This window comes from Lutra lutra, chromosome Y (assembly GCF_902655055.1).
Source record: "Lutra lutra chromosome Y, mLutLut1.2, whole genome shotgun sequence".
Taxonomy (NCBI): Eukaryota; Metazoa; Chordata; class Mammalia; order Carnivora; family Mustelidae; genus Lutra; species Lutra lutra.
In genome coordinates this window covers 324,755-613,112 of record NC_062297.1, presented here as the reverse complement: position 1 = coordinate 613,112, position 288,358 = coordinate 324,755, and the positions used below count along the sequence as shown (strand labels likewise).

Below are 288,358 nucleotides of genomic sequence, written 5' to 3'. Positions count from 1 at the left end.
ACCTATCTTACATCAAATTAAGAAATTAATTTTTCTTTAGTCATAAGGACAAATTCTGCTCTATGCTACAAGATATGGGTATGTATGTATTTTTTAAATTCCCACATGTTTGCTGGTCCTAGAACTGGCCAGTTCTGCCTCAGAAATGCAGCATTTTCTGTGCGGCTATGAACAAAACACTCTGAAGCATGAGAGTTGTCAATACCGAGTCACACTATTTTTGTATTATGTGAAATTACAATGTTAACAAAAAACCCCATTACCTCTTTGCTCCTTGACTTTTAACTCCTCAAATGGAATCCAAATGAGTGGTGAGTTCAAGTGGATGCTAAAATAATGAAATGTAGATTTCTGAAGCATCTTCCTAAGCCAATGAGAGAATGGTAACTGATGCCAAGAAATTTCTCCATATCCAAAGCTGAATATTTGTCCTCAAAGAATAGAGTTCAACATTACTTTTTAGGTACCTGATATATTCAGATACTATGATACTCAATTTCTTTATGTTTGGGATACTCAGATGCACATAAAAAAGTGCATTTCTTGGCTTGTGGGACAGCAGGATGTGTTTCAGATAACAGGATCTACAGCCACAGTATAGATCTAAACTATAAAGATGTCCTATACACAAAATTTGATGGCTTTAGGTTCATGATACTCTTTCCTACTTATAGATCCTCTTGAGAAGGATCTGTGCAAGACTCTGTAGTCTGCTTTCTGAAAGTAGCTTCCTGCTTGTGTATAAAAACATTTCAAACAGACTGTAGCTTGTAGTATTCCAAATAGTCATGAGTCATGCCATTCCAATTTCTAATCAAGCAGACTTATTCTTCCTTCCTTCCTTTCTTTCTCTCTCTTTCATTCTTTTTTCTTTCATGCTGTCTAGATTTCTTGCTTTCTTTTGTATTTTATTCCCCAGTGATTGAGTTATTATTTTTTTTTTAAGATTTTATTTATTTATTTGACAGAGAGAGATCACAAGTAGACGGAGAGGCAGGCAGAGAGAGAGAGAGAGGGAAGCAGGCTTCCTGCTGAGCAGAGAGCCCGATGTGGGACTCGATCCCAGGACCCCGAGATCATGACCCGAGCTGAAGGCAGCGGCTTAACCCACTGAGCCACCCAGGCACCCTGATTGAGTTATTTTATATTAAATACAAATGTGTGAGGCTTTGAGAAAATGGTGGAGAAGTATGAGGACACTAGGGTTACCTTATCTCACAAATATAACTAGATAAATATCAAGTCACCCTAACTACCACAGAAATTGACCTGAAGACGGGCAGCACAGACTCCATAATGAAAGGTAGAGAAGAAGTACACCCGAAAAAGGTAGAAGGTGTGAAGACATGGTGTGGGAGAGAAACAGGTCATAAAGTTTCTGCATGGAGAAAGTTGAGAGAGACTAGTAAACAGCAATGCACAGGGAAAACAAATCTCTATAGCAATTGGCTTAGAAAGTGAGCAGGGGTAAATTTTGTGAATTTTTGGCAACAGCAGGGTTTAAAGCATGAAGTTTTGAAGGTAAGTAGGCTTGGCTCAGAGAGAGCCCAGAGGAACTGGGTCTTCTCTTAGAAGACAAGACAAACAGCCCTCAGACATACAGCCTGGAAATCACAATCTGAAGGAAGCCTGGGGCATGAGGTGAGAAAGTTAGTTGCTCATCTCAGGGAGGCAGAGTTCATTGAGAGGCCCCTCCAGGAATAAAGGAGCTAGCAATTGCCATTTCCTTACCCCACTCCTTAGCAAAGTACAGGGTTATCTGCTGAAACCAGCTCATCCCTGTCTAACTCATTTATACCAAGCCCTTCCCCCACACTTGGGTGGAACTGCTCTTCCAGCCATGCCTGTCTCAGTCCCACAGTTGCAGGACCCATCCCCCAGGAGACAAGCCCAAACTTGTGCCCACACCACATCAATAAACCCAGAAGTTTTATAGGGCCTTGGTGCTAATGGTGGTGAAGATAGGTCTCATTACACAAGCAACCAGACCACATCTAATTAAAACTCATCATATTGAGATCAAGGACAAAACACTGCACAGAGTAAGCAAAGGCAGCTTCTGCAGATGACTGGCCTGAAGAAGAAAGCAGCCAGACAACAACAGAGCACACACAGAACACATTGGAAACACTACCATAGCACCAAAACCTGAGGAACAAGAGATAATACACAGTAAGGAACTACAGTGGTATATACTGGAACAAGCACAGAAATCTAGACAAAATGAGAAGGCAGAGGAATTTGTCCTAAATGAAAGAACAGGACAAGGCTACAGACAAAGACCCAAGGGAAACAGATATAACTAACATACCTGATAGAGAATTTAGAGAAATGATCATAAGAATACTTACTGGACTTCAGAAAAGAGTGGAAGGCAGCAGTAAGCCTATTGACACAGAGATAAGGAATAACATAGCAGAGATAGAGTACTCGAAAAATGATATGAGAAACATGCAGGCTGGAAGTAGCAAAGGAACAAACTAATGACCTAGAAGACAGAGTAATGGCAAATAATAAAACTGAATGAAAGAGAGAGAAAAGAATTATGCAAAATGAGAATTGGTCCAAGGAAATCAGTGACTCCATCAAATGTAATAATATGCATAATATAAGAGTGCCAGAAGAAGAAGAGGGGGAAAAGGGGCAGGAAATTTACTTGAAGACATAATACCTGAAAACTTTCCTGATCTGAAAGAAACAAATATCAGACCCATGAAACACAGAGAAACCCCAATAAAATCACAAAACCCAGACCCATGCCAAGATGTATTGTAATTAAATTGGCAAAATGTAGTGAAATCAGTAAAATGGTAGGATTCAAATTAATATAAGAAATCTGTTCCATATCTATTCACCAAGAATGAGGCAGTAGAAAGAGAAATCAGGGAATCAATCCCATTAACAATTTTATCAAAAACAGTGAGAATCCTAGGAACAAACGCCATCAAAGAGGTGAAAGACCTGTACTCTGAAAACAATAAAATATTAATAAAAGAAATTGATGATAACACAAAGAAATGGAAGGGCATTCCGTGATTATGGTTTGGAAGAACAAATATTATTAAATGTCTATACCACTAAAGACAGTCTACACATACAATACAATCCTATCATCATGCCACTGACACTTTTCACAGAGCTAGAAAAAACAATCCTAAAAAGCATATGAAACTACTGAAGACCTCAAATAGCCAAATCAACCTTGAAAAAGAGAAAACAAAGCTGTAGACATCACAATTCTGGAATTCGATTTATATTACAAAGCTGTAATGATTAAAACAGTGTGGTACTGAAACAAAAATAGGCACATAGCTAAACAGAACAGAATAGAAAATCCAGAAATGAACCCGCAACTACATGCTCTATTAATCCTTTACAAACCAAGGAAGAATATCCGCTGGAGAAAAGATGGTCTTCACAAATAGCATTGGGAAAACTGGGCAGCAACATGCAGAAGAATGAAACTGGACCATTTTCTTTCACCATACACAAAGATAAATTCAAAATGGGTTAAAGACCTGAATATGAGACCTGAAACCATTCTAGAAGAAAATTCTAGAAGAAAACACAGGGACCATTCTCTTTGACACTGGCTGAACAATCCCTGCTGAACAGGGAGGACACTGTGGATCATGTCCTCCCCACTGCGGAGGACACTGGGATCATGACCTGAGCTGAAGGCAAATGCTTAATTGACTGAGCCACCCAGGTGCCCCTACAAATTATTTTTTAAAAAAGATTTTATTTATTCATTTGAGAGAAAATAAACAAGAGAGAGAGCGTGAGCACAGGCCTGGGGGGGAGGGGCAAAGGGAGAGGGAGAGAAGCAGACTCCCTCCTGAGCAGGGAGCTGGATGCAGGACTTGATCCCAGGACTCCAGGATCATGATCTAAGCCAAAGGCAGACACTTAACCAACTGAATCACCCAGGTGCCCCAAGAAGTGGCATATGTCTACAGTAGAATATTACTCAGCCATCAAAACTGGAAATCTTGCCATTTTCAGGGACATGAGTGGAGCTAGAGAGTATAATACTAAAGGAAATAAGCCAGTCAGGGAAAGAGAAATACTATATGATTTCACTCATATATGGAATTCAAGAAAACAATGACAACAACAACAAGTGAGTGGAAAGAGAGAGACAAAGAGAGGCAAACCAAGAGAGAGACTCAACTATAGAGAACACCTATATAGAAGGACTATAAACAACCTCTGTGGTTACCAGAGGAAAGGTGGGTGGGAGGAGGGGTGATGGGAATTAAAGACTGCGCTTACAATGAGCACTGAGTCAGGCATACAATTGCTGAATCACTGTATTTTACACCTGAAGCTAATGTAACACTGTATGTTAAGTAAATGGAATTTAAATAAATACTTTAAAAAATAAAAAAATAAATACCATTTATTTTTATTATTTATTGTTTTATTCCTTGGACTTCCCATAATCACCAGCAAAGTCCTGCACAAATATGACTAAAAAATGCAACCATGGAAGAGGTTTTCATGTTCTCCCATGCTCACCTCAATAAGTGGTAACAAATTGGCCCAGGATAAAACCTGATATAACTATTTATTTAAAACTTTTCTCAATAGAAAACTAGAGGATATTGTAAAGTTCGACCACTCTCCATAATTAACTGCCATCCCAAAGTATCTCCTCCGGGTTCAAAACTCACCTGTTTATGATAAATGAGGTAAGTACATAGAGCAGGGAATGAGCTTTTGAATTGAAAGCTTTAACTTCAAACTAAGTGAGATTTTATGCCTCCCTGAAGCAAAAAATACACACAAAGAAGTTATAATGATGCATTATTATTCAATTTGCTGTTTCTTTTCCGTGATAATTTCCTTCACAATCTATTTAATTTTTATTAATAATTTTGGTCAATTTCAGTTGTTTGCTAAGTAGTGGCCACTAATCAATCTTTCCTTTTCCGGTCGTGGCTGGAAGCAATGTATACATTCCTTGAATAGCTTGCACACTGGAGCCAGGATGGGAATTACAAACCCTATCCCACAATATATTGGAACTCTGTTCATACCACTGATTGCTGCTGATGATAGAGAGGTGCAAATAGCCATTGTTGGAACTCCTACCCCCATTGTTTTACCCTGTTTTTCACAAGCGGAAGCAACTTGTAGGTAATAAATTAAGACATCTTTTTCCCTCCTCCTTTACTCTCCCATACAGGACCAGGCATTTAAATTCTAGATCATTCAAAAGCAATTGTAAACACAAGGAATTTAGAAATCACCTCACATATGGTGATTTCTGGCACCCAATGTCTCTCCGCCCCCCACAACATGCGTAACATTCCTCAGGCACTCTTGGTTTCCCAAAAGGAAAGACAAATATTTAACTTGTAGAGATCACAATCTGCAACATCTGAGTCTCCCTCAGTTTACAAATATCCTAGTGATTTACAAGGAAGAAGCTTTCTTATCAATAGCCTAATTTCCACAGACGCATAACTCAGTTCCTGAAACCCTAAACATATGCTTTTTTCACTTTTTCTTTTATCTATCTATCATCTATATCTGTCTATCTCTCTATCTATCTATGGAGAGAGAGATGGAAATAAGCTTCAATGTAGTCTTTTTTTCCCTAATCAATAGTACATTTATATATATGTATATGCCCATTTTTATTTCTCTGTAGCTCTGGGAAGTACTACTCTTTAACAAAGGGAACAAAATACACCCAGGAAGAAATGCAACACCCTACCTCACCCACATTGAGAGATTATAGCCCCTCTCCTATAATCCCCCCCTTTCCCCCTAAATTTATAAATCTTATTCTTGGATTGCATTTTGGCTGAGTTTTCTTGGTGGTGGCTTTGATCACTTCAAACTTTCCCAGGGTGCACTTTGCCTGGATTGTGGTTGATATTTTCGACTCTGCTCATTCATTCAGTCACCCCTCTACAAAATGACTAGGAAGAGGAACTCACAACAAAGAAAAGAACCAGAGACAATGGCCGCTCCCACAGACCTAATGAATATGGTTATAAGCAAAATATCAGAAATAGATTTCAGGGTAACAGTTAAAAGACAATAGTTAGGCTGGAGAAAACCATTAATGACAATATAGATTCTCTAAGGGTAGACATGAGAGCTAATCATGCCAAACATAAAAATGCCCTCAAATCTATGGTCAACCAATCTTCAACAAAACAGGAGAGAATGTCCAATGGAAAAAGACAGTCTCTGCAACAATTGGTGTTGGGAAAATTGGACAGCCACATGCAGAAGAATGAAACTGGACTATTTCCTTACACCACACACAAAAATAGACTCCAAATGGATGAAGGACCTCAGTGTGAGAAAGGAATCCATCAAAAGCCTTGAGGAGAACACAGGCAGCAACCTATCCGATCTCAGCCACAGCAACTTCTTCCTAGAAATATCACCAAAGGCAAGGGAAGGAAGAGCAAAATGAACTATTGGGACTTCATCAGGATCAAAAGCTCTTGCACAGCAAAGGAAACAGTCCACAAAACCAAAAGACAACTGACAGAATGGGAGAAGATATTTGCAAACAACATATCAGATAAAGGGCTGGTATCCAAAATCTATAAAGAACTTAGCAAACTCAACACCCAAAGAACAAATAATCCAATCAAGAAATGGACAGAAGACATGGATGGACATTTCTCCCAAGAAGACATCCAGATGGCCAACAGACACATGAAAAAGTGTGCAGCATCATTCAGCATCAGGAAAAAACAAATCAAAACAGATCCCACCTTTCACCAGTCAGAATGGCTAAAATTAATCAGTCGGGAAACGACAGATGCTGGCGAGGATGCAGAGGAAGGGGAACCCTCCTGCACTGTTGGTGGGAATGCAAGCTGGTGCAGCCACTCTGGAAAACAGCATGGTGGTTCCTCAAAAAGTTTAAAATACAGCTATCCTACGACCCAGTAATCGCACTACTGAGTATTCACTCGAAAGATACAAACGTGGGGCGCCTGGGTGGCTCAGTGGGTTAATGCCTCTGCCTTCGGCTCAGGTCATGATCCCAGTGTCCTGGGATCGAGCCCCGCATCGGGCTCTCTGCTCAGTGGGGAACCTGCTTCCTCCTCTCTCTCTGCCTGCCTCTCTGCCTATTTGTGATCTTTGTCTGTCAAGTAAATAAATAAAATCTTAAAAAAAAAAAAAGATACAAACGTAGCAATCCGAAGGGGCACGTGCACCCAAATGTTTATAGCAGGAATGTCCCCAGTACCCAAATTAGGCAAAGAACCTAGATGTCCACCAACAGATGAATGGATAAAGAAGATGTGGTGTATATATATACAATGGACTGCAATGCAGCCATCAAAAGAAATGAAATCTTGCCATTTGCCATGACGTGGATGGAACTAGAGGGTATTATGCTGAGCAAAATAAGTCAACCAGAGAAAGACAATTATCATATGATCTCTCTGATATGAGGAATTTGAAAGGCAGGGTGGGAGGTTGTGGGAGTAGGGAAGGAAAAAAATGAAACAAGATAGGATCGGGGGAGAAAAACCATTAGAGACTCTTAATATCACAAAACAAACTGAGGGTTGCTCGGGGTGGGGAAGGTAGGGATCGGGTGGCTAGCTTATGGACATTGGGGAGACTATGTGCTATGGTGAGTGCTGTGAGTTGTGTAAGCCTGATGATTCCCAGACCTGTACCCCTGAGCCAAATAACACACTACATGTTAATAAAAAAAAATTAAAAATATATTTAAAAATTTAAAGAAAAAATGGAGTCTATCTCCCCACAGTTCAAATCTGAATGTCCTACCACTAGGTCTGGCCAAGAGAATGTTATGAAAAGTGATGTTGAGCCAGTTGTGAGGTTTAGACTTTAAGAGGTCTTGCATGTTTTCTCTTATTCTCTCCAAGACCCTACCAAGACAACATGTGAACAAACCTGGATTAACAAAGTCCAGGATGAGAGATCACTAGTGCCAGAGAAATGCAACACCAGATAAAGCAATCCTAAACCAGCTAGTCTCTAGCCAACCCAATAACTGACTAAAAATCCCGTCCAACAGAAAGCAAAAGAACTGCCCGGGAGTGCCTGGCTGGCCCAGTCCATAGCGTGTGCAACTCTTGATTTCAGGCTTGTAAATTCAATTCCTACATTAGGTGTAAAGATTACTTAAGAAAATAAAAATCTTAAAAACAAAAAGACAAACAAAGCCTGTCCAGCTCCTCCTATCCCCAAATGCCAAACTACAAAATCACAAGCTACTATATGGTTCTTGGTTGTCTAAATACATGAGGATAACCTTGTAAAAACTAACTCATATACTTAACAAGGTCTTTTTTCTCTTGTGTAGCCTTGTAGAAATTAGACACCTGTTCAGGTCAAAGAAAGCAGTAAAAGTAAGTAGTCACAATGGAGTTAGTAGACTCACCTAACACTTTCAAAGCAGACACGTTTGCTTTTCTTAAGCATTGCCTGACTTTGCTAATTAACCACTGTTTAGTCTACTTACTAAATAAATAAAAGATAAAATTATTAGATATCACCATTCAAAAACTAGGTCATGGTAAGCAAAGTCCCCAGATATGGAATCAACACCAAAATGCCTTTTAATACATGGAAAATAAATATGCAGAAATGAAATAGACAACAGTACCCATTTGTGATTGCTCCAAACAAAACTACATACAGTACTTATCTTTAAAGAAATCTTACAAAACACATAAGGATCTGTAATTTGAAAGTACCAAGTGCTGTTGAAAGAAATAATTGAAAATGGAATAAATGAAAAGACATTGATTGGAAGACCAATCTGGTAAGGACACTACTTCTCCCCAATTGGTTTATATTTATATTTAATGCAATTCCTATCAGAATCCCCAAAAGGTTTACATAGACAGAGAAAAGCTTACTCTAAAACTGATAAGGAAATGGAAAGCGCTACAAAAGTCAAAATAATTTTGAAAAGAAAATAAAGTGGGAGGAAACACTGCTCCCTAATTAAGATTTTATCAAGACAGTATGGTACTTACAAAGGGACAGACACAAAAAGCAATGGAAGATAATGAAGAACCAGAAATAGACCCACACAAATTTACCAGTATTTTTTTCTGATGAAAGTGCAAAACTAATAGAAGAGATGGTTAATATCAGTTCAACGAATAGTGCTGGAGCAAATGTAGACCTATAGAACAAAAAACTTAATAAAAATAAACCTCAACCTAAATTTCACACTTTAAATAAAATTAGCTAAAAATAGATTATGAACTTAAAGGTAAAATGCAAAACTGAAAAATATTTATTAAAAATATGGGGAAACTCCTCAGGGGCCACCTAACTGGCTAAGTCAGTAGAGCTTGCAACTCTTAATCTTGTGGTTGTGAGTTTGAACCCTACATTGGAGGTACACTTACTTTTAAAAATAAATAAATAAACAGGACAAGACAAAGGGATTTAATATAAGTGACCCAGTTTTTGGCTATTTTAACTAATGCTCTTATGAACACTGGTGTTCAAGTAAATATCTGTTTGAATTCCTGTTTCCAATTCTTTTAGGTACATACACAGCAATGAAGTTGCTGAATCATATTGTCATACTTTTACTATTTTTTGAGGGACTTCCATACTGTTTTCCACAATGGTTGCACAATTTTACAATTCCACCATTGATGCTCAAATGTTCTCTACATTCTTGTCAACACTTAACTATCTTCTGCTTTTTAAATAAGAGCCAGTAACATATTGTCTTCATTAAAGTCTTAATTTCAGAGTAGTGATTCCACCAATAACTAAGATAAGAAGTGGTATCTTGTGGTAGCTTTGATTTGCATTTCCCTTATGGTTGTAATAAGAATCTTCATTTGTTTATTAACCATTTGCACACACACACCAGAAATGTCTGTTCAATTACTTTCCTTGTTTTGGAATCAACTTGTGATATTGCCATTTTTTAGTAGATTTCCTACATTTTCATCTAAGATTTTGTGGTTTTAGCTCTTACATCTTTTGTTTGGGTATTTTTGAGATATTACTTACATTTACTTATTTCTATTTGTTTATTTTTAAAGAATAACTGCATACAAACTTGATTGGTCTCAGATGTTAGCTATGAAATTTAGGTCACTGACCTTTTTTTCATTTATTTTGGTATATAGTGTTAAGAAGGGGTTTGCTTTCATTTTCTTCCATTTGGATATTCAGTTTTCTCAGTATCATTTGTTGAAAAGACTGTCCTTTTTCCATTGAATGTTTCTGGCATCCTTGCCAAAATTATTTGGCTATGAATGTGAAGATTTATGTCTAGACTTTCAATTCTGTTCCATTGGTTTTTGTGTCAATCTTTTGACCTGTGTTGATCCAAGTTTATTTCTGACCCTTATTATATTCTAGTGGACTGTATGTCTATCATCAGGACTACTATAACTTTGTACTAAGTTTTTTAATTAGGAGGTATAAATCTTCCAACTTTATCCCTCTTTCTTAAGATAGTTTTAACTACTTGGAGTCCCTGTGACTTTTACCAAAAAAAAAAAAAAAAAAAAATCATTGGAATTTTAATAGAAACAGCATTGCCTCCATCAATTACTTTGGGTAATATTGACATCTTAACAACATTAAATTTTAAATCCATGGGGAGGGTAAAGAGAGAGGGAGAGAGAAACTCTAAGCAGACTCCATGATGAGCACAGAGTCTGACTCAGGGCTCCATCTCATGACCCTGAGATCATGACATAAACTGAAACCAAGAGTCAGACACTTAACCAAACTGCCCCCCCCCCATGTGCCCATGTTTTGTTGTTTCGGTGTACAAGTGTGTTATCTCCTCAGTTAACTCATAAGTATTTTATTCTCTGGGGAACTTGGGTGGCTTAATTGCTTAAGCATCAGACTCTTCATTTTGGCTCACATCATGATCTTGGGGTTGTGGGATCAAGTCCTGCATCAAGCTCTGCACTCAGCATGGAGTTTGCTCATCCCTCTCCCTCTCTCTCAAATTCCTCCTCCAATTCACCCTCTCTCTCTAAAATAAGTAAATATATTTTTTTAAGTATTCTTTTATATGATATCATAAACATCATTATTTTCTTAATTTCCTTCAGACTCTTTATTAATGTATAGATATATAATTAATTTTTATATGTAGATTTTGTATCCGGTTCTAACAAGTATTTTTAGTGTGTGAAGTCTTCAGACTTTTATACATATAAGATCGATCAGCAGAGATATGCTTCTTTTATCTGATTTAAATACCTTTTACTTCTTTCTCCCTATTTGCTCTAGTTAGAACTCCCATAGTATGTTGACTAGAAACAGCAAAAACAGCTGTCTTTATCTTACTCTGATCTTTTTTTTTTTTCATGTTTAACAATCTTTAATTCAAATGTGAAAGTTCAATACAAGCCATATGTAGGACTTGGACTTGTTCTTTTAAAAACAAGAATGGAGAAATGCAACAGAATGATCTTTCCACTTTTTCTTCAGAAACTTTCAAGGAAAGGATAGATCATAGGGCCATAAAGATCCATTTAGTCATACCCACTTTCTCTCCCTACCGATAGTCTTTCACCCATTTCATCATCTTAATACACATTCCCGAAGGAAGATTTACAGTTCAGCTTGCTTACATAACCATTTAAAAATACTTAGCACCAGCTTGCTTCCTATAATGCCAAACAAATCAAATCATGAAACTACTTCAATATGCATTTCTTCTTTTTAAAACAAGGGGGTGCTTGTTTGTAGAAAGCAATACTTAGCCTACAGATACATTTCCCAGAAATGGCAGGTGCCATTTGAAGGCCTAGACACGCTCATGCTTTCAAAGTGGAATACCTAGCCTAATGTGCATAGAAGCATGAATGGCAAAGTTGAAGATCAATATTATAACTATTTTTTCTATTTATTTGAAGCACAGTAAAAAAAAAAAAATTGGTACACTTTGGAAATTCAGTGGCACAAGGTACACTGCCATAACTTGAGGGACATTATACAGTTTAAAAAAAAAAAGGAAATAAAAAGAAAAAAAAATTCCCATTTGAAACACTGCATTACATAATTTTACCTGCCCAAACAGACCACTTACAAATATTAGGTCAATAAACTGCTAACATCCATAAAAAGGTAGCTTTCTTACTAAAATGCAAGAAATTAAAAGATTGGTATCTAAACAAGAAAAGACAAAAACAAACTGGAATGAAAACCTAGGTATCACATCTAAAATCGGGGCTTTTTGTTTGGGCCTTCATACTCTTCTCTCCCTCTACCATATCCTGCTGGAGTTCCAGGCCCCATTCCTCCAGGACCCTGTCCACCCACAGGTCCCGCACCTCCCTGCCCAAAGCGCTCAGTAGGCATGTCGCTTCCCATCATGGAACCACTCATGGTTGCTGGTGGGAATCCAGGATTAGCTTCATAACCTATGCCACCTCCACCACCTACAGGTGGAAATTTCTGGCCTCCTGAACCATAGGGATCTCCCATGTTCATTGCTTCTCCACCACCCATTCTCATGTCTCTTTCTCTTGGATCCATGTAGCCCATCCAGCTATAACTTTCCTTTCTTTGGCGTCTCATTTGTTCTTCCATTTCACACTGACGAATCATCATCTCTTCTTCCCTTCTACGTCGTTCTTCTTCTTGCCTTAATTGCATTTCTTTACGTTACTGCATTTCTTGATTGTGAAGTTCTTCCATGCGTCTTAATTCTTCCTGGCGTCTCATCAGATCTTGATGCAAAAGATATGCCTGATGCTCATGATAGGCATCTTCCATTTCACTTTCCAATTTGTCTTTTGCATCTTTCATATTTTTTTCAACTTGTTCCCTTTGCTGTTTTCCCATTTCATCCAGGGATTTCCATCGCTGAGAATATTCATACTCAAATGTGCCATGTTGGGCAAAACGAGGAGGCGTTTCTCTCTCCTTTTGATACATTGGATTCTTCTGTGCAAGTTTTTCAGGAAGGCCATCTTCATCATCTAATTGTTCAAGTGGTTCCACAATGACTGGACGAGGAGTTGTTGTCAGTAAGAAAACACCTTCACTGCATCTTTCAAAGGCTTTTCTTGCTGCTGGTTTAGATGCAAATTCAACAATGCCTTTCCCTGTAGATCTCCCACGATCATCCACAATTGCAACAGCCCTTTCAATAGGACCAAATTGGCTAAAGGCTTCTTCCAACAGTTCATTGGAAACGTAAGGTGAAAGATTTCGAACAGAGAGAGCGGCAGCATGTGTGGCAAAACGAACCCGAAGCTGTCTACCTCTCATGGGTGTATCATCAAGTTTAGCTTTGGCAATTTCAGCCAATGCCCTAGATTCAAGTTTAATAAAACCAAATCCTTTGCCTTTATTGATAAAAACTTCTCCTGGTTCTCCGTATTTAGCGAAAAGTCTTTTAAATTCATCCTCTGTGATATCAGCAGGTAGATTCCCAACAAACAACCAACAACGCTGAGTGTAAGTTTTCTCTCCAGGCCTCCTCAAGAGAGACAAGTTGGCTTTAAATCCCTCTGAGTCGGAGATCTTCTCCTCGCTGCGGCCGCCTGGCCCGCCAGGCTGGGGCCCCTGGTGATGCTGCTGGTGGTAGGGCGGGTGGTGCTGCGGACCACCGCGGGGCTCCCCGCCGCCTTGGTGCGGCGGCTTGGGGTGGCCGCAGGAGTGCTTAGGCCCGGACCACCGCCGGGCTTTGGCCCGCCTGGCATTTTGCCGCCTTTCGGGCCTCCGGGCCCTGGGCCCTGCTTAGGCCTGGGGCCCGGGCCCCCTGTGGGTGGAGGCGGCGGGCCCCCGGTCTGAGGCGAGGTGGTGGGCACCCCGCTGCTCGGCGGCGCCGGCGGGGGCGCCCCGGGGGGCGCCGAGGTGACAGCGGGCGGCGGGGTCGGGGTGGGGCTCGGCCCCGTAGGGGCCCCGGAGGTCGGAGGAGTGGCAGGCGGTGCCGAGCCGGAGGCCGGCAGAGCGCTGCCCACTCCGGGAGCCGGGCGCGGTCCCTGAGGAACGACGGGCTTGAACGAGTCCTGTGGCGGCGGCGGCGGCGGCTGATGCGGCGGCTGATGCGGTGGCGGCTGAAGGGGCGGCGGCTGCTGTGGTGGCGGCTGCTGCGACGGTGGCTGCTGCTGTTGCTGATGCGGAGGCGGTGGCGGGATCGGGGGCTTGGGGCCACCCTGGCCCGGCCCGGGCCCCATGGGTCCGCGGTTCTGATTGAGGCCCATGCCGGGTGGCGGGAAGCGGAAGTCGTGGAGGCCGCCGCGGCCGCCGTCTCCTCCGCGCGGGTGGAAGCCGCCACCGCCACCGCCACCGCCACGGCTCCGGAACCGGTCCCGAGACATGTCTGTGATCAAGGGGCGGTCGAGGCAGAAGCGGAGAAGACGCTCAGGGAACGTGGAGGCCACCTTGCTTCCCACAAGATCGCGGATGACACCGGCCTATCTTACTCTGATCTTAATCTTTAACCATTGTGTTAGCTATGGGGTTTCCATATATGGCTTTATTACACTGGGGTAGTTTCCTTCTGTTCCTAGTTTGAGTGTTTTTATCAACAAAATGTTTTGAATTTTGTCAAATGCTTGTTTTGCATATATCAAAATGATTTTTCTGTCAAGAAATGAAGACAGAGAAAGGACCACACTAACAACACCACAAGAAAGAAGCGAAGCAAATTGGAAAAACAAAACAAAACAATAAAATGAAAAATCAAACAAGAAACAAAACAGAAGAAAACAAACTAGATCCAAAAAACTAGATTTGATCTGCTTATTAAAAGAAAGTAGATCCCAAAATAGGAAAGAAAGGGAAATATATACTTTCATTTTATTGTAATATATAGATATAAGCCAAAAATTTTTAAAAATATTTAAAAATAATTTTATTTATTAATTTTATTAAATGTATTTAAATTTCAAAATTTTAAATTTAAATATATATACTTTCATTTTATTGTAATATGTATTTTACAATAAAATATACAATATTTTATTATATACGATAAAATATTGTATTATATACATAAAAATACATATTATAATAAAATGAAAGTAAATCAAAAATTTTAAAAAATAAAAATTTATATATGTGTGTATATATATGTTTATGTAATTTTAAAATAATAAAAAGAACTGAAAAAAAGAAAATAGCTGAAAATACAAAATTGAAAGACTAAAAAATTAAAAACACACACAAATGCCCTTTCTCCCCTAGAGTTGAAGCGTCACAGTTCTCGCTGCTCAGGAAAGTAGGTGGGAGCAGTGATGTGTGCTAGTCTTCTGGGGAAGGTGCCTGTGGTGTGGACTGCCAGCTGCACTCGCTCTAGAGGAAAGCCTTGTAGGGGGAATGGAGACTCTAGTAGGTGGCGCTGGTTTCCTCCCTAAAGTCTATCAGCAACGCTGGATGGGATGAAGCAGGCTCTGCCTCCCATCTCCCTGTCCCAGGACTGTGAATTCCCAGCTCCCCACTCTTGAGTGAGCCCTCACAGAAGAGTGATAAGACACAATTGTGTCCCCTACACTCCAACAGAACTCACCCAGTTTGTAACTAAGTGTTTTATGTCAGGCATGCGACTAAGTTTCAAAACTCCAGATTTTACAGACTCCAAGGGCATGGATCTGTGCTACTTCTTCCAGGGGCAAGGGTGGGGAGGTTTCTGACTGTGCTTTTGCCTTTTGCTTGGCCCCTGCCGGGAAAGCTACCACATGATCCTGCAGCACTTCACAGTTTATGGTAACATCTAGCAGAAACCCGGCACCTAGAGTCACTGTTTTCTTTTTCTTTCTTTCTTTCTTTTCTTTCCTTCTTTCTTTCTTTCTTTCTTTCTTTCTTTCTTTCTTTCTTTCTTTCTTTCTTTCTTTCTTTCTTTCTTTCTTTCTTTCTTTCTTTCTTTCTTTCAAGATTTATTTATTTGAGAGAGAGAGAGAGAGAGAACAGAGGAAGAGTGAAAGAAAGAAGCAGACTCCCCACTGAGCAGAGATCCTGATGTGGAACTCAATCCCAGGACCCTGAGATCAGGACCAAGCCAACTGCAGATGCTTAAATGAGCCACCCAGGCACCCTTGACTTGCTGTTTCAGCTGGCTTCCCCCACTCCTATACCTGGGAACTCTTCCACTATTCTTGAGACACTGGGGATCCTGAGATCCACTATGCCACATGAGCTTTTGCTCCCACTCCATCACCTGACCACCTTTATGCCAGGCATGTCCCCCACTACAGCAGACTTCTGAAAGTTCTGACTATGTACTCCTATGTTTGTAATACTTCGCAGTAGCCTTAACCTCCTGAAGCTGGCTCCCTCCCCTCCACTGTATCCTCCTATATATCGCCCCAGATTCAAGTCTCCATACCTCTTATCTTCAAAAAAAAAAAAAAAGGTCACTTTTCTATTTGTAGAATGACTTGATACATATCTAACTGAATTGATAACTGGCTCTATTCCAGGAACCAGAGGAACTCAAGGTCCCCTACTCCTCTCTCTGCCTTAACTCCTCCCAAGATAATTGTAAGATTTTTATCCTTCATTTTGCTGATGTGTGTAACATGTTCATTGATTTGTGAATATTGAGCCATACTTGTATCCCAGGAATAAATCTACCTTATCGTGGTGAATGACATTTCAATGTATTTTTGAAAGCAAAACACTCATTTGAAGATTTTTTTATCTATCTTCATCAGGGATATTGGCCTATAGTTTTTTTGCATGTGATGTCTTTGTCTGGTTTTGGTATCACGATAATGTTGTCCTCATAGAATGCATCTGCAAGTTTTCCTTCCTGTTCTATTTTAGAATTCCTTGAAAAGAATAGGTACTACCTTTTCTTTAAATGTTTCATAAAATTCATCTTTAAATCCATCTGATTCTAGACTTTTATTTTTTGATACTTTTTTAATTAGTAATTCAATTTCACTAATAGTAATCTCTCTGTTCAGATCTGCTCTTTGTTTCTGATTCAGTTTTGAGAGCTTATGTTTCTAGGAATTTATCCATTTCTTCTAGATTGTCCAATTTGTTGGCATATAGTTTTTCACACCATTCTTTTTTGTCCAAAGATGTATTTATTTGAAAGAGAGAGAAAGAGAATACACATGAGTGGAGAGAGGGGCATAGGGAAGAAATACCCAGGCAGACTCCCCACTGACCACAGAATCCTGTGCAATTTGCATGATGCAGGGGGCAAGGGCTCAATTCCACAGCACATGAGAAAATGACTGAGCCAAAACCAAGATTCAGATGATTTGCTGACTGAGCCACCAGGCACCCCTTCATAGCATTATTTTAAGATCCTTTGTTTTTCTGTTGTGTCCATTGCTACTGCTGCCTTTTTTCTGATTTCATTTAGTTTGGTCCTTCATCTTATTTTTTTGGTGAGTCTGTTTAAGACTTTATCAGTTTTGTTTATCTTTTCAAGACCCAGCTCTTGGCTTCATTGAATTCTTTTTTTTTTTTTTTCATTTCTATATCATATGTTACTTTCTTTGTTTTAAAAAGGCTTTTTTTTTTTTTTTTAGTTTTTAAAATGTATTTAGTTAGTTTTTTAATTATTTATAGTAGGCTACACATCTAGCATGGAGCCCAATGTGGAGCTTGAACTCAACCTGAGAGCAAGACCTGAGCTGAAATCAAGAGTTGGACACCAAACTGACTGAGCCACATTGTTTTTATTTACATTCCACATAGTTAACATGCAAAGTTATATTAGTTTCAGTACAATATAGTGACTCAACACTTCCATACATCACCCTGTGCTCATCACAAATGCACTACTTAATCTCAATCACATAATACCCCCATCTTCCCTCTGGTAACCATCAGTGTGTTTTCATAGTCAAGAGTCTGGTTCTTAGTTTGTCTTTTGGATATTCAATTTTAGAAGTTCTTTATATATTTTAAATATCAACTCTTTACCCAATCATCATTTTCAAATATCTTCTCAATTCTGTAGGTTGTCTTTTACTTTGGGAGATTGTTTTCTTCACTGTGCAGAAGTTTTTTGGTTTTATTTTTTGGTTTTTGTGGGGGGTGTTTGTTTTTGTTTTTTTAAAGGGAGAGCACATGAGCAGGCACAGGATGGGAAGGAGCAGAGGGAGAATCTCTTAAGCAGACACTTAGCTGAGTATGGAGTTTGACACACGGCTCCTTTTCATGACCTGAGATCCTGATGTGAGCTGAAACCAAGAATCAGATGATTAACCACCTGAAGTATCTGAATGTCCCTATGCAGAAGCTTTTTACTTTGATGTAGTCCCAACAATTTGCTTTTGCTTTTGTCCCTTGAATCAGAAGACATATCTTGAAAGAAGTTGCTATGGCCAATGTCAAAGAAGTTATTACATGTGTTCTCTTCTAGTATTTTTATGGTTTCAAGTCTTATACTTAGATCTTTAATCCATCTTCAATTCATTTTGTGTATGGTGTAGTAAAGCGGTCCAGTTTCATTCTTCTGCATGTGGCTGTCCAGTTTTCCCAGCACCATTTGTTGAAGGGACAATCTTTTCCATTGCATATTCTTCCTTATTTTCTCAAAGATTAATTGACCATATAGTTGTGGATTTATTTCTGAGTTTTCTGTTTCATTCCCTTGATCTATATATTTGTTTTTGTGCTGGTGCTATATGTCTTGGTCTGCACAACTTTGTTATATAACTTGGAAGTCCAGAATTGTGATGCCTCCAGCTTTGCTTTTCTTTCTTAAGGTTGCTTGGGCTACTTGCAGTCTTTTGTAGTTCCAAACATATTCTGGGATTGTTCTTTGAAAAATCCTGTTGGTGTTTTGATACAGATCTCATTAAGCATGTAGATTACTTTGGGTAGTATAGACGTTTTAACAATATTTCTTCTTCCAATCCATGAACATGCAATGCCTTTTCAATTCTTTGTGTTCTCTTCCATTTTTTTCATCAGTGTTTTACAGTTTTCAGAGTACAGATCTTTTATCTCCTAAGCTAGATTTGTTCCTAGGTATGTTATAATTTTGAATGCAACAATAAATGGGATTATTTTCTTAATTCCTTTTTCTGCTGCTTCATTGTTGGTGTATAGAAATGCAACAGATTTCTGTACATTGATTTTGTTTAATGTGACTTAAGAGCATTTGTTCACCAGTTCTAGCAAATTTTTGAAGGAGTCTTTCAGGTTTTCCATGTATATAGTATCATGTAATCAACAAATAATGAAAGTTTGACTTCTTCCTTGCTGATTTGGGGGAATTTTATTTCTTTTCTTTGTCTGATTGCTGATGCTAGGTCTTCCAGTACTATGTTAAATAGTAATGGTGAGAGTGGACATCTTTGTTGTGTTCCTGACTGTAGGAACTGTAGTGTTTTTGCATTGAGAATGATATATCTGTGGGTTTTTCATATATGCCATTTATTATGTTCAGGTATATTTCCTTTAAACATACTTTGTTGAGGATGTTTATCAAGAAAAGATGAATTTTGTCAAATGTTTTTTTTCTGCATCTATTAAAATAATTATATGGCTTATCCTTTCATTTTTTTGATATGATGTATCACCCTGATTGATTTGTGAATAATGAAACCCACTTGCAAGACTGCAATAAATCCCACTTGATCATGGTGAATAATTTTGTAATGTAATGTTAGATTCTGTTTGCTAGGGTTTAGTGAGGATTTTTGGGTCTGTGCTCATCAGAGATATGGACCCATATCTCGTGTGAGTGTGTGTGTGTGTCTGTGTGTGTGATGTTTTTATCTGGTATTGGAATCGGGTAGTACTGACCTCACAGAACAAAATGGGAAGTTTTCCATCCTTTCTTATTTTTTTATAAAAGTTTAAAAGGGATAGATATTAACTATTCTTTAAATCTTTGTTAGAATTCACCTATGAAGCTATCTGGTCCTGGACTTTTGTTTATTTGGGATAGTTTTTGATTATTGATTCAATTTCATTGCTGGTTAATTCGTCTGTTCAAGTTTCTAGTCCTTCCTGTTTCTGTTTTGGTAGTTTATATGTTTCTAAAAATTTATCAATTTCTTCTAGGTTGTCTAATTTATTGACAAATACTTTTTTATAAAATTCTCTTAAAATTGTGTTTCTCTAATGTTGGTTGTAATTTCTCTTCTCTCATTTGAGAGTCTATTTATTTGAGTACTTTCTCTTTTTTTCTTTGTGAGCCTAGCTAGAGATTTGCCAATTTTAGTTATTTTTTTCAGAGCCAGCTCCTGGTTTTACTGATCTACTCTGTAGTTTTCTTAGTTTCTATATCATTTATTTCTGCTCTAATCTTTATTACATTGTTCCTTCTGCTGCTCTTAGATTTTGTTCATTGTTCCTTTTTCAGCTCTTTTAATTGTAAATTTACGTTATTTGAGACTTTTCTTGCTACTTGAGCTTTGCCTGTATTGCTATCACCCTCCCTCTTAGGACTAGTTTTGCTGCATCCCAAAGGTTTTGGACCACTGTGTTTTCATTTTCATTTGTTTCCATGTACTTTTTTTTTCCTGGTTGACACACTTATTGCTTAGTATCCTGTTATTTAGCCTCCATGTATTTGTGGTGTTTCCATATTTCTCCTTTTGGTTGACTTTTATTTTCACCTCATATGGTCAGAAAAGATTCATGGTATGATTTCAATCTTAATTTGTTGTGACCATTTTTGTGACCTAACATGTGATCTATTCTGGAGATGTCCCACATCCATTTGAAAAAAATAAAAAAAATGTGAATACTGCTATTTTAGGATGGAATGCTCTGAAAATATCTGGTAAGTACATCTGGTCCATTATGTCATGCAAAGCCATCATTTCCTTGTTGATTTTCTGTTTAGATTATCTGTGCATTGGTGTAAGTAGAGTATTAATGTCCCCTGCTATTACTGAATTATTATTGATTTGTTTCTTCATGTTTGTTATTAGCTGTTTTACAAATTTGGGTGTTCCCATCTTGGGTGTATAAATATTTGCAATTGTTATGTCTTCTTGTTGGAATATTCTCTTTATTATTATACAGTGTCCTTCTTTGTCTCTTGTTAGTGCCTTTGTTTTAAAGCTTACTTTGGGGGCACATGGTGGCTCAGTATGTTGAGCCTCTGCCTTCAGCTCAGGTCATGATCTCAGGGTCCTGGGATCTGGCTGTGCATCAGGCTCCCTGCTTAGCAGCAGTCTGCTTCTCCTTCTCCCTCAGCCTGCTACTCACCCTGCTTGTACTCTCTCTCTCTTTCAAATAAATAAATAAAATCTTTAAAAAAAAAAAAGTCTACTTTTTCTGATATAACTGCTGCTACTTCAGCTTTCTTTGACATCCATTTCCATTGTCCCCTCACTTTCAACCTGCAGGTGTCTTTAGGTCCAAAATGAATTTCTTGTAAGCAGGGTACAGATGGGTTTTGGGGTTTTTTTTTAATCCATCTGTCTCTGTATGTCTTTTGATTGGAATATTTAGTCCATTTTTATTCAAACTAATTATTCATAGGTATCTACTTTTTGTCATTTTATTATTTGTTTTGGTTTGATTCTGAGTATTTTCTCTGATCTTTTCTCATCTTTCTCTCTCTCATGTTTTGTTGAATTTCTTTATATATTTGGTCCTTTCTCTTAATTATTTGCATGTTTATTAGTGGCTTTTGATATATGGTTACCATTAAGCTTGTATATAACCTCTAGTGTATATAGCAGTTTATATTAGGTTGAATGTCATTTAAATTTGACCCCATTTTTTCTCCTCTCCTCCCAACTTAAGTATATAGTGTCATGTTTTACATCTTTTTATTTTGTGAATTCCTTGACTTATTTTTTACAGATATATTTAATTTCACTGTTTTGTGTCTCCTATCTTCATACTTCACTTTTGGTCTCCCATTTTCACTCAAGGAGTCTCCTTTAATATTTCTTGCTGGTCTGGTTTAGTGGTCACAAACTCCTCCGGTTTCTGTTAGTCTGGGAAACTGTCGTTTCTCCTGAGTATTCTTGGCTACAAATTTTTTTTCTTCCAGCACTTTGAATACATCATGCCTCTTTCTTCTGGCTTACAACATTTCTGTTGATAATCTCCAGCTAGCCTTATGAGTCTTACCTTGTAAGTTAAGAACCTCTTTTGTCTTCCTGCCTTCAGGATTTTTTCCTTACCACTATATTTTGTAAACTTAACTATAATATGCCTTAGTATTGGCCTGCTCTTGTCCAATTTTGAAGGGACTTCTCTGTTTCTCATGGTTTTGAATGTTCATTTCCTTAAGGACGTTTTCAGCTATTATTTGCTCAAATAAATTTTCTGTCCACTGTTATCTTTCTTCCTCTTCTGGGACTCCTGCAATGTGAATGTTATTACATTTGATGGAGTCACTGAATTCCTTAGTCTATTATAGTTTTTGTATAATTCCTTTTTCTCTCATTTGTTCAGCCAGATTACTTTCTATTACTCTGTCCTCTAGGTCACTAATTTGTTCCTCTGCTTTCTCCAACTCACCTGTTCATTGCCTCAAATTTCTAATCTCATTTATTGCATTTTCCATATCTAATTCTTTTTTATCTTTTTTAATCTCTTTATCTTCTTTATCTTTTTTATCTCTACATTAAGGAGAAGAGATTCCCCGTTAGTGTTCTGTTGGGTAGTGTATATACACTGATCCCCAGGCCTAGTACTGCTGAGCTTATCTCTAATGTGTGCTGTGTGCTCTGTTGTTTTGTCCTGGCTGCTTTATCCTTCAGGCCTGTATCCACAGAGATTCTCCTTGCCTTCAGTGGGCAGTGTTTCATCTGTAGCCTGAATGTGGCATATTTTAATTTGGTGTTCTCTGGCTATTTGTGAAAAGAAGCCTGTCACTGCCATTAGAACAGAGGATCCACAAACATCCTAGGTTGGGACATATGTTGTGAGCATGGGTTTGGGCCATTCTGAATAGGGGGCCCAAGGTACTGCAGTAAGGCAAGCATGATCAGGAAAGACAGTTCTACCAGATCATTGGGGGAGGGCAAGTTCATGTTAGTAAGTTAGTTAGTGAGTGTTCTCATAGTAGTGGTTCCTCCCAGTAGCCCTGTGATTATGCTGAGGAATGTGGGAGGGGAATGGTACCAGCAAATTCCTTTATTCCTGGAGGAATCTCTCTGTGAATGCTGCGTTTCTGGGACATGCTCCAAGTTGACCAAATAACCATTCCAATGTGTGCCCCAAGCACTGTTCAGATCAATGTTTCCACACTGCATATGCATGAATTGTTTGTCTGCTTTCTGTCCAACAACACAGTGACTTCCAGGTTCTATCCCAGTCAAACCCACTAACCTTTAGAAGTTCAGACTTTAAGGCCCACTGGTTTCCAGAAGTTACAAAATTGAGCACTGCTTCCTTTCCAAAACAATTGCTATGAGGATTCCTTTCCCCTCTGTGCTCCCCTGCATGTTAGTCTGCCTCTCTCTCTTCTCTGAAATGACAACTACATCCCAACACAGTGCCACAATCTGTTTCTCTCCCAAACTGCTTATACTTCTACCTTCTTCATGTGGTCTTTTCTCTTCCTTTACTTCTGGAGTTTGTTCTGCCAGTCTTCAGGTCAATTTTGGGGTAATTAGCATAATTCGATAGTTATCTAGTTGTATTCCTGAGATGAGGCAAGCCCAAGATCTGCCTACTCTGCCACAATCTTCCCCGTACTGTACTTTTAACATTTTTATGTGAAAGGCATGGGGAAAATATTTAGGTTCCTCCAAGAACAACTTTGATTTTCTAAAACCAATGATTAAACAGGGGACATTTCGGAATAAAAGAAATAGGCAAATTTTGAATTGCATCTCAAGCTGCATTTCTAGTTTTATAACTTCTAGTTGCTTTTAATTCTTCAAGGAATTGCATCTTAGTGTCAATGTTAAAGGATTGACACATGCATTCACCTATGTTGGGAAGTTTTTCTTTTCCTCAGGATACATTTAACTTAGAGGAGGAAACCTAAGGTGAATACACAAAGTCTACCAGTGGATTACCTCCTAGTACTAAGGAAACTAGGTTTGTTGATGCATAGACTTAATGTAAGGGTCTCCATTTTAGGCCTGTAGTTTTCTTTTTAATAGTAGTTTCCTTAACTTCTGGGGAGGATGGCAGAGTAAAAGGATCCTAAACTCACCCTGTCCCATAGATAAAACTTGATGACACTGGCATCAGTGTAAATAACCCAGAAAATAACCTCCAGCCAGTGGCTGGAGGCAAATATTGGGCCTTCCTGCAGGCCCAACCCACCAATGAAAGCTTCTCAAGGACAGCACAGGGAAAGCACTCTACAGAGGTGCTACTGCAGCTCTGGCAAATGTCTAGTCTCTCTCTGCCTAACACCAATGTGGCCTCATACTGGCCCATAACAATACAGAGACCTGTCCACAATGGGCAAAAATAGCTCTTAAAGATGACTGGACTGAAGGCAAAAGTAGCTAAGCTATAATGACAATAAGATAGAAAAGAATTTATCATGCAAATGGAAGTGATAAGAAAGCTAGTGTAGTGATACTCATATCAGGCTTTTTTATTTTTTATTTCTTATTTTTTTCAGAGAGACTGATAGAGGAGGGAAGGGGCACAGGGAAAGGGAGAGAGAGAATCCTAAGCAGGCCTCATCCTCACACGGAGTCCAATGCGAGGCCTGACCTCAACACCCTGAGCCAAAATCAAGAGTCCGAAACATAACTGACAGAGCTATGCAAGCACCTCTCAAACAAAATAAACTTTAAAACAAAGACTTTAAAAAAAATAAAAAGGACAAAGAGGACTCTATATAGTCATAAATGGGACAATCCAACAAGAAGATATAATAATCATAAATATTTATACACCCAACATAGGAGTACCCAAGTATATAAAGCAGCTAATAAAAAACACAAAGGAACTAATCAACAGTAATTTAATAATAGTGGGGGGTTTAACATGCCACTTAACAGCATCCAAACATAAAATCTACAAGGAAACAGGAGTTTTGAGTAACACATTGAACCAGAGGGACTTAACACAATGTTCCATCCGAAAACAGCAGAGTATGTATTCTTTTCAACTGCACATGGGACATTTCCCAGGATATATCATGTTAGGCCACAAAAGAAATCTAAACAAATTTTAAAAGATTGAAGTCATAATACCATACATCTTTTCTGACCACAACATATGAAACTAGAAATCAACCACAAGAAAAAAATGGGAGCACAAATACACAGACTTTAACTAACATGCTATCAAACAATGAATGGGTCAGCTTAGAAATCGAAGAGAAAAATTTTAAAAATATAAAAATAAAAACACAATAGTTGAAAATCTTTGGGATGCAACAAAAATGTGCATAACCAGGAAGTTTATAGGAATATAGTCCTACTTCAAGAAGCAAGAAAAATCTCAAATAAATAATCTAACCTTACAACTTAAAGGAGCTTGAAAAACAATGACTGAAAAAGCCCCCGACAGAAGGTAAAACAAAATGACAAAGATTACAGCAGAAATAAATGAAATAAACTTGAAGAAGACAATAGAACAGATCAATAAAATAAAAATCAATAAAATGGTAAATCTCTAGCCAGATTCATCAAAACTAAAACAAAACAAAAAGAGGATTCAAGGAAACAAAATCAGAAATGAAAGAGGAGAAATAACAAGAAACACCACAGAAATACAAGGATTATAGAGAATATCATGAAAAACTATATGCCAACAAATTGGAGAACCTTGAAAAATGGGTAAATTCTTAGAAATATATAACCTCCAAAAACTGAAGAAGGAAGAAATAAAGAACTTCAACAGAAAAATTATGAAACTGAATTAGTAATCAAAAAATTCCCAACAACAACAAAAAATTCCCAACCAACAAAACTCCAGGACCAGATGGTTTCAAAGGTATACTCTACTAAACACTTAAAGAAGAGTTAATACTTATTCCTCTTAAACTATTCCAAAAATTAGAAGAGGACAGAAAGCTTCCCAGTACATTCCATGAGGCCAGAATTACCCTGACACCAAAGCCAAATAAAGACACCAAAAAACAAAAAGCATACAGGCCAATATCTCTTATGAACATAGTTACAAAAATCCTCAACAAAATACTAGAAAAGTAAATCCAACAATACATTTTAAAAAATCATTCACCACAATCAAATGAGACTTATTCCGGGTGCAAGGGTGGTTTAATATTCACAAATCAATTAACATGATACATCACATTAATAAGAATAAGAATAAGGATAAGAACCGTATGATCCTTTGAATAGGTGAAGAGAAAGCACTTGACAAAGTACAACATCCATTCTTGACAAAAACCCCCAACAAAATAGGGTTAGAGGGAACATGCCTCAAAACAATAAAGGTCATAAGTGAAAAAGCCACAGCTAACATGATATTCAGTGGTGGAAAACTGAGCTTTTCCCCTTAAGATGAGGAACAGGACAAGATGTCCACTTTCCCCACTTTTAGTCAAATAAATACTGGAAGTCCTAGCCACAGCAATCAGACAACAAAAAGAAATAAAAGACTTCTGAATTTAGTAAGGGAAAAGTAAAAATTTTTACTAATTAAGATGACTTGAAACTCTATATAAAAAAAAAAAAAAAACTGAAGGATTCCATCAAAAACCTACAATGGGGGAAAAGCTGGGTGGGTCAGTTGGTTAAGCAACTGCCTTTAGCTCAGATCATGATTCCAAGGTCCTGGGATTGACCCCCAAGTCAGGCTCTTTTTGTGGGGGGCCTGCTTCTCCCTTTCCCTCTGCCGCTCCCACTGCTTGTGTTCTCCTGCTCTCTCAGTCTGTCAAATAAATAAATAAAATCTTAAAAAAAAAAAAAAACTAGAGTGGACAATTCAATTCAGTAAAGTTGCAGAACACAAAATTTATAAACAGAAATTCATTGTCAGGGGATGCCTGAGTGGCTCAATTGGTTGAGCATCTTCTTTGGCTCAGGTCACGATCCAGAGTCTTGGGATCAAGTCCCAAATCAGTCATCTGGCTCAGTCCAGAGCCTGCTTCTCCCTCTCCCTCTGCCTGCTGATTTCTCTGCATAGGCTCTCTCTCGCTCTCTCTCTCTCTCTGACAAATAATTTTTTTCTTTTATATGGAAGGGAGGGAGGAAAGAAAGAAAGAGAGAGAGAAGGGGAGGAAAAGGAAAGAAAGAAAAAGGAAGAAAGCAAGCAAGCAAGCAATCCATCCATTTTCAGGAGAACAGAGAAAATGGTGGCAGAGTTGGAGGACCCTAGGTTCACTTTGTCTCAAAAACACAACTAGATACCCCTCAAATCATCCTAAATACCCCAGATATCTCTCTGAAGCCATACAGAACAAAATGCACAAATAAAGGGAGAAAAGAGACCCCATCAAAGAGGGTAGAAAATGTGGAGAAGTGGTTTTAGGGAGAAAATGACTGTGAGTACTGTTGAGGGGGGGGGGGGGGGGGAGCCATGATCAGAAAAATGCAGAAGAACAGAAAAGAATTTTTCCCCAAAGCCACTGACTTGGAAAGGGAGAGGGGCTGTATTTCATGAGTTCTTGCAACCAGTAGAGCTTAAAACCTGGAGTTTTAAAGGTCTGCAGATATGGCTGAGATAGAGAACTGAGACCACTGCATTGCTCCTGGAGAGAAGGCTAAAAAACAAGCCAGGTGCAGACAGCCTGGAAACAGTAATGTGAAGAATGTCTGGAGCACACAGTGATGAGATTATTCACACATCTTAAGAGTGTCCCTTGGAGGCAGTGTTCACAGAGATGCATTTCCAGGAACAAGGGAGTTGGTTGATGCCATTTCCTTCTACCTCCCCTCAGCATAAACACAGAAGCACTAGTAGGATGTAGTGCAGCATAGACACTGCCTGCCTAACCTGCCCATCAAAACCCACCCCTCTCTGCTGTGGTGGGACTGCCCTTCTCACTCAAGCTTACCAAAGCCCCAGTATGGTAGGCCTCTCCCCCAGAAGGCCAGCACAAACTCCTGCCCACACTGCATCTCCCAATGAGAAAGCGCTTCAGGGTTTCCATTCTGGTAGAGGTGGTGTCAGGTCTCATTTCACAGGCAGACCAGAGCACACCTACTTAGAACTCACCACATTCAGGCCAGGGAGCAAACACTGTCCAAGGAAAGGACAGCCTCTACAGACAACTGGTCTGAAGGATAGAGCAGCCAAGACACAACAGCAGAACATACACAGCACACAGCAGAGACACTCCCTGAAGTGACACTCCCTGAAGTGACTCCCTGACACTATATAATCTTTTCATAAGGCCAGAAAAAATCTGCAGTCAAGAATCCAGTAAGACTATCATCAGAAAAGGAGAGATAAGGAGTTTCCCACACAAACAAAAAATAAAGGGGTTTTTGAGCAGCCCAGCAAGAAATAGCACAGAGGACTCTTTGAGTGCAAAGGAAAGACCAAAAATGACAAACACAAGAAAGGAACAGAGGAATCTCCAGAAACAGTGACAAAACAAGTAATAAAACAGCACTAAATACACATCTATCAATAACTACTGTGAATATGAATAAATGGACTAAATGTGCCAGTCAGAGGCACCAGGGTGACTCAGTCATTAAGCATCTGCCTTCAGCTCAGGTCATGATCCCAAAGTCCTGGGATTGAGTCCTGCACCCAGCTCTCTGATCTGTGGAAAGCCTTCTTCTCCCTCTCCCACACCCACTGCTTGTATTCCCTCTCCCGCTATGTCTTTCCCTGTCAAATTAAAAAAAATAAAAAATTTAAAAAAATAAAAACTTTTTAAAAAATTAAAATAAATTTGCCAATCAAAAGACATATGGTATCAGAATGAATTAAAAAAACAAGACCCATCTAAGTGCACTCTCCAAGAGACTCATTTTAGGCTTAAAGACACCCGGAGATTGAAAGTGAGGGGGTAGAGAAATACTTATACTGCAAGAGGATGTCAGCAGAAAGCTGGGGTAGCAATACTTTTATCTGACAAACTGGACTTTTTTGTCCTTTTGTATTTATCCTGCTTTGATACTGCCCTGTGATCCAGCAACTGCACTACTGGGTTTTTACCGAAAGGATAAAAAAATACTGATTGAAATAGATACATTACCCCACTATATACAGCAACATTATCAATAGCCACATTATGGAAAACACCCAAATGTCCACTGACTGCTGAAAGGATAAAGAAGATGTGGTGTATAAACATAATGGAATATTAGCCATTAAAAAAGATTGAAATCTTTCTATTTGCACAGATACATAGATAGAGCTAATCATTATTATGCTAAGTGAAATAAGTCAGCCATAGAAAGACAATACCATATGATCTCAACTCATGAGCAATACAAAAAGAAAACAAAACAAATGAACACAGAGGGGAAAAAAAGGGAAAGGAAACCAAGAAAGATACTCTTAACTATAGAGAACATACTGATGGAGAATAGGTGGGTGGCAGAAGGGTTAAATGGGTGACAGATATTAAGGAAGATACTTGTCATGAGCAGTAGGTGTGGTATGTAAGTGATGAATCACTAAATTATACACCTGAAACTAATACTACATTGTATGTTACCTAACTGGAATTTAAATAAAAACTTGTAAAGGAAAAAGAAATAACTGAATGGATAAAATAATAATTAACTATTAATCTGAAACTGCTCCTTAAAAATTTTGTTGTAACAGGTGATGTTTAAAGAAAAAACAGCACAAATATAAATGATAGTATTTAACTATAACAAATTCCATAAGGAGTTTTAAAAGCCAGGTATGGTAAAGAATATGTAAATATTTTAAAGAATATGTTGGGGTACCTGGGTGGCTCGGTGGTGAAGTGTCTGACTTCAGCTCAAGTCATGATCCCAGGGTCCTGGTATTGAGTCTCACATTGGGCTCCTTGCTTAGTAGGGAAGGTACTTCTCCTTCTCTCTCTCTGCCTGCTGCTCCCCCTGCTTCTGCTAGGTCTCTCTCTCTCTCTGACAAATAAATAAATAAAATCTTTTTTAAAAATAAATATTGAAATTATATTTCACACACTTGATTAAACACAATAGATTCTTTAAACACATTTTGTATCTTTTTAACTTTTTTTGAGAGAGAGCAAAAGAGAGCACGTAGTCGGGGGAGGGACAGAAGGAGAGAGAGAATCCTTTTTTAATATTTTATTTATTTATTTGACAGAGAAAGAGACAGCAAGAGAGGAAACACAAGCAGGGGGAGTGAGAGAGGGAGAAGCAGACTTCCTGCTGAGCAGAGAGCCTGATGTGGGGCTCAATCCCACGACCCTGGGATTATGACCTGAGCTGAAGGCAGACACTTAGTGACTGAGCCCCCAGGCGCTACATGAGAGAGAATCTTAAGAAGGCTCTATGATCAGTGTAGATCCTGGCTTGAAGCTCAATCTCATGAACATGAGATCATGATCTGAACTAAAATCAAGAGTTGGTTGCTTAACCAACTGAGCCACTGAGGCTCTGACCCTTTATCTTTTTTTAATATGGCTACCAGAAAGTTTAAAATTACAGATATGGCTGACATATGTGGCTTATATTTGTTGGATACTACTGACCTAATGCATATACCATATGCATAAGTTAAGTTATATATGAGAACAAAACAAACCAAAAATATTTTTTAAATGCAATCTACCTGATAGAGATGAAAGAAACATAAAGATGGTCTTCAGACTTTAGAGAATGGGTGAACTCAGTGAGAAATTCAACAAAAAGATTTTTGAAAATAGAAAAAAAAATAAGAATTAAAGTATACAATTGAAATAAAAATACACTAGAAAGAATGAATAGCACATTAAAAGGTGCAGAACAAACCAGTGAGCTAAGAGACAGGGTAATGGAAAACAACCAAGCTGAAGAGAAAAAAAAAAAAAAAGGAAAGAATTTTAAAAAAGAGAACAGATTAAGGGATTTCTAGGATAATGCCACAGGTAATAACAATAGCAATATAAGGATCCAGAGACAAAAGAGAGTGAAGCACATAACTTAACTATTTGAAGAAATAAAAGCTGAAAACTTCCCTGACTGAGGGAAGGAAACAGATGTGCAGGTCACAGAAGCACAAAATCCAAACAAGATAAACCCTAGAAGATCTACACAACATGCATAATACTTTGTTTGTTTGTTTATGTTAAGATTTGTTTGTTTTTTGAGAGAGAAAGAGAGCACACATGTGCTTGAGCAGAGAGGGAGAGAGAGAGGAAGGGAGAGAAGCAGACTCCCCTTTGAGTGCAGAGTAAGACAAGGGCTCCATCCCATGACCCTGAGCCAAAACCAAGGGTCAGATACTCAACTGACTGAGCCATCCAGGCACTCCAAGATACATAATAATTTAAGTGCCAAATATTTTAAATGAAGAGATAATAATAAAATCAGCAAGAGGAAAAGAAATAGTTACCTGCAAGGGAATTCCCATAAGACTATAAGGTGATTTTCAGCAGAAAACTTGCAGACCATCTGACAGCAGCATGTTGTATACAAATTGCTGAAAGAAAAAAAAATCCTACAACTTATAATACTCTTCAGACAAAATGCTTCTTCAGAACTGATAGAGATGTAAAGAGTCTCCCAGACTAAAAAAAAAAAAAAAAAGATTTTATCACCACTACACCACCATTAAAGAAATGTTAAAGGAGAGGTGCCTGGGTGGCTCAGTCATTAAGCATCTGCCTTCGCCTCGGGTCATGATTCCAGGGTCCTGGGATCAAGCCCCACATTGGGCTCTCTGCTCAGCAGGAAGCCTGCTTCCTCCTCTCCCTCTGTGGTTCCCCTACTTGTGCTCTCATGCTCTCGCTCTCTGTCAAATAAATAAAATCTTTTTTTAAAATAACCAGTTCTTTTTCTTCTTATTCTTTTTTAAGATTGATTTTATTTATTTATTTATTTATTTATTTATTTATTTATTTATTTGACAGAAAGAGAGACCATGAGAGCACAAGCAGGAAGAGCAGCAGGCAGAGGTGATGCAGTCTCCCAGTAAGTAGGGTGCCAGACACCTGGGTGGCTCAGTGGGTTAAAGCCTCTGCCTTCAGCTTGGGTCATGATCCCAGGGCTCTGGGATGGAGCCCAGCATCACATCGGGCTTTCTGCTCAGCAGGGAGCCTGCTCCTCCTCTCTCTCTGCCTGCCTACCTGCCTATTTGTGATCTCTGTCTAATAAATAAAATCTTAAAAAAAAAAAAAATAAGTAGGGTGCCCAATTCAGGACTCAATCCCAGGACCCTGGGCTCATGACCTGAGTTGAAGGCAGATGATAACCAACTGAGCCACCCAGGTGCCCCAAGAACTGCTTCTTTTAAAAGATAAAATTTTCGTAACTTTAGCCAGACTCATTAAGAAAAAAGAAAGAAGGGGTGCCTGGGTGGCTCAGTGGATTAAAACTTCTGCCTTCGGCTCAGGTCATGATCCCAGGGTCTTGGGATGGAGTCCCGCATAGGGCTCTCTGCTCAGCAGGGAACCTGCTTCCTCCATTCTCTCTGCCTGCCTCTCTGCCTACTTGTGATCTCTGTCTGTCAAATAAATAAATAAAATCTTTAAAAGAAAGAAAGAAAGAGGGAAAGAAAGAAGAAAAGGAAGGAAGGAAGGAAGGAAGGAAGGAAGGAAGGAAGGAAGGAAGGAAGGAAGGAAGAAAGAAAGAAAGAAAGAAAGAAAGAAAGAAAGAAAGAAAGAAAGAAAGAAAGAAAGAAAGAAAGAAAAAGAAAGGAAAGCAGAGCTCAGTAGATTGGGTGTCTGATCCTTGATTTTGGCTCTGGTCAGAATCTCAGGATTATAGAATCTGGCTCTGGATTTGCACATAGTGAGAAGTTTCCTTGAGATCCCTAGCGGGGTGCCAGGGTGGCTCACTGGGTTAAGCCTCTGCCTTCGGCTCAGGTCATGATCCCAGGGTCCTGGGATCAAGCCCCACATCGGGCTCTCTGCTCAGCGGGGAGCCTGCTTCCTCCTATCTCTGCCTGCCTCTCTGCCTACTTGTGATCTCTGTCTGTCAAATAAATAAAATCTTAAAAAAAAAAAGGGGGGGCGCCTGGGTGGCTCAGTGGGTTAAGCCTCTGCTTTTGGCTCAGGTCATGATCCCAGGGTCCTGGGATCGAGCCCCGCATCGGGCTCTCTGCTCTGCAGGGAGCCTGCTTCCTCCACTCTCTCTCTCTGCCTGCCTCTCTGCCTACTTGCGATCTCTGTCTGTCAAATAAATAAATAAAATCTTTAAAAAAAAAGAGAGAGATTCCTTCCCTCTGCCTTTCCCCCACTTGTGTTCTCTCTCTCTCTCTCTCTCTAAAATAAATAAATAAATATTTAAAAGAAAAAAGGCAGGGATATCTGGGTGTCTCAGTCAGTTAAGTGTCTGCCTGCAGCTCAGATCATGATCCCAGGGTCCTGGGATTGAGCCCCCCGGAATTAGGCTCTCTGCTCAACATAGAGTCTGCTTCTCCTTCTGCTGCTCCCCCTCCTTGTGTGTTCTCTCCTTTCTGACAAATACATGAAAAAGAAATCTTGAGAGAAAGAAAGAAAAGAAAGGAAGGAAGGAAGGAAGGAAGGAAGGAAGGAAGGAAGGAAGGAAGGAAGGGAGGGAGGGAGGGAAGGAAGGAAAAGAAAACAGAAAAGAAGAAGAAGGAAAAGAAGAAGAAAAAAGAGTAGGAGAAAGAGGAGGGGAAGAGGAGGAGGAGGGGAAGGGGGAGGTTGGGGAAGGATAAGGAGGGAGAAGAAGAAGGAAGGAAGGAAGGGAGGGTTCAAAATCTGAAATAAAAGACAAATTACAAAAAAATACACAGAAATACAAAGGATCATGAGAGTCAGGAAGAAAAATTTATACACCAACAAACTGAATAACCTAGGAGAAAAAGATGAATTTCCAAAAACAAAATTTTCCAAGAGTAAATCAGGAATAAATAGAAAATCTGAACGGACCAATTATTACTAACAAAATTGAATCTATAATCAAAAAACTATCAAAAAGCAAAACTCAAGGACTAGATGGTTTTATAGGTGAATCACATCAATTGTTTAAGGTAGAGTTAATGCCTATCCCTTCACAAACTATTCCAGAAATCAAAGAGGAAGGATACCTTCAAATTCATTCAATGAGGTAAACATTATCTTGATACCAAAATCAACCAAACAAAATTTACAGACAAATGTCCCCAATGAATAAAAATGCAAAAATTCTCATCACAATATTAGCAATTCAACAATACATGGAAACAATATTAACCATAATGAAGTGAGATTTATTCCATGAATGCAAATACATTTAACATCCACAAACCAATCAACATGATTACCATATTGACAGAATAAACAATAAAAATTATGTGATTATCTCAATACATATGCAGATAAGACATTTGACAAAATTCAGCTTCCTTTCATGACAAAAACTCCCAACAAAGTGACATATACCTCCACACAATAAAAGCCATATTAGATCAAACATCATACTCAAAGAATAACTAAAAAGTGAAAAGCTGAAACCTTTTCCTCTTAGATCAGCAATAAGGCCAAAAAAGTCCACTCACCACTTTTATTGAATACAGTACTGAAAATCACATCTCAATTGGTAACAAAAATGTAAAATTGTCACTCTTTGCAGATGATATTTTACTACATATTAAAAATCCTAATATCTTCCTTAAAAAAAAAAAACTATTAGAAATAGTACATGAAAGAGGTGAAGTTGCAGGATACAAAATTAATATACAGGGGCGCCTGGGTGGCTCAGTGGGTTAAGCCACTGCCTTCGGCTCAGGTCATGATCTCAGGGTCCTGGGATCGAGGCCCACATCGGGCTCTCTGCTCAGCAGGGAGCCTGCTTCTCTCTCTCTCTCTCTCTGCCTGCCTCTCCATCTACTTGTGATCTCTCTCTGTCGAATAAATAAATAAAATCTTTAAAAAAAATTAATATACAGAAATCTATTACATTTTTATACACTAATGATGAATGATCAGAAAAAGAAATTAAGAAAAAGTTTTATTTATAATTCCATCAAAAAGATTAAATACCTAGGAATAAAATTCACCAGAGGTAAAATACCTTTACACTAAAAACTCTAAGACTCTAAGGAAATTGAAGTTCACCCCCAAAAATGGAATGATATACAATTCATAAGGACTTGAAGAATTAATACTGTTAAAATGTCCATATTATCCAAAGCAATGTGCAGATTTATTTCAATCCCTATCAAAATACAGATAGTGTTTTCTGTCTGTCAAATAAATAAATAAATAAATAATCTTAAAAAAAAAAAAAAAAACTGGGCAGAGGACATAAAAACACACTTTTCCAGGGGCCTCTGGGTGGCTCAGTTGGTTAAGTGACTGCCTTCAGCTCAGGTCATTATCCTGGAGTCCCAGGATCAAGTCCCACATTGGGCTCCCTTCTTGGCAGAGAGTCTGCTTCTCCCTCTGACCCTACCCCTTCTCATACTCTCTCTCTCTCTCATTCTCTCTCTCTAAAATAAATAAAATCTTTAAAAAAAAAATACACTTTTCCAAGGAAAACATGCAAAGGGCCAAAAGATGCTCTCTATACCACTAATCATCAGGGAAATTCAAACCAAAACCACAAGAAGATACTGCCTCACACAATTCAAAATGGCTAGTATCAAAAAGATTAAAAAAAGAGAAGACCCAAGTGTTGATGAAAGGGCCAAGAAAAGGGAAAGAAACCTCATGCACTTTTGGGAATGTAAATTAGAGCAACCACCATAGAAAATGTTACGGAGGTATATAGAAAAATTAAAAAGAGATATACTGTAAATTCAGTAATTCCACTTCAGGATATTTACCTGAAGGAAATGAAAAGTCTAATTCAAAAAGATAAAAAACATCCCTAAATCTCCACTGATGGATAAATGAATAAAAAAGGTGTGGTATATACATACTCTGGAATACTACTCAGTCATAAAAAAGATTGTATTTTCTCATTAACAACAACATGGTTAGATCTAGAGGTTATTCTTCTAGATGGAATATGACAGAGAAAGACATACTTTATGATTTCATTTATATGTGAAAGTTATAAACTAAGATAGAAAAAGACTCAAGTATAGAGAACAAATTGGTGGTTGTCAGAGGCGGTCAGGTGGAATGTGAACAGAAGGGTAAAAGGGACTAAGAGGTACAGACTTCAAAGATATAAAATAATTCACAGGCCTGAAAAGTACAACATAGGGATTATAGTCAATAATATTGTAATAACTTTGTTTAAAAAGAGACTGAAACTACTCTTATCATTGTGAGCATGTTGTAATGTGTACAAACGTCAAATCACTATATTTTACACCTGAATCTAATATAATATTGTATGTCAACCATGATTAAGTTAAAATATTTTTTAAGATAAATGTTAAGATTTGGATAGGAATTGTACTGAATCTTCTATTGTTTTGAGTAGTATGGAAGTTTAACAACTTTAGTTCTGCCAATACATGAGCATGGAATATCTTTCCATTTATTTGTTATTTTCAATTTTTTCCACCAGAAAAATTTTGTAGTTTTTGGTTTTAAAGATTTTATTTATTTCTTTATTTTGCAGCTGAGAAATCACAAGCAGGAGGGAAGGGCAGAGGGAGAGGGAGAAGATCTGCTCCCCTCAGAGCAGAGAGCCCAATGTGGGGCTCAATCCCAGGACCCTGGAACAATGACCTGAGCCGAAGGCAGACTCCTAATCAAAAGAGCCCCCCAGGCACCCTTTTAGAGTATACGTCTTTTACGTCATTTATTTATTCCTAGTTATTTTGTTCTTTCTTGGGTAAGTTTTATTAAATTGTTTTCTAAATTTTGTTAGGTCCGTAATCAAAGGAGCAAGACTGATACAAAGCGAAGGTCAAGCAAAACTTTATTTCGTGCCAAGCACTGAGAATCAAACTGGCCGTTTGGGGACTCCTCTTACAGAGAAGGCGACCCCTTCCTGCCTTACAGACTAACTTTTATAAAGCAAAGGCCATGTGGTTGAGCCTGGCCATACACAGGTGGCCAATGAGATTGCAACACACAGAGAAAGCTGCACAGTCATGCTAGGTCACACACGGGTGGCCAATTGAATTACAGTTCTCCCCATAGTAGCTATTTGAACTAAGCCTATCACCTTGGTCAGAATTGGCACCCAAAAGGCACCCAAAGGGCGAGGCCCACCTCCTTGGTAGCTAGGGAGACAGTATGCGCACTTTACTGATTTGGTGTCTCCACCTGACCTGACATCCCTGCATTTGAGCTGTTATCTCCACCTGGCTTGTATTTTGGCTTTGTTACCTGGGACTGGTCAACCATATTTTACTGGTTTCCCAGACTTGCTTTTAAGTAAGTCCTCTGGAGGGATGGGGGGGCAGGGGCGGCAGGATCACTTTAAGTTTTACTGCATAAACAAAATGGCTGTTCAACCAAGGTGGGGCTGCTCTGGCTAAATAGGCCCTTACAATTTCTTTCTGATGGTTATTAGGGTATAGAATGCAACAGATTTCTGTATTTTAAGTTCATTTCCTCCAAACTTATTGAATTCATTTATCAGTTCTAGTAGTGTTCTGGAAGAGTCTTTAGATTTATCTATATAAAGTATCATGTCTTCTACAAATAGTGAAAGTTTTACTTCTTGCTTACCAATTTGGATGCCTTTTTTTCCTTGTCTGAATGCTGTGGCTAGGCCTTCCAATACTATGTTGAATAAAATGCTATAAGAGGACTTCCTTGTCTTGTTCTTGACTTTAGGGAGTAAACTCTCAATTTTTCATCATTGGGTATAATGTTTGCTATGGCTTTTTTCATATATGGCCTTTATTACATAAAAGTTCCCTCTAAACCTATTTTGTTGAGAGTTTTTATCATGAATGCATGTTGTACTTTGTCAAATGCTTTTTCTGCATCTCTTGAGATGATCAATAGATAAGGCTTTTATCAATTGTCTTATTAATGTGCTGTGTTGTGTTGATTAATTTACACTTAAATCCCTGAAATAAACACCACTTGATATTGGTGAATGACTTTTTACATGTATTATTGGATTTCATTTACTAATATTTTGTTGAGGATTATTGCATCTATCTTTTTTTTTTTTAAAGATTTTTTTATTTATTTATTTGTCATAGAGAGAGAAGCGAGAGTGAGCACAGGCAGACAGAGTGGCAGGCAGAGGCAGAGGGAGAAGCAGGCTCCCTGCCAAGCAAGGAGCCCGATGTGGGACTCGATCCCAGGACGCTGGGATCATGACCTGAGCCGAAGGCAGCTGCTTAACCAACTGAGCCACCCAGGCGTCCCTATTGCATCTATCTTTATCAGCAAGATAGATGGCCTGCAGTTGTCTTTTTTTGTACGATCTTTGTCTGGTTTTGGTATTAGGATATTGCTGGCCTCATAGATTTGTCATATTCTCAAAGAGGCCACCTTTCTTCCTTTTTGTCTCCTAAAAGATGTTCTGTATATAAGTGCTCCTATTTGGGTGCAAAGATGTTTACAATTCTTATAACCTTTTGTTGGATTGCTCCTTCTATTATTATGTAGTGTCCTGCCTCTTGTTACACTCTTTGTTTTTAGAACTCAGTTTTGTGAATAACTGGGGGGCTCAATCAGTTAAACATCCGCTTTCAGCTCAGGTTACAATCCCAAGATCCTGGAATGGACCCCACAGCAGGCTCCCTGCTCAGTGGGAAGTCTGCTTCTGCCTGCTGCTCACCCAGGTTGTGCACTCTCTCTCTCTCTGACAAATAAATAAAATCTTTTAAAAATAAAATAAAATAAAAAATAGTTCTGTTCTGCCTGATACAAACATTGCCGCCCCTGCTTTTTTTTTTTTTTTTTTTCACTTCCCTTTTGTGGTAAATGTGTTTTGATACTTTCACTTTCTTTTTTTCAGTTTCTTTTCTATGCTTTAAATTTTCCTTTTTTTTAAATTAACATATAATGTATTATTTTTTTCAGAGTACAGGTTTGTGAATTATCAGACTTAAAGAATTCACAGCGCTCACCATAGCACATACTCTCCCAAGTACCTATCACCCAGCCACCTTATCCCTCCCCCACTTCCTCCCCTCCACCAACCTTCAATTTGTTTCCTGAGATTAAGAGTATCTTATGGTTTGTCTTCCTCTCTGGTCCCAACTTATTTCATTTTTCCCTCTCATCCCCCCATAAACCCCTGTCCTTCCTCTCAAATTCCTCATATCAGAGAGATCATATGATAATTGTCTTTCTCTGATTGACTTATTTTGCTCAGCATAATACCCTCTAGTTCCATCCACGTTGTTGCAAATGACAAGACTTTGGTTTCTTATTGGCTGAGTAATATTCCATTGTATATATATCCCCACATCTTCTTTATCCAATCATCTGTTGATGGACATCTAGGTTCTTTCCATAGTTTGGCTATTGTGGACATTGCTGCTATAAACGTTCAGGTGCACCTGCCCCTTTGGATCACTACATTTGTTTCTTTAAGGTAAATACCCAGTAGTGCGATTATTGGGTTGTAACGTAGCTCTATTTTTGACTTTTTGAGGAACCTCCATGCTGTTTTCCATAGTGACTGCACCAGCTTGCATTCCCACCAACAGTGTAGGAGGTTCCCCTTTCTCCGCATCCTCACCAACACCCTTCGTTTTCTGACTTGTTAATATTAGTCATTCTGACTGGTGTGAGGTGGTATCTCACTGCGGTTTTGATTTGTATTTCCCTGATGGTGAGTGATGTTGAGCACTTTTTTATGTGTCTGTCAGCCATCTGAAGTCTTCAGAGAAATGTCTGTTCATATCTTCTGCCCATTTCTTGATTTATTTGTTCTTTGGGTGATGAGTTTGATAAATTCATTATAGATTTTGGATACTAGTCCTTTATCTGATATGTTATTTGAAAATATCTTCTCCCGTTCTGTAGGCTGCCTCTTGATTTTGTTGTTTCCTTTGCTGTGCAAAAGCTTTTGATCTTGATGACGTCCCAATAGTTAGATCGTTTTTGCCCTTGTTTCCTTTTCCTTTGGTGATGTTTCTAGGAAGAAGTTGTTGCAGCTGAGGTGGAAGAGGGAGCTGCTTGTGTTCTCCTCAAGGATTTTTATGGATTCCTGTCTCACATTGAGGTCTTTCATCTGTTTTGAGTCTATTTTTTTGCATGCTATAAGGAAATGATCCAATTTCATTTTTCTGCATGGGGCTGTCCTATATTCACAGCACCATTTGTTGAAGAGACTATCTTTTTTCCATTAGACATTCTTTCCTGCTTTGTTGAAGATTACTTGACCATAGAGTTGAGGGTCCATTTCTGGGCTCTCTATTCTGTTCCATTGATCTATGTATCTGTTTTTGGGCCAGTACCATACTGTCTTGATCATGACAGCTTTGTAATAGAACTTGAAGTCTGGAATTGTGATGTCGCCAACTTTGCTTTTCTTTTTCAAAATTTTTCTGGCTATTCAGAAATATAAATTTTAGGATTATTTGTTCCATTCCTTTGAAAAATTTTTATAGTATTTTGATACAGATTGCATTAAATGTGTGATTGCTCTGGGTAGCATAGACATTTTCACAATATTTGTTCTTCCAATCCATGAGCATGGAATATTTTTCCATTTCTTTGTTTCTTCCTCAATTTCTTTCATGAGTACTTTCTATTTTTCTGAGTACAGATTCTTTGCTTCCTTGGTTAGATTTATTCTATAAGGTATCTTATGTTTTGAGGTACAATTATAAATGGGATCAACTCCTTAATTTCTCTTTCTTCTGTCTTGTTGTTGGTGTATAGAAATGCTACAGATTTCTATACATAGATTTTATATCCTGAACCTTTACTGAATTCCTGTACAAGTTCTAGCAGATTTGGAGTGGAGTCTTTTGAGTTTTCCACCTAAAGTATCATATCATCTGCAAAGAGAGAGAGTTTGACTTCTTCTTTGCCAATTCAGATGGCATTTCTTTTTTATTTTATTTCTTTTATTTCTTTTTGTTGTCTGATTGCTGAGGCTAGGACTTCTAGTACTATGTTGAATAGCAGTAGTGATAGCGGACATCACTGCCATGTTCCTGACCTTAAGGGGAAAGCTCTCAGTTTTTCCCCATTGAGACTGATATTTGCTGTGGGTTTTTCAAAAATTACCTTTATGATATTGAGGTATGTAGCCTCTATCTCTACACTGTGAAGAGTTTTGATTAAGATAGGATGCTGCACTTTGTCAAATGCTTTTTCAGCATCTATTGAGAGTATCTTATGATTCTTGTTCTTTCTTTTATTAATATATTGTATCACATTGATTGATTTGTGGATATTGAACCAACCTTGCATCCTAGTTATAAATCCCATTTGGTTGTGGTGAATAATCCTTTCAAATGTATTGTTGGATCCTATTGGCTAGTATTTTGCTAGAGTTTTAGCATCTGTGTTCACCAAGGACGTTGATCTGTAATTCTCCTTCTTGTTGGGGCCTTTGTCTGGTTTGGGGATCAAGGTAATGGTGGCCTCATAAATTGAGTTTGGAAGTTTTCCTTTTTTTTTTTTTTTTTTTTTTTTAATGGTTTCAGAATAGGTCTTAATTCTTCTTCAGATGCTTGGTAGAATTCCCCTGGGAAACCAGCTGGCCCTGGGCTCACGTTTGTTAGACTTTTGATAACTGCTTCAGTCTCCCTACTGGTTATGGGTCTGTTCAGGTTTTCTGTTTCTTCCTGGTTCAGTTTTGGTAGTTTCTATGTCACTAGGAATGCATCCATTTCTTCCAGGTTGTCAAATTTGCTGTGTATAGTTGCTCTTCCTATGTTCTTGTAATTGTATTTCTTGGGTGTCAGTTGTGATCTCTCTCTTTCATTCATGATTTTATTATTTTGGGTCCTTTCTCTTTTCTTTTTGATGTCTGCCCTGGTGTTTGTCAATCTTATTAATTCTTTCAGAGAACCACTCCTAGTTTCGTTGCTCTATTCCTGCTCTCATCTTTAGTACTCCTCTTCTCCTGCTGGGTTTAGGCTTTCTTTGCTGTTCTTTCTCCAGGTCCTTTAGGGGTACTTGAGACCTTTCTTGTTTCTTTATAAAGGGCTGTATTGCTATATACTTTCCTCTTAGGACTGCCTTTCCTGTATCCCAAAGATTTTGAACAGTTATGTTTTCATTTTCATCAGTTTCCATGAATTTTTTTAATTCTTCTTTAATTTCCTGGTTGACCCATTCATTCCTTAGTGGATGCTCTTTTGCCTCCATGTATTTGAGTTCTTTCCAATTTTCCTCTTATTATTGAGATCTAGCTTCAGAGCATTGTGGTCTGAAAATATGCAGGTAATGATCCCTATCTTTTGGCACCAGTTGAGACCTGATTTGTGACCCCGGATGTGATCTATTCTGGAGAATATCCACTGTGCACTAGAGAAGAATGTGTATTCTGTTGTTTTGGGATTAAATGTTTTGAATATATCCATGATGTCCATTTTGTCCAGTGTGTCATTTAAAACCTTATTTCCTTTTTGATCTTTTGCTTGGGTGATCTGTCCCTTTCAGTGAGGTGTGGAATTAAAGTTCTCTGCTATTATTGTTTATTATCAATGTGTTTCTTTGATTCTGTTATTAAATGGTTTATATATTTGGCTGCTCCCAAGTTAGTGACTAGATATTTAAAATTGTTAGATCTTCTTGTTGGACAGACCCTTTGAGTATGATATAGTGTCCTTCCTCATCTCTTATTTTAGTCTTTGGCTTAAAATCTAATTTATCTGATATAAGGATTGCCACCCCAGCTTTCTTTTGACGTCCATTAGCATGGTAAATTGTTTTCCACCCCCTCACTTTAAATCTGGAGGTGTCTTTGGATCTAAAATGAGTTTCTTGTAGACAGCATATTGATGGGTTTGTTTTTTTATCCATTCTGAGACCCTCTGTCTTTTGATTGGGACATTCAACCCATTTACATTCAGGGTTAACTATTGAGAGATATGAACTTAATGCCATTGTATTGCCTGTAAGGTGACTGTTATGGTAGATTGTTCCTTCCTGGACTGTTATTTTTAGGCTCTCTTTTTGCTTAGAGGACCACTTTCAATATTTCCTATAGAGCTGGTTTGTGGTTTACAGATTCTTTTAGTTTTTGTTTGTCCTAGAAGCTTTTAATCTCTCCTTCTGTTTTCTTTTCTTTTTTTTTTTTAATATTTTATTTATTTATTTGACAGAGAGATCACAAGCAGGCAGAGAGGCAGGCAGAGAGAGGAGGAAGCAGGCTTCCTGCTGAGCAGAGAGCCCAATGCGGGGCTCGATCCCAGGACCCTGAGACCATGACCTGAGCCGAAGGCAGTGGCTTAACCCACTGAGCCACCCAGGTGCCCCTCTCCTTCTATTTTCAATGACAGCCTAACTGCATATAGTATTCTTGGCTGCATATTTTTCTCTTTTAGTGCTCTGAATATAACATGCCAGTCTTTTCTGACCTGCCAGGTCTCTGTAGATAGATCTGCTGACAATCAAATATTTGTTGTATGTTACAGACCTCTTGTCCCAACCTGTGTTCAGGATTTTCTCTTTGTCACTGAGACTTGTAAGATTTACTAATAGATGACAAGGTGGACCTATTTTTATTGATTTTGAGGTGTGTTATCTGTGCCTCTTGGGTTTTGATACTTGTTCCCTTCCCCAAATTAGGGAAGTTCTCTGCTATAATTTGCTCCAACATACCTTCTGCCCCCCCCTCTCTTTCCACTTCTTTTGAGATCCCAATTATTCTAATATTGTTTCATCTTATAGTATAACTTATCTCTTGAATTCTCCCCTCATGGTCCAGTAGATGTTTATATCTCCTTTGCTCAGCTTCTTTATTTTCCATCATTTGGCCTTCTATATCACTAATTCTCTCTTCTGCCTCACTTATCCCAGCAGTAAGAGCCTCCATTTTTTTATTGCATTTAATTTCAACTTTGTTAGATTTTAGTTCTTTTATTTCTCCAGAAAGAGATTTTATTTCTTGAGAAAGGGATTCTTTAGTATCTTCTGTGCTTTTTTCAGGCCCAGCTAGCATCTTTATAGTCATTATTCTGAACTCTAGCTCTGACATTTATTTTATTTTATTTTATTTATTTGACAGAGAGAGACACAGCGAGAGAGGCAGCACAAGCAAGGAGAGTGGGAGGAGGAGCAGGCTTCCCGCTGAGCAAACAGACCAATGCAGGGCTCGATCCCAGGACCCTGGGATCATGACCTGAGCCAAAGGCAGATCCTCAACCACTGAGTCATCCACGTGCCCCTAGTTCTGACATCTTACTAATGTCCATATTGATTAGGTTCCTAGGCTTCAGTACTGCCTCTTGTTCTTTTTTTTTTTTTTTTTTTGAGGTGATTTTTTTTTTGCGTTGTATTTTTATCCAGAGAAGAATACATGAATAAAAGAACAAAATACTAAAAGAGTAGCAATGACCCCAGAAAAATGCACACTAACCCAGTCAGAAGAGACCCAAAGCCAGGGGGAGAAGAAAGGAAAACAAAACCAAACAAAAACAAAACAAAACAAAATTTCGTGTGTGTGTATTATATTATACACACCACACACACACACACACACACACACACACACACACACACACAAAGTGAATAGAACACAGCCACATACTGGATTTGGGGTATATTTTCATCTGGTAGAAGAAACTGCTTCTCAAAATTTTAAAGGAAGAAAAACATATATACAAAAATAAGGGTAAACACAATGAAGGGATGGAATATGTTTCTAAAGATGAAAATTCAAAAAGATTTTTAAAAAAGAATTGATAAGATAAGAAGTTGATTTAAAAAGTGGGGGGAGAGAATGGGATCAGGCTGGAGATTAGAACAAAACCATGTGCTAGATTTAGGATGTATTTTGATCTGTTAGAAGAAACTGTATCCCAAAATTTTTAAGAAAGAAAAACTCATATATATACAAAAAATAAGGTTAAATACAATGAAGGGATATAATAAGACTATAACAATGAAAAGTTAAAAAGATTTATTAAAAGGTATTGATAAGATAAATAGTTTAATAAGGCTAAAAGAGGAAACAGGAAAAAAATTTAAAATAGAATAAGAAAAAAATAAAATTTAAAAAATTTAACTTTGAAGACTAAAGAATCATGGGGGAAAGTAATGAATTCTATGCATTGTATTCCCCAAAACTGGTATTTTGTACTTCTCATTGATCAGTCAACTTGGTCTTGGCTGGATGTTCTTGCTGATCTTCTGAGGGAGGAGCCTATTGCAGTGATTCTCAAATGTCTTTGCCTGAGGTGGAATTGCACCACCCTTGCCAGGAGCCAGGCTAAGTAATCTGCTCAGGTTTGCTTTTGGGAGCTTTTGTGCCCTGAATGCTTTCTGGAGAATGGGAATGAAAATGGTGGCCTCCCAATCTCCAGCCCAGAGTAGCTGAGAGCTCAGGGCCCCACTCCTCAATGCACCCTCAGAGAAAAGCAGTTAATCCCTCCCATTTCCCTGGTCTCCCATGCACTCCATGCTCACTTGGCCTGTGACCGAACATTTCTGTCTCTGGCACACAGCCCCATTTGGAGACTCCAAACCCAGCTGATTCCTACAGCATACTCCCATGCTTCCCCCCGCCCCCAGTGGAGGAAGGTGGGGAAGTCTTCCTGGATCTGACACTTGTGGGGTCCCACCTTGAAGAGCAGTGGTCCAACTGTGCCAAGGATCATGGTTTATGGCAACCCAAAGCTGAGAGTGCCCTCCTTGGACTGTCTTTGCAACCAGCTTCCCCATTCCAATACCTGGCAGCTCTGCCACACTCAGGCACCATTGGTCTTTCTGTGACCCTGAGGAACCTAATATCACACTGTCCCTGTGAGGGCTCCACCCCCTGCTTAGCCTCTGGAGCAGCATCCATTAGTACAGCAGACTTCAAAAGTTCCAATTTTGTGCTCTGCTGCCCCACTACTTCCCAGGAGCCAGCCCCTCACCCCACAGTCTATCTTCCTGTATATCACCTCGGATTCACTTCTCTCCATGTCCTATCTTCCAGAAAGTAGTTGCTTTCTAGGAACAGAACAATTCTGTTCCTAGAATTGCTTTTCTTCTATCAACTTGTAGCATTTGTAGCTGTTCAGAATGGTTTGATAACTATCTAGCTGTATTCCTGGGACCAGATGAAATTTAAGTCCTACTCCTCTATCATCTTGCTATCTCCTCCTCCTCTCTCTCAATCTCCATGTGCCTTTTGGTCTGCAATGAGCCTCTTGTAGGCAGCATATGGATGGGTCTTGGTTTTTTTATCCATTTTGTCACCCTATGTCTTTTTATCAGAGAATTTAGTCCATTTGTGTGAAGCCACAAAAGATGAAAATAGCCAAAGCAATCTTGAGAAAGAAGAAGAAAACTGTAGGCATTATAATCACAGATTTCAAGCTATACCACAGAGCTGTAGTAATCAAAACAGAATGGTACTAGTACAAAATCAGACTCTTGGATCAATAGAATAGAATAGAGAGCCCAAAAATAAATCCAAAATTACATTGTCAACTAATCTTCAACAAAGCAGGAATGAATATCCAACGGGAAAAAGACAATGTCATTTTGGGAAAACTGGAGAGATATATGCAGAAGAATGAAACTGGACCACCTTCTAACACCATACGGAAAAAGAAATTCAAAGTGGATTAAAGACCTAAATATGAGACTTAACACCATAAAAATCCTAAGGAAAAATAGGCAGTAATTTCTTTGACCTTAGACCCTTAGCCATAGACATATGTTTCTAAATGTTTCCTCAGGTAAGCAAGACAAAGCAAAAATAAACATTGGGACTATTCCAAATTAAAAAGGGTTTTCACAGTAACAAAAACTGTTAACAAAAATAAGTCAGCTTCCAGAATGAGGGAAGATATCTGTAAATTATACATCTGGTAAGGTGTTAATACCTAAAATACACTGGCTGCTGCCCAGAAACCACATTCCTTGATAGTCTCATTTGGATTTCCTCCAGGAACTTTGTGCATGGTTTCAAGAGGACAGTAACAAACAGAGAGATAGTTATAATCTGGTTATTACTCCCCAGAAGTAGGAAGTAGAAGCAGACAAAGACGCCTAGCCTTTCCCTGAAAGAGATGTATTTTCATACTTCAAAAGCTGCTGCCTGCATTATCTACCATAGCCAAACTATGGAAACAACCCAAATGTTTATTGACAGATGAATGGATAAAGAAGATGTGGTATATACACACAATGGAATATTATTACTCAGCCATCAAAAGAATGAAATCCTGCCACTTGCAAGACATGGATGGAAATAGAGAGTATTATGCTAAGCAAAATAAGTCAGTCAGAGGAAGATGAATACCATATGATTCCACTCATATGTGGAATTTAAGAAACAAAAAGAACATAGGGGAATGAAAAAAGGTGGGGGAAGCAAACTATAAGAGACTCTTAACACTAGAAAACACACTAAGGATTGATGGAGAAAGGTGGGTGGGAGGATGGGCTATAAGGATGAGGGAGATTAAGGACGGAACTTGTTGGGATGAACACGGGGTGTTGTATGTAAGTGATGAATGACTAAATTCACTTGAAGGAAGGAAGGAAGGAAAGATGAATAAATGGAAAGATGGAAAGAAGGATGGAAGGATCCAGCTGAATTTCAATGCAGGATTAGCAGAAGAATGAGAGGAGTTAAAAAAAAAAAAAATACTGTGTGGGTGGTGGGTTTTCTGTTGTTTTTGGTTTTTTTTTTTTTTAATTAACCTATATTTAATGCAAACTGACTAGACAGGATATCAAAAAGAGTTTACATAACTTTGGAAAGAAAAAAAAATGCTGCTTCCTGAAGGTCTCACTTTCAATCAGCCAGCATCTAGATGCTAACTGATGTCTTCCACTGTGAGGTACTGAGAGAGGTCTTGGCTGTTCTCAACCACTGGGAGCCACTAAGAAACAAAGTAGGCTGCTTAGACAATCACAAACGTTTGAGGGACAACCAAATGCAAAATTAGAGTTGAATAATACATTTATTTCCAACATTAAACCTCTACTTTAACAGCGTGAAAGGTAATTGTTTCATCTAATACAAAGAAAGATATATAGAATGCAGAGATACACACAGAAATGCATACAGCCAAAATAAAGAATCAAGGAGTTCCAACTGAAAGAAAAACATAAAACCTAAAAAAAAAAAAAATCAAAATAAAATGGAGATAAGTGATAAACCTAAAATTCCTAAAAATAGTCATAAAGATGCTCACATCAGAAAAGCAAAGCAGAAGTAAAGTAAGAACCTCAACAAAGAGATTTCTAAAACTCCGTGACATGAAAGGTTTGTGACAGCAAAAACAAAGAGGGGAATAAAAATGTAGTTTGAGAATATATTCAAACTTACGTGCTTGTAAACTGGAAATAGAATGTCATAAACATAAATTGTTATATGTAAGCTTCATGGTACAATGAAACCAAAACCTACAGTTGATACACAAAAGATTTTTTTAAAAGTCTAAGCAAACCAAAACAGAAAATCATCTAATCAGAAAAGACCAAGAGAAAAAAAACAGAAAACAAAACAGCAGGAAAAACAATGAACAAAATACAAATAAGTACTTACCTGTTAAAAATTACTTTAAAAGTAAAAGGACTAACTTCTCCAATCAAAAGACATATAGTGGCTACATGGATTTTTTAAAAGAACTATCTATATGCTACTTATAAGACATTGACTTCAAGTTTAAGGACACACAGGGTCTCTGCCTGACTGCCTGCCTTTCTTTCTACTTGTAATTTCACTCTCTGTCAAAAAAATAAATAAATAAATAAAATCTTTTTTTAAAATAAAATAGCCCTTATTTCCACCAAGATAACCAAATAACAATGGATTTTTTTTTAAGATTTATTATTTATTTATTTGACAGACAGAGATCACAAGCAGACAGAGAGGCAGGCAGAGAGAGAGGAGGAAGCAGGCTCCCTGCTGAGCAGAGAGCCCAAAGTAGGGCTCGATCCCAGGACTCTGGGATCATGACCTGAGCCGAAGGCAGAGGCTTTAACCCACTGAGCCACCCAGGCACCCCACAATGAATTTATTTTTAAAATAAGTCCAATGTTAACAAATTTGGCCCAATTATCTATAGCATTAATAGTAATTGACCATATAGGTCTTTTTTTTCTAATCTGGCCTTTCTGGAACTTTCCATAAGGAATTTTAAATTAAACTTTTAACAGCCTCTTGAGGCTCAGAAGTCAAGTGAAATACTTGCCATCAGCTTGACCTGCGATACATAGATTTGGGTAAATTCCTCTTCACAATGTCACCAGAATATCCTAGATTTCCTGACCCAGTAAAGCAGCTTGCTTTGTTAGCAAAGTACCAGGCTGATTTTTCCAAAGGGCTTTATTGTCTCTAGAAAGTCAAGTTTAGTTCTTTAAAGCTATTTGGTCATATCTGTCTATGGATATCTCTCACAAATATGAAATTCCAGTCAAAGCCTTTGTAATATAACCAAATTTCTAGTTCTGTCTTATCATAAGGAGACCAGATTCCTATTGAATTTATGCAAATAAATTTCTGCCAAGAAAATATAAGAATTCTGGAAAGATCAGGTAAGGAGAAAAAAATGTTCATATTTGTTTACAAAGGAATAATGTAATAAATTTCTGAGTCATGGATAGCTTTAAATTTGGAAAAGTAAACATTAAAGGGTCACCCATATTTCAAACCAAGAGTCTATTTAAATGCAGCTTTTTCATTGTTCCAGAAATTCTCATTTTAGTTTTATAATCTTAAAGGTACAAGAAACCTGTTTTTATCATTACAATGCAGTTGGCAAAAAATTCTGTGACAACCAAGACTTCAATAATTAAAATTACAATAAATAGCAGTATACCAGGATAATTTAAAAACTTAAGAATTTTATATAATTTCTAAAGGAGTTATAACATTCAACCATATAATATAATAAGAAGATTTACCAGCACTTATTTGACAGAATTTCCTATATAATTTGACATACCAAATAAACAAGACTATTAGTCAAAAAGACTTCATTTGAAGGTTGAATTTTGGGAACTTTATCTGAAGCACCAGAAGGTTTTCAAGCACATTTCTAAATAAGATTACAGATTATTACAAAATTCAATAATTATTTGTTTAGCCCAGGTGGCAACAAGAGCTTCTAAAGGCAAATGCAGAGGATTGCATAATTACTAGCAAAACTCTTTTAATAATGAGAAGATTGTTGGGGCGCCTGGGTGGCTCAGTTGGTTAAGCGACTGCCTTCGGCTCAGGTCATGATCCTGGAGTCCCGGGATCGAGTCCCGCATCGGGCTCCCAGCTCCATGGGGAGTCTGCTTCTCCCTCTGACCTTCTCCTCACTCATGCTCTCTCTCAAATAAATAAATAAAATGTTTTAAAAATAATAATAATAATAATGAGAAGATTGAACTACAAGTAATCAAAGACCTGGTTAAGATAAAAGTTATAAGCTTTGTTTTTCTAGGCAGATTAAAGAATAAACATTGTTTACAATTTTGATCAAAAATCTAACAAAACTGTCATTTCAACAGAGAGAAAAGCCAAACTCCAACTTCATACAGGTTATTTCTGATATCAAAACTCATTTATTCCAACAAAATTAACCTTTTTAAAATTCAGTCCCTCCTTTTTCTTCGGGTTATCTCCTACATTGATACATACTTATTGAGATAAGGGCATCTAGAATACTTCATAGATGTGAGTTCTTGTGGTCAGTACTGTGATATGCTGACTAAAATTCTATCAGGAATGAAGGACTCCTAGCTGTAGGAATGTTGTCATCCTCAACTCTCAAAGTCCATCAGGGATAGCCTTGACTGAAGAAAGCTGAGGACAGGCCGTCTTCTCAGGTGATCACATCCAATGTTTATTATAAAATCCCAGCCCTTTTGCCCAAATATAGGGTGTTTCTGAAGGGTAATTCAACTTTTAGTACTCTTGGGAGAATCACTTACCACATTCATCATCATCAGTGAGTCAACTGTACTATATGTGAATTATATATTGACAGAATTGTTGTGATTATCCATTAACTACCTTCTGCCTGTAACCTTTGAAGAAGCTGAAAACATAATTTTTTAATTCACTATTTTCTTTTTTTTTTTTTTAAGATTTTATTTATTTGTTTGACAGAGACACAGCATGAGCAGGTGGAAGGGCAGAGTGAGAGAGAAATACAGAGTCCCCACTGAGCAGGAGCCTGATTCAGGGATAGATCCCAGGACCCTGGGATCATGACCTGAGCCCAAGGCAGACAGCTAACTAACTGAGCACCCAGGTACCCCTAATTCATCATTTTCTACATAGTTAAAAAAACATGTGGAGTAATAAGGATAAAACTATAGACATCAGTTAGGAGATAGTGTGTAAAAGAGCAAAGGAAGGTGGTATGAGAGTGGTGCTATTCTGGATAAATTTTAAATTCAGAATTAATATGATTTAGTGAGGGATTGATTCAAATGTAAATAAGAGTAGGAGTAACTCCAAAAGTTTTAGAGTGGGCAACAATGGGAAGAATCTAGTCATGAGATAGAAAAGAGTAATTGAATAGCAGGTGAAAGTAGCTAAGAAATCAAAAATTAGACTCTAGATTGTATGCATTGATATCCCCAATTAAATATTTACATCTAAATATGATGAGTATTCAGTTCAGGCGAGGGATCTGCCCTAAAAATATAAATATGTGGGGGTGCCTGGGTGGCTCAGTGGGTTAAGCTGCTGCCTTCGGCTCAGGTCACGATCTCAGGGTCCTGGGATCGAGCCCCGCATCGGGCTCTCTGCTCTGCAGGGAGCCTGCTTCCTCCTCTCTCTCTACCTGCCTCTCTGCCTGCTTGTGATCTCTCTCTGTCAAATAAATAAATAAAATCTTTAAAAAAAAAAATATATATATATATATAAATATGTGAATCGAGTTATGTGATGGTGTTGATAAGATGACTTAAACAATGAAGTAAGGTATCTCTATTCATAAGCTAAATTCTAAAATAGTAACAAAACAAAACTGTACACCCATATAGACCCTTGAACAATACACATTTGTATTGCAAAGGTCCAGTTATATGCATGTTTTTAAAGTTAATACATATAATACATTAATACATTAATATATTGGCCATGTTGGTTAAGTCTGACCCTTGGTTTTAACTTAGGTGATGATTTTAGGGTCCCGAAAAAGAGCCCTATACTGGGATCCACACTGGGTATGGAGTGTGCTTGAGATTCTCTCTCTCTTCTCTGCCACCCTTCCCTGTCTGCTGAGTAAGGAAAGGGTTAAGGTATAGGCAGGGAAAGGTAGGGGTCCCTGGCTGGGCTCTGAAATTATTCCTGGCAGGCAGAAGCACTAAGCCAGACTGAACAAGAGATAAGGAAACAGACCACCTGTCCCTGAATGTTAGTGAGGTTTTATTTGTTTTGTTTTGTTTTGTTTTGTTTTGTTTTGTTTTGTTTTGTTTTGTTTTGTTTTTGGTTGCTGCAGTGTACAGTATATCACAGAAAATGGCCAAACCTCAAAGAATTAAGTCACTAAGGATGTTACCAATAGTTCATGCTCAAACTAAGACAGCACAAGAATCTCAAGGCCACAAGCTTCCTAATCAGTTCTCAATAAAAGACTGCCACTAGAAGTCCTCCATGGCAACCCATTCGGGACCCCCTTACTCCAGAGAGCTTCTTCTTTCCTCTTTGCTCTCACCTTCACTTTATGAACTTTCATTTCACTTCACCCATTTGTGTCTGAGAGTTTCATTCTTCCAATCTGTAAGACAAAAACCCTGCAATCCTTTAATACCACCATGTATATGCACTTGTTCTCACTCTAAAATTAATAAATAAAGGGGATGCCTGGGCGACTCAGTCATCAAGTGTCTGCCTTCTGATCAGATCATGATCCCAGGGTCCTGGAATAAAGTCCTGCATCAGATCCCTGTTCTTCCCTCCCAGCCGCCTTGCTTTTGCTCTGCCTTGCTTTTGCTCCATCTGTCTGTGACAAACAAATTAATAAAATCTTTTTAAAAATAAAACAAAATGAACAAAATATTAAAAAATAATAATATGTAGAGGAAATTTTGGAAATATGAGACAATTTGAAAAAATTCACAAATAAATCTTGTAGCCTAGAAATGTTAAAAAATTTTAAGTAGAACTTCAATATGTCATTAATGCATAAAATATATTTAGACAGTAGTCTGGTTTGCCATTCATTACTCTAAAATACAATAAACCCTTGAACAAAGTGGAGGGTAAGGGCATTGACACCCCATAAAGTTGAAAATATGTGTGTAACTTCTCATTCTCCCTAAGTTACCTAGTAACAGCTTCCTGTTGCCTAGAAGCCTTTCTGATAGAAAAAACAATTAGCACATATTTTGTATGTTAAATGTACCATATACTATATTCATCCAATAAAGCTAGAGAAAAGTAGATGTTGTTAAAATCATAAAGAAGAGAAAATACATTTACAATACTGGACTGTATTTATGGAGGAAAATATCTGTTTATAAAAGGACCCATATGGTTCAAACCATGTTGTTCAATGACCAACTATATATACAAATCTCTTATAAAAATTTTCAATTTATCTAAGGTTACACACATATTTTCAGATTGTACATATTACCATCTACAGTTAATAGATATGTGAACTAAAGCAAAATTGCAATATTAAATACAAACTGTACTAGTGTAATAATTTCTTAGCTTCTTTCTGTTGCTCTTGCAGTAACTTCAAGTGTCATAAATACTTTTCAAACTATGTGACTAATCATCTTCTGAACAGTTCATCTCCTACCACAGAATAATGTGATCACTTGCTGTTCTTATGTATATTCCATGGAGTATAGTGTAGCATCATGAACCTCAAATAACACCACAATACCATTAAAAGTGCCCCTAGTGATGCTGGAAGTGCTCCAAAGAAGCAAAGTCATGATATTATGACAAAAAGTTGAATTGCCTAATATGTAGGTTAAGGCCAGCAGCTGCAATTGCCCACCACTCCAAGATAAATGAATCAAGCATAAAGACTTTTTTTTTTTTTTAAGGTAAATCCATGAACTCATCAATACAGCCAGGCTAACTGGTACAAAAATTTGCCATTGTCTTTTGAGAAACACCTTTTCATCATGTTACAAACATCACTTTCATGAGGGTATAGGATTGCTCTCAGGAAGGCATTTCTATACTCTTATAATGGACTAGAAAAAGGAAAAGTCATTATACAACTTAAAGCAAAAGGAAGTTGAAGGGAGGAGTCAAGATGGCGGAGGAGTAGCAGAATGAGACGACATCAGGTAGCAGGAGATCACCTAGATAGCTTATCAAAACATTGCAAACACCTATAAACTCAACAGGAGATCAAAGAGAAAAAGAGCAACAATTTTAGAAACAAAAAATCGACCACTTTCTGAAAGGCAGGACTGGCGGAGAAGTGAATCCGAAGTCACAGGAAGATAGACCACAGAGGGAGGGGTGGGCTCCCGGTAAGCAGCAGAGCAATGGAGCACAAAATCAGGACTTTTAAAAATCTGTTCCACTGAGGGACATCGGTCCACAGGCTAAGCAGGGATGGAGCCCTCGTGGGGACAACGTGGTCTTAGGTCCCATGGGGTCACAGAAGGATCGGGGTGTCTGAGTGTCACAGAGCTCACAGGTATTAAAGCAGGGAAGCTGGCTACAGAGACAGAGATGAGGAGTGAGCTCTCAACTTGGGGTTACCTTAAACTGTAATCAGTGGCACAATCAAGCCACTGCTTTTTGAGCAGGGACCCCACAATTGGCAGATCCAGGGAAACCCCCCTGGAAGAGCAGCAGGGATCTGCTGGGTTTGGAGATTCCAGGTGGGGCTGTATGCCAGACACAGAGATGCCTGGTCATAGGCTGGCACTCGGCATGCAGCCAGAGACCAGGAAGATGGGAGTGATTGAGTGCTTTTCTCTGAGGGCACACTGAGGAGTGGGAGTGGGGCCCCAAGCTCTCCGCTCCTCTGAGCTGGAGATTGGGAGGCTGCCATTTTCATTCCCATCCTCCAGAACTCTACGGAAAGCATCCATGGAACAAAAGCTCGCTAAAATGAACCTGAGCAGATTACTTAGCCTAGCCCCTGGCAAAGACACTTGAGAATCATGGCAACAGGCCCCTCCCCAAGAAGATCAGCAAGAAATCCAGCCAAGATCAAGTTCACTTATTAAGGAGAACAGCAGAGTTCCAGAGGAGGAGAAAGCAAAGCATGAAATTCATGGCTTTCTCCCCATGATTCTTTAGTCTTACAAAGTTAATTGATTTTTTAATTTTTTTTCTTATTCTAATTTTTTTTACTTTAACTCCTTCCTCTTTCCTTTTAACTAGCTTATTTTAACAATACTTTTCAAAAAAAATCTTTTTGAACCTTCATAATCATATTTTATCCTTCATTGTACCTAACTTTATTTTTTGTATACACATAGGGTTTTTTCTTCTTAAAAAATTTGGGATACAACTTCTTCCAATAGATCAAAATATACCCTAAATCTAGCATAGGGCTTTGTTCTAGCCTCCAGTCTGAGCAAATACTCTCCACTTTCTTTTTCTTTCTTTTCCCAACCAACTTATCAACTCCTTTTTTAGAAATTTTTTTTTAATTTTCATCTTTATAGTCATATTCCATCCCTTCATCGTGTTTACCCTTGTTTTGTGTGTATGTGTATATATACTTTCTTTCTTTCTTTAAAATTTTAGGAGGTAGTTTCTTCTAAGAGACTAAAATACTTCCAAAATTAAGTGGGTGGCTCAGTTCTATTCACCAGTGTAATATATTTTTTTTTCTTTTCTCTTTTTTTATTTTTTTCTTTTTCTTTTTGTTAAATTTTTTTTCTGAACTTCTTTTTACCCTCTCTTCCCCCATGATTTGTGTTCTCTTCCGATTTGGTTGATGCACATTTTCTGGGGGGTCTTTGCCACCCTTTTAGTATTTTATTCTCTCCTTCCTATTTTTTTTAAAGATTTTATTTATTTATTTGACAGAAGGAGATCTCAAGTAGACTGAGAGGCAGATAGAGAGAGAGAGATGGAGAGTGTAAAGCAGACCCCCACTGAGGAGAGAGACCAATGTGGGGCTCAATCCCAAGACCCTAAGATCATGACCTGAGCCTAAGGCAGAGGCTTTTAACCCACTGTGCCACCCAGGTGCCCCTCCTTCATATATTCTTATCTGGATAAAATGAAAAGCTGGAAAAACTCACCACAAAAAAAAAAGAACAAGAGGCAGTTCAGAAGGCTAGTGACCTAATCAATATGGACATTGGTAATATGTCAGATCTAGAGTTCAGAATAATGATTCTCAAAGTGCTAGCTGGGCTTGAAAAAGGCATGGAAGATATTAGAGAAACGCTTTCTGGAGAAATAAAAGCCCTTTCTGGAGAAATAAAAGAACTAAAATCTAACCAAGTTGAAAACAAAAAAGCTATTAATGAGGTGCAATAAAAAATGGAGGCTCTTACTGCTAGGATAAATGAGACAGAGGAGAGAATTAGTGATATAGAAGACCAAAGAATAAAGAGGCTGAGCAAAAGAGATACAAACAACTACTGGACCATGAGGGGAGAATTTGAGAGATAAGACAAAAAAAAAATTTAGAAAAATCGGGTTTCCAGAAGAAGAAGAAAGATAGAGGGGAGCAGAAGGTATATTGGAGCAAATTATTGTAGATAATATCCCTAACATGCCAAAGGAAACAGGCATCAAAATCCAAGAGGTGCAGAGAACTCCCCTGAAGATCAGTAAGGATAGGTCCACACCCCGTCATCTAATAGTAAGACATACAATTCTTAATGACATAGAGAAAATCCTGAAAGCAGCCCAGGACAAGAAGTTTGTAACATACAATGGTAAAAATATTAGAGTGGCAACAGACTTATCCATAGATTACCTGGCAGGCCAGAAAGAACTGGCATGATATATTCAGAGCACTAAAAGAGAAAAACATGCAGCCAAGAATACTATATCCAGCTAAGCTATCATTGAAAATAGAAGGAGAGATTAAAAGCTTCCAGAACAAACAAAAACTAAAAGAATCTGTAAACACCAAACCAGCTCTACAGGAAATATTGAAAGGGGTCTTCTAAGCAATGAGAGAGCCTAAAAGTAACAGACTAGAAAGGAACAGAGACAATCTACCATAACAGTCACCTACAGGCAATACAATGGCATTAAATTCATATCTCTCAATAATTACCCTGAATGTAAATGGGCTAAATGCCCCCAAATAAAAGACAGAGGGTATCAGAATGGATAAAAAAACAAAACCCATCAATATGCTGTCTACAAGAAACTCATTTTAGACCCAAAGAGACCTCCAGATTTAAAGTGAGGGGGTGGAAATCAATTTACCATGTTAATGGACATCAGAAGAAAGCTGGGGTGGCAATCCTTACACCAGATAAACTAGATTTTAAGCCAAAGACTATAATAAGAAATAAGGAAGGACACTATATCATACTCAAAGGGTCTGTCCAACAAGAAGATCTAACAATTTTAAATATCTATGTCCCGAACATGGGAGCACCCAAATATATTACCCCTTAGTAACAAAATCAAAGAAACACCCTGACAATAATACAATAATAGTAGGGGACTTTAACATCCACCCTCACTGAAATGGACAGATCATCCAAGCAAAATATCAACAAGGAAATAAAGGCCTTAAATGACACACTGTACAGGTGGACATCACAGATATATTCCGAATATTCCATCCCAAAGGAACAGAATACACATTCCTTCTCTAGTGCACATGGAACATTCTCCAGAATAGATCACATCCTAGGTCATAAATCAGATCTCAACTGATTCCAAAAGATTGGGATCATTCCCTGCATATTTTCATAAAGAGCTCTGAAGCTAGAACTCAATCACAAGAGGAAGTTAAAGAACCCAAATACGTGGAGACTAAAGACGATCCTTCTAAAGAATGAGTGGGTCAACCAGGAAATTAAAGAATTGAGGGGCGCCTGGATGGGTCAGTGGGTTAAGCCTTTGCCTTCAGCCCAGGTCATGATATCAGGGTCCTGGGATCAAGCCCCACATTGGGCTCTCTGCTCAGCAGAGGGGGACCTTCTCTCTCTGCCTGGCTCTCTGCCTACTTGTTATCTCTCTCTGTGTCAAATAAATAAATAAAATCTTTTTTAAAAAAGAAGAATTGAAAAAATTCATGGAAACAAATGATAATGAAAACACAACAGTTCAAAATCTGTGGGACACAGCAAAGGCAGTCCTCAGAGGGAAATATAAAGCAATACAAGCCTTTCTCAAGAAACAAGAAAGGTCTCAGTTATACAACCTAACCCTACACCTAAAGGAGCTGGAAAAGAACAACAAAGAAAGCCTAAACGAAGAAGGAAAAGAAATAATAAAGATCAGAGGAGAAATCAATGAAATAGAAACCAAAAAAAAAAAAAAAAAAAAAAAACCCCAATAGAACAAATCAATGAAACTAACTGGTTCTTTGAAAGAATTAATAAGATTGATAAACCCCTGGCCAGACTTATCAAAAAGAAAAGAGAAAGGACGCAAATAAAAAAAAATCATTAATGAAAGAGGAGAGATCACAACCAACACCAAAGAAATACAAACAACTATAAGAACGTATTATGAGCAACTATACGCCAGCAAATTTGACAATCTGGAAGAAGTAGATGCATTCCTAGAGGCATATAAACTACCACAACTAAACCAGGAAGAAATAGAAAGCCTGAACAGACCCATAACCAGTAAGGAGATTGAAGCAGTCATCAAAAATCTCCCAACAAACTAGAGCCCAGGGCCAGATGGCTTCCCAGGGGAATTCTACTAAACAATTAAAGAAAAAATAATTCCTATACTCCTGAAAATGTTCCAAAAAATAGAAATGGAAGGAAAACTTACAAACTCATTTTATGAGGCCAGCATCACCTTGATCCGAAAACCAAAGATCCCACCAAAAAAGAGAATTAGAGAGTAATATTCTTGATGAACACAGATGCAAAAATTCTCAGAAGATACTAGCCAATAGGATCCAACAGTAGATTAAAAGGATTATTCATCACAACCAAGTGGGATTTATCCCAGGACTGCAAGTTTGGTTCAACATCCACAAATCAATGTGAAACAATACATCAATAAAAGAAAGAACAAGAACCATATGATACTCTCAATAGATGCTGAAAAAGCATTTGACATGGTACAGCATCCTTTCCTGATCAAAACATTTCAAAGTGCAGGGATAGAGGGCACATACATCAACATCATCAAAGTCATCCACGAAAATCCCACAGCGAATATGATTCTCATTGGAGTAAAACTCAGAGCTTTTCTTCTAAGGTCAGGAACAGAGCAGGGATGTACATTATCAAGACTGTCATTCAATATAGTACTAGAAATCCTAGCCTCAGCAATCAGACAACAAAAAGATATTAAAGGCATCCAAATCGGCAAAGAAGAAGTCAAACTCTCACTTTTTGCAGTGAGACTTTATGTGGAAAACCCAAAAGATTCCACTCCAAGTGTGCTAGAACTTGTACAGGAATTCAGTAAAGTATCAGGATATAAAAGTTGCATTTCTATACACCAACATCAAGACAGAAGAAAGAGAAATTAAGGAGTCATCCCATTTACAATTGCACCCTAAGTTACCTGGGAATAAACCTAACCAAAGAGGCAAAGAATCTATACTCAGAAAACTATAAAGTACTCATGAGTGAAATTGAGGAAGGCACAAAGAAATGGAAAAATGTTCCATGCTCATGGATTGGAAGAACAAATATTGTGAAAATGTCTATGCTACCTAAAGCAATCAACAGTTTATTTTTAGATTTAATGCAATCCCTATCAAAATCCCATCCATTTTTTTTTCCAAAGAAATGGAACAAATAATCCTGAAATTTATATGGAACCAGAAAACACCTCGAATAGCCAGAGGAATATTGAAAAAGAAAGCCAAAGTTGGTGGCCTCACAATTCCAGACTTCAAGCTCTATTACAAAGCTGTCATCATCAAGACAGTATGGTACTGGCACAAAAACAGACACACAGATCAATGGAAGAGAATAGAGAGCCCAGAAATAGACCCTCAACTCTATGGTCAACTAATCTTTGACAAAGCAGGAAAGAATGTCCAATGGAAAAAACACAGTCTCTTCAACAAATGGTGTGGGAAAATTGGACAGCCATATGCAGAAGAATGAAACTGGATTATTTCCTTACATTACACACGAAAATAGACTCAAAATGGATGAAGGACCTCAGTGTGAGAAAGGAATCCATCAAAAGCCTTGAGGAAAACACAGGCAGCAACCTCTTCGACCTCAGCTGCAGCAACTTCAACTTCTTCCTAGGAACATCGCCAAAGGCAAGGGAAGCAAGGACAAAAATGAACTATTGGGACTTCATCAAGATCAAAAGCTTCTGCACAGCTAAAGAAACAGTCCACAAAACCAAAAGACAACTGACAGAATGGGAGAAGATATTTGCAAACGACACATCAAATAAAGGGCTAGTACCCAAAATCTATAATGAATTTATCAAACTCAACACCCAAAGAACAAATAATGCAATCAAGAAATGGGCAGAGGACATGAACAGACATTTCTGCAAAGAAGACATCCAGATGGCCAACAGACATATGAAGAAGTGCTCCACATCACTTGGCATCAGGGATATACAAATCAAAACCACAAAGAGATATCACCTCACACCAGTCAGAATGGCTAAAATTAACAAGTCAGGAAACGACAGATGCTGGCAAGGATGGGGAGAAAGGGGAACCCTCCTACACTGTTGGTGGGAATGCAAGCTGGTGCAACCACTCTGGAAAACAGCATGGAGGTTCCTCAAAAAGTTGAAAATAGAGCTACCCTATGACCCAGCAATCACACTACTGGGTATTTACCCTAAAGATACAAATGTAGTGATCCAAAAGCGCAAGTGCACTCAAATGTTTATAGCAGCAATGTCCCCAGTAGCCAAACTATGGAAAGAACCAAGATGTCCACCAACAGGTGAATGGATAAAGAAGATGTGGTATATATATACAATGGAATACTATGCAGCCATCAAAAGAAATTAAATCTTGCCATTTGCGACAACGTGGATAGAACTAGAGGGTATTATGCTTAATGAAATCAATCAGAGAAAGACAATTATCATATGATCTCCGTGATATGAAGAAGTTGAGAGGCAACATGGCAGTTTGGGAGATAGGAAAAGAATAAATGAGACAAGATGGGATCAGGAGGGAGACAAACCATAAGAGACTCTTAATCTCACAAAACTAAGGGTTGCCGGAGGGAGGGGAGTAAGGAGAGGGTGGTTGGGTTATGGACACTGGGGAGGCTATATGCTATGGTGAGTGCTGTGAAGTGTGTAAACCTGGAGAGTCACACACCTGTACCCCTGGGGCTAATAATACATTATATGTTAATTTAAAAATTTAAGAAAAACACAGATGTATGTATCAAAAAGTTCAGGTTAGAAGGTTATGGAATTTGATGTACTGGACAGCTAAATGTGATGGTAAATAGGTTTAAAAATTATCCATATTTTTAAAAATGAGCCAGAATAGTGGGAATGAATTAAAAATAAAAGTTGTCCTGTGAAGTAGTGGTTGTTGTTCTCTTGTAGTCCTTTTTTTTTTTTTTTTCTTTCCTGGTTGGTTTTCTGCGGGAGGGGCCTGCCACGTGGGTTTTCAGTGAGTGATGTTCCCTGAGTTAAGTCCTCCCGCCCCCCTCAAGGGGGTGGGCTCTGAGGAAACCGATTTTTTCAGGATTTTGTTCTCTGGAGGTTTTTATGTTTGTTCATTTTTTTTTTTCCTCTCTCGCCTTGACCGTTTTTGATGGTTTTTGTAGGTTTAGAGGAAAGCAAACTGCACCCTGACCTCCCTCTCAGAGGGAGGCCGCTGGCAGAGCAGGTTCCTAGTCACGGTCCCTGGGGACGCAGGATTTTTTGCTTGTACCCAAAACCACAGAAGGGGCAGCTGTCTGGGCAGCTCCAGACCACCAGAGAGGTTCCAAGCAGTGATCGCACACTGAGATTCTCCCGCTGGCCCAGGCTGGGAGTGCCTGGTCTTTCCCGGTCGAAGAGCGCCGAGCCTGCGCACAGCTCTCTCAGGGGAGGGCGCTGGGCGCATCTTGGACTCTGATAGCAAGGCACGGCACTCACGTGGGGACTGCAAAAAGGCTGTGCTTCTGCTGGCTGGCCAGGCTCCCAGCCCCTCACGGGAGCCTTACCCCACGCACTCTCAGACACGCTAGTGGCTCAAGGACCAAGACCTGGTTTCTCCGCTGCACACTCTCTGGCTCTGCGCCAGGGGTGGCTGTTCTGGGTCTGGGGACTTAAGCCCCTGTCCCTAACCGCCCCGATTCCCACAGTTTCTCCCCCCACGTGATCCTTTGCTCTCTTTGAGTGCTTTCAACCAGACTCCAAGTTAATGCTGGTCCCCAGATGCAGGGCACTCTCATATTGGGGTATTACTTTCCAATGGGTCACCTCTGGTGACCCCCTCCCCCTTTTGTTTATCTTCGGATATCAGTCTGACTTTCCCACTCCACTTTACCTGCCCACTGGCGTCTTCTGCTCCTGTAGAGATCCAGACGTGTATAATTCTGATCTCATTCTGATCTCTGATTTTGTGGGTGATCGGGGTTCTTTGGAAGGTAATCAGCTCACATCAGGTTGAAAGGGCACCTCCTCCTACTTCCCCAACATCTTGTCTCCCCAATCTAATTTAAAAATTTAAAAAAAAAAAAGAAAGTTGAAGGATCTAAAGCTGGAGAATTTAATGCCTGTAATTGATGGTTCAATAATTTTAGCAAGCAGTTTAGCTCTAAAAAAAAAAAGGTCAATATAACAGGAGTAGCAGCCCCTGCAAATCAAGAGGCCATACACAAATTCCCAGATACCATTAAGAAAATCACTGAGGGAAAAGGGTATCTGCCTGAGCAGGTTTTTAATGCAGACAAAAGTTCCCTATTCTGGAAGAAGGTGTCACAAAGGAAGAGAAGCCAGCACCGGGATTTAAGGCAGGAAGGGATAGGCTGAGTCTCCTGTTTTGTGCAAATGCAGCCAGGCCTGAGCAGGTCCCGCCCGTATCTATGAAAACTGCTTCCAGTCCCTGAGAGTGAAGGCAAGAGATAAACATGAGAAGCCTCTCTCTTGGCTGCATGTGAAAGCCTCGACAACAAAGACCCCGCTTCTGGACTGGTTCCATCGATGCTTTGTCTCTGGCATCAGGAAGTACCTTGCCAGTGAGGGACTACCTCCTAAAATTCTTTTGCTATTAGATAGTGGTGCTCATGAGCTAGACCCCCATGAGTTTAGGACCAAAGGTGTTAAAGTGGTCTAAGTGTCCCCAAACACAACGTCTCTAACTCATCTCCCAGATCAGAGGGCCATGAGGACCTTTAAAGTTCATCACACATGGCACCACATGAAAAGAACTGTCAGTGCTTGGAAGAGCACCCGGATCTAAAGAACATCATGAGAACCTGGAAGGACAGCTCCTCTGAAGACGTCACCATTGTCACAGAAAAAAACTGTGACAACCATTAAGCCCCAAGTAGCTCGGACTGGAGAAGACTGTGTCTGGGTGTTGTGTGTGACTTCACAGTCTCTACAACAGAGGCAATCAGCAAAATCATAAAACAGAGTGTAGATATGGCAAGAAAAACTGTGGGGTGGGGGGGCGGAGCGGAGCCGGGTGAAGAGTTTGAAGATCTGAATCTTGGAGAAATTCGAGACCTAATACACAGCGCCTCAGAAGACTTAACAGGAGTCAGTTTGATGGAGATGAGAACTCCTGAACCAGTGCCAGATGATGAGGATGGAGACACAGAGAAACGCAATGCCAGAAAACAGATAGAGGGCAGTCCGGCAGAGGGCTCTGATGATCAAGATTGCTTTTGACTCCTTTTGTGACATGGACGCTTCCATGATACGGACATCAACACTAAAGGAAACAGCAGACCCATACAGGGACGTTTTGTAGAGAAGTGAAACAGAAGCAGAAAGGAAACAGCAGACCCATATAGGGACATTTGTAGAGAAAAGAAAAAGCAAGCAAGTTCCACAAAGTTACACTGAGTGTACCTGCCTCTCCTGCCTCTCCCGGGCACAGCAAGAACAACTCCTCTTCAGCCTACACACTTTGAAGACAAGGAAAATGAAGACCTTTATGATCCCTTTGCACTTAGTGGCCACTAAATCATCATCATGCTGTACAGTTAATAAGCTTGTCTGTTGTGTCTGTGTGGGTCTTTGTGTGAAAATTTAGTAATCGTAGGGCAGGAGCTGCAAGAGCTGTTCCATGTCATCAGCATCACTAGGTATTCATTGTGTAGAACACTGTGCAAGACCCATCCTTACAGAGGCATACAGAGAGTAAGATGTAATGTAAAATTAATAATGTGCCATGTTCTTACTGTTTCATACTTTGCTTCCAAAGCATTGGCTTACTCTGTAATGATGCCTCTCAGAATAGGAGAAGCTGTGTACCAGCCTATTGTCACCGGTAACGGTTTCTTCTTTAATGTATTTGTGTCCACTTTTGTATTATGAATGAGACTGTAATACCATATGCCATTAAGATTTTGTAACGATTCATTCATTAGCGTATAGTCTGACAATCAAGAAGCACTAATACACAGGGCGCCTGGGTGGCTCAGTGGGTTAAGCCTCTGCCTTCGGCTCAGGTCATGATCCCAGGGTCCTGGGATCGAGCCCCACATCGGGCTCCCTGCTCAGTGGGGAGCCTGCTTCTCCCTCTCCCACTCCCTCTCTCTCGCTACGTCTATCTCTGTCAAATAAATAAATAATCTAAAAAAAAAAAAAAAAGAAGCACTATACACTACACTGGCTACCAAATGCATCCATATTGCCACTTCTTTGTTATCAATGCACAAATTGTTAAACCTATAAATAAATATGAATTTCTTTTTCACATTACCTTTTCCTTTTTTATGTCTAGTGTTAGTACTACATACAGCATCTACACTGTTTTCTATCATATGTAAGACAACACTGATGCAGGTACTGGCATGATGATTCATGGTATGACAGATAACATAAATTTATACTATCGATAAATACAATTCTGCAAGTATATCTTATCTTCCTTATGACTTTATAGTAACTTTTTCTTTTCTCTAGCCTACTTGAAGAATACAAATATAATACTTATATAAAATATGCATTAATCAATTGTTTATATCATCAATAATGCTTCAGGCCAACAGCAGGTTATTAGTAAAGCATGCCGCAAGGGGTTAATGATATTATGAGTAACAAGAAATTTAAAGCTCCTTTTCCAAAGACCTGTTTCTTCCGAACCATCTTTTTCAGATGCATCTTTTTAGACACCCTAACAAATCCACTAGCTATCCACAGAATTGAAGACTGACACAAATATAGATCACTAATTTGATCCAGCCTATGAAAAGCAAGGCCCACATTTATCAAGGTTAGGAACCAATGTAATTCAAGGAATTCATAGGAAAACAAATAACCAACAACAACAAAATCATTAAGAGCAGTGGTTTCTGTTTTCATGTTTTCAAATTCCAATACAACACGCAACCTTCAAAATTATGACACTTTTTCATAGCATTAAAAAACAAGAATTCAACAAAGTAAATGTGAAGGTCTAATTGGCTTAGTTTAGTGATTCATGAATTCAACAGCATCCCATCTAGCGAGCACAGGGAAGCTCAAGGATTGGTATAAAATAGAAGGCTTTTATAGAAGGGAGTGCCAAGAGAGTTAAAAATGAAAGGTTTTTCAAAAGGGGCTTCTGGGTGGCTCTGTTTGTTGAGCACTCCACTCACTTTTTTTTTTTTTAAGATTTATTTCTTCATTCTTTTTTTTTTTTTTTTTTTTTTTCTCCCTTGAGGAAAAAAGCAGAGTACCTTATTAGGTAGATCACCTCATCTTCCTTTGGGGAATGGAGAGGGCCCATGTGACAATTTACTGAAGCTGACAAAAAAGTTGCTGACTGACCGGTTAAAAATATATCTGTGGAAGATAATGAAAGTACAGTTAAGTTAGTCCCTGTGTGGTGAGTTGGCCTAATGACCATTTGGGGCCTCTGGTTTTCTTTTTAACAATATATTCTGAAAGGTTAAATCCGTAATCACAGTAAGGCTTTTCATAGTAGTGTAGACATTTTAAAAATGAACTCCATGAGCTAAGTATAAAAAACAGAAGACAAACAAACAAACAACAACGAAAAGAAACCAACAACTTTTTACTAAAGTAAATGCTGGAACACAACATAAATCCCAGAAGGAGGGGAAAAAAAAGTAAACTTTGTGCTTATTTTATGCACAATATATCTTGTGCCAATTTATTCATAAAAAATTATAATCTAAAATTTTAAAATGTGCTGTCAAATAGGAGGAAATGTGTTTTCTATCTTTAGTTTAGTTTCTAACAGCTTATATATTAACGTAAAATTTAAATTATTTCACTGTAGTCCAAGAGTTTTTTCTTCAAGCATAACTTTTATTACTCTTCTTTGTGTAGTTATCTTGGTAAGGACTGCTGTAGCTCAAAATGGCTAAAATTCAATAAAAAGCTAACAACCTGTATATCTGACAAGCCTTTGGTCCAACACCTTCTTAAATGCAAAGCTTATTGTTCACCACCACTGAATCCTAATTAAGACAGATAGTTTCACTTAGGCATTCCTGTGGAGAAAAATGCAGTTCTCTGGAAAGAAAAGAGCAACAGGAAATAAAAGCAATAGGAAAGGGGACCTAGTGGAAATAAGCTGCATGACTTTCCAAAGCACTTAGAGGTCAATCAGGATCAGGAGCTCAACTTAGGCCCAGTGCATCAGGAATTCTTTCGCTGTTCTAAGCCAGAAGATAGGGTAGCCTAGCCACAGCAGTCCTTAAGAACACAGCTTATAAAAGTTATGGTTGAAGAAGAAACTGTTAACACTACCATAAAATAATTTCAAACTTTACATTAATAAAGCAATGAATTTCACATTTTAAAGGTAACATAGGCATTTTAAAGAGATCTCGAATTTTTTAAAGTATTATTTATGAGAGAGAGGGAAGAAGGAAACAAACAAACACAAGCAAGGAAGAGGGGCAGAAACAGAAGCAGACTCCTAAGCAAGGAGCCTGACACAGGACTTGATCCCAGGACCATGGAGACGCTTAATTGACTGAACCACCCAGGCATCTCCATATATTAAATTTGGAAATCTAATTACCTTTATTAAGGATTCATGAATGTATGCTATCAGCATGCTATGTAGCAGGTAGATGAAAACTCCAAAAGGCTCCAAAATGGAAAGGTTTTTAAAGGCAAGACAAGGAAGTCATAAACAGAAATATATGTATATATTATTATTTCAAATGAGATCACCTTCATTTAGGGACAAATGAGTCTGACTAGTGAAAGTACCTCATCTTACTTTGAATGGGCCCATGTGACTTTTACATTATCAGTATGGACCAGGAAATTACCAGCCAGTTTAGACTACATTTACAGGGGAGAAGGAAAGTACAGTTAGTTTAGGTTGTGCTTTGGGTTAGTGACTTGGCCTTGATACCATTGAGACATGTGGTTTCTTTTCAGCAATACAACTAGTCAATTATTGTATGATAAGACTCTAAGTAATATAATGTTATATATCGAGTATATCTCAATTAAAAATAAATAAATAAACAGATAATGATCAGACTATATATAAAAATAGAACTTTCTCCTGCTAACTGCCCAGGAAATCAACCCTTATCTATAACAATTGAGATAGCCAGATTGTTATAAATCATACCTCTAATAACCAGATTGCTATTTTTAATAATAATCCAGAGCTAAACAGTAATTTCATAAGGATCATTCTAAAATGGCCATAATTTGATTAATAATGGACATGTTCCTTAATTTTATCCTCTGATTCGATTTAGATACAAACAAACCCAATATACACTCCTAACAAAGCATGCAGGATTCCTCTTTCCTAGCTTACTTATCTATGATTTCCTTAGCCAATATTTTCCAATCAGGAAAGACCAAGCACCTTTTTCCAATGTAAAGTTTTCCAATCTTCTGCCTACCTCTGAGCTGAATGATTGTGGCTGTTTCTTTTACTACAGAAAATTCAGAATAGATAGCTTTGGTTTTTCTCATTCAGCTGGTCTTATTTCTATATTCCTTTCTGATGTAATTGATCAGACTTTAGACCTAGCTTTCAAGAATTTTAAAAAGCTCCTCAGGGGATTATAGTTTAACCAAGGAAGATATCCATAGCAAAAAACTTGAACTATTGAGAGCCTTTCCAAACATCTCTTCCTACAGCTTCCTCTCTCATTAAGAAATGTTCACATTCCTCTTTGAATTTAGACTATTCTCCATCCCATCTGCCTTTCTGTTGATATTGTGAAAATTAGTAAAAGGAAACTTCCATAAAACGGAGCTTGAAAAAATTGGCATCCCTACCATTCCTTCACAACTGCAAACTGGATAGGAAGAGACAGATCTTGCTTATGGATACTGCTTTGCTATCCTTACATAAGGAAGAAAGATTTATCTCTTCTCTCCCAGCTTCCCACAACAGTCCAGCCAATAAGAATACACTATATTTTTTAACTCTCTCTGTAGCCAATGTACTTTTTTCTATATAGCAGATTTTTCAAAGCCCCCTTCCTCTAAAATAGAGCATTAAGAGCCTTCTTGTTCTTTCTTCTCCAGACTTGCCTATGGCTTTGCTGCAGCTTACTTGTTCAGAATTGCAATTCTTTGCTATTCCCAAGTGAACCCTTATTTTGAAGGTTACCATTACTAGGCAGTCAACATGGGGATCCCAGAGAAGACACCAACAACTCCAGGACTGATGAGCAAGCAAATGGTGATACGTGTAGAACTAATTGGACTTAAGGCTCTCTCTCCACATGGATTTCAGGGTAAGTTTTCTCCTGGATTTGGAGCTTCCTTCTTTCAGTCTGAATTGTCTGTGCTTACTGGGATTTTTTTTTTAACCCCTTGGTTTTTGTTTCCATCTTCTGAAAGTACTTGTTTGGTATTTAGTCTGACTCCACCCTGGAATCAGACTGTCTCTGATAGAATTATGTTTGCCTTTGGTCTGAATCCTGTTTGGAATCACTATTCATACAGAAATGTGCCAGTTTGAACTGTTAGCCTTCAGTCCTATTTGATTGGATTGTTTGTTGGAATTGCGTTGCTTGAAATTCTGCAAGCCTTTGGGTCAATTCCTTTTGGGAACTGGATTGTTTCAGTTGGAACTAAGACTATTAGAACTGTGTAGTCTTTGTTCCTAGTCCCGTCTGCTATTACACTCTTCTGCCTAGAACTGTACTAACCTTCAGTCCAATACCTCTCTCTCTCTGGAACTATGCTGGTTTCTGGTTTGATTCCTAAAAAGCCTCTAAGAAATAGAATGACAGTCCACATAATGCTTTAAGGGTTCTCTACCCCACCACTGCCCTGGGACTTTAGCCAGTAAATGTTTCAAAACTATGGTCCCTCTGCTTGAGCATTTATAACTAAATAGACAAACTTAACTAAAGTAACTTAGTACTTCAATGACTATTATGGAGTACTTTTAAAAAATGATTTTATTTATTTATTTTAGAGAGAGCAAGAATAGGAGGAGTAGAAGAGGGCAACAGACAGGCAGAGGGAGAGGGAGAGAATCTCCAACAAACTCCACACTAAGTACAGAGCCTCACCTGTGGCTCCAACCCACAACCATGAGGTTGTGATGTGAGCAGAAACCAAGAGGCAGACTTAACTGAGCCACCCAGCAGCCTCAATAAGGAACTTCTGATCTCCCCAAACTTGTTCTACTAGGAATTAAATTAGGAATCTATAGCTCTGAAAGAGAAAGAAACAGGAAAGAAAGAAAAAGAAAGAAAGAAAATGAGAGAGGGGGAGAGAAAGGGAGGGAGGAAGGGAAAGAAAAGGGAAACAAAAATCTGGAGTGTTTGTCTAAATGGTACCTTGTGGCTTCCAGCTGTTTTTAGGATTCTAGGTTTGCCTCTTCACAAAATATTATTTCTAAATTACCAGTGACAAATGATAAGATGTAAAAATAGCTTCTTTTCTTCCTGCCTCATCTTTGTCTGCAGACACATAGCAGCTACCTTGCGCTCAGACCCCTCTTCTTATGCCATTTTCCTCTACTCTCTCTGCCAAACTATCACTTCTTCCAAATTTCTCCTTACTTCTTCCTCTTCTAAACCTATTAATATCTACCTCTTTTATTACTTCTCAGGCCTTTGGGTAAGATCAAGTATAAAATCTACCTCTTCAGTCTTCTGAGGATCTATATAAATCTCAACTTTTCTATGTTCCCTATGATAAGGGTGACTCATGAGCCATAGTTAAAGTTTTGTATAGTGACTGAGGATCCTCATAAGTTTGTTAAAAAATTTAACACAGTTATTTAAATTTACCAATCTGATTGCTCAGATTTGTATCAATCAATTGGTGCCCATGCTTGTTGGTGAGTGCCAGCCCAAACAATGCATAAAACTAACCAGAAGGGAACATCTTGAAGAGGATTTAGAAAAAGGGAACATCTTGAAGGGAATTTAGAAAAAGAGACCCTTAACTCCTGGCAATAAGGATGCTAGACCACTCAATGGAAATCCCCATCAGGCAATTACAGTAGATTTTCTCAAGCCTTCTGATTGGAACAAAATTCAGGTTTACACACAAAGTGTGGTAAGTCCATTCATGACTATTATAATCAACCCCAAATTGTGTTTAAAGAATATTCTGCCTTTCATTTAGATGTAGCCATAGTTTTTAACTCTGTTTATTAAGGGGCTGAACTGAGATCTTTCTCTTTCAGTTAAAAGGACCCAAATGGAATGTAAAACAGTCCACTCCTTTGTTTTAGTTAATATGGCCAACTATCTCAGTAGCTTCTAGACAGGTCACTTAAAGATTACTGAAATTTTCAATTTTCAACTCCTACAAATGAAAACCCCTAAAACCCACCACCACCACCATCTACCCCAGAAACCTTCTAGTGTGTTACTATTGCAAAGAGCACGTGAATTTAAGTGTTCCAAATGTCTTCAGTATCATGGCCAGTGTGTCCAATGTACTCCCAATTCCAAACAATAAGCTCCAAGGAACTACTGGGTTCTTCCTAATCCTCCCTCTTAATTGACTTATGAGAACCCACTCTCCTGTCTGGGAATTGACCTGTGTCTATATACACACTATAGTTACATTCCTGTGCTCCATCCCAGTACTATAAAGCAGCCCCTGCCTGAGAGTATTAAAACAGTTCAAATAGTCTAAACTCAAGATCAACAGATTCCTGTCTCTGAACCTATTCCCTTTGTTTAGGCCCTTTGAGAGATACAGTGTCTTTTTCTGCCCCTTTTAATTTACTGGGCCAAGATTTCTTGAAAAAAAAAGTTCAACCACAACTTTTCTCTCAAAAGGGGGAATAATTTAGAATTTAACAGTAATAACCTAACTGGTCAGTTAAGGGGAATTAATATGACCATTTGACATCTTTTCTATGCTCTGTTTCTGATGTACTATATAGCTAAGTCTGGGAACAAAGACCACCTGTCCATATTGGAACAACTCCCATCTTTTTTGTAGGCAAAATCCTCATCTGCCATTGGCAGAATCCACAGTGCACCTCCTGTCAAGACTCAACCTTTCATCAAGATTCAAGACTGAGTGGGTTAGTCATTAAGCATCTCCCAAACTCAGGTCATGATCCTTGGGTCCTGCGATTGAGTCCCACATGGGTCCCTGCTCAGTGGGGAATCTTCCTCTCTAGCTCCAGAAGGAGCCTGCATCTGCCCCACACTTATGACCTCTCTCTCTCTCTGAAATAAATAATTTAAATTTTTTTTTATTTTTTTAGTTTCAAAGAGATCCCTTGAAACCTCTTTCCATGAATTCAATGTCCTATATGGGCGTTCAAGCCCATAGTAGAAGATCTCAAATCTCAGGGCCTCACTAGTACCTGTGAGACCCCTATTTTACCAGTGAGAAAGCTCAATGGCTGAGGATAGAGGTTTGTACAGAACTTCCAAGAAATGAATAACATAAATCACTCAGAACTGTATCATTCCTGATTGATCCTCATAACTACTGGCATTCATTCCCACTAAACACCAATTTTTCATTATATTAATGTATAGAGTGTATTTTTATTCCAATTAATAAAGGTATCTGATATCTTTTTGCTTTCACTTGGGAAGAATGGCCATACATCTACAGTCATGGCCCAGGGTTTCACAGAGTTCTTACTTTTCACAAACATAAGAGCTGATTTGGATGGTTAAAAGTTTTTTGCAGAGTGTACCTTATTATAATATCTAGATGATTTGCTTTTTTTGCTCTCCTTTTCATACTTCTTCACAGGAGGCACCATTCACCTATCAAAACTGTTAGCCACAAAGCATATAAAGTCTCCAGAGGAAAAATTGCCATTTACTCAAACTCGGGTCACATGTTTATAACATCAGATATCAAAACAAGGACTTCATTTGGGTCTAGATGAAACCACTTACAAATGCTCAATATTGAAAGATTACCTTTGAAATCTCCACAATAATTTACAGAAAACTTCTGTAACCAATACAGATTTTTGCATGTTTTTTAATAATTATTATTTAAAGAACAAAAATAATAAATATTGTTCTGGGTTTGCTATTATAACTCCCATTTAAGTCCTTAAGGTAGGACTTTTACCTGTCACTACTTCAGCTCAAAAGGCTGAATTATATGACCTTATGAGAGATTGTACCACAGCCAAGATTAAAACCGTAAACGTTTATATCAATAGTTGGTTTTCCTTTGGGGTAGATTATGAATTGGGGATATTATGGAAACAATGAAGTGTCCTTATCTCCAATGGCAATAAAATTTAAAATGACTTCAAAGCCCGAAATTTATTAAATACCATGCTTCTGGCTGCTCTGGCTGTTACTAAATTTCCAAGATGCAACTCCCTGGAGGCTAAGCTGATCCAACTTGCTGATATTTCATTTAAAAATGCTGCTGTCAAGGAAGCTAACAGCTAAACCTCTGTCACAGTCCAAAGGGATATTCTCCCAAAAGATAATTTTGGAATTACTCAGAGATATTCAGTAATTGGCCACAGAGAGAGAACAATATTGGAAAATTAGTAATTTGGGGTTTGATAAAAAGAGAAAATTCTGGTTTGGACTAAATAACAATCTGATCTACCATAAATTCTAAATTCTCCGTCCTTAAACATGCATTGAACCATTGGTCAATGGCAAAATGGTAGCATTCATAAACCCTTATCAGTTGGGGAAATCTTAACAAGGGCACAAAAACTGCCTACTTCACTTGTCCTACCTGTCCAAAGTATAATCCAGGGAAAATATAATCCAGAGAAAAATGTCTGTACAAATGGATTTCATACAGCTTCTCCATCTCATGGATATAAGTATTTTAGTCATGTTTTGAATGTTTTCTTATGACACCAAGCCTTTCTCTTATAGATAAGAGATTATCTACAATGTTAGAAAAGATTATCTGTTAGAAAAGATTATCCCTGGGGCACCGGGATGGCTCAGTCATTAGTCTGTCCCCACCTCAGGTCATGATCTCAGGGTCTTGGGGCACCGGGATGGCTCAGTCATTAGTCTGTCCCCACCTCAGGTCATGATCTCAGGGTCTTGGATCAAGTCCTGCATTCGGCTCCCTGCTCAGTGCAGAACATGCTTCTCCCTCTCTTCTGCTACTCTCCTAGCTTATGCTCACTCTCTCTCTCTCTCTCTCTGTCTGACAAACAAAATCTTGAAAGAAAGAAAAGAAAGGAAGGAAAAGGAAAGAAAAGAAGGAAGAAGAAGGAAGGAAGGAAGGAAGGAAGGAAGGGAGGGAGGGAGGGAGGGAGGGAGGGAGGGAGGGAGGGAGGGAGGGAGGGAGGAAGAAAAGAAAGAGAGAAAGGAAGGAGAAAGAAAGAGGAATGAGGTAGGGAAGAAGGGAGGGAGGGAGAGAGAGAGGGAAGGAAGGAAGAAGGAAGGAAGGAAAAAAGAAAACATTATTCTTACTGGGGAACACCTCTCAAACTTTCTAGTGATTAGGGAACTCATTTTACTACACCCCTGGGATGCAAGCATAGTTCAACATCACAGGATATTAAGAGTTTTGTGCTGTTTTACCAGTACTAGCCAAAGACATTAACAATTCTGTGCTGTTTTACCAGTTTTACAACACTTTCATTGTGCATACCATCCTCAGTCCTCAAGCTTAGTTAAATGCACTAACAGCACTATTTAAACTCAACTGGCAAAGTTTGTAGAGACCCTCCAAATAGCTTTGCTGAAAGCTTTGCCAGTGCTTCTAAATCTCAGATCCAGTCCCTCTGGAACTCATATACTCTCACCCTTCAACACAGACACAGAATGTCCAATGCACTTGACCCTTGCCCCCTTTGACCCACAAAAGGAAATATACTTAATATTGTAAATTAAGCTAATTATTTCTATTTGCATCTGCTATAATAACCATGTTTGATAGAGCAAGCTTTTCACAGTGAGTTGTTGGGAATTGATGACTTTAACCATTATACCTTGCAACCTAGAGCTCTATTTGTTGGAAAAGACACTTTCAGAAAGACTCTCTTCAACCTCACTGGAAAGGCACTTATCAGGAACTGCTAACCAACCCTGTGCTGCCAAACTCTAGGGATTAGACTCTCAGATTCACATGACACATCCAAACCCTGACTGGACCTTCACATCATCTGGTGACCTGAAATTAAAGGTTTCCAGGAATTGAACAGCTTTCCCAAAATGTACAGACAAAGTCTGTATATCTTTTTCTCACTGTTGCTTCCTCTCTCTTTTCTATGGAAAGACAAGCCCTGTCTGCTTTTCCTAAACCCTTCCAAAAGGGAGACTCCTCTTCTTTTTATTATACCACCAGAATTTTGATAGGATTTGCGTTGACTCTATAGATGGCTTTAAGCAATGTGAACATTTTAGCAATATTAATTCTTCCAATTCATTAACATGACATATTTTGCCATTCTTTGTCTAGCTCAATTTCTTGCTCATCAAATCCTTCTATCTTACAATGTGTAGAACTTTCACTTCCTTTATCAAACTTATTGTTTAGTTTTCATTTTTTTATTCTACTAAATGGGATAGTTTTCTTTCTTTTTCATGTAGTTCATTGTGTATAGAAATAAAACCAACTCTGCATGTTGATTTTGTCTCTTGCAACTTTGTTGAATTCATTGGATTGATTGATTGCCTGACTGTTTAGGATTTTCTATTCATAAGATCATACTATCTAATAAACAAAAACAAGTTACATCTTCCTTTCCGATTCAAGTATATTTTATTTCTTTATCTTGCCTGATTGCTCTGACCACAACTTCCACTGTACGTTGAATAAGAGTGATGAGAATGGTATTCTTGCTTGGTTCCTGAGGTTAAATGAAAAGTTTCAATCTTTTATCATTTGTATAATGTTAGCTATGTGGTTATCATAGACGACCTTTGTTATGTCAAGGTATGTAGAGAGTTTCTATTACTGTGCGATGTACTTTGTCACAAGGTTTTGTAAAACTATTGAGTTGATCATACTAATTTTATCTCTCATTCTAGTAGTGTGATGTATCACACTGATTGATTTGCTTGTGTTGAACTGTGCTTGCATCCCAGGGATGAATCCCTTTCGGTCTTGGTATCTGATTCATTTAATATGCTATCAAATCTGTTTTGTTAATATTTTGTTGAAGATTTTTGCTCTTGTATTCATCAAAGATACTGGTTTCTAGTTTTCTTTTTTGTTGTTGTGTCTCTGCCTGACTACAGTATCAGGGTAATGCTGTCAATGCAAAATGAGATTGGGAGTGTTCCCTCTTCTTCAATTTCTTACAAGAATTTGAAAAGATTGGTGTTAACTCTTCTTTGAATGTTTGGTAAACATCACCAGTGTTATTATCTGTTTCTAAACTTTTATTGTTGAGGTGTTTATTATGGGTTCAACCTCCTTACTTACTATTGGTCTAAGTTTTCTATCTTTATGATTCACTTTTCATGGTTATATGTTTCTAGGAATTTATCCATTTCTTTTAGTTTACTCAATGTGGTGTTTTGGGGTTCTTTTTCAAGATTTATGTATTCATTTGAGAGACATATTGCTTCTCAGCCTTTTGGCTAAGATCAAGTGTATTCATTTGAGAGAGAATGCAAGCAGAGGAGGGACTGAGGGAAAAGGAAATGGAGAATCGCACACAGCCTCCTGCTGAGGGCAGAGCCCCATGCAGGACTCAGTCTCATAAGCCTGAGATCATGACTTGAGCCAAAACCAAGATTCAGATGCTTCACCAACTGAGCCCTCAAATATGTTGTTCTTAGCAATCCTTAAAACCTATATATTTCTACAGTTTCTCTTCCATTTTTTGAGTCTTTTTTTTTCCCCTTGCTAAAGGTTTTCAATTTGTCCTTTCAAAAAAACAACTCTGTTTTGTTTTTTGTTATTTTGGAGTGTAGGGGTTGGAGGTGATTTTTTTTTTTTTTCAGATTTTATTTATGCATTTGAGACAGATTGAGGGGTGAGGAGTATATAGAGAATGACAGTTAGACTCTGTGCTGAGAGGGAATGCAGGGCTCTGAGATCAGGACCTGAGCAGAAATCCAAAGCCACTCACAGGCCACCTGGGTGGCTCAGTCAGTTAAACATCTGCCTTCAGCTCAAGTCAACTGGGGTCAAGTCCCAAGTTGTACTCACAGTGGGAATCTCCTTTCCCAGGCTCTGCCATTACCCTTGCTCATGCTCAGGAACACATACTCTCACAAATAAATAAATAAAACCTTAAAAAAAAAAAAAAAGAGTCATTCACTTAACCGAGCCACCCAGGTGCCCCAACGTTCTTAGTTTTGATGGTCATTTCTATCGTTTACTGGTCTTTCTTTCTCTCTCTCTCTCTCCCTCCCTCCTTTTCTTCCTTTTTCCTTCCTTCCTTTCCCTATTCTCTTCCCTATTATTCCTTACTTCTGCTCACTTTGGGGTTAGTTTGTTCTTCTATCTCCATTTCCTCAAAGTATAAAATGTATTTATTTTAGATCTCTTTCCCCTTAATAATGGAACTTCTTCTGCTATATTCTAAAGGATCTGGTATGTTGTTTCCATTTCCTTTGCTGAATATACATTTTTTTAAAGATTTTATTTATTTATTTATTTGACAGACAGAGATCACAAGTAAGCAGAGAGGCAGGAAGAGAGAAGAGGAAGCAGGCTCCCCACTGAGCAGAGAGCCCTATGCCGGACTCCATCCCAGGACCCTGGGACCATGACCTGAGCCAAAGGCAGAGGCTTTAACCCACTGAGCCACCCAGGCACCCCATTTATACATTTTTTCTAATTGTTCTTCAGAATTGTTCTAATTATTTGTTAGTGTAAATGTAAGCAGGTTTCTTCATGTTTTTAACTTCTAATTACACACCACTCTGATTAGAAAATATACTTGGGTGGTTCAGTCTGTTAAGATTCTCACTCTTGATTTTTATTCAAGTCATGATCTCAGAGTTATGAAATCAAGCCTCATGTGGGGCTTCACACTTAGCAGGGAATTGGCTTGAGATTCTCTTTCTCCCATTCCCTCTGCCCTCCCTGCCCCCATTCACCTGAATGCATTTTCTTTCTCTTTAAAAGAAAAAAAAATATTTGGTATGTTATCAGTCATCTTAAATTTGCTAATGCTTTTTCTGTGGCTTATCTACCACATTGTCTATCATAGAGATAATTCCATGCATATTTGAGAAGAATGTGTATTCTGCTGTAGTGTATAGTATGTATGTATATATAGTATGTTCTATATATGTCTGTTAGGTTATTTTATTTTAAGTGTGGTTGAGGTCAACATCTCCTTTTAACTTTCTGGATGATCTAGCAGTTACTGAAAGCAGGGTATTGAAGTCCTCTACCATTTTTGTTTTCTTGTCTATTTCACCCTTCAGATATTTCTTAATATATTTAATTATTCCATCGTTAGGCATGTCTATATTTATGACTATTGTATCTTTTTGATCAATTGATACCTTTACCTTTATATTATTACTATTTTTATCTCATTACTATTTTTGACCAATGTCCATTTGGTCTGATATGAATACAGCTCCCTCTGTTCCCTTTTGATTTCCATTTCCCTTGAATATCTTTTCTATCCTGAAGTTTGAGGTTAAGTGTGTTCTTAAAGATAACGTGACTCCCTAGTATGCAACATGTAGTTGGGTTTTGTTTTTTTATCCAGCTAGCCACTCTATACCTTTTGATTGGAAAATGTATCCCTTTCCATTTTTAAATTTTTATATTTTAAGAAAGTAAGGACTTAATGCTGTCTTATTCATTGTCTTACAACTGTTTTATAGTCCCTCGTGCCATTCTTCCTTTCTTGCTGCCTTCCCTTGAGAACTGGTAATTTCCTGTGTAAACTCTGATTTTCTTTTAGTATCATTTATGCACCTCCTATAGGTTTTTGTTTTGTGGCTACCACTAAACCTACATAAAACATGTTATAGCTGTAACAGTCCATTTAAAGCTCATGGCAAGTTAACATCAATTATATATAAAAACTCTGCCCTAACCAAGCATCCCAACTACAATTTCAAAGTTCCCATCATCTAACTCAGAGATTCTTACTTCTTCTATTCAGTTTTTTCTGATGTTGATAGTCTCTATTGCATCTTTTCCACTTATTCATTTAATTATTCAATTCCAGAATTTCTATTTGGTACTTTTTTATTATTTCTATCTCTTTGTTTAATATCTCATTTTGTTTCTAGGTTCTTATCCTGATTTTATTGAATTGTCTTTCTGTGGTTTCGTATAGCTTATTAAGTTTCCTTAAAACAGCCATTTTGAATTCTTTGTTGGGTAAATTGTAGATCTCCCTGTCTTTAAATTTTTGTGATCCTTTTGTGATATGTTTCCTTGATTTGTCATATTCCTTGGAGTTTTGCCTTGCTGTGTTTGCATTTGAAGTAGTGATCACCTCCTCTAATTTTCACAAATTTTCTTCATTGGAGAAACACCTTCTGTCAGTACTGCTAGAGAGTCTAGGGTTTCTCAAAACTTGTATTAGCACAACTGCATCATTCTTCTTACCCTTTCTTGCAGGACAATTCTTAAGGTTGTATATCTTCTCTCAGTCATAGAGTACACCAGGTCAGGGGCTGATAGCCTCTTTTGTTCTCCCAAAGCTGGTATTATAACTCAGGTTTGTGGTTTCTCTCTGGCCTGCAGGTCCTCAGCTGCTTTCTGCAAGTTAAAACACCTACCAAAGTTCATATAACCTATAAAGCAAACATAGGGACCTGGCTGCAAAGAGTTGGTAGGTATGAGTGAGGGTGCTAGAAATGCCCAAGGGTAAGATTGTGGGGTTTGGGGTGGGTTTTCCCAGTACCTTGTGGGCAGCTTTCTGATGACATTTGCAGGGAAGTTAGCAAAAAAATGTGTCCTTTTAATATCCTCTGAGAATCTAAATTGCTGTTCCTCATATTTGCTCCCTCATTACAGTGGCACTCCTTATTTGATACTCTGGATGCTTTGCAAGAGAAATGAGACTTTTTGCCAGGGTTCCATATAGCTAGGGAATCTGAATACTCATTTAGCTACTCTCAAATTCTTCTGCCAGAGAAATCATAGTTGCCCCAAGCCATGATAACCTGGTGGGAATGGTGATGAAGGTAAAACCAAGCTATTTACCTATTTACTCCAATGTATCCAAACTCTTTTCCCCATTGGAATGTCTGTTAAGGAAACTTGGATTTCCACAGAGACTGTTGTCCATTGGGTCTGATCACATCAGTGTTTTCTGGGTGCTTCCACATTGTGGTCAAGCGGAAACAACTGGTTCCCAGTACTAGTAGGTGGGACTAAGATCTGTGTGCTTATACCTCCCACAAAGACACTTTTGTTCATGAATGGATGCCAAATTTTTGTTGTTGAGGGTGTCAAAATGAAAGATGCCTTATGCCTCCAAGATGTTGATGTGACTCAATGATTTCCATGCACAAAAGAAGGAAGTTCATATTAGACTACCTTAAAATTTAAAAATTTTGTGCATCTAAGGACTCTATTAGCGAAATGAAATGGTACCTCCTGCAATTGAAAAATAAAAATTGCAAGTTACATACTCTTAAGGGGACAAGTAATAGCCAGGATATATGTAGAATTGTACAACTCAACAGCAGTAGCAACAAAAACTCACTTCAAAATGGATTAAGTATTGGGTTTTGTTTCTTTGTTTGGGGTTTTTTGTTTGTTTGTTTTTTAAATTTATTTTTTCATTTCTAGAGATAGAGAGAAGAGGAAGGAGCAAAGGGAGAAAATCTCAAGCAGATTCCCTACTCAGCATGGATCCTGTGAGCTTGATCCATGACCCTAACATCATGGCCTGAGCAGAAACTGAGAGTAGGACCCTTTAACCTACTGAGCCACCCAGGCATCCCAGATTAAGTATTTGAATAGACATTGTCCAAGGGACATACTGAAATAGTCAATAAGAACACTAAAATATGCTGAGCATCAGTAATAATTCATGAAATGAAAACCCAAACCACAATGAGATAATACTTCCCACATGTTAGGATGACTATTATTTTTTAAAAAGAAAAAAATAAACAGTGGGGACGCCTGGGTGGCTCAGTTGGTTGAGCATCTGCCTTCAGCTCAGGTCATGATCTCAGTGTCCTGGAATAGAGTTCCACATTGGTATCCCTGCTCAGTACAGAGCGTGCTTCTCTCTCCCCCTTGCCCCTCCCCCTGCTTGTGTGCTCTCTCTCTCTCTCTCTCTTTGACAAGTAAATAAAATCTTTTTAAAAATTGGAGTGTTGGCAAGCATGTAGGCAAAATGAAACACTTATGCATTCCTAGTGGAAATGTAAAATAGTGGAGCACCATGCAAAATAGTTATGTAGTTCTTCTAATAACTAAACATGTAGAACTACTATATGATCCATTAATTCCACTTCTGAATCTATACCCAAAAGAATTAAAAACAAGGACTCAAATAAATATTGTATACAATTGTTCATAGCAGATAATCAGTGAAAGGTGGAAGCAACTCAAGGATTTTGACTGACTGTTAAAACTATACTTCTACAGGAGACTGAAACTACCATAAAGTCCCTGTTTGATGATTTGGCTTAGTGTAAGTGACTCTATTCTGGGCTTGTGGTTTTCTTTTTACCAGTTGCCAAACAGAGAAGCTCACCTGAGTCTTGATGTCCAGGGTTGTTACTGAAGTTAGTTATGCAGGCATGGATTACCCATATGTCTGACAGCTATTCAGTCTCTAGCCCCCAGATGTCAAACTGATATATCTAGAGCCTCATGGATGAAAAAATCAGGCATTTTCTATAAGTAGCAATGTTAGCTTAAACAATACAAAAACACTTATCAGAGAGGGTATTCCAAAGTTTCAGAGTTTATCTTTCAGGGACCAGTCATCCTAAACTTAAGCCTTCCTTTGGTATGGCAAGTTTGAGCAACCTAAGACTATTGAGTTAACCCTTTCTGTACAACTGTCTTTCGTGATCTTTGTTGATATTTTAAAGCATCATCTATCCTTTATGTTTATGCCTGGGCTTTGGAAGGGAAGGTCTCTGTGCTTTCCTATGATACAACATGAGAATCAAAACATCCATGTCCCTACTTGCTCTATTCCCTAACCACAAATAAAATCCTAACCAAGTCTCCTTTTTTTCTTGTTCCCACTAGATATTTGTGATTAATTCCAGAAGACTTCCCTCCTCTTGCAAAAGATCCACACATACGTAATAAATCTTTTTATATCCTTTTGGTTTACCAGTGGTATCATCAATATATGTACATCAATATATGTACTAAATTTTGGTTGGAGTCCTGCCTCTTTCTGGGTACCTGCAACACTTTTTTTTTTTTTTAATTGAGGTACCCAGTCATATGATTGGACTTCCTAAATTTCATGTTCTATACGTGTGGAACAAACCAATAATCACCTGGGAGTCTCCATATTAGTACCTATAAAACTTGGAGGGTGTCTGGGTTGGTCAGTCAAAAAGTGGCTACCTATGGCTCAGGTCATGATCCCAGAGTCCTGGAATCAAGTCTTACATCAGGCTCCCTGCTCAGCAGGGAGTCTGCTTCTTCCTCTAGTCCTCCCCCACAGACTTGTTCTCACTCTGTCTCTGTAAAATAAATAATAAAATCTTTTTTAAAAAAACCTATGAAACTTGAAGAACAACAAAAAAATAATGCAAACATGAAGCTTTGGCTGTCTGTTCTGAGTAATAAATTATGTCATCTCTGACTTGGGAATCATAATAATAAGCTCATTTCCTAGCTTGAAGGGAGGGTAAGATTTCAGATTCTACAATTCCTCACAATACATAATATACAACAAGTTTTCTGTACTCATGAGTTAATATTTTAGTGGCACATAGTGGACATTTGGTATATATTATAAATGGTAAATCAGTAAATCATTCATGTAAGTTCAGATAGTAAAAGGGATTTTTTTAAAAGCTGATAGGGGTGCCTGGGTGGTACAGTGGATTAAGCCTCTACCTTTGGCTCAGGTCATGATCTCAGGGTCCTAGGATCGAGTCCCACATTAGGATCTCTGCTCGGCATGGAACCTGCTTTGCCCTCTCTCTCTGTCTGCCTCTCGGCCTGCTTGTGATCTCTCTCTCTCTTTCTGTCAGATAAATAAAGTCTTTTAAAAAAAAAAGCTGATAGTAGAAGAGAGTGATTATGGGACATTTTACATATGATGGTCAGAGAAAAAGGCCTTTGAAAAGCAATGATTGAGCTGATGGATACTTCAGTTATAACAGTTAAAACAAATGGAAATATTAGTGGGAAATCTCAAATGGAGGGGGGTATTCTTAGTATCAGGCTCTGAGAACTTTCAAAGAACCCAGAGGAAGCAAAGGTTATTACAACTTATGAGACTGAGTGGAGTTATCTTAAATAAGGGGCTTAGATCAACAGAGACATAGGTTTCCTACAGAAGTTGGAAATTGTTATGGTGACAGCAAGAAGTCCTTGGAGGGTTTAACTATGTATGTGTATAACATAATCTGACTTACATTTTAAAAGGTAACAAACAGTGCTATTTAATGAAGGATAAAATGGTTGAAGCACTTTGAAGATCTAAAAGCTAATGACTACAACTCCACAAAGTTAGATGTACTTACTCAAATTTGAGTAACAGGACAGACCTATTTTCAAACAAGAAGTTTAGAATTTGGTCTCTGAAATGGGGTGGAAATAGGAACAGAGAAGAAATCTGTATCAAGTAACTCTGAAAGGTTAGGAACTTCGTGCATCTTTGAAAGAAAATTTGGAGGTAAGCTAAGTTGCAATCTTTTTGAATAATGAACAGCATGGGGGCACCTGGGTGGCTCAGTTGCTTAAATATCTCCTTTTGATATGGGAAACAAAGGTAGAAGCAAAATTACTACATTTCTTTACTACCTATAGACCACTGACAAGTCCTTGAAACAGGCAGAGTGACATTCCTCTAGGGACTCAGCTACCTTCATGTTGATCCTTTGCTAAGGCCTAAAGACAATCCTAGCAGGACCACTTCTGACCTGCCTCCAGGATCCTGTAAGTTTACTTTAACGTATAAACATTCCTTTGGAAACTTCCTTTACCTTTGTCCCCCAAGCATATGGACTACCAATATATATCTGAATGTCTCATGACTCAGGTTTTACTAGCTGGTAATAAATGACCTTTTCCCAACAATGACTGGACCCCTCAAGTTCCTGGAAACCTTGCTTCCAAAATTACTTAGAAACTTAGACTATCCCTAATCCTCCCACAACTTGAAAGGATAAAATGGGCCACTCCTCATGACCCCATTGCAGCTTTTTTCTGCCCATTGGTCCTGTCCACATGCGATAATAAAATCATCCTTTTTGCGCCAAAGTTGTCTTAAAAATTCTTTCTTGGCCATTGGCTGCAAGCCCTAGTGTTCTTTCCTACATCACCTTCAGCTCAGGTCATGATTCCAGGATCCTGGAATCAAGTTTCACATCAGACTCCTTGCCCAGCAGGGAGACTTCTTCACTCTCACTCTGCCCCTTCTTAGCCCCTCACTTGTGCTCTCTTTCTGCATCTAATAAACAAATGAAATCTTAAAAAAAAAAAATGTACAGCATGCAATGATATTGTTGGGTAACTAAAGATCTGTATTCATGATTCCTGAAAAAAACTTAAATTTCACCAGTATGGTTCATTTGTGGGCAGAGGCTCTGTATGGCTTTTGATGATGATGCTATTTTGAAAATGCCTCCTTCCACCTATTTTTAAGATTAATTTGCTAATAAGTGATAAGAACACTTAACAAGCATTTCTGGAGAGAAAAATAGTGTAATGGGAAATCCTGTTTGGAATTTTAATGTAATAATAGTTTTACCCAAATAAAACAAAATCAGGAAATAAGGCTGTATAAATAATGCTAAAAGGCAGGAGTTACTGAAAAGAAACCAAAATGAGGGAAATGTGAGGAATTTCTTGGGACTTATGAACTGTAAGTGGCATCCATGAACTTAATGGATTTATTAACTTGGAAATTTGTCATTTTTTTAACTCAGGAATTTTTCTAAAAGATTTATTTGCTAGAGAGAGAGTGAGCAAGTGAGCACAAGCAGGGAGTGCAGCAGACAAAGGAAGAAGCAGGGAGCCTGAATCCCAGAACCCTGGATCATGACCTACGCTGAAGGCAGACATTTAACGGACTGAGTCACCCAGGAGTCCTTAAATCAGGAATTTTCTTCTAGTATGGCCTTGAGTAAATGTCAAAATTGAAAAGCTTTATATTCCAGGTCCCTCTATCTCTTTATTAAGAGATTTATTTATTTACTTACTACTTACTTGAGAGAGAGAGTATGTTAAAGAGTGACCATGGGGCAGTAGGAGAAAGAGAAAAAATCTCAATGTGGGTTCCGTGCTGAACAGGACACCTGCTTGATGCTAAACAGGAAGCCTGCTTGATTCCATGACCCTAACATCATAATTAGAGTCAAAATCAAGAGCTGGACGCTCAACCCACTGAGCCACCTAAGCACCCCTATTCCAGGCCCATCTTAAAGTTCAGGTGCTTGTGGATACTCCTTGACATAGGAAGAAGAGTTCTTAGTGTGTTCAATTTGATTTCATAAAGCTACCTAGGATTGCTAACGGGAGTAAAGATGAATCAATATCAAAGTGTTAATGCTTGATTGGTTTTGACATAAAGAAAATGCAAAATGTATGATTCAAATTAGCACAACCAAAATGAGAAACTATTTGGCTCTATTTATTGAAGATGAACATACACATACTCAGAAAATTCAGGAATTGGCCTTGTGACTAATTAAAACAATGATATAAGTCCCTGAAAAGACATGGACAGTAAGTTGATTCATAGAAGTTCCAATCTGCAAATGATTCAAATGTCCATCAATAGTAATTAGTTACATATCTTCGGCATATTTATATAATGCTATAAAGTTTTAATTCAGGAAAAAGTAATCTATGTTCATGGAAGTCAGAATATTTGTCATCTCAGGGTGGTCAGGTGAACAATGACTAGAAAGGTTTATTTTTGAGGAACTGTTGGCTTTTGGGTAGGGAGAGACAGTCCTCCATCAAATTCTCATTCCTCATTTGCTTTCCTGGGCATGCCAATAATGCAATGCCTTCATCCACGTCATTTGCCTTTGTCATTTTCCTAAATCATTTCTTTTTTTTTTAAAGATTTTATTTATTTACTTGATAGAGATCACAAGTAGGCAGAGAGGCAGGCAGAGAGAGAGGAAGGAAAGCAGGCTCCCCGCTGAGCAGAGAGCCCAATGCGGGACTGGATCCCAGGACGCTGAGACCATGACCCGAGCCAAAGGTAGAGGCTTAACCCACTGAGCCATCCAGGCACCCCTTCCTAAATCACTTCTTAGTAAGCCGGAAAGATAAGGCAATATCCCTCCACATCCCCAACACACAAAAAATAAGCTTGCTTATGAAAGTATTAAAGTAAGAGAATTCCCAAGTTCTGTGATCCTCAGCTGCAATGCAAATACTGCTGAGTATTGTGACATCCATAAATACCCTTTCACATTACTTCCATGGATTTTAGGAAGCAGAGAGACCCTGAAAACAATGCTCACCCTCTTGCTCCACAGAGTTAGCTACAGTTATTCAGATTTGAGCAACAGCTCAAACACGAAATTTACAATATGATCTCTGAAATGGGGTGGAAATAGGGGTGAGAAAGAAATCTATATCAAGAAATTCTGAAGTGTCAGGAACTTTATTCACAGTACTTCACTAGAAGAAAATTTACAACTTTTTTCAAAAATTGATCGAAATTGAGTAGTAATAAAGTAGTTGATGTTTCCTTCTACAACTTGTATCTTCTATCAGGATCCACTAAATACCAATATAGTAAATACCAATCTAGTAGCTTTTAAGTAAGGGAAAGTCAAATCTTTAGTGGTTACATACACCTGTTTACTTAGAAAAAAACTAACATCCTGTGAACTTCACAGGATGTATGTATATTTCAGAAAAAAATATTTACCAAAAATTTGATTTTTTAAGCCTTCAAAAAAGGTTTATGTCTAAATATCACCTACGAAGAGGAAGGCAATAAGGAGACAAAAATAAGGCCCTGATAATCTTTTGCTTATGATTATTACATGTAGGGCAGGTTTGGAGCACGAATCGCACTTTGCTAGGGAGTAGGCTTCCATTGTTCCCTATTCAATGATCTTGGGCCATTAAGATACTCTGCAAATATTTTCTTTGCAGAATACCATTTGGAGATGTGTTCTTAAGACTTGATTAGGTCGGGCTCTCTGCTCAGCAGGAAGCCTGCTTCTCCCTCTCTCTCTCTCTGCCTGCCTCTCTGCCTACTTGTGATCTCTGTCAAATAAATAAATAAAATCTTAAAAAAAAAAGACTTGATTAGGTAATAACTATTAATGACATCTCCATCTGTAGCAAATCTGCAATCTTCCATGGATAGACACTGGTAGCTGCCACAAAAGAGGAACAAATAATACAAAGCGAATCCAGTATATATATCTATATATATAGATATATATATATAAAGATATAGATGTATCAGTTAACGAAATACATTAATGAAGTACAAAATCCACATGGTTGGTTCAATATATCCCACATAAGAAAACCAGTGGGCTTTCCTCTTATTCACACGGACAACTGTCCCTGTCCACTGGATCTTATACAATTGCTACTTCCTAGCTTTCTGCCATCAGGGTTGGCTATCCGTCAAGAAATGGAGGTGGGAAGAGGTGGGACGCAAAGTTGTGCCTTGACCCAACCGGTACAGCAGTTAAGACAGTGCGCAGTCTCAGCACCTCTTTATTCAGGTCTATTTCTTTCCACTGTGTAACCTTGCGGTTCGGTGACGTTATCATCCGAGTTCCTTGGCTGGCCAGATTCATAATGCAACCAAACCCAGCGATGCAAGTGAAATTGTCAATGCGACGTTCCTGCGTCACTTAATTGTTTCCTTCAAATACGTAATTACCCTTCTGGCGTTGCTGCCTTACCTTTTCAGGCCAATCATTGTGAAAACAGATCCACAGTCAATACCCCCCGTTTTCTTTATTGCAGTTTGTGTTCTACCCAGCCCTTTCCGTATAAAACGCTAGAACTGAAGAGGGTCAGAGACGGGTCCTGTCACAGCCTTTAGTGTGACGATCAAAGTCCCGACAGTTGCCTTTACTGTTGTGGTCTTCCCCGCCTATATCCCAGTCTTTGAGGATCTAGAGTTCTCAACCAGGATTCATTTCCGGATTTGCGCAAGAATTCCTTCCCAGTTCCGGCGGAGCGAGAAAAAAACGGTAGGAAGAGGGAGAAACCGAGCAGCTGAGGGACACCAGACTGGGCAGGCGTAGTGGGAGGGCCCAGGGGCGGGACTTGGGAAGGGGTGAAAGGTTATTAAGACTAGGTGGTGCCGGGGTTGGAGGGAGTCTGCGCCTGTGCAGTTGCTTGGGCCGGCGGTTTTTTTTTTTTTTTTTTTTTTGGTTTTTTTTTTTGGTGGGTTGTGGGTTTTTGTTTTTTGTTTTTTTTTTTTTTTTTGGTTTGGCGGATCCGCCATATTGAAGAGGACCGGCCTGGCGACTACTGGAGCGCCGACCTTCCCGCACCCCGCCCTTTAGGGGCTCTACTGAGCCCGGCCCCTTTCAGCCTCAAACAGCTACTGAGCTTTTCTCTAGCTTGTCCCCGCCGCCGCCTCTCCCACACCGGAGGCGGCCGCTTAAGCGCATTGGGTTGGTGTCGGCGTCGAGAGGCCGCTTAAGCGCATTGGGTTGGTGTCGGCGTCGAGAGCTAAGAGTGAGAGTCGCAGTGAAGCGGCCAGGCGGAGAAGAGCGATAAAGGCAAGGTGAAACACCGCTGCGGTAAAAAGAGGTGACTCAGGAGAATCGCACTACGTAGATCCTCAGCGAGAGACCCTGCCCCAGGAAAAAAAAAAAAGGTGAGAGGACCCCTGCATGCGGAGTACGGCGGACTTGGTGCAGTGCCTTTTTTTCTCACGGCCGATGACCCAGTTCTAGCTGTCGCAGGTTGCAGGTTTTTTTCTTTTTTACTGTTTGGGTTTTTTTTTTTTTCGGGGGGGGGAGCGGGGGCCTTGGAGTTTTGTTTTGTTTTGCCAGACTTATCACTGAGTATTGCCACTGCCTCCCACCTTCACATACTGTGGTTTTGGGGTAGAAGTCAGTGGTCTAGCAGTCAGTGGCGGCCCGTACCTTCCTGGACCCACAACAGAGTCTGAGAGAGGCCAGGAGGACTGGGGATTTCTTAGTATTTCTTCCCCTTTCTAACGAGATGCGGGACTTACTAGTCCCTGCATTCTCCGCACCAGGCTGAGCTGGACAGTTGCTCAGGGCAATAATGGCTGCGGAGCCGGCGCTCTAGGAACGTGTCCATATTTTGAACTGTAAGGGAAAATGGCTGACGGCTCTCTCCCCTCGCGGGTAGACTCCTATTTGTGATGAGTCTAAACGCTCCACATTAGTGCACTTGTACAGCCGTCAGAGGATTCTAGGCGGGTCTCATTGCCGCACTTGCCACCAAACGCTGTCACTAAGGTTGGAGTGATTTCGCAGACTCTCAGGGCTAACAGAGGTAAACAAGTAAACAGAGGGTGGAACAGTTTTTCGCCTTCTGCTGCCCCAAGATGCCGGTGAATTATGTTTTAATAAAGAAATCGATTCCACATTACCTTTTACGTATTGTTCACTATTCTGTATAACACCTCAGTTTGTTAGTAGTAAAATCTCATTGTAATGTGAAGCATTAGATTTTACATATGTATTTTTTCTTTATAAAATGTTAATTTGTGATAATGGACCACGTTCTAATTGTGTGGAAACCACACTATAGGAGTTTTACAAATAAGACCATTTGTGTTATTTTGTGAATTTCCTATTATGCTACTGCAGTTTTTCTTACGCAGTTTGTTGCACTGGTGTTTACAGGTGAATAATTTCTTAAGGTAGTTACTGAACTCAAGTAACTGGGCTATAGATGTGGTCTAAGTATTCATGTTGTATTTTTTAAGGGGGATATTTTGTAGTATTTTCTTACCGGGAGACCCTACACCTTTTAAATCCGCAAAATACTTACATACTTAACCTTTCAAAAAAGAATTGAAGTGCTTTGATTAGGAAACATTTAATAGGGATTTTCTTGGAAATTACCAGTATAAATTACATCATGAATAAGAAAGAACTACTTAATTGTAGGCTAGGATGGGAGTCTTAAACCACATATTTGGACTGAGTTAAAACAGATGTTAAACTCTTGTAGTTTCCTTGATCTGCTAATTTAACCGTCATTTTTGTCTACAGAAAACTGTGAAGATTAAAGACCTGTTACAAAGAGATCAGCATTAGTTTTCTAAATTTGAAAACGCAAAGCATGTGATTTTAAGTTTAACATTGAACATTTTAATGCTCCACTGTCTGGGAAGAAGGAAAGCCTAAAGTACTTGAAATTACTGTTTCAGGGGTCACTTGAAAATGTCTTATTTCACTGGTTTAAAGATAATATTTTTAAATTTTACCTACCTTTTCCTATATAATTTTTAATAGTTTTTTTTTTTTAAGATTTATTTATTTATTTATTTATTTGACAGAGAGAGAGAGGTCACAAGTAGGCAGAGAGAGAGGGGGAAGCAGGCTCTCCACTGAACAGAAAGCCCAATGTGGGGCTCGATCCCAGGACCCTGAGATCATGACCGAGACGAAGGCAGAGGCTTAACCCTCTGAGCCACCCAGGCGCCCAGATGGCACATTTTTAAAATTAATATTTAATTATTCCCCCTTAAGGTTATATCTTTTCTCTGACATATGATTTGCAATATTTTCTCTTAGTCTCTGCTTCCTGTTCGTTTTTGTAATGGCATCTTTGAATAAACTTAGGTCGCAAAGATTCACTTATATATTTCATCTAAGCATTTTATATTTAAATGCTTAAGAAACTGTATATATTTTGTATTAAGTATTATATTTTGGTGTGTAATTCATTTGGGGTTAACTTTTATGTATTGTGAGAATTAGAGATCTAAATTCATCTTTTACAGGTGGATATCCAATTGTGTCAGTATACTTTGTTTAAAAGACTTTTTTTCCCAGTGAAAAGTCTCAGTTCCCTTGTTGATAAACATTTGCTGTATTTAAAAGGGCTTATATAGGGGTGCCTGGGTGGCTCAGTCATTAAGCTTCTGCCTTCTGCTCAGGTAATGATCTCTGGGTCCTGGGATCAAGCCCTGCCCACTGAGGAAACTGCTGCTTCCTCTGCTTGTGCTCTCTCTTTGTCTGTCTCTCTGTCAAATAAATAAATGAAACCTTTTAAACAAATAAAGGGCTTATACGTAAGGATTTATTTCTGGGCTACCAGTTCTGTACTGTTGAGTTATGTTTATGCTTGTTTTAGCAATTGGAAGATTTCATTTTTGTAAAGGACAGTAACCCTTGATTTTTTTTTTAATTGTGGTAAAATGCATATAAAATTAACCATCTTAACTTTTTTTTATGTAGTTCAGCATTAAGTATAATGACATTTTTGTGCAGCCACCATGATATTAACCCTTTCATGTTAACCTCCATCGCATTTTTACTTTTAACTTATCTTTCTTTATTGCAATCCTTGAGAAATAGATTTTTGTGTTTTTCTTCAGTGCCTGAGAAATAGGTTTTTAGCTTTCATTTTTTTCTCTTAAGAATTGTGACCTCATTATTATTTGGACAGAGATCGACATTACTATTTGGGAAGCGGTTAATGCAGAGTTTTTTGGTCAACCGTGATAACATATTACAGTCACTTTGGGAGCTTTTGAGTTAATACTGGTGCTGAAGGTTCCCTGTGCTCTCACTCCACCCACCTATTTAATTTGTCTAATACAAAGCCTAGGTAAGTGATCTTTAAAATATTTGAGGATAAAAATAGTAACTATGTTATTAATTCTAAGAATGTGGGTATCAGTCTTTCAGATAAATACGAACATGCCTTTTTTTTTTTTTTTTTTTTTTAAGATTTTAAGTAGCATCTACGCTGAACATAGGGCTCAAACTTAAAACCCTGAGATCAAGGGTCACATGTTCTCTACTTAAGCTGAGCCAGCTGTGCACCCCAGAACACAAGTTTTTGATAGTTTGATTAATGGCAGAGTTGTCATTTGAGTTTTAATTATATTTGCGCTATGTCAGCATTTTGTGTGTATCCTATTATGTAGATGCTCTTTTACTTCTACAGGTAGATGTGAACATTTAGATAAAAGAGGCACAACTAGTGGTGAGTACAGTTACTTTGAGATTGTGGTACAATAAATCATTGATTTATTTGCTTTCATATTTTTAAACATTGAAATTTGACTAGCTTTACATATTAGAATAGGCTTAGGTTTGATTAAAATTTTTGGTTTGTAATTTTGTTTTAAAGATTGAGTTTTCTTCTGTATGCGAAATGATTAGCTGCAGATGTTAAGCTGCATTGAGTAAGTTCTCCTTTCATTTTCCTCCCAACGTATGGGGGTCATTCGTTTTTCTTTTGGTGGGTTTATTCTTTAAAAATGTTTGAATAAGGGGCACCTGGGTGGCTCAGTGGGTTAAAGCCTCTGCCTTCAGCTCAGGTCATGATCCCAGGGTCCTGGGATCAAGCCCCGCATCGGGCTCTCTTCTCGGCAGGGAACCTGCTTCCTCCTCTCTCTCTCTCTCAGCCTGCCTCTCTGCCTCCTTGTAATCTCTGTCTGTCAAATAAACAAACATTTAAAAAAAAAAATGTTTGAATAACATAGTATTACTTAAGGTGCAGAACTGAGGTATTATCTCCCTATTATTTACTTGATTTATCCAGAAAACACTGTTAGGTTTGATATGAAATTATATTAAAGAGTTTGAAGTTTCTCTTTAGTGTTTAGGATAGGTTTTCCACAAAAGCTTTTTTTTTTTTTTACATTTTATTTATAAATAGAGAGTGCTTGAAAGAGCACAAGGAGTGGGGGTAGAGGGAGAAGCAGACTCCCCTCTGAACAGGGAGCCTGATATGGGGCTTGATCACAGACCCTGAGATGCTGACCTAAGCCTAAGGAAGCAGATTAACTGAGCCACCGAGGTGCCCTTCCATAAAAGCTTTTCAAAATTAAGTTAGCATTTGTGGATTTGTGTGAGAGAGAGGGAGTTTACAGTGTTTATGGAATTATTGAAGTAAAAATAATAGACACTTGTAGTTTCTTTTTTCCTTAGTTTAATAAGGTAAATTAAATTCTCTTCACAAAGAGGAAAAGTTTGCTAGTATAGAATCTGTTGAGGGTTCTTAAAGTGGCAGAACACTCTTCTTTTGGTAAATAATATGGAAACTAGATCTACTGTAATAAACCTTAATGGTATAAGTGAAGGAAAGACTCCATGAAACTGTAGCTTGCAATGTATGTTTTAGGGCTTTGAATTTATCATATCATGGACGACTTATTTTTTTTTTCTTTTGAAATAAAGTCATCATTACAAAGTACTTTAAGTGAGCAAGATGTGAAAAGTAATTTGATGGAAAAATCTTACACAGATATTTCTAAATATGTGTGTACTGATTCTGTGCTGTGTTTGCTAGTCCTCTGCTTTATTAAAGATAACTTAATGTGCAATATGTACATGTATGCACACATACATTAATAGATATTTATTTGGTAGCAAACCTATTTTTATTCTGCCCTCAGAGTTACCGTATAATTGTGGTTTTCTTCTCAGAATTACCTGTGGAGTTTACTGAAAATAATTAGTTAGGTCTCACTTCTAGAGTAGATTCTGGAAGATTTTACTTGTTTCTTGGGAAAGACCTAGATAATAAAAAAATTTCTCAGATGATCCTTATGTATAGTTATATTAGTAGTAGAGTTTAAGAGTAGGGGAGACCTGAGACCATTCAGGAATGTTGTTACTTTGCCATTAGGCAGCACTTACCTTCATTTGAATGTTTAGTGTTGGCAGTGGGCTCAAAAATCTCACACCCAAAGTCACAGATACCTTGTAAATAGGATTTTAATGCAGTAGTTGAAGAACTGGAATTATACTTACAAGCTTGATTTGATTATATCTGTTTTATCACTTAGAGATTCTTCTCTGATTATCTTTTCTATACTTGTGGCATGTTTCCTTTTCTCTTGCAACAAATATTTGTTGGCATTTGCCGTGTATCAGTTAGTATCCTAAGCACTTATTCTATATTAATGTATAAAATAAAAATACTGCTTTTTTCTGAAACCATATTTTTTACAAAGTAAGTTGGAGTAGGATCAGCTAATTTTCCTAGCTTTGATTTTCTGTCATTCTCTTATCCTACCTCAGTAAAGGTGCTATGATTGAAATTATATGTTACAGTATTAAACTAGTGGAACTTCCCCAGTTCTTTTCCATTTAAAATAGTTTTTTAAAAAAGATTCATTCTGGGGTGCCTGGGTGGCTCATTTGGCACTACTACCTACTACTGTTACCCTACTATCTTTGGCTCAGATCATAATCCTGGAATCTCAGTATCACATCAGGCTCCCTGCTCAGCAGGGAGTCTGCTTCTCCCTTTGACCCTCCCCTTTCTCATGCTCTTTCTTTCTCTGGTCTCATTATCTCTTTATCAAATAAATAAGATCTGCTTAAAAAAAAGATTCACTCTGAACATTAGTATTCCCCTGTGCAATATAGGTGTGAAGTGCAAAAGAATGGCGTTATCTGTTGGGTTTAGGGGCACCTGGGTGGCGCATGGGTTAAGCCTCTGCCTTCGGCTCAGTTCATGATCAGGGTCCTGGTCCCACATTGGGCTCTCTGCTCGGCAACGAGCCTGCTTCCTCCTCTCTCCCTCTATGCCTGCCTCTCTGCCTGCTTGTGATCTCTGTCTGTCAAATAAATAAATAAAATCTATTAGGTTTAGGAATAATTTAGGAGTTTAATGAAACATTAAAGTTTGTGGTTAGAAGACACAGTCTGCCACAGTTCCTCTTCCTCTGTGTTACTGTGTCTGCCTGAGCTTAACCAGTTTTCTTTGTGGTTATGTGTGTTCTGATTTTGTTTTAATTTGTTTTGTTCTGGTGTTTTTTGTTTAATGTCTTCCTTCAGATTCTTACAGGTTAGTGGCATCCATGTGGTCAATGTAAGGTTTTATAGGCGAGATAAACACAACACCAGGCGAGGTAGGCACAAGGCAATATTTATTAAAAGCATTCTCTGGCAAAGTTTCAGGGCTCAGGAGAAGGGGAGCCAGGAAAGCCAGGAGGAAGTGGGCACCCTCGGGTGAGGTTCTGCCACTCTGGAAAGTGGAGTCAGGGAAGTCGCACTGGGAGGGAGGCGGTGGGGGTCTTTTATCGGGCCAAGGCAGGGCATGGACTCACATCCATATATGGTAGGATATTTGATGATCCGGAGGGTGTGGGGTGGGTGGTCCTGATACTTCTGTTTCCTGCATAGGTATTGGGTTACCTATGGAGACCTGGGCATACATCCTTTTGGCGGGAGAGTCAAGGGTTGAGGAAGGTGGGGGAGGGGGCTGGAAGATGGCACCCAGCCCCTCTTTTCTATTGTTCCTCCTGCATTCCCAGAGCCACCGACCCAACATTCCAACCTTTTTGTGTAATAGGGGCAGCGATTCAGATCTGGCTACTTCCTGCTGGCAAAGGGGCGTCGTCATAGGGTCCTTCGGATGTGGGTAGGCAGCTATAGGGATGCAGGAGGAGTTGGTTGATGGTGACCCTGGAAACCTCGCGGATGCGATCCTGAATGAAGCGAAGAACAGGAGGGACGATTAGTGCTAATAGGCAGAGGAGAATAAAGGGACTTAGGATCAGAAGGAGCCAGGTCGTTAATGGGGAGAGCCACCATTGAGAGGGGTTTATTTCAGGGCAATGCTGGCCACGAAGGGAATTGCGGATTTTTGCCAGGGCACCGATACTGGTTTCTACTATACCAGATTGGTTGATAAAATAGCAACATTCTTCATTGAGTAATAAACAGGTTCCTCTCTTGTCTGCGGTTAGCAGGTCCAGGGCTTGTCAGTTCTGTAGGGCTACCTGGGCCACTGAGGTAACTTGTCATTGTAGGGATGCCAAGGACTCGGCTGAGGCCTCCATGGCTGTTCGGAGCTGTTCGGGTAAATCTCTGGTAGCGTCTTTGGAGTGAGCTAGGGCCCCGTTGCCCAGCCCGGTGGCCACTAGGGAAGACGCCAAGGAGACCCCAATAACCAGGGGGAGAAACACAGCCTTTTTCTATTGTGGGGGGTGGGTGGAGAGGATGGCCATTTCCGCTAGGTCTGGCACCCTCCAGGCTGGCAGTTTGTGGTGACCAGCTGACTAGACCGTGTGGTGTCCCCATGCGTCCCAAGTTTCCAGTAGGAAGAAGTGCCACCTGAACCCAGGGTCACCTGAGGGGCAGCTAATGGTGGGGGGTGGTAGAAGGAGGAGGGTAAGGAGAAGTGGTGTGGGAAATCCACAACCACATGGGCTCCAGGGTTTGGGAAGTCCAGCCATCCTGTGGTGGGGCTGGTTTTAGATTGGAGATGTGTACCCATGGGTGGTGTCCTAGGAGTTCTGCCGCTGTGGGAGTTGTGAGAATAACAGTATGGGGGCCGGTCCACCTGTGCTGTAAGGACTTAGGGTGAAGTTCTCATGGGAGAACTTGGTCCCCAGGATTTAGGGCCTGGGGGGAGTCTCTGCCTGGGCTGTTGGGGGCGGGGATGGTTGCATTGTAGGAGCCCTTAGGAGGTCTCCTAAGAGGGTCAGATAGGGCAGATAAGATAGGAGGGGTGGAGGAGAGGCAGGCAGGTTGTGATTGAGTAGGAAGGGCCTGCGGTACAGGAGCTCAAAGGGGCTGAGTCCTGACAGGCCTCAAGGAGAGTTCCTAAGTTGGGTGAGTACTAGTGGGAAGAGGGTTGGCCAAGAGAGGCGGGATTCAAGAGTGCTGTTGGTGAGTTGTTCCTTGAGGAGGCCATTGGCCTTCTTGACCTTACCCGAGAATTGGGGGCGTTAGGGGATATAGAGTTTTCAGGTGATGTTGAGGCTCTTGGAGATCTGTTGTGTGATGCTGGAGATGAAGGCCAAACCTCGGGATGATCTGTTCAATGAGAACAGTGGCGACCACGTCTGCTATTTCTCTTGCCGTGGGGGATGCCTTGATCCAGCCTGTGAAGGTGTCCACGAGAGTTAGCAGGTACCTGAAGGTTTTGTGTTGAGACATGTGAGTGAAGTCAAGTTGCCAGTCCTCGCCTGGCTGATGCCCCCAGAGCTGGTGGGTGGGTTCTAGTCTGCAGAGGCTGCCCTGGGCGTTGACTGCAGAACAGGTTCTGCAGGCCTGGTATACCTCCTTAATGGTCTTTTGGAGGAGGGGGTGGTGAAAGAGAGGTTGGAGAAATTAGTATAGGGCCTTTGGACCGATGTGGAGAGACTGGTGGATGTCAGTAATGAGGGTGTGGATTAGGCTGTTCGGGAGGGCAATTTTGTCCTGGACATAATACCATCCCTTGCCACCCAACCTGCCACCTAAGGTTTTGAGGGCCCAAGTCTCCTCATCAGTGTACGAGGGACTGTGGAGAGTGTTGAGAAACGGGAGAGGGCCTGGAGAGGAGTTTAAGGCCGTCTGTTGGGCAGTAGAGTCTGCCTTGTTGTTCCCCAAAGAGATGGGGTCCTTGGAGGCCTGATGGCCATGGCAGTGGACAGTAGCCACCTCGGTAGGGTAATTGAGAGCCGCAAGGAGTTTCGCAATAAGAGGCCCCTTGTCTGTAAGGGTTCCCTTGGTTGTGAGAAATCCCCTTTCTCACCAGAGGACAGAGTGAGTGTGGGTAATAAGGAAAGCATATTTGGAGTCAGTATAAATAGTGACCTGTTGTCCCTCAGATAAGTGAAGGGCCCTGGTGAGAGCCACGTGTTCTGCCTTTTGAGAAGTTGTCCCAATGGGAAGGGGGGCCTCTTCTATGACAGCGTCCAGGGTGACCACTGCATAGGCCGCGTGTGGCCGTCTATCTGGCACTATGAGGGGGCTCCCATCCACAAACAGAGTGCGATTGGGGTCAAGCAGCAGCCGGTCCGAAAGTTCTGGATGGGAGGGGGAGAGTTCTTCTAGGAGTTGAGAGCAGGAATGGGAAGGAGTGAGGAGAGACGAAGGCGTTGGCAAGAGAGTGGCGGCATTTAGGCGAGGGGAGACAGAGAGTGTGAACTGGGGGTTTTCTATGAACAGCAGGTGGTAGAGTTGGAGATGGGAAGGAATGAGTTGTGCCAAGGATTTGTGGCTGACTAAGTCATAAGTCAGTGCGGGGAGAAGACCGTGATGGGCTGTCCTAAGGTAAGTTCGAGGGCCTCCTTTGTCAGAGAAGCGGCTGCCACTAGGGCCCCAAGCCAGGGCTGCCATCCCTAGGCGGTGACATCTAGTTGCTTGGAGAGTTAATGGGGATAAGGAGACCCTGCTGCCGGAGGCAGTCGATGATGGCCTTAAGTCCTCACCGGTGGGTTGCCACTATAGATCTGGAAATGTCCCATATCTGTGGGTCTACAGAGGGGAGACAGTCCGGGATAGAGGACAAGTCAGAGGGGAGTCGAGGGAGAGGGAGAGAGACGAATGGTGGCCTGAAGTTTGTGGAGGATGTCTCTGCCTAGTAGGGGAACAGGGCAGGAAGGGATAACAAGGAAGGAGTGTGAGAAGGGGAACCCATCCAGGGGTTAGGCTGCACCTAAGGGGCAGGATGGCCTTTGGAGTGGAGGAAGTACCAACAGTTCCCATAACTGCAACTGGGGAGGGACAAGTAGGACCCAAGTAAAGGCAGGACAGAATAGGTAGCGTCCATGTCCAACAGAAAGGAAATGGACTTACCCGATACCTGGAGTGTGACCCTGGGCTCGGCATGGGTGAGAGGGGTGTCCGTGTGGAGGTTCCAGGAATCCCCCGAGGCTGGGGCAGTCCGATTTCCAGTGGCCCATCATGCGGCATTGAGGGCATGGCCTAGTAGGCGCTTTTGGATTGGGGCATTAATGGGCCCAGTGTCCCTCAGCTCCACACTTGAAACAGGCCCCTAGAGGGGCACGGTTAGGTGCTCCCTTCTGTTGACCCCAGAACCTGCCGACCTCAGGGCTGCTACCAGGGCTTGGGTCTGCAGTTGGACCTTCTGTTGGGAGTCTGGCTTGGCGCTTTAGTTCTGCTGCCTCCTCTCGGGAGTTAAAGACTTTAAATGCCATTTTCACCAGATCAGAAATGGGAGTTTAAGGGCCCTCTTCCCGCTTTCTTTAATTTTTTCCGAATGTCAGTAGCTGACTGAGAAATAAAGTGGGTAGCTTGAACAGTCACCCCTGCCAGAGAGGCCAGGTCTAGGCGAGTGTATTGAGTCAGCACCTCAGTAATTCGGTTAAGAAACATCGCCCGGTTTTCATTGGGTTCCTGAATGATTTCCCTTCACAGATGTTCTACAACTTTCCTTTGCATTCAGGTTTTGTCCCAAGTTGTTTCCTTCCAAACAACCATCTCATTTAGGACAAAATTACGTCCTTTTACTTTCAACAAAATGTACTCCCATTCCTTAAATCTTTCTTACATATCTTCTACTTTCCTACATACAGAGTTGCATCCTTTATTTCCATCAGTCTTAAAGTTAGCAGAATTTTGTACTCTTAGGAACACCTTTACTTATTAACCTCTAGTCAGTTATTAGTCAATTGTGAACAGTTATAACAGAATTCTTTAGATGTCAATTTATGAATCAGTTAAGCACAAACTATGCTTACTAACAGATTTAAATATCCTTATTTTCTTTGCTCTAAGAAGTCAAAGGCAAAAAACCTATGTTCAGTAATCAATGACTTGGCATTTTATCTTCTTTGGAAAAGACCTAAATGTCCAACAAATTTAATTCCATTTGTCATCCAAACAAAACTTTAAACTTTCAGGTTACCAAAGACTTTGAAAGCTATCTCAGCAATTACCCATTAAAACTTTGAGACAGACAATTAGCCATCAGTTTAATCATTTCTTTGCTAACATTTTAACAAATAACACGAGCTTATTTGACCTTCAATAAACTTTGAAGTTTCACGTTTACTGCAGATAACTTTGTCAGGAGTTGGGATAGGAGTGGGGAGGGGGAGACGAGGGCGCTGGTTCAGAAATCCTGAACATAAGGGAGGGACCTTGGCCCATCTGCCTTGGGGTCTGCCAAGGTTATTTAGGTCCATGAGAATCTGATAATTAAACGTGCCTTCCGGAGGCCATTGGGACTGATTTAAGATTGGCCAACAGGCCTAAAACACCCCAGGGGTGTTTTAGGGTTGAATTTGGATTGGGAGGTCCCCCTGATTCGTTGCCAGGCAACCCGAGGTCTGGAGGAAGGCGTCCCCTTGTCCACCACTGGGTTGCGCAAAAACAGTGTCGACTGCCATAGAGGTTAGGACTTCTCCCAGCCTCTGGGAGTCATGGAGGTCACCTGGTGACCTGTGGGGTCCACCCTGACGCGGCCGCGACTAGGGCAGGGCTTTCTGGAGGGAGGTGCGGTATCGGGGAAAACTCAGCACGGCTTCAGAAGTGGCATTTGGAAAGGCAAGTCCAGGTCCATGTCCTGCTAGGGAGAGGAGAGAGCCTCCCCACCAGGGTGGGGGCTCAGTCTCCTCCCTGGTTTCGGCACCAAATGTAAGGTTTTATAGGCGAGATAAACACAACACCAGGCGAGGTAGGCACAAGGCAAGATTTATTAAAGGCATTCTCTGGCAAAGTTTCAGGGCTCAGGAGAAGGGGAGCCAGGAAAGTCACGCCGGAGGAGGTGGGCACCCTCAGGCGAGGTTCCGCAACTCTGGAAAGCAACTCTGGAAAGCGGAGTTCGGGAAGTCACACTGGGAGGGAGTCGGCGGGGGTCTTTTATGGGCCAAGGCAGGGCATGGGCTCACATCCATATATGGGGTATTTGGTGATCAGAGGGTGTGGGATGGGTGGTCCTGATACTTCTGTTTCCTGCACAGGCATCAGGTTACCTATGGAGACGTGACCTGGGCATACATCCTTGTGGCGGGAGTGTCAAGGGTTGAGGAAGGTGGGGGAGGGGGCTGGACGATGGCGCCCCGGCAGTCTTTTCTGTTGTTCCTCCTGCATTCCCAGAGCCACCGACCCAACAGTCAGAATTAAGATTTCTAAGTCACTGGTAGTCCTAGCATTGGAAAGTGTCGGCATTTGGTAATAATTATTTATTGAATATCAGCAGTTCATCATTTCCTACACGATTTACCCTTTCTATTTTTACAGTTTTCTGATAGTATTCATTACCTGGAGTAGTTTAACCTCACTGTTAATCATTTTAAGATGAAAAAATGATGTCAGAGAGTTGAAGTTCAACCAAAGTAGTACAGTCTTGAATTATCTTTCCATGAAATTGCCATCATAATGTCATATCTAACAAGTTAATTTTTTGAATTTTGTTGCTTTTTTATTCCTCTTAAAAAGTTCTCTGTTGAGAGGCACCTGAATGGCTCAGTCATTAGACATCTGCCTTCAACCTAAGTCATGATCCCAGGGTCCTGGAATCAAGCCCCATGTTGAGCTCCCTGCTCAGTGGGAAATCTGCTTCTCCCTCTCCCACTCCCCCTTGCTTGTGTTCCCTCTCTCATTGTATCTCTCTCTGTCAAATAAATAGATAAGATCTTTAAAAAAAATATTCTCTGTGAGTTATTTCATGTTTGTTAATTCTCTCCCTGCTAAACTTGGCAAAGTCAGAGACATAGAGAGGTCCTGCGTGATATTTGACTTAATTTCCAAAATCTAGACCTGTTTGGTGGGATCTAGAACTGCTTGTGCATTACTTAATGGACTTCAGTTTATCCTTTTTAAACTACTGGAAACCCAAGTTTAAAGAAATCATTTTACTTTGGGTGGTTTTGAGCTGGTAATTTGAGGATTAGATTTCATTTTCTATCAGCATGTAAAGGAATGAGAAGATAATTTAAAAAGAAAAAAGGGAACGGGATCTCTGTTTTTCTATATCATAATCCCATTTTGTTTCTGCTCATTTATTTCATTTAACATTGTTTCTGCTGATAGTCACTAACACTGGTAACATTGACCACCTTCCTCTTTTTCTGGTCATTTTCCTTAGGTAGCTATTTCTGTGAGCTTCTAAATTGTCTATTTTTGGTTTGACTCTCAGGATTTACTATATGATATAAGACCCGTGTTCTACTTACACAGAATTTTGTCTGTCAGATAATGTGAGTTATTTTATTAATGATTTTATTTGACAAAAGTGAGGGAGAGCTTGAGTGGGGGACACACAAAGGGAAAGGGAGAAGCAGGGAGCCTACTTGGAGCTCAATCCAAGGACCCTGGGATCTTGACCTGACCTGAAGGCAGTCACTTAACCACCTGCACCATCCAGGTGCACCACTGAGTCTTTAAATAGTGCTTTAAGAACCTAGATGAGTGGGATGCCTGGGTGGCTCAGAGGGTTATGCCTCTGCCTTCGACTCAGGTCATGATCTCAGGGTCCTGGGATTGAGTCCGGCATCATCGGGCTCTCTGCTCAGCTGGGAATGTGCTTCCCCCTCTCTCTGCCTTCTTGTGATCTCTGTTAAATAAATAAAATCTTAAAAAAAAAAAAAAAAAAAAAAAAAAACCCTAGATGAGTGATACTTAAAATTTGAACATTAAGAAAAATCACCTGGAGAGCTAGTTAAAAACAGATTGTTGGTCTCTTCAGACAATAGATGATCTAAACCTGGAGAAGACCCTTGAGAATTTGCAAGTCAGGTCTTCAGATAGATTTGGAAAACCATTAGCCTATACTGTTTCCAGTGAACCCCACATTTCTTTAAGATTAAATACTGAATTTCTCTAATTTTTCTTAAGCTTTTGTGTTTGTGTTTGTTTTTTAAAGATTTTTAAAGATTTAAAGATTGTTATTTATGACAGAGATCACATGCAGGCGGAGAGGCAGGCAGGGGTAAGGGGGAAGCAGGCTCCCCACTGAGCAGAGAGCCTGAAGCAGGGCCAATCCCAGGACCCCAGGAACACGACCTGAGCCAAAAGCAGAGGCCCAACCCCCTGAGCCACCCAGGCACCCCTAAACTTTTGTGTTTATTTGTAATTTCACATATACTAGGTAGTGTAGCAGGCAGTGGGCAACAATATGAATAAAAACAATTGCATGAATCCATTGATTTACAGATTCACCAATTACCTCCCCAAAACCTTTCAAAGCTCATTCTATGAGATACATTGCACCATTTTCAAAGCAGGACATCGTGAGATGTGGGACATTCATGTTCAAAGGCATTGACATATTCATGACAAAAATAAAAAGGGGCATAGTTAAACTAAATACTTAACTACTTTGGTCTCAAGGGATAATTGGACATTAAGTTATGGTTTATCATTTGATGGAGAACTTTTCATGTACATACCTTCATTTATGTGTATGTGTGTGTGACATACACTTGGGCACATATGTACATTTGTGTGAGTGGGTGTGTAGTTTTGTATGTGAAACTTAACACATGTTTATGTGGGGCAGAAAAGTTTGGAGACCATAGAGAAGGCAGAACACTTGTACAAACATTTTATCCCCCATGATACCACCATGTGGAAGCAATCATATGAAGGTTTTACTCCCACTTTTTTGGGTTCATTGTTTAAAATAAGATGTAATTTCAGACCTTCATCCTGTGTATTGTGATTTAGTTAATCTTTCCCTAGGTGCCCCTTTTAGATTGTCAGCAACTTTTGTTATTAACATGCTGTGATGAACATTTTGAGCTGATAAGTATTTGAATATTGAGTCAAAGTTTTCATTAGTTTCAGTACATTTTAGTTTAATAATAAGTGTTTTCAAATGTTCGTCTTTACTTACTGTTCTGCTAGAACTCTGCTGTGTGCCATTTCTTCATTCTACTGGGGAGACATTGCTTTCATGATTTCTATGTCACATACTTTTCACCTGTCCCCCAATACTGCTCAAAACTGGCATCTTTAACTTAATTTTCATTTAACTTACTAACATTATTTCATGCCTTAAAAATCCAAATACATCCAGAAACACCCCTCATATCCTCCATTTATTTTAACTTTCTGCATACTAGGCTTACAGCTTTGGAACTTTGGTTCCTTGGGAGATATTTTCTTTTTCTTTTTCATGTCAGTTACTTTTCATCTTCAGTGACTGAGGTTACGGGATGGTTTACATATAACTGACAGGTGGCTCAGGCTCTTTTAAGTAAGTCTTTTTATTTTATCTTTTTTCTTTTAAGATTTATTTTAATTAGAGCCGGCGAGAAAGCAGGGGGAGGGGCAGAGAGACAGGAGAGAGTCCTCAAGCATGGACTAAGCATGGAGCTCACTAAGCATGGAGCTCTTCTCAGGGGTCAGATCCCAGGACCCTGAGATGATGACCTGAGCCAAAATCAAGAGTCAGACGCTTGACCGACTGAACCACCCAGGTGCCCTTAATATTCTCCCATTTAATTTAATTGTTGATGTGAATCCTTTGAGGTTTCCTGTTACTCTCTTTGGTCTGTGTTTTCTGTTTACTTGGAGTGTCTTCCCATATGTGTGACGTGTAATCTTGAGTTCCTGTGTCATCTTCAGTTACCTCTAATTGCTAATGATTTCCACTTTCTTTGAACTTCAGTACTACTTTATCATGAACTTAATGTTTGCTGGGTTTTTTTTTGTTTTTTTTTTTACATCTTTTGTATTTTTGTATTCTGTTAAGTGCAGTTCTGCTTGCATGGTCTTTTGCTTAGTAGGTAGTTTTGAATAATTCAGTTTTGCTTACTTATCAACACTTGGGCAGTGACTACATAAATTCTAAAGAATTATTACAAAATGCAAATTATTTATCACAATATTATTTGATATTGACTGGTTTATTATTATACAATCTGAGATAGTACCATTGTGCTTGTTATTCATAGATTTTTCTGGGATGCCTGTTGAGTGAAGTTGGTTTTTTAAGGTAAAGCTTCTTTTTGAATGATCATATGGGATTGGTTGAGTGAAGTTGGTTTCTAAGGTAAAGCTTCTTTTTGAATGATCATATGGGACTGGTTAAGTGTGTGTGGTGTTTAATAAAATGTTATATCACCCTTAGGATTAAGGATTGGATTATAATTGTCACTCTTCAGCCAGCTACTGAGCAAGTTATATTACCTCATTCATTATCTTCATTCATTAAATACCTTGCTAGTCACAGGGAGATGTGTAACTAATCTCCACCTTAAGACTGTACATCTAATGGGCCAGACAGTAAATGCTATATTACAATAGAGGTGTAAAAAGTAAAATAGTAGATGTGAAGGAAATAATTTCAGTTTGAGGTTGTGTACTGTTTGGTGGTCTTTAAAGCTGTAGGATTTTGGTAACTATAGAAATTTAGGTCAAGGATTTCCAGAGATAGTAAACACTTGAGAGAGGAATGAAAGTGTGTGGTATATTTAGAAAAAGACTAGCAGTAGAATATGGAAGGAACCCTGCATATTTATTTAGGAGGAGGGAATTATGGGATGAAACTAGAACGCTAATTTGAATGAGATTAGATTATAAGGGATTTCAAGTGCCATGTTAAGGTCCTTACATTTAATTTTTTTTTTTTTTTTTTTTTTTAAGATTTTTGTTTATTTGTGGCGCCTGGGTGGCTCAGTGGGTTAAGCCTCTGCCTTCAGCTCAGGTCATGATCCCAGTGTCCTGGGATCGAGCCCCGCATCGGGCTCTCTGCTCCGCAGGGAGCCTGCCTCCACCTCTCTCTCTCTGCCTGCCTCTCTGCCTGCTTGTGATCTCTGTCTGTCAAATAAATAAATAAAATCTTTAAAAAAAAAAAAGATTTTTGTTTATTTATTTGACAGAGATGTCGACACACTGAGCACGAGCAGGGGGAGTAGGAGAGGGAGAAGCATACTCCCCACTGAGCAGAGAGCCCAATATGGGGCTTTATCCCAGTACCCTGAGATCATGACCTGAGCCAGGGGCAGATGGGTAACAACTGAGCCACCCAGGGGCCCACATTTAATTTTTAAACAATAAAGTGGGCTTTTCCTTTAGGAAAAGGAGACATGATGAAATCTATGTTTTATAGACAAGTTGGGAGAAATTTTGGTGACTTTTTGGAGGTAAGTTGAAGGTGAATCTGGTAGCTGAAGAACTGAAATGTTATCTTTAGCAGTTTGAGTGAAAGATGTTCAGAGATATGTTTGGGGGTTTTTTTGTTTGTTTAAGATTTTATTTGTTTATTTGACAGAGAGAGATCACAAGTAGGCAGGGAGACAGAGAGAGAGAGAGAAAGAGAAGCAGGCCCCCAGCTGAGCAGAGAGCCTGATGCAGGACTCGATCCCACGACCCCAGGATCACGACCTGAGCCGAAGGCAGAGACTTAACCCACTGAGCCAACCAGGCGACCTTAGAGATATGTTTTGAGGAATGAAATTAAGCATTGATATTCCTAGGGCAGGGAGTGCCTGGGTGGCTGTCAGTTAAGGGTCTGCTTTTCAGCTCAGGTCATGATCTCAGGGTCCAGGGATCAGAGTCCTGCTTCAGACTCCTTCCTCAGTGGAGAGTCTGCTTCTCCCTCTGTCTGCCACTCCCCCTGCTTGTGCTGTCTCTCTCTCAAGTAAATAAAATCTTTTTAAAAAGAGAGAGAGGTTCATAATGCTGCCATGGTCAGGCAGAGATGCTATTTTGACTTTTCTGTCACTGGCTGAAATACTGATCTAAGAGGCAGGGTATAACAAAATATTACTGAACCTGGCAACTTAAAACAACAAATTTATCTTACAGTTTCTGATGTCAGGATCTAGGACTACCTTAGCTGATGGTTCTGGTTCAGGGCTGTTTAGAGACTGCATTCAGGTGCCGGCAGTGGGTAGCAGTTATCCAGCCGAGGGTTTGACTGGGGCTGAAGTATCCCACATCTACCAAAACTCATTTATTTGACTTGTGGCAGGCAACATCAGTTCCTTGCCACGTGGATGTCTCGGCAGTACTGCTTTAGCACTTGAGGGCAAGTATTAGCTGCCATGTTGAGAATACACTTGTTAACAAGTTTCAAGAATATTAATGCTGGTAAAGATTTTTATACTGTGTTAGGGAAAATATAATATTAAGAGGAATTTTAGCTTTACTCCTATGAAGAATAGAGATAATCAGTGATTTTAAGGTTTGGAGTGAATAGTTTTAGATGACATTTTACCTTGGTTCTTGTTTTTTTTATCACAGTAAGATAATTAGCAAAGGAGCTTATTTTGTATGTTTCATTTCTCAAACTTTCTGGTTTCAAGGCTTCTTCACACTGTAAAATGTTTTGAGAATCTCATAAAGCTTCAGTTTATGTGTGTTCTTGATATTTACCATAGTGTAGTTTAGAATTTATAGACCATTATAATTTTAGATTATATAATCATGTAATTTATATAATTCCTAATTATATAAATATAAATTGTATTATATAATTATAAAATATTAGAATTTATAGACAGTAAATAGACAGTTATTTACCTTTTCATTTGAAAAAAGCAGATTAATTACTAACAAATATTTTTCAAAGATTCCAAGCAAAAAATTACATTTTTTATAGACTTTTTTAAAAAAATATTTTTATTTATTTATTTAACAGAGAAAGAGAGAAAGATCACAAGTAGGCAGAGAGGCAGGCAGAGAGGGGGGAAGAGGCTCCCTGCTGAACAGAGAGCCCAATGCAGGGCTCGATCCCCGGACCCTGGAATCGTGACCTGACCTGAAGTTGAAGGTTTAACCCATTGAGCCTCCCAGGTGCCCCTTTTTATAGACTTTTTTAAGAGCAGTTTCAGATTTGCAAAAAACTTCCACAGAAAATAGGATTCCTGTACTCCCCACCCCAAAGTTGCCTGTTGATCTGTTCTTGCATTAGTGTGATTAGTATGATAGATTTGTCATAATTAATTAATCTATATTGATATATTAGTATTGACTAAAGTCCATTGTTTACATTAGCGTTCACTTTTTGAATTGTACAGTTTTGTGGAATATGGCAAATGCAAAATGTCATGTATTATTATAATATCAGATAGGGTAGTTTTAGTCTCTAAAATGTCTGGTGTGCCTCTTGTTCATCTCTCTTCCCCACTCCCCGAGTACTTAGTTCTTGTACATAATAGTGCTTTTTCTACAATGTCATATAGCTGGAATCATACTGTATATAGCTTTTTCAAACTGGCTGCTTTTAGCTTAGCAGTGTAACATGTAAAGATCTCCATGTCTTTGTTTGATAGTTCATTTCTTTCACTGAATAATATTTCATTGAGTGTGCCACAGTTTTTTCACCTGTCACTTGCAATATTTGACAAATGTGAGTGAAGCTGCTACAAACATTTGTGTAGGCTTTTGTGGGAATATGTTTTCATTTGAGTAAGCCTAGATGGGTGATTGCTGAATTGTATGGTAAGCCTGTTAGCTGCGTGAGAAACTGCCAAATTATCTTTTAAAGTGTGGACTACCGCTTTGCATTCCCAAAAGGAATATATAAAAATTCTCCAATTGGGACAATAAGGCTATCATTTTGCTATCAGGATATGAGGCCTAAAGCATTTTGTAGACTGTATAAAGATAATAATGTTTTATTATTCTATTTTGATAGTCATTGTAGCCATATTTCTAGATCTTGAGGAAAGAGATGAGTGAAAATAATTGGAGGTAGTTTTTGAACACATACATTAGATAAAGATTTTGGATTTGAGGTGGAGGATTTCTTAACATTAGTTACAAAAACAGTTGCAAAGGACAAGTGGAGATTGGCAGACCTTGACCTAAGGCATTTGTTTACTCAAATTTTGTTAGTGTTTGCTAGATGGTTGGAGAACTTGACATAATTTTTGGATGTCTTGGAATTCACTGAACAAAACTATAAGGCCACAGTCATTATGGAGCTTAGGTTTTACCAGATTAAGTAATAGTCACATACGTACAAAATAAGGAAGTTCATAGGTCTACAAAAGTCAGTTGTAGGAAGAATTAAGTCAAAGTGACCTCTTCAGAAAGGCCACATTTTCTTTGAGGCTTGAAGAAATAAGCAGAAGCCTCCAGAATATCTTGAGGAGCATACTTTATAGCAAAATGAAGAAGTTAAAAAAAAAAAAAGTCACTTTAAAGTTTAGGGCAGATTTATTCTCCTGAAAATACTATTCTCACAAATTTTTTTTCTTATGAAGAAAAAAACAACCTTGGGCGATCACTTATTGGGTAATTGTTTAGGATTAGCACCCAGTTTTAGCATAAATATTTTGAAAAATCATTATATGTATTATTCTGTGTAAACTGTATTTTGCAAAGGTTTTCATTTTAGTTATGTTTCTTCATGAACATAGAATATGTCAACCCAATAAATACCGGATTAGTTTCATCTTGTCCTATGGCAAGGAAAAGAATGAACTGCTAGTTTATATAGTATACTTTTCCAGACAGTGGTATGTTAACAGATGCACTTTCAGTCTTATCAAATGAATTGTAACAATTCAAAGTTTTAATTTAAATGCTGTTATTAAAATTTAAATATACTGTTAATTGAGAAGTATTTTTGTACCTTACCTCATTTTGCATAAGACTTAGAATGCTTATTGAACTGTAGTGAGAGTAAGCTTTATTACATGCACTTAAACATTTTCAGTCACTGTGACTTATATTTTCTTGTTACAATATTAATTGCAGAGTAGTTCATAGTTGCTGTTAAAGTTTACTATTTCAAACTTGGTCTGTTTGAAATAGTGGTTTGTGTTGAAAACAGTAAGGTGAATAGCTTTGAGTTTTTTATCCTTGCCCATCTACTGAGTCCATATTATGCATGTGTTTATTAAATTGTAAAACACATGTAACATAAAATTTTAACATTTTCCTGTTTTTAAGTATATAGTTGACTGGTACTAAGTATACTCAACCTTGTTATACAGCCATGTCACCATTCATGTCCAGAACTTTATTCATCTTACAAAATTGAAACTGTATCTAATCAGATTGAATCCATCACCATTGCCCCCCCCCCCCACTTCCCAGCTCTTGGCTACTATTCTTGTACTTCTGTCTCTCTAGATTGGATTACTTTAAGGACATCAAATGAATGGAATCATAAAAGTATTTGGCATAAAATAAGAGGCAATATTTTATTTGACATAATGTGCTTTGAGGTTCTTCCATTTTGTAACGTGTCAGAATTATGTTTTTGAAGCAGGAGAGCAAGGTTCTTATCTAAGGGTGTGAAAGAATGAGTCTTGATTCTCACAGACAAAGGAGAGTGAGAAAAGCCATAGAGTTTTATTAAGCCAGTATACAGAAAAAGGTGTCAGGAATGAGAGGTGTCCCAAACAGGATTGTGACTGAGGGCTTCTGGGGTTGGGCTCTTACTGAAGGCCAACCAGGGAACTTAAATCCTTTTAACATCTCTACTGGTAGCAGCATTTAGTAGGAACTAGTGATAACCCCTTTAATGGCTTTCTTCCTTTCTAGGCTCTGTTAATTCTTTGGTAGTCACAAGTGACTATTATAACAAGACCCTGCCTCTGACATCTAGGACAGGATGGTCTGGTTTGTTCCCTTATCTTCAGTTGTTGTACACTTACCTCCACATTTTTGGGCTTTCTGTGAGTCTGATCCCGTAGCTCCCTGCCTAGCCCCACCAGTCCCTTATTCATCCTAAGGCTGACTCATATGCTGTTGTATTTGTATACCACACCATGTTTATCCATTCATCTGTCAAATACTTGCTTCTGCATTTTTGCCGTTGGGAATACTGTTTCAGGGAACATGGTTGTGCGTATACTTCCTTGAGGCCCTGCTTTCATTTTCTTTTGGATATACTCAGAAATGGGATTGCTGAATTGAATGGTAATTCTGGTTTTAATATTATTTTGAGAAAATAAAATATTCTTTTCCCCCTTTTTTCTTTTTTAAAGTTTTATTTATTTGTTAGAGAGGCAGAGAGAGTGCTCGCACAGGCAGGGGAAGTGACAGGAAGATGGGAGAAGCAGCCTCCCCGCTGAGCATTGCAGGGGGTCGGTGGGGGGGGTGCAATCCCAGGACCCTGGGATCATGATTTGAGCCAAAGGCAGACATTTAACCGACTGAGCCACTCTAACCCACTGAGAATATGGGAAATATTCTTTTCCCATAGTTGTACACCATTTTACATTCCCATGAACAGTCAGGTTCCAATTTTTCCATGTTGTGGCTGATCCTTATTATTTTCTGTTTTTTTGGTTTTTGATGGTGGCCATCCTAAGGGGTATTGTGGTTTTGATTTGCATTTCTCCAATGATTTGTGGTGTTGGGTATCTTTTTATATGCTTGTTCATTTGTATATCATCTTCGGAGAATGTTTATTCAAATCCTTTGTCCATTTTGAAATCAGGTTATTTAGATTTTTTTTGTCATTGAGTTGCAGAAACTTTTTATATTCTAGATATTGACGTTTTATCAAATACACGATTTGCATATTTTTGTTCAGTTCTGCAAATTGCCGTATGCACTGCTGATTTGTATCTTTTGATGCACAGAAGTTTCTGATTTGGGGACAGTCCAGTTTGTCTGTTTTTGCTTTGTTGGTGGTGTTCTTGGTGTTTTATCCAAGAAATCCTTGCCACTTTTAATGTCTTAAGGATTTTCTTCTGTGTTTTTGCCCTGAGATTTTTAATTTTTTTAAGCCTGTTCATTTATTTATTTACTTATTTTTTGAGTAATCTCTACATCCAGGATGCCTGGGTGGCTCAGTTGGTTAAGCCTCTGCCTTTGGCTCAGGTCATGATCCCAGGGTTCTGGGATAGAGTCCCATATCAGGCTCCTTGCTCGCCAGGAGCCTGCTTCTCCCTCTGCCAGCTGTTCCCCCTGCTTGTGCTCTCTCTCTCTGACTAATAAATAAGTAAAATGTTTAAAAAAAAAAAAAATCAATGTCTACATCCAACTTGGGGCTCAGATTTAAAACTCTTGAGATTAACCGGTTGTATGCTTTTCCCACTGAGCCAGGCAGGCACTCCTGTCCTGAGATTTTTGTAGTTTTGGGTTTTTACAGGTAGGTCTTTAACCCTCTTTTCGTTAATTTCTGGTTGTGGTATAATGAAGCATCCAATTTCATTCTTCTACATTCTTTTTACCCAGCACTGTTGGTTAAAGAAAATTGCCTTTTCTCATTGAGAAATGAGATCCTGTTGAGGTTCATTTGAGCATTTATTTCTATCTTTTGAACATTCATTTCTTTGTTCTCTTCTTTCCATTGGTCTTACAGGTCTGTCTTTATATATAAGAACCACAGTACTGTGACCCAGTAGGTTTGCAGAGTTTTGAATCAGAAAGTTTGACATCTCCAGCACTGCTCTATTTCAAGATTCTTTTAACTATTTGGTTGTTGCTTGAGACTCTGTATGAATTTTAGGAATGGTATATATCTGCCCAAAAAATGTTGTCGAGATACCAGGGATCGACATCAGTTGTGTAGATTGCTTTGGGCAATATTGACATGTTCCCAGTAGTAAGTTTTTTAGTCTGTAGTATGTGATTTCTTTTCATTTATTTATATTTTATAATTCCTTTCAGAAATATTTTGTAGTTTTCAGTGTACCAAGTATCTTACCTCTTTAGTTAACTATTCCTAAGTCTTTTATCCTTGTTTATGCTACTTTGAAAGGAGTTGTTTTCTCAATTTCTTTTTTGGATTGTTTGTTGTTAGTGTTAAGGATGCTGTTGGGTTTTGTTTTGTTTTTGGGGTTTTTTTGGTGTTGATTTTGTTTGTTGCTACCTTACTGAAATCACTGATTAGCTGAAGGCAATCGCTTAACCAACTAAGCCACCTAGGTGCCCTAAATAATATTTTTTAAACTTCTTTTTTTTTTTTTTTTTTTTTTTTTTTTTTTTTTTTTTTTTTTTGAATTGTTAGAGTTTTCTACTTGTAAGTTCAGCACATCTCCAACAGACTTATTTTTCCTGGTGTCTTTCTGATTTGGATGTCTTTTATTTCTTTTTCTTTTGCATAAATGCTCTGGATAGTACTTCCAGTTCTTTGTTTAATAGAAAGCATGCAAATGGGTATCTGTGCCTTATTGCTGATCCTTGAGGAGAAGCTTTCAGCTTTGGTATAATGCTTACTATTGGCTTTTTTTTTTTTTCTTTCAGATTTTACTTATTTCTTAGAGAGAGAGAGAGAGCACACAAATGGTGGGGAGGGGCAGAGGAAGAGGAAGAAACAGACTCTCACTTATAGGGAGCCTAATTCAGGGCTCTTTCTGATCCAAAGCCAGTGGTCTGAGCCAGGCAGGCACACCTGCTGTGGGCTTTTCATATGTAGCTTTTATTTTTGAGATAGTTTCCTCTTTTTGCTTAGTGTATTTTTATCATGTCAGAATACTGAATTTTTTCTCCCTTAATTGAGATGGTGATGTAGGTTTTCCCCCTTCATCCTGTTAATGTGCCATATTTCATAAATCGATTTTTTTATTGAAATATCCTTGAAAGAATTGAAAGAATCCTACTTGGTCATGATATATAATCCATGATGTGCTGTTGAATTTGATTTGCTAGTATTTTGTTGAGTATTTTTGCGTTATTTATTCATCAGGGATGTTAGAATATCATTTTCTTATTGTTAAAACACATTGAAAAGGAAAAATCTTAAATCCATTATTTAATTTCATAAATTAAGAGAAGAAAACATTTTCCCACAGCTAGTAAAAGAGAAGGAAATTGGATTTGCACTGAGGTAAATAAAATAGAGGAGAGCAAAGAAATAAAAGTCAGTGAAACCAGGGGCACCTGGGTGGCTCAGTGGGTTAAACCTCTGTCTTCAGCTCAGGTGGTGATTTTGGGGTCTTGGGATTGAGCCCCGCATCAGGCTCTCTGCTTGCCAGGGAACCTGCTCTCCTCCACCCCCGCTGCCTGCCTCTCTGCCTACTTGTGATCTCTGTCTGTCAAGTAAATAAATAAAATCTTAAAAAAAAAAAAAGTTGATGAAACCAAATGTTGGCTTTTTGAAAAGATCATTAGTGGGGCACCTGGGTGGCTCAGTCAGTTAAGGGTCCAACTTCTGATCTTGAATCAGGTCTTGATTTCAGAGTTGTGAGTTTAAGCCTTGAGTTGGATTCCAGGCTGGATGTGGAGTCTGATGTAGGAAGATACCAGGGTTCAAAGCCGATGGCCAAGAAAGAATTATTGAGACATCTTTGTTGCAAAAAGGTGGTTGTACTAAAGCATGGGGGCAGGATCTCTGGGCAGAAAGAGATGCACTGGGGTTATGATGAAGTGGGAGAGGTACGTTTTTGTCTCACAGAATGGAAGAATGAATCTCGTGGAAAAAGAGATTAAATAAAGCCACAGAGTTTTCTTCTTTAAGATTGTATTTATTTTTAAAAAAAAAAGATTGTATTTATATATTTGGCAGAGATAGTGAGTTAGAAAGCACAAACGGGGGGAATGACAGAGGTGAGGGAGAAGCAGGCTCCCTGCTCAGCCTGGGACCATGTAGGGCCCAACCCTAGGATTATAGCACCCCATATGGTGCCATAGGCACCTGGGATTATGACAGACACCCAACAGACTGAACCACCCAGGTGCCACGTCATAGATAAGGATACAGAAAAAGGTGTCAGGAGTGAAAGGGTTCCCAACAGGGTTGCCACTGAAGGCTTTTAGGGTTTGTCTTTTATAGAAAGCTAACCAGAGAATTTAAACCTTTTTACTTCTCTATGGTCGGCACTATTGATTAACATCTTTAATGGTTTACTTCTTTTTAAGGATCTGGTTATTCTTTGTTGATTACAGGTAGATATGATAACAATCACCCCCTCTTTCCTCTAGCCACCTCCTCACCCACCCCCACCCTACCAGACACCTAGGACAGGATGGTCTGGTTTGTCCCCTTTTATCTCATTTCCTTACCCCTCAGCATTTTGAGGATTTCTGTGAGCCTGATCCCATAGTCCCCTATGTGTCTCTCCCTACCTAGTCCTGCCTTTCCCTTACTTATTCCTCCCCCTAGAGTTCCCCTGCCTTTAGGGAATGGAACAGTGACCACTCTGCTGCTTTCTGCTGAATAGGGGCAGAGGACTGTGTGGCAGAATCTATCCAGGAATTGGTCCAGGGACCCATAGTATGTCTCCAGGTGGTCATGATGGACACCAGATGGTACATTCCTCAGCACATGCAAAAGGATAAACATAAAACAAATATTAGGCCCAAAATTTTAATCACATCCCTTAAATAAGATTTTCAATTACCAATTATGTCAAATAAACCAGTGGATATTTTGATTTTATTTAATTGATTATTAATGTCCCTGTTGGGACTCCCTGTGGGATTTAACCTGTAATGTTAAGACAACACATGTGAAGGAACTTTTCACACCCTAAAACGGTGTAGCAATAGTAGACAGTCAGTAGGGGCACAGTTCTCAAGAAATTCCTTGACTTCATTTAATTCTTGGCTGAGTGTATCTCATGTCTGGGAAGTATCAGAGTCCTAATGAGGAAGCTTACAGTTTTGCTTATTTTATGTTGCAGTCCTGTCCTAAGTCCTAGAAGTCCCATAATGAAATTTGAGGCTCTTTTAACCAGGAGGGCTGTTGTATGCTCAGCTAATAAAGCCTTTCTTTGTGATTGTACCTGTACAGGTGGCTTCTAGGATAAATCTGACCAAGGGGTAAAAACCTCAAGAAGCCTTCTTTGAAAATAAAAAATTACTAAAAAAAAAAAAAAGAAGAAGAAGAAGCCTTCTTTGTTTGAGGTCTAGCCTTATAATATTCTTATCAAAAGGAATTTCTGGCAAGTGGGAGAAAACTTGCCTCAGGAGATAAGGAGCATCCAAAGTACATCATCCAATCGAATCATAAAGAAAGTTATCCATTATTTCCATTAAGTCTGTAGTTAACCCATCCGGATGGTATGCTCTGGTTTTAAATAAAAGAGCAGTTTCGGGAGCGCCTGGGTGGCTCAGTGGGTTAAAGCCTCTGCCTTCGGCTCAGGTCATGATCCCAGGGTCCTGGGATCGAGTCCCGCATCGGGCTCTCTGCTCAGCAGAGAGTCCGCTTCCTCCTATCTCTCTCTGCCTGCTTCTCTGCCTACTTGTGATCTCTGTCAAATAAATAAATAAAATGTTTAAAAAAAAAAAAAAACAGTTTCGTCCTCTCAGCCACACAGAATTGGCCAGAGTGCTAGTTGAGTTATACAATGGCTGGGGAATTAATCCCATTTTCTAGTTGTTCTAATAATCATATGACCATGACGTCCTGTTGTTATCCCCACAGAATAGCAAGCAAGATTGCCTGTATATGACCTATTGTAATTTCTCTGAAGTTTACTTCATGTTGTCTTGCTTAGGGAAACAACATTCAGAGACAGTCAGAACTAGAATTTAACATCCACAAAGGTGGATTATTGAAACATAATTTTTCTGTCTGAAACAATCCTAATTTCTAAAGATAGCCAAATAGAGACTAATTTCTCTTAAGAAAAACCTCATCTAGAATAATGATTGATTGTTGATCTTTTAAAAAATCTGCTTTGCTGAAACTTTTTATAAGGAATCTGTAGGTTGAACTTCTAGTAGCCTCTCCAGACCAAAAGCCAAGCCAAGTACTTGCCATCAGACATGCATTCAGTAACTATAGAGTGGGCAGATTCTGTTTCACAAGGTTCCGAATATATCCTGAGCTTCCCACACCTGCCAGGAAGTGACATTATTTAATCTTTACTGGTAAGGTTGCTGGGGACTCTCTAAGGAAGGTATCAGACGAACAGTTCGAGGGACCTTATAGCTCCAGATTCCGTAAAGTCAGTTGTAGGTCCTCAAAGCTATCTGGTCATATCTGAGTCTATGTATGTCTCTCTCAAATGTGGCATTCCAGTCAAAGCCTTGGTAAAATAACCATTTTTGATGATGTATCCTATTACAAGAAGAGAAGATTCTTATTGATCTTATACAAATGATTATGATTGCCATGGAGGAAAGAATTACTGAGACCTTTTGAATTTCAGAGGTTTCAGGTAGAGAGAAAAGTAAAATGCTTCAATTTGTTTACAAATGAATACTTTTTCACCTTTTTTTTTTTTTTAAGATCTTATTCATTTACTAGACAGTCAGAGATCACAAGTAGGCAGAGAGGCAGGCAGAGAGAGAGGGGGAAGCAGTCTCTCCGCCGAGCCCAATGCGGGGCTCGATCCCAGGACCCTAAGATCACGACCCGAGCCAAAAGCAGAAGCCTAACCCACTGAGCCACCCAGGCGCCCCTTTTTTCACCTTTCTATAAAGTCACAGATATCTTAAGAGAAAGTTTCCTTAATCTGGAGAGTAAACATTGGAGAACCAGCAGTGTTTCAAAGAAGAGTCACAAAAAATCATTTTTTTAGTTCATTTAGTACCATATTACTAATTCTCATTTAGTACCATATTACTAATTCTCGTTCAGTCTGAATGCAGCTTTTATTTAGTTCTGGATATTCTTACCCATTTCAGTTTTGATTTTAAAGATAATCGAATACTTGTATTTGCCCTAAAAGGCCTTTTTATGAACCTCCTTGAAATGAAACTCATTTTGCAAGAGAATAAGAACAATTATAAATGATAAAAAACTCAGAAGTGGACATCGTTAATGGTTTTCTATGAGAGTTCATTATGATGCAATTGACAAGGAAGCTTAGTTATTTCTGTGATACACACCACTTCAGTACCCAGAATATTGAGGGATACCTTAAACCAGAATGTAACATACCAGAATAAGCCTAATGAGTCAACAAGACTTTGTTCATGATTTAAATCTTAGGGAGGTTTGTTGAAACCTTAGAAAGTTTAAAAGTACATGCCAAGGGGACACCTGGGTGGCTTAGTCAAAGTACATGCCTAAATAAGATTAGGGATGTTTAAGACCCAATAAAGGCAAAACATAGAAACTGGTTTTTCCAGGCTAAGAAGATAACAGCTGTTTACGTTTTCTTATCAAGAGCAGACCCACAATTTAGAAAAACTTTGTGTTTTTTGTAAAGTTTAGCAGGCAAGGTAAACACAACACCAGGGGAGGTAGGCACAAGGCAAGATTTATTAAAGTCACTCTCTGGCGAAGTTTCAGGGCTCAGGAGAAGGGAAGCCAGGAAAGTCATGCTGGGAGGAGGTGGGCACCCTCCGGCGAGGTTCTGGGACTCCGGAAGGGGGAGTCAAGGAACTCAAGGAAGTCGCCTTGGGAGGGAGTCGGCGGGGGTCTTTTATGGGGCTAAGGTAGGGCATGGGCTCACATTCATATATGGCAGGGTATTTGGTGATTGGAGGGTTTGGGGTGGGGGGTCCTGATACTTCTGTTGCCTACACAGGTATAGGGTTAACTATGAAGATGTGACCTGGGCATACATCCTTTTGGTGGGAGAGTCAAGGGTTGAGGACAGAGTGGGGGGTTAGATGCTGGAAGATGGCGCCCCGGCGGTCATTTCTGTTGTTCCTCCTGCATTCCCAGAGCCACCGACCCAACATTTTTGAACAGAGAGCAGACTTTCAGTCTAACAGCAATGTACTTTAAAGTGCATTTATTTTAATCTTCAGTCTGTCCTGACCACATCTAAAATCCCAAAGATATCCCTTCACAGACCTTCTACAACTTTCCTTTGCATTCAGATTTTATCCCAAGCCATTTCTTTCCAAACAGCCAGATTATTTAGGACAAAATTACCTCTCTCTACCTTCAACAAAAATACATTTCCATTCCTTAAATCTTTCTCACATGTCTTCTACTTTTCTACATACAGAGTTGTTTCCCTTATTTCCATCAGTCTTAATTACATTTAGCAGAATTTTGCGCTGTTAGAAACTTTAGTCTCCAGGGAAGACTAAGTAAGTGCCCAGTTTTGAACTGTTATACCAGAAATCTCTAGATGGCAAATTTATGAATCAGTTAAGCACAAAACATATTTAGCAAGAGATTTAAATATCCTTAGTTTCTTTTCAATAAGAAGGCAAAAGTACAAACCAGTAATCAATGACTTAGCATTTTATCCTATTTGGAAAAGACCCAGATACCCAGCAAACTTAATTCTGCTTATCATCCAATCAAAACTTTAAAGTTTCAGTTTACCAAAGACTTTGAAATCTATCTTAACAATTACCTGTGAAAAGTTTGGCGAGATAGAAAATTAACTATCAATTTAGACATCTTTTCCTAATAGATTGCAAGAAAGAAAATATGAGCTTATTTCACCTTCACCAAACCTCAGTAGAATAAAAGTTTCATACTTTGTGCTGGTAACTTAAAAGACATGTCTATCTTAATTGAACCAACAGACTTAATGTAGTTTAAATACTGAATTGTGTTCTTCCTGGATCTTCCCCACTGTCAGTTTTTACCTGACACATCTAGAATGGGTGGTAGTAGGTCCAGAGGGTACTCTTCTTGCTCCTCGACAGTGAAGAGAGAAGGAACCATGGTGCCTGAGGCACCAAGGATGGTCTAGAAGCCAGTTGGACAGGATGCACCCACAGTGGTACAGAAACAAGAGAAGGGGGTGGGGAGAAGATGAAGGAGCAGATGCCATGTTTTCCCACTTACAGGGGGGAATAAGCAGTCCATGTCAGCCCAGAGAAGACAGGGAATTTCCCTGAAAGGGGATTTTTGCAGTTGCTTGAGAATATTCCTTAAGTCCCCATCCAGAGGTAGACCAATCACAGTTGGCTCCAGTTATAGCCATTAACCCAGGAAATGAGTGAGGGAGAAGCCTTCTCATCTATTTGGAGGAGGAACAGTAACAGAGAGAGTCAGAGTCCCCTTTGCTAGAGAAGGCCCGTGTTTCCTCCAGCAACCTGGGTTTACAAGGAGAAGGCCTATTTAGATAATTATTATCCAGTATGGCAGGAGGGAGTTTACTAAGCAGACACATTCAGGTAAATACATTTTGCTCTGATTACTGCAGAAAAATTCTCACAGATTCTGCTGAGGCCATGCAGTTACAGGAGCTTAGTCCTTTCCTAAGTTTTGCAATCAAAATTGTTTCCAGTGGGTTAAAAGGCACCCCAAGGTAGAGTCCTTGGGAACTGAAGAAGAACCCTACTGAGGCCATGCTCACAGAATAGTATAGAAGGTCCATTACCAAATCCCTCACCCTCCAACTGCTGGGTGGCATCCCATGCAGAATATATCAGAGGTTCCATTGTGTCAAAAGCAAGCAGAGCGTCCCTCGAAGAAGAAATTGCTGTTGATCACAATCCTGCTTTCCTCTTAAGGCATTCCTGCTGTAAAAGACCCCATAGGAGGAATGCCGGAATCCCTCCCCTACCCCATAACATCCTAGGCTTCCGATGGGGGAAATTACCCAACTTTGTAACTTTAAGTAGTTAGTAGAGGACACTGTCGGAAAGCATTACAGGTAGAAATCCATCATCATCTAAGCGACATTCCAGAACATCTTTACAGCCAGCTTCCCTAAGAAGTGGCCCATGGTTGGGATTTAATTCAATCAGGTACTGGTTTCAACCAGCTCCCAGTGAAGATCCAGTGGCCAGAAGCAGCTAGACTAGAGACATGAAGGGGATCACATTAAATCAGTCAGGAGAAAACCTCACAAGGGAGACTTACGATTGGCAGCCATCCTGGTGACATTGGTGACTGTCCCATGCCCAGGACAGACAACTTTGTATAAGGACAGGAATAGAGAAGTATCAAGTTTCTGAGTCTTCTTTCCATTCCAGCCAGCATAGTAACTTCCACCCAAAAGGTAGGTTTCTCCTTTCTGTAGAGTATCCATGACCTATAAGCCAGAGAATTACAGCAATCCATATAAAGGTGTTCAATAAGACCATGCTCCTTGAAGGGCCCCTGAATTGAGAGGAAAGGAAGAGGAAAGTACTCACCAAGTTTGCACCAAGGCTCAGAGTTCCTTTGAGACTCTAGAATCAAAGCCCCACATTGGGTGCCATATACCATAGGATATAGTAGGGTAGGCAAGGGACTCCAGCGCCCTCCTTCGGGGCCTTCTACGGCAGGAATGGCCCTTTGCTAAGGATGGCCTGTGTTTCCTACAATAACCTGGGTATACTAGGAGGAGGCCTATTCAGATAATTATCATCCAGTATGTCAGGTGTGGGTTTTGTTGTTATTGTTTTTTATTGCCTAAATCTCAGTAAAAATAACAAAATCATAGGACATAGAGAGAAATACGACTATATCAAAGAAATATAGTCCAGAAAGCACACTCTGAAGAGTTCAATTTTAAACTTGTTGTTGAAACATTTTTCAAACTGTGAGACAGATTTGGGATTACGGGACCTGAGAGAAGCAATGCTCTGAAGGTAAAAAGAGGAGAAGGATCATTAGTGGACAGGTAGGAAGACGTGTTTATAAAACAAAGGCTGTCCTATTACATAAATTTCTTACCTAAAAAAGAATCTCCTTAAATACTCTCTTTCTGGTACAAGCAGGCAGTTGAGGGGGGAGATAAAGAGCTTTTTATTTAATGTGCTAGGGTTTCTTGATTGCTTTTCACTCAAAATTATTGCTCATGCTAAAGTGTGCCATCGGGATGGCCCTTAGCCCTCATAGGCAACTAAGGAAAAGTCAGAATATCAACAAAGAATTCCATTTCATATAAAATCTAACAGATTTATCCTAGGCTGCCAGTGGGTGCCTGGTGAATAGACTGAAAAACCCATGCCATGCTGTCATATGCCATTACTGCCCTACCATATTTAACCCATGGAAAACACTAGAGAAGTTTCACAAGGGGGAAATTACCCAGTTTTGTAGCTTTAAGTAGTTAGTAGAGGACATTGACGGAAAACAGTAAGGATGGAAATCCATCATGATCTAAGCAACATTCCAATACAGATCTACGCAAAAGCACATTATAATCACACTGTCAGAAAAAAGGATAATCTCAAAAGGGGAAAGAGAAAATAGAGATGAATGTGAGTGATAAAACAAAAACCAGGATAAAGTTTATAACCTAAAACTTGATATATCCTGTGGCGGAAATTTGCTCAGCACTGATGAATTGCTGGAAGTGGAGCATGTTAACAGGGAAAGAAAAAAAGAAAGAAAAAGCTGCAGAGAAGTGGAACTGTAAGAAGAGAAAAAATAGTGTATAAGTAAGGAGTGCTTTGTCAGAGGTAAAAGATTGTTCTGTGATATGGCAGAGAGAGAATTTTACTTGAGGATAGGGAGATTGCACTGCTGTTTTGTTTCTGCTTAGTCTGCTAACAGCCTTTTATTGAAAATTACTTAGGGGCACCTAGGTGGCTCAGTGGGTTAAAGCCTCTGCCTTCGGCTCAGGTCATGGTCCCGGTGTCCTGGGATCGAGCCCCACATCGGGCTCTCTGCTCTGCGGGGAGCCTGCTTCCACCTCTCTCTCTGTCTGCCTCTCTGCCTACTTGTGATCTCTGTCTGTCAAATAAATAAATAAAATCTTAAAAAAAAAAATTAGTCTTTCTGTGGGTTACATAACTATGTATCTCCAGGTAAAGGAAAATGAGCAGACTGAAGATGACAGCGGAATACAATTTTAAGATATTTTAGCTCAAATAATCTCAAATGTCAAAAGGAAGTCAAAGCAAAGTAAAAGCTTATGAAGAAAAATTTAAGTAGAAAAATACACCCTCCTCCCCCACCACTCCCCTCTCCAAAAAGAAAGGATTAATTGTATCTAGACTTGTATACTTTTCTTACCTGTGCTTTGGCCAACTCACTTAGCCTCTTAGAGTCTCAGATTTCTAATTCATAGAACAAATGTGACAAAGTATCTGTAACCTGCAGAGTCATATAGTGATGAACAGCGTCTTGATCCTGGATCATCCATCATCCCTTTTACCCTTCCCCACAGAGAGTACTTACGCAGAAAACTTTGCATGTAGTCTTAGAGGAATTGGTTTATTTCCAAGTCCATCTGTGGTCCTCTTCTAAGTCCATCTTACAAAAGCATTTTCGAACATGAATCAAGTGAGAAAAAGGAATGACCATAAATGTCTTTCAAGAAATTTCTGGAGGACAGATATTAATGGCTTTTGATAGGGGAGATTTAGGCATATTTTTAGGCTCAGAATAAAGACCCAGAAAGAGGGGCGCCTGGGTGGCTCAGTGGCTTAAAGCCTCTGCCTTCGGTCAGGTCGTGATCCCAGGGTCTTGGGATCAAGTCCCGCATTGGGCTCTCCGCTCATCAGGGAGCCTGCTTCCCTTCCTCTCTGTCTGCCTGCCTCTCTGCCTACTTGTGATCTCTGTCTGTCAAATAAATAAATAAAATCTAAAAAAAAAAAAAAAAAAAAAGACCCAGAAAGAACTTGAGAGCATTAAGATTAGAGACAGAAGACCTATACACTGGGATCAGGAGCCCCAGTAAAAGAACAAAACAAAAAAGAGAATAAACTTGAAATAGTGATGAATGAAATGAAATTGACAGCTCACTTTTTTGCGTTGAATGAAAAAATTATTTGAATAGTTTTGCTAGTGACAGAACTCAAATAGAGGATGATGGGGGCTTCCCTAAGTTTTGAAAGTCATCTACTTCATATAAAGCATGTTTATATGGTTGGCAAAAAGTAGAGGAGGTACTTAATGTGGCAGCACTTGTTTTATGCAGTGCGTATCTTATGGCAGTCATATATGGAAGGATTGTGAATGCATTTACATATGTACCTATTCTTTGGAGTCCCCTCCTTTTTAAACAAAGTACTCTGCTGCTTGTTTTTGAATATATACACATATTTTCACAGTATTTTTAAGGCAGCAATTGATAAGCATTTTTAGATTCTTTGGTAAGACAAGTATGACAACTAAGAAACTTATATTTTTTTCTGGAGTACTATATATAACATTTAGACTATACTTTTTATGTTTTCTTGTTATAAGTACTGCTATAACAATAGGTATTTAGTAGGTTGAGTAACAGTATTAATAAGAATTTACATTTTCACTTGTCTTTGTTAAAGACTATAGAGAGTGATGGTGTTACCACCATACACATTAAAATTGGAATGATTAATTGTCTTTTTAATATTTAAAACAAATATGCCTTTTTTTCCTTTTACTTTTAGGTTATGAGATGGTCTGTGCAAGATGGTCTGTCCTTGAATTGGAAATTTTTAAGACTGACATATGCTGGTACTTTATCTCCTTTAAGTGGACTATAATTTCTTCTGTTCCAACCACTACATAAGCAAACAAAATAGCAAAGATCTGTTCTGTGTCAAGTATGACAGCCACAACTCGTGGCTCTCCAATAGGAAGGAATGACAGCCAAGGCCAGGCTCCTGATGGACAATCTCAGCCCCTCTTCCAACAGAATCAGGTAGGACATGTTAAGACTGTTTTGGGTGCCATTAGTTACTAAACAATGATGTAGATGTCTTGAATAATTTACAGTCATGGAAGCTAATTGTCATTTTAAGTTATATTTAAGAAGAGTCACTGAGACTTATAGGAAACCTGTCATACCTGCTTAAAAACGTTCCTTTTATTTTTTTAATATAAGACTCTGAGGATAAAAGAATTTAGTTATTTTATAACAGTTTGTTATAAGCATAGATTTAAGTCAGCTCTTTATACCATACTAACCTTATCGCTATGGCTAAAATATCTGTGCCTTAGTTTCTGTGTTTTTATTTTCATTAGGCAAGTAGGTAGTTATTTTTAAGTATTGTAAGCTGCATTTATTATAGCATATATGAACCACCCACAGCCTGAGTCTGTCAGAGATTTGAGGACCCTATCCTTCCAGCCTTTGGGAGCCATGATGCTGGACGCATGCCCCACCCGTATTTGCAACAGCTCTCAGCCTTCATGAATGGCAGACCAGACCAGCCAGGGTCCCCATTGTGCGACTCTCCCACAGGGATATATGGTGGTATAGGGACCACAGCTGCCCCCAGGTTGGTTTGGTTGACAACGTTTAAAATGTTTTCTCTTTAGTTGCCAACAATTTAAAAATCAAAGTATTTCAATTAAAAATCTGGCTTTTTGGCATCTCCAGATTTTTCATATTAGACCTACATTCCCACTTTACAGCAGTTAGTTACAATTGCATGACAGTCCCCAATTTTAGATGGGAAATCATATCCCCACCATACCCTCTGGTCACTCAGCGTCGGTAGTCAGTAGCAATTCAGTCATTCACATACTTCTCATCACCACAATGTCTCTGTTCTTATCTCTAGAAATAGCAGAAAAAGTCAAAGTTGTACTGCAAAGACCTCACAACTCAAAGGCCTACCTTATTTATTATAACCTTTCTGTCCCTGAGGGCATCTGAGTTAGAGATCTGTGAACTAGCAGTTTCTGTAGGTTAATTGACAGTAAGTAAACCAATGTTTGTAAAAGGCCCAACCCAGGTTTTGGTATCAAAGCTTAGTTCTGGCCTACATGGAAATAATTAATTTTCCTTTTTTCTGAAAGAATCTGTATATGATTAATGAAATATTAATGAAGGGTTTATATAACATTAATCCTTTATTTCTGAAAGTGCTAATATATATTTTTTTCTTGCTCAGTTTTTCTAGGGGGATTAGTTTCTTTAAACTTCACAGAGTAACATTTTGCAGTTAGCTTTGGTTTTTTGTTTACACTTCTAAATGAATCTTTAATCTTCATTAGTTCTTTCCTTTTGCTTTCTTTGTGTTCCATTGATATTCATTTTTTAGTTTCATGATACAGAAATTTAGATGAATGTTTAGCTTTTCCTTGTTTTTATATTTTCCAAAACATGCATTTTAAATCATAAATTTTGCCAGACTACGTCCTACAGCTTTTAATGCATTCACATCTGATGTGTTTTGCTTAACACATTTAAAAATTTGTGTGGTGATATTTAATGTAAGAATATTTTCAGAAATTTAGTGCTTCCCATTAAAGCATTTGGAGGTTTTCTGGTTAACCTTTTTGTCATTGAGTTATAGCTTAATCCCTTTGTGGTTAGAGAGTATATTCTTTGATGCCACTCTTTGGGAATTTATTGAGGATTGATCTGTTGTCCAGCATATAGTAATTTTGAATATATGAGAATTTGAAGCAATTTGTATGTTTTACTGTTGCATTTAATGTCAGTTATTTCCAGTTTGCTTATTATGCCTTTCAGATGTTCACTATGGCCTTGTTTCATTTTTGTTTTGTTCTAAATTTGCTTGTTTTCTAGTAGTTGAGAGGTGTGTTAAACTACTTGGGATGTGGATCTGTCCATTTCATTTTTTTGTTCTATCAATTTAATTTAATTTTAAACACTATTTGCGAAAGAGTGCCTGTGCACATGTGTCTATAGGGGCAGAGGGAGAGAGAGAATCTTCATGCCAACTCCTAGGCCAGTGCAGAACCCAACACAGGGCTTGATCTAGGACCTTGAGCTGAAATGAAATTAGGAGTCCGATGCCCAGCTGACTGTGCTGGTGACTACCTAAGCGGTCCTGTTCTGTGGATTTTAGTGAGATATATTTTGAACCCATAAGATGCATGCAAACTGAAAATAGTGACTTGGGGTTGGATGGTTGGCCCATTAATCCTTATGCAGAGATATCTTTAATCTCTACTAATAATTCTTGTGTTAAAAATCTATCTTGCCTGTTATGTATTCGTATAAATGCTGCATTATCTTGGGGGAAGGAGCAGGGTTATTACATGTATTGTCTTTTCTTACTCTTTTTAAAGCACTCATTTTTATTGCTCCTTTTTTTATTGTGTGTCTTTCATAAATTGCCTTGAACCCTGCCTTTTTAAGTTGTCCACTGATACTTTTTTCTTTTTTTTTTTTTTTTTTGAGATTTTATTTATTTATTTGACAGAGAGATCACAAGTAGACAGAGAGGCAGGCAGAGAGAGGAGGAAGCAGGCTCCCTGCCAAGCAGAGAGCCCGATGCGGGGCTCGATCTCAGGACCCTGAGATCATGACCTGAGCTGAAGGCAGAGGCTTTAACCCACTGAGCCACCTAAGCACTCCTACTTTTTTCTATATAAAGAGGCTTTTTAGGTTCACAGCAGAATTGAGCAGAAAGTACAGGGTTCCTGTATCTCCTTTGCCACCATCCTGCTAATACCCCTATGTATGTTAGCCTTTTCCACCAGAGTGGTGTTGGCTAAATTGACAAAACTACAATGACATGTTGTTATCACTGAAACTTCATAGTTTATATTATGGTTCACATCCTCCTTTTACATTCTTTGGGGTTTGACAAGTGTTTAATGATACAAATATACCATTATGGTATCATATAATACTTTCCCTGCTCTAAAATATGCTCTTCCTTTTCATTCTTTCTTCCCCTGAATCCTTGGCAGTTAATTACCTGCCTATCCAGTTTTGCCTTTTCCAAAATGTCAGATATTTGAAATCATATGGAGTATAAATTTTTCAAAACTACTTATTTCACTTAATATTAGGCACTTAAAGTTCCTCTGTGTCTTGTCATGGCTTTAGTTGCTTTTGTGTCTTTTTTGTTTGTTGGTTGTTTTTAATCACTGAATAACATTCCATTGTCTGGATGTAACATATTTTATCTGTTCACTTTCTGAAGGACATCTCAGTTGCTTCCAAGTTTTGGCAGTTATGAATAAAGTAAATATTCATCCATGTGCAGGTCTCTTTGTGGAAATGTTTTCAACTCATTTGAATGAATACCGAGGGGTACGATTGCTGGATTGTATATTAGTGTATATTTAGTTTTGTAAGAAATTGCCAAACTGTCTTCCAAAGCAGGGAAAGCAGCAGACTGAGGGAGAAGACGACTCCCCACTGAGCAGAGAGCCTGATGCTGGGATTCAATCCCAAGACCCTGGCTGGGATCATGACCTGAGCTGAAGGCAGCCGATTAACCAACCGAGAAACCCATGCGTCGTGATCCATTCAGTCTTTGTGTGTTTTGTTTGAGTGTTGTTGTTTTTTTTTTTTAATTTTTTATTTTGTTTGGTTTGTTTTTAAGTTTTCAGTCTATTTAAATTCTAGCTAACACAGTATAATATTGGTTTCAGGAGTAGAATTTAGTGATTCATCAGTTGCATATGACACCAGATGCTTATCACAGGTACCCTCATTAATACCTGTAACCCATTTAGCCCATCTCCCATTTACCATTTACCCTTTTTCCATTTACCCTTTCCATTTACCCTTTTTCTCTAAACTTAAGAATCTCTTATAGTTTGAGTGTGTTTTTTGTATTGTGTCGTTTTTCTTTTGTTCATCTGTTTTGTTTCTTAAATTCCACATATGAGTCAAATTATATGGTATTTGTCTTTGACTTATTTCACTTAGCATTATACTTTCTAGCTATATCCATGTCCTTGCAAACGGCAGATTTCATCCTTTTTCAAGGCTAATTAATATTCTCTTGTATGTATGGAAGACATCTTTATCCTTTCATTGGTTAGCAGACACTGGGGCTCTTTCCCTAGTTTAGCTATTACCGATAATGGTTCCATAAACTTTGGGATACCTATGTCCCTTTGAATCAGTATTTTTGTAGGCAAACTTAGGGTCCCCCTACTATTCACCATCTTAACTTCTGCTTTACTAAGTAAATACTTGTTAGTGCAGTTGCTGGTTTAAAGGGTAATTCTGTTTTTAACTTTTGGAGGAACCTTCATACTGTTTCCAGAGTGGCTGCACCAATTTGCATTCCCACCAACATTCCCACCATTGTCCACATCCTCACCAACACCTGATGTTTCATGCGTCCTTGATTTTAGCCATTCAGACAGGTGTTAGGTGATATCTCACCATGGTTTTGAGTTGTATTTCCCTGATGATGAAGGTGTTGAGCATCTTTTCATGTGTCGTCTTTGGAAAAGTGCCTGTTAATGTCTTCTGCCCACTGTTTAACTGAATCGCATTTTCGGTATTGAGTTTTAGAAGTTATTTATATATTTCAGGTACTAAAAATGTATCAGCTGTGTCTTTTGCAAATATCTTCTCCCTTTCTGTAGGCTCCCTTTTAGTTTTGCTGATTGGTTCCTTTGCTGTGCAAAAGCCTTTTATCTTGATGAAGTCCAGTAGTTCATTTTTGCTTTTGTTTCCCTTGCATCCAGAGACGTATCTAGTAAGAATCCAGGTTTCTGCCTGTGTTCTTTTGGATTTTTATGGTTTCTTGTTTCACATTTAGGTCTTTCGTCTGTTTTGAAATTTAATTTTGTGTATGGTATAAGAATGTAGTCCAGATTTTTTATTCTTCATGTTGCTATTGGTTTTCCCAACATCATTATTTATTTATTAGACAGAGATCACAAGTGGGCTGAGAGAGAGAAGGAAGCAGGCTCCCCACTGAGCAGAGAGCCCAATGCGGGGCTGGATCCCAGGACCCTGGGATCATGACCCGAGCAGAAGCCAGAGGCTTTAACCCACTGAACCACCCGGGCGCCCTTCTCAAAATCATTATTGAAGACACTTTTTTCCCACTGGATATTCTTTCCTGTTTTGTTGAAGATTAGTTGACCTTATAGTTGTGGGTTCATTTCTGGGTTTTCTGTTCTGTTCCATTGATCTATGTGTCTGTTTTTGTGCCAGTACCATGCTGTTTTGATGACTATAGCTTTGTCACACAGCTAGAAACTCACAATTAGGATGCTTACAGATTAGCTTTTTCTTTTTCAGGATTGCTTTGCTTATTCAGAGGCTTACGTGGTCCCATTACAAATTTTAGAATTATTTGTTCTAGCTCTGGAAAATGCTCTTGGTATTTTGATAGGGATTGCATTAAATGTATAGATTGGGTAGTATAAACATTTTAATATTATTTGTTCTTCCAATCCATGAGCATACATTGCACTTTTTTTTTCTTTTCTTTTCTTTTCTTTTTTTTTTTTTTTTTTTTTTTTTGCTTTGTTTCTGAGGGAATGTCCAATTTTGCTCTTATCCTTGGTCCTTTGTTAGATGTACATAAGGTGTTCTTTCCCCTCCATGGTTTCTTGCAGGATTTGTCTTTAGCACTTAATTTCTGCAGTTTGAATACCATATGCTTAGGTGTACCTTTTTCTGCTTGGCATTTTCTGAGTTTCCTGGTCCATGCTTTGGTGCCTTACACTAATTTTAGGGAAATTCTCATTTTCAATTACTATATTCCTTCCTCTCTTTCTTGCCATCTGGTATCCTTACTATGTGTATATTACATGTGTGCAGTTGTTCTACAATACTTGAGTACTCTTTTTTCTTTTTTCTTTTTTTTTTTAACTTTTTGCTTTGTAGTGTTGGCAGTTCCTCTTGACATATGTTTAATGTTACAGATTTCTGTCCTCATCTGTGTCTTACCTACCAATGAGCGCATCAGAGCCCCCCAAAAACCAACTTTTTGATAGTATAGTGTTTTTGACCTCTAGCATTTCTTTTTTTATTCTTTCTTAGAATTTCATCTCTGCTTACATGACCCATTTGTTGTTTTCATATCTGCTTTTTCTGTTAGAGTCCCTACCATTTATCAGTTGTAGTTAGTTAAATGTTTGGTTGGATAACTTCAATATCCTGGTCATATCAGAATTTCATGTTTTCTCTGTCTCTTCATACTCTGTTGATTTTCGTGTACTGTGTCTTGGGTTTTTTGTTGAAACTTGGACATAATATACTGAGTAAAAGCAACTGCTGTAAATAAACCTTTCATATTGTGTAAGTATGGAGCGGGAGGATGCATAGAGAGGACTGGAATTGAATATTTAACTTTCCTCCACACAGAAGTCTCTACAGGCTAGAGTTTCATATTTCCATTCTTCTAGTTTGGTTCTTATAAAAACCTAGATTAGGACCTGGTAGAGTAGCTTCTCTTGAGGGTAGGCTTTATTAAGAAGAACAGAGTGCTGTATCATATTTCAAAAAAGCTACTTTGCATCTCCTCCTGGAAATTAGGAGCTTTTTCCATGATCCTCTCTTGACTTGATAGGATCTGGAGGTAAAAATTACAAAAATATGAGTGTTCCTCTGTTGTTTTTAACTCTCAGAGTTGGCACATCAGCTTCCAAGCAATTCATCAAGTACAGTTTAGGTTTTTCTGTCTTGCTCCTTATTTGTATGGAGGTTTTTGCTCATGGTTTTCTGCTGGTAATATTTGATTCTCTCTGTCCCTCTGATCTCTCTTCTGATTTTGTGGGCAGCAGTTTGCCATGTGACCTCAATTCCCCATCAGATCTGTGAAGAGTTATTGATTCAGTTTATTACTTCCTAGGAAGGAGTGACAGCTCTTAGATTTTTATATTCTGAACCAGATATCAGACGTCTCCTCCTATCCTCTTACTTCTCCCTCTCTCTCTTTTTTTTTAAGATTTTATTTATTTATTTAGAGAGCAAGTGGGCATTGGGAAGGGACAGTGGGAGAGGGAGACCCTGGGATCATGACCTGAGCGGAGGCCAAATGCTTAACTGACTCAGCCACCCAGGTACCCCTACTATCTTCTCTTTTATATTCTTCTATTTAAGCATCTGTATTTCACATAGCTTATGGCCATGTTATATGTTTGTCTTGGTCTTTCAGTTGTGTTTTCAGTCCTTTTAATATAAATGCTTATACATTTGGGATATTTGTCTTTTCTGGTTTATGTGCCTTAAGAATTTGGGAATGGCTTATCTGAGTCATTTTTTACTTTTGTTGTCAGCATCTTCACTAGCGTTGCAGATTTCTGAAGGCTTGACTAGGGTTGGGGAATCCATTTTCACAATTGTTCACTCCACATGACTTTTGATTTGATGCCTCAGTTTTTCAGCACGTAGACCTCTACAAAGGACTGCTTAATTGTCTTCGGGTCACTTTTCTCAGAAAGCTTGTTCTAACAGAGAGGAAGAAAAAAGTTTGATAACCTCTCTGGCTTCCCCTCAGAAGTTACACTGACATTTCCAAAAAGATACATAGTTAAGAAAGTTAATTACAGCTGTTTTACTAGCAGTAACCATTATAAAAACTAACATTCTCTCATTATTACCTATTCAGTTCATGTAGTTCTATGTACTCATTAATTAATCAAATGTCCTTCTCTTTAAGCCTTAAATTTTTAAAATACAGTAAATGTAGGATGAGAAATGTGATCAACTTCATTAAATATTTATAGATCTGTATGGAAGATTTTAAAGTATAATGTTTTCACTAAATATACATCGATACTAAATTGCTAAATGTTATATATATATGTATACAGCACTGAAATTTAAATCTGGAGTATTTAATTTTTAAGACCTTATCAGCTGACTCCTCCAACGGGAATTCCCCAACAACTCCCCTGGATGAACAAGGTCAAGGTGATGCTCCACCACAACACGAAGACGAAGAACCTGCATTTCCACATACTGACTTGGCAAAGTTGGATGACATGATCAATAGGTGAATTGTTTTGATTTTTTTTTAATGGAGCTAATAAACTAAAAAGCAGTTTTGTTTTGTTTTGTTTTTAAATCAGCATTGCCACTGCTAAAGAATGAGAAAAAGAGTGGATTGTAAGAATAGTAATTTTGCCATTTTCTTAATTGCTGTAATACTTAAGTCATTGTCAGATACTTTGTAATTCATTTTTAATGCAGGTATTGGTATGAATTTTTAAAAATTGAAAGATGATATGAATAAATATTTTAAATTAATGATGCTTTGTCATCCTAATGGGTGTGTTTCATTCCTAGAACTGTAGGTAGGGAGTTCCTTTTGTGTGTCATTTCTTTTTGGTATATTGACTGCTAGACTTGTTCGATGACCTTTCTTATTTATAGGATGTCCATTTTTTATAACATATTGTTGTAAAAGATTGTAGTTTGGTAGTTTTTGATATTTATTAAAGTGTGCTTATAATTAGGACTGAAGGACTAAGTTATATTAAATCTTTAGTGACAAGGAAATTTTAAAAAGACAGCTTTTGCCTAACCTATAACTAAAACACTAGAAAGTATCAGTTTACATCTAATAGATTTTCTTGTAAAAGGTCTTTTGTCGTCTTTCTGTAAAGGTGGAATACAGTTCTTTCTGAGAAGTAGTGGATTAGTCATTGGAATATATTCTTTAAGCACTTGAGTTTTTTATTATACAAGGGAAAATCCTAGCCTGGGTATGGTGGCATTTGCATTGCTTTTGATGTAGGGAGTATACGTAGAATGATACAAAGGCTTAGAGGTTCTTCAAGTCATGTGATTTCCAAGAGAACTTGGTATATGTTGTGTTGAATTGAAGGAGAAATAAGCCATTTGTCTCATTGTCTTTGTGAAGAATACTCAAAGAAATATTACTGATACCAGAACCTCAAAAGAATATTTTTTCCTACTGACTTAACAGTGGTTATTTAATTGATAAGTGATTATTTTTAGTTGTAGGGGCCTGTGAAAGTTATTTATTGAATTCTCCTTCATTGGTATATTTCTGCTTAAGCAGAATATTTAAAAAATTTAAAAAAAAGTGTGTGTGTGTGTGTGTAGAAAACAGTATTTCATTCTTAGTTTCACAAAGCAAATAATTTGCCAAGTTCTTTCATTTTATGGTAAATGTATAATATAGTCAGGATTTTTTCACTTAGTCATAGTAAAATTAATTTTGTAGGTAAGTTATTTATAGTATTGCATTCATGCTCAAATAATAACAGCATTTTTAAATTTTACAATAATTTTAGGCCTCGGTGGGTGGTTCCAGTTTTGCCAAAAGGGGAATTAGAAGTGCTTTTAGAAGCTGCTATTGATCTTAGTAAGAAAGGTGAGTGATGTTACTATGTTTTCCATAATATATGCTAGTAGATACTTGCATGTTGTTCTTAAAGGCTTTTGTTTTTATAAAGTTGCAGTTTTTTCTAATTATAGTATATTCTTAGACCACACTATCTCACTAAACTTTCTGTTAGGAAAAGGTTCTGTTAGAGCAAAGGTTAGAAATACCTTCGGATAAACTTTAAGTACGTCTGTTAAAATTTCATGCAGAACTTTACATATATGTTAGTATTTGTCAGAGCAGGGCCTATTGGTTTGTATATTTTTGAAGGGGCTATTAATTAAAAGTTTAAAATAATTTTTTAAGTGTAATAGTTTTTTAAAATTATGTAGAATACATTAAAACATATTTTATAATTTAAAAATTCTAAATGGCCATACAAATCCAGATTTACCAGTTGATCTTTTTTGCATGTAAGCATATCTTAATTTGCAAGTAATTTCAGTAAAGATTATTTAAACTTGCCATTTGAATGACTTAATGATTAGCCAGTGAACCAAAAGATACACAAGTCTTAATTTTTTTGTTAAAATTGCTATTACATTATATCTTTGTAACAAAATGTCAAGATTGCATTTAGGCTTTTTAGAGACTTACATAAATTTTTTTTTTTTAATGCCTTAAATAAATATGGTCCTTTTTTTTAAGGCAACTGATAAATAATATGGTATTTTTCATTGCTGCTCAAACAAAAACATTTTGTGTTTTTATTTTTAATATTTAATATGAAATATTTTTAATATTTTTAATATTAAAAAACTTATTGATGACTTTGTTCTGCCCAACATTATATGCAGCTGAATTCCTGTAGGAAATGGCTAATTTTTGTAAATTCTCTACTTGCTTAAGGCTCAGAAGGCTAAAATGAAAGGGCAATTCCATTTATTTTTCCAGATTATTCAGTAGGCAGATTTTTAACATCTTTGGTATCTGTAATGTCTATTAATATAGTCTGTGTTGTGTTTTTGTCAGTGTTAATAATTTAATTAATATTAAATAATTTAATTAACTAACAATTAATTAATAATTTAATTAACTAACAATTATCCAACAGTCATTTAAAGAATGCTTTGCTTTTAATCCTGCAAATTATGAAAATATTTTATATTTGTTATTTATAACAAATGTTTCTCAAGATTCAAGTTTCTTTTGTTAGTTTGCACATTTGTAAGTTAAGTGAAGGACCTATGAGCTAGGCATGTTTTAAATCCTAAAGGTACAAAGTGAACAGAAATTTCAATAATTGGTCAGGGAAATGTTTTCTTTATGCTAAATTTATTGTAATTTTTTAAATCTATTCTTAGGTCTTGATATTAAAAGTGAAGCATGTCAGCGTTTTTTTCGAGATGGGTTAACAGTATCTTTCACTAAAATTCTTATGGATGAGGCAGTGAGTGGCTGGAAATTTGAAATTCATGTAAGTTAGAGACTCATATTTACCTGATGATGAGTACGGATTTATTTTTGGAAAATATTATTGTAATAATGTATTAAGTCTCATGATACATATTTGACACAATTGAAGGTTTTTAAGAACAGTCTTGGTCTTTTAGAATGAATTTGAGATTTTTGAGTCCTGAAACTTTGGTTTAATCTGTGTCCTAGAATCCTGAATGCCTGTGACTATGCACATCACACATTTCATCAAAGGTACCATGTTGTTGATTGTAAGATTGCACTATTTTTCATAACATTAAGAAAGAAAAATACCCAGGATGGCAAATAGAGGACTCCCAATATAATTAGGACACTAAAGGATATAATTTTAGTATAGATGTATCTGATAAATTCATAATGCAGAAATGAAAACCAAGGAATATTACAAGCTTGAAAATGTAAATCTTACAAGCTTGAAAATTTAAACCACAAACCATTAATCCCATAAATTTTGGATATGAATTCAAACTACAGTTTTTCATAATTAGGAAAGTCAATATCTGAAGTATTCTAAAATTAGTGGTGTCTTCAACTAAACAGCTGCAGGAAATCTGACTACTGTCAAGAAATAGCTTGAGTCTAGGACAACACAAACAGATGAAAGATAGTGCAAGCTGCCACTGATTCTTAGATTCATAGATTCTTGTAACCAGAGATTTTGAAAGTGAAAAAATACACATCTTAATTGAATCATTGAACTCTAAAGCTTGGTTCTTATGTATAATAAAGAACTGAAATGAGTTACAAAGCAAACAACATTGTTCTGTGGACTTTAACCTAGAAAATATAACTAGGACATTCCCCACAAATGAGTATGGGGTATAGATCCTAACACTTTTTGATCTGACATGTAACATTTTAGTGTTAAAGGTAGACATTTGGGAGATTATCTGACTTTTGAATTGATATTTAAATCCAGGTCTCCTAATCTTGGATAATTGACAGGATTTTGAACATTTAGATTGTGGAATTAGTGCCTCTAGAGTACAGATTCCAAAGGAAAAAATGATAATTTGCATGTCTGCTCTGTGGACACAGAATAGAAAGATAACCAGTGGTGCATACTTCATCTGCAGCCTTTCTCACATCACTTTTGAAATTAGGTGCAATGCAAATATAAAGTAAATAATTATTAATTTTATTTTTACTGATACATGACTTTGATGATAATATTTGTGAAGTTAAGCAGAATTCAGATGACCTGTATAGAAAAATGGAAAGACAGCATTATTAACAAGATTAGAGTGTTTCTGTACTTGAAATTAGTGTTACCTCTTTTAAATAACTTCTCTTGTCCTTGTCCCTTTTCATATAACAGAGGTGTATTATTAACAATACTCATCGTCTAGTGGAGCTTTGTGTGGCCAAGTTGTCCCAAGACTGGTTTCCACTTCTAGATCTTCTTGCTGTGGCCTTAAATCCTCATTGCAAATTCCATATCTACAATGGTACACGTCCATGTGAATCCGTTTCTACAAATGCTCAGTTGCCTGAAGATGAACTATTTGCTCGTTCCTCAGATCCTCGATCACCAAAAGTGTGTTGTTTTTCAAAATCAAATACTGTTTTGTGTTTGTTATAAAACTTTAGTGACATGATCCTTTCGTTAACATAGCGATCAGTATATAACTTTCTTTTATGTGGGTTTGTTTAAAATACACATTATTTAATATATATAGTGATTCATTAACATCATATAAGGGGCCAGCAGCACAAAACTCATCCCTGACCAAAGCTATTATGTGTTGATCAGTTGATGAATATGGTTATATTGGAACTTTATGTTATTTTTCTGCTAGTAGCAAGATACAGTATTTGCTTGTTCAGTGTTAGAAATTACTTTAGAAAATATAACTGTTTTACGTCAAGAGCGTGGACTGTACTTTGCACCTACATGTATATTTAATAGCAAAAACATACATTTATGACAGGCCATTTAAACAGATTTTTTTTTTTTTTTTTTTTTTTTTAGGATTTTATTTGGGGGGTGGAGAGAGAGACAGAGCACAAGCAGGGGAAGAGGGAAAGGAAGAAGTAGACTCCCTGCTGACCAGTGAGCCCCACATGGGGCTTGAACCCAGGACCCTGAGATCATGACCTGAGTGAAAGCAGACACTTAACTAAGACACCCAGGCACCCTGTAAACAGATTTTTAAAATTTTTACTATTTTGTGACATAGCCTAAGGCATTTTTTAGTAACATTTTATTTACTCATTTGTAAGAGAGAGAGCAGGGGAAGAGGGAAAAGCCAACTCTCTGCAGAGCAGGGAAGTATCCCTGGTACTTGATTGCAGGACCTAGAGATCATGATCTGAGCTTAAGGCAGATGCTTAACTGACTGAGCCGCCTACGTGCCCCTCATTAGATTATTTCTTAAAATGCTTTGATTTCTTAAGAGGAAATCTTAGTGTTGATTAGTATCTGAGTTTTAGGTCATGTAGGTAATCTTTCAGTCTATATTCATTTTGCCCAGAGAAGATACAGGCTGCCCAAATTGTAATTAATTTCAAGGAAGTTCAGTAGAAAATTTAAAAAAACTAATGATGTATCAATACAGCTAAGAAATTAGCCAAAAGCACTGAATTAGCAGAACAGTATATAAAGAAAGCTTCCTGTTTTGTATGTTCATTCTAGTGTCCTATTTTACATGTCATTTTAGTGAGGTTTTTTTTTTTCAACGTGTATGTCATCATTTGTATCTTGATAGGTATTTTTTTTTTTTAAGATTTTATTTATTTAAGAGAGAGTGAAAAAGCACAAGCAGGGGGAGCAGTAGTGTGAGGGAGAAGTAGGCTCCCCACCAACCTGGGAGCCTGATGTGGGACTTTATCCCGGGACCCTGAGACCATGACCTGAGCCAAAGGCAGACACTTAAGCATCTGAGCTATCCAGGTGTCCATAGTGAGTTTTTAATGTCTCAAAGACTGTATTCATTTTGATTCATTTTTGAACACATTGAAAAAGTTACCAGCAGTAGAAGCAGAAAGCAGAACATAGCTTTTTGTCAGTGTACACATACATAAATAGAACCCAAAAAAATAACAGCACAGAATCCCTGTAAAGTTATGTGAAATGTGTACATACATGGATAATTTGACTATTTTATTACCAATTTGGATGCCCCTCATTTCTTGTCATGCCGAAGTTCCATGGCTAGCCTTTGGTGCCTTTAGTACCTTTAGCTGTTTAGGTTTGGTTAAGCTAAACAAAGGAACTTTGTTCCTAATCTTGGAAAGGTTTCAGTATTTCATCATTGAGTTTGATACCGGTTTTTCATATGTGGCCTTTGTTAATTTGAAGCAATTTTCTTTTGTTCTTAGTTTGTTCATTTTTATCATTTTAGGTTGTTGAGTTTTGCCTGGCCCTTTTTCAGCATAAATTGAGATGATGTGGTGTGGTTTTTTTTGTTTGTTTTTTGTTTTTCTTTGATTCTAGTAATGTCGTGTGTGTTACATTGATTGATTTTGTATATCAGGACATCTTTGCATCCCAGGAAGAAACGTCCCATTTGTTCATGTTGCTAATACCTTGTTGAGGGGTTTTATATCCATGTTCGTTAGTATTATTCTGCAACATCATTGTGTGGCTCTGGTATCAGAGTAGTCCTCGTCTCTTAAATTGAGTTTGGATATGTTCCTTCCTTCACTTTTTTGGAAAAACTTGAGATTGGTGTTAACTCTTCTTTTTAAGTGCTTGTTGCAATTTTCTCATGAAGCCATTTGGTCCCTCATTTTTCTTTGTTGGAAAGTTTTTGATTGGTGATTCAATCTCCTCACTAAATTTTAAGCCTGTTAAGATTCTATTCTTTTTGCTCAGTTGTGGTAGAAGTTATGTGCTCTAGAAATTTGTCCATCTTATCTGTCCAATTTGTTGACACTAATTCATAATACTTTGAATACAGTTACTCATAGGACTTTTTAATTTTTCTATTTCTATGAACTCTATAATAAAGTTCTCTCATTTCTGATTTCGGTAGGATTTTTTCTAATTGTTGATTTTTTTTTTTTTTTTTTTTTCAGGAAAGAACTTTTGGTTTTGTTGATTTTTTTTTTTTTTTTCTTTTTCCTCTTTCTGTTTTTGTATTCTGTATTTTATTTATCTCTGGTCTGATGTTTCATTGTGCTAGTTTGGATTTAGTTAGATACTCTTTTTCCAGTTTCTTTTAAAGTGAAATGTTAACATTGTTGACTTGAAGTCTGTTTTTGTTTTTGTTTAAAACTATAAATTTTTCTTGTGGTACAGATTCTTCCTTTGATCAATTGGTTAAGAATATGTTGTTTTATTTCTTCATATTTGTGAACTTTCCAGATTTCTTCTGTTACTGATTTCTAATTCCATTGTATTCTGAAAAGATGCTTTCTGTGATGTACTTTTTTTTTTTTTTTTTTTAATTTTGTTTATTTACTTGAGAGAAAGAGGTCAGTGCATGAGCAGGGGAAGGGCAAAGAAGCAAACCAGACTCCCCAATAAGCAGGGAGCTGGATGGACATGGGGCTGAATACCTGGACCCCAGGATCATGACCTGAGCCAAAGGCAGCCAGTTAACCAACTTAGCCACCCAGGCACACCTAATTTTACTCTTTTTTTTTTTTTTTTTAAGATTTTATTTATTTATTTATTTGACAGAGATGACAAGCGGGCAGAGAAGCAGGCAGAGAGAGAGGAGGAAGCAGGCTCCCTGCCAAGCAGAGAGCCCCATGCAGGGCTCGATCCCAGGACCTGGGATCATGACCTGAGCCAAAGGCAGAGGCTTTAACCCACTGAGCCACCCAGGCACCCCTAATTTTACTCTTTTTAAGACTTCTTTCTGCAGAGTATTTCACGTGCACTTAGAAAGATTATGTATTCTGCCCTTGTTGGGTATAGTGTTCTGTATATCTGAAAGGTTGATTGTTCTGTAATGTTTTGTAAGATTATCTTTGCTTATTTTCTTCTCTTTAGTTCTGTTATTTGAAGTGCAATATTGAAGTCTCCAAGTAGTATTCTAGAACTATTTCTCCAGTTTGTCAGTAGTTGCTTCATATATTTAAAAACTCTGAATATGACTCATGCTTGTTACATCTTTTTGGTGAATTGACCTTCAGTCATTCCATGTCTTGTCTCTTACCACAGTTTTTGACTTAACCGTCCATTTTTTTGATAGCCATTCCATTTCTGTTTTGGTTACTGTCTGCATGAAATATATTTTTCCATATTTTTTTTAAGCTATACATATCCTTAGAACTAAAAGTGACTCTATCAGGGACAACTGGGTGGCTCATTCGGTTATTAAGCAGCTTCCTTGGGCTCTGGTCATGATCACAGAGCCTGCCTGGCATGGGACTCGACTCGGGCTCCCTGCCCCGCGGGGGGTCTGCTGCTCCCTCTCCCTATGCCACTCCCCCTGTTTTTGTTCTCTTGGCACGTGTTCTCTGTCTCTCAAATGAGTCTTAAAAAAGAAAAAAAAAAGGATTTTATTTATTTGAGAGAGCACTTAACAGAGCATGAGTGGGGCGAGTGGCAGGCAGAGGAAGGGAGAAGCAGAATCCTCACTGAGAAGGGAGCCTGGTACTGGGTATGATCCCAGCAATCTGATACCATAACCTGAGCTGAAGTCAGAGGCCTAACCAACTCAGCTACCAAGGCATCCCAATAAGTAAAATCTTTAAATAAATAGACTCTTTTAGTCATTGGATCCTGGTTTCTTCTTTTTTTTTAGAGAGGTTCAAGTAGAGGGAGGGCCAGGCAGGGGCATAAAGAATCTCAGGCAGACTCCCCACTGAGCAGGGAGCCCAGTGCAGGGCTCATGACCTGAGCCAGAATCAAGAGTCAGACTCTTAACTGACTTGAGTCACCCGGGTGCCTCCTGGATTCTGGTTTTTTGTCCATTATGTTTATCTGTATATTTTTTATTAAAAAGTTTAATCTTCTTATGTTCAGTGTTGTTATACTGATAAGGAAGGATGTATTTTTGTGCCATTTTGTTCTTTGTTTTCCATATATCTTATAGTTCTTTTGTATATTATTTCCTTCCTTACTGACTTTATTCAGTTGATTTTTTTTTTTTTTGTACTGACATGTTTTCATTCCCTTCCCATTCCCTTTGGAGTATATCTGTTCACTCTGTGTTTTAGGAGTTTTTTGTTTTGTTTGTCTTTGTTTTGTTTTCCATTTGATGGAGTGGGAGAGCTCAATTAGTGGGAGCACCAGGCAGAGGGAGAAGCAGATCTCCTGCTGAGCAGGGAGCCCAACACTGGGCTCAATCCATGACTTTGGGATCATAATCTGAGCCGAAGGCAGATCCTCAACAATTGAGCCACCAGGCACCCCAAGGAATGCTATCGTATTTCTCAATCAGTAATTTACTTTAGGAGACTTGCTAGCCATTTTCATGAACTGTGCCTGCTCATTCCCATGGAATTCCCCTAGTCTCAGTTTCAAGCTACTTTTGATTTTTCTGGCATCCAAAATAGTGACACCAACCAATCTGTCAGGCTGTTCACAACTAGGTTATTAGGTTGCAGAGTTAGTTCTGTTTGCTCTCTTCAGTTTCTGTAAGGGACTTGAGGACCCTAAACTTTGCTACTCTGGAGAAGTAGGCATGGATGAGTAAAAACACGATGAAATTGCCTAACTCTTCTGAATGTGATTGGTTTTTGTTGTTGTTGTTGTTTTTGTTTTGTTTTGTTTTTAATTTTGTTTTTTATAAACATATATTTTTATCCCCAGGGGTACAGGTCTGTGAATCGCCAGATTTACACACTTCACAGCACTCACCATAGCACATACCCTCCCCAATGTCCATAGCCCCACCCCCCCGACCCCCCTCCCTTCATCAACCCTCAGTTTGTTTTGTGAGATTAGGAGTCACTTATGGTTTGTCTCCCTCCCAATCCCATCTTGTTTCATTTACTCTTCTCCTACCCCCTTAACCCCACATGTTGCATCTCCTCTCCCTCATATTAGGGAGATCATATGATAGTTGTCTTTCTCCGATTGACTTATTTCGCTAAGCATGATACCCTCTAGTTCCATCCACGTCGTCGCAAATGGCAAGATTTCATTTCTTTTGATGGCTGCATAGTATTCCATTGTGTATATATACCACGTCTTCTTTATCCATTCGTCTGTTGATGGACATCTAGGTTCTTTCCATAGTTTGGCTATTGTGGACATTGCTGCTATAAACATTCGGGTGCACATGCCCCTTCAGATCACTACATTTGTATCTTTAGGGTAAATACCCAGCAGTGCAATTGCTGGGTCATAGGATAGTTCTATTTTCAACATTTTGAGGAACCTCCATGCTGTTTTCCAGAGTGGTTGCATTCCCACCAACAGTGTAGGAGGGTTCCCCTTTCTCCGCATCCTCGCCAGCATCTATCATTTCCTGACTTGTTAATTTTAGCCATTCTGACTGGTGTGAGGTGATACCTCATGGTGGTTTTGATTTGTATTTCCCTGATGCCGAGTGATGTGGAGCACTTTTTCATGTGTCTGTTGGCCATCTGGATGTCTTCTTTGCAGAAATGTCTGCTCATGTCTTCTGCCCATTTCTTGATTGGATTATTTGTTCTTTGGGTGTTGAATTTGCTAAGTTCTTTATAGATTTTGGACACTAGCCCTTTATCTGATATGTCATTCGCAAATATCTTCTCCCATTCTGTCAGTTGTCTTTTGGTTTGTTAACTGTTTCCTTTGCTGTGCAAAAGCTTTTGATCTTGATGAAATCCCAATAGTTCATTTTTGCCCTTGCTTCCCTTGCCTTTGGCAATGTTCCTAGGAAGATGTTGCTGCGGCTGAGGTCGGAGAGGTTGCTGCCTGTGTTTTCCTCAAGGCTTTTGATGGATTCCTTTCTCACATTGAGGTCCTTCATCCATTTTGAGTCTATTTTCATGTGTGGTGTAAGGAAATGACCCAATTTCATTTTTCTGCATGTGGCTGTCCAATTTTCCCAATACCATTTATTGAAGAGGCTGTCTTTGTTCCATTGGACATTCTTTCCTGCTTTGTCGAAGATGAGTTGACCATAGAGTTGAGGGTCCATTTCTGGGCTCTCTATTCTGTTCCATTGATCTGTGTGTCTGTTTTTGTGCCAGTACCATGCTGTCTTGATGATGACAGCTTTGTAATAGAGCTTGAAGTCCGGAACTGTGATGCCACCAACTTTGGCTTTCTTTTTCAATATTCCTTTGGCTATTTGAGGTCTTTTCTGGTTCCATATAAATTTTAGGATTCTTTGTTCCATTTCTTTGAAAAAAATGGATGGTACTTTGATAGGAATTGCATTAAATGTGTAGATTGCTTTAGGTAGCATAAACAATTTCACAATATTTATTCTTCCAATCCAGGAGCATGGAACATTTTTCCATTTCTTTATGTCTTTCTCAATTTCTTTCATGAGTACTTTATAGTTTTCTGTGTATAGATTCTTAGTCTCTTTGGTTAGGTTTATTCCTAGGTATCTTATAGTTTTGGGTGCAATTGTAAATGGGATTGACTCCTTAATTTCTCTTTCTTCTCACTTGTTGGTGTAGAGAAATGCAACTGATTTTTGTGCATTGATTTTATATCCTGACACTTTACTGAATTCCTGTACAAGTTTTGGAGTCCTTTGGGTTTTCCACATATAGTATCATATCATCTGCGAAGAGTGATAATTTGACTTCTTCTTTGCCGATTTGGATGCCTTTAATTCCCTTTTGTTGTCTGATTGCTGAGGCTAGGACTTCTAGTACTATGTTGAATAGCAGTTGTGATAACGGACATCCCTGCCGTGTTCCTGACCTTAGCGGAAAAGCTTTCAGTTTTTCTCCATTGAGAATGATATTTGCGGTGGGTTTTCATAGATGGTTTTGATAATATTGAGGTATGTGCCCTCTATCCCTACACTTTGAAGAGTTTTGATCAGGAAGGGATGCTGTACTTTGTCAAATGCTTTTTCAGCATCTATGGAGAGTATCATATGGTTCTTGTTCTTTCTTTTATTAATGTGTTGTATCACATTGATTGATTTGCAGATGTTGAACCAACCTTGCAGCCCTGGAATAAATCCCACTTGGTCGTGGTGAATAATCCTTTTAATGTACTGTTGGATCCTATTGGCTAGTATTTTGGTGAGAATTTTTGCATCTCTGTTCATCAAGGATATTGGTCTGTAGTTCTTTTTTGTTGGGATCCTTGTCTGGTTTTGGGATGAAGGTGATGCTGGCCTCATAAAATGAGTTTGGAAGTTTTCCTTCTATTTCTATTTTTTTGGAACAGTTTCAGGAGAATAGGAATTAGTTCTTCTTTAAATGTTTGGTAGAATTCCCCCGGGAAGCCATCTGGCCCTGGGCTTTTGTTTGTTTGGAGATTTTTGATGACTGTTTCAATCTCCTTACTGGTTATGGGTCTGTTCAGGCTTTCTATTTCTTCCTGGTTCAGTTGTGGTAGTTTATATGTCTCTAGGAATGCATCCATTTCTTCCAGATTGTCAAATTTGTTGGCGTAGAGTTGCTCATAGTATGTTCTTATAATTCTGTGTATTTCTTTGGTGTTAGTTGTGATCTCTCCTCTTTCATTCATGATTTTATTTATTTGGGTTCTTTCTCTTTTCTTTTTGATAAGTCTGGCCAGGGGTTTATCAATCTTATTAATTCTTTCAAAGAACCAGCTCCTAGTTTCGTTGATTTGTTCTGTTGTTTTTTTGGTTTCTATTTCATTGATTTCTGCTCTGATCTTTATGATTTCTCTTCTCCTGCTGGGTTTAGGGTTTCTTTCTTGTTCTTTTTCCAGCTCCTTAGGTGTAGGGTTAGGTTGTGTACCTGAGACCTTTCTTGTTTCTTGAGAAAGGCTTGTACTGCTATATATTTTCCTCTCAGGACTGCCTTTGTTGTGTCCCACAGATTTTGAACCGTTGTGTTTTCATTATCATTTGTTTCCATGAATTTTTTCAATTCTTTTTTTTTTTTAAAGATTTTATTTATCTATTTGACAGAGAGAAATCACAAGTAAGCAGAGAGGCAGGCAGAGAGAGAGGAGGAAGCAGACTCCCTGCTGAGCAGAAAGCCCCATGCGGGGCTCGAACCCAGGACCTGGGATCATGACCTGAGCCAAAGGCAGCGGCTTAACCCACTGAGCCACCCAGGCGCCCCTGAATTTTTTCAATTCTTCTTTAATTTCCTGGTTGAGCCATTCATTCTTTAGAAGGATGCTGTTTAGTCTCCCATGTACTTGGGTTCTTTTCAAATTTCCTCTTGCGATTGAGTTCTAGCTTCAGAGCATTGTGGTCTGAAAATATGCAGGGAATGATCCCAATCTTTTGATACCAGTTGAGACCTGATTTAGGACCGAGGATGTGATCTCTTCTGGAGAATGTTCCATGTGCACTAGAGAAGAATGTGTATTCTCTTGCTTTGGGATGAAATGTTCTGAATAGATATGTGATGTCCATCTGGTCCAGTGTGTCATTTAAGGCTTTTATTTCCTTGTTGATCTTTTGCTTGGATGATCTGTCCATTTCAGTGAGGGGAGTGTTAAAGTCCCCTACTATTATTGTATTATGGTCTATGTGTTTCTTTGATTTTGTTATTAATTGGTTTATATAGTTGGCTGCTCCCACGTTAGGGGCATAGATATTTAAAATTGTTAGATCTTCTTGTTGGACAGTTCCTTTGAGTATGATATAGTGTCCTTCCTCATCTCTTATTATAGTCTTTGGCTTAAAATCTAATTGATCTGATAGAAGGATTGCCACTCCTGCTTTTTTCTGATGTCCATTAGCATGGTAAATTCTTTTCCACCCCCTCACTTTAAACCTGGAGGTGTCTTTGGGTTTAAAATGAGTTTCTTATAGGCAACATATAGATGGGTTTTGTTTTTTTATCCATTCTGATACCCTGTGTCTTTTTATTGGGGCATTTAGCCCATTAACATTCAGGGTAACTATTGAGAGATATGAATTTAGTGCCATTGTATTGCCTGTAAGGTGACTGTTGTATATTGTCTCTGTTCCTTTCTGATCTACTACTTTTAGGGTCTCTCTTTGCTTAGAGGACCCCTTTCAATATTTCCTGTAGAGCTGGTTTGGTGTTTGCAAATTCTTTCAGTTTTTGTTTGTCCTGGAAGCTTTTAATCTCTCCTTCTATTTTCAGTGATAGCCTAGCTGGATATAGTATTCTTGGCTGCATGTTTTTCTCGTTTAGTGCTCTGAATATATCATGTCAGCTCTTTCTGGCCTGCCAGGTCTCTGTGGATAAGTCTGCTGCCAATCTAATATTTTTACCATTGTATGTTACAGACTTCTTTTCCCGGGCTGCTTTCAGGATTTTCTCTTTGTCACGAAGATTTGTAAATTTTACTATTAGGTGACAGGGTGTGGACCTATTCTTATTTATTTTGAGGGGGGTTCTCTGAACCTCCTGGATTTCGAGCTTGTTCCCTTTGCCATATTGGGGAAATTCTCTCCAATTATTCTCTCCAATATACCTTCTGCTACCCTCTCTCTTTCTTCTTCTTCTGGAATCCCAATTATTCTAATGTTGTTTCGTCTTATGGTGGCACTTATCTCTCGAATTCCCCCCTCGTGGTCCAGTAGCTGTTTGTCCCTCTTTTGCTCAGCTTCTTTATTCTCTGTCATTTGGTCTTCTATATCGCTAATTCTTTCTTCTGCCTCATTTATCCTAGGAGTGAGAGCCTCCATTTTTTTATTGCACCTCATTAATAGCTTTTTTATTTCAACTTGGTTAGATTTTAGTTCTTTTATTTCTCCAGAAAGGGCTTTTATTTCTCCTGGGAGGGTTTCTCTAATATCTTCCATACCTTTTTCGAGCCCGGCTAGAACCTTGAGAATCGTCATTCTGAACTCTAGATCTGACATATTGCCAATGTCTGTATTGATTAGGTCCCTAGCCTTTGGTACTGCCTCTTGTTCTTTTTTTTGTGGTGAATTTTTCCGCCTTGTCATTTTTGTCCAGATAAGAGTATATGAAGGAGCAAGTAAAATACTAAAAGGGTGGCAACAACCCCAGGAAAATATGCCTTAGTCAAATCAGAAGAGATCCCAAATTATGAGGGGGGAGAAAGGGGATAAAAGGTTCAGAAAGAAAAAACAAACAAACAAAAAAAAAACAATTAAGAAAACCAATAATGAAAAAATATAAAAAGGAAAATACTATATATATATATATATACATATATGTGTATACATATATACATATATGTATATACGTATATACGTATATACGTATATACATATGTATATACGTATATACATATATATATATTAGATAAACTAGTTAAAAAAAACTTAAAAAAGAAAAGGGTAAAAGTTAAAAAAAAATTAGCAGAAGAAGAGAAAAAAAATTGAAAAAGAAAAAAAAATTAAATTAACTGCAAGGCTAAAGAATCATGGGGAGAAAGCCATGAGTTCCGTGCTTTGCTTTCTCCTCCTCTGGAATTCCGCCGCTCTCCTTGGTATTGAAACTGCACTCCTTGGTAGGTGAACTTGGTCCTGGCTGGGTTTCTTGTTGATCTTCTGGGGGAGGGGCCTGTTGTAGTGATTCTCAAATGTCTTTGCCCCAGGCGGAGTTGCACCGCCCTTACCCGGGCCGTGCTGAATAATCCGCTCGGGTTTGCTTTCCGGAGCTTTTGTTCCCTGAGCGCTTTCCGTAGACTTCCGGAGGGCAGGAATGAAGATGGCGGCCTCCCAGTCTCTTGCCCGGAGGAGCTGAGAGCCCGGGTCCCCACTCCTCAGTGCGCCCTCAGAGAACAGAGCCCAATTACTCCCGTCACCCTGGCCTCTGGCCGCGCTCGGAGCTGACTGAGCCTGCGACCAGTTCAAGGTAACCCCGAGCTGAGAGTCACTCCTCGGCTCTGTCTTTGTAGCCGGCTTCCCCATTCTAATACCTGTAAGCTCTGCGACACTCAGACACCCCCGATCCTAATGTGACTCTGCAGGACCTGAGGCCATGCTGACCCCGCGTGGGCTTCACCCCGGTTAAGCCTCTGGAGTGATGTCCCTCAGTGGAACAGACTTTTAAAAGTCCTGATTTTGTGCTCCGTTGCTCCGCCGCTCGCCAGGAGCTGGCCCCTACCCCCGTGGTCTATCTTCCCGTCGCTTTGGATTCACTTCTCCGCCAGTCCTACCTTTCAGAAGGTGGTTGATTTTCTGTTTCTAGAATTGCTATTCTTCTCTTCGATCTCCCGATGGATTTGTAGGTGTTTGCAATCTTTAGATAAGCTATCTAGCTGATCTTCTGCTACCTGAAGTCGTCTCAGCCTGCTACTTCTCTGCCATCTTGACTCCTCCAAATGTGATTGTTTTTGATTCAGTGTTTGGTTGCTATAAATTGTGGACTGATTCCTAGAAATCCTGGAGATAAAGTCATTTCTTAACAATACGACTTTGAAGCTTTCTAATCTTAAAACTAGTTGATGCCATACCTCAATTTAACCTTCTAAACCAAATATAAAGGTGGGAATAGAGTATACTGAATTTATTTTTACTTTTTTAATATTTTATGTATTTGAGAGCACAAGCAGGGGAAGCAACAGAGGGAGAGGGAGAAGCAGACTCTCCACTGTCCAGGGAGTCAGATGCAGGACTCAATCCCAACACTCTGGGATCGTGACCTGTGCCAAAGGCAAGACACGTCACTGACTGAGCCACTCAGGCACTCTGTAGTATAATGAATTTATTCAGAAATTAAGTAATCGATTTACTGGAGATTTTAAAATTTATTTTAGGTTGTTGTATCGAATTTAGCATTAGAGTACACAGATGTATTCTTAAAACAGTTTTCTATTATTTAGCATTTCCCGTGTGTCTTAAATAATTTTTTGTTTTGTTTTCTTGTTTTAAGTAGGCTCTACTCCCAGCATGGAGCCCAACAACGGGCTAGAAATCACAACCCTAAGATCAAGATCTGCTGAGATCAAGAGTTAGACATTGCATTTCCCAGGCGCCCCTGGATAATTTTTTTGCCTGTTTTTATTTTTATTTTTATTTTTATTTTTTTAAGATTTTATTTATTTATTTGACAGACAGAGATCACAAGTAGGCAGAGAGGCAGGCAGGCAGAGAGGCAGGCAGAGAGAGAGGAGGAAACAGGCTCCCCGCCGAACAGAGAGCCCGATGTGGGGCTCGATCCCAGGACCCTGGGATCATGACCTGAGCCGAAGGCAGAGGCTTTAATCCACTAAGCCAGCTAGGCACCGCTTGCCTATTTTTAAATGTAGAACTTATTTCTGCCTCTGGGGGTAGAAATGCCTCTTTCCTATTTTGGGTTTTGTTTGTTTTCTGCTAAAACTCAGCTTTTTAGATTTAATGAGGTTTTTTTTGTTTGTTTGTTTAATTTCCTTCAGGAGAGCATGAGAGAGCACAAGCAGTAGGGAGTAGTCGTAGAAGAAGAAGTAGGCTCCCCACTGAGCAAGGAGACTGATTTGGAACTCCATCCAAAGACCCTGAGATCATGACCCAATCTGTAGGCAACTGCTTAACTGATTGAGCCACCCCGGTGCCCCTTAATGATCTTTCTTGTGCATTTGTATTATTACAATTGATTTTTATACGTACATACCTTTTTTTTTTTTTTTTTACATTCTTATATATAAAAATGTTTTTAGCTGGCTATACAATCTTTGCTTAATTTTTGTTTAAATATATGGGACATGAGTAAATAATAGCTGTGCTCCTAGGAGCTACTCTGTAATTGGAGCCTGTGCTGCTTCTGATTGAAGGGATACAGAGAACAAATCATAACAGGAAAAATTTTAAGTCTCCATAAATATATGAATGACTATATAACACAAATATTATTTATTCTTTTTAAAGATAATTTAATGTAGTTATCTTATTGAGCTTCCTATTTCTGACTTTTCAAACATATATTCCAGATGTAACTTAGAAAATTATTATTATAGGAAAGAATTAACTCTTGGCGTTGACTGTGTTGCAGGGTTGGCTAGTGGATCTGATCAATAAATTTGGCACATTGAATGGGTTCCAGATTTTGCATGATCGTTTTGTTAATGGATCAGCACTGAGTGTTCAAATAATTGCAGCCCTTATTAAGTAAGTTATATTTTTAAAGTCAGTATTTATTCTACTTACTGTATTGCATTGAAAATCATTAAAAGTTAGTTTTCTAGTCTTTTTTATTTTAAATTGGTAATATAACATTTTCTAAGTATTAAAACTAAAAGTACATGTTACAAGAATATAGATATTAGCAGAAATTTTGTGTTTTCCTTATTTCAGACCATTTGGACAATGCTATGAGTTTCTGAGTCAACATACAGTGAAAAAATACTTTCTTCCAGTTATAGAAATAGTTCCACAGTTCTTAGAAAACTTAACTGATGAAGAACTGAAAAAGGAAGCAAAGAATGAAACAAAAAATGATGCCCTTTCAATGATTATTAAATCTCTGAAGAATTTGGCTTCCAGAATTCCGGGACAAGAAGAAACTGTAAAAAATTTAGAAATTTTCAGATTGAAAATGATACTCAGGTAAGATACTTCCCTCTTTAAATAATTATTTGCTTGACTTTTTAAAATGATGCTTAATCAAAATTTCTCTTGTAGATTGTTGCAGATTTCTTCTTTTAATGGAAAGATGAATGCACTGAATGAAATTAACAAAGTAATATCTAGTGTATCATATTATACTCATCGGCATGGTAATCCTGAGGAGGAAGAGTGGCTGACAGCTGAACGAATGGCAGTAAGTCCCTTTGATTTTTCTTTTATGAATAAGATTAGCACCAGTCAGTGTTAGAAACGACAGAAAGTAATTCTGAAATTGAGACACGGATTCATGACTATTAAATCCTAAAACTTTCCGGGCGCCTGGGTGGCTCAGTGGGTTGAGCCGCTGCCTTCGGCTCAGGTCATGATCTCAGGGTCCTGGGATCGAGTCCTGCATCGGGCTCTCTGCTCAGCGGGAAGCCTGCTTCCTCCTCTCTCTGCCTGCCTCTCTGTCTACTTGTGATCTCTCTCTGTCAAATAAATAAATAAAATCTTAAAAAAAAATAAATCCTAAAACTTTTTATAATGGTAATAAAAAATGATTTGTTAGTAAGTTAACCTATCACTTCCTATTAACCTATCCTATTACTTTGGTAAGTTTACCATTGTTGAATATAGGTATTAATGATGCAATTATAGTTTGCTGGGTTGGCTGAAATGCAGTAGATTAAATGGGTAGATCTGGAAGTTAGTGAATGAATTGGCATTATGGAAACTCAGTTTGCTTTCAAGTTCTGAAGTGAGACTTTACAATTAAAAGAATAAAATCTCTGATTTAACATTCTGTCATGCTTTCTAAAACTTAATTTTTTTTAAGGTTTTATTTATTTATTTGTCAGAGAGAGAGCATATGCAAGGGGAGTGGTAGACAAGGAGAATCAGGCTCCCTACTGAGCAAGGAGCCTGATGTGGAACTTGATCCCAGGACCCTAGGATCATGATCTGACCTGAAGGCAGATGCTTAACCAACTGAGCCATCCAGGCATCTGTAAAAGTTAATTTTTGAATCATTTATGTTTATCATTTTGGCATTGAAAGGGAAGAGTTTAAATAGATATTTATATGTTTAAGTGTTGAAATGAATACTGTCCCATAGCCTTGTAAGGTATTTGCTTGGTAATATATTTTGAGTATATATTGTATGCCAGTACTGGGTATAAATGTGTGAAGAATGATCTCCATCTTAAACAAGTACTAAGTTTAATAGTGAAAATGATTGGGGACCTGGCTAGCTCAGTCAATAGAGCATGTGACTCTCGATCTCAGGGTGTGAGTTCAAGGCTCACAATGGCATACAGCCTAGTTTAAAAAAAAACTATTTTTAATCAGTGAAAATGATCAAAATGTCTAAGATGTTTGAGCCTTCTTGGTTATTGAGAAATGGTATGTAACCTTGACCCCAGGTTCTGATTCGCTGTTAGGAGTCAAGTTTCAAGTATGGCATTTACCTACTTTGTGAAACAGCACTCATTTAACTACTTAAAATGTCCCCTTGTCTGTGAACTATTACCAGTCCTTGAAAGGTACAGAAAATTAAAATGTTGGCAAACTTTTGAAGCAGTATGTCATTGCTGTGGCATTTCTATTCATTTTTTTCCCCCAAAGAATGTGTAAGACTGACTGGGAATATAACACTGATTATTCTCACAGATAGTATGAGGAATATGCTGAGGTGCATTTTTATGGGACCATTTCTGTATGTGAATATCTAAAAAAAATTTTTTTAAGATTTTATTTTTTTATTTATTTGACCGAGAGAGAGAGACAGTGAGAAAGGGATCACAAGCAATGGGTGTGGGAGAGGGAGAAGCAGGCTTCCCACTCAGCAGGGAGCCTAATGTGGGACTGAATCCCATGATTCCGGGATCATAACCTGAGCCAAAGGCAGATGCTGCAGAACTGAGCCACCCAGGCGCCTGAAAAATTAAATTCTTTACAGTTCTATATTGTAATATTTTTTCATTAAAAAAACAGTAAGCACAATTATCTTTATATATGTTGTGGATACAACAATAAGCACATTATATGGAATATAATTTTTTTATGGGATGTAATTTTTAAGTTTAGTACATCTGGGAGCACTTTGTGTGCAAAATTGGATTCTGTGAACTAGTGAATAGTTTTGCATTAAAAGAATATATAAACAGGGGTGCCTGGGTGGTTCAGTGGGTTAAAGCCTCTGCCTTCGGCTCAAGTCATAATCCCAGTGTCCTGGAATCGAGCCCCTCATTGGGCTCTCTGCTCAACAGGAGGCCTGCTTCCTCCTCTCTCTCTGCCTGCCTCTCTGCCTACTTGTGGTTTCCATCTGTCAAATAAATAAATAAAATCTTTAAAAAAAAAAAAAGGAATACATAGACATATTACACTAGAGTGTTACAATTTGTAAATGTAAACATGTTTTAATCCAGTAATGTTATTCGGAAATTTGAACTATATTTTAATTTTTTACTTGTATTTTTTCAGCTTTTTGAGATGTAATTGACATATATAACTATTTAAATTTAAGCATACAGTATAATGACTTAATTTACATATACAATTGACCTTTTTTTTTTTTCTTTGCACTTTATTTACTCATTTGAGAGAGAGCATAAGCAGGGGGAGAGGGGGAGGGAGAAGCAGACTCCCTGATGAGCCAGGAGTGTGAAGTGAGCTCCATCCCAGGACCTGGAGACTGTGACTTGAACAGAGTCAAAACACTTAGCCATCTGAGCCTCCTGGGCTCTGCTACAATGCCCTGCATAATTGAAAATCCTTGTACAACTTGATACACCAAAAGCTTAACCACTAAAAACTTTATTTATGGTAAAAGTCAGTTAGCAAATATTTTTTATATGTATTACATAATGTATACTCTTCCACTAAAGTAATCGTGAAAAATGTTATTGAGTAAATCATAAGAGGAAATAAGTGTGCATACATGGACTCAACGCAGTTCGAACCTGTGTTGTCAGATTATTACCACAGTAAATTTAACATCTGTCATCCTGTATAGTTGTGGGGTTTTTTTGTTGTTTTTTTTTAAAGAAAAATATTTTTATCCTTGTTGTGAAAACTGTTAGAATATACTCTCTGGGGGTTCCTGGGTAGCTCATTCAATTAAGCATATGCCTTCAGCTCAAGTCCTGATCCCAGATTCCCAGAATCTGGATCAGGTTCCCTGTTGGGCAGGGAGTTTGCTGCTTCTTTTCCTCTACCCCTCGTATGCTTGAACACACTCTCTCTCTCAAATAAATAAATAAAATCTTTTAAAAAGAATTACACTGTCTGTACATCATACAGCAGTGTTGAATATCAGTACCATGTTGTGCATTTACATTCCTTTGCTTATTTATCTTGTAATTGTAATTTTGCCCACCCTAATCTTAGCTTCCACTTAAACAAATATTTTTATTACATTTAGGAATGGATACAACAGAACAGTATCTTATCCATAGTCTTGCAAGATAGTCTTCATCAGCCTCAGTATGTGGAAAAGCTAGAGAAGATTCTTCGTTTTGTGATTAAAGAAAAGGCTCTTACATTACAGGATCTTGATAACATCTGGGCAGCACAGGTAAGAAATTTAATTATAGCTATTTTATAAGAAAAATACTAAATATTTTGTAGTAGCTAGTAGGTATTGGCCTATGAATTTGTACTATTTTACTTTTTTTAAAGCTTAACACTTGATATACAGAGAATTGTGTTGAGTATTTTTAAATAAAAAAAAACAAGTTACCCTGATCTTGACTCTCTTTGCAGGTATAAATCATAAATTATATAATAGTTACATATATTACATGTCTACTTACAAGAATAATTAAATTTGATTTTTTTACTTGCAAGTTATATAGAGAAACAAATGTTAGAAGAATAATTTTTTTTTTTCATGAATAAATTGGGAGGATTACAAAGTCCTGCCCAGCCCACCCTATTTTTTTTTTTTTTTTTAAGATTTTATTTATTTGTTTGACAGAGAGAGCAATAGCAAGAGAGGGAACCAAGGAGGGGGATAGGAGAAAAGAAGTAGGATTCCTGCCAAGCAGGGAGCCCGATGCAGGGTTAGATCCCAGCACTCTGGGATCATGACCGAAGCTGAAGGCAGACACCTAACGACTAAGTCACCCAGAGCCCCCCAGCCCACCCTTTTTCAAAGAAAAACTAAATATATTTTTAGTCATCATTGAGTACTTAAGTATTCAGTTTTGAGATAATCCACTATTTTGCCTTATTTTCTCTTCATTTTATTTAGAAATGTCTGTAATAAATTTTCATTTGAATTCTGAAAGCACATTACCATTTATATGAAGAAATTGAGTATAAAGTTATACAAGTGGGAGCTCTAAAGCATTTTAAAATATTAACAATTAGTCTATAACCTCAAATGAAACAGGTGGAAATATTTATTAATAGAAGTGAACAAAGTAGTTCTACTTACTTAGTTTATTTCTTTATTTAAACTTAAGTACAGCTTGGTTCTTCTTGTTTACTTTGGTATATTTCATATTGTTTTTCAACAGGCAGGAAAACATGAAGCCATTGTGAAGAATGTACATGACCTGCTGGCAAAGTTGGCTTGGGATTTTTCTCCTGAGCAACTTGATCATCTTTTTGATTGCTTTAAGGTAGTAATTCAAATAGTAAAGTAGTACCATCTTTTCTTAAACAGAATTAATTAATTACTAATTAATTATGTTTACCTAATTTATACTTACTATCAAATTTCACCAAAGAATCTTTCATGAAGAATTGATTGTAGCTTATTCTAGTCAGAATTTAACGTTAGTTTTTATTATAGTTACCATTTACATCACAGAATAATCGCATTTTTCACTCAGGTTATTTCAGTTTGTTTAATTTCTTCTGGTGACTTTTATTTTTGCATACTTTTGCATTTGGAAATGCAGGAGAGTGTTACTTGCTATATAGAGCTAAAAGAATACTATAAAAACTGCAGTGGTTCTCTGGCATACCATACATAAAACATAAAAGTGAGATTCAGAAAGAGCACTCAGAGTCTCTGACATCCTATCTGTATTAATCTACTTGCGTACTTTTTTATATTCAGTCCCTGTAGTTGGCAAAGTTTGTTAGAGAATATGTAGATTAGGAAGACAAAGTCATATGCCATTGTTCATAAATGATTATTTTAGTAACCATAAGCATTAGAATCACAGGATTTCTTGTTGAAAGTAATTTTCATTGCTCTTGGTAACTTTAGTTGGTACAATAAATGAGAAAAACATTTGACATTATCTGTCAAAATGTATGTTTCATGTTCTGTAATACACCTGTTGTATTTCTGAATGTGTACCTGAAAAAATTCGTCATATGTTTATCAGGATACATGTTCAAAAATCTGTAGCAGGGTGCCTGGGTAGGTAATTTGGTAGAGCAGGCAACTACTGATCTCAGTAAACATTGAAATCAATATTGGGAAGTTACTGTGGATAATGTAAAAGTAGGTTTTTGTTTTCTTTTGTTTTGTTTTGAAGATTTTATTTATTTATTTATTTTGCCAGAGATCACAAGTAGGCAGAGAGAGAGGGAGAAGCAGGCTCCCCGCCAACCAGAGAGCCCTCTGTAGGGCTCGATCCCAGGATCCTGGATCTTGACCTGAGCCAAAGGCAGAGGCTTAACCCACTGAGCCACCCAGGCACCCCTGTAAAAGTTAGTTTAAGAGATAACTTTTGAAATGGTGACATATATTTAATAGTCATTGTGACAGAAAGATGTAGTGGTATCAGTTTTTCCTCTGTTTCTAATATTGGCAAGATTCTTTAACTAGAATCATAATAAAAATTCTATAATCGATGCATAGCCCTTTTGTCTTATTATTTACTGAATGTCTGTTACTCAGTTAAAAGCATTATATTTTGAGATGTTTTATGATATAATTTATTTTGACTTGAAAGGTCTTAAAAAAAAGCCTCACTAAAAACATTAAAACGTGAAGTGTAGGTCACTTAACAGTTCTTTGCAGGTTGTAATTAGGTGATCCTGACTTTCTCTAAATATTCATCCTTAGTTATGTTTGCTTATCATATTGCTCAGATGATAAATATCAAATATCTATAAATATTTGAGTCCTTTATAAGTGTTCATCTATCAGACTACTAATTTCCAGTTCTTAACATTTTTTGTCAGAATTGTTAATTTATCGGGCGCCTGAGTGGCTCAATGGGTAAAGTTAATAAATAAAATCTTTTTTAAAAAATTGTTAATTTATCACAATTCCTCATGGTTTGAGATTCTTTCTTATTGTGTTACTGGTTTTCATATTCTTAGTGATTAAGGAGATTGAACTTTTTTTTTACCGGTTTGTTTTGGGTTTTTTTTAAGATTTTATTTATTTATTTGACAGACAGAGATCATAAGTAGGCAGAGAGGCAGGCAGAGAGAGAGGGAGAAGCACGCTTCCCGCTGAGCAAAGAGCCCAGTGCGGGGCTTGATCCCAGGACCCTGGGATCATGACCTCAGCTGAAGGCAGAGGCTTCAACCCACTGAGCGACCCAGGCGCCCCTCTTTTTACCTGTTTTTGAACTGTTTGTCTCCTTTCTAGTGAGAGGTTATTCATATCTTTCACCTGTTTATTTTTCCTATTCCTCTTTTTTTTTTTTTTTTTTTTTTCAATTTGAGAGAGAGAGAGAAAGAATGTGAGGGGGGAGAGATGTAGGAGGAGAGAGAGAATTTTAAGCAAGTACCACACTCAGTGTCAGGTTCAGTCCCACATCGCTGGATCATGACCTGAGGTGACATGAAAGTCAGATACTTAACCAGCTGTAGCTACAGTGGTACTCTGTGTTCCTTTTTAAAATTTATTCCTGAGTATTTTGTACATCTGAATAGCCCTTGCCCATATTGACTACAAATTAATTTCTCATGGTTTTATTAGGACTTGAAATGAGGAATGAAGTATGATCCCAACTGTATGATTGATTGTTGTGTTTTAATCCTCTTTGATTCTGTGATTGTCACCTTTATCTGTTTTGTTCCTATCATATCCATGATTATAATCATTTCGCAAAATCATTGGTAGTTTTTGTATTCCTTTCATCATTTCAGAAGGAATTTTGCAGAGCTAAAACACTTTAGAAGCAAGCACTTAAGTTGTCTTCCCAGAAGTCTCATTTTTATTTCATTTTTCTGTATTTATCATGTTAAATTTTATAATGTCTCCATTACAAGCTATTTATTTTTTTCTCAAGTTACTGGATATTTAGGCAACTAGCAGTTCCTTATGTTCCTTACGTTCTAGTAACTACTGAAGACAAAGGAAAGAATACATGAAACTACCCCTATGTTGTATTAACTGGCCTTAAGGAACACAGTTTTGTTTTTATTTTGAAGGTTCACATGAACTTTAATAATACAGAGAATTGCATATGTTCTTTAGAGTTGTCTTCTGAAAACATCTTCCGGAAGTACAGTATTAATCAAGATATTAATATTCATACTTTAAGTTCTATTTCCATCACCATGTGGATTCTTCATTAATCCTCTTATGGCCACACCAGTTCTGTCTTACCCCTACTTTACCTGTTACCCTTGGCAACTGCTAGCTTGGTGTCTGTTTCTACAGTTTGTCATTTTGAGGTTGTTAAATAAATGGAATCATATAATATATAGCCATATAGCAATATGATAAGCAGACATAACTAAGGACAAATATTTAGAGAACGTCAGGATCACTTGGGAATTTTTTTCACTTAGCATAATTTTCTGCAAGCTCAGTTTGTTTATATATCTGTATTACATGTATATATTCTTGTATTCCTGAGCAGTACTCATGATATAACTTTTAACCACTTATGGTTTATTTAACTGCTTACCATAAATGGACATAATGAGGTTTTTCTCATTTAGAACTTTTACAAATAAAGCTGCTATGGAAATTGGTGTGCAGACTTTATTTTGTAAACATAGTTTATCTGAGATTGCATTTGCTGTGTTTCATAGTAGTTGCATATTTATATTTAGTTTAGTCTGTTGTAGTTTACAGATCTTTAGTTTACTTCTTTACAAAGCCATTTTATAAAGATACTGCTGTCCTATCAATATTAGTGTTCCAGTCCATAAATCTGGAATATCTTTCAGTTTTTTTGGAGCTCTCTTTCCATTTATTTAGATACTGTTTAATTTCAGCACTGTTTTGTTTTGGTTTTTTTAAGATTTTATTTATTTATTAGAGAGAGAGAGCACACAAGCAGGAGAGCAGCAGGCAAAGGAAGAAGGAGAAGCAAATTCCCCCTGGAGCAGGGAGCCCAGTGCAGGTTTTGATCCTAGGACCCTGGGTCTGAGCTGAAGGCAGGTCCTTAACTGACTGAGCCACCCAGATGCCCCTCAGCAGTTCCCCCACCCCTTGGTATTCATTGCATTTTTGTTAAATTTATACTAAAGCAATATGCTGTTTTTTAATGTTCTTGTGAGTAGAAAGGTTTTTTCCATTTTGGTATTATTTTAATCTAATATATAGAAAAACGTATCTAAGATGTATAGAAATACAGTTAAGCTTTTAAAATTTATTTTGTGTCCTGAAAACGTAGGATACCTTTTACTTGGAGGGGAGGGGTGTATTTTAATGGAGATCTTAGATTTTCTACATTTCTATGTACAAGATCATATGATTTACAACTAGAGATAGTTTTACTTCTTCCCACTCTCATTATCCGTTTTTTTTTTTACACCCTTGTTTATTAATAGCCCTAATTAAAACATAAAACAAAGTGTTGAAGGATATGATGAAAGTGGGTATTCTCAATGTTGAGTGCAAAACTTAAAGTGTTTTGTCATTAAGTATGACATACATTGTCAGGTCTTTGTTTTTGCCCTTTATTGGATTTAAGAAATTCCCTTCTATTCCTCATTTTTTTAATGTTTTAGTTTTAAAAGTTTGTTAGATTTTGTCAGTTTGCCTTCTCTACGTCTAGTGAGATATGGGCTTTTTTGTTCTTTGTTGCATTGGCTGATATTTCTGTGTTCAAGTAGTCTTCCATGTCTATAATAAATCCCACTTCTTGCAATGTATAATTCTTTTATATATAATTCTTCCTGGATTTCTTTGTATTTTGTTGAGGATACTTCTGGCTTTTAAGAAGATGCCAGGGGCGCCTGGGTGGCTCAGTGGGTTAAGCCTCTGCCTTCTGATCTGGTCATGATCCCAGGGTCCTGGGATCAAGCCCCGCATCAGGCACTCTGCTCATCAGGATGCCTGCTTCCCTTCCTCTCTCTCTCTGCCTACTTCTCTGCCTACTTGTGATCTCTGTCAAATTAAAAAAAAAAAAAAAATCCTTAAGAATATACCAAATTGTTTTCCAGAATGACTATAATATTTTGTATTTCCATCCACAGTTATGAGTAATCCGTTTTTTTAACATTCTTCTCAGAGTTTGGTGTATTTATTTATTTTTTTTTTTTCTGATAGATGTACATTAAAGTTTCCTTGTGGTTTCACTTTATATTTGGTTAATGGCAGTGATTTTGAACATCTTTCATGTGCTCATTTGCCATAAAACAGTACTTGTTCATGCCTCTTGCCTATTTTCTATTTTCTAAGTGCTTTCTTTTTTAAATTACTGAATTTGCAGAGTTCGTTTGTTTGTGTTTGTTTGTTTGTTTGTTTTTTAAATTTGTCAGAGCACAAGCAGAGGAGGGGTAGAGGGAGAAGCAGGCATCTCCACTGAGCAAGGAGCCAGATGCGGGGCTTGGTCCTAGGACCCTGGGTTCATGACCTGAGCCAAAGGCAGACGTTTAACTAAGCCACCCAGGAGTCCCTACAGAATTCTTAAGTATTCAACATGCTAACTTGTTTCTTAGATACGTGGTATGCATATATTTTCTCCCAGTCTTTAGATTCTTTCATCCTCTTAATAGGGTTTTTGACCAACAAAGTTCTTAATTTTGATGAAGTCTAGTTTTATTTCCTGTATGTGTCACACTTTTTTGGTGTCAAGACTGAGAACTTGTTGCCTATCTGTAAATCCCAAAGAATTTCTCCTATGTTCTGTATTTGAGAAAGTTATAATTTTGCAGTTAATGTATGACCCATATTGAGCTACCTTTGTTTAGATGTAGGATTTAGATTACAGGGTAAGTTTTTAGTTTTTGTTTTTGTTGCTGTGTATGACCAGTGTTGTAGTACCATTTTGTGAAAGGTAGTCTTATATCTTGCCTAAATTAGTTCACTTTTGCCTCTTTGTCAACTGTCAGACACTTACTTTTTAATTGCCCCCAACATGGGGCTTAAACTTAACTACCTTGAAATCAAGAGTTTCACATGCTATACTAACTGAGCCAGTCAGGCTAGTTAAACATACTTATATGAATCTGTTTCTTGGTTCTCTTTCCATTTGTCAGTCACTTGGCCAGTACCACACAGTTCAACACAATGTTGAATAGAAATAGCTAGAGCAGACATCATTGTATTAGGGAGAGAAATGAATCAGTGTTTCACTGTTAAGAATAATGTTAACTGTGTGTTTTTTTACAGCTTCCCTTTATCAGGTTATGAAAGTTCCCCTCCATTCTTACTTTGATTTTTTTTAATGAATGGAGTTGAATTTTGTGAGATGTTTTACTTGACATTGATGTGCATATACCATTTTTACTCTTTACCTGTTAATGTGATAGGTTATATTAGTTATTTTCAACTATTGCATCCTCAGATAAACTGCACTTGATCATGTATTTTTTTTTAACATGTTGACTGAATTTCATTTACTAATACTATGTTCAGGAATTTTACAATGTATTCATGGGGGTATATGATCTGTAGTTTTCTTTCTTTTGTATTTATCAGGGTGTATTTTGCTTCATAACATAAGCTTTGTGTATTTTTCTCCTTTTTTCTGGAAGAAATTAATTATATATTAGTGGTACTTCTAAGTATTAGGTATAATTTTTTAGTGAAACCATCTGGGTTTGGTGATATTTGTTTTGGGGGAGTTTTTAAATCCTGAATTCAGTTTCCTAGTCATTGTATTCTATTCAAGTAGTCTTTTATTTTGGCTGAATTGTAGTAATTTGTGTTTTTTAGTGACGTCGTTTCATATAATTTTTCAAAGTTATGTATGTAAAGTTGTTTTTGTTCTCTATTATCCTTTAATGTCTATAGTGAGATCTCTGTTTTACTTCTTTTCCTAATAAATTTTTTTGCCTCTCTATTTCCCCCCTATAATCATTCACTTTATTTCTTAAAGTCAACATATGAGTGCAGTCATGTGATAACCTTTCTCAGACTTATTTTGCTTAGCATATATACTCTAGCTCCATCCACACTTTTATAAATGGCAAAATTTTCACTCTTTTTATGGCTAAATAATAATCCATATTTGTATATGTTGTCTGGGGGTGGGTTTTGTGGTTATTTTGAAAAGAAGGTATATTCTGCAGATGACGTAGAGTGGTTTTATAATTGTCAGTTAAATCCTGTTCTTTAATTTTTTTGTTGAGTTCAGTTTTTTGCTGGTTTTCTGTCTAGTTCTGTCAGTTTAAAGATGGTTGTTGATGTCTCTCATTATTATGGATTTCCCTATTCCACCTTTGAAATCTGTCAGGTTTTGCTTCACATATTTTATGGCATACACATACTTGATGCATATACATTTGGGATTGCTCTTTTTTTTGGTAGAATGACCTTTACTCAATATATGTTACATACTCTTCTCTGAAATCTATCTTATATGGTATTGCTGTGGCCACTTCTGCTTTCCTTTAATATTTGTATATCTTTTTGCATTTTTTACTTCTACCCTGCCTACTTTATATCTTACAATATTAGTAGCTTCTCTTAAGCTCAGCCTTATAACTAGAATGTCTAAACCATTTATATTGCGGTGCCTGGGTTGCTTGGTCATTGAGCATCTGCCTTTGGCTCAGGTCGTGATACTGGGGTCCTGAGATCAAGCCCACATCGCAGGAGGCCTGCTTCTCCCTCTCTCTCTGCCTCTGCTTCTGTTCTTCTCTCACTATGTCTCTATCTCTGTCAAATAAATAGAGATCTTAAAAAAAAAAAAAAGAAGAATTACCTTCCATCTTGAAGAAAATAAATAAAAAATAAACCATTTATATTTAATGTGACTTTTGATACATTAGGGTTTAAGCTTGCTATTTTATTTATTGTATTGTATTACTCTCTTCTATCTGCCCTAAGGTATATTTTTTAGGTTTCTATTTTTATTTTTCTGTATTGTATTAAAATACATCTTTGTATGGCCTTTTGAGTATCTTTAGTAATTGAAACACATGTCGTCTCATCGTTAACATCTATAAAATCTTCTAAAAAATATAAACAAACAAAAAAAGCTGTTTGTTTTTCTTATAAAACTGATACTCTATACCCATTAGACAGTAAGAACTTATTCCCCTCTGTGAAGCCACTGGCATCTATCATTCTGCTTTCTGTCTATATGATTTTGACTGCTCTGATACGTCATATATAAGTGAAATCATACGGTATTTGCTGTCTTTTAGTGACTTACATATTTCACTAACCATACTGTACTCGAGTCTCATTCATATTGTAACATGCTTCAGAATTTTCTTTCTCTTTAAATGAGTAATATTCCACTGTATAAATGGATAAACATTTGTTTATCCATTTTTTCATTGATTGACAGTTTGGATTGCTTTCACATTTTAACTATTCTGAATAAAAATGCTGCTATGAACATAAGTGTACAGATAATCTGTTTGAGACTGCTTTCAGTTCTTTTGGTTATGTATATACCTACAGCTGGAATTGCTAGATGATGTGATAATTTCAGATGATGTGAAAATTAAATTTTTTGAGGAATTTGTACTGTTTTGCACAGTGAGTGTACCATTTTACTTTTCCACTAACAATGCACACAACTGTAATTTCTTCACATCTTCAATAACACTTGATTTTTTGCATGTCTTTGATAGCCATACTGATAATGGGGTGTGAGGTACTTTTCCATTGTAATTTAATATTTCCCTAATAATCAGTGACTTCGAGCACATTATCATGTGGTAATGGACCTTTTTTTTTTTTTTTTAAGATTTTATTTATTTATTTGACAGACAGAGATCACAAGTAGGCAGAGAGGCAGGCACAGGGAGAGGAGGAAGCAAGCTCCCCATGGAGCAGAGAGCCTGATGTGGGACTCGATCCCAGTACCCTGGGATCATGACCTGAGCAGAAGGCAGAGGCTTAACCCACTGAGCCACCCAGGTGCCCCAGTAATGGACCATTTATATATCTTTTTAGAAAAATGTCCTTTGCCCGTTTTTTAATTGAGTTGTTTGGTTTTTTGTTTGTTTGTTTTTAAGTTTTAGGACTTCTTAATGTGTTTTGTATATGATGTTTTTAATTTCTAATATGGAATTTTAAAGTCCTTAATGATAAAGTCCTTAGTAATAAATGGAGTGTTTTTTCTTGAATTTAGATTATTCTGTCCTATGAATACTGTGAGACTTTTCAAATGAGATGTGGTTAATTAAGTGCTCAGTTAAGCTAAACTAATGGTTTGTGTATATGGCTGTGCTGACTTCAGTATAGTTTATCGAAAGCCATGTAATTAAAACAGTAATGACCTAATATAAATGGATATATAAATCATAACGTTTGTGAGGTTTACATAATTTACATTTTTTCTTTTAGGCAAGTTGGACTAATGCCAGTAAAAAGCAACGCGAAAAGCTACTGGAGCTGATTCGTCGTCTTGCAGAAGATGATAAAGATGGTGTGATGGCACACAAAGTTTTGAACCTGCTTTGGAATCTGGCCCATAGTGATGATGTGCCTGTAGACATCATGGACTTAGCTCTCAGTGCCCACATAAAAATACTAGATTACAGTTGTTCCCAGGTATGGGAGTGGTTCTTTACTTGTTTTTTTCTTACCTTTTCCCCTTCACTATGAGAATGATTTAGTTATAAGATAATTCCATTATTTTGGTTTTTAAACTAATCTTGAAAAATTGGCTTACCTTTGCTTTTTCTGCATTTTTTAATACCATTTACTAAGCACTTTACCTCTCTACAAAAAATTTGTGTAGGTAAAACAAGATTTTATGTAATAGTATTATAGTTCAGTATATGAAGGTAAAGTAGAATCATGAAGTATTAAAGCTGGTAGTGACTTTGGAGGGAAAATCTTCCTCAGAAGTTAATAAAGCTAAGAGAATTTCCTGAATAAAGCTTTCTTTATGTAAGTCACAATACAAGTATTTTCCCTTCTTTTTTTTTTTTAACCTTTTTTTTTTTTTTTTTTAGATTTTATTTGTTTATTTGACAGACAGAGATCACAAATAGGCAGAGAGGCAGGCAGAGAGAGAGAGGAAGGGAAGCAGGCTCCCCGCCAAGCAGAGAGCCTGATGCGGGGCTGGATTCCAGGACCCTGAGATCATGACCTGAGCCGAAGGCAAAGGCTTTAACTCACTGAGGAACCCAGGCGCACCTTTTTTTTTTTTTTTTTTTTTTTTTAAAGATTTATTTATTTATTTATTTGACACACAGAGAGAGATCACAAGTAGGCGAGAGAGGGAGAAACAGGCTCTCCGCTGAGCAGAGAGCCCCATGCAGGACTCAATCCCAGGACCCTGAGATCATGACCTGAGCCGAAGGCAGAGGCCTAACCCACTGAGCCACCCAGGCCCCCTTTTTTCCTGTATTTAACTTCTGCTACTTGTGTTTACTTGTGTTTACTGCTTTCAAGTATGTACTAACATTTTCAGACCTGTTTCTGGATTTTTATAAGTGCTTTACCATATTTCTAATTGGTTGGTTAAAGAATTTTTTAAAAATAGAAAGACTGGACAAAGTTGTTCTTAGTTCTCTGAGAGCTTTACTTTTAGCTGGACTTGAATTTAATCAGTTCTAGCAAGGTCAAGATGATATTAACACATATTGGAAGCCAAGTGTTTGCAGTCTTAAGTTATTTGTTGCACTGATTGCCTTAATCAAAAGAAGTACTGTTGGGGCACCTGGGTTATTCAGATAGTTAAGTGTCTGCCTTCAGCTCAGGTCAGGATCCTAGGATATTGGGATCAAGACCCTCATGCTCAGCAGGGATCCTGCTTCTCCCTCACTCTCTGCCTCTGCTATTCCCCCAGCTTGTATGCTCTCTGCCTCTCAAATAAATTAATAAAATCTTTTTTAAAAAGTACTTATTTATATTTAAATATATATATATATATATATATATATATATATATATATATATACACACACACACATATATATACATATATATACATACACACACACATTTAGAGAACTGGGTGAATTCAGAGAATATTTTTTATTTTGGATACTTAAAAATGAAGCTATTCATAGTCTCTGGGTTAGTTAATTGCAAGTGTCAATGTAAAACTGATTTTTTTTTTTAAATTCTCAGGAAGAGATAAATTAAAATTTATCCTAACCACTGTCTTACAAGTAGATTAAAAACATGGAGATTTGGGGGCGTCTGGGTGGCTCAGTGGGTTAAAACCTCTGCCTTCGGTTCAGGTCATGATCTCAGGGTCCTGGGATCGAGCCCAGCATCTAGCTCTCTGCTCAGCAGGGAGCTGCTTCCCTCTCTCTCTCTCTGCCTGCTGCTCTGCCTACCTGTGAAATCTGTCTGTCAAATAAATAAAATCTTATAAAAACAAAACAAAACAAAACATGGAGATTTTGAAAATCATAGTGACAGGGGCGCCTGCCTGGATGGTTTAGTCGATTGAATTTCCAACTCTAGGTTTCAGCTCAGGTCATGATCTCAGGATCTTGAGATGAAGCACTATGTTAGGCTCTGTGCTCAGCAGCAATCTGCTTCAGATTCTCTTCCTTTGTCTCTCCCTTTGCCCCTTCCCCACACACCCTCTCTCTAAATAAATAAAGTCTTAAAAATCACTTAGTGGAAATGATATATTAGACTTGCAGTTATGCAGTGGGAGTTTCAGATTTATCAAAGGAAAAAAAGACTCCAGTTATTTTATTGGATGACAGTATTTGATTTTTCATTGATTGACTCATTGTACTTGACTACAATAAATGTTTATCTGGCATATCAAATGGTTATGAAGACCTTGAGTTTAAATTATATTTTATTAAATAGAGTAGTGTTATAGGGGCTCAAAGGAACACACTTACTCTAAAAGCTCAAGTGTTGGGGTGCCTGGGTGGCTCAGTGGGCCTTCAGCTAGGGTCATGATCCCAGGGTCCTGGAATCGAGCCCCACATCGGGCTCTCTGCTCAGCGAGGAACCTGCTTCCTCCTCTCTCTCTGCCTGTCTCTCTGCCTACTTGTGATTTCTGACTGTCGAATAAATAAAAAAATCTTAAAAAAAAAAAAAAAAAAAGCTCAAGTGTTACTTCTTCCTTTATTCAGTTGTTGGTATCATTGCCTGGCACAGTGTCCTAAGTTATCACATTAGTAGATAACTAGCTTTTATGGGATTTAATAAAAAGAGTTTTCGTTTTTTCAACTTCAGCTCTCATTTGGTGTATGTTTTTATTTTATTATTATTATTATTATTATGTTATATTAGTCACCATACAGAATATCATTTGGTGGGTTGGTTGGTTTTGTTTTTTTTAAAGATTTTACTAATTTATTTGACAGAGACAGCAAGAAAGCAAATACAAGCAGGGGGAGTGGGAGAGGGAGAAGCAGGCTTCCCATAGCGGGGAGCCCAATACAGGGGCTCTATCCCAGGAACCTGGGATCATGACCTGAGCCGAAGGCAGACGCTTAACAACTGAGCCACCCAGGCGCCCCCATCATTAGGGGTTTGTTTCATTTTGTTTTGATTTGTTTTTTTGGCTTTTGATGTAGTGTTCCATAATTCATTGTTTGCATATAACACCCAGTGCTCCATGCAGTAAGCCCTCCTCAGTAGCCATCACCTGAACCTATCCCTCCACCCTCTCCCTTCTGAAACCCTGTTTGTTTTCCAGAGTCCAGTCTCTTATGGTTCATGATGTAGTTATTTAAAACAAATGAATATGTTATTCTCTTGCCCTGTCAATCCAAAGCACTTTTTTAATGAGTCATGATGCATTTAATATTCATGGATATATATTTTTAAATCCATAAAAATGTTCATAGCATACAGCCCTATAACATTTCCTGGGGAAAAAATTAATTTTTTCCTGGGGAATGATAAAAAAACAGCATGACATTTATAGACTAGACCATTATTCTTTTCTTTTCCCTTTCTCTTTCTCTCTCTCTCTCTCTTTTTTTTTTTTAGATTTTATTTATTTATTTTAGAGGGAGAGAGCACGAACATGGGTGTATGCACGAGCTGGGAGGGGGAAGAGGAAGAGAATCCCAACCAAACTCAGCCTTGAGAGCTGAACTGACACACAGCTCAATTTCGCCACCATGAGATCATGACCTGAACCAAAAGAAATTAGCTTAACCAACTAAGTCACCCAGGGATCCCCTGGAATAGACCATTCTTCTTTGCTGAAATGAAATGAATGAAAAGTGAAAAATCACATAAATAACATGAATACCCTCTTCAGCATATTGTGTAGTCATTAAAATGGCTGTCCATGCGATTTAGTGGAAATACTTAATATAAGAACTGTTTTGTTTCTAAAAGAGATGTGCATGTGCTTGCAAAATGTACTTTAAGTGAGACAATAAAGAAATACACAAAATTGGCTTTTCTTCCATACACATGTACAGAAATAGAATCATTCCAATTAAAAATCTTAGTACTCGTGTGAATTTCTGATTACTAGTGATCTTGATAATAAGAAAGAAGCAAATACACATTTTAGCATATTAGAAATAAACATATTCCTACAACATCCTTGAATGTTCTTAGTTTGCCTTTAGGATGAGTGCCTATATCTGTTTTCTGTAACATTCTTGTATGTTGGGTTTTTTTAAGTTTTATTGTAATAAAAGATGTGTATATTTTTAAATAATATAAAGTTTATGTAAAGTGTGTTTATTGCATAAATTTTCACATGTATTCTCATACTGTTATTTTCTGGATTAAAGGTAAATTTTTAGGTTCCCTGCTCCTATTAAAAAAAATATGCTAACATCATACTCACATGGTAACCATTTGGATTATATGTTTTTGCCAAGTTTTGTAATACCAAAACCTTATAAAACACTGAATAGAAGTGAAATCTTCACAATGAGCATATATTTTAAAATCAGACTTATTAATATGCCTAAACTTGGGACTCATATCTTGGTGCATATATATCTAAATCTGCATTACTCCATTTTTATAGTAGTATATTTACTCCATTTACATTTTGGAGCTTTGGTGATCATTTCAAAATAAGAACATACTTATTCCTAATTTTTATGATCCTTATCTTAAAAGCTTTTCTACTTTATTATTCTCAAAATAATTTGAAGACAGAATTATATTGAATACTGGTCCATATAACATTAACTTTTTGTGTGTGTATTTAAGGATCGAGACACACAGAAGATCCAGTGGATAGATCGCTTTATAGAAGAACTTCGTACAAATGACAAGTGGGTAATTCCTGCACTAAAACAAATAAGGGAAATTTGTAGTTTGTTTGGTGAAGCACCTCAAAACTTGAGGTAAGGCTTTTAATATAGAAAATTTTCTAATTTTTATGTATATAGTATGGTGAAAACAGCGTACCAATTAAAGCAAATGTTAAAATAGCAATTTAATATCAGAATCGAAAGATACTGACTTAAGCTATATGTTCAAAATTGTCTTAGACTTCTAGCTGATAACACCAAACATTATGGCATGGGTTGTATTAATCCCACTCTTGAGTTTGTTTTACCCTTTTTATGGGTTTCAAGATAAGAATTAATTTATGAAAAGATTTTATTTAAAGATAGTTTTTACTATGTTTATTTTATTTAGATTTTTCTTAAAGAGCAAATTTTATGTGTTTGGCCTTGATGCTAAATGGTTATGGAAATAATTTACCTTTTACTTTTTTGTAATCAATTTGGAACTAATGACACAAAAAATAATATGGATAAATCTTAGGAATAGTGCAACAGGGTTTTCAGTGCAGATAGGATTCCTGATAGTGAGCCCTAGTTTTTGTCTAACCTGCGATAATCATAGATTCTCTAATCATTTAGAAACAGTTTTCTTGGGGCGCCCGGGTGGCTCAGTAGGTTAAAGCCTCTGCCTTCAGCTCAGGTCATGATCCCAGGGTTTTGGGATCGAGCCATGCATCAGGCTTTCTGCTCAGCAGGGAGCCTGCTTCCTCCTCTCTCTGCCTCTCTGCCTACTTGTGATCTCTGTCAAATAAATAAATAAAATCTTAAAAAAAAAAAAAAAAGCCGTTTTCTTGTAAGACAGTTGCATGATTGCCAAAATTTTTCACAGTTCTAGGCGGATATAAATGTGTGTGCCAACAGGATTCCTGTTCAAACTGAATTACAGAATGCCTTTTTTTTTCCCCTTATTTTTTTGAGAGAGTGAACAAGTAGGCAGGATGGGGTGGAACTAGTGGGGGTAGACAGAGAGATCATCTGGAACAGGCTCCTCACCCAGACCAGAGCTTGATATAGGGCTTGATCTCATGACCTTGAGATTATGACCTGAGCTAAAGTCAAGAATTAGATGCTTAACCAACTGAGCTGACCAGAAGTCTTTATAGAATCCCACTTTTATGCTTTAATTTTTCAAGTTGGATCTTGGGTTTTTTTTTTTTCTCCAATGCTGGAAAAATTACGTGAAATTAGGAATCTTTGTGGGCATAAATACTGGAGGAAATCGTGAAATAATCTAGATACAATTTTTTTTTTATAAAGGACATACATGTCTTTTATCAGACAGACCCATTTTTTGGTTGCTTATTTATTCATGCAGTATTACATAGTCTTCGAAGGCAGATGATTTAATCATCAGTGGATTAATAATGATGTGAGCATTGGTTGGTTCCATTGAAAATGGCAAAACAAAGGGAACTGGGTATCTTTCTGGTTCTATCCAAGGGCAAAAGTGGTTGCAAATTCAGTGTTACATAATGAACTTTTAAGGGCTAATATACTTGCTCATGCAAATTTGTTCCTGTGCTTTGATATTTATGTAAGATTAATATCATAGTTGAAGTTGGAGAATACTGATTGGTAATTTTCCTGTAAGATGAGAATGTTAAATATGTTTCGAGATCGTGATTATTTAAATTGTTTGATACTTTGGTCTTTAAAGGAAGATATTGACCCAGTTTTTATTAGGAAAGTAAAACATTTTAAATATCTGAATTAGCAGCTGGCATAGTCTCTGTAAATTCTTAGTTACAACAGTGTTCATTGCCTAATTATACTGTTAAGTTCTTCTCGTTTTAGTCAAACTCAGCGAAGTCCCCATGTATTTTATCGTCATGATTTAATCAACCAGCTTCAGCACAATCATGCCTTAGTTACTTTGGTGGCAGAAAACCTTGCAAATTACATGAATAGTATTCGACTGTATGCTAGAGGTATGTGTTGTAAACTAAAATTAACTGTTGGGAATCAGCATAGGTTTCCCTTCTTTGGTTTTTGTTTTATCCTCAGTGTTAATTATGTCAGAAATGAAAATATATGTGTTTTTACGTGGATCAGAAGATGGAAGTGAAATACTCTTATAAATCCACCCAGCATCCCAAAATTTACACCAACTAAACTTTAGGTCAGCTTTTCAAGGCATGTTACTAAATGTTTATCTTTCCACATCTTGGAGCTCTGTCTGTTATTACCACATTAGTTGCTATTCTTTTGGGTATTTCTGAACTTACTTTAAATTTTTGCATTCACTTGCCACACTGCTTTTCAAGAAAACTTGATTAATAATCCCTTTGTTAATTTTGACCAACTTTGTTTTGCAATAATACATTAAAGTTGTTTTTAATAAAAAAATTTAACATGTTCCATTGTTCAAAAAAAATTATTAGCAATTTACAAGAAGAATGACATATGTTCTCTTTGGTTCTAAGATTATGAGATTGTTTAAATATGTTGAAATAAACTTTCCTCTGGTTTCAACAAAAAAAACTTTTTAATATTTGCCATATGAGGACTCTCTTCTTGTTGCTTTAAAGATCAATTCCAACATTATGTGTCCTTATCAAAAGGTTTACTGGAATGTATGTGTGCTGGAATACAAAGCATTCTTCCGATATCTGTACCTCCTCTGTATTACACCAGATTTGTAGACAAACAGACAAAAACCCAGCTGCCTTGTAGGCCCAATTTTGTATATTTAAGTATGGAAAAGAAAAGTTTTCTGCTCTCCAGTTGAAAACCGGATTGAGCATAATGTGTAGCTGAAACCACTACTACTCTGTTAATGTGCTATGTCAGGATGAATAGAATCAAGTTGCATATTAAAAATGTGGATATTTTTGGGGCGCCTGGGTGGCTCAGTGGGTTAAGCCGCTGCCTTCGGCTCAGGTCATGATCTCAGGGTCCTGGGATCGAGCCCCACATCGGCCTCTCTGCTCAGCAAGGAGCCTGCTTCCTCCTCTCTCTCTGCCTGCCTCTCTGCCTGCTTGTGATCTCTGTCAAATAAATAAATAAAATCTTTAAAAAAAAAAAAAGTGGGTATTTTTAATACTCATTATTTGACTGTGGTGATGGGCTCTTTGCTTGTGCTTGTGCTTGTGCCTTAGATGGTTGAGGTGTATATTGTTTGATGGTTTGGTTGAGTAACAGGTGCTTGTAAAAATCCTCACAGAGCAGAGAGCTCTATGTGGGGCTCTGTCCAGGAGTCTGGGACCATGACCCGAACCAAAGGCAGATGCCCAACCACTGAGTGACATAGGCACTGAGTGACATAGGCACCCAAATATAAATTAAAAAGTATTTTTACCTAGTATTACTCATTTTATTGAGCTAGTAACTCTTTGGAGACCTACAGTAGGAAAGTACAAGATGAGACTTGAACATGATAATGTCATAAAGTGTTTATAAAGAAGTATATTGGCATATCAAAAAGATAAAGAAGTTATTGCTCACTGTGTCAATCTGTAATACTTGAATCATCAAAATAATGACACTGTGGGGGTGCCTGGGTGGCTTATTTGTTAAGTATCTGCCTTTGGCTCAGGTCGTGATCCCAGGTCCTGGGATCGGGCCCCACAGTTAGGGTTCCCTGCTCTGCAGGAAGTCTGCTTCTCCCTCCCCAACTCCCCCGTGCTTCTGTTCCTTCTCGCTGTGTCTTTCTCTGTTAAATAAATAAATAAAATCTTTAAAAAATAATGCTGCTATGGATCATAGCCTTTTCGGTATATAGTGCTTGAGGCCATAGCAATATAAAAAAATCCATCCAGCATCCCAAAATTTACACCAACTAAACTTTAGGTCAGCTTTTCAAGGCATGTTACTAAATGCTTATCTTTCCACATCTCGGAGCTCTGTCTGCTATTACCACATTAGTTGCTATTCTTTTGGGTATTTCTGAACTTACTTTAAATTTTTGCATTCACTTGCCACACTGCTTTTCAAGAAAACTTGAAAAATAATCTGCAAAGAAAAAAATATTATTTTTTTATTTTTTATTAACATATAATGTATTACCAGCCCCAGGGAAGAAAATACATTTTAATGTTAGTAAATATAAACTGCAGTATTGACAAATAAATTGTAAAACGTTATATTTTTTGTTAAAAAAAAAGGTTTTTATAAGTCTGAATTGACTTCTTCCTTTTTGAGTAAAACATCTCACATGCACACAAAATAGCATACATAATATTTCTAGAATAAATGTACTTTTTAATTTTTCCTTTGCTTTTTCACTGACTCTGAAGATTTTTCACCTACCATATATGGTGTTAATAAAGGAAATCCAAAGTACTAATTCTTTGTTTTAAAAATAGGATTTCCCACTGAGACTAGACCTGGTTATATTTGTTTTTGTAATCATACTGGGATGGTAAGTTTTTTTAATATTTGAGGCTGTTAGAGACATTGGTACTCTGGTGTTGGAGTACCCTGATAACTTTATCAACTATAGTAGTGCCTTAGTCACCCTAATTTTTTATGAGTGCCTTTAGTGATATTTTTACTCTAGAATTCTTTCCCTATAAGAAAAGTTTTAGTATTAATGGGGGAAAATGAAGGGAAAAAATCATAAACTTTATTCACAAAGTGCTTCAGTATATGAAGAATGAAAGAGAGTTGTGCTGAAAAATTTTTGATTGCACATCAGTGAATTTTATTTTCCTTTTGGCTATGTAAAATGTTAATTTGGATATGTTAATTGGATATATGTCAATACCACTATTATAGGTTGCCTGATAATAAGTGATTATTGACTTTATAAATTCTTTTAGTAAAAGTTAACAGTGATGTGGATATACATGTGTATTATGCATAATTTTTATTAATTTGCAGACCATGAAGACTATGACCCACAAACTGTGAGGCATGGAAGTAGATACAATCATGTTCAAGAAGTCCAAGAACGGCTTAACTTCCTTAGGTTGGTTTTAAGCAACTAGTGCTGTTCTCTTTAAGGCACAGATAAAAAAGCAGTGTTAATATTCATTATACCTGTACTTAACGTGGCCATTCCACCCTGCAGATGAATATTTTCCCACATGAAAAGCATTGCCAAGGGGTGCCTGGGTGGCTCAGTGGATTAAACCACTGCCTTCGGCTCAGGTCATGGTCTCAGTGTCCTGGGATCGAGCCCCGCATCCGGTTCTCTGCTCAGCGGGGAGCCTGCTTCCCACTCTCTCTCTGCCTGCCTCTCTGCCTACTTGTGATCTCTCTCTCTGTCAAATAAATAAATAAAATCTTTAAAAAAAAAAAAAAAAGCATTGCCAAAATTTAATGTAACATTTCCTATGTGTTGCATTTTTAAATACTTTCGAATTATTTGCTAAGCTTTAACTTTTGTCTTTTTTTGAAGACAGCACATTTTAAGTTTTAGAATATAGTTTATATTTATGTTAGAAATAAAAATTGATCATTATACATTCTCATACTTCAAAGTATAAGACAAAAAGAGCTCTAGGGAACTACATTTTCATTAAGGCTGTCATGACAGTAAGGAATGGGGTTTTGGTGTGCTTTGGGTGCTTTGTTTATCCTAACAGTGGCTAACAAAAGTTAATCTAAAATAACATTCAGAGGTGGTTGAGGAAAAATTGCCTGTCTTTTAAAAAAACAAAACTAAATTTGTATTAGGCTGAATTGGTCAGTATATTTAGCATTTAATGACATGTGTATGTGGATATGTATATGTAGCTTAAATAATGAGCGATTTCTTAGGAGTGCAATTACCAGATCCTAGCAGAAAAAGCATATTTGAATCAAAAATATTGTCAGAAAAAAATATTGAGGCTTTTTTTCATAAAATCTGTTCTATTTATTATTTTCAGATATTAATTTGGGGGAATTTTCTCTTAGGACTATGTTGTTTACTATATTTCTGTTACTGAACCATATAATAAGTTAAGGAGAAATATTTAGATTGACATATAGTATGTTATATAATTAATCAATGACTACATTTAACAATTTTATAATATGTTGAATTGATCTCATCTTCTCCAGTATTAGTGTTTATGTCATTTGAATTTGAGAAAAATTGTAGTTATCAAATTTTATGACATTTCCTTAAAGGGTCCCCTTTTTTAAATCACGTATAGTGGGCTATTGTTGTTGATGGGTGTATATTGTATCTCTTGGTCTATTGGAAGAGAAAATTGGTTTGGAATTTATCTATTCTATTAATAAGTTAACAAAATCTCTGTTTCTATGACACCAATAAAGTTACTGCCAAAGTTGCCAGAGTTACTGGGAGTCTTAGTTTGAAAAGTTTTGCATTTCACTGCAAACAATAGTGCGTTTTTTGTGTTTTATTTTTTTGGGCCTTTTGTTCAGTTACATATGAAGGTGTGAAGGATTAGATAGGATTAAAAGTTAAAAGGCTCTTTATACACAGACTTATAATTAAGGAGATGTTGGGGAACGTATAGTTAATACCCAAAACAAGAATCTCACAGACATTAAATAAATACATCATACTCTGTTGGACAGGAAGTCTCTGTGATTTGTTAAGTAAGACTTAAATGCAAAATTAGCTTCTGTTTTCTTTCAGTTATTCACAGAAATAGTAAACAGTAGGTGGAGCAACTTCTAGCTAGAGGAAACTAGAATCTGAAGAAAGAGACTACTTAAACCAGAACCGTCATAATTTTACTTTATAATGACTTTAATAGTGGCATAATTAAAAGCTCTGGAAAACATCACTGAATATTATACTAATGATTATTAACATAGAAATGAGCTTAAATAACATTCACTTACCTCTGAAAGTTATTTAGTGTAATACACCATTTTCTGGTGAAGCCATATAAGTTTAGGAAACTAAATCAATATCTGGCTTCAAAAGCTGATTTTGTAGAGAACAGAACAAGGAAGAAATTTTTAATATTTAGGTGAAGTCTCATAGCTTGTTAACCTTGTTATGCTTGTTAAGTAGATGAGTTTATTTTTTGTGGCTATCTATATGTTCTTCTCAAAGAATAGCTCTTTAAGCAGTAATAAAATTTTAATTGTGATAAATGTAAGTTCAGGCATATATTGAAAGAAATTATGTTTGGGGATTGCATAGATCTAATTACTGATTTTTTAAATTTTTCCAAGATTTTTATTGAAGGATGGCCAACTGTGGCTCTGTGCTCCTCAGGCAAAACAAATCTGGAAATGCTTAGCAGAGAATGCAGTTTACCTTTGTGATCGTGAAGCCTGTTTTAAGTGGTATTCCAAGTTAATGGGGGATGAACCAGACTTAGATCCTGATATTAATAAGGACTTCTTTGAAAGCAATGTGCTTCAGCTTGATCCTTCCCTTTTAACTGAAAATGGAATGAAATGTTTTGAACGATTCTTCAAAGCAGTTAATTGTCGTGAAGGGAAACTAGTAGCAAAAAGAAGAGCCTATATGATGGATGATTTGGAACTAATAGGATTAGACTACCTTTGGAGGGTAAGTGAGAAGTAGGAACTCTTGTTTGCAGACATTGTACCTGAGGTCTTCTTTTAAATATACTTAAATCATAATTTTGCCTGTAAGATATTTGTATTTATCACCTGCTTTGATGCTTGTCATAGGAAATCTGGGGGAAGAAATTGTTCATCTTCAGCTTCTTACTATATCACTTCTATTTGCCAGTTACGTGGGGCTTTTTCCCCTCCATTTTTTCTTTTATCATCTACCACTGGTGTTCTTGTTTGACTTAACCCAGAATCTTTTCAGATGCATATGAGTATACCATTCATTGTCTACCCACACATTTTTTTATCCACCCCTCATGAAAGTTACTGTCTCTTTTACTTAGATAAGCTCTTAGGAGTTATTGTATGTTTACTGCCAAGATGAATAATGGATAGAAAAGAAGACTTTTATTTGGGAGGAATTTTGAGTTAATACCTTTATTGACACTGTTTAATTTTTTATGTGTTTAAGTATGTGGGAGAGTAAAGTTTAACTATACTCTATTTAAGGCTAACATTACCATTTTGGTAGTATAAATAAATCATGCTGCCATCTTAAATCTAACCTGTTTTAAGTTATATATTTCAACTTTTACTATATTTTTGTTGTATTGAGTTTTTGTTCTTTGTATTTTTTGCAGACTATCAATTAAGATTTTCTGTCATTTTTTCATTAAAGTCACCAATTTTCAAATTTTGTTAAAAATCAGTAACCTATAATTAAAAAATTATATAATATTAGTTGAATTGCTCCTTGAAAATCTCACAGCTTGTCTACCAGTTGCAGAGTTAAATAATACTGATTGAATTTTATTTTATCCTTTTCATTTTTAATCAAATTTCTCTACTCAGAACACCTACATTTTAGATATTTTAGTTGTTTATTTTCAAGTTTATTTAATTTTATGTTGCTTCATTTTAAGTGCCAAATTAAAATAGTTCTTGAATGTTACTAATACTCAAATTTTTGGATCTAGGTTGTGATTCATAGTAATGATGACATTGCCAACAGAGCCATAGATCTCCTTAAAGAGATATATACAAACCTTGGTCCAAGGTTACAGATCAATCAGGTGAGATTTCAAGTGCATAAAAACATCTTCTTCAGCTAAGTCAGAAGTGCTCTAGTGTTCAGAAGAAGCTTTTTAAATTTATAACTAGAAATTAATTTTTTAACTCTGTCAAAATATTTAAGACTTTAATCCACATTTGTCCCTTAAAAGTACTAACTGAAAAAATGTTAGTTTGGAAATTATCCTTAGGTGGTTAGTATTATATTGAACAACATTATTTTTTATGTTGACATAGCCAATTTTATATTGGACATTAGGTCCCAAACCTTTTTTCCTTGTTGTTATTTTTAATAATAACATTGTTTAATTTCTCATTTTCTTGTTATCAGCTTCCTTATGTGTATTATGTTATGTATAGTATATAAATATAGAACTGATAGTTACCTACAAGTTGAAATTTTATTTCACTTTTTCAGATTACTGCCTGTCATATTTGTTTTTGAGCAACTTCAACTCTCTTTCTTGGGCATATTATTTATAGGTAGTTATCCATGAAGATTTCATCCAATCTTGCTTTGATCGTTTGAAAGCCTCATATGATACATTGTGTGTTTTGGATGGTGATGAAGACAATATTAATTGTGCAAGACAAGAAGCCATTCGAATGGTTCGAGTATTAACTGTTTTAAGGGAATATATAAATGAATGTGACAGTGATTATCATGAGGAAAGAACAATTCTACCTATGTCAAGGTTTGTAAGAAATTGATCCGTTAGTTAATTTGCAGTCATTTATTGTTTTCCTAGCCAATTAATTAGGAAACAAATTACTTTTATAGGTTAAAAGGGCAGTAAAGAAATTTTCATTCTGGATTTCTGTGTCCTGTCTTTTAAAAACATTTTTTGCATTCTCATATATTTTTCTTTTGAGTAGAAAATTTTGATTTACATTTTAGCTAGGCATTATCAGTTATTAAGTACAATTTTTCTTTTTTTTTTTTCTTCTCTTTACTTTACTTTCTTTTCTTCCTACCTCCCTTCCTGTCTTGTTTGATTTGGCTCCAAGCTATTACCACCTACTAAGTGGGAATGATATTTTATAGCTGCTGTGTATTTTTATTTTATGATACTCATTCACACTAGTAAAAATAAAATTCTTAAAAGCTATTTATTTAATAGGTATGAATAAGAAAGTCTTGAAATGGTCTTTGCTAAATTTTCTTTAGATTTGGGAACTACTATAAAATAAATAATTTACTAAATTATTTATTAGTATAATTATAAATAAATTCAATATTATGCACTATGAATCAGATAATCATAAATTAAGTAGACAGCAAGCTGAATTATTTAAAAATAGTTCAAATGGCATTTTTAGATTTGGGAGAAGTTTATAGAGTAAGTACTATCAGATTTTTTTAAATTGTGATCACTATTATGAATAATATAAAATGCTTCTTGAATATTTTTGTTTTGGACCTTATCTTTGAGAAGAGAGCATTGCAAGATAAGTATTTTTGAGTGACTGTTTTTAAGAATTTTTGTGAATGTTTAAGGAAATGTGCATTTTAACATTTCTGTTGATACTTTGAAGTGCATCCCTTCTATCTTTGAAAATACTCTTAGTGTATTAAGCTTTTGTAGCTTTAAATTAACTGATGTCTATTACTACTGAGCATAAAGTGGAAATCTCTGGTTCTGCAGCCATAGAAACAAAGATTAACCACTGTGGAATATAACCATATTATATTTCCAAAATTAACTAATGTTCGTTTAACTTATAGAAGCGGAAAGGTATTTTTAATAGTCTACAAAAGTAAATTTAACTACCTTCCTCATAATAAGAGAATAGTTGCCCCAGTTTCATGTTGTTGGTGGGCTGCTGAATATGGCTGTACTTTTTTTTAATTAATATATATATATATATATATATATATATATATATTTTTTTTTTTTTTTTTTTTTTTTTTTTTTTAGAGCATTCCGTGGTAAACACCTCTCTCTTATAGTTCGATTTCCAAACCATGGCAGACAGGTTGATGACTTGGACGTATGGTCTCATACAAATGATACAGTTGGTTCTGTACGACGATGTATTCTCAACCGTATTAAAGCAAATGCAGCCCATACAAAAATTGAACTCTTTGTGGGTGGTGAGCTAATGGATTCTGAAGATGACAGAAAGCTAATAGGACAATTAAACTTAAAAGATAAATCAGTAAGTACATACAAAATTTTCAGATACTCCCAAAGAGGGGGTTGCCTGGGTGGCTCAGTGAGTTAAAGCGTCTGCCTTCGGCTCAGGTCATGAACCCAGGGTCCTGGGATCGAGCCCCATATCGGGCTCTCTTCTCGGCGGGGAGCCTGCTTCCCTTCTTCTCTCTCTCTCTCTGCATGTCTCTCTGCCGACTTGTGATCTCTATCAAATAAATAAATAAATTCTTTAAAAAATACTCCCAAAGAATTAAATATTGAAGCTGTTTTTTATTCATTCAGTAAATGTTTAGTGAGACTTATGCTCAGTTTTCTCCATTAAGTTTTTGGGTTATAACCCTGAAAAAGATAGGTATCATCATACTTGTATAGTGCAGAAAATAAACTACCAAATGGTTTTTTTTGAACATTACTTTTTAAAAATTTCTAAGATTAAACCATAATATATTTTTTAGTCTTTAGTATATCAAATTTCTGTATTTTGTGTAAGTATTTTGTCTTTGCTACTAATATATTTTCTCATTTCTAGGTAATTACCGCTAAACTTACACAAGTAAGTTCCAATATGCCGTCAAGCCCTGATAGTTCTTCTGATTCTTCACCTGGATCACCTGGCAACCACTGTAATCACTACAGTGATGGTCCCAATCCAGAAGTGGAAAATTGTTTGCCTGGGGTGGTAAGTTAAATACTATATGCAAAGCATTACACTTTCCTCTGCAGATACAAAGAAATGTATAAATGGTTCTTTTTATAAGCAGTTTACAAGTTCATAGATATAGCAAATGTGAAATATATATATGCAGCGAAGTATTAACTTCTGGGTGGATTTTTTAATTTTTTAATTTAAAATAAAATTTCTCTGTAGATACAGTATTACATTTAGATAGAATCTGTTACAGTTGAACTATAACATACTATTAAATATATACCTGAAGGAAATTCTACTATAAGTCCTTTTGGGGGGGGGACTGTTTTTTAAAGAAATATATAATCTGCTGTTTTTCTCTAATTCTTAGTATTTTTCATACGTAAAGAATTAGTGCTTAATTTCTTCATGGTTTCTCATCCCTCCACCTCTTAAGAATTGTCACAGCTGCAGTAACACCAGCTCCTTCAGTGTTAGAGGGATTTGAGTACTTTTAACAATAAGATTAGAGATTATCAGCAGTCTTGAATCAGCAGTTCAAAGGGTGAAGTCCTTTTTGTATAAATGACTGAGAGCTATATGAAACTTACAGTTTACAAAAAAATAGAACAACTGTTGCGAAGAAATTACTCAACATAGCTTGGAAAACATAATAAATTATTAAGCTTGTGTCATAGGGGATCAGTGGATTTTTGAAAATGAAAGGATGGGGAAGGCAAATAATTTCAGGTAGTAAAAATGCAGATGTGATAGGTAGAAAGCTTATTTGGGGTTAGTGAATAGATTAATTTTAAGTAACAAAAACCTCTTAAACTTAATTATAGAGAAATCTTTTTTGTTTTCTATATTCCAGATAATGTCACTGCATCCCAGATACATATCTTTCCTTTGGCAAATTGCAGATTTAGGTAGCAATCTGAATATGCCACCTCTTAGGGATGGAGCAAGAATACTTATGAAACTTATGCCCCCAGGTAAGAAAATTGTCTGACTTTCCCCACCACCACCCCCCAACCCTCTTCCCCTTGCATGTTGACAAGTAAATGACATAGAAAGAGTATTTAGCATAAGAGTGGCTGGCTTAGTTAGTGGGAGTGTGTGACTCCTGATCTCAGGATTGTGAGTTCAGACTCCACTTGGGATGTAGAGATTGCTTTAAAAAAACATATTTTTAAAGTATTTAGCATCTAATTATTTATTTATTTATTTATTTATTTATTTATTTGACGGAGAGAGATCACAAGTAGTCAGAGAGGCAGAGAGAGCAGAGGAAGCAGGCTCCCTGCGGAGCAGAGAGCCCGATGTGGGGCTACATTCCAGAACCCTGAGATCATGATCTGAGCCGAAGGCAGAGGCTTTAACCCACTGAGCCACCCAGGCGCCCCAGCATTTAATTTTTAAATTAAAGTAGTAGACTAATGCACACAGTTCCGAAAGTCAGGATTCTTGAGAGGCTACACTGAAGAACAGTGAACTGCTGCCTCATCCTCCCTATGCTCCGTAGTTTCAAAGAAACAACCGTTTTCAGCATTTAACTTCTGTTATTACATATACCAAATTATTTCTAAATAATATGTTCCTATCATTCTTATGTCATTTGGGTATTGTATACTTACTTTAGGCAGAAATGTATTTCTTATTCTCTCATCCTTTTTTGGTCATCTCACACTTTTTGTTTAAATCTATATATACCATTTACATTTTCAAAACTAAACATGTATGCTGGGGGTTGGGGAGGATACGGTGGTTGGGATATGGACATTGGGGAGGGTATGTGCTATGGTGAGTCCTGTGAAGTGTGTGAGCCTGATGAGTCACAGACCTGTACCCCTGGGGCAAATAATACATTATATGTTAATAAAAATAATTTTTTAAAAACCTAAACATGTATATATTAGGCTTAATAAAGTAGGTTACTAACATTTTTAAAAGACGGTTAAAATATTTTCTATTTTATTTTTTTAAATTTCTACTTTAATTCTAAAATAGTTAAATATAGTGTTACTTGAATTTCAAGTATACAGCACAGTGACTCAACACTACATGAAAATATTTTCATTTACTAGGTTGTTCACACTTCTTTATTCTAGATTTTTAAATTCACTACTTCTATTCACTTAGTTTTCTATGGCATTTATTACTAAGTTTCTCACATTCCTGAAATTTTTAAAACAATTTTCCACATAGTCACATGTTGTATCTTACTTTCTTGTGTGTTTCCTCCTTTTCCTTTAGTATGATTTTTTTTCTTTGATACAGTTGCCATTCTGGGACCACTTCCAATAGACTTTATTTTGGTGGATCCTGCTCTGTTCTTTTGTGATGTTTCTTGGTTGGGTTAGTTCTCATTTTGCTGAAGCACATCCTCCTAATAAAGTGTACTTAAAGGGAAGCACCTTTTTTTTTTTTTAAGATTGTTCATCTGAATACAACTAAAATCTCACTCAAAAGAATATATATTTTTTCATTTTGTTCTTGTTTTTTACATGCATTAATTTGAGCATAGAGTTGAAGGTTGAATGTTTGTTCCATTGTAGTTCCATAGCAGTGTTGTTTGGTTGGAAGATTGAGCTGTTTTTATGTAGAAAGGCTGGGATTTTTGTTTATTTGTTTGTTTTGCTTTGTTTTGTTTTGTTACCCTTGAGTTCTGAAATCTTATGATGAAGAGCCTTGGGGAGGATATGGATGTGTATCTTTTGTTGATGAGTGTTCAGTGGACATTATTGGTGAAAAGGTTAATTTTTCCTTTTTTCCTCTGTGGCTTTTTTTGTGCTTTACAAGATTTTGTTTTGTTTTGCTTTAGAATGTGTTGTGTATTTGTGTAGAATGTTGCTAAGTTTGTCTCACTTAACAGTTTTGCCTCTCACTTACTCTATTTTAGTTTTCCTTTTTAAAATTATTTGTGGGGTGTCTTAGGCCAGTTAGGCATCTGCCTTCGGCTCAGGTCATGATCCTCAGGATCCTGGGATTGAGGCCCACATTGGACTTTCCGCTACACAGGGAGTCTTCTTCTCCCTCTCCAGCTGCCCATGCTTGTGCTCGCTCTTTCAGTGTCATATTTAAAAAAAGTAAAATCTTAAAGAGAAAAACTCTTTTAAACATATTATTTGTGGGGCGCCTGGGTGGCTCAGTTGGTTAAACATCTGCCATTGACTCAGGTTGTGATCCCCCAGTGCTAGGATCAAGCCTGACATCAAGTCTGTAGCAAAAGCTACATTTCTAAACTTTTCAGTGTTTGGTTACAGTAGAGGAACTTTCTTGTTCAAAAGTAGTTTTATTCTCAACCATGTGCTTTAAAAATCAGAGTTGAGCTTTATTACTGTGAAGCCATTGAACTATCATGTAGTAGGGCAAGTTAAGATACCCAGGTTCTATTTCCAACATCAAGTCATAAAACTAATGTTGTTAAATCCATAAAAGTGAATGGTTTACTACTGGCACTGCTGCTTTAATATAATATATGATAAATTCACATGTTTTCCACAGAATACTTGCTGATGAATAATATAATGAATGAACGAATGCCCAAGGGCTTTAAACATAAAACATTTTCATAAACTATGTAAATCTTTCCTCTTAAGTCTTTTTGTGTTCCCAACATAACATTACTACAGTGAGTTGTAACACATTCCACCAGATTGCACTTAATTAGTTTTCTCATATTCTTTGAAAATGCTTTCATCTATAGTTCTTTTATGCAGATGATTTTTTTTTTTTTTTTTTTTTTTTTTTTTGAGAGAGAGAGAGAGTAAGCATGAGCAAGGTGGGAAACAGAAGATGCATACTCCCTGCTGAGCAGGGAGCAAGGAGCCAGGCACCAGGCACCAGGCTTATCCCAGGACCCTGGGATCATGACCTGAGCTGAAGGCAGATGCTTAACTGACTGAGCCACCCAGGTGCCTTGCAGAATAGTACAACTACTGTACTCCCTGAAAAGTTGACATTGGTTAAGCCTAAACAACTACTGAGCCACATTGATACATATCAGCTCATCATGGGCTAAGCAAAAAATACTCAAAATTCATCGCTTTTATTGTTTTATTATTATGGTGAAATGTAAATAATAAAATGTATTTGAAGTATAACTCCATAGCATTAGTTATGTGCACAGAGTTCTTTCTGTCCTTACGCCTCTATTACCACTATTTCCAGTGCCTTGTTTTTTAGTAGACTGTTACATTGTTTCTAATTCTCTCAATTCCTAAGGAGTTTTTCTTGCTAAAAATATTTATTTTCTCTGGATACATTTCTGAGGCTGCTGCACTCAGTCATGGTTTAATGAGTCAGTCATGGTTTAAGAGTTAAATGGCATTTATATCTTAGCCAGCAAATGAACTTATTTTCTTGCTCCAGTTCTAGAGTCAGTCATTTACTTGAAGTTTCCTGTAGTGTTAAATGGTATTCAGAACCTAAGGTACAAGGGTAAAGTATCCATTGCTGTTCCTTGCATAGCTGTTCCTATTTCCTTGAAGTAAACAAGAGTAGAAATTATATATTCTTATACATACGAAGCCACAATAGTATCTCCAGTTGCAGTCTAATCTACAGCCTTCCTTATGCTTTCTCCTTCTCAGTATTTTAGACTTACTTACCTGAGTGAAAAACCTTGTTTGACATTGCCTTTGATATGTGTGCTTATTTGATTAATCCTGTAATGAACCAGTCACTTGTCTATGTTACCACACTTTTCCGTATACTCTACTTTAGTAAACCCACCTTCCAGTTTCTTGAGTCCAAGCTGTTGTTCCACATAAAATTTAAGCTGGTAACTTTATTAGATCCTGTTTTGGATATATATTAAATGTTCTAGAAATGAAAAAAGGAATTACTACCTAGATAGCTTTGAGGTAAGGCATTTGATTAGAACTAAAGCTCTGAAATGGAAAAGACTTCCAAAAGGTAGACATACAAGGTACTGGAACCTATTGAGGACTGAGGCACTATAAGACTAGAAATAATTGTTTACTTTTAATTTTTTCTTCTCTTTTTTTTTAAGAAGATTTTATTTATTTATTTGACAGAGAGAGAGATCACAAGTAGGCAGAGAGGCAGGCAGAGGAGGGGGCGGGGGGAAGCAGGCTCCCTGCTGAGCAGAAAGCCCCGTGCAGGACTTGGTCCCAGGACCCTGAGATCATGACCTGAGCTGAAGGCAGAGGCTTAACCGACTGAGCCACCCAGGCGCCCTCTTCTATTTTCTAAACTTTATATTATCTTGATACATAGTTGATACACAGTGTTTCCTTAGTTTCAGGCATACAATATAGTGATTCAACAACTATACATACACTGTCCTTATGGTAGGTAGAAAGTACCTACCTCTGTCGTCATATTTCAGTCCCATTATTTCAGTCCCATTGATTATGTATGTATTCCTTATGGAGTACCTTTTATTCCAGTAATTATTCGTTTCATACCATAACTGGAAATATAAGTCATCCACAGTCTCTACCCTGGTGGTAGGACTCATTTCGCCTTAAAATATTTAGCCAACTGGTGATTATAGCAGCTCTCAATAAGAATCAGAATTGCAATGCCTGGTTGGCTTAGTTGATTAAACATCTTCCTTCAGGTCATAATCTCAGAGTCCTGGGATCAAGCCCCACATCAAGCTCCCTGCTCAGCAGGGAGTCTGCTTCTCCCTCTGCCAAGCTCCCTGTTTGTGCTCTCTTTCTCTCTCTGACAAATAAATAAAATCTTTTAAAAAAAAAATTAGAATTTAGCATCCTTATCTTTCTGTTCCTCTCACAACACTTTTGAACAGCAATCAAATTGTGGAGATCCTTGGGAAGATCAAAAGCAAGTCCTTTGAACTTGGGTTTTTACATTTTACATTTCACAAAAGATGCTTGTGCAGCTCTATGGGTATCTCTCAGAATCACACCAATTTGTGAGGGAACCAGACTCTTCTGGGCCAGTTTATATACCTGCTCCTTGACATCATCAGGCCTAATTTCAGCTTTAGCCACCAGGAGTGTGCATGCCACCACCCATGATGGTGGGAGTCCAGGCAAAAAAGCATTGTCGTCTTTTCCATTAAAAAAATTTTTTTTAAATCCTTTTTGTCCTGTTATAAAACCCACTCTTTATAATGCAATAATTTTAAAGCTACATGGAATGATATAAAGCACTTCCAGGGGCATCTAGATGGTTCAGTTTGTTAAGTGCCTGCCTTTGGCTTAGGTCATGGTCTCAGGGCCCTGGGATCCAGCCGCACAGTCGGGTCTCTCCCCAGTTCTTGCTTACTCTCTTGCCATCTCTCTCAAATAGATAAATAAAATCTTTAAAAAAAAAAAAAAAAAAACTTCCAGTACTCTTCCGTATTCAGTAATGGTTAACATTTTGGCATATTTGTTGTATCAGTATTTATATAAGAATTTTCTAACTCTCTGAGAAAAAGTTACACACACCTATACCTTTTTACCTGAACATCTCAGTGTTTCCTTAAGCACAAGAACATTGTCTTACATAATAACCTCCTCTTTCCAGCCACTGGTAACCACATTCTACTTTGTTTCTTTTGAGTCTGACTTCTCCAGATAACCCCATATAAGTTGATTCATACAGTATTTGTCTTTATATGACTGGCTTATTTCACTTAGCATGAGGATATATTCATCCGTGTTAACGTATTATCAGAATTAAATTACTTTTTAAGGCTGAATGTATATTTTGCTGTATTGTAAATCACGGTTTTGTCTTCCATTCATCAGCTGGTAGACACGTTTCCAATATTATGAATAATGCTGCTGTGAACATTTTTTGTTTTGAACAGTTTTATGGGGCTTTTTGGATACATACATGCTGGATGATTTAGTAAGTCCATTGAGGCTTTTGGATATATACATGCTGGATCCAGACTTAGTAACTCCATGTTTAACAGTATTGGGGAACTGCCATATTGTTTTCCACATTGACGGCAGCATTCCTGGTCCCACAAGTAAAGTATAAGAGGCCAAGTTTTTCCACTTTTAATTGATACCTATTACTGTTTTTGAATTAATGTCATGCTAATTGTGGTAGAGGATCATCTTAACTGAGGTTTTTTGTTTGCATTTCCTTGATGACTAATAGTGTTAAAGTGTTTCTTCATGGGCTTACCAGCCATTTTTGTATCTTTGGAGAAATGTCTGTTATATCCTTTGCTTACTTTTGAAGTTTTTTGTTTTGGTTGGTTTTGGGTTTTTTTGTTTGTTTGTTTGTTTGTTTGTTTCTAAGATTTTATTTATTGGGATGCCTGGGTGGCTCAGTGGGTTAAGCCGCTGCCTTCGGCTCAGGTCATGATCCCAGCATCCTGGGATCGAGTCCCACATCGGGCTCCTTGTTCTGTAGGGAGCCTGCTTCTCCCTCTGCCTCTGCCTGCCACTCTGTCTGCCTGTGCTCGCTCTCTCTCTCTCTCTGACAAATAAATAAATAAAATCTTTAAAAAAAGAATAAAAGATTTTACTTATTTATTTATTTGACAGACAGAGATCACAAGTAGGCTGAGAGGCAGGCAGAGAGAGAGAGAGAGGAGGAAGCAGGCTCCCTGCCAAGCAGAGAGCCCGATGTGGGGCTTGATCCCAGGACCCTGGGATCATGACCTGAGCCAAAGGCAGAGGCTTTAACCCACTGAGCCGCCCAGGCGCCCCGGTTGTTTTTTTTTTAATTGAATTTTAAATGTTACGGTACTTTGCTTACTTTTGAAGTTTCTTTTTTTTTTATTTAATTTTAAATGTTACAGTACATTCAGGCATAAATCCTTTATTAGATACACAACTACAAATATTCCTTCCTATCTTGTACATTGTCTTTTTTTTCCCCCTTTTTTTAAAAGATTTTATTTCTTTGAGAGAGAACGCAAGCATGGTGAGGGGCAGGGGAAGGATTAGACCCTCTGCTCAAGCCTGACACAGGGCTCAGTCCTGGAGCTCCAGGATCATGACCCAATCCAAACGCAGTCGCTCAACCAATGAGCCACCCGGGTGCCCCTTCTTTTTATTTTCTAAGAAGTTTACTTTTATACACAAAGGATTAATATTGATGTAGTGCAGTTAAACTGTTTCTCCTCTTGTCACGTTTACTTTTAGCATCATATGTAAGAAATTATTGTGTAATCTAAGATTATGAAGATTTAATGCTATATTTTCATTTGAGAGATTATCTTTTTAGTTGTATCTCTTCATTTTTTGTAAATCTCACATCTTTGTACAAAATGAAAATGCATAGCTCTTTTACTGTTAGATATATATTAGGAAAGTTGTTTCTTTTAAATGGTACCTCAATTTTTTAAAAGCCAAAAACAAATGGTTCATCATAGGAGGCAAATAATTGAGAACTTGGTGGCAGGAGCTTGTTTATGTTTATTTATGTTCCAGAAGAACTACTTCTCAGTGCAGTTTTGGGTTTTCGTTTTGTTTTTTGTGGTTTTTTTCTGTCTCTAGTGGGGAAGGAAGAATAGTTGATTTGAGGTCTCTGGATAGCAAACTGTTCCCTTCATGTTTTAGGTTGACTGTTAAAGAACCTTAGTTGATCATTAACTAATCCAGGTGTGATTATAGTTTAAGAGTTAATCTTAGAACTCAGCTTAATGGATATTTATTGATGATGTTCTATAATTAATACTCTTAAGTTTATTAAATGTAAAATAGTAATATCTGGTTTACATTTTACTGTAACTGTGTTTTCTTTGCAGATAGCGCAACAGTACAAAAATTAAGAGCTATTTGTTTGGATCATGCAAAACTTGGAGAAAATAATCTTGGACCGGCTCTTGAATCACTTTTCTTTGGTCCTTCTGCCTCCCAAGTGCTATACCTAACAGAGGTTCATTTTATTCTTTTTCAAAACTAATTTTTACATCATATGGTAATATAAAAATATGCATAAGAATGAAATCTTATTTAAGAATTTTTTAGTATTGATGATAAAGGAAATGAAAATTATAAAAAAAAAAAATTAACATCTTTTATTACAGCCCCCTTCCCTTTTCTTTTTTTCCAGGTTGTTTATGCCTTGTTAATGCCTGCTAGTGCACCTTTGGCAGATGATTCCTCTGACTTTCAATTTCACTTCTTGAAAAGTGGTGGCTTACCTCTTGTACTGAGTATGTTAACAAGAAATAACTTCCTGCCAAATACAGACACAGAAACTCGAAGGGGTGCTTACCTCAATGGTCTTAAGATAGCCAAACTGTTGTTAACTGCCATAGGCTATGGCCATGTTCGAGCTGTAGCAGAAGCTTGTCAGCCAGTTGTAGAAGGTGCAGATCCCATAACACCGGTAATAAAAATTTTTAAATCATTAATAAGGTTTATGGATGACATATAATTTTTAAAGTTTAAACTACTTAGTGATTTTAAGTAGAGAATGTAAGTTCGGTTACATTTGTATTGAAATGTAAACAGTGATTACACTGATCTCATAGGGCGCCTGTTCCCTAAGTCAGTTTGAGTTTCAGTTGTTTAAGCGTCAAAAACTCATCTGAACCTTTTATTAACTGATACCTGAAAGATGAATAGAGACAGATGGTTATAAAAAAAAAAAAAAGACTTAATTGGTGTATTTCCCATCTCTTCTCCCACTATGGCAAATATAACCACCATAATTGACAAGAACTTTTCTCGGCCATGGTATCCTCCTAATGAACATCACTGAATATTCTCAGGATATACTGAGATTGTTGCAAGGATTGAATGTGTCATTCACTTCACACTAAATTTTAGTTTATTTTATTTAGTTTTATTATGTTACTCACTAGAGATAAAATGCTTTAAGGATATAGATTTTTTTTAGAAACAGGCTGATTTTTCATCTCAGAAATTTGAATAATGATTGGACATTTGATATTTAGAATTACCATTAATTACTTTAGGTAGGATAATTGTATTGTGGGTTTGTTTCAAAGAAGAGTCATATGCTGAGGTATTTTGAATAAAATACAATGTCTCGGATTTTTCTCTAATGTAATTCTCGGGAGATATGGTCAGACTATGTGAGCTGAAGAGGGAGTGAAAAAAATCTCACATTTTATTGATAATTATTAAAGATAGATAATGGGTTCTTTAGGGTAATTTATATTCTTCTCTACTTTTTTTCCTTCTCTTTTGTATAATTTTGCAATTTTCTACTAATAAGGTTAAAAGAAAAATGCAGTTTGTACAGCAAATTTTAGTATTTATTTATTTGAGATAGAGCAAGAATGAGAGAGAGCGAGAACAAGCGGGGTGAAGGGAAAGGGAAAAACAGACTCCCTGCTGAGCAGGGAACCTGATGCAGAGCTGGATCCCAGAACTCCGGGATCATGATCTGAGCTGAAGTCAGACACTTAACTGACTAAGCACACTCAGGCACTTCTGCAAATTTTAAAAAGAAAATTACAATGCTCCATTTTCACTTCCAGGTTTAATGTTTAAATTGTGTGTGTGCATGTTCAATGGTCAAATATGTCAAACTGTAATGTTCTGATCACCATATTGTATCATTTAGTCATCAATATTAGACATATTTGTGGATTACTCTTACTACCTATTTTGTAAGTGAAAATCAAGCTCTAAAGAGATGAACTATTTTGGCCTCAATAATAAAATGACCTGAAATTTAAACTCTGTGAAGAGGCAGGCTGACTCTAAAAATGTTGTTTCCACTACTTTGGGTTTTTATTTGAAATTTCATTTTAGTAGCACTAGGCAATTAGACTTCCAAGCGTTTACTTAAGTAATTAATATGTATATACAATAAATAATACATTAAGTAAAAATGTAAGTGGGATCTGATTTGAGGTTAGAGACCATAAGTATTTTACCTAGTTGTTCTGCTTTGGCCACCTTCGTGCCTGTAGGAACAACTTCACAAACCCTTGAATTTCTTATTTTTTTTTTTTTTTTTTTTTTAAGATTTTATTTATTTATTACACAGAGAGAGATCACAAGCAGGCAGAGAGGCAGGCAGAGAGGGGGGGGGAAGCAGGCCCCCCCGCTGAGCCAAGAGGCAGATTCGGGACTCAGTCCCAGGAGCCTGAGATCATGACGTGAGCCAAAGGCAGAGGCCCAACCGACTGAGCCGCGCAGGCGCCCCAACCCTTGAATTTCTTAAAATTGCTCTTTTTAAAATATATATGTAGATTTTTTTTAAGAGAGAGCAAGCAGGAGTTGGGGAGAGGCAGAGGGAAAGGGAGAGAGAATCTCAGGCAGACTTCATGCCCAGCACAGAGCCCAGTGAGGTTCTTGACCTTATAATCGTGAATTAAGCCAAAATCACTTAACCAGATGATCCAACCAGGTACCCCTAAAAATATTTCTTAATAAAACTTTATTGTGAAAGACAAATAGAATGGGGTGAAGATGATGTAGAAATTTTAGCATGTTGGGAGGAGAAACATTATAGCACACACATAACACAAGTACCTTTGCATAAAATGAGGAATATCTTAAAGACTGAAAGGGGGTGTATCCGGGTGGCTTAGTGGGTTAAGCCTCTGCCTTCGGCTCAGGTCATGATCCCAGGATCCTGGGATCAAGCCCCGCATCGGGCTCTCTGCTCAGCAGGGAGCCTGCTTTCACCTCTCTCTCTATCTGCCTGCCTCTCTGCCAACTTGTGATCTTTGCCTGTCAAAAAAAAAAAAAACTGAAAGGGAAGGAATTGAGTTCTAAATTTAAAGATTATAGGATAAGAAATTAAAGGTGTATTTATTTGGTACCTCATTTTTTTTCAATGATATCATGACAGGAATAGCCAGGAGGGCTGGGGAAAGAATTTACCTGGAAACACATTCAGAGCTGTGTGATTTATCTTCTCCAGTTGAAAGTGAATTCAGTTGTGGAAACAATATTAAATTCATCTGAACAAGATGGGACCAGGGAGGGAGACAAACCATAAGAGACTCTTAATGTCAGGAAACAAACAAGGGGTTGTGGGAGGTGGGGGGAGGAATAGGGTGGTTGGGTGATGGACATTGGAGAGGGTATGTGCTGTGAATTATTTAAGCCTAAGGATTCACAGACCTGTACCCCTGGGGCAAATAATACATTCCATGTTAATTAAAAAAAATTTCATCTGAAAGTGGACTTTACAGGAGAATATTGTCACTCCAGAAGGTATCTAAGAGAAGTCTACAGTGTTGGCAATCTGAAATGCTTTTTCTGCGGATCACCATAAATTGTACAGTGCATATGTAGAAGGATTACATCCTAAAGAGAGTGGTGATGGATGAGGACCAGAGGGTTAAGCTTATATTATGCAAAAATTTTTGAAAATGTGCTTATGATTTTTACTTCCAAATAAAAATGTTAACTTTTACAGATTAACCAAGTTACTCATGATCAAGCAGTGGTGCTACAAAATGCCCTTCAGATTATTCCAAACCCATCATCTGAGTGCATGCTTAGAAATGTATCCATACGTCTTGCCCAGCAAATATCTGATGAGGTTAGTATCAAACTTAAAGCCCAGAGTCTGGGTTGGTTTATTTTTTGTTATTCTTGATATAGTATCTACTTATTCATAAATAAATGAAGATTCTCACAATCTAGGACCAGATATTCTGAGACCATAAGCCTCTATTTTATTTCAGCTTAAGTTTCATAAAATTCTGCTATTAATGTTATCTATTAATTCATACTTTAGAAAGTACTTTTTAAACAGGCTATTTGAGATACAATTTATATTGCATGAACTAGGTCAAAATAAAATATATCGTGAGTTTAAAGTTATGGTACATTCAAGAAAACAACATTTTCATTTCAATTCCAGAAGTTTTGTGCTCCTGGCTATAAGCAACCACTTCTCTGCTTTTGTCATTATAGAGTAGTTCTCTATTTTTTAAATTTTGCAAAATGGGATCATATTGTGTTCTTTTTATGTTTGAATTATTCCAGTCAGCATGATTTTAGAATTTTTCAGTCACTTATATGTGTGTGGTTTATTGCATTTTAAATGTTTCTACGTTTTATGGTTATCTTCCATGTTCTATTCATAGACATTAGAATTATTTCATTTTTTACTATCGGGAATAAAACTATTTATTTTGAAAATTCACCAAATCACTTGTGCTTTGGTCAGCTGATTTTTTTTTTTACCTGTGTAAACCATAGGAATTGAATGGCTGGGTGACTTGGTTTTCCTGTGTTTTAACAAATCTTAAGAAAAATATCTATAGAGCTAGATTAGATCTTAACCTGAAGCATATTTAGGCTGTAGGTGATAAATTGTTTTACTTCATCTGCATATATCTTATGACTTGAGGCGAAGATTTGAAAAAAAATGGGACAGACGCTACTTTAGATATTAAAGACAGTGCAGAGTGTATTTGTGGTAAGAGCCATTTATACTAGTTTAACAAAGAGAAATGTTTTCTGATAACTTCACTTAATATTTTGTCAGCATTGTTAAGTATTCATTTTCTTTCAGGCTTCAAGATACATGCCTGATACTTGTGTAATTAGAGCTATACAAAAAATCATCTGGGCATCAGGATGTGGGGCATTAGATTTGGTATTTAGCCCAAATGAAGAAATCACAAAAATTTATGACATGGTAAGAACTGTTACAAAACTATTCCTTTTATATAAAGGTTAATTGTGCAGTAAATTTTCATCATCTCTGCCATCTTTTAAAGACTAGGTCATTTGTGGGGCGCCTGGGTGGCTCAGTGGGTTAAGCCGCTGCCTTCGGCTCAGGTCATGATCTCAGGGTCCTGGGATCGAGCCCCGCATCGGGCTCTCTGCTCAGCGGGAAGCCTGCTTCCCTCTCTCTCTCTCTCTGCCTGCCTCTCTGCCTACTTGTGATCTCTCTCTGTCAAATAAATAAATAAAATCTTTAAAAAAAAAAAAGACTAGGTCATTTGTATCTATTAGTTTTTGGGTTATTTTATTTAGTTGTTTTTTTTATTTTATTAACCTGACAAAAAAACTGTGCTGCATGTTCACGTGATCACGGGGAGGGGCAAGAAGAGAGGGAGAAGCCAACTCCAGCCTGAGCAGAGAGCTTGATGTAGGACTCAGTCCCAGGACCCTGGGATCATGACCTAACTCGAAGGTATATGCTTAACCACTGCATCACCCAGGCATCCCTGGATCTATTAGTTTAAAGTAAACATAGAGCTGTAAGATAGTAATATATCATTTTATTTTGAAAATAAACCACTTCAGTGTATTTTAAATTAATGAGTAATTTATTCTTGATTCTAACTTTACAGACCCTCACTGCAAGCACTGAGCCAGACATGGAGGATGAACAGCTTTGCTGTGAAGCATTGGAAGTGATGACATTATGTTTTGCTCTGATTCCAACAGCCTTGGATGCACTTAGTAAAGAAAAAGCCTGGCAGACATTTATCATTGACTTATTATTGCACTGTCCCAGCAAGTAAGTGATTTTTTTAACTTAGAAGAAGGCTGACCTTACTCATTTCAGCAGAAAGGAATATTTTCATCATAATTTACCTTAGAAGTCAAATAAGGAAACCTTTTGATTGTCTACATAGTACTTTGATATTTAGGAAACTTACATTTAACATGTTTGACTTAACCTGAGTGGACAGTTCAGTGGCCTTAAGAACTTTTAGAAAGTGTCATGCGGTCAATACTATCTCCTAAATTCTTCATTATCCAGACAAATTTTTTTAAATGAAATACCCATTTTCCAAACCTTCCACCCATTTGTTACCTCTGATCTATGTACTATCACTGTGAACTTGCCTATTACAAGTAACTCACATAAAAGGAATCACATAGTATTAGTCCTTTTGTGCTTGGATTGTTTCATATAGCATAATGTTTTCAAAGTTCATCCATGTTATAGCATATTGCAGAAATTCGTTCCTTTAAAGCTGAATGATCAGTAGATAATTGATGTACATGCCATGTTTTTGCTTACACAGTTCATCTGTTGATGGATGCTTGGCTAGTTTCCACGCTTGGGTATTGTAGATACTCCTGCTATGATAATTGCTGTGAACCCAGATATCTGTTTGAGTAACCATTCTCAATTCTTTTGAGAATGTGCCTTGGAAATAAATACTTGGTAATTCTATGTTAACTTTTTTTGAGGCTCACAAAACTAAGTTACACAATGGCACAGTATATTATATTGCCATAAGCAATGTATAAAGGTTCTAGTTTCCTCCATATCCTCTCCCATGCTTGTTATTTTTTTAACTTTCTTTAAGATAGTAGCCCTCCCAGTAGATATTACATAACATTTTATGATGTTTTGGTTTTTATTTCTGTATGTGGTGTTGAGCATATTTTCATGGGCTAATCTTTTGTTTAGTGTGGAAAAATGTCTTTTAAGTCCATTTTTAGGAGCACCTCTATTGTTCAGTTGAGCATGTGCCTTCAGCTAATGGCATGATCCCTTGCATCCAGCCAGAGCCCAGCATATGGGTCCCTGCTCAGCTGTTCTCCCTCTTCATCCTCCTCCCATACCCCGTGCTCACTTGCTCTCAAATGAATAAATAAAATCTGTTAAATAAATAAATCAATTCATTTTGAAACTGTATTGTTTATATGAATTTTAGAATACGTTTTCCCTATTTCAGCAATAAACACCATTGGAATTGTGATAGAGATTACATTATATCCATTGATTCATTTGGTGGTATCGACATTTTAATGTGAAGCCTTTCAGTGCATCAACACATATTCTTTTATTTAGGTCTTCCATTTCTTTCAACACAGTTGCTCCTTCTTAGTTATGTTTATTTATTCTTATATGTCCTTTTTGCTACTATGATAGGTAGTATTTTTTTCTAATTTCTTAATTGTTTTTTAATTTGTTCATTGCTACTATATTATGTAGAAAGACAAGTGATTTTGTGTATTGATTTTGTTCTTTATAGTTTAGCCAAATTCAGTGTCTTTATCCACTTTTCAGGATTTTATCAGTATATAAAATCATGTCTCTTCCAACTAGAGATAGTTTAACTTCCATTCCCCCAATTTTTGTGTGTCGTTTGCCTTTTCTTTGCTTGATGTTCTTCTGTGTATTCAATAGAAGAGATGATAACAGACATCCTTATCTTGTTCCTGATAGAGAGAAAAAGCGTTTAGTCTCTCATCATTGAGTAGATAGGAAGTCAAAGTTTTTCATATAGGATCTTTATCCTGTTGAGATTTTCTTTTTATTCTTTGTTCATAAAGTGTTTTTATCATGAAAAGGTTGGAATTTGTTTAGGTTTTTTCCTGAGTCAGTTGAGGTGGTCACAGAGTTTTTTTCCTTCATCATATTTATGTGATGTGTCAAAAATTGTTTGGTTTTTTAAGATTTTATTTATTTGACACAGAGAGAGGGATAGAGTTCATAAGCAGGGGGAGAGGCAGTTAGAGAGAGAGAAAGAAGCAGGCTCCCTGATGAGCAAGGAGCCAGACACACAGCTTCAGCCCCAGAACTCTGGGATCATGAGCTGAGCTGAAGGCAGCCACTCAAGCACCCTTCAAAAATAGTTCTATTAAAATAAAAATTTTAATAGATAATAAAGTTCTATTAAAATAAAAATAAAAATTTTAGTAGATAATAAAGTTCTATTAAAATAAAAATAGACATTAAAATACACTGATTTATATATTGAAAATCTCACATTATTAGGATAAATCTTACTTGGTCATTTGGTATAATATCTGCAATATACTTAAAATTTTGGTTAATATTTTGTTGAGGAATTTTAATATTTTTATTATGGTAAAAATAATGTAACACTAAATTTCTAAACTGATAGTTATGGATTAAATATAATTATATCATTTCAAGAAGCTCTAGAATCATTTAATCTTGCAGAAGTGAAACAATCTAATCTAAACTAATCTAAACTAATCTAAATTACCCACCCATGACATCACGAGTTCTCCTCTTTGGTACATACCTTTTTACTCTCTGTTTCTGTGATTTTGACTACTTCTGGTACTTTTATGATTGGAATCATAGGATATTTGTCTTTCTGTCACTGAGATAGTTGCTTAGCATGAGGTTGTGGAGGTTTTTCCATATTGTAGCATGTGACAGGGTTTCCCCCTTTTTAAGACTGCATAAAATTCCTCTGTATATATTATCACATATTCTTTATTTATGTGCTGATAGACATTTGTGTTGCTTCTGTCTCTTAGCTATTTGAACAATTCTGTGATTAATGTGGGTGTTCAGACATCTCTTCAAGAGACTACTTTGAGTTCTTTTGCATATATATCTAGAAGTGGGATTGCTGGGTCGTAGTTAATTCTGTTCTTAATATTTTGAGGAATCTCAGTACTCTTTTCCATAGTCAGTCCACCATTTTACATTTCCCCCAACAATGCACAAGGGTTCCAGTTTTTCCACATGTTTGATGACACCTATTGTTTTGATATAGTCATCCTACTCAGTGCAAAGTAACATCTCATTGTGTTTTGATTTACATTTCACTTATGAGCTTTTCATATGCTTGTTGGCCTTTCTGAGAATATTTGTATTTCTATTCTTAAGGGGTTATTGGTCTTTTTTATATAGTATCATTGTCTGACTTTGTTGTCATCATGATTCTGGCGTTATGGAATAAGTTTCTGTAGTTTCTCCCTTCAAATTGTTTACAAAAAATTACTGATTTGTTCTCATTCTTCCGTAGTAGTATTCACCACTGACCCTTTTCAACTCCTAGGCTTTTTTTTTTTTTTTAATTCTTTTTTTTTTTTTTTTAAGATTTTATTTATTTATTTGTCAGAGAGAGAGAGGGAGAGAGAGCAAGCACAGGCAGACAGAATGGCAGGCAGAGGCAGAGGGAGAAGCAGGCTCCCTGATGAGCAAGGAGCCCGATGTGGGACTCGATCCCAGGACGCTGGGATCATGACCTGAGCCGAAGGCAGCTGCTTAACCAACTGAGCCACCCAGGCGTCCCTTTTTTTTTAATTCTTAAGTAGGCTTCCCTATCCCTTAACCTCCACCCTACCCTCCCAAGTAGGGCTTGAATTTAGCCACCCACAGATTAAGATCCTTCACTGACTGAGCCAGCCAGGAGCCTCACTCGTAGGCTTTTTTTTTTTTTTTTTTTTTTTGGAGGGGAGGGATGTTTCTTGATAACTGTTGTAGTTACTTTGTTGTTAGAAATCTGTTCATTCATTTATCATCCGATTTTTACAATTTCTTCTGCTTACCTTTAATCTGCTATTCTAATTTAATTTGCTATTAAGTACTTTTGTGTCTGAAATTATAATCATTTGAATTATCCCTTCCCTAGCTTTCTTTTAGTATTTGTATATAATGTCTTCTCTAACATTTTAATTTTAATCTGTCTTCAGTATGGGTTCCTTTTTAAAATATATACTAGGCTGTAACATGTTTATATGCTTTGACTATGTATTTTTTAGTGTATTTAAACCTTTGAGTTTAAATATTATTAATACTATTTAATATCTTTGTATTATTGGCTACCACATTTCTGCTTGGATTTTGTTCATTTTCTCATGTTCTTGATTCTTTCTCCTTCACTTTTTTCTGCCTTTTCTTTCTATATTTTTCTTTTAAGTAAATAAAACTATGTAATTTCTTACTAGATTTCCTGTACAGAGCTTACCTACACCAGTGTTTTTTCCCAGAATTTGTAAATTGCTCATAAATATTAAAATTATCACTGGAGGGGCGCCTGGGTGGCTCAGTGGGTTAAGCCTCTGCCTTCGGCTCAGGTCATGATCTCAGGGTCTTGGGATTGAGCCCCACATCAGGCTCTCTGCTCAGCTGGGAACCTGCCTCCACCTCTCTCTCTGCCTGCCTCTCTGCGTACTTGTGATCTCTCTCTCTCTGTCGAATAAATAAATAAAATATATTTTTTTTAAATTATCACTGGAAAATTACTAGCAGAAAGTTTCCTTGATGCGCCTTATAATTTTGAAGAAAATTTATTTCTGAGAAAGCAGATATAGAATCTTTTAATCTTATACATTGATCTATATTTTTTAAAAATTTTCCTCAGCTTTATTGAGGTGTACTTGATAAATAAAAGATGTATATACACAAGATGTACCAATGTGATTTTCTTCAGTATATACATTGTGACATGATTACTGCAGGCAAGGTAATTAGTGTATCCTTTGCTTTACATAGTTGATTTTTTGCATAGTGAGGACACTTAGGATCATCTGTCAGCAAATTTTAAGAACACAATAGGTTATTAAGGATAGTTACCAATTGTATGTTGTTTTTCCATAAAAATTTGTTGAAAGAAAATTTTGTGCCTGTACCATCATTTTCCCAGCCACCATTGTACTCTCTGGTTTTAAGTGTGTTTTGTATTCCACATTTAAGTGAGATTAAGCAGTTCTTGTCTTTTTGGGTCTAGCTTATTTCATTTGGCCTCTTGTGCTCCAGGTTCATCCATGGTATAACAAATGGCAAGACAACTTCTTTTTAATAGGCGAGCTATACTCCATTGTATATGTCTGTCATATTTTTCTTATATAGGCATCCATCATCAGCATATCCTTAGATTGTTTCCATGTCTTGACTATTGTGAAAATGCTTCAGATTTACATGAGAATGTAAATATTTCTTCAAGATACTGATTTTATTTGGGGCACCTGGGTGGCTCAGTAGGTTAAGCCTCTGCCTTTGGCTCCAGTCATGATCTCAGGGTCCTGGGATCAAGCCTCGCATTGGACTCTCTGCCTAGCAGGGAGCCTGCTTCCTTCTCTCTCCCTGCCTACTTATGATCTCTCTCTCATCAAATAAATAAATAAAGTCTTAAAAAAAAAAAAAGATCGGGGTGCCTGGGTGGCTCAGTGGGTTAAAGCCTCTGCCTTTGGCTCCAGTCATGATCCCAGGGTCCTGGGATCGAGCCCCGCATCGGGCTCTCTGCTCCGCGGGGAGCCTGCTTCCTCCTCTCTCTCTGCCTGCCTCTCTGCCTCCTTGTGATTTCTTCTGTCAAATAAATAAATAAATCTTTAAAAAATTTTCAAAAAAAAAAAAAAGATACTGATTTTATTCAATTCAATATATATCCAGAATTTGGATGCTGGATGATAATGTTTTATTTTTAGTGTTTTAAGGAACCTTCATAATGTTTTCCATAACAAATATACAAATTTACATTCCTACAAACATTGTGCAAGGGTTCCCTTTTATCCACATTGTTGTAAACGACTTTTTGTTGTTATGGCGACTTTTTGAAAATAGCCATCATAACAGGTCTGAGATGTTATCCTGTTTTGGTTGGATTTTTACTTCCTGATGATGAATCACATTGTTCTCACATACCAATTCACTATTTATATATTTATTTGAAAAAGATGTCTGATTGGTTCCTTTCCCCCTTTTAGATACTTAATTATTTTGCTGTTGAGCTGCATCATTTCCTTATATTTTGAATATAAACCTCTTACCAGAAACATATTTTGGAAATATATTCTCTCATTCTGTGGGTTGTCTTTTCATTCTGTTGATTTTCTTTGCTGTGTAGAAGCTCTTTAGTTTGATGCAGTCCTCTTTGTTTTTTCTTTTGTTGGTGGTTCTTTTGATGTCATATCCAAAAATCAGTTCATAAGACCCATATCAAAAGCTTTTTCTCAGGGCGTCTGGTGGCTCAGTGGGTTAAGTAATCCACTTACTTAAGTGGGATCCATCCTACATCTGGCTCCTTGCTTGGCGGGGAGGTTGCTTCTCCCTCCTTCTCTGCCTGCCGTTCCCCCTGCTTCTGTGCTCACTCTTGCTCTCTCTCTTTCTTTCTCTGTCAAATAAATAACAAATCTTTTTTTGAAAATTTTTAAAATTCTTTTTTTTTTTCCCAATATTTTTTGTTTATTTGGCAGAGAGAGACACATAGCAAAGAGGGAACACAACCTGGAAGAGGGAGAAGCAGGCTTCCTGCTGAGCAAGGAGCCTGACCTAGGGCTCTATCCCAGGACTCTAGGATCATGACGAGAGCAGAAGGCTTGACCACTGAGCCACCTAGGCGCCTAAGGGTCTATTATTTGAGAGACACAGCACAAGCAGGGGGAGTGGTAGAAGGACTGGGAGAAGCAGACTCCTTGCTGAGCACAGAGCTTGATCCCAGGACCCTGAGATCATGACCTGAGCTGAAGGCAGACACTTAATAAACTGAGCCACCAAACTGAGTCTCTGTTTTCTTATTAAGTTTACGACTTTAATTCATTTTAGACTGATTTTTATGTGTGGTGTGAAATAAGGGTCCTTTTCATTATTATGCATGTGGATTTTCAATTTCCCCAACACCATTTTTTGAAGAAACCTTACTTACTTTCCTTTGGCACCCTTCTCAAATATGAGTTGCCATAAAATGAATGGCTTTATTTCCGAGATGTCTGTTCTGTCCATATCATATGTATATAGTCTCTGTGAGTAATATACTGTTGATTACTGTAGCTTTTTAGTACAGTTTGAAATCAAGAAGCATGATGCCGGGGCACCTGGGTGGCTCAGTGGGTTAAGCCTCTGTCTTCGGCCCAGGTCATGATCTCAGGGTCCTGGGATCAAGCCCCACATCAGGCTCTCTGCTCCACGGGGAGCCTGCTTTCTCCTCTCTCTCTCTGCCTGCCTCTCTGCCTACTTGTGATCTCTCTCTCTGTCAAATAAATAAATAAAATTAAAAAAAAAAAAAGAAAGAAGCATGATGCCTCCATCTTTGTTCTTAAATCAGGATTGCTTTGATCATTAGAGGTCTTGTGTGGCATCATATGAATATATGATTGTTTTTCTGTTTCTGTGAGCATGCCATTAGTATTTTAATAGGGACTGTGTATTGAAGTGGATTTGGGTTCCAGTGGACATTTTAGCCATATTAGTACTCCTAATCCATCAATATGAGATGCCTTTCTTTAACTTCATCAGTGTTAACAATTTTCAGTGTTCAAGTCCAACATCTCTTTAAGTTTATTCTAAGCTTATTCTTAATTCTTCTGTTAATATTGTTAACAGGATTGTTTTCTTAATACCAGGGTGGGGTTTTTTTATGTTCTTTGTGTACAGAAATGAAGTTTTTGTACTTGGATTTCGTATTCTGTAACTTTATTTTTAACAGATATTTTTATTGCATCTTTAGGATTTTGTACATATGTCATTGGTAGTCAGTTTTACTTCTCTGAATCAGTCTTATGTCTTGCCTAAATGCTCTAGAAATAATTTCTACTTCTGTGTTAATAGAAATGGTGGGAATGGGTATCCTTGCCTTATACTGGATATTAGAGGGAAAGCTTTCAGATTTCATCATTGATTATAACGTTAACTATGGGATTTTCACATTGCATTGTATTGAGGTAAGTCCCTTCTGTTTATTTTGAAGGTTTAATCACAAATAGATCTCTAACATTACCAAATCGTTTTTTTGAGGCGTTGATATGATCATTGTACTACTATTCCTTTTTGTAAATGTGATGAATGACATTGACTAATTAGTGTGTGTTAAGTTATCCTTATGTTCCAGGATTAACTCACACAAAGTCATGATGTCTAATCCTTTTTTTTTTTTTTAATGATTTTATTTATTTATTTGAGAGAGAGAGAAAAAGCATGAGAGGAGAAAGGTCAGCGGGAGAAGCAGACTCCCTGCCGAGCAGGGAGCCCGATGTGGGATTCGATCCCAGGACTCCAGGATCATGACCTGAGCCAAAGGCAGTTGCCCAACCAACTGAGCCACCCAGGTGCCCCTGTCTAATCCTTTTTATGTCCTCTTGAATTTAATTTGTTATTACTGTATTGGGGATTTTTGCATCTGTCTTTATCAGGGATATTGGCCTATCGTTTTCTTTTCCTAAAATCTTTTTAGTTAGCTTCCTAACTATGCTGCCTTCATAAAAGCAGTTTGGGAGTGTATCCACATACTGTGTTTTTCAGAACACTTGAAAAAGGATATGTGTTGGGGCACCTGGGTGACTCAGGTCAGTGAAGTGTCTGCTTTTGGCTCAGGTGATAATCCCAGGGTCCTGGGATCAAACCCTGTATTGGGCTTCAGGCTTAGTAGCCAGTTGGCTTCTCACTCTTCCTCTGCCATCTCCCTGCTTACACTGTCTCACTCACACTCTCTCTCAAATAAATAAATTATTTTTCTTTTTTTTTTTTTTCTTTTTTAATTTTATTTATTTATTTGACAGACGGAGATCACAGGTAGGCAGAGAGGCAGGCAGAGAGAGAGGAGGAAGCAGGCCGCCCACCGAGCAGAGAGCCCGATGCGGAGCTCAATCCCAGGACGCTGAGATCATGACCCAAGCCAAAGGCAGAGGCTTTAACCCACTGAGCCACCTAGGCGCCCCTTTTTTTTCTTCTTTAAAAGACGGTTATTAGGACCTGGGTGGCTCAGTTGGTTAAGTATACAACTCTTGATTTCAGTTAAGTTCATAACATCAGGGTCATCAGATCTAGCCCTTCACCAGGCTCCATGCTGGGCATGCAGCCTGCTTATTAACATTCTCTCTCCCCTCTTCTCTAAATAAATCAGTAAAAAGGATGGGGCGCCTAAGTGGCTCAGCCAGTCAGCATCCAACTCTTGATTTCAGTTCCAGTCAGTATCTCAGGATCATGAGATCGGGCCCCCGCCACATCAGGGTCTGGGCTCAGAGCAGTCTGCTTGATATTCTTTGTCCCTCTGCCCCTCCCCCAAGCGCTCTCTCTAAATAAATAAATAAATAAATATATATATATATATATATATATATATATATATATAAAGTCTTTTAAAAATTTAAAAAGACAGGTATTAACTTCCTGTAAGTGGTAAAAATTACCCATGAAGCTATCTGTTGCGGCTTTGTATTCGTTCAGAGTTTTCACTTACTAATTCATGATTCTTACTTGTTACTGGTCTGTTTTTCTTTTCAGGTTTGTTACATTGTTTTTAGGAAATTACCAAAATTTTTTTAGACACTTGTTGGTCTAATATTATAACCTTATAATATTTTTTCATAACAATTATTTCTGATTCTTTTTATTTCTGAGGCATCCATTGTAATGTTTCCTCTTTAATTTCTGATTTTATTTGAGTCTTCTGTTTTTCTTAGTCTAGTTAAGGGTTTCTTAATTTTAAATTTCCCTTTTATATTGCTTTCCCTGCATCCCTCAGGTTAGGTGTGTTATGCTTTCGTTTTCTCAAAATATTCTTTTAAGTTCCCTCTTTTTTACTCTCTTTAACTTAATAGTTGCTCAAAAGTATATTATTTTGTTTCTGTGTATTTGTGAATTTTCCTGTTTTCTACTTTCATTGCATTGTGGTTGAAAGAGCTACTTAGAATGATTTTCAGGTTCTTGAATTTAAGACTTCTTTTGTGACCTTACATGTAGTTCATTCAGGATTATGTCCCTTAAGATGCACTTAAGGAGAAAGTATATTCTACTGCTAGGTAAAAAGTTCTGATTTCTGCTAGGTAAAAAATTCCGAAAATATGTCTGTTAGATCCACTTAGTCTGTAGTGTTGTCAGTTCTGCTTTTTTCTTATTAATTTGCTGACTGAATAATCCATTCATAAGAGTGGAGTGTTTTGAGTCTTTCTGTTAGTATATTGCAACTGTATTTGTACTTTCAAATCTTTTAGTATTTATTTTATACATTTAGGTGCTTTGATGTTGGGTGAATATAACTGTTACATCTCTTAAGAATTGTTGAAATTGCCTTTTATCAGTATCCAGTATCCTTTTGGGTTTCTTGTAATAGTTTTTGACTTACTGCTGTTTTGTCTGTTCATTTCTGCTCTCTTTTAGTTACCATTTGCACAGAACATCTTATTCCTCTCTTCACTGTCAGCCAAAGTCACTCTCTTATAGATACCATATGATGGGATCTTGTTTTTTATATCTTTTTTATTTTTTATATTTTATTTTTATATATTTTTTAATTTAATTTTATTTTATATTTTTATTGCAGCCGTAATTCCCTTATAATTAGTACTTGATAGAAAATGGAATGTGACATTACTTAAAATTATATCAAATTCACAGAAGCTGATCATCACAGGCATGTGAGTGTACTCTTGCCACAAAATGTCTTTACTTCCCAAGTATTTTTAAGTTTTAGCTATGAAGGTCAGTTACCAGAGCCAGATTTGTTCTTAACAAGTAGAATTTCAATCTCCATGCATTCAGAGAGTCTCTTCTATCTTTCTGGGCCTATTCATTTGCAGATAGGAATTGAAATTGTAACTGGGTTCCTTAGTGATGCACATCTTCATTTGCTATCCAGTTTCTTTAAGACAAAATTGTGACTTGCAGCAGGGCTATGTAGATAAAGAAGTTCCATGTGGATGAGAGCACATCCTCACACATCTTCTTTTCATCTCCTCAGGATCCAGCTTGGTCTGAGGCCCTGGGTCCAGAACATCTCACCTTTGCTTCTCCAGTTTCCAGCTCCATGTTCAGTTCTTTCCTGGTGGCTACCTGGTGCCCACTCTTTATCTTATTTTTAATCTGTTTGTTTGTTCAGTGTTTTCTGATTAGCAAATTTAGGCCATTTTGGATTCAAAGTAATTTTTAAAAGATACAGAGTTACTTTTGCCTTTTTATTAATTGTTCTGTACTTTTTTTTTCCTCTTTGCTATTCTGCTTTGTGATCTCATTTTTTTGTAGTGAAAATTTTTCATTTGTCTTTATCTGTTATATATCCACTAGAAGTTTTTTCTTTGCCATTACCATGAGATAATATATCTTGCCTAATCACATTTTTCTTGATTTTTCTTGATTTCTCTATATTTTTGCCAACACTGTTTTGATTTTTTTTTTTATAGTATCCGTTGTTATTGGTGTGAGGTACTATCTCCTTCAAGATTTGATTTGTGGGGCGCCTGGGTGGCTCAGTGGGTTGAGCCGCTGCCTTCGGCTCAGGTCATGATCTCAGGGTCCTGGGATCGAGCCCCGCATCGGGCTCTCTGCTCGGCAGGGAGCCTGCTTCCTCCTCTCTCTCTGCCTGCCTCTCTGCCTGCTTGTGATCTCTCTGTCAAATAAATAAATAAAATCTTTAAAAAAAAAAAAAAAAGATTTGATTTGTATGTCCCTAATGATGATGAGCAATTTCTAATGTGTTGATTAGCACATTCTGAGAGAAATGTGTGTTCAGGTCTTTTGGCCACTTTTACTCTCCCACTTTTTTGGTCACAACCTCTATCTATGTTGTGTATCCAATAACAAATTACTATAGCTATAGTGATTTTAAAACTTCTGCCTGAGTGCCTCAGTTGGTTAAGCATCTGCCTCCAGCTCTGGTCATGGTCCCCAGACCTGGGAGCGAGTCCTGCATTGGTCTCCTTGCTTGGTGGAGAGCTGGCTTTCCCACTCCCTCTGCTGCTCCCCTGCTTGTGCTCTTTTTCTGTCAAATAAATTAAAATCTTTAAAAAAAAAAAAAAACTTTTGGGGCACCTGGGTGGCTCAGTGGGTTAAGCCGCTGCCTTCGGCTCAGGTCATGATCTCAGGGTCCTGGGATCAAGCCCCACATTGGGCTCTCTGCTCAGCGGGGAGCCTGCTTCCTCCTGTCTCTCTACCTGCCTCTCTGCCTGCTTGTGATCTCTCTCTGTCAAATAAATAAATAAAATCTTTAAAAAAAAAAAAAAAACTTTTGCCTTTTAACTTTAATATCAGAGATAATAGTGAATTCATGTACCATTATAGCAGTATTAGAAGAGGAGCACACTGGTGGCTCAGTCAATGAAGTGTCTGCGTTTTGCTCAGGTCATAATCCCAGGGTCTTGGGATCAAACTGGGTGTCAGATTCCCTGCTCAGCAGGGAGTCTGCTTCTCCCTCTGCCCATGACTCCCCCTCCATTTATGCTCTGTCTCTCATGTCTGCTCTCTCTCAAATAAATAAACAAAATATTAAAAAACGCACACACAGTATTAGAAGAATATAGTGAATTTGTGTTTATCTTTACAAGTCGGTTTTATGCTTTCTTATATTTTTATGTTACTAATTAACATTCTTTCAACGTGAAGAACTACCTTTAACATTTCTTACAATGTACGTCTTATGGTGATGAATTCTCTCACTGTTGTTTGGAATGTCTTTATATTCACTTCTGAAGTACAGCTTTAGAAAGCATATAACATGCTAGGTTAACAATTTTTCCCTTTCAGCACTTTGAATATTACTCTCATTTTCTGCTGGCTTGCCAGGTTCTGCTGATAAATCATCTTAGAGTTTTATGGAGGATTCCTTTTATATGAAGAGTCATTTTTCTAGCTGCTATCAGAATTCCCTCTTTGACTTTTGATAAATGGATTATAATATATGGGTCTTAATGAAATCTTTCATTGGTCCTGTTTGGGATCTGTTTCACAAATCTGATTTATCTCTCCACAAATATTTGGAAAGTTTTCAGCCATTCTGTCTCAAAATAAGCCCCTTCTCTTTCTGTGAGTTTATTAATATTTCTTGTTTATTTATTTATTTGTTTCTTGTTTATTTTCTTGTTTATTAATATTTCTTGACATTGCCCCATAAATCTTGCAGACTTTTTAATCACTCTTTTTATTTCTTTTTTAACTGGACTATTTCAAATGACCTCTCTTACACTTCGTGTATCCTTGTTTCCATTTCATTTATTTTGTTGAGCTTTCTGTTGTTTTTGGTTTTTTTTGTTTGTTTGTTTTGGTTTTTGGTTTTTTGGTTTTTTTTGTTTTTTCATTTCATTCATTGTATTCTTCAGCTGCAGAATTTCTTTTTGGTTCTTTTCAAAGATTTCTGTCTGTTTTCAGTTTTGCATTTTGTTCATGAATTATATTTCTCAGTTCAAACAATTACTTTGAATTCTTTGTCAGGCAGTTTGTAGTTTTTCATCTCTCTGGACTCAGTTATTTAAAGATTATATTATTAATTGATGGTGTCACGCTTCCTTGTTTTTTCATGTTTTAATCACTTTGTGTTTTGTGTGCATTTGAGGGAGCAGTCACCTTTTCCAGACTCTAGAGCCCGGAAGGACGTTAACCTTCTTTAATTACTTTTTAAATGTGGTTGCCCTTGAATCTGCAAGAACACCGTACAGGTTCAAGAGTGTGACACATTCTTTCGAACATAGAATTTCCAACTCTCCTCCTTGTAACACTGTTGTCATTCATTTCACTTATTCATACTCAGTAAGTTACTGTTCCATTTATTATTTTGAACACATTATTATCTATTAATTAAGAAAAAGGAAAAGAAACTATTTTTCCCTTAATTTAGTACTTCTCTGAAGTTCCTTGCTTCTTTCTATAGATTAAAGTTTCAGACTTGTATCATTTTCCTTCTTTTTGAAGTACTTCTTTTAACATTTTGTAAGACAAGTCTACTGGCAATTTTCCTTATTTTTTGTCTGAGGAAGTGTTATTTTTCATTTAATTTTTAATGATAATTTTGCTGTATACAGATTTCTAAGTTGGTGAGTTTTTTCTTTCAATGCTTTAAATATTTCACTCTATTTTCTTCTTGCTTTCATGGTTACTGAAGAGATGTCCAAGGTAATTATTATTACTCCTCTATAGGTAAGGTTTTTTACTCTTGCTTCGTTCAAGATTTTTCTCTTTTTCTTAGATTTTCTGCAATTTGAATATGAAATGCCTATATACAGATATTTTTGGTACTAGTTTTCCTGGTGTTCTCAGTTTCATTGATCACTGACTTCAGAGTGTCACTGATTTTGGCCAGTTTTCCATTGTTATTGGTTGAAATGTTCTGTTTCCTTCTTATGTACCCCATTATTCATATGTTTTACTTTTTCTTTTTTTTTTTTTTTTTTTTTAAGATTTTATTTGTCAGAGAGAGAGAAAGAGCACAAACAGGAGAAATGACAGGCAGAGGGAGAAACAAGGCTCTCCACTGAACAAGGAGCCCGATGCAGGATCCCAGAACTCTGGGATCATGACTTGAGCCGAAGGCAGACACTCAACCAACTGAGCCACGCATGCGTCCCATGTTTTACTTTTTGTAGTTGTCTCACGATTCCTGGTATTGTTTCACCTTTTTCTATTTTCTTTGCATTTCAGTTTCCAGAGTTTCTCCTGTATTTTTTCAAGATCATTGGAATTTTTTTTTTCAGTTGTATAGCTTGATGAGCCTGTTAGAGTTCACTCTTCATTTCTATTACAGTGACATATCTATAACATTAGTTTGATAGAATTTCTGCTGTATTATTTACATTGTCCCCATGTTCTTACATGTTCTTTATTTTATCTGTTAGATCCTTTGGCACATTAATTATACATTTTTCAGATTCCTCGTCTGGTAATTCTGACATCTTTGCTATATCTCTGTCTGATTCTGATATTTGCTCCTTCCTTCAGACTTTTCATTTTTCTTTTAGTGTGTCTTTTAATTTTTGCTGAAAGCTGAACTTGATTTATTTATTAGATAAATGAGCTATGTGTGGGGAGGGGCAAGGTGTGTTCCTGTCTCTTATAGATATTGGTTGTCAAAGGGTAGAATTTACTGTGGTGTCCTTGTTTTTTTTCTCTGTGTTGAGTTACATTTCTCTAGAGAACTCTTCTTTCATAAGATTTGAGAAATTTAGTTTTCTCTTTTGAAATCCATGTTATTATATGGGCTACCTATCCATGTGGATTAAAGGAAGATTTCTTATAGTTTCATGATGAAGTTACAAACTCAGCTTTTGTTTATCTGTGAACATCTTAATTTCTTTCTCATATTTAAAATACAGTTTTGTCAGACATAGTATTTCTGCTTGATAATTTTCTTTCTTTGAGCACTTGGTGTTTATTTGTTCAACGCCTTCTTGATGAGAAATACCACTGATAATCCTAGTGGGAATCCTGTGTACCTGATGCAGTGATTCTCTTGCTACTCTCAAGATTCTTTCTTGATGAATTTTGATAGTTCATATATAATTATATATATAGATATAATATTCCCATTTCATCTCTCAAATGGGGGCAATTTTTCAGCCTTTCAGATCTTTATGGTGCTCTCTTTCTCTTCTCTACTTTCACTCTTATCAGTGCATATGTTGGTCTTCTTAATGGTAACTGACAGGCCCCTTAGGGTCTGTTCATTTTCATCCGTTCTTTCTGCTTCTGACACAATCATTAGAATTGTCCTGTCTTTACATTTGCTGATTTCTTAAACTGGCTGTTCAACTCTATTTAAATATTTAAATTCTTGTACTTTGCAGCTCCACAACTTTTTATAAAAGGGGGTTTCTTTTTATTTTTCTGTCTCTTTAATGATTTCTTTTCATACCTACCTCTTTTCTGATGATACTCTCGTGCTTTTTTTTTAATTTTTGAGCATCTTTAAGGGAGTTTATTTTTTGTGTTGTTGTTGTTGTTGTTAATTATTTTTAAGATTATTTGTTTGTCAGAGAGCACAAGCAGGGCAGGCAGAGGGAGAAGCAGACTCCCAACTGAGCAAGGAAACTTGATGTGGGACTCCGTCCCAGGATGCTGAGAGCATGACCTGAGCTAAAGGCAGACGCTTAACCAACTGAGCCATGTAGGCATCCCAGAGAGTTTTATTTTTTGTTTATATTACTTGTTTTGAAAGTTAACATCCGGTTGTTCTCAGGGACATCTTCTGTTCACTTCTTTCCTTCACAGAACTTTCCTTTGACTTCTTTCCTTCACTGGGCTATAGTTTCCTGGTTCTTTCTATACTTTGTGTGTTTGGGTATTAGAAATACACAGTGTTATAATTCTGGAAACCACATTATCCTTTTGCCACAATTTTGCTTGTTTTTGATGTTATTATTGTTATATGCTATATTTGTCTGAGAATCTACCTGCAGTGTATACTGAAGGTTTTCATAGGTATTTCTGAAACTGTTCCCTCCCTTGGGTATGTATGGTCACTTTCCTAAATTCCCCCATATGTGTGTTTTCTATTGAATGTCCTAATCCTAAAATGTCATGTTACACATAACAGGGTAACAGAAAAGTGAAGTGGGAAAATCTGTCTGCCCTTTTTAGTGCTCTGGAGGTGCTAAACCAGAGGGAAATCGTTTTCCAGATGGGACTGGCAGTGAACAATGGCTTCCCAACCTACATGATCAGGAACAGCAACAACAATCAAAACACATAACTCTGTTATTTGGAGGACAGACTATTGTTTCTGGAACATTTGCTGTTATTACATGAGACAGTTTTTTTACTGATAGATGGATTCTTGGTATTCTCTATTCAAGCATCTTTCCCAAATTAGTTTTTTGTTTTTTGTTTTTTGTTTTTTTTTTAACTTTTTTTTTAAGATTTTATTTATTTATTTGACAGAGAGCACAAGTAGGCAGAGAGGCAGGCAGAGAGAGGAGGAAGCAGGCTCCCTGCTGAGCAGAGAGCTGGACTCGGGGCTCGATCCCAGGCCCCTGGGACCATGACCTGAGCTGAAGGCAGAGGCTTTAACCCACTGAGCCACCCAGGCGCCCCCCCAAATTGGCTTTTCATTTTAATTTCTGTCTTTATATCTAAAGTGAGTCTCATGTAGTTAACATACTTTTTTAAGTCATTTTGGCAATACATACCTTTTAATGGGAGAACTTAATCTGTTTCCATTTAAAGTTAATGAATGATAAGATACCTGGCTGGCTCAGACACTGGAGAATGCAGTGTTTGACTCTTGATCTTGGGGTTGTGGATTCAACCCCACATTGGGTGTGGAGAGTACTTAAAAATAAAATCCTTTAAAGAAGCAAGCAAATAGAAATAAAGGAAAAGAAAAAGGGAGGGGAAGTTTTTTATAGTGTACCATTTTGGTTCCTTTGTTTTTCTTTATAAATTGTTTAGAGTCTCTTAGTTGTTACCCTAAGAATGTCAGTTAATACCCTGAATTTAGTCTAGTTTGAATAATAATAATAATAATAATATAGTAATCATAGTGTTTTAATAATGTCAAGTTAGTTTCAATAACAAATACCGTTTTCTCAACTTCAGTGCTTCCCCTTTATATTTTTATTATTTCAGATTACATCTTTGTAAACATTTGTATGACCATTCAAATAGATTTAAAATTGTTTCTTATCTTTGCTTTTAAAATCATCAGTAAAGGGACGCCTGGGTGGCTCAGCTGGTTAAGCAGCTGCCTTCGGCTCAGGTCATGATCCCAGCATCCTGGGATCAAGTCCCACATCGGGCTCCTTGCTCATTGGGGAGCCTGCTTCTCCCTCTGCCTCTGCCTCCCATTCTGTCTGCCTGTGCTCGCTTGCTCTCCCTCTCTCTCTCTGGCAAATAAATAAATAAAATCTTGAAAAAAATAAAATTAAAAAAAAGTAAAATCATTAGTAAAAAGAATTACATAGACAAAGAAGAATAATACTAGTTTTTACATTTTTTATGTGTAGTTACTTTTACCAGTGTTGTTTACTTCATATGGCTTCAAATAACTGGTTAAGTATCTTTTCATTTGGTTTGTAGAAGACCCTTGTAGACATATGCCTGGGTGGCTCAGCATACTGTCCACTGAGCAGGGAGCCCAAGATGGGGCTCAGTCCCACAACCCCAAGATGATGGCCAGGGTCAGAGTCAGGCACTTAATTCACTAAGCCATCTAGGCATCCCATTTTTGTTCTTACACCTGCTTTCTTGATTTGTTGTCTCTGATGAGAAATAGGAGAAATCATCTATAAGTTTTATTAAAGATGACTCCCTTATGACAAATTGCTTCATCCTTTATGATTTCACAGTTTAGTCTATAGCTTTTGACAAATTGACTATAATGTGTCTCTCCTATTAAAATTACCTAGTTTCAAGTTTCTTGCAATTCAAGTTCTTTGCCTTTGTTGGTTGTGTGTGTCCATGTCTTTCATCAAAAGTGGTGTGTTCAGCTTTTATTTCTTGAAATGTTTTTTTCTGTCTTCTTCCCCTGGAACTTTCATATGGCATTTATTGGTTCACTTCATAGTGTGTCACACATCCCTTAAGCTTTTTTTAACTTCTCTTTCTGCCCCAAATACTATTTATCTGTTGCTGTTATCTTACTGTTTTTCTCTGCCTGCTAAAATCTGTCAAATCCCACTTTGGAGTTTCTGTTTCTGCATTTATTTTTTGTGCCCAGAATTTTCATTTAGTCCTTTATATAATTTCTGTCTCCTTTTTAATAAGTTTGTCCTACTACATCCTTGTTTTTTGTTTGTCCTCTAGTAGTTTGATCATGTTTAAGAATGTTTTCAAATCTTACAGAAAGTTCAATGTTTAGCTTCCTCATGGACAGTTTATTTCTTTCCTTTGGATTGACCACACTTTTTCATTCCTTTGTATGCTTTGTGATTTTTTTTTTTCCTCCAAAAACTTACCTTTAAATTTTATAATGTCCTAACTGGAAATTAGATCCATCCTCTTCTCCAGGACTTGTTCTTCTTGATTGTTGAAGGATTAGATTATGTTGTGCCAATATTTGACAAAATACTAATAATAATAAATAAAATTTTGTTTTGCAGATTGGACCTCTGTTCACACATTCCTTTAAAACTACCAGAAAACATTTATAATTCTGCTTCATTGTTCACTTTGTGATTGTATTACTACATATATATTAGCCCCAGGTGAAAGCTTAGTGTAATGTACTTTTTTAGTATTTGTTCCATCATGACCATTCATGTGACTTTTCCTTCAGTGTTTTTGGCTGCTTTTTAGTATCTTAACCTCTTCTCCCCGAAGAAAGCCACTCTAGTTTTTGCTGCTTTTCTGTTCTATTTTCCATTACAATCTTTACCCCAAAGAACTGTGGGATTTTCTATCAATTTACAATGTGTTTGACTATTGCCTGCCATTTTCCACCATAAATGTCAGTTTTTTTATTTGGTTTGTTTGTAGGTGAATTTATGAATTATGTGTGAAATTTGATATAGTTTGATTTTATATTGGACAATCAGGAAATACTGTGCTAACTGGGTGACCTTCAAATAAGCACCTGAAAGGGTTGCCTGGGTGACTCAGTGATTTAAGTTCCTGAGTCCTGATTTCTGCTCAGATCATGATCTCAGGATCATGATTTCTAAGGAAACAGATATTACGTGTTCTCTGTGTACATGGTTTCCACTAGGAGCCTTAGATAGACTAGTATAAACACAGTGGTTTGCAAATAAGGTCTTTGTTCCATCTAGAAACAGGAACAGGGTCTTACATTAGGAATGTGGCCTATTGTGCTCGCTTCAGCAGCACATATACAAAAATAGGAATGTGGCCTATTATCTTCAAGACCTCTGCTGTGCAGGGTAGGTGGTGGGGCAGCATCAAAAACCTGTCCTGTTATTTTAAGTTCTGATTTTTTTTTTTAAAATTTGTGATTTTTTTTTTCCTCTTCTTTTCTAATCTGGTGTTTACTTGGTTAATGTTTTTCCCCCCAAGGGTTCTAGCAGTTTCCAGTTGGTTTTTGATGTTTCTGTGGAGGAACTGTAGCTTCGAACTGGCTGCTGTACAATACTGCTTTTATCAAATTTTGAGCACAAATTGCTTTTTGGATTTCCAAATTTGTTTTTGTTTAAGAAGCTTCTTTTAACCCATTAAAAACCTGATTAAAGTACTTAAATAGAATATTAACGTACAAGTTGATATTAGATACGGTCAGATTTTGTTTTGTTGGTAGTGTCAGTTTTTTTCTTTGGTTTGTTTTTAGGTGAATTTATGAATTATGTGTGAAATTTGATATAGTTTGACTTTATATTGGACAATCAGGAAATACTTTGCTAACTAGGTAACCTTCAAATAAACACCTGAAAGGGGTGCCTGAGTGGCTCAGTGATTTAAGTGTCTAAGTCCTGATTTCCACCCAGATCGTGATCTCAGGATAAATAAGATCAAATGAACCCCACATTGGACTCTGCAGTGGGCTGAGCACGGAGCCTGTATAAGATTCTCTCTGTCCCTCTCACTCTGTCCCACTCTCTTTTCCCCCAAAAAATAAAATAATTTTTTTATGTAAGTACCTGAAAAAAATAGTAAAGGAATGAGCATATAAGTGCAAAGAAGGGTCAGCATATGTAAAAGTTCTGAACACAAGTCTTCTTGACCTCCTAGAGGAACTAACAGCAAGGAGGTCACCTGTTACTTTGAGTAAGGGAGACAGTTTTAGAGATGCTGTAAGAGAGATAACCTAACAGTATTTCTGTTACGGCTATTACGGCTAAACAGGACATTGTAAGGACTTTGGATTTTACTTTAAGTCATTCGTTCACAACTGACATGAACTAGCAGCTAATTGTTACTAGCTTCTAGGTTGGAGGCCAGGAATGCTACTTATTATCTAACAAGTTTACTGAGCTGTTTCCTTGTACCCTGATTTGTATGAAATACGATGTCATTACAGTATTTTGATGGAGGTGTGATATTCATGATCTAACTTTTCAGGTTATTTTCTTATGCTGCTTTTTTTTTTCCTTCAGAAAATGACAAGGATCAGATATTTGGAGTGTGTATTCATTCTTCTAATGAACTTGAGCAGTATACTCTGAGATATCTTTGAAAATTTCTTAAAAGTATTGAAACATTCCTACAGAAAATTGTGAAAATGAGAAATACATCTGAAACAATGTAGTTACTATTTTGGAGGGTTTTTTGAACCCCCTTTTTGGTATTTATAAATTAGAAGGACTTTTAAGATCCTTAAAAGTTATTTAACCTTACATTTGGGCAAGTCTAAATGCATTGAAGTCTGGCTGGTAATCTGGTTTACTGAAACTTTAGCATGTATTATTTCTTCTCTTTGTCGTCTTCTTCATTTCTTATTAATACTTTTGTGAAACAGTATTGTGGTCAATGAAATATCAGACAGCTTCCATTCTAGGGTAATTGAAAGAAGAGGAGCAGGAAAACTGGATACTTGGGCTCGGAGCCACTAATCTGGACTTGAAGTAGAAAGCATACATGTCTTTTCACACTCTGCACCACATCATTGATATCCAAAACTATTTTGTTTTGGTTTTTTTGTCCTGACAAAATTTTTCTTAGGGTACCGAAGGTGCTAATGATTTCCCAGCAGGCAATCCAGAACATTTCTCAAGGGCTCTGGTTGAGGTTGGCAGAATTTTTATTCTTAAGTTACTAAATAAGATAAGTAGTCAGGTGATTTTTAACTTTTGAGGAAATACTTGAAAATTAGAATATGGCCATCTTGCATTTCTTTTAATTAGTCTCTTTTTCCAAAAAGGGTAAAAAAAATATATATATATATATATATATATATATATATATATATATATATATGCGCACAAGAAAAGAAATATAGGACAATAAGAATATTTTAAAAAGTAAGTTGTGCTACTGGACTAAAATTAGAGGTAGAAGAGTCAGCTGAAACCATAAAACTTAAAATCCTTCAAATTTGAACCATAAATTTATTTCAGAGATCTAGCAGGTATCAAGACAAAAGCATGGCATTTACCCACAGATACAAAATTTAACTTACAATGCTCTTTATGTCATCACTTAGCACCTAAATAGGCTCTGTTTTTAATAGCAGAATCTCTCTTCATGAGGGAGCCTGCTCTTGTCGGAGATTTAAAATCACTATTCAGCAGCTGAAATAAAAAGACAACAGTGGAGTTATCACTGAGGATAGATAGCAAGGGAAGCTCTACCAGCTAGGCACTTTTTCTGAATAAACAGACGATATATAATGGAGTTCAGGCATTGGCAGATTTGCACAGGTGTCAGTAGGTTGATGTTATTTGTAGATACAAGTCATTCAGGTGAGACTGAGTATTGCTAGATAGGTGCGTTTATCAGAGACTGTTTCTGAGCAGCTGAGTTTTTTTGAAGCACCATGGTTGTTTGCAGAATCTTTTCACTGAGACAGTTGTACTTATTGATTAAGTAGTTTTAAAGCTGATTTTGTTGGGTTTGTTTTATCCTGACCAGAGGAAAAGAGAAGCTCTTCCTAAATTTGTGAAAATTTTAATTTCTCATAATCAAATGGGAGTTACATCTGGCTTGTAAACAAGTAGCATTTGCCAAGTTAATAGCTTCTCACTGAAGATCTCTTATCTTTTTGATTCCAGAATCACAGTAATAAACTAGATATTCTAGAGAGATCAACACATTATTGAACATTTTTAAAGATGCAAATAATAATTAGATGAAATTTCTGGTACTGAAATTACTGACTTTGAAATTTGTCACATACATGGTAATATATAAACAAGATAGCATTCAAATGATCCTCAAACTTTGATTTACATCAGAATCTTTGAAATTGCTTATTAAGATGTAGATTGCTAGGCCTCCCTTCCAAAGTTTCTAAATCAGAAAGTATAGATTGGGCTGAAGAATTTGTATTTTTTAGAGATTCCCAAACAGTTTCCCACATAATGCTGATGCTTCTGATCTGATGGTCATATTTGAGAACCACTGAAAAATCTCACATAGCTTCTTCTGAGTTTCCACGAATTAACTTACTTCAAAGCACAGTTCCTTGAAAACGGTTCTTTGAGAGGCCAGAAATAGAGTTTTTATTACATTTTCCATTGTCTCTAAAGCATTATCTAAGGTTTTTCCAAAGGACATTTTAAAGAATATTCTGCAAATAATTACACTTGTTCACATATGTTTGTTCTTTGTATGTTTCATCATTACCCCCATCAGTGCATACTAAAAACTATGTCAAGTCTTACATGAAGAAACTATACCCCGTAGTTTCCAGACTATGGTTACAATTTGAGGTTTCACTCCCTGAAAGATAGGTTTAACTATTCTATGTTCCTATCTCAGTGTTAATGAGTTACAAGTCATTACCTTGTATTTTTGCAATTTATCTACCCTGTTAAAGATAAACCAGTGTCAGAATAATTTATGGGAGCTTTTCTGTTTATGAATGTAATACATTAAATAGAAAATGTTTTTATTTCAGAACTGTTCGTCAGTTGGCACAGGAGCAATTTTTTTTAATGTGCACAAGATGTTGCATGGGACACAGGCCTCTACTTTTCTTCATTACTCTGCTCTTTACCATTTTGGGGGTGAGATATTTTTAAATGGACTTATCAATGTGATTCATTCTTAAAATCAGGAACATTTAGGAAAGTACAGTTTTAACTTATATTAAGATTTGCTTATGTGGGGCATCTGGCTGGCTCAGTCAGAGGAGCATGCTGCTTGATCTCAGGGGTTTTAAGTTTAAGCCCCATATTGGTTGTAGAGATTACTTAAAAAAAAAAAAAACTTTAAAAAAAACAAAAGATTTAGTTAAGCTTAGGAAATAAAATCTGTTCTGATAATTTCTGTACTGTTTATAGACTGATTTTTATTTGCATTTTAGAAATAGTTTCTTGGAAAAGTAGAATTCAGTTTTAATGTGTTTTATGTCATTGGTATAAGGCGTTGCCACTTCATTTTACCAGTTACCTAGATTTTTAAAAATTAACATGAATCTTGAACATGACTTGTAAATTCATATTATAATTTATATTGCAGAGCACAGCACGAGAGAGAGGTAAACATTCAGGTGACTATTTCACTCTTCTACGGCACCTTCTTAATTATGCTTACAACAGCAATATCAGTGTACCCAATGCTGAAGTTCTTCTAAACAATGAAATAGATTGGCTCAAAAGAATTAGGGTAAGTGGTATAATACTCGGTTTACTATAATAGTTTTAAATGCACCTATTAAAAGAGAGCTTTATGATTTTGAGTATTTATGTTAATAGAACATACAGCTAGTTTCATTTTATACAAATAGTTTATTTCGGTTGGGACTCAGAATTCTGATGTTCAGTGTCCTCCATTTTGGTATATTTCACCTATTTTCCCATTATCGTATTTAGAATATTCTTAATTTTGTTAATTAAAAAATGTCTAATGGATTAGCATTTACATTTAACCACCTGTGCCTCTCACTTATACAGACGGAGTTCTTTTAGAATATATTTTTGAAATGGATAGCTTTTAAACTGTAGGTTAGTACTCTCCTGTTTGTCAACTTTGGCACCATTGACATTTTACTATTACTCCTGTTTTGATGAGCTGTGATAGTCATTGTAGGATGTTGAGCAACACTCCAGCCTCTAATTATAAGGGGTGTCTTTCCTTCTCTCCCATTTGTGAAAGCCAGAAATATCTCCAGACATTGCCAGTGTCTTAGGACAAAATTCCACATTTAATGTTGAAAGAGTTCTATAGGTCAGAGAAATCACATGAATGGAAAGGGCTGGAATAATTACACCTGATATAACACTTTCTTCCAGCTCCCTTTTGTTCTTGCTTGTTAGTTGTCATTTCTTGTGAATTAGTTTCTTAACATTTCTCCTTTCGCAGGATAACGTTAAAAACACAGGTGAAACAGGTGTTGAAGAGCCAATCTTGGAAGGTCACCTTGGGGTAACAAAAGAGTTACTAGCCTTTCAAACACCTGAGAAAAAGTATCATATTGGTTGTGAAAAAGGAGGTGGTAATCTCATTAAAGTAAGTTCTAAATTTTGGCACTATGCTACTTACCATGACCTTTTAAATGTTTGTTAGCAAATCTATCTAATTGAACACTATAGATTTTTGCTTTGAGAGACCATCTTTGTTATTTATCTTATTAATATCTTCTAATATCTAATATCACTATGAAAGCTGTAGTGGTTTTGTTTGTTTTTTAAGTTTTTACTTAATTATAGTTAACAGTGTAATATTAGTTTCAGGTGTACAGTATAATCAGCACTCCCATAAAACACCTGGTGCTCATCACAGTGCACTCCTTCATCCTCATCACCTATCTCCCCACCCCTACCCTCTGGTAATCACCACTTTGTTTCTTGGTTTGCCTTTGTTTTTTTTCTCCTATGAAATCTTTCTTAAATTTCTTAAATTTCAGATATCTTTCTTAAATTCCACATATGAGTGAAATTGTATGGTATTTGTCTTTTCTGACAGACTGACTTTGCATAGCATAATACAGTGATTTTTTTTTTTTTTAACATTTATTTATTTTAGAGATCGAGCACACACAACAGCATGTGTGGGATACAGGGAATGAATCTTGGGCATCTCACCACTGAGTGTGGAGCCTCCTGCGGGGCTTAATCGCAGAACACTGAGATCATGAACTGATCAAAAAGCAAGAGTTGGATACTCAACTGACTGAGACATCTAGGTGCCTTCCTGCCGTACAGTGATTCTTTTTTTTTTTTTTTCTTTTTTTAAGATTTTATTTATTTATTTGACATAGATATTACAAACATGCAGAGAGGTAGACAGAGGGGCCGGGGGAAGCAGGCTCCCTGCTGAACAGAGAGCCCGATGTGGGGCTTGATCCCAGGACGCTGAGACCATGACCTGAGCTGAAGGCAGATGCCTAAACACTGAGCCACCCAGGCACCCCCAGTACAGTGATTTTTAAATAAATATCTGCCTTCTTTAATTTGAGGGATTTTAAAATTATAGTTGACACTTGAACAAGGGGGTTATAGGCTCCAAAGCCTGATGTAGTTAGAAATCTATATATATAATTTTTGTCTCTAATAACTACTAATAGCTTACTGTTGACCACAAGCCTTACTGACATCATAACTAATAATAACACTTACTTTTGTATGTTATGTTTATTATGTACCATATATTCTTTTTAAGATTTTATTTCTTTATTTGAGAGAGAGAGCATAAGCAGGGTCACCACAGAGGCAGAGAGAGGACCAGACTCCCGGATAAACAAGGAGCCCAGTGTGGGGCTTGATCCCAGGGACTCTGAGATTATGACCTGAAGTGAAGGCAGACACTTAGCTGACTGAGCCCCCCAGGTGCTCCAAAATGTACTGTATTTTTAAAATGTAAAGAGAAGAAAGTACACATAAAGTACTATGTGTTTTTTTGGCATATGGTATTACAGTCTCATTCATAATACAAAAGTGGACACAAATACATTAAAGAAGAAACCGTTACCGGTGACAATAGGCTGGTACACAGCTTCTCCTATTCTGAGAGGCATCATTACAGAGTAAGCCAATGCTTTGGAAGCAAAGTATGAAACAGTAAGAACATGGCACATTATTAATTTTACATTACATCTTACTCTCTGTATGCCTCTGTAAGGATGGGTCTTGCACAGTGTTCTACACAATGAATACCTAGTGATGCTGATGACATGGAACAGCTCTTGCAGCTCCTGCCCTACGATTACTAAATTTTCACACAAAGACCCACACAGACACAACAGACAAGCTTATTAACTGTACAGCATGATGATGATTTAGTGGCCACTAAGTGCAAAGGGATCATAAAGGTCTTCATTTTCCTTGTCTTCAAAGTGTGTAGGCTGAAGAGGAGTTGTTCTTGCTGTGCCCGGGAGAGGCAGGAGAGGCAGGTACACTCAGTGTAACTTTGTGGAACTTGCTTGCTTTTTCTTTTCTCTACAAATGTCCCTATATGGGTCTGCTGTTTCCTTTCTGCTTCTGTTTCACTTCTCTACAAAACGTCCCTGTATGGGTCTGCTGTTTCCTTTAGTGTTGATGTCCGTATCATGGAAGCGTCCATGTCACAAAAGGAGTCAAAAGCAATCTTGATCATCAGAGCCCTCTGCCGGACTGCCCTCTATCTGTTTTCTGGCATTGCGTTTCTCTGTGTCTCCATCCTCATCATCTGGCACTGGTTCAGGAGTTCTCATCTCCATCAAACTGACTCCTGTTAAGTCTTCTGAGGCGCTGTGTATTAGGTCTCGAATTTCTCCAAGATTCAGATCTTCAAACTCTTCACCCGGCTCCGCTCCGCCCCCCCACCCCACAGTTTTTCTTGCCATATCTACACTCTGTTTTATGATTTTGCTGATTGCCTCTGTTGTAGAGACTGTGAAGTCACACACAACACCCAGACACAGTCTTCTCCAGTCCGAGCTACTTGGGGCTTAATGGTTGTCACAGTTTTTTTCTGTGACAATGGTGACGTCTTCAGAGGAGCTGTCCTTCCAGGTTCTCATGATGTTCTTTAGATCCGGGTGCTCTTCCAAGCACTGACAGTTCTTTTCATGTGGTGCCATGTGTGATGAACTTTAAAGGTCCTCATGGCCCTCTGATCTGGGAGATGAGTTAGAGACGTTGTGTTTGGGGACACTTAGACCACTTTAACACCTTTGGTCCTAAACTCATGGGGGTCTAGCTCATGAGCACCACTATCTAATAGCAAAAGAATTTTAGGAGGTAGTCCCTCACTGGCAAGGTACTTCCTGATGCCAGAGACAAAGCATCGATGGAACCAGTCCAGAAGCGGGGTCTTTGTTGTCGAGGCTTTCACATGCAGCCAAGAGAGAGGCTTCTCATGTTTATCTCTTGCCTTCACTCTCAGGGACTGGAAGCAGTTTTCATAGATACGGGCGGGACCTGCTCAGGCCTGGCTGCATTTGCACAAAACAGGAGACTCAGCCTATCCCTTCCTGCCTTAAATCCCGGTGCTGGCTTCTCTTCCATTGTGACACCTTCTTCCAGAATAGGGAACTTTTGTCTGCATCAAAAACCTGCTCAGGGGGCGCCTGGGTGGCTCAGTGGGTTAAGCCGCTGCCTTCGGCTCGGGTCATGATCTCGGAGTCCTGGGATCGAGCCCCGCGTCGGGCTCTCTGCTCAGCAGGGGGCCTGCTTCCTCCTCTCTCTCTGCCTGCCTCTCTGCCTGCTTGTGATCTCTCTGTCAAATAAATAAATAAAATCTTAAAAAAAAAAAAAAAAAAAAAAAAAAAAAAAACCTGCTCAGGCAGATACCCTTTTCCCTCAGTGATTTTCTTAATGGTATCTAGGAATTTGTCTACTGCCTCTTGATTTGCAGTATTGCAATAAACACAATGAAAAATACATGAGAACAGTGAGAGATCTCTTTTACTATGATCTGCAGTTTATTTAAGACACAGACTACTCACATACTGCTGCTTATCATCACACAGTGTTTCACCGGAATGCTCAAAACACTTGAGCTCACCGCACTAGCAGCAGGCTCTGAAACTGCCATAATCTGTACCATAGTAAATTTTCAGCAATTAAGGTTCAATACTGTATCTTTTTCTACATTTCTCTGGGCTGGAATGGCACCATGTACATGTGTGGACACATTTGAATACATGATAACTCTTTCTAACTTGTGTATACTTTACATAAAATAAACTACATATCTACATAAAAAGGATTCATTACGTAAAATTCCCTTAACTTTGTGAATTTTTCTAGGTTATGTTCTTCATCTGTGAGTTTTTTTCAGATTGTTGCAAAACTGCAAAAAACAGTTCCAATACATGTATTGATAAAAAGCCCTTGTATAAGTGGTTCCAACTCACATAGTTTAAGTAATTCAAACTTATATTGATTAAGGGTAAACTATAATGGTAAATCAATGTTCAAAAAAAATGTTAATGAGTAACATTTGTTATGATTATTTAGTTAATTTCAATTCTTTTGATCAGACCTTTAAAGAAAACTCTTATCTTGGAAGACTTCATTTTTTACATCATATTTGATGAATTTCTACTGGTATGTCTTAGAATTCAGTGAAAGTGTTCTTTTTATTTTAATTCACTTATTTTAGCTCACATTTCATTATAGGAGTTGGTTTATTTAAAATACATGTTTTTGTTGTCAGCTTTTATACCTAAAATACCTAGAATTGTGTGTTTCCTAATTAAAATCAATAATGTAAAATAGAATCTTGTTTTATTATTTGAGAACCCAAATTTGCTTTTAAAATATAAAATGTATTTTCTTAAGTATAAAAATATTTTCTTCCAAGGTACACTTTTTCCTAAATATATATTGCTAATAATATGTGACCTGTTTTTTTCAACTGTAGGAATTAATTGATGATTTCATCTTTCCTGCTTCCAAAGTTTACTTGCAATGTATGAGAAATGGAGAACTGCCAGCTGAGCAGGCTATCCCAGTCTGTAGTTCACCTGCCACCATCAATGCTGGTTTTGAACTACTTGTAGCATTAGCTGTTGGCTGTGTAAGGAACCTCAAACAGATAGTAGACTGTTTGACTGAAATGTATTACATAGGCACAGCAATAACTAGTAAGTATTGTAACATGTAAGGATTTTTGGTTCAGATATCTCTCTATGTTTAAAATTCTGGATTTTTTTTTTTTAGGAAATTTTTTTTTAATAAAGATTTTATTTATTTATTTGACAGAGATCACAAGGAGGCAGAGAGAGAGGAAGGGAAGCAAGCTCCCTCCCTGTTGAGCAGAGAGCCCAATGCAGGGCTCAATCCCAGGACCCTGGAATCATGACCTGAGCTGAAGGCAGAGGCTTTAACCCACTGAACCACCCAGGCACCCCATCTTTTAGGAAATGTTTAATCTATATGTTTGTTTTTAGAAACTATTAAGTTTAATAATTTTAATAATCAAATATGTAATTAACACAATTTTATATAATCAAAAAGAGATGATGATAAGTACAGAAGCCTTCCCACAGAAAAATTCTCCAGTTATATTTAAATACCTTCATATAATTGTTTCAAGTAATTCAACAAAATGTTTTATTTCATCAAATATAAAATAAAATTTAAACTCGAGTAAGAAGCCAAATTTAATGCTACAGGATTTAGTATTTAGAACTAAAAGTGGGGAAAAAAATTTTTTTTAAGTCTATGAATGGACAGATTTGCAGGCCCTCACTTTGAAATTGCTTGGCGTTATCTTAATCTGAGTTTTTAAAAAGTTAAAGTTTTGAAGATATCAACGTGAAAGATAACACATGCTTTTTATTATGTTCTCAGTTAATGCCACATGAGCGTTGGAAGCGGTCTTTGGATCTTATTAGAAATGAAACTCAAAGGGGTGCCTGGGTGGCTCAGTGGGTTAAAGCCTCTGCCTTTGGCTCGGGTCATGATCTCGGGGTCCTGGGATCGAACCCCGCGTCGGGCTCTCTGCTCCGCGGGGATCCTGCTTCCCCCTCTCTCTCTGTTGCCTCTCTGCCTGCTTGTGATCTCTCTGTCAAGTAAATAAATAAAATCTTTTTTTAAAAAAAAGAAACGAAACTCAAAGAGAACGAGTAATTAGTAAAAATAACAGTAAATAAGAACATAAAATCTATTTAAGTGCAAATCATGGGTTTTTTTAACGAAACATGCAGAACTAATTATTGAGTACATCCAATAGTAACCTTTAAGAACATCTGAAATTATTTTGGTTTTCCCATCTTTCAGGGTATAAGAAACTTCTCATCCAAACTTTCAGAGTTTTAACCAAAAGCTGGATTTTTTTTGGTACTATGGACTATACCTAAAGAGATGTTTTAAAACTTAGTTTTGTTTCTCTAAATTTATGTAGCTTATGAGTTTTATGGTTTCTTTATTCATATATGGAATGACTTAAGGGCGCCTGGATGGCTCAGTTGCTTAGGCAACTGCCTTCAGCTCAGGTCATGGTCCTGGAATCCCAGATGGAGTCCCACATCAGGCTCCCTGCTAAGCAGGGCGTCTGCTTCTCCCTGTGATAGTCCCCACTGCTCATGCTCTCTGATTCTCTCTCTTTCAAATAAATAAAATATTTTTAAAAAAAAGAAAAAGATGGCTAAAGATACTAAACTTCCTTCCAATTCCGTAATCCTGTTTCAGAAATTATGTATCATAAAAGTTGTGTATTTGTGTATCTCTGTTTAGATTTTTTTTTTAAGGTTTTTTTTGTTTGTTTGTTTATGTGAGAGAGAGCATGCACACATACAAGCAGGGGAGAGGCAGAGGGAGAGAATCCAAAGCAGACTTCACACTTAGTGCAGAGCCCAGCATGGGGCTGGATCTCACAGTCCTGATAACATAAATTGAGCCAAAAACCACAAGTCAGATGCACAACCAGCTGAGCCAGGCACCCATAAGTTTTTTTCTTTGTAACACAAATTGGAGTATACTACTTGCAGCATTCTTTATTTACTTTTGTTTCATTTTTTATTCAATAAAAATGTAATAGTACATAAAAATCTTATCTAATTCTCCTTATTGGCCATATAATTTGCAATTTAGTATACTCTTATTTTATGTAATCTGTTTCCCAGATAGTGATTGATGTTCAGATTATTTTTGATTTATAGAAGGTGATGAAGTACATAAAGTAATTTACAGTTCTAACAGACTTTTGAGATATACTATCTTATTAATTCCTAAAGATAAAACATGGGTATAGGCAAAGCAGTTTTTACTTACAGTTTACAGTAAAAAATTTAATATTATACTATCTGACATAACTAGCAGATGGTGATAGATGCAACATCAGTAAATTGCAGACTTGGTAGTTCTTAGAAAGGATCTTTATGGTGGTACTGAAATGAAAATTTGGAGCACTAGTTTTAGATGACTATAGTAGTGACAGAATTATTGCTAATATTAGTTTATCAGCATAACACAGTGGCCAGTGGACAGAGTCATTATGAGGATCTTTTCTTCTCTCAGCTTGTGAAGCTCTTACTGAATGGGAATATCTACCACCTGTTGGACCCCGCCCATCGAAAGGATTTGTGGGACTCAAAAACGCTGGTGCTACATGTTATATGAACTCTGTGATACAACAGTTATACATGATTCCTTCCATCAGAAACAGTATTCTTGCTGTTGAAGGCACAGGTAGTGATGTAGATGATGATATGTTCGGTGATGAGAAGCAGGACAATGAGGTAAATTTTAATGATACATTTTTTTCTGTGTTTCAGGGTCTTGATTACTAAATAATGCTTTTTTTCTCTTAGAATATACTTCTTGTAGGACTTTTTTAAACTACTTTTGATGACAGGACAAGAATCTCTGAGCTACTATCTCTGGCATATCCTAGTGCTTATTACCTAACAAACTTTCAACTGAAGTTGATAATCTTTATTACAACTTTTCTATTCTTCAAAGTATCAGTTAATGTAATCATGTTTTGTACAATGTGGTAAGTAAAATTGGGTGTTACAAATTGACAAATTTATTTTAAAATTATTTATATTTTGATTTTTTAATTTTTTAAAGCATATTGTATTTTTCCTTATATATTACTTACCAGTTTCACCACCTGTGCTGTTCTTAGAATACTCTTAATATTTTTCTCATATAATTTCTTAATACAAAAACAAACTTGTTTGCTACTTTAAATAATGTATTGTTCTGTTAAAAATATTAGTAAATAGTAAGGATATGATCATGATACCGGGAGTATCCAGTACAGAATATAAGAAAGTTATGTGTTAGTGCAAATCAGAGTATATAAAACTAAGATATAGCTCTTTATACATTAATATGAAGACTTAATTTTTAGTTATTGTTTATATCAAAACTATGTTTATTTTTCTTCTCCTTTTTCCTTTACACAAGTTCATAGGATTAATAGAGAAGAGAGAAAATACTCTAATTGTAGTAAGTGGTTTTTCTCCCATTCCTGTACTACTTGCCTTTTGTGAGCAAAACTAGTTTGGCAATCTAGTGGTCTTGGAGATTCTGAAACATACAGCCACCTGCACTCTTCTCAGAGCCTGACAAATCACACCATCCAGGCATCAGTATCTGAATATGTTCACTTTGTTGTTGTTGTTAACTGTTGTTGTTTTAAGAATCCCCATATGAGGTGCCCACAGCTTTACCTGGTTAAGAACCATTGCTACAGAGAAAACTGGGGTATAAATCTTAGTTCTGTAGTTCCTATACCGGTAGGATGCTGAATTAAAGATAAATACAGTTGGCTAACCCTACTGGCAAAATGCAGAAAATACAGACAAGATACCAGATTTCTTTTGCTACTTGATAACCGTGTGCTTTACATTTTTTCAACAGTATATTGCTTATTTACTAGGTTGCTTTCCTAGAGTGTGTCCTTCTCAATAGCAGAAACTGGGTGTTGTCTACTTCTGTCATAAGCCTGACATAGAGCAAAGAATATAAAAATAGTATTCAGTGCTCTGTTAAACAACTGAATTTTGCTATATAGAGAGTGTGATTAAGACCTTCAGAGCTTCTGTCCATGCTGTTTTCTACCAAAGGTAGTCTCAGTTGTTGTATTTATTAGTAATTCTGAGAATGCCACATAAATTATTTCAGTAATTTGTGAAGAATTCATTATCTCTAGGGAAAAAATGAATCCTGGAAAGGCTAATTTACTTCCCCCAAAGTTATTTATAACAAATACTTATTTGTGTCTATTTAAGCTATTGAACTAAATCATTTTTTCTTATACTATGTCCAGTGGGTGTTTAGGATCCTTTTCCTCTTCCCCGTTTCCTTACCCCCACCTCCATTTATTTATCCTCCTCTCATTTATTTATCCTCCTCTATTTATTTATCATCATCATCCTTTATTTGTTTATTTTAGAGAGAAAGACAGCGTGAGAACATGAGCAGGATGGGCAGAGGGGGACAGTATCAAGCAGACCTCTCTTCTGAGTGCAGAGCACAATGCAGGGCTCGAGATCATGGCCGGAGCCCAAAACAAGAGTTGGACACTTAATTAACTGTCACCTAGGCGCCCCTCAGGATTATTCTTTTATGATTTTTTAATTGATAATTCATCTGTGAAATTATAGGAATAAGCACTAATACTGTAAATTGAAAGTTGTATGCTTTGGAATGTAAAATAATGCAAATTATTTGTCTCAACTTCTGAAGTTAGACTAGCTCATCAATGATGGGTTTTTATTTATTTTTGGTTTTGGTGTTTTGTGTTTTGTTGTTGGTGGTGTTTGTTTGGTTTTTTGTCTCTAGAGTAATGTTGATCCCCGAGATGATGTATTTGGATATCCTCATCAATTTGAAGACAAACCAGCTTTGAGTAAGACAGAAGATAGGAAAGAATACAATATTGGTGTCCTAAGACATCTTCAGGTCATCTTTGGTCATTTAGCTGCTTCCCGACTACAATACTATGTGCCTAGAGGATTTTGGAAACAGTTCAGGTATATTGTGGGTGGATTGATTTTATAAAAATTTCAGTATATTAACTTAAAATTTATATATATATATATATAACAATGTATAATGATTTAATATTTTAACAGTAGTGATACTCTATAATGTCATTAGTTTTTTTTATTTTTGTCTTGGTAGAGGGATGTACCTTTACATGGGAGGCAGGCCATATTCTTTAGTTTCTTAAGATGTAATTACCTTTTATTGGGGAAAATTTCTGCAGAAACAAAATCCTAATATGTAGTCATTTCCTGGATTCTACAATTCTCAACTGAAATAAGTTAGACATTATGGCTTTTTCTTTATGCATAACCATGATATCACCCTACCTAAATAAAAATTATGTAATATCACTACCTTTAAGTTACTCTTTAAATTTACCAAGTTGTTTAATTTTTCTTAATAGTGTGATTTTTTTTTTTTTAATGCAGGATTAAAACCCATTTATTGCAGTTGGCTGGTACTTCTGTGTCTGTGTGTGTGTGTGTGTGTGTATGTAGATATCTGTATGATAGATCTGTATGTATATATATATATGATACTAAAATGACACTATCAATCTGTAAATTTCTGTGTTCCACAAATTGAACTATTCATCTATGTCAGAAGACTGATTTGCATGTATAATACTTCATCTTATTTTATCACCAGCATATACCTTTTCTCCCCTCTAGCTATTTCAGTGCTTTTTTTCCCCTAGGTTATCTTGGTTTGACTCAAGGTTTTATTCACTAGTCTAGTCAGCATTTCTTGTTTTGTTTTGTTTTAAAGATATTATTTATTTATTTGACAGACAGAGATCACAAGTAGGCAGAGAGGCAGACAGAGAGAGAGGGGGAAGCAGGCTCCCTGCCGAGCAGAGAGCCCGATGTGGGGCTCCATCCCAGGACCCTGGGATCATGACCCGAGCCGAAGGCAGAGGCTTTAACCCACTGAGCCACCCAGGCGCCCCAGCATTTCTTGTTTTTCCAAATTATGCTACTGTATTTTGAGCTTTTATCTTAAAATCTTTTATTCAGTTATTTGTATGTGTGTGTCTTTTGTGTATCTGTTTATTTCTACATACATAGCAAGAGTTATAGATATTTAGTTTTGCTCCTGAATTATAATGTGTTTACTTAATTTGTAATGTATCTCTGCAGTAACTTTCTCCACTTAATGGAATACCTCACAGTTTGTCTGCAGCTTTCTGCTACCTGTATTCTAAACATATAACATGAAATTCACCATCATGAATTGTAACTTTTTAAAAATGTACAATTCAGTGCCAGTTTAGTGCATTCAAAATGTTATTCCCGGGTTTTCCCTACTTCCACCACTGACAACAACAAAAAAAGTAATGTTCTTTCCATATGAATTTGCCAGTTTTCATTATTTCATATAATTTTAATTATATACTATGGCATTTTTCATCTATCTTCTTCCACAAAGCATAATGTTTTCAAGGTTCAGCCATTTTTTTAGCACGTATCAGAACTGCATTTCATGGCTGAATGATATTCCATAGTGTGGATGGATACTCCACAGTTTGGTTATTTCTTCATCAATAGATGGACATTTCATTGGTTTCTCTCTTCCGGCTGTTTGAATAGTGCTTCTATCAGCATTCATGTTATAAAAGTTTTTTATGATTTTCATTTCATTCATAAACACGTGAGCAGTATAGGTGCTGAGCATGTAGAATTCTGTTTAACTTTGAGGAACCATCAAACTGTTCCATGTCCTTAATGTCATTTTACTTTGTCACCAGCAAAATTTGATGGTTGCAGTTTTCTTAATAATCAGTATTTTCTTCCTTACTTTTCATGTTTTCCTTTTCTCTTTTTTGTTTGTTTTTGTAATGGCCTTCCTAGTTGGTGTCAGGTGATACATTATTATGGTTCCACTTTGCGTTTCCCTCATGAATAATAGTGTTGAATATCTATTAATGTATTTCTTGTTTTATTTTGCTTTAAGAAGAATATAATCATCATACTAGGCCTTATAGATAAGTGATGTACATGGTGCGCCTGGGTGGCTCAGTGGGTTAAAGCCTCTGCCTTCGGCTTAGGTCATGATCTCAGAGTCCTGGGATCAAGCCCCACATCGGGCTCTCTGCTCAGCAGGGAGCCTGCTTCCTCCTCTCGCTCTGCCCACCTCTCTAACAACTTGTAATCTGTCTGTCAAATAAATAAATAAAATCTTTATGAAAAAAAAATTTTTTTTTAAAAGATAAGTGATGTGCAGATATTTTCTCCCATTCTGTGGATTTGCTTTTCATTCTCTTGGTAGTTCCTTTGATGCAGAAAATTTTTTAAATTTGAGGAAAGCTCTTTTCCCTATTTTTTCTTTTTCAGATTTCCATTCTAATGCACTGTTTTTTCTATTGTTGTAAAACATGCATGACATAAAAGCATTTTTTATTTTCTTTTAAATTTTATTTATTTATTTGACAGACAGAGATCACAAGTAGGCAGAGAGGCAGGCAGAGAGAGAGAGAGGAGGAAGCAGGCTCCCTGCCGAGCAGAGACTCTGGGATCATGACCCTAGCCGAAGGCAGAGGCCCTAACCCCCTGAGCCACCCGGGCGCCCCCATAAAAGCATTTTAAATGCTTTTCGGTGTACAGTTCATTGGCATTGAGTACATTTACATCTTGTGCACCATCACTGAAATCCAGAGCTTTTTTCTTTCTTTTTTTCTAAACTGAAACTCTGTATGCATCAGTAATAATCCCCCATACTGATTTTTACATGTTGATTTTTATATCTTTCAACTTTGCTGAATTTGTTGCTTGAGTTCTAACAGCTTTTTGTGGAATCTTAAGGATTTCCACTTTCGATACTTGTGTTTCTTAATTTGCCAATTTGTATTGGCTAGCAGACCTTACAGTGCTTTGAAGAAATAAGGCATCCTTGCCTGTATACTAATCTTACAAAAAAGCTTTCAGCCTTTAACCATTTAACCTTGACCTTTCAGCATATGTATTAATAATAATTGACCCCATATGGATCAAGTATGTAAACATAAGAAATAAAACTATGAAGTAGAAAACTTACAGAAGAAAACAAAGAATACTTTAGTATGTTGGCTTTTGCAGTGATTTCTTGGTATGACAGTAATAAGCAATAGAAAATACCCTAACATTTCATTTCTGGTAAAAATATTCTTCAGTAGTGAAGGGGAGATAAGTATGTTCATTCTCAAAGGGAAATGTGCAAAGAATTTCCTCACAATCAAAATTCCTCTGGAGGGGGATAATTTACCAGAGAAAATTTGGAATTTCAAAAATGAAAGAATGTCAGAAATGTGAAATACTGTGTATTCATAGTACTCTTTGATTCAGTTTTGTGATTTAATTTGTATAAATATTGAAAGCAAAAATAGTAATGAAAAGGAAATCATTATATTATTAATTTAACACATTTTAACATACCATAGAGAAAAGTGAAGGCCATTATTTATTTAGCTGTGATTCTTCTTTGGTTTTGTTTTTTTTTTTTTTTTTTTTAAGATTTTATTTATTTCTTTGAGAGGGGAAGAGGCAGAGGGAGAGGGAGCAAAAGATTTCCCACAGTGGCGCCTGGGTGGCTCAGTGGGTTAAGCCACTGCCTTTGGCTCAGGTCATGATCTCAGGGTTCTGGGATCAAGTCCCGCATGGGGCTCTCTGCTCAGCGGGGAGCCTGCTTCCCTCTCTCTTTCTCTGCCTGCCTCTGTCTACTGTGATCTCTCTCTCTCTGTCAAATAAATAAATAATAAAATCTTAAAAAAAAAAAAAAAAAAAAAAAAAAGAGATTTCCAGCAGAGTAGTGTGCCTGAAGCGGAGCTATCAATATGGGGCTTAATCCCAGGTTGGTGGGATCATGACCTGAGCTGAAGGCAGACACTTATGAGCTTTGCCACCCAGGTTCCCCACTTCTGTATGTTATATGAATGCCAAAACATGAACTCTGCATGATGACTTATGACTACTTATAGAGCAGATGTTAAAAGATAACAGGTGTAGATAAAAAGCTAAGATACATTGAAATAGAAAAATATAATTAAATAATTCCCAAAAGGATAGAGAAGAAAAAACTGACACATAAACAATAAAATAATAGGATAATATGCCTAACTGTAGTTATATCAGTAGTAATATAAAATGAAATTTTTCCAATTAAAAGCCACAGATTGTTAGATGAATTAAAAAACAGGTGGGGGCGCCTGGGTGGCTCAGTAGGTTAAGCCTCTACCTTCGGCTCAGGTAATGATCCGAGGTCCTGGGATCAAGCCCTGCATCGGGCTCTCTGCTCAGCGGGAAGCCTGATTCCCCCTCTCTCTCTGCCTCTCTGCCTACTCGTAATCTCTCTCTGTCAAATAAATAAATAAAATCTTAAAAAAAAAAAAAAGGTGTAAATTATCTGTACCATGCAAAATACCAAATTTAAATTTAATGCTGTGAATTAAAAGTAAAGAGAGAAAGCATATGAGAGATCAGTACACATATGGGATTGGTAAAATAAATGTAGTGGCAACACCAGTACTGGCTGGGATACTGAGAAATGTGATCACCTGTTGCTGGTGTGAATATAAAATAATTCAACTATCCTAGAAGGCAATTTAGTAGTTTCTTCTATAGTCCAGTAGTTGCAGCCCTGAACAGTTATGCCAGAGAAAAGAAAATTTAGGTTGACACCAAAACTTATACACAGATATTCAGAGCAGCTCTGAATAGCACCAGACTGGGAATAACCAAGATGCTCTTCCACAGCTCAATCATTAAATGAATTGGTACACTCATAATAGATACTAAAAACAAAGAAGTTGGGTTGCCTTGGTGGTTCAGTCGTTAAGCATCTCCCTTTGGATCAAGTTAGATCCCAATGACCTGGGATCGAGCCCCGTATCAGGCTCCCCACTTGGCGGAAAGTCTGCATCTCCCTCTCCCACTCTCCCTGCTAGTATTTCTTCTCTCACTTTGTCTCACTCTGCCAAATAAACAAATAAATAAATCTTCCCCCAAAAAAAGTCTTGGTACATGCAGCAACTTGGGTGGATCTCAGCATTTTCCTGAGTGAAAAAGCTCAACTCCAGAAGGCTACAGACTATGTAATTCTTTTCATATAAAATGTTAGAAATGATGAAGTTTTAGAAATGAAAGACAGACTAGTGTTTGCCAGAGGTTGAGAATGGGTGGCAGGTAGTTGGGTGTGATCATAGAATGAATGATTGAGAGAGCCATATGGTAGTTAACCGTTCTATATCTTGACACAAATACACAGAAGTCACAAATTTTCATAAAACTAAATACCATACAGATATAAGTAGAAGTAAGCCTATAGAAATCTTAGTAACATTGGAGCTTGTGTCACTATTGCTGTCTTGATTGTGATATTCTGTAGTTTTGTAAGATGTTACCATGGGGGTAACTGTGCAAAAGACACAGAGGGTATATTTTGTGTTATTTTTTAGAACTCTGTGTGATTCTCCAGTTACCTCAAAATTGTTTTTAAAAATCAAATTGTATGCTTCCCTTCCTCTCTCTGCCTGCTTCTCTGTCTACTTGTAATCTGTCTGTCAAATAAATAAATAAAATCTTTAAAATCTTTAAAAAATAAATAAGTAAAAATAAAAATAAAATTGTAGGGGGAAAGTTATTTGTGTGTTCAAAACATCCCAAACAGTAATACCAGAAATGTTGAGAGAGCAAAACTCAAGTAACTTTGAAAAAACAGTACTTCAGGTCAATACTATAAAAACAAAAAAAAAGTTTCTAGAAATTAAGAGTATGGAGGGTTTGCTACTAACACAGTAGCCTTAGGAGATACGGGGTAGAGGGTGAGGACTAAGATATGGTCTGCTATATTGATTTTGGTGGTCATTACACAACTGTCTGCATTTCGTAGCATACCTATTCTGCTCCAAAAAGATTTCATGTTTGCCTGTAAATTTAAAATTAATTTTAAAAAAAGATCAGCTAAAAATAAAAAATAAGCAAATAGTTTTTAAATTGTAAAAGCGCACCACACACGAAAGATAAACCTCCTTACCAAATTTTAACGTTTTACCATGTTTTGCTGAAAATGAATATATTTTATTCCCTTATGATTATTATTCTCGTATAACCACTAAATGTTAATAATACCATCCATCATAACCTGATATTAACAACAACAGTTCTCATTTTTTGTTCACACACTTGGTATTTTGTCTTCACAGGATCTGTTGGCCTAACTTTATTTTTATTTTTTTCACTTTCTTTTAAGTAAACTACTAATAATGAGGGGCTCAAACTCACAACCCTCAGAGCAGGAGTTGCATGCTCTACTGACTCAGCCAGCCAGGCACGCCTGGACTAAATCATAAATTCATTTGGATTACTGGAAATTACTGTAGAAACAGGACAAAGCTTTTCTTTTTTCATTTGGAAAAATAACTTTAAGAATAAATTGCTGTGAACTTTCCAATATGGCATGGAAGATTTAAGAACTAAATGTCAAAGTAGTAGTTACTTAAAACAACGATATAAGAATGGGTTTTCCTTCTTATGTTAATGCTCTTTACTTGAATTCAAAATGCCCAAATACACTGTTCCATATAGAAGACACCATTTTTTTTTTCTGGAGGACACCATGTTTAAAGCCTGCTATCCATAATTTTATGGCAATTCTTTGACATTGGAGTATAGTTTTTACTGCAGACTTCACTTCCATTGCCATTGCTATTCAGTAGATAGTGTTTACTGCTGTATTTCCACTTCTAATATGAATAAAGGTTTAGCTTACATTTCTGACATTTTTGTAGTGGTTATGAAAGGTAAAATATGGATATTCTGGGAGCATAGTAACATTTACTTATATAATAATATAATAAATATGTTTATTATTTATTATATTAAACTTTAAACTGAACTTTAATCTGGGTTTTTTTTTTTTCCTCAGGCTTTGGGGTGAACCTGTTAACCTTCGGGAACAACATGATGCCTTAGAGTTTTTTAATTCTTTGGTGGATAGTTTAGATGAAGCTTTAAAAGCTTTAGGACACCCAGCTATACTAAGTCAAGTTCTAGGCGGTTCCTTCGCTGATCAGAAAATTTGCCAAGGCTGCCCCCATAGGTAAGTGCTAATTAAGGTTTTTATTTCTCCAGTTTTACTATAAGTCGAAGTCTTAACTGACTGACTACCGGGGCGCCTCACCGGGGGAGAATCTTAAGCAGGCTCTACATGCCCTCACACATTACTAGAACACATAACATAGGTAGTAAGCAGTATGAAAGAATATAAAGAGCTTAACCAGTGAGGTCAGACAGGCCTAACTTCAAATCACAACTCTTCCTCATAAAGTATACCAGATTAATCTCTTTGAAAGCCTCCCTCCCACTTCTCCAGTTCCTTATCTGTGAAATAGGAATAGACATGCTTAACAGGGTTTTTTTTCCTAGCACGTTTTTTTATGAAGTTAATGATAAAAATATGTATAAAGAATGTAAAGAGGGATGTGTGGGTGACTCAGTCAGTGAAGCGGCTGCCTTCGGCTCAGATCATGATCCCAGGGTCTTAGGATCAAGCCCACATTGGGCTCCCTGCCCAGCAGGGGGTCTTCTTCTCCCTCTCCCTGCTACTCACGCTGCTCATGCTCTCTCTCTCTCTCATTCTTTATCTCAAATAAATAAATAAATAAAATCTTTTAAAAAAAAAAAAGTGTCCAACATAGGGTGACTTTCCTGGCATAGGCAGTAGAGCATGAATTTCTTGATCTTCAGTTGTGAGATTGGGCCCCACATTCGGGATAGAGATGACTTTAAAAATTTTAAGCTTTTTAAAAATGTAGCATTTTGCACACACAAACCAAGTGGTAACTGTAAATTCATTAAGATAACTATAAGCTTGAGGCGCCTGGGTGGCTCAGTGGGTTAAGCCTCTACCTTCGGCTCAGGTCATGATCTCAGGGTGCTGGGATCAAGCCCTGCATTGGGCTCTCTGCTCAGCAGGGAGCCTGCTTCCCCCTCTGTCTCTGCCTGCCTCTCTGCCTACTGTGATCTCTGTCACATAAATAAATAAAATCTTAAAAAAAAAAAAAAAGTTACTATAAGCTTGGGATGCCTGGGTGGCTCAGTCAGTTAAGCATCTGCCTTTGGCTCAGGTCTGGATCTCTCGGTCCTGGGATCAAGTTCTACCTCGGGCTCCAGGCTCAGCTGGGAGTCTGCCCTTCATCTCCCTCTGCCCCTCTTCCCCTTCTCATGTTCTCTCTCTCGGTCTCAAATAAATAAAATCTTCAAAAAAATAAAAAGATAACTACAAGCTTACTGATAACTCTCTGACTAATGCATTTGACATGATATAATAGAGACTAAAAATACATTTTGCATCAGATTTACAACTAAAGGATAACTAGAAACCTAAGGAATAAATCCTTTTGACTGTCTCTTAAAATCTTTAGATACGAGTGTGAAGAATCTTTTACAACTCTGAATGTAGATATTAGAAATCACCAAAACCTTCTTGATTCTTTGGAACAGTATATCAAAGGAGATTTATTGGAAGGTGCAAATGCATATCGATGTGAAAAATGTGATAAAAAGGTAAGTACTGTCTGATTTTAAAAATCAGTAATAACGTTTAACAGAACTGGAAGATGTCAGAGTTGCCTGTGTTCAGCATCAAAATCCACCACTCTTCTAGCTCTGCTTTGTTACAGTCATGGCAGAGAGGCAGTTACAGTAACTTAAAGATTTGTCAGGTAAACTATTGAGAGAAAATACAGGACTTAAAACCATTTCATTGGATGATTCATTTTAGATGGCACAGTTGCTATTGAATTCCTCAAACTAGAAGGGCTGATAATAGAAAATACTATTCTTCTTTTGTAGTTCAGGTTACTCTTCATGTTTAGAATCACTCATTTTATTTGGTTACATCAGATTTTCATAACCACTTGCAGTTTTTTAAACACCAGATTTCAGGGGCGCCTGGGTGGCTCAGCGGGTTAAGCCGCTGCCTTCGGCTCAGGTCATGATCTCAGGGTCCTGGGATCGAGCCCCGCATCGGGCTCTCTGCTCAGAAGCCTGCTTCTTCCTCTCTCTCTGCCTGCCTCTCTGCCTGCTTGTGATCTCTCTCTGTCAAATGAATAAATAAAATCTTTAAAAATAAATAAATAAATAAATAAATAAACACCAGATTTCATTTTTTCAACCCAGCCAATTAATCTAGCAACTTAAATAGTTAGAAATGGAATGATAACATCTCTCTGGAGGTGGATATTACAGAAATATTTTTCTGAACCCTACTCTCATCCCCTAACTACCTGTATTATTCTGACATTAAGCACCATTTAGATCATGATCTCTAAACCCACAATATTGTCTGCTACCTACAGAAGTCAGACAGTTTCCTCTGAGGCAGTCTGTTTTTTACATATCCTACCACTCTTTCTCCTCATATTTTCAACTATGGACCTTGAGGTAGGACCTTTTCAGAACAGAATTATATATGCTAATATGTGTGCAGCATTTAACCGTATGTATTAAGTGCCGTATGTATTAGATGCTGTTATTATGTGCAATATTTCTTAAGTTTGCTCACAGCAGGTTCTGTTCATTAGCATAGAAATAAACATCAGAAAAGTAACATGATCATATAGAAGTAGAGTATGGAAACATGAGCCATTAATTTCTGTGTCACATGAGACAGTAGTTACATATTTTTAGGCTTAGTATAAATATTTTGAAAAAGTAGTAACAAAATGATTTTGATTGTATTCATTTTCATGTACTTCTCTGTTTCTGAATAAATCTTTAAATTTTTTATGTTTTATTTGAGTTATAAAAGCACCTGTTTATATTCACTGTTTATTGTAGGTTGATACAGTAAAGCGCTTGCTAATTAAAAAGTTACCTCCTGTTCTTGCTATACAATTGAAACGATTTGACTATGACTGGGAAAGAGAATGTGCAATTAAATTCAATGATTATTTTGAATTTCCACGAGAGCTAGACATGGAACCTTATACAGTACCAGGTGTTACAAAACTGGAAGAAAATAATGTAAACCCAGACAAGCACTTGATACAACAGAATGAGCAGTCTGAAAGTGAGACAACAGGAAGCACAAAATACAGACTTGTGGGTGTGCTTGTACACAGTGGTCAAGCAAGTGGCGGACATTATTATTCTTACATCATTCAAAGGAATGGTAAAGATGGTGAGAGAAATCGCTGGTATAAATTTGATGATGGAGATGTAACAGAATGTAAAATGGATGATGATGAAGAAATGAAAAATCAGTGTTTCGGTGGAGAGTACATGGGAGAAGTATTTGATCATATGATGAAGCGAATGTCATACAGGCGCCAGAAAAGATGGTGGAATGCTTATATACTTTTTTATGAACGAATGGACACAATAGACCAAGATGATGAGATGATAAGATATATATCAGAGCTAACTATCACAAGACCCCATCAAATTATGTCACCAGCCATTGAGAGAAGTGTTCGAAAACAAAATGTGCAATTCATGCATAACCGAATGCAGTACAGTTTAGAGTATTTTCAGTTTGTGAAAAAACTGCTTACATGTAATGGTATTTATCTAAGCCCTGCTCCAGGTAAGTTTCTGGAATTTAGCTTTTTATCAATAAAGAATAATTTTTACTTCACTTACAGGATTTTTTTCAGCCATAAATGCATATTAATATTTTCCTTCAGTTTTGTGAAGGTTTTTTTCAGTTCCCTTCAGATTTCTTTTTCCTTTTTTCTTCAGAAAATGATTAGCCTCATTTTATTTTAAAGACATCAGCTTTTTCTTAAATTGAAGATTTCTGTTTTTGTATTTGTCAGAGAGGGACAGAAGGAGAGAGCATAAGCGGAGGGAATGGCAGGCAGAACAGGCAGAGCAGGCAGAAGGTGAAGCAGACTTCCCACCAACCAAGGAGCCCCATGTGGGACTCAGTCCCAGAACTCTGGGATCATGACCCAAGCCAAAGGCAGATGCTTAACTGAGCCATCCAGGTGTCCCAATGTCAGCACTTTTAGTTCATTATGTTGAAGTCAGATGTTAAAGAGCCCTGTATTTTTGAGTAGTGACACTAAGTATCTAGAAACATAGATGAGCTTTTATTTATAATTTAACTCAAATGAGTTTGAAACATGGTTTTGTGAAGTGCTAACATAGAAACCAAAGATTACTTTTAGTTAAGATCTTTTTAACATTGGGCTTCTTTGTTTGTTTATATGTATGTTTTTTAAAGGACAAGATCACTTGTTGCCTGAAGCAGAAGAAATCACTATGATTAGTATTCAGCTTGCAGCTAGATTCCTCTTTACCACTGGATTTCACACCAAGAAAATTGTCCGTGGCCCTGCCAGTGATTGGTACATGGCTTTGAATTTTATTCATATTATGCTGAACTGCTTTATATTTCCCTAGCCATGAGAATCTTATTTCAAACATAAGATAAAAATTTGGTGGTAGCGTTGAAAGTATTAAAATCACTTAGTCTTAGTATGCATTCTGTTCAAAAAATTGACTACTATTTCTATTAAGTTTTATCTTTTACTGCCTCATCATGAAAGTTATAAGCTTTATCTAGATGGAATTTTGACTTAAGTTTAAAAGTTTGGAAGATTTTTTTTTTAAAGATTTTGTTTATTTATTTGACAGAGATCACAAGTAGGCAGAGCAGAGGCAGAGAGAGAGGAGGAAACAGGCTCCCTGCTGAGCAGAGAGCCCTATGTGGGGCTTGATCCCGGGACCCTGGGGTTATGACTGGAGCCAAAGGCAGAGACTTTAACCCACTGAGCCACCGAAGCACCCCCTTTTTTTTTTAAGATTTTACTTATTCATCTGACTGAGCAAGAGATCACAAGTAGGCAGAACAGCAGGCCGGGAGGATTGGGGAGGAGCAGGCTCCCTGATGAGCAGTGAGGCAGATGTGGGGCTCCATCCCAGGACCCTGAGATCATGACCTGCGCCGAAGGCTGAGGCTTAACCCACTGAGCCACACAGGTGCCCCAATATGGAATTTTTTTTAAGTGTTTACTGTCTTAAGTTTCTAATTGTAAAAGTATGGAGGACATTATAATACCTTATCTAACAGCTCTTTTCAGCATCTTCAGAATAGAAGATCACTCCCATCAGGAGGGGATTTGAAAATACATACACATCCGCACAAGTTCTCATTTAATTCATTTTATGACTATAGGACTAGATCAGTTCTGATACTGTACCTAGAACCAACCATGACCATTAATTATAGAGAACTTTTTTATTTGATTCATAGAAGTTTGTTGGTTCATTATAGAAATCAAAACAAAAGCACATTAATAAAAGTTGATATTCATATATTTTTCTGTTTTAGGTATGATGCTCTGTGCATTCTACTCCGTCATAGCAAAAATGTGCGGTTTTGGTTTGCTCATAATGTTCTTTTTAATGTTTCAAATCGCTTCTCTGAATATCTCCTTGAGTGCCCTAGTGCAGAAGTGAGGGGTGCATTTGCAAAACTTATAGTATTTATTGCACATTTTTCTTTGCAAGATGGGCCTTGTCCTTCATCATTTACATCTCCTGGACTTACTGGTCAGGTAATTGAAAGGTTTTCTCTAACAGTAAAATACAAGTAAATTCTTTTTCCCTGCAAGATAAAATCACTAAACATATGTGTTTGTTTTACATGTATACCATATATATACAGCCATGTGTAAGTTATTGAGTTTATTAAAATTATTTCACAGCAGTGGGTATGATTATTGGGTGCTTTCAGAATATAAGGAAAATTCTTCCGTTTATTCAGTTACTAGAAGTTATGTAGTAAATATTCAGATTACATATATTCAGGGAGTGTTTACTTTTATAATGGCTAAATTTGCCTAATTATAATGGCTAAATATGCCTATTTAGCATAAAACTGTACACATGAATATTATTTTTTTACAGTTAAAACAGTTAACATCTACAATGAAATTTCCAGCTCTCCCATCTCTCTAAAGCAATTGTTTTTAGTAATTTCCTTCCTGATATTTCTGCCTAATGCAGTCATATATATGAACATACCCCTAATGCAAACATACATATGGGAAGTATCCTTTTCTCCATCTGGTTGCTAATAAAATATTTTATTCTTCACAGGCATGTGATAACTTAAGCTTGAGTGATCACTTACTAAGAGCAGTATTAAATCTCCTCAGAAGAGAGGTTTCAGAGCATGGCCGTCATTTACAACAATATTTCAATCTGTTTGTAATGTATGCCAATTTAGGTAAGAATTGTTTTTAATTCCATATAATGTATTATTTCACATTTAGTACTAAATGATGAATGTATTTTAATGCAGTGATGAGATCTAATTTCTTCTGAAACAGAAGCAGTAGTCCATATTTATGTAGTTAAAATCCATTGCAGATTTTTTTTTATCACTTTTTAATGGGAATTCTCATCTTGGATTCTGGTAATTTATGCAGTGTTGCTCATATTTTTCTCTCCTAATGCTGGTTTTAAAAAAAACTGTTTCACATGCTATATCCCACATGATACAGATCAGAATTCCATTTTCTGAAGGATCCCAGGTGGTTACACTTGTCAGATTTAGGAATCACTTCCTATGGGGCACCTGTGTGGCTCAGTTGGTTAAGCGACTGCCTTCAGCTCAGGTCATGATCCTAAAGTCCTAGGATCAAGTCCCTCATTGGGCTCCCTGCTCGGCAGGGAGCCTGCTTCTCCTTTTGACCCTTGACCCTTCCCCCTCAATGCTCTGTTTCTCACACTGTCTCTCCCTCAAATAAAATCTTTAAGGAAAAAAAAAAGAATCACTTCTTAAAGAAGTTAGTTGCATTGTATATATCTGTGTTTTTGTTAAAATAAAGGCAGTGAAAATGTACATGTTATTAATTTCTTTTGAAATCAGTAACTTCAAAATATGCTTTTCTGGTGTTCATTTCTTCTTAGTTATTCCAGAGTGCTTACTTAAAATGTTAAGCTGTATTTTTTTGTTAGGCTTATTATTTTATTATTCTATTCTATTATTCTTATTATTCTGGGATCAAGCCCCACATTGGGCTTTCTGCTCAGCAGGGAGCCTGCTTCCTCCTCTCTCTCTGCCTGCCTCTCTGCGTGCTTGTGATCTCTATCAAATAAATAAAAATCTTTTACAAAAAAAAAAGTTTAGGAAGAGTAAATTTCTTACATTTACATTACAAAGTTTAAACATCAGTGCTTCAGATTTTGATGTCCCAATAGCTCAGGATTACTAATCTTTTTGAGATGCAGTTTAGTTGAAAATTTTGTAATATTAATAAATATTTCGGTAGAAGTTTATGAGGAATTAATTCAGAGTTCATTTTATTTATTTATTTTTAAAGGTTTTATTTATTTGAAAAACAACAAGAGTACGAGGTGCAAGGGGCATCCGGGGACAGAGGGAGAAGTTGAGCAGGAAGCCCGATGTGGGACTCCATCCCAGGACCCTGGGATCATGACATGAGCCAAAGGCAGATGCTTAACCAACTGAGCCACCCAGGCGCACCCCAGAGATCATTTTAATTACCGATATTTTGTATCTAAGGTTAAATTGTTTATCCAGACATTCCTCTTTGTAAAGTATAATGTGTATGAACTTAACTAATAGTCACTGCTAATTACTTAATAGAACACTTTATTTTTGTTCTCTTTTTTTCCTGTTGTTTCTGTAGTGTATTATCCTTTCCCTTACGTATCTCTAATTGAGATTCTGGGAATCTTATGGTTAAGAGGGAAGAGGGTATCACACAAACAAGCACACACTGTTCTTGTTTTTCTGGTACAAAAAGATACTTTTATAATAGCACAAGGACAGGATACATGGGCAGAAAGAGCTGCCAAGTTTTGGGGAGGTTATCCTTATTTTTATTCATATTTTTAATGGAAAACTATTAAATTTAAACATTCACAGAAATGATATTTTGTAGGTTTTTGTTTTTGTTATTTTAAGAGTGCACATGAAAGCATATGTGGTTGGGAGGGGGACAGGGGAAGAGGGATACAGAATCTTAAGCTAGCTCCAATGCAAAACCTGACAAGAGGCTCAGGCCCATGATCCTGAAATCAGGGCCTTAGCCAAAATCAAGAGTCAGACAATTAAGCAACAGAGCCACCTAGGCATACCTATAATTTTCGTATTTTCATTTCACTTATTGTTTATTTACAGATCATTTATTGGTCCATAGTAGAATTTAATAGTAATTGATATAGCCATAAATAATTATGCATTGATAAATCTGAATATTAAATCCTTAGGACGCCTGGGTGGCTCAGTGGGTTAAGCCTCTGCCCTCGGCTCAGGTCATGATCCCAGGGTCCTGAATCGAGCCCTGCATCGGGCTCTCTGCTCATTAGGGAGCCTGCTTCCTCCTCTCTCTCTGCCTGCTTCTCTGCCTACTTGTGATCTCTGTCAAATAAATAAATAAAAATCTTTTTTTTTTTAATGAATAAATAAATCCTTAAAGCTTTATTTTAGGTTTCAAAATATTTTGCATTTTAGGGGCGCCTGGTTGGCTCAGTGGGTTAAGCCGCTGCCTTCGGCTCGGGTCATGATCTCAGAGGCCTGGGATCGAGTCCCACATCGGGCTCTCTGCTCAGCGGGGAGCCTGCTTCCTCCTGTCTCTCTGCCTGCCTCTCTGCCTGCTTGTGATCTCTGTCAAATGAATAAATAAAATCTTTAAAATATATATATATATATATATTTTGCATTTTAGAAAGGTGAAACATTGCATATGCTGTCCATTCTTTCTTTTCCATGAAAATATTTACTTTATTTCATATTTCTCCCATAATTTCTTCTTTTTTTAATTGTGTTACATTGGTCACCATGCAGTAGGTCATTAGTTTTCGATGTAGTGTTCCATAATTCATTCATTGTTCACATATAACACCCAGTGCTTCATGCAGGACGTACCCTCCCTAAGCCATACATTCTTTGACCTTCTCAGTAAGGTCTGCAGCAGCACTCCATAATCAAACATCTGAATATTTCAGTAATAAGTATTCATTCCGTGACAGTGGCTGGTGAGTATCATAACAGTTAAAACCACACAGGTTTCACCAAAAAATGTGTTGTGACATGAACATTATTTTTTTTTTCCCAAAGATTGATTTATTTGCGAGAGAGAGAGGTCACAAATAGGGGAGAAGCAGGTTCCCTGCTGAGCAGGAGCCTGATGTGGGACTAAATCCCAGGACCCTAGGATTGTGACCTGAGCCAAAGGCAGATGCTTACCCTACTGAGCTATCCAGGGATTCCAACACCAGCATTATTAAAAAAAAAAAAAATTTTTTTTTTCAGGATTTTTGAATTTCACATAAAACTTTGTGAGCCTGTCTTTTTCGGTCCTGGGAATATAGTAATGCGTAAAGAATTTTAATGAGATGGGGCACCTGGGTGGCTCAGTGGGTTAAGCCTCTGCCTTTGGCTCAGCTCATGGTCTCAGGGCCCTGGGATCGAGCCTCGTTTTGGGCTCCCTGCTCAACGGGGAGCCTGCTTTCCCCCTCTCTCTGCCTGCCTCTCTGCCTATTTGTGATCTCTCTCACTCTGTCAAATAAATAAGTAAAATATGTTAATAAAACAAAAAGAATTTTAATGGAATATAAAATATTGTGATACAAGGGAAAATATAAGTGCTATCATACACATCCAAGGCATATCTGAACTACACTTAGAGAGTAAGAAGGGCTTGCTGGAGTAAGTAATATGGGAATTTGTTGGTAAATGGAGTGAATGGCTTATTGGACAAATAAGTTACTCAGTATGAATTGAATTGGTGAAAGATATGATATACAAGAAGGAATCAGCAAGATGCTCTAACACATGGTGTTTTGACAAGTCTTGTGAGAAAAAGTTTTTAGTTTATCATGAGGGCATTGAGAACCGTTATAGCACAGCAATAGTCCCCCCACCCCCCACTTCTCTCTGGTTTCCGTTTGTGGTTTCAGTTATGTGCACTGTGGTCTACATGTGTATGATCCTCCCTTGAGGTTCTGACAGAAGGTCAGTGATAGCATAACATTACATCCCAAAATCATTCACACAGGCATTTTATCATCTCCCATCATCACAAGAAGAGGGTGAGTAGAGTATAGTAAGGTATTTTGAGAGAAAGATTAGATCCACATAACTACACTACAGTGCGTTGTTAAAATTGTTATTGTTGTTAATCCCTTATCATGTATAACTTACAAAGTATGTGAGTATGGGTGAAAAACACAGTATATATATAGATCAAGTCTTGGAGGTCTTGGAACATATTCCTGGGGTATAAGGGAAGCTTATTTATTAATATTTGCCTTAGAAAGATTATACTGATTACTAGCTCATTCAGTAGTAGACCATGGGACTCTTGATCTCGGGTTCAAGCCTTATGTGGGTGTAGAGATTACTTGAAAAAAAAATTATTTTTTTTTTTTTAAAGAAAAAGACCAAGATATCACTTGAAGTGAGAGAGTAGTGGTGCCATTACTGAGAGGAAACATAGGAAGAGGAACTCATTTGGGAAGATTAAAAGTATGTTCCACACTTAAATGAAGAAGTTCAGTGAATAGTGAGATGTGTATATCCAAATTTTAAATCATTTCAATGCATATTATCTAATACTGTAGACTTAATCACAAGAAAAGTAACTAGGGTCAAGAGAATGGGAACTTTAGAGAAACACAATCTTCATAGCTAGAAGGAAGAAACCACAAGTAAGATAAAGAAATAGCGAAAGAAAATGAGAGAGGAAATCCAAGGTTAAAGAGTTTGAGAAGTAGGAATTAAGAAGAACTGTTTTTACCTTCAAAGAAAGGTTGAGACAGGCACTAAAATGGTCATGAGATTTGGAAAAATAAGGGCGGTAGAAATAGCAATTTAGACCCCCCCCCCCCCCCCGTTGGTTTTTTTTTTTTTTTTTTTTTTTGCTTGAGAAAGGAAAAGAGGATGGTAGTTTACAAAAATTTTTTTCTGGGACGCCTGGGTGGCTCAGTTGGTTAGGCAGCTGCCTTCGGCTCAGGTCATGATCCCGGCGTCCTGGGATCGAGTCCCACATCGGGCTCCTTGCTTGGCGGGGAGCCTGCTTCTCCCTCTGCCTCTGCCTGCCATTCTGTCTGCCTGTGCTCGCTCGCTCTCCTCTCTCTCTGACAAATAAATAAAATCTTTAAAAAAAAAAATTTTTTTTTTCTGATTTAATTTACTTTCTTTCTTTACTACCTCACTTTATTTTTTTTATTAATTTTTTTTTTTAGGAGCTGGTGAGTGCCTCAGTCAGTTAGGTGTCTCCCTTTGACTCAGGTCATGATCCCCAGGTCCGGGGATTGAGCCTCTTATCCGGCTCCTTGCTCAGCAGGGAGCCTCCTTCTCCCTCTCCCGTTCCCCCTGCTTGTGTACATGCATTTTCGCTCACTCTCTCAAATAAATGAACCCTTAAAAAGTAATTATTTATTTATTTATTCATTCATTGGTGAGAGGAAGGACAATGGGGAAAGACAAAGGGAAAGGAAGAAGCAGACTCCCTGCTAAACAGGGAGCCCAGTGAGGGGTTCAGTCTCAAGACCCCCCAGAATCATGACTGAGCCAACCACAGAAACATAACCAACCAAGCCAACCAGGTGCCCCTCCCTTACTTTATAATGATGAGAGTTGCCATCTAGGGCACTCTTAGGTCTCTAGATCCAAAGAGTATTATTTCCTTAGAGCTCAGTGTTACTGGAATCCCACTGTCACAATTTCAGTTAGAATAATTAAACTAAATCAATGTATTTTTTTTATTCTGCTTATATTTCTGTAATCTAAACAGAGTAGATGAACTTCCATAAAACTATAGGCAGCTATATTAGATAATTACCTTTTATTAGTGCAACACTTACATTCTAGTTGTTTTTATTTCTCTAACATGTATTCTTCTCCCCTTTTTGATAGGCATGGCAGAAAAGACACAGCTTCTGAAATTGAGTGTACCTGCTACATTTATGTTAGTGTCTTTAGATGAAGGACCAGGTCCTCCAATCAAATATCAGTATGCTGAATTGGGCAAGTTATATTCAGTAGTGTCTCAGCTGATACGCTGTTGCAATGTCTCATCAAGAATGCAGTCTTCAATCAATGGTAAAGTAGATTTTTATTCTATATCATAACAATAATCATAGACTTCTGTATTACTTAAATCCCTGAATATTTATAAAAATGAACTAAAAGCCTGAAGCCTCATGCTTTTGTTATTTTTTAAAACCATGAAGCTGTTTCATATGTTCAAAAAGAATTTTTAAAAATTTTGGGCAGCTGCCTTCAGCTCAGGTCATGATCCCAGCATCCTGGGATCGAGTCCCGCATTGGGCTCCTTGCTCCGCAGGGAGCCTGCTTCTCCCTCTGCCACTCTGTCTGCCTGTGCTCACTCTCTCTCTCTCTCTCTCTGACAAATAAATAAATAAAATCTTAAAAAAAAAAAAAGTTTACTACCTACTCTGATAAATCCCTTAAGTTATGAAATTGTTGGCTTAAAAATTTTAACTTTAATTTTTTGTCTTCATTTTCAGTGTTTGTATTTTTTTTAGATCTTACCATCTTGGAATACATATGATTATTTTAATGAGTATTTTACTGGACTTAGGAAAGTTAATTTATAGTCAGTTTTTGAAATAAAAAATTCAGTATTATAATTTTTTATAGAAGTTAATTGGCTTTTCACTGATGATGATCTATTCTAGGTAATCCCCCTCTTCCCAATCCTTTTGGTGATCCTAATTTATCACAGCCTATAATGCCTATTCAGCAGAATGTGGCAGACATTTTGTTTGTGAGAACAAGTTATGTGAAGAAAATTATCGAAGACTGCAGTAACTCTGAGGAAACCATCAAATTGCTTCGTTTTTGCTGCTGGGAGAATCCTCAGTTCTCTTCTACTGTCCTCAGTGAACTTCTCTGGCAGGTTAGAGGAAAATAAACATTCATATGTCCATAACTTGATTTAGATTCCTTTAAATTAGTAATTCAACTATCTTTTACTTGTTATAGGTTGCATATTCATACACCTATGAACTTCGGCCATATTTGGATTTACTTTTGCAGATTTTACTTATTGAAGATTCTTGGCAGACTCACAGGTGAATACATACTTTTGCTACCAGAATAATTACATTTTTTTAGGTTCTAGAAATAATAATTGAAATTACCAGCTGCCAAGTATACTTTTATTTCTTGAAGCTCTGTTAATGTTTTATCTTAGAAACAATAATAAGAAATTAGGAGTGCCTTGCTGGCTCAGTTGATAGAACATATGACTCTTGATGTCAAGATTGTGAGTTTGAGCCCCAATTTCAGTGTAGAGATTACTTTTTTTGTTTCTTTTTTTTTTTTTTTTTTTTTTTTTTTTTTTTTTTTTTTTAATTTGACATAGTCACAGTGAGAGAGGGAACACAAGCAGGGGGCGTGAGAGAGGGAGAAGCAGGTCTCCTGCCAAGCAGGAAGCCCAATGCAGGGCTCAGTGCCAGGACCCCAGGATCACAATTTGAGCCGAAGGCAGACGCTTAATGACTGAGCCACCCAGGTACTCCATAGTATAGAGATTCCTTAAAACTAAAATTTTCATTTAAAGAAAAAAAGAAATAATAATTAAAAAATTAAAATGAAGGGGCACTTGGGCGCCTCCTCAGTCAGTTAAGCATCTGCCTTCAGCTCAGATCATGATCTCAATGTCCTGGGATAGAGCCCCACATCTGGCTTCTTCTCCCTCTGCCATCCCCCTGTTTGTGCTCTCTCCTCTCTCTGTCAAATAAATAAAACGTTTTTGTTTTTTGGGGTTTTTTTAAAGATTTTATTTAGTTATTTGACAGATAGAGATCACGAATAGGCAGAGAGGCAGGCAGAGAGAGAGAGGAAGGGAAGCAGGATCCCTGCTGAGCAGAGAGCCCGATGTGGGGCTTGATCCCAGGACCCCGAGATCATGACCTGAGCCAAAGGCAGAGGCCCAACCCACTGAGCCACCCAAGCGCCCCTAAATAAAACGTTTTTAAAAAACTAAAATAATATTTTGTTTCATTTTTAATGTTTTAACCCAAAGTTCCAGTTTCACTCTTAGTATTAGTTTTTTTTTTTCTTCTCCTTAATTTTTTTTCTTTCTTTTTTTTTTTTTTAATAAGAAAACTAGCTTAGGGGGTGCCTGGGTGGCTCAGTCATTAAGCATCTGACTTCCGCTCAGGTCGAGATACTAGGGTCCTGGGATCGAGCCCTACATTGGGCTCCCTGCTTGGCAGGAAGCCTGCTTCTCCCACTCTGCATTAAACAGAGTCTGCATTCAGGGAAGACCTCCACATAGAGCTGGATCTCACCACCCTGTGATCATAACTTGAGCCCAAACCAAAAGTTTGGACGTTTAACTGACTGTGCCACCAAGATGCCCCTGTACTTGTTCTTTAATTAGTTATATGGTAACATTTAGTTTCTAAAAGTAACCGTAGTCTGTTAGTGGTTTTTGTAAGTATATGAAGAGTCAAAAGCGGTAACTTTTTTTTTTTTTTTTTAATTGAGAGAGAGAGAGAGAGAGCATAAGCAGGGTAATGAGGGAGAAGCAGACTCCCCACTGAGCCAGGAGCCCCATGAGGAGCTCCGTCCCAGGACCCTGAGATCATGACCTGAGCCAAAGGCAGATGCTTAACTCACTGCACCACCCAGGTGTCCCAAAACTGCTAATATTTTAGAACTAGAGTTATTGTACTCTAAGTCTTTATCCCCAAATTCCTCTATATATGTTCTTTGCCATAAAATTAAGCCCACATGATTTTTTTTTTTTTTTTTTTTTTTTAAGTAGTTTCCACACCCAGTTGGAGCCCAGTACGGGGGTGGAACTCACCACCCTAAGCTGAAGAACTGAACTGAAATCAGCACACTTAACCAGCTGAGCCACCCAGGGGCCCACAAGTTATGATATAGAATTAGTTACCCAATAGCTCTCATTTTTCTTGCAAAAGCATTATTTTATAATAGTTTATTTTAAAAGGAAACAAATACAAGCATTGTCACGCATTAGCCATAATCAAAAGAAAAAGATGAAAATACTTTTTTTTTTTTAAGATTTTACTTTTTTCTTTGTAAAAGAGAAAGACACAAGGGGACCAGCAGAGGGAGAGGAAGAAGCAGATTCCCTGCCGAGCAGGAGCCTGATGTGGGACTCAATCCCAGGACCCTGGGACCATGACCTGAGTCAAAGGCAGGCACTTTACTGACTGAGCTGCCCAAGCATCCTACATTATTTTATAAATTTGTAGTGCTTAATCATTACAATCTTGAATTTCAGGGGGACTAGAAATACTAGACTTTTTGAATTAATATTTTAATTTGTGATCTAATTAGCCATCATGGATTTCAAACAAATCAGTTAATGTCAAAATAGCATTAACCAAAACCAGTCACCATGAGTCAAAAGTATTAGAAGTTTCAACCTACACTTGTTTATTACTCAGTATCTATTTCAGTATCGTGAGAGAATTTGATTTTTTAAATTTTATTTGAATTCTAGTTAGTTAACATACAGTAATACTGATTTCAGAAGTAGATTTCAGTGATTGATCATTTACAAAGAATACCTAGTGCAAATTCTACTACCTGCCCTCCTAAATGCCCATCACCCAGTTACTTCCATCCACCCCTACACACCTCCCCCAGCAACCCTCAGGTGTTCTCTGTGGTTAAGTCTCTTGGTTTGTTTTTTTCTCTTTTTTTTCCTTTTTTTTCCTCCTTTCCCACATGTTCATCTGTTTGTTTCTTAAATTCTACATAAGAGTGAGATTATCATGAACATTTAGTTTATTCAGTTTACATTACAAAGTATCAGCTATGTGCCACACCAGTAATAGGCAACAGAACAGGTAAAGACAATACGGTTTACAATGGTATATAAAAAGTAGTTGTAGTAATGATAAGGTGGCAAAAATACCGACTGACTTCATTATCACCTAAAACTAAAGAATAAAGTAGAGTATATACTACAATACCATTGTTTCCAAGATAAACAAGACTTAGATTATGAAGTGTGTATACTGCAGAACAAAAGCACAAAACAGGTGCCTGCCTGGCTCAATCAGAAGAGTATGCAACTCTTGATCTTGGGGTTGGGAGTTTGAGGCCCACATTTTGGGTAAAGATTACCAAAATAAATAAAAACATAACACAAAAGCAAAAAATTGGTTTTTTATTTGGAATATAATGATGTTCCAAGTAAGTAAGGTAAATGGTGAAAGGAGAGTTTCTCTAGAGACTTTCTATCTAGGTCCTCCTAAAAAAGAAAGAAGGAGGGGCGCCTGGGTGGCTCAGTGGGTTAAGCCGCTGCCTTCGGCTCAGGTCATGATCTCGGAGTCCTGGGATCGAGTCCCGCATCGGGCTCTCTGCTCAGCAGGGAGCCTGCTTCCTCCTGTCTCTCTGCCTGCCTCTCTGCCTGCTTGTGATCTCTCTCTGTCAAATAAATAAATAAAATCTTTAAAAAAAAAAAAAAAGAAGGAACGTTTTGCCCACAAATAATTTTAAATTGTCTTTTGAGAAAAACGAAGTAACTGGATGTATAAAATGTTTTGCTGATACTTGGTTAGAACTGCAATGCAATCTAATTATTAGCAAATCAGCCAAGTTTACTCTTGCCAGTAAAAATTGCTTTATGTGCCATATGTATATTCTAATGATTTGAAATCAAGTTCATTTTGTACTGTGAAATTTTGTCACTTCCATGGTCTCTAGACTCTGAAGCCTTTAAAAAAAAAGGAAAAAAGATCTGGAGGGCTCCTGGGTGGCTCAGTCAGTTAACTGTCCAGCTTTTGGTTTTGCCTAAGATTATGGTCTCAGGGTTGTGGGATTAAGCCTTCTGTGAGGCTCCATGCCCAGTGGGAAGTCTGTTTGAGGATCTCTCTTTACCTCTCCGTTTGCCCCTCTGCCTCCTGCACGTGTGCACTCACATTCTCCCTTCTTTCTCTAGAATAAATTAAATCTTTTTTTTTTTTTAAGATTTTATTTATTTGACAGACAGAGATCACAAGTAGAGAGGCAGGCAGAGAGAGAGGAAGGGAAGCAGGCTCCCCGCTTCACAGAGAGCCCGATGTGGGACTCGATCCCAGGACCCCGGGATCATGACCCGAACCGAAGGCAGAGGCTTTAACCCGCTGAGCCACCCAGATGCCCCTAAATTATATCTTTTTAAAAGAATGCTCTGACTCAATAATTTGATCAAGCTGAAATTATATTCAACTGAAACAGTGTTGCAGATATAGAGTTAACTTTAATCCTTATTTCAATATTACTGATGCATTTAATTTATAGTTAGCAAAGTAATACTGGGTTAATAATTTGAGTAAGACTTCAGACTTTTCAGTCAGACTATAATCATCTTTTAAATGGGTTTATTCCTTAGGTAAGTAACTCTAGGGTTAAATGGATTCAATGATTACATCAAAACGTATAAAAGGCACAGTGTTGCTACCAAATACTACAAATATTTATATTTGATTCTTTTTTAGAATTCATAATGCACTTAAAGGAATCCCAGATGATCGAGATGGTTTGTTTGATACAATTCAGCGCTCTAAGAACCACTATCAAAAAAGAGCATACCAGTGTATAAAATGTATGGTAGCACTCTTTAGCAATTGTGCTGTTGCTTACCAAATATTACAGGTGAGAATTTTTTTCTCAAATCATGTAATAATCTGTATCATAATTAAGAACTGCTTTAAAAGAATTGTGAAGATTTGGGCTTAGAAGTTAACATTGAAAATTATTCTAAATTATTTCTTTTTTTTTCCCTCTTTTGAAGGGTAATGGAGATCTTAAAAGAAAGTGGACCTGGGCAGTGGAATGGCTTGGAGATGAACTTGAAAGAAGACCATATACTGGCAATCCTCAATATGCTTACAATAACTGGTCTCCTCCAGTGCAAAGCAATGAAACATCAAATGGCTATTTTTTGGAGAGATCACATAGTGCAAGGATGACTCTTGCAAAAGCTTGTGAACTCTGCCCAGAGGAGGTAAAAAAAGCCACCAAAGGGCAGCAGATAAAAATGGAAGAAAAAAAAGTAATTTTTTATATTTATAGGCCAGTGTTTATTAATTTAAAAAAATTGTGTTGTGGTTTTGTTGGCTTTAATGTTCTTTGTTGCTTGATTTTGTTTTTAAGGAATCAAATGAACTTAGTAACTCCTTTATTAGAGAAATTCCTGTGAAATTTTCTATAAATTACATATCTGGAAGAATCTAATTTTTTTTCTAATTGTTAGTTATTTTATTTGCTTTAAATGAAAAAATGGTAAACAGCCAACTGGTACATTTTTTAAACTTTTTTCTCAAAAGGCAATAAAAATAAATTTAAAGTTGCTTTCATAATCAAATTACTAATCTCTTAATTTAAAATTAGGAGCCAGATGATCAAGATGCTCCAGATGAGCATGAGTCAGCTCTACCAGAAGATACCCCATTGTATCTTCATTCATCTGGATCTCACTGTCAACAGGTAAATAAGACTTCAGTGGGCTATTTTTTTGTTTTTGTTTTTGTTTTTAATTTTATGTTTTTGTTTTTATTCATTAAGTTTCTCTGCTTTACCAGAAAAAGAGAATTTAGTTATTTTTCTTACATGTTTTGTAAATTTTCATCTCTGACTACGAAGTAATAAAGGGCTTATTCATAATAGGTTTGCCAGGATGATCAGAGAAAGAGCATAGTTATAGTTGGGGTCATGTTGCGGCATGTTTCAGTCTACCTTATGGCATTTTTCCTGGCCAGTTAGGTAATACTGTTGTGCTATTATAGTTAATAAAAATATGTGATGTTTCATATGAACATAAAATTAATAACCATTGAAGAAACGTTAAGACAAACATATCTTGGTTACCTTTGCCTCAATATTCCTTTGCAGTAAAAATGTTTTAAAAATCAATTTGAGTGATTTCAATAGATGATGAGTCATTGGGGAAAAATGATAACTAGTAAGAAATATACATGAACAGTTCAACTTTCATTGAAAAACAAGAATTTGGAGAAATGTTTCAAGAAAGATTGTCCTAAGTTTAAACCACAAACATGATTAATTGAGGTCTTTAAATTTAATATGCCTCAGAATCATGTAAAGGCACTTGTTAAAAACAGGTTACTAAGTTCCAGCTCCAGGATTTCTGACCATGAGAGGTGAAGTATAAGACTGTATTCTGACAAGTTTCCAGGTGATGCTGATGCTGCTGCTCTGTGGGCCACAGTGAGAGCACCAATTCTATTAGCAGAATACTTGGTGATAAACACTTTAAAATACTTCCCTGGTGAAAGTAGAATCCAGTTTTATCATAAAGACACATTTTCTTGAAACCGTTTATTATTATATCATACTTAAATTCCTTAGAATATTAGAATTGAAATATAGGTTAATTTATAACTACTACATTATTGTTTTTAGATAAATCCCTAGAACAGACATGTCTACTTTTACAAAACTTTATCCTATGATTTTTCATTTTAATTTTAATATATGAAAAGTTTGACATGCTGCTCTTTTTCACCCTCTCAGAATAATCATGTGCATGGACAGCCATATACAGGGCCAGCAGCACAACACTTGAACAACCACCAAAAAACTGGCCAACACACACAAGAAAATTTTGAAAGCAATGAAGAAGTATCCTTATCTGAAATGAAGGATCAGTGAAATACCTATCATTAACTGCTTCCTTTAAGACCATGCACTCAGGCCTTACTGTCCAAACTTTTTCTGTGTCTGGCTGATATTCAAAACAAGAGAAACTGTTCAGCATGGAGTAGAAAGTCTATTCACTGTCTCATTTGCAGAAATTTGTTGTCAATTTATATAAGCCACTTGCAGGGGAAAGTGTATAATGTTTTGTATTAAATGGCTGATACTAATATGTAAATGGCAAAGATGTATATAGTATATTAATGTTTGACTATTAATTCTTAACCAAGAGAATTTTTTTTTTTTGATGAAGAGTCAACAGTTCTACAAAAAAATAATTTTCTTGTTTTGTTTATGCATTCTGCATCCAGTATTGTCTGCTTCATGGCAATTGGATCAAATCCTTTACCAAAAATAAAACCAAAAAAAGTAATATAAAACAGCCCATCCATAACAATACACCATTAACAAATACAATACACCAATTGGTTTCTTGTTAATTCTTAGTTACTAGAGCCATGTAAGGCTGGTTGGTAACCTTGAATTGTATGGATGGTGTGGAAAAACTGCTGATGTAACATTGTGTCTGGATATTTTTCCCTACGTTTTTATTCTGGTTAATCAGTTCAAAGCTATAATGATGCTGTAACATTTAGCATGGCATCACACTAAGTTTGTGTAGCCAGTGAAGACAAAATTACCTGAATGATTGCAGTTTCCCCTAAAGTGACAGTTTTGTTACCTAGAGGTTTTTATTTCTTACACGTAGCATACATATAAAACAAGAGGAAAAATGTGACAGAGAGGCAGTTTTCAGTTACTTATATATTCTTTATATTTAAAGTTTGACAGTTCAGTCTCTTGATGGGAAAAAGAATGTGAAAGTATTGGTTATAGGAATTTTTAAAAAAATTAAAAAGAATATGCAAGCTTTTGCTACCCCAGAATGTGTGGAGCATAATAGATGACTGTATTTTGTGTGCTTGTTTTGTTTTACAATAGAATTTATTAGGTGATAGTTTTACAGAAGCCCACTAAAGTGGGCTTTGAAGTACCATTGCACCTAGATATCTGGCTGGTTTTCTAGTCAGTCACAATTTTACTTGAAAGCAAGAATTGTCCCATTTCCTTTTCCATTCCAAAACTCTTATGTTGTGGTATTTAATTAAAAAACATAAGCTTCTGGTTAGTTAATATAATTCTGAATTACTATTTTAGAATAAACATTTGTTTCAGGATTCTATAACTCATGAGTTAATCTTATATTTAAAAAAGAATTGGTAACTTTTGAATGTGTGTAATATTTTGAAACCTGTCTAAAAACCAAATATCCTGCAAACAGATACAGCCTGTCGTATACTATTTAAATATTTTGCTGTTTTGTTTTATAGAAATTATTTTGCTGAATTCACAAATAGAATTTGATTTAAGAAGAATTTGTCTTTTGTGGGTTTGTTACTCTTTTGTTCTTAAACGTTATACATTAAAATTTATTTGTATGACATATATTGGCATGATACTGAATCCAGCATTTCAGACATCACATCTTAGTGCTTAAAATTTATCTTTGGGGAGCCTGGGTGGCTCAGGTTAAGCATCTGCCTTCAGCTTAGGCCATGATCTCAGGGTACTGGGATCAACCTGTTTCTGGTTCCCAGCTCAGGAGGGAATCTGCTTTTCCCTTTCCCTGCCTCCCTACTCATGCTTTGTCTCTCAAATAAATAAATGAAATCTCTCTCTTTTTTTTAATAATTTACTGTTTACCCTTTATGAATTTAGAAAAAAGAAAATAAAGTGTTGGTACTTTTAAAAATCCTAAATTAGGGGCGCCTGGGTGGCTCAGTGGGTTAAGCCTCTGCCTTTGGCTCGGGTCGTGGTCCTGGGGTCCTGGGATCAAGCCCCGCGTTGGGCTCTCTGCTCGGCTGGGAGCCTGCTTCCCCCTCTCTCTCTCTGCCTCTCTGCCTATTTGTGATCTCTGTCTGTCAAATAAATAAATAAATTTTTTAAAAATCCTAAATTAATCAGTCTTATACTTTTGTCACATTTTTGTAGTCAGTTCTACTATGTACAACAGTATATAGAGTCACAGGGAACAGTTAAGGAACACTGAGCCTTTATTCCTTAGGAAATGCTGGGTTAGGATCCTGTAAGCGTCTACTCACATTTTCATGTACCAATCAGTACATAAATTTATTTGTGCTTCTATTTAAAGCTCTTCACTTGTCAAATGTTACTGATTAACATTGAACTCAGTGCCAAGTCCACTTTTTTTTTTTTTTTTTTTAAGTCCCATTGCAGGGCTTAAACTCATGACTCAGATCAAGAGATCAAGATATGCGCTGAAATCAAGAGTCAGATGCCTAACTGAGTGAGCCACCCAGGTGCCCTAGGCCTGTAACTCATTCTTAAACAATCCCTATCTATAATATAAATTCTCTTGAAGGCATGGCACATAGACTACTTGTGCTTAAAAACACTGGGTATGCGCATGGCTTAAGCACTTTTCTTGGGGGCCATTTTTTAAACAGTAAAATTACCACTAAAAAGAAAAAAAGAATGGTGTGTGATACTCAGTAGATCCAAAATCTGTGAAAGCTGAAATACGAAGGCTAATTCTCAACCTTATTCAGTCTGAGAGCATTCATATCAGGCACCTAAAAATTTCTGCTGTTCTGCAACTCTCTGTGAATGGCCACACAAAAGTACTGATTTTGAGGTTATAAAGAAATTTTACTGGGGTGCCTGGGTGGCTCAGTCAGTTAAGGGTCCAGTTTACAATCTCACAGTTGTGGGATCAAGTGCTGCATTGGGGTCCACACTTGGTAGGAATTCTCAATCCCTCTCCCTCTGCCCCTCCTACTTCTTGCATGAGCACTCTCTCTAAAATAACTCTTTAAAACACAAAAAAGTTTGGGGAATATGGGTGGCTCAGTGGGTTAAGCCTCTGCCTTTGGCTTAGGTCATGGTCTCAGGGTCCTGGGATCTTGCCCTGCACAGGGCTCTCTGCTCAGCAGGGAGCCTGCTTCCCCCTCTCTCTTTGCCTGCCTCTCTGCCTACTTGTGATCTCTATATGTCAAATAAATAATGTCTTTTTAAAAAAAGTTTTGGGGTATCTGGGTGGCTTAGTGGTTAAGCCTCTGCTTTTGGCTCAGGTCATGATCTCAGAGTCCTTGGATTGAGCCCCACATCCCTGCTGAGCAGGGAGCCTGCTTCCCCGCCTCTCTCTCTGCCTGCCTCTCTGCCTACTTGTGATCCCTCTCTCTCTGTCAAGTAAATAAATAAATAAATAAAAATCTTTATTTAAAAAAAAGTTTTACTGAACAGGCAAATTCGTAAATTAAAAATGTACATTTATATAAATAAAAGTTGAGTTGGATGGTATTTTTATTGGATTGATAATAATTTTTTTCACAAAAGTCTTATTTTTAACTGAACTAAGAAATAGACTTGTGGGGTGTCTGGGTGGCTCAGTGGGTTAAAGCCTCTTCCTTCGACTCAGGTCATGATCCCAGGGTCCTGGGATCAAACCCCACATAGGGCTCTCCACTCGGCCGGGAGCCTGCTTCCTCCTCTCTCTCTGCCTGCCTCTCTGCCTACTTGTAATCTCTGTCAAATAAAGAAATAAAATCTTTAAAAAAAAAAAAAAAAGAAAGAAAAAGACTTGTGATTGAAAAGGAAGGTACTTAATTTCACTATGTATATTCATTACTATATATAATTTCAGGTTTTCTGTAATACTGGGAAATTTAAAACAGACATATTTTTAGCTTTTTTTTTTTTTAAGATTTTATTTCTTTATGTGACCATGCACAAGCAGGAGGAGCAGCAGAGGGAGACGGAGAAGCAGGCTCTCTGCCGAGCAAGCAATCTGATACGGGGCTCGATCCCAGGACCCTGGGATCATAACCTGAGCTGAAGGCAGATGCTTAACCCACTCAGCCACTCAGGGGCCCCTATTTCTAGCTTATTATATTTATATTATATAATTATACTACATCTGCATTTTTTGAGAAAAAATGTTCTATAGCATTTGAGATTCAAATTGGTGGGGGTTTTTTACGTTACTCCACAATAATAAGCTCTAAGTAGGCTATAGTATTTGAACCATTTATTTGAATCATCATCTATTACTTTAACCATTATTATTATTAAAACACCTGCTGGAAAATGATTTTGGTATTTATTGTAGTTTATGAAAAGTTTAATGACTTCCTTATTTTGTTTTTCTTGCTAGATTTCCACTGGAAAGAAAGGTCTGAATCTGAGTTACTTTGAATTTATACTAGATAAAGCCAGGGTTATTCTCTCAATTTGAAGAACATCTCCATGAGAGAAATTTAGTGAAATTTAATTGGGTTTCTTTTTGTTTTGTTTAAAGGTGTACTTTTTTTTTTTTTAAGATTTTTATTTATTTATTTGACAGAGATCACAAGTAGGCAGAAAGGCAGGCAGAGAGAGAGGAAGGGAGGCAGGCTCCCCACTGAGCAGAGAGCCTGATGTGGGGCTTGATCCCAGCACCCTGACATCATGACCTGAGCCGAAGGCAGACGCTTAACCTACTGAGCCACCCAGGTGCCCCTAAAAGTATATTTCTTTCTTTAAGAGAGAAAGAGCACATAAGTGGGGCAAAGGGAGAGAGAGAGCCCTGGATCTGATTTAGCCCCACGCAGAGCCTGACATAAGGCTCAATCCCAGGACCCTGAGCTGAAACTAAGAGTTGGATACCTAACATACTGAGCGACTCGGGTGCCCAAGTTTTCTTAAAAGTTTTATTATAAGGATTTTCCCTACTTCTGTTTGCTCAGGAGTTACTTGTACTTTATTTTGATAGTTCAATTAAAAAACTTACAGAACTCAAAGCTCTTAAACTTCTCATGGCTCATGGTTACAGTTTATTATAGTGAAAGGATATAGAATAAAGTCAGGGAGGGCTTCAGAGGAAAGAGGTACATGCGGCAGGATTGGTAGAAGTTAAAATTTCAAGATTCCAATTGTTTTCTCCCACTAGAATCATGGACAGTGCTGACTTCTACCAATTATCATGTATGACAATATGCATAGAGTATTAACAATCAGGAAAGCTCACAGAAGTTTGATGCCAGAGTTTTTAGTCTTAGTCTTAGTCTTGTGGACATGCTTGATTACTTGACACCACATTGTTATACTGCACTGTCTGCTGAACCTGAAGAGCAACCAGTAAAGAAAAGATAGTTTTATGGGGCAGGACATTCTGATCTTAGAGATAAACTTTTCTTCAGATGAGGTAAACATTCACCTACACAGGCCACATCAAAATTATATTTGAGCATCTACATTTAGAGGTACATTTTTATGAAGTAACAATAGAACTTAACAGTATGGATAAGCCTAACGTTTAGAGGAACCAGTATAGGTAGGGACAGATTAAAGATAACATATCCTATAAACTTACATGCATTTTCATATTTTTGTATTAATTTGATTGCTTATTTTTTTGTTATACTCCTAATTATATCTTACGATGAACTTATGTAGAACTATTTACCATGAAAGTTGGGTGATGAATACTTAAATCTAGTTCTCCCTCAGCCAATCATTTCCTGTGCTTATTATTTCCTAAGGAGGCTTTTATTCAGTCTGCTAGTACATTTGATTAATAATTAACATTCTCATCTTACTAGCAATGCCAGGAGCACAATATAGTCAAGGTCCAATTTAGGAATGTCTTCCTGGCTCATTTTATAGAGAATGTGATTCTTTTTTTTTTTTTAAGATTTTGTTTATTTATTTGACAGAGATCACAAGTAGGCAGAGAGGCACAGAGAGAGAGAGGAGGAAGCAGGCCCCCTGCTGAGCAGAGAGTCTGATGTGGGGCTCGATCCCAGGACTCTGGGATCATGACCTGAGGGGCAGGCAGAGGCTTTAACCCACTGAGCCACCCAGGCGCCCCTAGAGCATGTGATTCTTAATGCTGGGGTTATGAGTTTAAGCCCATTTTGGGTGCAGAGATTACTTAAAATCTTTCCTTAAAAATAAAATTCTTGGGATGCTTGGATAAGGTTCAGTAGGTTAACCGTCTGCCTTCAGCTCAGGTCATGATCCCCGGGTCCTGGGATCAATCCCTACATTGGGCTCTCTGTTCAGCACAGAGCCTGCTTCTGTCTGCCCCTGCTTGTTTTCCCTCTCTCACTGTCTCTCTGTCTCTGTCAAATAAATGAAATTTTTTTAAATATAAACATGAAAATAGGGGCGCCTGGGTGGCTCAGTGGGTTAAGCCTCTGCCTTTGTCTCAGGTCATGATCCCAGGGTCCTGGGATCGAGTCCCGCATCGGGCTCTGTGCTCTGTGAGAAGCTTGCTTCCCTCTCTCTCTGCCTGCCTCTCTGCCTACTTGTGATCTCTGTCTGTCAAATAAATAAATAAAATCTTAAAAAAAAAAAAAACATGAAAATACAATTCTGTGCTGTCTGTGTGGCACAGTAGGTTAGGTATCTGCCTTCAATCAGGTCGTGATCCTGGGGTCCTGGGACTGAGCCTGACATCAGGCTCCCTGCTCAGCAGAAAGCGTGCTTCTCCCACTCCCTCTGCTATTTCCCAACCCTTACCCCACAACTTGTTCTCTGTCACTATATCAAATAAATGAATAAAAATCTTTTTTTAAAAAAAGCATGATTCCATTTGATTACAGAATAAGCTACTAAGAACTATGAAGTCACATTTGCTGTGCCTTTCCAACAGAACCATGTCTTGCACAAATGTCAGTATTATTACGGGTAGGCATTGTTATAAAACACAAGTTGGGAATGCTGGGTGGCTCAGTCAGTTAATCATCTGCCTTCACCTCAAGTCCTGAGCCCAGGTTGAGCTCTCAGCTCAGCCAGACGCCTGCTTTTCACTCTCCTGCTCCTCCACCCTGCTCATGTCTCTTTCTCTCTCTCTCTCTCTCTCTCTCTCTCCCTCCCTCCCTCCCTCTGGCAAATAAAGTCTTTAAAAAATAAATAAATACATACATACATACATACACAAGTTGACCACAATTTGAGTTATCTCTAGGTTCCAAGGCATTTGCAGACAAAGCTATCACCTTAACCCTGTCTTCAGGCTTGTATTTAAACTGGTTTCTGTTGTGTGCTGTCAAATAGCAGGGTCTATCTCCCGTAATCTTTCAAGCTGATGACCTTTATTCAGTGATTCCTATTTAACATGTCCAATCATGATTGGCCTAGAGGTAAACTTAAAAGTTTTCTTTTACAAGACTCAGTAAAAATGTGTTGCCCATTCTGATTTTCTTTCAAACACATCTTTTTTTTTTTTTTTTTAAGATTTTATTTATTTGCCAGAGAGAGGAGAGCGAGCAAGCACACGCAGACAGAATTGCAGGCAGAGGCAGAGGGAGAAGCAGGCTCCCCGCCAAGCAAGGAGCCCGATGTGGGACTCGATCCCAGGACGCTGGGATCATGACCCGAGCTGAAGGCAGCTGCCCAACCAACTGAGCCACCCAGGCGTCCCTCTTTCAAACACATCTTAATCCCAGTAACTGTTGTATCCCCACTCTCCCAACCTTAGCCCACATTAGATTTTAGCAAAGCTATTGGAATCACAGTGCACTCTGTGTCAAGGAGTTCAAAAAAGATTTGTACTGGGTTCTTTAATTTTGAGTAACCACCTGGAGGTCTCATTAGTTCAACCAACTTCCAGTGGTGCTATACCTTATCATTATATGCTTTATTTAGCTCTTTTTTTTTTCTTTTTTAAGATTTTATTTATTTGACAGAGACATAGCAAGAGAGGGGACAGAACCACAGGGAGTGGAAGAAGCAGAAGCAGGCTTCCTGCCAAGCAGGCAGTCTGATGCTGGACTCAATCCCACAACCCTGGGATCATGACCTGAGCGAAGGCAGAGGCTTAATGACTGAACCACCCAGCTGCCCCTAGCTCATTTCTTAATAATAATTTACAATTATCCATACTGTTGGGATGACCTGGACCCTTTTCTAGTGAATTACCATTTTTCTTAGCATGTGTAAGTCCCCTAAGAGAAAGCTGAGGCAACTACTACAATGTAGCTTCTTGGATTGCTGGTGAATTTTGCAACACTAAAGAGTACCTAAGCAAAAGGAGACACACACGCACACACCCCGTTAGAGCATTTTCCATGACCTGGTAAAGGAATATTTTACACATCAAAGTCCAGATCCCCATGAAGCCAGTTTACCACATCTTGTACACACCATACTACCCACAGTATCCAGGGAGTTTGACTTGGTTTCATAGGAGAAAGACAGTTCGCCTCCAGGGATAAACAATTTTACTGTGCATTTTATCCAACCCAACTTACCTGTCCCTTTGAAAATAACCTGCTACGTTAAAAAAGGTAAGGCCAATACAAGTTTTGCTTTTCACATGCAGTAAAATGGACACCCACTTAAAGAGCAAGTCAGGATGTCCTAGGTTGAGCAAAGACAAATGTGCCTATGGTAGACAGAAAGGGCATTGGGTGACTGGCTAGCTCAGGCAGTTAAGTGTCTCACTCCTCGTTTCAGGTCAGATCATGATCTCAGGGTTGTGAGATTTAACCCGTGTGCAGCTCTGCACTGGGTGTAGAGTTGGCTTGATATTCTCTTCCTCTTCCTGTGCCCCTCCCCCACTCAAAAATAAATGAAGAAAGAGAAGGAGGGAATGAAAAAAGGAAGAAGAGGAGGAGGGCATTGGAAATGAGATTGCCCTAAATTTTCTTAGGAAAGGAAAGCTACATTGAAAGGTCTGGGAAAAACATGGCCATTTGAGGGGAAGCATGAGAATTGTGAATGAAGGGACCCAGGGCTTCCAGCCACATTAATGGCCTTTGATGAGAACAGCCTCACAGGAAACCCAGGTATAATTAACAGTGGGGGCCCAGATAATAAGGCTACTTGGATTCTGGACAAACCTATTCAGTCTTAAATAGTAAACTGACTTCATTAAGCCTTTCTGTGTCTGTGGTTAGACATCGTTTACACATTATTGACTGTCTATTTCCTCTTCTTGTGCAACAGTTTGTATGCAATTTAAGTACTTACAATTTTTTTTCACCTGAAAACACCAGTTGCAATTACAAGTTCAACCTGAAAATGCCATAAGGCTTCAGCTGCTACTACTGAACAGAGAAGATAGGAAGAGGCCTACAACCACCTGAGATCTACAAGTAAGTGTGTACCACTGTTTGGGCAGGTCAGATTCCCTGGGTGAGTAAAGTAAGCCACTCTGATAGTAGTAGTGTTAAAAGGAACAAAATTTCCTCGTATTAAAGAGTATCCTTTAAAGAAGAAGCAGTGGGGCACCTGGCTGGCTCAATCAGCTGAACAAGTGGCTCCTGATCTCAGGGTCATGAGTTCAAGTCCCATGTTGGGCATAAGAGTACTTAAAAATACATAAGTAGGTAGGTAGGTAGATATAGCCAGCCTTGGTTATGAACATTCTCTAGAAAATGCCATCACTGTACTTAATCATCTGGTGTGGTATGGATACAAGTTTTCCTCTTAGGAAGGCCAAATTCCTAAACAGCAACTCTCCTCTCTGGGTTTCCAATTAAATCAGAGGACAGAAGTTTAATGATTACTAGAAAGCACATTGTTAGGGATTTGGATATTTCAAGGAATTGGAGATAGATACAAGGGGTTTTGTGTAATGCCAGCTTTTGCAGAATCTGGATATGGACTTCAGCCTGTGGCTAAGCCTCTTTAAAGAGGCCCAACTCAGAGTCCCTAGCATGGTCAGGGGATTGTTAAAAAAGCCTTTGAGGGGCGCCTGGGTGGCTCAGTGGTTAAAGCCTCTGCCTTCGGCTCAGGTCATGATCTCAGGGTCCTGGGATCGAGCCTCACATCCGGCTCTCTGCTCAGCGGAGAGCCTGCCTCCTCTTCCTCTCTCTCTGCCTGCCTCTCTGCCTACTTGTGACCTGTCTGTCAAATAATTAAAAATCTTAAAAAAAAAAAAAAAGCCTTTGAGACAATAAAATGGTTCCAATAAAATGTCCCCCGTATCACAAGTGACTCTCTGATCTGAGAAAGAATTTTAAACCATATATTCATGAAAGTCAAGGACTGGCCTTGGAAGTACTAAAACAAATGCTGGGGAAAAGTACCATATCGTCTTGTTTATCTATCTAAATAGCAGTGTTCCAAAGGGTAGCCCCATGCTTATGTGCGGTGGCTACCATCTGTGATTTACTATAGGAAGCAGAAAAATTCATGTTAGAGCCCAGTGTGTGGCTCTATAACATGTATATATGTGTCCAACAAGTGTTGGTATTATTAGAATAAAACAGGATCTATTAATTGACTGCAGGCTGAATGGGAAAATACCAAATGTCACTTTATTTTTTTTATTTTTTTTTATTTTTTTTTCTAAAGATTTTTTTTTTTAATTTGACAGACAGAGATCACAAGTAGGCAGAGAGGCAGGCAGAGAGAGAGGAAGGGAAGCAGGCTGCCTGCTGAGCAGAGGTGTCACTTTGAAGACTGAGGTCTTCAGTAGCTGGGTGGGTCATTTGGTTGGGCATCTGGCTTCAGCTCTGGTCATGATCCCAGGGTCCTAGGATGAAACCCGACGTCGGGCTCCTTGCTGGTGGGAAGCTTGCTTCTTTCTTTGCCCTTCACCCTGTTAGTAATGTCTTTCACTCTTTCAGGTGAATAAATAAACTCTTTAGAACCTAAATAAAAATAAAGACTAGGAGGTCTTTATATCCACCCACTCTGCTGCTTTCTCTTTCAAATCCGTCTCACTCCTATAACTGTTTGGAAGTTCTTTTTTTTTTTTTTTTTTTTTTTTTTAAAGATTTTATTTATTTATTTGACAGAGAGAAATCACAAGTAGGCAGAGAGGCAGGCAGAGAGAGAGGAGGAAGCAGGCTCCCTGCTGAACAGAAAGCCCGATGCGGGACTCGATCCCAGGACCCTGAGATCATGACCTGAGCTGAAGGCAGCGGCTTAACCCACTGAGCCATCCAGGCGCCCTGTTTGGAAGTTCTTAAAATTGTGTATTCTAGCAGGCTCAATTTATCTGACCAACCATTGGTTCAATGATAGTGGGTTTCTTTCCTTCTTTTTTTTTTTTTTTTTTTTTTTTTTAAGATTTATTTAGGGACATCTGGGTGGCCCAATCAGTAAAACATCTGTCTTCGACTTAGATCATGACCCCAGGGTCCTAGGATCAAGCTCCACATCGTGCTCCCTGCTCAGTGAGAAATCTGCCGCTATCCCTGCTTGTGCTCCTTCATTCTCTCTGACAAATACATAAAGCCTTTAAAAGTAAATAAATAGGGGCGCCTGGGTGGCTCAGTGGGTTAAGCCGCTGCCTTCGGCTCAGGTCATGATCCCAGGTCCTGGGTTCGAGCCCCGCATCGGGCTTTCTGCTCGGCGGGAAGCCTGCTTCCTCCTCTCTCTCTCTGCCTGCCTCTCTGCCTACTTGTGATTTCTCTCTGTCAAATAAATAAATTTTAAAAAAAAGTAAATAAATAAATATTTTTTAAATTTATTTTACAGAAAGAGAGAGGATGAGTGAGCTTATAAGCAGGGCGATGGGGAGGGAAAGGGAGAATCTCAAGAAGACTCCACAATTGAGTTCTCAGCCTGACATGTGGCTCAATCCCACATCCCTGAGACCATGTACGTAAGCCAAAGTCAGATGCTGAACTAAGCTAACCAGGTGCCCCTGATAGTAGGTTTCTTGATCACAGACAGTGCCCAGCAGATATGTGATGGCAAATGGCCAAGGAGTTGTGGAAATGAGCACTTCACATCCTCCAATCTCCCACCCCACTCCCTGGGCACATCAGCACAAAAGGCCAAATTAATAGCCTTCACTGAAGCTTTGGAACTTTCCCATGGGAAGAAAGTATGGATACAGATTCTATGTATGCCTTCAAGGTGTAGCAGTCACCACAGGGTGATTTGGAAAGAGTAGGTTTGATGACAGTAGGAAATAAGAATATTAAGTATTGGCCACTATACAAGCTGTATCTGAGTCAAAGTGCACTGGCATGCACTGTCTGAGGCATCAGAAATTAGATTCCTATGCAATGGCTCAAGGTAATCAAGCAGCAAGATAGAATAGCCAAATGCACAGTGACCAATCAATTCAAAGCAATCTTAGCTACCTCAGTTGGATTTAACCCAATTCACTGTTGTGTACTGGGATAAGGACAAGATGAGGACAAAAGGAGTACCTGGGTAGCTCAGTTGGTTAAGCCTCTGCCTTTGGCTCAGGTCATGATCCCAGGGTTCTGGGATCAAGCCCTGAATCGGGCTCTCTGCTCAGCAAAGAGCCTGCTTCTCCCTCTCTCCCTGGGCCTACCACTCTTCCTACTTGTGATCTCTTTCTCTGTCAAATATATAAATAAAGTCTTTAAAAAAAAAAAAAAAAAGAAAGATGAGGACTGGAGAAGGGCAGAGGAATGGGAACCCTATTCATCAATGTAAATCAATTTTCATAGTCTTGTGTCCCTAGTCCCTAATGGACTTTTTGAGACCATATCTTAGGGGACCTGAATTATAACAAACTATGTAGAGAATTGTTCAGACTTGTCCTATTTGCACAAAGAATAATCTAAAAGTTAATAAGAGGAATTTGCTAATGGGAGTACAACATATAAGAAAATGCCCCTGTGATGACTGGCAAACTGATTTTACCCAACTGCCACAAACTATTGGAAACTTTAAATACTTAGTAGTTTTTGTAGACACCTTCTTGGACTGGGTAGAGACTTCCCCACACTAACCAAGAAGGCAGTGAAGTTGCCATGGCCCTCCTTAAGGAGCATTATAAGATACGGACTCTCTACTTCTATGCAAAGTTTGTTGTTGTTGTTGTTGTTGTTGTTGTTTGTATGTTCTTTTTGCGGGGGGTTAAGATTTTATTTATTTTCCGGAGAGGGAGAGAGCACATAATCATGGGAAGCGGCACGTAGAGGGAAAAGCAGACTCCCTGCTGAGGACTCCATCTCAAGACCCTGAGATCATGAACTGGGGCCAAGGCAGATGCTTATGCTTACTGACTGAGTCACCCAGGATTCCCAGAATCCCTTCTTTTCTTTTCTTTTCTTTTTTTTTAAGATTTTATTTATTTCTTTCAGAGAGCAAGAGATCACAAGTAGGCGGAGAGAGAGGGGGAAGCAGGCTCCCTGCTGAGCAGAGAGCCCGATACGGGGCTCAATCCCAGGACCCTGAAATCATGACCTGAGCCGAAGGCTGAGGCCTTAACCCACTGAGCCACCCAGGCGCCCCTAATCCTTTCTTTTTTTTTTTTTTTTTAAGATTTATTTTATTTTTTTTTTTTAAGATTTTATTTATTTATTTGACAGACAGAAATCACAAGTAGGCAGAGAGGCAGGCAGAGAGAGAGAGGGAGAAGCAGGCTTCCCGCTGAGGAGAGAGCCTGATGCGGGGCTCGATCCCAGGACCCCGGGATCATGACCTGAGCCGAAGGCAGAGGCCCTAACCCACTGAGCCATCCAGGCGCCCCTATTTTATTATTTTAGAGTGAGAATGCAGGGAGGAGGGGCAGAAGGAGAGAGAGAGAGAAAAACTTTAGCAGACTCCACACTGAGCCCTCAGCCTGATGTGAGCCTGATCCCATGACCCCAAGGTTTGACCCAAGCTGAAAACAAGAGTTGGACACTCAACTGACAGTGCACCAAGGTACTCCTGCATCCTACTTTAATAAGGACCATTGTGGGGTCCTTGGGTGCCTCAGTTGTTAAATGTTACATGTCTGCCTTCAGCTCAGGTCATGATCCAGGGTCCTGGGATCAAGTCCCACATTGCGCTCCCTGCTCAGCGGGAAGCCTGCTACCCTCTCTACCACTACCCCTGCTTCCGTTTCCATCAAAAAAATAAATAAATAAAATCTTAAAAACAAACAAAACTTCAAGAATGGGGTGGCAGTCTGTGAACTCCATTTTCCTTTTTCTAGTCCAAATATTAAGAACAGAACAGTTATGATGACTTTTTCTGTTCAAATCTTAAAATTATACTTAAGTAAACTTATTACTCAAATTAAGGATTATAGTCACTAACCATTTTAGCTGCAAGTATTGCAACAACAACAAAAAAACTCAAAAAAACAAAAAAACTGCAACCTAACATACAGAAGAGGATGCAAACTGAAGCTTTACTGACAAAATTAAACAGACACATGGATTAAAAGATTTCTGATTTTTAAATTTTGAATATTCAAAAAATTAATATGAATGTAAAGCATTAATAACAGAAAAATACAAATACTAAGGCAGTCACTAACCTACTTTAAAAGTAAAGTATTACCATAGAAATCAAAAAGTAAAAATAGTCTCAACTTTCAGTTAACATGCAATTCAGCAGAAGTAGAGTTGTACACTATTTTTTTTTAAGATTTTATTTATTTATTTGACAGACAGAGATCACAAGTAGGCAGAGAGGCAGGCAGAGAGAGGGGAGGAAGCAGGCTCCCTGCTGAACAGAGAGCCCGATGAGGGGCTCAGTCCCAGAACCCTGGAATCATGACCGGAGACAAGGCAGAGACTTTAGCCCACGGAGCCATCCAGTTGCTCCTAGAGTCATACACCATTACATGTAATTTAAAAAGAAGCCAGATTTTAGCCTATGCAATAAAAAAGTGGGAGAGGAAGACAAATTGTCCCCTAAAATTTGAAGCAAATGTCAAATATAGAGGGAAAAACTAAGATCAGTTTATCTGACACAGAAGCTGCTAGAACCATGAATTTGTGAGATCACTTAAATAGTAATTCTGCTGAATTGCTGGAGGCTGAATGTGGACTATCTTAATAAAAGTCAGAAACGAGTCAGAACCATAGTGGTAGGGGAAGTGGGTGCTACACTTCACACCAAGTTTTCTAAGTTAGGAGTGAGGAAAAAACACCTCCTATTTTGGCAGAGGTGTGGAAAAATAACCATTATAAAATACATCACTTACATACTCCATCACAAACACCTACTCTCCAAAGAAAAGACTATTGGGACCTTATCTCATACATGGAATACAATTACCCAAATTTACCCTCTTCAAGCTGTCCTATCAAACCTAAGACAGAGGGAAAAAAAGCAGAAAGAAAAGTTAACAGTGAAAGTCAAAGCCCAGGCACACAGGCACACAAAGATCAATTTAATCATAACACCTGAGACTGCTTTAGCTCCTAAATTCTTACCACTCCATTAAACATGGGTACAGTTACTAATACTGAATTAGAGGGGTGCCTGAGTGGCTCAGTGGTTTAAAGCCTCTCCTTTAGCTCAGGTCATGATCTCAGACTCCTGGGATCAAGCCCCGCATCAGGGTCTCTGCTCAGTGAGGACCATGCTTCCTCCCTCTCTCTCTGCCTACATCTCTGCCTACTTGTGATTTCTGTCTGTTAAATAAAAAATTTTTAAAAAATAGGGGCGCCTGGGTGGCTCAGTGGGTTAAAGCCTCTGCCTTCGGCTCAGGTCATGATCTCAGGGTCCTGGGATTGAGCCCTGCATCGGGCTCTCTGTTCTGCAGGGAGCCTGCTTCTCCCTCTCTGTCTGCCTCTCTGCGTACTTGTGCTGTCTCTCTCTCTCTCTGTCAAATAAACAAAATCTTTAAAAAAAAAAGAAAGAAAGAAAGAAACTCAAAGACAAAACTGTAGGGAGTGAGGGGAAGATTTAAAGTCAAGACACCAGGCAAATTTTTTTTTAAGATTTAGTTTATTTATTTCACAGAGAGACAGTACAGCTGAGAAAGCCGCAGAAAGAGAGGAAGAAGCAGACTCCCTCCTTAGCAGGGAGCTCCTTTTTGGGACTCGATATCAGGACCCCAGGATCACAACCTGAGGCAAAGGCATATGCTTAGTAACTAAACTACCCAGCCACGCAACACTATGGGAATTTTAGGCCCCTGACATCAAGAACTCCAGCAAACATTAAACATAAACCAACTCTATCCAGTTTTTCACAAAAAGTTACACTTAAACATTTATTTACTTGAGTTCTATTACCTCAGATATCATGCTTGTCTTTCAACAAAATTATAAGGCAGATGAAAGACAAGAGAAGAAAAAGACAAAATAAGCATCAAAACTAGACTGTGATGGAATACAACTTTTGGAATTATCTTGCAGAGAATTTAAAGTGCATAGAATTAGTATGTTAAGAGTTCTAGTGGAGGGGCGCCTGGGTGGCTTAGAGGGTTAAGCCTGTGCCTTTAGCTCAGGTCATGATCTCAAGGTCCTGGGTTCGAGCCTCACATCGGGCTCTCTGCTCAGCAGGGAGCCTGCTTCCTCCTCTCTCTCTGCCTGCCTCTCTGCCTACTTGTGATCTCTGTCAAATAAATAAAAAAAATTTTTTTAAGTTATTTTCAGCAATCTCTATATCTAGTGTGGGGACTGACCTCATGATTGGGAGTTACATATTCAACCAAGTGCATCAGTCAGGTACAGTTAAGGAAGAATTTCAACAAATTAATGATACTAAACCCCCAAATCTCAATGAACAGTAGACAAGATAAATACCAAAAAACTACAAGTCAGGACATCCATATTCAAACTGTAGGAAGCCAAAGAGAAAAGAAAATATCTTGAAAGATGCCAGAGGGAAAAATATCTTATATTAAGAGAGAAATAAGCATAATAACACATCAGACTTCTTGTCATAAATTATGAAAGTAAAAGAGAAGAACTCCTGGGTGACTCAGTCAGTTGGGCAGCCAACCAATTTTCAGTTTTTTGGGGGTTTTTTTTTGTTTTTTTTAAAGATTTTTATTTATTTATTTGACAGACAGAGATCACAAGTAGGCAGAGAGGCAGGCAGAGAGAGAGAGGGGAAGGGAAGCAGGTTTCCTGTTGAACAGAGAGCCCAATGTGGGGCTTGATCCCAGGACCCTGGGATCACGACCCAAGCTGAAGGTAGAGGCTTTAATGCACTGAGCCACCCAGGCGCCCCCAATTCTCAGTTTTGACTGAAGCTATGGTCTCAGGGATCAGGCCCTGGTTGGGCTCTTTAGTCAATAGGGAATCTGCTTTAGAATTCTCTCTCCCTCTGGCCCTCTGCCTTCTCAGACACATGTACTCTCCTCTCTAAAAAGTGACTATTTATTTATTTATTTATTTGAGAGAGACCAAGGCAATACAAGCAAACGGAGGGACACAGGGAGAAGGAAAAGCAGACTTCCTGGTGAGTAGGGAGTGCAAGATCCAGGACTGGATCCAGGACTCTGGGATCATGACCTAAGCTATGGGCAGAAACCGACTGAGACATTCAGGTGCACCCAATGTTTTGTTTTTCAAGGAAACTTTTTTTCATCTCTCTCTTTTTTTTTTTTTTTTTTTTAACTATGGTTTTCAGCAGTTTTAAAAAGAATACGTCTATAAACAAAGATGAAATACTTATCTGCACTCCCCACCCCGGAATTCACAAATTCTTAAGGAATCTTCTCATGACAATATAACTATTTGCATAAATTCAGAAGAACTTGTTACCCTGGGGACTTGAGCAACTCAGTTAGTTAAGCATCTGCCTTCAGCTCAGGTCATGATGCCAGGGTTCGGATATGCAGGCCTGTGTCAGGCTCCCTGCTCCACAGGAAGCCTGTTTATCCCTCTGTCTCTTCCTCTCTGTCTTCCTCTCATGAATAAATAAAGTGAGCTATGCTCACTTCAGCAGGACATATACTAAAAAGAGATTAGCATGGCCCTTGTACAAGCATGATATAATTCATGTAACTCTTCATCTCACGGTTCAAGCCCCATATTGGGTATAGAGATTAAAATATTAAAAATAAAATATTAAAATATTTTTAAAGATTATTTATTTATTTATTTATTTACTTATATATTTATTTCTTTAGAGACAGGGAAAGAAAACACACGAGCATGAGCAGGAATACCAACAGACAGGGAGGTAGAGGAAGGAGAAAGAATCTGGAGCACAGTCGCACTGACCACAAGCCAGACCCTTAGATCATGACCTGAACCCAAAGACTCAGTTGCTTAACTGACTAAAGCCACCCAGGTATCCTGAAAATAATTATTATTTTTTTAAATGTGAGTAATTGGAGTGGCTCAGTTAGTTAAGCATCTGGCTTTGGCTCATGTCATGATCCCAGGGTCCTCAGATTAAACTCCATATTGTGCTCTCTGCCCAACAGGGAGTCTGCTTCTCCCTCTGCTACACTCTCTCTCCATCAAATAAATCCATAAAATCATTAAAAAATAAATAAATAAAATGCACATAATTATAGAGGGAAAAATTATGTGGATAATCTTTGTAGACAATATATTCTAGGGCTGTTAACTGTTTCTGAGGATTTCTTTTATATAAAAAATGGACTAGGCCCCAAATTCTTGGAAGTTTCCCAAAACATCTGACTACAACTCTCTAAGCTAGCATTTCCAATTTTTTCTGACCCTTCTGATTTAGAATTACTTAAACCAAAGGTTGAGTCTCCTTGGAATGGATGATACCAAGTCCCCTTCACTATTTAAATGGAAACTAGGTTTCAAGGACCTGAACTTTGGGTACATATCTCAGGTAAAGAAGGCTCTACTTGACATTTGGTGCTATGCATACACTGGACATCTCCAAATCAAACTGACAAGGAAGAGAAATAGCTGACATCAATGTAGATTGCCTCCTTCCACAACATCAGATCAAGACTTCTAATTTTAACTAAACATTAAACACCTGCTTCTCTCTTTCCTATACTCTGGCATTGGCTTGGATTTTTCAGGCTGTCATCTCTATCATCTAGGCCATTGCTGGAGCTTTTGGGAGGAGGTGTACACTCAGACTAATGAATTTGTCATCAAAAGGTGATTTATCCCTGGGGAAAAAATGTTTATAAAAATATTAAAAAATTAAAAAAAAAAAAAAAGGTAATTTATCCATTAACAGTGCCAGCCAGCGGGAGTGATTTGTGCCAGGACAGGATTTATCTCATCTGTAGTTCTTGTTATTTTCCTTGATCCTATGAATGAATGCTGAGTGGCTGGCCCATAACTGCACATAGTCACTTAGGATTATCTAACTATGCCCATAACTCTTCACAAACAGGCTAAGAATCCTCATTGTTTGAGTTCTCTGAATTTACAGCATCAAATTAGAAAGGACCTTCCAGGAGGCTTTCATGACTCAGGATTTCATTCCTTCGGGCAAATTAGTGTAAGCAATTTGATTATCACAGTGACTGGCAAGGGCCACTAGCATTTTAGTAGTTACATGTTCTACAATGCAGTGGAAAGTTCTTCACAAAAGATCATTGCCATACATGAAAATACTATTTGTCAGACTGCGCTTTCCATGCACACACATCTTTTTTTTTTTAAGATTGATTTATTTAATTGACAGAGATCACAAGTAGGCAGAGAGGCAGGCAGAGAGAGAGAGGAGAAAGCAAATCTCCCCAAGGAGCAGAGAGCCTGATGTGGGGCTCAATCCCAGGACCCTGGGACCATGACCTGAACCAAAGGCAGAGGCTTTAACCCACTGAGCCACCCAGGCGCCCCCAAACACAACATTTCTTACTAGACTCCACATAGTAGATTTTTTTCAGAAATGAGGCTGTATTATTCAAGGTAAATTGTATTGTTAAGTTTGCATTTTTGTATTTTATTGTTTGTACTGGAAAAAATTACCAAAACTACTGTTTACCTCCCCGAGTTGTGACCACATTGTATCAATGGCTAAATATGGATGCACTTGACTATTACTAGTGTCCTAGTACAGGTTATTTCATATTCTAAACTATTTTATCAAGTATAATTTTCCTTTTATTTCTTTGTATTACAATTAGGTCATTTTTCTTAAAGATTTTTTTTTATTTATTTGACAGAGATCACAAGTAGGCAGAGAGGCAGGCAGGGAGAGAGAGGAGGAAGCAGGCTCACCGCTGAGCAGAGAGCCCAATTTGGTGCTCAATCCCAGGACCCTGGGATCGTGACCCCAGCTGAAGGCAGAGGCTTTACCCCACTGAGCCACCCAGGCGCCCCACAATTAGGTCATTTTTATTTTTATTTTTATATTTTTTAAGATTTTATTTATTTGACAGAGATCACAAGTAGGCAGAGAGGCAGGCAGAGAGAGAGGAGGAAGGAGGCTCCCCGCAGAGCAGAGAGCCCGATGTGGGGCTCGATCTCAGGACCCTGGGATCATGACCTGAGCCGTAAGCAGAGGCTTTAACCCACTGAGCCACCCAGGCGCCCAATTAGGTCATTTTTTTTTTTTTAAGATTTTATTTATTTATTTGACAGATCACAAGCAGGCAGAGAGGCAGGCAGAGAGAGGAGGAAGCAGGCTCCCCGCTGAGCAGAGAGCCCGATGCGGGGCTGGATCCCAGGACTCGGAGATCATGACCTGAGCCCAAGGCAGCGGCTTAACCCACTGAGCCACCCAGGCGCCCCAATTAGGTCATTTTTAAAAGAAGATTTTATTTATTTATTTGACAGAGATCACAAGTAGGCAGAGAGGCAGGCAGAGAAGGGATTGGGGAAAGCAGGCCCGCACTAGCAGAGAGCCCCATGCCTGGCTGGACAACCCCCTCCCAGACCATGACCTGAGCCAAAGGCAGAGGCTTAACCCACTGAGCCACCCAGGCGCCCCACAATTAGGTTGTTTTGAAGCGGAAATATTACATGAATGGGTTTGACTTTCACTATGGATGAGTTTAATTTCAGAATGGTATAGTGTCATTATCAAATATTTGCTATAAAAAAAAAGTTACCTAATTTAGCTTAGGTGAAAAAGCAGTAAAGCAACTTAATCCAATCACCCCTGAACGTTCAAATTTTGAAAAGGAAAAACAAAAAGGTCTTTTATGTGGTAAACGATAATGGAGCCATTTGAATCCTAACAGTAGGTGATCCTACAAAAATGGGGTTAAAACCGTTTATGATACTCTTTCGCTAGGAGGCAAGGAAGAGCGATTTTTAGGATCACTGATACCGAGCTGCTACAGTAAAGAACTACGCAATGAACGGGTTTTGTTTAATGGTTTTTTCTTTTTGTTTTTCCCATTTCAAGGGCCATGGAACTGAATCTGGATTGAGGGCCTGATAGGAGGGACAAAGGAAGTGATTCCTCCGAGGACAGTAGATCACATTCTTTTTTTTTTTTTTTTTTTTTAAGATTTTATTTATTTATTTGACAGAGAGAGATCACAAGCAGGCAGAGAGGCAGGCAGAGAGAGAGGAGGAAGCAGGCTCCCTGCCGAGCAGAGAGCCCGATGCGGGGCTCGATCCCAGGACCCTGAGATCATGACCTGAGCCGAAGGCAGCGGCTTAACCCACTGAGCCACCCAGGCGCCCCAGTAGATCACATTCTTAACACTTCTCACTCCCACCCCACCCCAGGGCAATCTGAGGGTCATTTTAAGCCTAGATCTAGAGACTTCGCAGCCACTTCAACAGGCCGATTCCCCCCAGCCAGAACCAGTCCTTATCTTTTGGACCCCAAGAGGGTCGTTCACAATCTCCAAGATACTTGTCTTTGGGTAAACAGTGCACCACCACTGCGTACAAGATCTAGAGCCCTGGGGAAAACAAAAAGCCCCAACAGGCATGAGTCACGGCAAGGTGGGGGTAAGGAGGGGTGTGTATGGGAGGTCCCCAGAAAGGTGCTTTTTCATCAGCGTCATTGATGGTCTAATTGTTTCACTGTTGCCTCACTACGTGACGTAGAGGCAGTACCGGCCTGAAACGCACAGTCGCAGCTAGGAAACTGGAGGGGCCTCGGGTTCCTGGCTAAGACCCCCGCAGCCTAAGCTCAAGCCGGGCGGAGTTCGGGCGCCCGCACGTGCTGCCGATTCCCCTCCGCTTACCCCGACACATCCACCTTCTGCAGACTTCTTCTGCCCACAGCCTCTTCTTTAGCTCGGACAGCCAACGGATTCTACTAAAGCCAACGTCGACCCATCTACAAAATGGCCAAAACTCCTCACACCTTGGGTCACGTGGCCCTCAACCTTCTCTGCTTCAGGAGTTTTTTTTACTAATTACGACTTCGGGAAACTGCCCAAAGGCGGGTGGGGACTAGTTAGAACAGACGTTTTACGAAACTTCCGATCCCAGTAACTGAAAGAAAAGGGGAAAGCCGTAGAAGGAGGGAAACTAGGAGGGTGGAGGGTGGGAGGGTGAGATAAGAGATACACAGGCGGTATGTTTAGTATCTCCCAAGTCGTGGAAAGAAGGAAAAGGCGAGTTCCCGCTTGCTTCCAGGAATTCCAAGACATTGGGGGAGGGAGGAAAAAATAAAGCTCTCGCGAAGTCTGAGAGCCTTTACGGGACAGTCGGACTAGAAGTTCCCGCGATGTTATGACTAAACGAACGTGATTTAGCCAGGCAGAAGTAACGGTAGGGATAAAAGGGTTGGTTGGGGGGGTGGGGGGGTTGAGGAGGAAGACGCAAGGCCTGCGTACTGACGTAAAATCGTGGTTGATATATTACGGCCGTGGCTAAGCAGTGCACTTCGGAGAGCTTTTAGTTCTCTGAGGGCGGGAGTGTTCTGAAACGGTACACTTGCGGGTGGGAAAATCCCGAGTTTTCCTTCAGGCATGAGTCATGTGGCGGTGGAAAATGCGCTCGGGCTGGACCAGCAGGTAAGTGGAAATATGCGTCCCGAGGCTGTGTGGACCTTTTTCCCGGTTTAACGTGGCTTATGGCGCAGTAGTATGTAGTCACCTTTATTTCCCTATTTTGTTATGTAGGACTTGTTACGGATGGGATTGTGGGCGGACGGAGAAAGAAACTAGGTAGAGGTGCGGTGGCGAACAAAATGAGGCGTTAACAGTCATGTCGGTAGTAGCTGATACTTGGGCGGAGGTATTGTATTCCGGCCGCGCACAATGGCGGCTTTTGTGTCCGTTGGTGCTTTCTTAGATATGCGCATGTGCGAGCATTGGCTGACTAGCGATCAGAAGGAAGTCCGCGTAAGGGGTTCGTGTATTTATCTGAGGGGTTTGATTTTTCACTGGATGACATTGATTCTGGCTCAGAGGTGCCGTTGATATCTAAGGGAAGAGTAGTTTGTAGCCACGGACTGGGGCGGGGAGAGATGGTGGGAACAGGAGGGACGGAGGGGCTTTCAGGGTAATGGCGGCGGTCTCCTTTGTTCCGACTGCAGGGTAGCGCAGCGTTGCACCACGCTTAGAGAACAGACCTGGTTCTAACGACTGACTTCACAAAAGTCGACGAAACGGTTGTCTTGTTTACTTTGGGGGTTTCTGTCGCCAGGCTATCACAGCCTGCTGCTGCGGATGGTGAACTCGTGTTTCCGGAGTGGAAAGTTTTGTGACGCAGAACAGCCGGAAAGGCATACTGGGGAAGGGAGGGAAGAATGGCAGCACCGGGCTTCCCTTAACCCGTGTTGGAAATAATGGAAATTGGACGCTGGCGGGTAACCACTTGGAAGGTTAGAGATCTAGAATTGCCCTTTACTTAATTCAGAGCGTCACTGAAAGGCCATTTAGTCCAGCATTGTGGATTTTTTTTCTTTATGGTACTATGTGTTTTACATACGCATAGATTAGTAGTTGGACTTTGGAGTGCATCTCGGCAAAAATACTCGAAAAGTGGTTTGGTGGAGGAAGTAAAGTTGTAACTGGGATCAGGACCCGAGTGGATGGAAGGCAGAGGCTTTAACCCACTGAGCCACTCAGGTGCCCCTAAATAACCTTTTTTTTTTTTTTTTTTTAACCTTTTTTTTCTATTGTGCTGAAATATGTTACTGAGGGGATAAGTAGTAATTGAGATTAAAGAAAGTCTTCAAAAGCTTTGGATATTATTTTATTACTTAGTACCTTTATAAGGAACAATGTGTACTGAGGGGATAAGTAGTAATTGAGATTAAAGAAAGTCTTCAAAAAGCTTTGGATATTATTTTATTACAATCTCTTTGAATTTGTCTTCTTTCTAAAATGAAGTAAATACTGCCTTCAGTATTACTTCATTCACTGGCCTTCAGTGTGGCCAGTACTAATGGAATGTAAGTTGCACAGTACTCAAAGATGGTAGTTGATGGTGGTGGTATTGCTACCTTGTTATTTATCCAAAGTAAAAATAGTTGGCACAGTCTTTAGGGATAAAGACTCTAATGAATTTCCAAATTGTCCTAATATTCTCCAAGTAGAATTTTTACCAGGTAGAATTTTAAAGTAATGCAAATAATAAGTGGGAAACCACTGGTGGGGGGGTTACTAACAAATTAGTTTTGTGATTGAAGAGCATTTTGCTCTGGAAAATTGTTACAAAGAACCTGTTCGAGAGATGATTGTATTGGAAACACCTGTAACTAGTTACACTGTTGGCATCTGTATTGCCTTATAGATCCCCCCCCCATAGACTTTAAAGGCATTCTTTTTTTTTTTTTTTTTTTAAGATTTTATTTATTTATTTGACAGAGATTACAAGTAATCAGAGAGGCGGGGTGGGGGGGCAAGCTCCCTGCCAAGCAGGGAGCCCAGTGCAAGGGCTCAATCCCAGGACCCTGAGACCATGACCCAAATGGAAGGCAGAGGCTTTAACCCACTGAGCCACCCAGGCCCCCCTTAAAAGGCATTCTTAAAACCATGTGAGACAGACTGGGCAGTAATGCTACAGGGTAGGACAGGATTTTAGAACCGATTTGTCTTTTGCGAATTGATTTTTGCAAATTGATTTTTTTAATTTATTGTGTGTCACCATGTGAGGTGTTAATATCTTTCTTCTAGTTTGCTGGTCTAGACCTGAACTCCTCTGATAATCAGAGTGGAGGAGGAAGTACAGCGAGCAGTAAGTAAAAAATATATGTATATTTTTTTTGTTTTTTTATAAGAATTAATATCAGCTTGTTATTCATTGTATTGAGCAATTTTAAAATGAAAATTTTCTTCTTGCCAAATATGTATGTATAAATATTTTAGTATTTTAATATATCTGTATAATAAGAGACTGGTTCTTTTTGAGTGGAAGCTGTGATCATTTGAAGGAAATGCAATGTCATAGTCACATATTTATTTATTTATTGCTTGTTTTTCAGATTTTACTTATTTGTGAGAGAGAACTTGTGAGCACAGGGCAGATGGGAGGGACAGAGGGAAAAGCTGACTCCCCGCTAAGGGGGCCCCTCTCAGGGCTCCATCCAGAACCCTGAGATCCTCATCTGAGACACCCAGCACCCATAGTCAACATTTTTAGATATGTCCACTGTGAATTCTGCTTAAGCATGAAGGAGATGGGGATATTCATCCCTCTGCTGATCTGACCTGAACAGTGTTAACTTAATAAGGGAACAGTTAAACAGCTACTACTACAACTGTCTCAAGATGAACCTGACACTTCAGAATAGAACTAGCCTCTACTGCTTCTTGGGTTATAGTTAGAATTTAAAATGTCTGCCATATTAAATTGAATAGATTGTTTTGTTTTGTTTTTCTTTAAGATTTTATTTATTTATTTCACAGACAGATCACAAGTAGGCAGAGAGGCAGGCAGAGAGAGAGAGGAAGGGAAGCAGGCTCCCTGCTGAGCAGAGAGCCCGATGTGGGACTTGATCCCAGGACCCTGAGACCATGACCTGAGCCGAAGGCACAGGCTTAACCCACTGAGCCACCCAGGCGCCCCAAATAGATTGGTTTTTGAAAGAAGTGTTTTGTTTCATTTGGTGCTTGTTAGAGATTAATATTTGAATGAAACAGTTGACCCTTTATTATTTAGTAGCTGATCTCTGCTTGGATCCCTGTTTCCAGGAAAACAAGGGGTACACTCTAAAGAGCTTTAAGTATAGTTAACCATATTAAATCTTATTTGCTACTCTATGCATATTATAAGGATATAATTATTTTATTTACAAAGAATCTAATTATAGTAATGGTTTGGGACACTTAATGTAAAAGTTAGAGATTTAGTTAAAATTTAGATACTAACACTGACTTCCTTTTACTTTGTAGATTAAATGCTTTTATTTGATTATCATAGGCCGGCTGTTAATTTAGGAAATCTTAACACTTAACAAGAAAGAAATTAGTTCTTTCTTGGAATCCTTAGCTTTCATCTGTATGAAAACCGTATTATATGGTCTTTATATTGGCACAGTAGAAACAAAGCTAATTAAAATTGGTCAGTTGATGGGACGCCTGGGTGGCTCAGTTGGTTGGACGACTGCCTTCGGCTCAGGTCGTGATCCTGGAATCCCGGGATCGAGTCCCACATCAGGCTCCCAGCTCCATGGGGAGTCTGCTTCTCCCTCTGACCTTCTCCTAGCTCATGCTCTCTCTCACTGTCTCTCTCTCAAATAAATAAATAAAATCTTTAAAAAAAAAAAAATTTTTTTTAAAAATAAAATTGGTCAGTTGATTTAGTGCATATTCTTTTCTTTTAGTTGGCAGTTTTGTTATAGCAATAGTTGTATTTGTTAAGACTTGTAATTAATATATTTTGAAATAGCATAGTCTTTTTTTTTTTTTTTTTTTTTTTTTTTTTTTTTTAATGAATTCCATGCCCAGAGATGAGAAGTCATGTGTTCTACTGACTAAACACGCTAGGCATCACTGAAATGTGTTTGGATTGAGGGTTTTATTACAGTCTGTTCCCAGATTTGCCAAACTTACATTGTCTGCCCTTGCTTTTTCTTTCTCTTTTTTAGATGTAGCATAAAAATGTGTATTATTTAAGCGCTTTCCCATTTTTAGATTTTATTTTTATAGCTGTAAAATAATTTAAGTAATAGTTTAAAAATTTGTTTTCTAGGATCAGTGTTTCTTTGGGGTTTTCGTTTTTCAAGATACTATGAGAGAGAGCACAGAGGGAGAGCAAGGGACAGAACCAGACACCCCCCCCCCCCAGCAGGTAGCTGGGTGTGATGGGTCCCAGGACCCTGAGATCATGACCTAAGCCAAAGGCAGACATTGAACCAACTGAGCCACCCATGCACCCCTAGGATCAATGTTTTAATACCTATCTTTGTAAACCGCTGTGTCTTGGTGAATGGGATGGGTCTTTAATTTTCTGTTTCTCTTCTAGAAGGACGCTATATACCTCCTCACTTACGGAACAGAGAAGCCTCTAAAGGTAAGCTTACTGGCAACTTCTTGTATCCAACTTTGGTTTTAAGATAGTAAAACTTAGGGAAAATGAGGTAACTGAGGAAGTGTATTACATTTCTGTTTTCTTCGTAACTCTGGAAAAGTTCATCTGGTATTATATAATGGATATTTATTTCTTTTGAGCCTAAAGTTTCACTACTCTAGTGCTTTTATTTATAAATACAACATGATTTCAGTTTGAAAGTCACTGGGGTGGGGGTCACTGTTTTGTAAACTAACTGGAGGGCACTGAAATCCTTAAATGCAGCAACAGTGAAAATTAGTTATTGCAGAATATTTAACAATTGAAGGATTGCAAACAAGGGCATGCTCAGTGGGTTGGAGAGATTGTCTGATTTTAGTTTTCGCAAGAACTCTTTCATGTTGAGGGCTTTTTGTGAAATGTTACTAAAAAACCTGTGATGTTTAGTATTAAGTTTTTAATGTAGAGTAAATAGATGATTAAGATAGTGTTGGGATGATTATACAAGTGTTATATATTCATCATCGTGGTGATCTGAATTTTCAAGAGAAATAAAAAGTCAGGAAAAGCCAAGAGGAAAGAAGATGGTGGAAAATGAGGTAGGTATTTGGGGATGGGGGAAATGAACTATAGCTTGTGGACTGGGTATGTACCTTCATACATAGTCTGTCGTTTATGTAAGTTTGTGTGATACCAAAAGATCACTTCTGGCTGATGATAGAATTATTTTCTCAAACTGGAATTTCTTCTTAAGAATTTTCTGTTTAAGTAATTGAAACCCAATATGGGGCTCGGACTTAAAACATTTGAGATCAAGAGCTGCATGCTCTTACTGACCCCCCAGAATTCTTTTTGTAATGGGTAATCCTCAGAATGTGTGTGACTAGAATTGCAAGGAAGGTATACAAACTGCTTCAGAGGGAGTAACAGTATGGAAATTAAGAAATGGAAAAGTAAAGGCCATATAGGTAACTGGCTAACAGCTGTACAGCAGAGGGGGAAGTACTGTTATTACTTGAGGAACTGCAAAGAATTAAATTAAGTGTCCCTAAGTGGTTTAGTTCCCTCTAGTAGATTTACTCTGGTCACCTTCTTTTACCTGTCTGTAGCTGTGCCCTCAAGGTATGTCCATGTGGAATATAGGAAAGGATGACAGTTTTTTTCCCCTGTTGTATTTGGTTGAGTTTGACAACATATTGTTGAACTCTTAGGATGTGACAGTAGTATACAATATATAATATTTTAGTAATATACGTAAATACAAAGAATTGTAGTTACACCAACTGTTTATGTTGTTAGTCCTGAAACATAAAGGAGCTTTGGCAGTGTGAAATAACTAAAACTTTGGAGACATTTGGGGGGGGAGCTTTAGAGACTTTCAAGAAAACGGTTTGAGAAGTTTTTATGTTAAATATAGTGTTTAAATTACTTCTAAGTGGGATGTTAATTTCTAAATTTAGAGTTCTTCGGGAAAACCTAATTGCCTGATGTTTCTACTGCTTGCAAAAGATCCCTGCTCGTTTTTGAATTCAGGTTATTTTGAGGGTATCTTTAAAGTGTTAGGTGTAAGAGAACAAAGAAATTCTGTATTGAGTATTTCCACTTATTGAATTTCTTTTAAATATTGATAGTATATTGAAATAATTGAGCTGATTTGTTATACTTACAGCTGTTGGTTAAGTAGCTACCAAGTTGCCTTCTATAAATTCTTTTGAATAAGAATCTTGTTAATCATGCACCTTACTGCATAGAGCCCATCTGAGCATAATTCTGTGACTACAGTTTGGAGCTTCATCCTTCATGAGTTTTCATAGTCTCTGTCCTCATGCATCTCACAGATTTCTCCTTATTGGTAACTTTGTAGTGGATCTCTTAATTTAAGCTCTTAGGTAACTGATTCTACCTGAGGTAAACCTTTTGAATTTAAAAATCTATGTTATATATGCTATATGGTACATACCTAATATTTGTCAACTTTTTAGCAGTAGCTACATTCATGAGATGTATTTTTAGGAATGGGGCATAACTATAAAACTAAACTTAGAGCTTCCCTTCCTACTGCCTTTGAGGTTAAAACTTTGGAGGAGGCACTTGGGATCCCTCTGATAGCAGTTACACCTTTAAAAAGGCAGTTTGCCACAATCTTGTTAAAATAGTTTTATTGAAATAGGTTCATGTTTTACTCCATTTAATATATAGCAAACATTGACACTTTAAAGAATGCAATTTAAAATGTTAGTGTGATATGACACTTTATAAAGAATGGAACTTAAATTGTTAGTGTGATACTATTTGCTGGTGAAACCCAGTTCTCTGAATCTTGGTTCTCTTCTCCAGTATTTGATAAAAGTAATTCCACTGATACTTGGTTCCAAAAGAATAAAATAAAAGGGAGGCTGTGTTAGAGAGCTTTTAAGACAGGAATCATGTAAAAGTATTGTCAACTCTTCTTTTTTCTTTTTTCTTTTTTTTAAACTTTTTTTTGAAGGATTCTATGATAAAGACAGTTCAGGGTGGAGTTGTAGTAAAGATAAGGACGTCTACAGCAGTTTTGGGTCCCGAGATTCAAGAGGAAAGCCCAGTTACTTCAGTGATCGTGGAAGTGGACCAAGGGGAAGGTAAATTACTCTCAGCTTGCAGATGTCTTTATACTAGCAGTTTAGGAATAAACTCTTAGTTTGATGTGATCTCATTCTTTGTATTTTCCTTGGTCGCGATTTTTTTTTTTTTTTTTTTTTTTTTTTTTTTTTTTTTTTTAAGATTTTATTTGAGGGGCACCTGGGAGTCTCAGTGGGTTAAAGCCTCTGCCTTCAACTCAGGTCATGATCTCAGGATCCTGGGATTGACCCCACATCAGGCTCTCTGCCTGCCCTCACTGCCTACTTGTGATCTCTGTCAAATAAATAAATAAAATCTTAAAAAAAAAAAAAAAAGATTTTATTTGAGAGAGTGCTCACAAGCAGATGGAGTAGCAAAAGGAGAGGGAGAAGCAGGCTCCCTGAGATTAAAATTAAGGATCTGCCACTTGATTGAGCCACCCAGATAGCTGGGTTATCGGTTTTAAAATGAAAATATGAAGTACGAACTGGGTATAAGCATTACAAAACTTAATTCTTAAGATTATGAGACCTGATGTTCTATAACTTTATATAAGGTGAAAATGGATATGGATTTCTTAAACATTGATGTGTAAATTATACATAACCATTAATTAAAGGGCCTGGGGCACCTGGATGCTCTACTTCGCAGGGTGCCTACTTCCCCCGTCTCTCTGCCTGCCTTTCTGCCTATTTGTGATCTCTCTCTCTCTCTGTCAAATAAAATCTTCTTTAAAAAAATTAAAGGGCATTATTTCATAAATGAGACAGCCACTATTGAATTATTGAAATCTTTGAAAGGTATTCCTGATACAATTCAACTAGTATACAAGTATATATCTAGAGATATATAGAGATACTGTGATATAAGCTAAATGACATGTATCAATTGTTTATGCTGTTTAGGTTTGATGATCGTGGACGGAGTGACTATGATGGTATTGGCAGTCGTGGTGACAGGACTAGCTTTGGCAAGTTTGAACGCAGTGGACACAGTCGTTGGTGTGACAAATCAGATGACGATGACTGGTCAAAACCACTTCCACCAAGTGAACGATTGGAGCAGTAAGTTTTTGAAATATATGTTGATTGATATGAAACTTGTTACTTAGTATAACTATATAATAATTATTTGATATTAGGGAACTCTTCTCTGGAGGAAACACCGGAATAAACTTTGAGAAATACGATGATATACCAGTAGAGGCAACTGGCAATAACTGTCCTCCACATATTGAAAGTGTAAGTTGTTTTTGTATGACTCCTTAACAGTTCTTTGTTAACTATTTAAGGACTTGATTGGGTTATAAAAAGAGAGACTAAGATTTTATGTCACCATTATGAACAATGCTGAAATAGAAAATGTCAAACATAACAAAGAATCCAAAAGTTACTCTTGTATTTTAGACACTGAAGTCTCTTTCTTTAAAAATACCTAGAACTTTTTCAGGTACTTTCAACCTAAAATTATAGCAGATAAAATCACATCCAAAAGTGCATATTAGGGGTTGGGTGTTTTGGTCATAAGTAGCACAACACAGAAATTGTAACAGGTTAGACATTTCTAGTTGTGTTTGACTTGCTTTTATTTCCTTGATAGTTCAGTGATGTTGAGATGGGAGAAATTATCATGGGGAACATTGAGCTGACTCGTTACACTCGTCCAACTCCAGTGCAGAAACATGCCATTCCTATTATCAAAGAAAAAAGAGACTTGATGGCTTGTGCCCAAACAGGTAAGCTGATTAGATAAAGAATTAAAGTTAATAATTCAGCTGGTCTTTCTCTAGAAATAGTACTTTTTACCGGGAGAATTGAGCTATGGGTAGCCTGATTCTGAGTTAGGTAAACATTAATTGAAGTGTTTGTTTGTTTGTTTGTTTGTTTGTTTTTTAGATTTTTTTTTTTATTATTATTTATTTGACAGACAGATCACAAGTAGGCAGAGAGGCAGGCAGAGAGAAACAGGAGGAGGAGGCAGGCTCCCTGCTGAGCAGAGAGCCCGATGCGGGACTCAATCCCAGGACCCTGAGATCATGACCTGAGCCGAAGGCAGAGGCTTTAACCACTGAGCCACCCAGGCGCCCTAGTTGAAGTGTTTTTTGTATCTTTTTATTCTTTGGATATATGAGGACATCTTGGGGAATTGTGCAGTGAATTGTCAGCCTGCTATTACTGCAGCAGGGAAAGTTGTGAATGCAGTGCAGGGGAACGGAACATTAGCTACATAACTGGAATAGGAAATACTCAACTTAGAGAAGAATTTGTGATTCATAAAAATGGGGGGGGTAATTGTGCCTCCTCTCTCTAATATTTTGGCAATTGGGCAGAGTTAGTGATAAAAAGACAGCAGAACTACTTCTCCATGTAAAACATTCCTGTGTATAGAAAGAAAAGAAACTTAAGTCATTTGTAATAAAAGTTTCTTCTTTAAGGATTTCTTCGTTTTATGTTTAACTGTGATGTTCAGGCTAAATCTGGGATTTGTTTTTTTAAAATAAGTTTCATTTAAACAGTTATAACCAAGGCTTTTATTCTGCAAAGGAAACCGACTACTGTATAAAGCCCTTTACTGTTAAACTTCAGAAACTGTTCTGCATTCTATCAGTATTACAGGATATAAAAAAGTAAAGAATGGGAAGTTGATGCCGATTTCATGTAAATTAAAATCTGAAGAGTAGAGGATTGCATTAAAATAGATAACAGGAATCACTTGGCATTCTCGCTTTGACTATATGAATATACCTTATTTTTCCCAAAACTTGGCATAAGGTAAAATTTTTTTTCACTAAAAGGGAATGTGGAACACAATTATTTTTTTAACAGGGTCTGGAAAAACTGCAGCATTTCTGTTGCCCATCTTAAGTCAGATTTACACAGATGGTCCAGGCGAGGCTTTGAAGGCTGTGAAGGTAAAGATTGATTTCCTTATAAAATAAGTTGTTAGCATAGTGAAAACTTGATAAATATTAGTTGGGACCTTTCTTTCTAAACAATACTAACTGTGTTTTATTTTAGTTCCTCTTTCTTACTATATTTATTTATTTCTTAATTTAAAAAAAAAGATATTTAAGAGAGCATGAGCAGGCAGGAGGAGAGGGAAAGTGAGAAGCAGACACCCTGCCGAGCAGGGGGCCTGATATGGGACCCAATCCCAGGACCTGGATTATGACCTGAGCTGAAGGCAGATGTTTACCTGACTGAGCCATCCAGGCACCATGGATGTGTAATTCTTAATTATAAAGGGAATTTTGCTGTGATGAGTTGTTTCAAAAAACAACAAAGTTTTGGCTTTTTGAGTTTACTTTCTAAATTATTCTCATTTCTTAGGAAAATGGAAGATACGGGCGCCGTAAACAATATCCTATCTCCTTAATTTTAGCCCCCACAAGAGAATTGGCTGTACAGATTTATGAGGAAGCCAGAAAAGTAAGTATGCATTTTACTGATTATTGCCATTTTCATTGATTCTAATGTTGTTTTTATGAATATCTAATAAACTCTTTGCTTATAGTTTTCATACCGGTCTAGAGTTCGTCCTTGTGTGGTTTATGGTGGTGCTGATATTGGTCAGCAGATTCGAGACTTAGAGCGTGGTTGTCACTTGTTAGTGGCCACTCCAGGACGTCTAGTGGATATGATGGAAAGAGGAAAGATTGGATTAGACTTTTGCAAGTAAGTGTTAATTTTTATGTTTAAAAGATGTAATTTCTTTTATTTTTTGATTTTCAGTTTATTTAAATTCTAGCATACCGTGCATTGTTGGTTACAGGAGTAGAACTTTCATATTACTGGTCATTTTGTAGTGATTGTAGTAAGATTGTCTTCAGATTTACTAACTTCAGTAATGTAACTGCATAATTTTTGAAAGTCACAGTTAACCTGTATGATTCATTGGAACAGTGTCAGATAATGGCTATGTGATTTACGTGTTTCACATGTG

General features: G+C 37.6%; 3 protein-coding genes across 8 annotated transcripts in view; 2 read left to right on the top strand and 1 right to left on the bottom strand.

Moving 5' to 3' along the window:
• Positions 1-11,877: 11,877 nt before the first annotated feature.
• On the bottom strand, positions 11,878-14,379 carry LOC125092615 (splicing factor, proline- and glutamine-rich-like). Its single transcript, XM_047717023.1, is given in 2 exon segments — positions 11,878-13,622; positions 13,625-14,379. Coding segments are annotated over 2 exon segments (1,662 nt in total). The 5' UTR covers positions 14,292-14,379; the 3' UTR covers positions 11,878-12,627.
• A 73,688-nt stretch (positions 14,380-88,067) lies between these two features.
• On the top strand, positions 88,068-256,326 carry LOC125092594 (probable ubiquitin carboxyl-terminal hydrolase FAF-X). Of its 4 annotated transcripts, XM_047716958.1 has the most exons (46): positions 88,074-88,254; positions 91,536-91,574; positions 123,260-123,513; positions 131,349-131,494; positions 132,762-132,841; positions 134,158-134,270; positions 135,609-135,827; positions 149,210-149,325; positions 149,512-149,763; positions 149,839-149,977; positions 153,185-153,337; positions 154,284-154,388; positions 163,388-163,594; positions 168,158-168,294; positions 170,020-170,168; positions 173,062-173,149; positions 175,324-175,666; positions 176,652-176,747; positions 177,229-177,440; positions 178,665-178,905; positions 179,431-179,580; positions 180,404-180,524; positions 188,222-188,352; positions 188,530-188,808; positions 191,827-191,952; positions 192,934-193,059; positions 193,721-193,890; positions 217,235-217,343; positions 217,798-217,944; positions 218,641-218,787; positions 223,126-223,348; positions 225,726-225,946; positions 228,003-228,193; positions 235,107-235,280; positions 236,605-236,746; positions 238,022-238,769; positions 239,412-239,535; positions 240,522-240,747; positions 241,292-241,421; positions 247,086-247,271; positions 247,871-248,091; positions 248,178-248,266; positions 252,662-252,818; positions 252,958-253,170; positions 253,557-253,652; positions 254,700-256,326. In XM_047716958.1, exons 3-46 carry the CDS (start codon positions 123,418-123,420, stop codon positions 254,835-254,837), a joined length of 7,677 nt encoding a protein of 2,558 aa, XP_047572914.1. In that variant the 5' UTR covers positions 88,074-88,254; positions 91,536-91,574; positions 123,260-123,417; the 3' UTR covers positions 254,838-256,326. The 4 variants fall into 4 exon arrangements, with proteins under 4 accessions (XP_047572913.1, XP_047572914.1, XP_047572915.1 ...); XM_047716957.1 differs by lacking the exon at positions 91,536-91,574 and having other exon boundaries at positions 88,068-88,187; XM_047716959.1 differs by lacking the exon at positions 91,536-91,574 and having other exon boundaries at positions 170,035-170,168.
• A 20,163-nt stretch (positions 256,327-276,489) lies between these two features.
• Positions 276,490-288,358, top strand: part of LOC125092606 (ATP-dependent RNA helicase DDX3X-like) — a 16,974-nt gene continuing 5,105 nt past the window's right edge. Inside the window, exons 1-10 of one of the 3 annotated variants that reach the window (XM_047717010.1) lie at positions 276,490-277,374; positions 279,484-279,544; positions 281,774-281,821; positions 284,307-284,436; positions 285,322-285,480; positions 285,558-285,657; positions 286,016-286,151; positions 287,242-287,327; positions 287,746-287,844; positions 287,930-288,090. In XM_047717010.1, coding sequence (XP_047572966.1) covers positions 277,330-277,374; positions 279,484-279,544; positions 281,774-281,821; positions 284,307-284,436; positions 285,322-285,480; positions 285,558-285,657; positions 286,016-286,151; positions 287,242-287,327; positions 287,746-287,844; positions 287,930-288,090 — 1,025 coding nt within the window. In that variant the 5' untranslated portion in view covers positions 276,490-277,329. Of the gene's footprint in view, positions 277,375-277,895; positions 278,187-279,483; positions 279,545-281,773; positions 281,822-284,306; positions 284,437-285,321; positions 285,481-285,557; positions 285,658-286,015; positions 286,152-287,241; positions 287,328-287,745; positions 287,845-287,929; positions 288,091-288,358 lie in introns of those variants that run through there. The other 2 variants (XM_047717009.1, XM_047717011.1) reach the window with 2 other exon arrangements.

Coding starts and splice junctions, on each gene's coding strand:
- LOC125092594 (XM_047716957.1), top strand. CDS start 123,418: ATGACAGCCACAACTCGTGGCTCTCCAATAGGAAGGAATGACAGCCAA. Junction 179,581..180,403: donor AAAATTGTTTGCCTGGGGTG/GTAAGTTAAATA, acceptor TCTATATTCCAG/ATAATGTCACTGCATCCCAG. Junction 247,272..247,870: donor AATGCAGTCTTCAATCAATG/GTAAAGTAGATT, acceptor GATCTATTCTAG/GTAATCCCCCTCTTCCCAAT.